At 41.4% G+C, this 251,976-nt stretch overlaps 20 protein-coding genes and 3 long non-coding RNA genes across 47 annotated transcripts; 11 read left to right on the forward strand and 12 right to left on the reverse strand.

The window, feature by feature from the left end:
- Positions 1-34,067: 34,067 nt before the first annotated feature.
- LOC117219274 (cdc42 homolog) lies at positions 34,068-37,067 on the reverse strand. Its single transcript, XM_033468274.2, has 5 exons — positions 36,815-37,067; positions 36,203-36,410; positions 36,035-36,144; positions 35,761-35,958; positions 34,068-35,665 (listed from the first exon to the last, which is right to left on the reverse strand). Exons 2-5 carry the CDS (start codon positions 36,378-36,380, stop codon positions 35,576-35,578), a joined length of 576 nt encoding a protein of 191 aa, XP_033324165.1. The 5' UTR covers positions 36,381-36,410; positions 36,815-37,067; the 3' UTR covers positions 34,068-35,575.
- Positions 37,068-38,754: 1,687 nt separating this feature from the next.
- On the reverse strand, positions 38,755-40,383 carry Sgf11 (SAGA associated factor 11kDa). The gene is made up of 2 exons (XM_033468176.2): positions 39,859-40,383; positions 38,755-39,774 (listed from the first exon to the last, which is right to left on the reverse strand). The coding sequence occupies exons 1-2, from the start codon at positions 40,166-40,168 to the stop codon at positions 39,008-39,010; spliced, it is 1,077 nt and encodes a 358-aa protein (XP_033324067.1). The 5' UTR covers positions 40,169-40,383; the 3' UTR covers positions 38,755-39,007.
- Positions 40,384-44,258: 3,875 nt separating this feature from the next.
- Positions 44,259-75,090, forward strand: LOC117219366 (uncharacterized). 5 transcript variants are annotated; one of them, XM_033468476.2, is made up of 12 exons: positions 44,267-44,691; positions 59,233-59,271; positions 61,239-61,469; positions 61,931-62,019; positions 63,546-63,829; positions 68,083-68,121; positions 68,227-68,271; positions 69,362-70,072; positions 70,434-70,503; positions 72,692-72,907; positions 73,022-73,265; positions 73,974-75,090. In XM_033468476.2, the coding sequence occupies exons 1-12, from the start codon at positions 44,617-44,619 to the stop codon at positions 74,151-74,153; spliced, it is 2,223 nt and encodes a 740-aa protein (XP_033324367.2). In that variant the 5' UTR covers positions 44,267-44,616; the 3' UTR covers positions 74,154-75,090. The 5 variants fall into 5 exon arrangements, with proteins under 5 accessions (XP_076374685.1, XP_033324370.2, XP_033324367.2 ...); XM_033468477.2 differs by lacking the exon at positions 44,267-44,691 and adding an exon at positions 55,707-59,024; XM_076518570.1 differs by lacking the exon at positions 61,239-61,469 and having other exon boundaries at positions 44,259-44,691.
- Positions 75,091-77,007: 1,917 nt separating this feature from the next.
- On the reverse strand, positions 77,008-145,437 carry LOC117219331 (uncharacterized). Its single transcript, XR_004489991.2, has 4 exons — positions 145,221-145,437; positions 144,815-145,031; positions 77,347-77,449; positions 77,008-77,268 (listed from the first exon to the last, which is right to left on the reverse strand). It is a non-coding gene; the product is annotated as an uncharacterized LOC117219331 (long non-coding RNA).
- On the forward strand, positions 114,969-125,565 carry LOC117219330 (uncharacterized). The gene is made up of 3 exons (XM_033468408.2): positions 114,969-115,239; positions 121,646-121,708; positions 123,057-125,565. The coding sequence occupies exons 2-3, from the start codon at positions 121,674-121,676 to the stop codon at positions 123,301-123,303; spliced, it is 282 nt and encodes a 93-aa protein (XP_033324299.1). The 5' UTR covers positions 114,969-115,239; positions 121,646-121,673; the 3' UTR covers positions 123,304-125,565.
- LOC117219329 (transmembrane protein 192) lies at positions 125,664-127,554 on the reverse strand. Of its 2 annotated transcripts, none has more exons than XM_033468407.2 (4): positions 127,282-127,554; positions 126,779-126,913; positions 126,303-126,699; positions 125,664-126,227 (listed from the first exon to the last, which is right to left on the reverse strand). In XM_033468407.2, exons 1-4 carry the CDS (start codon positions 127,318-127,320, stop codon positions 126,007-126,009), a joined length of 792 nt encoding a protein of 263 aa, XP_033324298.1. In that variant the 5' UTR covers positions 127,321-127,554; the 3' UTR covers positions 125,664-126,006. The 2 variants fall into 2 exon arrangements, with proteins under 2 accessions (XP_033324298.1, XP_076374692.1); XM_076518577.1 differs by having other exon boundaries at positions 126,779-127,153.
- Positions 127,509-135,457, forward strand: LOC117219327 (uncharacterized). Of its 4 annotated transcripts, none has more exons than XM_033468405.2 (7): positions 127,509-127,647; positions 130,486-130,621; positions 130,683-130,907; positions 130,966-131,301; positions 132,004-132,488; positions 133,387-133,654; positions 135,309-135,457. In XM_033468405.2, the coding sequence occupies exons 1-7, from the start codon at positions 127,631-127,633 to the stop codon at positions 135,453-135,455; spliced, it is 1,614 nt and encodes a 537-aa protein (XP_033324296.2). In that variant the 5' UTR covers positions 127,509-127,630; the 3' UTR covers positions 135,456-135,457. The 4 variants fall into 4 exon arrangements, with proteins under 4 accessions (XP_033324296.2, XP_076374688.1, XP_033324292.2 ...); XM_076518573.1 differs by having other exon boundaries at positions 127,551-127,651; XM_033468401.2 differs by lacking the exon at positions 127,509-127,647 and adding an exon at positions 127,944-129,361.
- Positions 135,575-141,689, forward strand: LOC117219328 (uncharacterized). The gene is made up of 2 exons (XM_033468406.2): positions 135,575-136,570; positions 140,640-141,689. The coding sequence occupies exons 1-2, from the start codon at positions 136,000-136,002 to the stop codon at positions 140,897-140,899; spliced, it is 831 nt and encodes a 276-aa protein (XP_033324297.2). The 5' UTR covers positions 135,575-135,999; the 3' UTR covers positions 140,900-141,689.
- On the reverse strand, positions 141,405-144,093 carry LOC117219325 (U3 small nucleolar RNA-associated protein 25 homolog). Its single transcript, XM_033468396.2, has one exon. It carries the CDS (start codon positions 144,088-144,090, stop codon positions 141,814-141,816), a length of 2,277 nt encoding a protein of 758 aa, XP_033324287.2. The 5' UTR covers positions 144,091-144,093; the 3' UTR covers positions 141,405-141,813.
- LOC117219326 (WD repeat-containing protein 20) lies at positions 145,026-154,865 on the forward strand. Of its 5 annotated transcripts, XM_033468398.2 has the most exons (5): positions 145,532-146,504; positions 147,419-147,601; positions 148,170-149,564; positions 151,470-151,540; positions 151,825-154,865. In XM_033468398.2, exons 1-5 carry the CDS (start codon positions 146,235-146,237, stop codon positions 151,832-151,834), a joined length of 1,929 nt encoding a protein of 642 aa, XP_033324289.1. In that variant the 5' UTR covers positions 145,532-146,234; the 3' UTR covers positions 151,835-154,865. The 5 variants fall into 5 exon arrangements, with proteins under 5 accessions (XP_076374687.1, XP_033324289.1, XP_033324290.1 ...); XM_076518572.1 differs by lacking the exons at positions 151,470-151,540; positions 151,825-154,865 and adding an exon at positions 145,026-145,171 and having other exon boundaries at positions 145,923-146,504; positions 148,170-150,723; XM_033468399.2 differs by lacking the exon at positions 151,470-151,540.
- Positions 154,866-155,091: 226 nt separating this feature from the next.
- On the forward strand, positions 155,092-157,122 carry LOC117219255 (uncharacterized). Its single transcript, XM_033468242.2, has 6 exons — positions 155,092-155,249; positions 155,535-155,609; positions 155,694-155,873; positions 155,940-156,169; positions 156,271-156,444; positions 156,504-157,122. Exons 1-6 carry the CDS (start codon positions 155,151-155,153, stop codon positions 156,862-156,864), a joined length of 1,119 nt encoding a protein of 372 aa, XP_033324133.2. The 5' UTR covers positions 155,092-155,150; the 3' UTR covers positions 156,865-157,122.
- Positions 157,123-157,296: 174 nt separating this feature from the next.
- On the reverse strand, positions 157,297-158,778 carry Trax (Translin associated factor X). 3 transcript variants are annotated; one of them, XM_076518576.1, is made up of 3 exons: positions 158,737-158,778; positions 158,394-158,483; positions 157,297-158,171 (listed from the first exon to the last, which is right to left on the reverse strand). In XM_076518576.1, exons 2-3 carry the CDS (start codon positions 158,407-158,409, stop codon positions 157,351-157,353), a joined length of 837 nt encoding a protein of 278 aa, XP_076374691.1. In that variant the 5' UTR covers positions 158,410-158,483; positions 158,737-158,778; the 3' UTR covers positions 157,297-157,350. The 3 variants fall into 3 exon arrangements, with proteins under 3 accessions (XP_076374691.1, XP_033324130.1, XP_076374690.1); XM_033468239.2 differs by lacking the exon at positions 158,737-158,778 and adding an exon at positions 158,541-158,730; XM_076518575.1 differs by lacking the exon at positions 158,737-158,778 and having other exon boundaries at positions 158,394-158,730.
- A 412-nt stretch (positions 158,779-159,190) lies between these two features.
- LOC117219208 (solute carrier family 66 member 2) lies at positions 159,191-161,149 on the reverse strand. 2 transcript variants are annotated; one of them, XM_033468159.2, is made up of 4 exons: positions 160,330-161,149; positions 160,087-160,223; positions 159,785-159,968; positions 159,191-159,705 (listed from the first exon to the last, which is right to left on the reverse strand). In XM_033468159.2, exons 1-4 carry the CDS (start codon positions 160,521-160,523, stop codon positions 159,513-159,515), a joined length of 708 nt encoding a protein of 235 aa, XP_033324050.1. In that variant the 5' UTR covers positions 160,524-161,149; the 3' UTR covers positions 159,191-159,512. The 2 variants fall into 2 exon arrangements, with proteins under 2 accessions (XP_033324050.1, XP_033324049.1); XM_033468158.2 differs by having other exon boundaries at positions 159,785-160,001.
- An 85-nt stretch (positions 161,150-161,234) lies between these two features.
- Positions 161,235-163,376, forward strand: LOC117219204 (uncharacterized). Of its 3 annotated transcripts, none has more exons than XM_033468152.2 (7): positions 161,235-161,429; positions 161,522-161,757; positions 162,017-162,072; positions 162,148-162,258; positions 162,323-162,617; positions 162,726-163,079; positions 163,163-163,376. In XM_033468152.2, exons 1-7 carry the CDS (start codon positions 161,387-161,389, stop codon positions 163,349-163,351), a joined length of 1,284 nt encoding a protein of 427 aa, XP_033324043.1. In that variant the 5' UTR covers positions 161,235-161,386; the 3' UTR covers positions 163,352-163,376. The 3 variants fall into 3 exon arrangements, with proteins under 3 accessions (XP_033324043.1, XP_076374689.1, XP_033324045.1); XM_076518574.1 differs by having other exon boundaries at positions 162,398-162,617; XM_033468154.2 differs by having other exon boundaries at positions 161,276-161,437.
- On the reverse strand, positions 163,366-169,675 carry LOC117219206 (N-acylneuraminate-9-phosphatase). The gene is given in 4 exon segments (XM_033468157.2): positions 163,366-164,644; positions 164,717-165,200; positions 169,453-169,618; positions 169,620-169,675. Coding segments are annotated over 4 exon segments (894 nt in total). The 3' UTR covers positions 163,366-164,456.
- Neurochondrin (neurochondrin) lies at positions 165,698-169,404 on the reverse strand. Its single transcript, XM_033468151.2, has 2 exons — positions 168,982-169,404; positions 165,698-168,906 (listed from the first exon to the last, which is right to left on the reverse strand). The coding sequence occupies exon 2, from the start codon at positions 168,463-168,465 to the stop codon at positions 166,225-166,227; it is 2,241 nt and encodes a 746-aa protein (XP_033324042.1). The 5' UTR covers positions 168,466-168,906; positions 168,982-169,404; the 3' UTR covers positions 165,698-166,224.
- A 1,412-nt stretch (positions 169,676-171,087) lies between the features above and the next one.
- On the forward strand, positions 171,088-172,743 carry LOC117219205 (DNA repair protein RAD51 homolog 1). The gene is made up of 2 exons (XM_033468156.2): positions 171,088-171,227; positions 171,639-172,743. The coding sequence occupies exons 1-2, from the start codon at positions 171,135-171,137 to the stop codon at positions 172,572-172,574; spliced, it is 1,029 nt and encodes a 342-aa protein (XP_033324047.1). The 5' UTR covers positions 171,088-171,134; the 3' UTR covers positions 172,575-172,743.
- Positions 172,744-174,044: 1,301 nt separating this feature from the next.
- DppIII (dipeptidyl peptidase 3) lies at positions 174,045-177,843 on the forward strand. 4 transcript variants are annotated; one of them, XM_033468501.2, is made up of 4 exons: positions 174,045-174,215; positions 175,356-175,653; positions 175,711-177,454; positions 177,536-177,843. In XM_033468501.2, the coding sequence occupies exons 2-4, from the start codon at positions 175,378-175,380 to the stop codon at positions 177,685-177,687; spliced, it is 2,172 nt and encodes a 723-aa protein (XP_033324392.2). In that variant the 5' UTR covers positions 174,045-174,215; positions 175,356-175,377; the 3' UTR covers positions 177,688-177,843. The 4 variants fall into 4 exon arrangements, with proteins under 4 accessions (XP_033324392.2, XP_033324390.2, XP_033324389.2 ...); XM_033468499.2 differs by having other exon boundaries at positions 174,046-174,219; XM_033468498.2 differs by lacking the exon at positions 174,045-174,215 and adding an exon at positions 174,513-174,727.
- Positions 177,833-178,577, reverse strand: LOC117219376 (uncharacterized). The gene is made up of 2 exons (XR_004490002.2): positions 178,448-178,577; positions 177,833-178,082 (listed from the first exon to the last, which is right to left on the reverse strand). It is a non-coding gene; the product is annotated as an uncharacterized LOC117219376 (long non-coding RNA).
- On the forward strand, positions 177,962-186,323 carry DNApol-alpha73 (DNA polymerase alpha subunit B). The gene is made up of 7 exons (XM_033468502.2): positions 177,962-178,097; positions 178,478-178,697; positions 178,798-178,846; positions 184,146-184,246; positions 184,538-185,332; positions 185,511-185,726; positions 185,857-186,323. Exons 1-7 carry the CDS (start codon positions 178,019-178,021, stop codon positions 186,173-186,175), a joined length of 1,779 nt encoding a protein of 592 aa, XP_033324393.2. The 5' UTR covers positions 177,962-178,018; the 3' UTR covers positions 186,176-186,323.
- LOC117219377 (uncharacterized) lies at positions 186,162-189,409 on the reverse strand. The gene is made up of 2 exons (XR_004490003.2): positions 187,139-189,409; positions 186,162-187,064 (listed from the first exon to the last, which is right to left on the reverse strand). It is a non-coding gene; the product is annotated as an uncharacterized LOC117219377 (long non-coding RNA).
- ERR (estrogen-related receptor) lies at positions 186,453-214,315 on the forward strand. Of its 5 annotated transcripts, none has more exons than XM_033468505.2 (9): positions 186,453-186,622; positions 207,643-207,789; positions 208,003-208,116; positions 208,194-208,323; positions 208,637-208,858; positions 209,186-209,221; positions 209,380-209,520; positions 209,614-209,816; positions 210,102-214,315. In XM_033468505.2, exons 2-9 carry the CDS (start codon positions 207,649-207,651, stop codon positions 210,438-210,440), a joined length of 1,326 nt encoding a protein of 441 aa, XP_033324396.1. In that variant the 5' UTR covers positions 186,453-186,622; positions 207,643-207,648; the 3' UTR covers positions 210,441-214,315. The 5 variants fall into 5 exon arrangements, with proteins under 5 accessions (XP_033324396.1, XP_033324394.1, XP_033324398.1 ...); XM_033468503.2 differs by lacking the exon at positions 186,453-186,622 and adding an exon at positions 190,471-190,748; XM_033468504.2 differs by lacking the exon at positions 186,453-186,622 and adding an exon at positions 190,473-190,748 and having other exon boundaries at positions 208,652-208,858.
- On the reverse strand, positions 214,315-219,039 carry LOC117219302 (uncharacterized). The gene is made up of 4 exons (XM_033468340.2): positions 218,969-219,039; positions 217,700-218,021; positions 215,869-217,260; positions 214,315-215,785 (listed from the first exon to the last, which is right to left on the reverse strand). Exons 1-4 carry the CDS (start codon positions 219,033-219,035, stop codon positions 215,701-215,703), a joined length of 1,866 nt encoding a protein of 621 aa, XP_033324231.2. The 5' UTR covers positions 219,036-219,039; the 3' UTR covers positions 214,315-215,700.
- Positions 219,040-251,976: the final 32,937 nt, after the last annotated feature.

The raw sequence follows: 251,976 nt of genomic DNA on the forward strand, positions 1-251,976 counted from the left end.
GCGCGGGGTGTGCCGGTGGTCGGGAATAGAAACGAGAACGAGAACAGGATCGGGAATGGAAGGCGGCTCTCTCTCTCCCTCTCTCCCTCTCTCTTTCTCTCTCGAGTGAGAAAACAAGAGCGAGAGAGAAGAAGGAGAGAACACGAGGGAGAAGCGTGAAGAATTTAATGAAATCGGTGTTGCGATTTTTTCTAGCGCGCCGCCTCTAATCCACGGATTAGAGATCGGATCGACGTCCGTGCAGAATCGAGACTTTACGATCCTCGGGCGACCCCGCGCCGCGCCGCGTCGCGCCCGCTCTTTCGCTTCGAAACTGCGCTTTTATCGCGGCGTACAAGCGCACCCTCGTCGTCGCCGAGAGCCGCCGCTTTTCCAGGATCGCGCGCCGCGCCGGAACAACCGGCGCACGGGAATATAATCGCGTTCGCGAGCGGAAAACGTCGGCGGAGCGTCGGCGATTCTGCGCTGGCGGTGCGAACCGGGCCCGGCGCGGCGCGGCGCGGCGGAGTGCTAAACGCGAGTCGGACTTAAGAAAGTGCGCCGAGCGGCCGCCTAAAGTAAATTGATTCAAATTAGTTCCCAATAGCATGTAATAACGCGCGTTCCCGCGGCGTCTCCGTACCCTTCTATTTCGCCTTAGATAGGTCATTATGCCGGCCGCCGCCTAATACTTAGGTCGATAGGTGATACAACGTCAGAATTATTGGCTGCATACCGGGTGAACCATCACGTACGCGGTGCTGCCGCGTAACGTCCGCAGAAATTGCGGCCGGCCGGCAGAGATAGGCCCGAGAGACAAACGTCGAATTAAACGCGATCGGCCGACACTTAAATTCGCCGGGAGTCGCAATTCGATTATTACCGAGCCGCGCCGAGAGACCGGCCGAGTTTCACCGCGTCTCTTTGTGTTACCCGTCGTCCCCGATCCGCGCCGTTTTATATCGGCAACGGTGGTCTACCACCGGCCGTAGAACACAATGAAAGTGCGCGTACTTCTAAAAATATTCAAAGGAGATCGGAGGTCTGGTAGCGGCGAGAGAGACAGAGAGAGAGAGAGAGAGAGCGAGAGAGGACGCCGGCGAGGAAGGCGGCGCGAAGCGGCGTCGAGAAAGGCAAATTAGTGTTTTCGTTACGGCGAATGGTCGAGTGTTTTCCTGGCTCCACACGGCGCGGGGCAAGTGTTTCGGATCCACTCGAGCTATCCTCGTCGTAAGCCTCTTCAAATATTACGAGAACCCCCTCGCGCCGGCCTGCTACGAACAACGTTTTCGGTGGCTACGGAACAACGCCGAAAACAACGTCCACAAACCGCCGTGGAAACGCCGTTTAACCCTTCGACGACGATGGCCGATCGTCGGTTTCATTCTACACAGTACCACCCTTCAAATTGTCGTCTATAAGGGGCTGCAGGGAAATCCGGGGTGTTCCCGTAATTCATGGTAGAAATTGGGTCGAGCAGACACTGTGGCTGGAAATAAGACGAAAATCAGGAACGACGAAATTGCGTGGGAGGCCTCGTTTTCGAGGAAATCAGATTTAACGCTATACTTGTCGCGGTCAAACTTTAGAGATCCTTTCACGGAGAATGCTTGAACAAATTGCATTATTGCAGCAGGTTTTGCAATGAAAACTTTGCGAACTTGGAATAAATTCGAGCTTTTCACTCGGATGAAGCAATGCGCGACGGTTACTATGGATTATTGTAAAAGTATTTTCATGTATTAAGGATTGTGATCGAGTGTAACAGGCTCCTAATTACACACCTCGCAACTCCGACGCTATTACTGCTTGATAGGTTTAGTGTTAAGTATCAGTCGAATACATGCGTTTTGAGCAACATCTTGACTGAAAATAATGAACTAAATTCAACGAAAGATACGATTTTTTAATATTACGGTTATTATTATTATTATACGATTATATATACGATATATATAATATAATTATATATGTACGATATTATTATACGATTATTTTAATATCCTCTGTTCAACGTATTCTTCAATCGTATCCTGATGGTAAACGAACCCTGGTATTGTATCATCTATGCGAACGATCGTATTAGCGGTCTACAATGATCGGTTATTAATTAAGTTCGCGTACACCTTATAATACGAATTCATTTCTCTCGAAAACGAAGCCTCCCACGCAATTTTCTTATTCTTGATTTTCGTCTTATTTCCAGCCATAGAGAGTCTGGCTGACCCAATTTGTATCATGAATTATGAAACACCCTGTATATTTCCTCGAAATCAGGCGCAGCGGGGCGTCCCGTAACTAAACTGCGGATCTTTATGCAAAAATAGACATGTTCGAAGACGATTTGTAAGAAACAGAAATCCAAGAACAATAAATTGATACTTTTGATCATTTTGCTAAGTCGAGGATAGCGTAATAAATTATTAAATTCTCCGTGTGTCTTCACAATTTTCTATTTCAACCGATCATTCTTGCCACGAATTCGTAAAATTCGCTGTCTATCTATAACGAACCAATCATTTTATAAATAACCGAAATAAAAATTGTTCGCATCGGAATAAATTCGAAATAGAAATTTCTTTCTTCATCGAACGATTTTAATATGTTGGAACTAACGTATCGACACTCTCGAATTCTGCTGATCTGTTTGTTGCTTCAAATTATGCCCTACTCATTTTTGCCATAAGTGGATAAAATTCGCAGTCCGACTCGCATTGAATGATATTTACACGCACAATAGCTGTATTATCGAATATTATTACCAAACACGTAATGCTGCGATTACTATTATGTAACATTATTATCACGAAACATTATTACCAAATATTCAGCACAGTTATTACTAATTATTACAATGATATAAATAGGATATATTTAATGGGATAAAATTCGAAATAGGATAAACTTAATATGAAATGAACAAATACAAGAACCAGCAAATATACAAGCTGTAAGTTTAATTTAGTTTATTTAAATTTTATACTTTACGCGTATGTGTAAATTTATAAGAAAGACAAAAAAACAATAAGGAAGAGGAAGAAGAGGAGTCATCAATTTTACTTTTATTGCATTTCCCCGTGTTCGTTCGGGCATGTCCGTTCGTAGCAGCACTTTGATTTAATGAGAAAAACTGTTCCCTGCAGCATTCGTTCGTTGTAAGGTCGTTCGTTGTAGGGTGCCCCGCTGTACCCCTGCCAATTCCTCTCGATACGTGGAAAACGAGACGAGCGAAATAGCACACAGTCGCCTCTTTGCACATTACGTCTCTCTGCATACAATAAAATATGTATATCATGTTTGATATGTATTTGACGTGCTATTAAGAGAGTCGCTTTTAAAATACATGCGAACGCGGACATGCTTATTGCTTAGTAGCGGGACAAGCGTTCACATGCGATGAAAGAGAATGTGAACTATTGAGAAGCGAACCGTTCAGAGAGAAAGAGAGAGTACCGTGTAATCGTTGGCTGTACCATGTTACGGATATCATCATAGTCGGACGATGATTTGGTCTTTCTGATATCTTCCACAGTTATCTTGAGCTTCTCGAAAGCCAGCCATAATTCAAATGTAACGCTTTGCGAGTCTGTCACGGTTTTGTGTCAGTTCTGTATATTTTATGTTTAATGTATTATTTTTGTATCATTTTTGTGTAATTTTTGTGTAATTGTTGTATAATTTCTGTATAATTTTTCTAGAATATATGAATAATTTTTGTATAATTTTTGTATCACTTTTGTATATTTTCTGTATTATTTTTGTACAATATATGAATAATTTTTGTATAATTTTTGTATAATTACTGTATACTTTTTGTATAATATTTGTATAATTTTTGTATAATTTCTGTATACTTTTTGGATAATATTTGTATAATTATCGTATAACAACATTGTTGCATACAACACCGTGTATGTACGTAATCCATTCTTGTCTTGTATGTCGAATAGTTTATAATAATTTGTAACTTAGTAACCGGCAGTGTATTAATAAATCTCATATTCGTGTTACGTGCGTCACGTCGCCCATATCAAATTCATCCATCAAATTAGGAGAATAGCAATGATTCTGCAATTTTCGGCATTGTATGCCTTCATTCTGTCTTTTTCTATTGTGGTAAGTCCTATTTGTTACCACTTGTCACTTCAACAAGTTGTTACTAAACTACAGATTTGATGCATTTGTAACAAAATTCAGTATATTTGCAACGTACAGTAATAAAAATATTAAAAGAGTTTTGTAATTTCAACGAATGATTCTTAACCTAACAGAATTAGTAAAGAAAGAGGGAACCCTCTGTTTAGCTCCTATTTCTTGCAATTGATGCAGGCAATTTTCAATTTGCACGAAAAATCCGTAGTTATTAATTATTTTCTATGTTTCTTCCGTAATACGAAAAGTGCGTGCCGTTAAAAGATAAGAAATATAAAATATGAGATTTCAAAGAAAAAGAGAACGCAAGCTATTCCTTTGGCAGTGCTTTCTCGTTAAGTTAGTAGACTGCCGGTATTATGCATTTGTGCAAAAAAACAAATACGTCAAATACAAAACTGAGACGACATTAGAAAAGTTCAAGGATAGCGTTACATTATTTTCAACTTGCTACGATTACTCGAAGAGAACAGACGTTTTCATGTAACTCATAACCGTTGCAATTAGCTTAAACAATTTTTATTTTGCACAAAGATCCGCGGTCTGCTAATTAAACAGAAGTGACACGTTCCTACCTTAACACTAGAAGTACCGAGTGCTATTTAATTTACACTTGACAAGATCTTTGATTAATCAATCTATACGCTTGACCGAAGAAATTTCCTCAAAAATCTCCTGTAGAAATGTTAGCTCGATGTTAACACTATGCCGTCCGCAGATCTTAGATATGATTCTTTCGTTTGACGCCGGCATAATAGCTTGGAAATTTTAGATTTTGAAAAAAATTTCGAAGATGGCGATAATATAAATTCCTAAAATTAAGATAAGTCATCCAAGAATTTTCGCGCTTAATTCTTAGTTAAATAAGCACAATGCTATAGCTGGTTTGCTGCCTTTTAACACTCAAGAAATATAGTTCAAATGTTATTTCAGTTTTTGAAAATGGCACCAAAGTGGTACCACCGGACGGGATAGTGTTAAAGACCGTAAAGGAAAGAATAAAAATCAGCCGTCTCGACTGGTTCGTCGGTGTCAGTGCCATGGCGATCGATTTAGCTTAAACACGGACATCTACGATTTCCAACGAAATCGAGAGTCCGTCCGCGAGGTTTACGGAAGTCGTCGGTCGAGAGGGACGAGATCGGGGGCCCGGTGAAGAGGTCTCTCGGAGAGATCGGTGCCCAAAGAATCTCGAGGAGCACGAAAACGTTGTACTAATGGTATGCAGAGTTTCGAGTTGGGTCGCTCGTCAAACCGGAGAGAGGTGAAATGTGGCTTCGAGACCTCTAAAGCGTATCTGATCCCGTGGCAGTACGGTGATCCGTGAAACATCTTGTTAGCTCGGTATAAACGGATAAAAGGAACGTCTGTGGAGAGTAGCTCCCATGAAACGAGAGGCTACGTTCGTTTTGCTCAAACGGTTTCACGCTACGCCTCCTAACGATATTTATTCCGGCGAATGGCCACCTCGTAAAATTATTTATCGACGAAGGGAAACGTTGCAACTACGATCGCGCCTCCTCCTCCTCCCACCATCGGCGTCCTTTCGTCAGTGGGAAACACACGCAATTCGATCCGCGCGAATAATTGCGACACTGTCATGGGAGAACGCGAAGCCCACTCGCTTCCTACCAGGATCATCGAAGGGCACGGCCCACGGCAATAGAATCGTCCGCGCGGCGAACCACGGCGACTGCGGCGTCGAGTTAACTCGTCGCGAATTACGTGTAGCCGCGGCGGTCCCTTTCTGGAGCGGATCGAGAAGGGCCGAGCAACGGTGAAAAATCTCGCGCAACTAGGATCCGCGAATATGGCGTTTCCCGTCGAAGAGAGCCCCGGGTAGACGGCGGACGACGTTCGAGGCGTGTGCGTGCCATCGGCGAACACATATTGGCGCGAGATATCGTGCCTATTTCGAATGCATCGGGCTCTCTACCGAAGGCCGTATCCTGCTCGTTTCGGATCGTTCGTTTTTTTCGGCGCGGCTGCTGGAACCGCGACCGCTATCGGCCGCGTAGATCGCGTATTCTGGTTGCGCGGTTCGTCGATCGCATCCGAGTCTAGATTGGTAGCAAAAGAGTTTCCAAGGTAGACGAATCTGCTCATTTATAGCGGTCGCGGTCAAACGCACAGGACCAAAAAGAGAGAACGAGAGAGGGAAAGAGAGAGAGAGAGTGAGAGGGAGAGGGAGAGGAGTTGAAGAGACGGTAGAATCGCGTACGCGGGTGTGCGTGTGCACGCACATGATCGCGGTCACGGTTGTGCGCGAAATCGAGCGCGAGAGAGAAGACGAGAGAAAAAGAGGGAGACACATAGAGAGAGAGAGAGAGAGAGAGAGAGAAACGGAGAAAGAGAGAGAGAGCGAGAGCGAGCTGGATCGAAAGCAGGAACGAAAAGGAGAACGACAGAGAGTGGATGAGAGAGAGAAAGAGAGAGAGAAGGAGAGAGGGAAAGAGAGGGACACCCGCGCGCTAAGGAGGGTGGGCTGACGAGTGGCAGGTTGTACCCGGAATACCCACCGCGGTGCTTCGCTCAGTGGGGTCTCCTCTCTTATTCTAAATGCTGGCGAGCCGAGAAGAGGACCGAGCCGATGTTATCTTCTCCGCTGGAGAGGGATAAAAGCTTAAAGGCTGCAGCCAACTACGATGATACCACCGGTATACGAGAGTGTCAGAAGGCTTGAAGCCTCGAAGAAGGCCTGCAACGTATATGCTCGCTACGAATGGATACACCGAGAGGGGTGGTGGCGAGGAGGCCGAGAGAGAGAGAGAGAGAGAGAGAGGGAGAGAGAGAGAGCGAGAAAGAGAGAGAGAGAGAAGAGGGTGGAGAAGGGTGGTGTGTTGCGTGGTGACTCGGACGAGGGAGCCCAAAGCGAGAGAAAGAGGTTTGGCCAGATTGGAATGCGGTGACCGGCAGGCTGCGAAGACTCCGCGCCGCGTCCAACCGCGCGCCGTGCCACCGACAGAGACCGGCCAAGAAAGAGAACGCTAGGAACGAATGGCCCAACCTTGCGTTACCCGGCTAACACCGGGGGACACTGACGTACCCCCCGCGGAGGAACGCGCCAGCCTAACTCATACACCTACCGTGTCTCTTGCACCTATGCTCGTTCGAGCGATCGTAACCCGACGTTCCGTGGCGGAGCCGAGAGGCCCTAAACTCGAAACTCTAAACCCCTAAACTCCCCGCGAGATCCCGTTTTCCTCTCCGCCTCCCCCCACGCCCCCCTTAAACGCGTCCGCGTCCGCCGTTTTCCACGGGAACGCAGCCGCGTCGTCGGCGGCGTCGCGCGCGACCGATCGCGCGCCTTCGCGGACCGATCGGATCGATCGGGATCGATATGCACATGCATACGTCGACTTGGTTCGACGTCGATGGACGAGGAGCGAGGAGCGGGCGAGAAACGAGAAGCTACGAATAGCTGGGACTAAGGATCGGCGGAGGCGGTAGATAACGAGGATGATGACAGCAACGATGATTTAATGCCGCGCGCAACTTAATGACCGAGTTGGGCCCTCGGGCCTCGACGTTATTCTTCAGGACCATTCACAACACTCGCCGACCCTGCGCTCATCGTGCGACCCCCCGCGGATTCCGCGCGGAGCTTAACCCCAACGTGCCAATTCATTTCTCTCCTCCTGCCGGCATTAGGCTTGGTTTATGGTAGCATTTACAATTATAATCGGCCCATTCGCTGCCGATAACCAACAAGAAATCCACGAAAACCTGAAAGAGGTACGAACGACCGTGTCTCGTTCAGCTCGCGCCATATCCTTCCAACTTCTTTCTCGGGAGACTTACTTGCAGCCCGTGGCCCGCGCGCCGGCCGTTCCTCGCAGGCGGTTTTCGATTCGTTTCATTTCGTTTCGTTTCGTTTCGTTTCATTTTCGTTTCATCGGACCCTCTCTCGCCCCATAAAAATCATCCTCGATGTTTTCGTTGAAGCAATAACCGTCGCCCGCCTCGGGATCGAAACGTTCGTTTCGCGGGAGAAAAGAATCCGATGGAGAATCCCTCCGGCCGGGCTCGATCTCGATCATCGATTCAACGCGATGAACTACCGTGACGACTCGGCCGAGACGTCGGAGTCCCCGCGTCACGATACCAAAAAAGGGAACGAAACGACTCGTATAAAAAAAAAAGAGAGAAAGAGAGAACGGGGGACAGAGACGGAGGTGGTCGTTCGAAGACTCGGTGGCCAGCGTGTGAAAAGATTTCAGGCAGCAGGTGTCTATGAATTCGAGGAGATGAAAATCTCGCGCAGGTATTTATCGCTCGAAAACCTAAACCACGCCCACACTTCGCTGCCCACAAATCAATCGAGAAACGACAGGCTATGAAACGCCGAGGGACAGGCGGAGGGAGACGCGATGCGTCGGCGTCGCCTCGCGTCGGGGCCCGGCCGAGGGTCGTCCTCCTCGCGCGTCCTCCTCGGCAGACTTCGAAAGGGGTAGAGGAACGAGCGGACACGGTCCGAGATCGGTCGACGCGACGGGGCGGGGCAGGGGGAGGGGGAGTGGGATGAGGGGGGCGAATCGATTTGTCAAGTTTCGAAACACGGCAGTCGATTGCACCGGCACGACATCGATAACGCTAACGAGAATGACGCGCGATGGCGTCAGAAGCGACAGCCGTAGCCGCGGGTCGCGGGAAAGGAGCTACGGACGATGCAACGGAAAATCGTATCGAGACGAATTTCGCATGTTTTTGCTCGTACGAATTTCGGTATCGGGCCTGACTGCGCTCGTTCGTTCGTTCGTTCGTTCGTTCCCGTTCCAATGTCCTAACGGACGAACAGGCGAACGAACGAACGAGAAAGAAAGCAAACTCCGCTACTCGACCGTGAATCGAAAAACGAGCGAATCGAAACGAATCGAATCGTCGTACCCAATCTCGCATTGTATACGAGCTACGGGACTGCCTCATTTGTCGCGTTAATAATTATAAGAAGGTGTGACCCTCCTTCGCACGCTACACCTACGGACAGGCGCATTTATAAATCTCAGCTTGCGAGCACGGTCACGCCGTTCGGGCGTTCTCAACTTCCGAAGACGACGCTGGCCACTTATTTATATATTCATTTAGTCTCACTCTTTTATTTGTGTATTTATATATTTATTTATATATTTATTTATTTACAGATCAATTACACGTTATGTCAAGGAGCACATATTACAGTGGCGGGCTAAACTTAAATAGAAATATTACGTAAAGAAGATTTAAACGCGAAAGAAGAATTCTCGTAATGATTAGCATGAACGTTGGAATGCATAAACATACCGTTGCAACAGTTCAAGAATCCACATGATTTTGATGATGATGTTTGACTAGATTGAGATTAAATTTTTCAGTGATACGAGAACATGATACATGGCCAGTTAAAGCATTGTTGACAGAGTAAAACGTCGGTTAATTTCCTTCTGCTTTCTAGTATTTATTTATTTATTCATTTATTTACTTATTCATGTGTAGATATAAATATAAGGAATCCTTTGTTACAAACACGGAAAGAGAAAGTCTTCGCGATAATGGTTGACAGACGAGAAATACTTGTACGTAAACGGTGCGAAGGTGCATTAAGATTATATTAAGTTTATGTAATAATTAACTAAAAGTGAATTTAGAACGAAGAAATGCTAAATATTAATCCTGTGCAGTCGGAGCCAGTTTAACTCATAATCGAAAATAGTTATATCCATATAAGTATACCTATACTATTCCCATTTCACAGATCCTGGCGCATTTTGTGCATATGAAATGGAATTTTGTGGCTCATGCAACAGTTACGCTTTCGACAGTACATATTTTGAATACGAACAAGTTTGATAATGTTACAATTATTTTTGAACGTGATGCTTCGGAGTCGTCGCTCGAATGCAAAGGTTTATGTATATTATTATACTATTATATTATTTACTATTATTATTTTTTATTACTATTATTTTATTTTATTTATTATTATATATTTATTTTATTACTATTATTTACTATTATATTATACTACTATATTATTATATTATATTATTATTAGCGGATGCTGTGAACGGAAGCAGTGAATCGCAGAAAAAACCAAGAAAATTGCAAACAATTTTCAAGGATAGCCGACCAACTGGAGCAACGTTTCCGATGCGATCCAGATGTCCTTCTATTGTTACCAATTTTACGATGACGTCGCGAGGATCGGCGATCGCGACAACATAAATTCTGCAGAAAGTTCCGGGACAAACCATCGCCGGGTGAAATCGATAACGAGACCAGTCCTTGCCGGGATTATCGCGTCGAACCTTGTCGCGACGACCTTTGACTCGCATGTGAAGAGGTCGCGCGGCGACGCGAGAATGTTGCAGGGGTCCGAGTTGAGAGCCTCTGCGCCTTAGGTACGCGCGTATAGAGCCCTGAAACCACGGGGGGCGACGTAAACTAACCGCCGGTTAATTATTGTCCTCTCGCACGGCGGGCCCGGAATCCCTCCTCCTCCTCTTCTTCCTCCTCCGCTTCCTCAGCTTCCTCCGCTTCCTCCGCTTCCTCCGCCTTCTGCCCCTCGATCCCGACGAGGGAAAGAGAAGAAGGACGCTTCTCCTCCGGCGAGCCCCTTCCCCGAATGCGAATGGACCACGAATGGGTCCGACGCGGGACCTGCGCGACGGTGAATCGGTGCCACCGTACGAACGGAAGCGGGGAACGCGGACGGCGCGGGGAGATCGGGCCGGCCGCGAGAGCAACGAGGACGGTAAAAATCTCGGCTGCGGTGTGCGGTGGGGGGCACTGGGGGCCTCTGGGGGCAGCGAGAGGCCGGCCGGAGACGGGAACGGAGGCGCGCGGGAGCTCCCGAGGGCCTGCTAAGGACCAGAACTACCGTGGTAGCATTCAATTAGCCTCGCGGCATGTGAAATATTATTGTCTGGCTCGTTTCATACACTCGATTTTTAAAAGGGTAGAAAGAAAGGCATTACGCCGACCTCTTAACATATTTCACTACCGAATCGTTGTCCCTCGCTTCTCTGTCCCTCGCGCGGTTAGACCGTGTTTCCACTTCTGGAACCCTGCCTGCTCTTCTCCCCCTTCATTTCCTCGCATCGATTCACGATTCCTGCGCGAGCTCGATCGCCTCTAGATGCTTTCCACGTCTTTTCCCTGGGTCCCGACCACGGCTTAAGAAGGAGAGAGGTGCACCGGTTTCATCCCTGTTTCTGGGATCTTGAATGTTTCAGTTCGTATATAGGGTCGGAGACCCAATTACCGAGGTCGCTCGGACTACTTTCATTTATTTTAACGATATTCCCTATAACGTGACGAAGAATTATGTGATATTACAATAATAATATGACAAAGAGTTATATGATGTGACAATAATGATATGACAAACAAATATGTGATATAAAAATAATAATATGACAAAGAATTATATGATATAAAAATAATATGACGAAGAATTGTATGATATGACAATAATAATGTGACAAAGAATTAAATGATATTACAATAATAATATGACAAGGAATTAAATGATACGACAATAATAATATGACAAAGAATTATATGATATAAAAATAATATGACGAAGAATTGTATGATATGACAATAATAATGTGACAAAGAATTAAATGATATTACAATGATAATATGACAAGGAATTAAATGATACGACAATAATAATATGACAAGGAATTAAATGATATGACAATAATAGTACAACAAAGGATTATATGATATGACAAATAAAACCATGACAAAGAATTATGTAACATGATGATAATAATATGACAAGGAAATGTATGACAATAATAGTATAACAAAGGATTATATGATATAACAATAAAAACATGACAAAGAATTATAAACGAAATTTTCATATAACATTTCATATTATACTAATAAAATTAAAGCATTTATAAGTACTTCATTAGGTTACTGCAAGCTCTAAAAAATGATTAAACGGTACTAGTTGTGCGCTTTTGCTGCGAACGATGCCTTTCGCTTACTGAAATCGAATCGATGTGCATAGACGATCGTAATTTTAAATAGTTATCTTCCAGCCGACTGAAACAGCGTTTTTATCCTATAAAAATCATTACATTTTATAAAGAAAATCACTTCTTGCACAGTTTCAGATTAAATAGATAGATGACAATCGACAACAACAAAAACGAGCCGCGTGGCGTCTCCTATAATCGCGTCTCCTCTTCCCAAATAGTCAAGTTTTGTTTACAAGCTGAGAAACAATTCGAGAGAATTTACTGCAATGTAATTGACTGTAATAAAATCATCATCGACGAGCGACGATGCCTCGGCCAGCACCTCTCGCGGTCACTCACGGAAACAAACATTTAGCGTCACGGAAAATTGGAGGGCGGGTAAGACCGCAGCCGGTCCACCTATCTTCCTTGCACCGCGGTCCCAACGGAAATCGTTCGGTGCCTCCGCGCACGGACTAGACCACCGTTCCCTTCTAATGCGTCCACGGTAATTGAAACGATCGATTACCAGACAGCAATAACCTTGCCGAGCCAAAGAGTTCCAGTCACGAATCGTTGTGTCGTCGAAATATTCTTAAACGCTGGCGAACATCGATCGTAGGCTGTTCGACGGACAGCTCACCGAACGAAACGTAGTCGTCATCGTCGTCGTCGTCGTCGACTTCGAAGCTCGAGCTCGGATAGCTCTGCTGCCATCTGGCCACCCTTTGCCTCGGCAATTGACCCATCGTTACGAAGAGAGACGAGTCGCGCGAGCAAGCGCAGAACCCGGAGTTCTCGTTACTCGGACCGAATCCCGAGGCTGTAAGATCGAGTGCCCGGAGTTTGCCAAAACCGCGAGAGACTATTTCATTGTCAATGTCGGCGGAGGAGCTCGCAAACGAGACATCGGAAGCGAGCGAGCCAAGACGGGACTTCCTCTTGTCGTCCATTAGTCTCTGCGAAATAGTCTTTGCCGCGGAAAGATTTGTGCGGTCGTTTTCGTGTGAATATTCTTTTTCGACCGCGCCACGGTTTGCTCGATCCCTTATTTGCGTTTGAAGTCGTCGACGGGTCCGTCTACTGTCCGCTGTTACTGTTTTTCGAAGAGAGAATCATGGCACATTGTACGGCGACGACAACAGTTTAGAAGCAGCATTTTCAATTTAATTTAATTTATCTATATACACGGATAAAAACACACTTTTCTTCTTACAATACGGAACTAAAAGCTAACATTAATGTCTTGTAAAAAGTTTGAAAAATCTACTTTTCGAAAAAAGCGTTCAACATTTTCAAAATTAACAATAAGAATTCGATAACAAGCATACGCGACGAGGATCTTTAGGATTTCAGAGGGAGATTCCTTCGAATATATAACAAAATTGAAGAAAATAAAATGTTTAAAAAAGTATTAACGCCTTTTTCGCAGGCAATGTGTTAACACGTTACGGACGGATCACGAATATTCTCCTGTTCTCTGTCCCAAAGATCGTGGCCAATCGGGAGAATTCTCGAATTATCTTGTCATTTTGCGCGAAACAAATTTAGTGTAGAACATAGCCACTGCGTAAAGCTAGCAATGTGTTAACACCTTCTGGAGACAGTTGAATTTCTTTGACACCCCAGCGTGTTTCGAGCGCCAGGTGCGTCGTCCAATCAACTTCTACCGTTAAAACGAATAACTTGTAATTTATTGTTTCTACCCAGAAGGATTCCCTTCCCGTAATTGAATAAATATCAAACGTCAAATATCAAATGATCCAAGAGGGCCAGAGAAAGAGAGAGAAAGGGAGAGGAAGAGAGGGTATAAGAGGAAAAGAGAGAGTAAGAGAGAGGGAGAGAGAGAAGGTTGAGAAGCGAATCGATTGGAGCATCGGTGTCCTCTGCGAACGCGTTTGCAGGGATTACCGTGACTCGAATCTTTTTCCAGAGCGCGCGAGAACAAGCGTGCGGGGGACAGAGCGAGCTGGAGCGAGGCTAGGCGGACAAGAGCGTTCCGTTCGGCGAGGAGAGACGGCGAGAGGAGGGCGCGGATCGAAATTGGTGGAGGTAACCGAGCACGCGGGAACCTCGCGACAGGAACAGCGTTGCCGTCGAGTTGTCTGGCTGATTTCCTGCTTCGAAGCGAGCAAACTCGTCCCTTTAGCGATTCCCAGGGGACGGCGGGAGGTTAGGGGTGAGCCGGTTGAACGGTGCCTGGAAAACCGGAGCGAGGAAGGGGGGTGGCTTTGGGGGCGGGAGTGCTGATGGCGGCCGAGCGAGGAGCGAGAAGAGGAGAAGGACCGGGGAGGCGCGCGCGGCCGCGCGAACGCGCACGCCAAACAGAGGGAGAAACGGAGGCAGAGAGAGAGAGAGAGAGAGAGAGAGAGAGAGAGAGAGAGAGAGAGAGGAACGGAGAGAGAACCGTGGAGAAATAGAGAGAGAGGAAGAGAGAGAGAGAGAGCCGCGCGTCGGACCGTGTAATTGAGTCCCGTGCGCGATCGCTACTTTATCGACCCCCTTATGCCTACCCCCTTTCATCCTTCGCTTCAACCCCTTGGCTTCTCCGTTCCTCCGACGAGCCCGATCCAGCCTCTCGCTCGGAACCGACGCACCACCTTCCAACTCCATCTTTCCGCCTCCACCCGACCGTCTCACCCCAATGAATCTTCCGTCTTTTTCGCGCGACGACGCCCTGTGACACCCACCGACGCACCAAAGAGGTCGTCTGCGAGAACCGCTATCGCTACGATGACGACGACGACGACGAGGACGACGACGAGGACGACTACGACGATAATGACGACGGTCGAGAAGCAAAGGGTGCCGCCGGTCGAAGACGAAGGTTCTCGACGGTACGAAAATTGATGAAAACGAGCTGCCGTTGTTACGCGCGATTTCACTGGACGTCGCCGAGATCCGGAATCCTCCGCGATTCGATTCGGCTCGTCCTCGGACCTTCGCAGCGTCTTCCTCGGGGAATCGGACAGACGGCGATCTCTATTTCGGGTGCGCGAGAAGATCGCCGGTGACGGCGCGCGAGACGGTTAAATATTTCATTGGATTTCGTTATTTCGCCGGGGAAACTGTTATTTCAATGAGGTTATCGCAGACAGTCCCCGTCCGACGGGATTCGCGTGTTCCACGACGGTTCGCATCAACGAGACGCATCTATCTTCGATACGGTTCCGTGCCCGTTAAATTATCCACGAAGACCAAGTATATCGAGCCGAGTGTCCCGCTGAGACTCATCGGAGCAGCTTTATTTAGCCCCGGCCAATTCACACCAAAGATGAATCTGCCTCCGCGGCCGCCATCAAGCATCCGTGGCAGACAGCTACGCGCCGTAAAATCCATACGTGCCGGGCGTCACGGATAGACATATATCAATCCGTGGTAGGACGTATATCGGGCCTGTGTTCGGAAAAAGGTACGCCCCGCGGAACGTTCCACCTATGCGTTCGACGAACGCCGTTCGCACGGCCCGAACCGTTCGACCGGCCGCGGCCAGACAGGTAGACGAACGAACGGAACAGACGGACGGACGGACGGACGGACGGACTAGCAGACTGACGGACAGGCTGACGGTAAACGAGCGGCGCGAGCATCGTTTGTCGGGCTTTTACCATTTCGCGTTTCGCTCTCGCGAGAATTTCCCGACGACGCGAGAAGAGAAGCTTCTCCGCGGACTCTCTCCTCTCGCGGCGTTCGGCTCCGTTCGCGGCGCGACGCGACGCGACGCGCGGAGGATGCCCCCCTATCTCCGAAAGAAAGTTCGTTTTACGAGTTCCCCGCAATTACCGCGGCGCTCACGCGATTCGTCGTGGATACGAATTTATAGTTATCGTTATCGGATTCGCGTTACGTAAAGCTTAATTACTCTCGGATCGTGCTTTCAATGGGGCCAGCGTACTCACGAACAATTAACTAATTTTTGCGTAATTGCGCGCCTTCCCGGGAGGAGAGCGGAGCGCGGCGGAGCGGAGGGGAGCGGAGAGAGGAGAGAGGGCACCGAGTAGAGAGCGCCGGAGAGAGAGCTCCGCGGAGAGGAGTACGAGCGAAGCAGGGTTCGGCGCTGCCTATCTCTCATTTCCCGCGAAGCAATTACGGTGAAACCATGATGATTATTTCGAGGCTTTCGCCCGACGAACGATCGATCCTCGAAACAGTCATTAACCGATTGGAAGCGTACGTGCCCGCCACGGGAGTCGGGTACCAAAGGGTTGCAGTTATCTCTAACAAAATTAAATTGATCCAAGCGCGTTTCGAGATCGACGCCTCTCGTCGCCTTTCCCTGCACCGGGCCGCGTCTCCGTCACCCCCTTCGTTCGTTTCCCTGGCCTCGTCCCGGCAAATTCGCGACCAAACGAACCATCGCATCGATCGAAGTACAGAGAAACAAGATTCGAGCAAATCACGATGGAAATATCAGCATTAACATTTAATTAATCTGCGGTTTTCGAGTTATTCCTTGAAAATCGAAGACCAAGGGTTGAGAATTGCTTCGAAAATTGTTCGAAGACTGCTAATAATCTGATTCATAATTTATGTATTTATCGAACACACGACGAGAAGTTAGCTATCGAATTACAAGTAAAGACAACCGCAGTTGCTTAAATTAATATGATAAATCTCTGCGGATTGATAACTGGACAGCGGAACTCTATACGAAGTAAAAATTGTTTACGTTAATTGCAAGAAATATGAATTAGATGAAAATACGTTTTCTCTTTTAATAATTACAATATGTTAGAATCAATGTAACAATACGTTTTATTTCCTCGAATGTTTCTCCAGTTTTCTATTTCACCTGTGTATTTCTGTCATAGATGCATCAAATCCGCAGTCGCATTGCGAAATTATGTTAAGCAGTACACCTTAAATTTCTGTTTGAAAGAGCGCAGCTTGGAAGGATCGATAGAAGAGTTTGAAAGAAAATGATCATGCTCTTCTTAGACACGGTCCGGTCATTAGGTGTCTATTAATAGATTTCCGGTCAATAAAACGTTAATGCATAGTTCGAAAAATAGTCAGAAGCGAATTGCTACGGTGTAACGCGGAAATTTAAAAAGTTATAGTAGATGTCGGTGAGGGGATAAAAAGCATCTGTTGGAGGATTGTTATGGTCTAGAAAAAAGGAGCTGCGGTCAAGAGGTGGTATTAAGCGGAAGGAAAGACGAGGAAACAGTTGAGCTGCTTAGAAAAAGTAGAAAATAAATTAATGAAACTAACGGAAGCGCGGGGAGGATAAAGGAAGAGGGGCCAGAATGTGTTGTACGCGTATAAAGAATGAAACGATGACTGTGGGTTATAATCGTCTAGAAATTGTAAACGAAACCATTAACCTTAAAACAAACAATTCCGGACGCTAAAAGCGACTGATACGTGTTGCCTTATAAAGATTACAAGATTGATTTCCGGTGAAACTGTCTTCAAAGTACATAATAATTTCATAATAGTTTTTTCATAATAATATTTTTCCATAATATTTTTCCAATATTTATATTATAATAATATTTTATATTATAATATTATTTTTCCAAAAATTTTTTCCATAATAATAATAATCTCGCAATATTAGACCGCGGAGTTTGTGCATTTCTCGTAAAAATCGACAAGTGAAATTCAAAATAATTAAAAGAAGGCGAAAATAATAAAAGGGTGTTTCTATGTTCTTTCTTCTGCATAAAAATCCGCAGTATAGTTATTATAGTCCGTACAGATTTATCATATTAATTTAACGAATTGCGGTTATCTTATTTGTTTTTTATTTTAATTCTGTATCAACTCATTTTAAACCTCTGCGTTCTTTTTTCTTTCTGCGATGTTATAACTCAGTTATAACTAACATATTTATTAGTTATAACCAATGGGTAACTTTTCGTACATGTTCAGCAAACCGATAAATAAACAACGTAATACTTAAAGTAATTTCGCACCGTTTTTACAGTCTGTATAGATTACTATTTCTTATTTAATCTCGTACCGGTTCGTTCTAAACCCCTGCAATCTTCGATGTTATAGCTAATCGCTAATAATAAAGAATAAGTAACTTCGATAATTGTAGAACAAAAATTGTCAAACCGGTCACACCACCGGCGACGTTAAAATAAAATAATCGCCGCGACCGAAAGAAGCGGATGAGGAAGAAGAAGAAGAAGTAGAAGAAGAAGAAGAAGAAGAAATCGAAGAAGTGGAAAGAGAGGGAGGAGAGGGAAATTAAACCCTTCGGTCCCGCGAGATCCTTTAAGGTGGCCGATCCGCGTAATAGAGAAATGATTTGATTAAAATGTAAAGGAGGTCCGGACCTTCTGTTTGCGCATTTCACGGTTCGCCTGTAAAAAGCACGGGGCTCTACCCGTTAGACAGATGGCAGTCGCCGCACTCAATGGCCTGAGAAATTGGATCGCGTTTTAACTCCCTTACGTTTTCAGCTCTCCGTGCCTGCAGATACCGAGTCGGTGAGTCGGTGCAACCGGCAGGCAACAAGCAACCGGCGCGCCGCGGCTCGGCGACCGGCAACCACTCGAGAGTACCCTCTACGTGCCTACCGACCGATCCTAATCCCACGCCGAAACAAACGGCGGAAACGTCGGGCGGACGAAACGAGAGTCGTCGTCGTCGTCGACGGCGGCGGGCGTCGTCGACGGCGGCGGCGGGCGTCGTCGCCGCGCCTTTCCTTTCCTGCTCTCCTCTTCTCCTCTGCTCTCTTCCGCCGCTCCGCGCTCGTCGCGCCGCATGCATACAAATATTTTTTTTCGTCCGTCCGCGACCGATAGGGGAGCGAATTTGAGCGCAGCATCGAGGAACGGCCGTCAGCTGGACAAATTGCTGACAGTGGAAAGACGCGGAAGCACGCGAGTCGCCAACAACGAGAGCTAAGCACGCACACCCTAATTACACGCAAAAGCGACCGAAAGCAATCTCCTTTGCGACTCCGGCCGGAGAGCGGTCCCCGGGGACCGGCTAGCTTTTATCGTGGAAACGTTTCGCGAGTTTGCTCGTGCCGCACCGAATCGAATCGAATCGCATCGAATCGAATCGAGTCGAATCGAATCGTGTCGCGTCGATGGTCGAGAGCAACTCGACGGGGCCAGCCGGCAATTTTTGCGCAGAGATCGAACGACGAATCGAAACGCGGCGGGCTCGATTACGCTCGCAATGCTCGATCGTCGTGATGCCCGACGGGAGTATAGGGCAGATATGTGCCGGTTTTGTTCCCGGTGCACCGTTTCCGGCCACCGGTATCGTTATTCATATTTTCTTGTTCGAGGTTGGCTACGGTTCCTAGCGATCGACGGAACTTCAAACTGGATTGGATTGGATTTATTTTTGTTTAGGTGCTCAAACTAGCGAACCTCGAATTGTCTTTGAACCCATATGTACACCTGTAAGTGCTATCACGTTCCCTTCCTTGTCTTTTCTTTTCTCTTTCTTTCCTCTTCTTTTTCTCTCCACCTTATTTGTATGTAATTCCATGTAATTCTATGTAATTGTTTGTAAGCTGATAAACCAGTCAGGGGTTTAGCAGCGTAATAAATATAAATATATATATATAAAAGAAGAAAACAGAAGAAACGATGGAAAACAATGTTTACGTTATCATTGTACGCTAGAACTCGAAAATATTATTCAAATGGAACAAAGTAAAATTTTAAAAAGTGTTTAGAAATGATTTTTAAGCCGCATTTGAATCGCTCATATTCTTCCTTGTTACAAATTTATGATACGTGTACTACGATATTTTCGCGGTAGCCACAAATGGTTCTGAACGTGATCAGAAATGGTACTAAACACATGGCCAGAATTCGTGTACAAGTGGCCACGAACGGTGAGAAACGCGTATCTTACTATTTCCGCGCACTGCGATAATTCCGTATTGATATCCGTTACTCTGAAAATATTGAAATGTTTGCAGCGTTAAGTTAAATGTCAAAACTAAAAAGTAGCTCGTTACTTATTTATATTTTGATTAGACGGTTAAGAGTACAATATTCCTCTTTTCCCACCGGCGAAGCTAAAGTTATTAAATAATCTATTAAAACTTGCGCGTTTCTCACGCGACGCAAGAGCTCGTAATAATATATCCGTTGAAATTCATGCAAGTCCTTAGCGTGGCCGCAACCGGTGCATCCGCAGCGTACCCCGCGGGAGTCCGCGTTTTACCGCGCCCGGCAGGACCATGCCCGCTCCGCGAGCATACTAAACGGTGGTTGACAATGACACCGACATCCTCCGTTTCTCTGCCGGTTGCCCGCCGCCGATCTAATGCCCTGCCGTGTCAGTGCGCTGTCGACTTTACCGGTTTAACCCCGATTGCGCGCGTATGCTCTAAATAGTGGCTCCTCGTATTCCGCTCTAATCGAATGGAAACATCGCGTCTCTCTCTCCTCTCCTCTGCCCCCCGCTCCGCACTCCGATCTCTCTCTCTCTCTCTCTCTCTCTCTCTCGGTCCTTCTCCTCGCCGAGATGTTTTCTCCCCCCGGTGAGAGGCTCCCCACCCCTTTTTCGTGAAAAGTAAACCCGGGAAAAGATGGGCATGGGCGTGAAAGAAAACGGGGGACGGGGAAAGCAAGGGGGGAAAGAGACCGGGGAAGAACGCGGACGCGGCGTGGGTGGACAATCCGAGTTCTCGAGAGCAGAAGCTGATACGGAGGCACGGTCGAACGATCGTGCTCGGGAATGGTAGGGATGAACGAGAGACTTCTGGTGGGAGCGCGGATCCATCCAGAGCGGGGATGAATATCGCTCGGTGGGGATGCCGATCAACACCGTGAGACGACCGGGGGGGCAGACGGGGATAAAAGGGGACAGAAGGGGACAGAGGGAGGATAGAGGGAGACAGAGGGGGACGATGGGGTGAAGGGGTGACGGTGCCGACGGGGACGACGGGGGCGGACAAACGCGGACGAGGGGTGACAGAGGGGTCGAGGTACAAACCTGGTGGCAGCAATCACCGTGAGTGGGCGACACGCGCTTCTCTTCTCTTGGGTTATCAGCCTGATGAGCCACTCTCCAACCTTCTTCTCCGCGCGCGGCTTCTTCTTTCTTTCTTTCTCTCTTTCTTCCTTTCTTTCATTCTTCCTTCCTTTCTCTCTTTCCTCCTTTCTTTCATCCTTTTTCCTGTTCTCTTTCTACGAATCTCTCTTCACGCTCGATTCGTTCGCGTTCCTCTTCCTGTTCCTGTGCTTGTATCTATGTCCGCGCTGCCGCATTCTCGCCGAGAGGGACGAGAGATCACCGGCGCAACGGAAAATACTGTGTCTCGCGAAAAGTCCCAATGTCTCCGGTGCACTCGTGTTTGATCACGCTAACTACGGACGCGACGTCTTCTGTCGCTCGCATGCAGCGAGTATGTGTTGGGCTGGCATGAAAGTAATTTCGGTTCTGAAACGGTCGCGATGGACTAATCGTGACATCTGTCAAAAACGGTACATAAATATATACATTGTCACGCTATATGCATTGTTCATTAGGTGAGAGATATTTGGTCTTGTTCAACGTCCTCTCCCCCCACCCTCCCTCTCTCTCTCTCTCTCTCTCTCTCTCTCTCTCTCTCTCTCTCTCTCTCTCTCTCTTTCTCTCTCTGGTTTCGTCGGTCGAACTGTAAACGCGCATCGTTTCTACTGAAATCTAAAGAGTATGTTCCAAAGTGCGTTACTTATAAAATTACTTATAAAATTACTTATTATTATTAAATACTTTGTTTAAACTGAAAACTACTTCTGACGCACATGTATACGTTTATTGTGGAATAAAGGAATTATTAATAATATGTCGTATTCGATAAATGCGAAGACAATTGTGCCCGGAAACAAACGAAAGGCACAGCAATTGGTCACGCCACAGTAACCGGCTCCGTTACCCAGCGATTTCTTATTGTAATACATATTATTGCGTGCTCTCCTTTCTCGCTCTCTTCCTGCACAACCGACGCACGGTTGCACTTTCCGCCGAAAAGCCGGCCGCAATTCATAACTTCGTGCGATTCTAACAAGTATTATATATAAGAAAGAGAAAAGAACAGAAAAAAAGTAAAAAAAAATATATATATATATATATATACATATATTTCAACTTATTCCGATATTTGTACTTTTTCTCTGTTTTTTCCTTTTTTCTCTTAGCTTGTACTTATGCGATTGCTAGATAAAATCTCCCTATTTGGGATTTCTTCTTCTGCGACAAAGGGTTTTCTACCCGTATACACGAATAAATTACTATTACTACTATTATTATTATTATTATCATTATTAGTATTAGTATTATCATTATCATTATTATTAGTAGTAGTATTATCATTATTATTAGTAGTATTATCATTATTATTATTGTTATTATTATTAAATATGTATATCAGATTAATACCATAAAACTGTGTCGATCCACTGTACCTCCGCCATCCTTGCTGTTATTTAAGGAACAACTTAGTCGCCGCTAAAACAAGAGGGAAAAGGCAACGACAACGACGACAACGACGAGGTTGCGAGTGGGCGAAGCCGCTACCCCCGTGCGCACCATAACTACGCTACTTACGCTAAACGTCTGCTCAGAGTTTTACCATATGACGCTACCGATCGAGTGAGCTCGCTTACCGAGGGGCTGGTAACGATGCCAAGGGACACGATGTTACCTCTGCGACATGCGGCACCGTCGTATAGACAGCACGGAACAATTTGTATTAAAATGAGCGCTGGCCCGAGCACCGACGAGCGATTTTCCGTGGAATCCGTGGCCCGGGCGAGCCCCACGAAAAACAAGCAGGAACGTTTGCCATTCTCCGAACAGAAAAACAGCTTCGTCCAACGAGGAATCGGGCTCGCGAACCAGTGCACCCTCCCGAGACTGGGGAGACGACACCGGCGAAACCGATCGTGTTCCGATCGCGTCGATCTCGATCGAACTTATCTCTCGAATCGTGTTTCCCCGTAGCCGCGCGAGACGATTAGTCGCAGCAATTCGTTCAAACTCTCGACCGTCTCGGTCTCGTGCACGGTCGCACCTGTTCCGCAAATGCGATCACCTTTATAAACGGTTATCGGCGATCGTTGCGCAAACAACCCGATTAAAATCGCATCGACGGCCGCGTCGATTCGATATCCGTGAACCGATAACAGGCTTGTCGCGACCAGCGGCATAGTCGAATCGAGCGAAAACAAGCGGCGGTTTCGTGTTGACCTCCGACCCGAAAGAATGAACACCGAAACGAGCACCGAAGACGCATTTTCTTGGCTCTTGAAACGAGCCATTTCTTGGCTAAAAAAACAGACGAACCGTGGCGATCATATTACGTATTCCAAAATCACTTTTCAAAGTTACGAACAATATATCATCGATTGCCCCCCGCCCCCTTTATCGGGCCTTATCAATTTTAATATTAACCCACGTCCGATACCCAGCTGTCCGTTATTCAGAGTCGATACTTATGCGATCGACCTTGCGATTCCTTGATGCTATTATCAGAATTTATAATTATATTCATTCGGTAAGCGGCGACATTGATTTATTTTCTGGCTCTGACGGCGAATGTAGGCAGTCGGCTCTCAAAATCACCAATGTAACCTAATCGAAATTAACATTTTATATTTCAAACGGGTGCTCGAATCAGACGTTCGTTATTCTAGTTTTGTATTAGGGGGGCCGAGAAAGTTATGTCGTTTGTTTACATTAAATTCAAACAGATAAATATGCGCAGAAACGACATTACTTTCCGGTCCCCCTAATATATTCAATTGTTATCTCTTCTTATGTATTTATGTTGTACAATAGGGCTCTCTAGCCTATCCAACAAATAAATAAATATAAAAGTAAAAAATAAATAAATAATAAATAATAAATAAAAAATAAATAAATAAAAATCCTCTTTTCGTCCGAATTTACGGTCGCGTAATTGCCGTTCGCCTGTGTTTACCATTCCCGTTTCAGCAGCCAACGAGAATACACGCTCACATATACGATTGTTCTTCTGATTCATACCCGACTACCGAGATTGCACCTCCTTTTATACTTGCGCCGAGTACTATGCCGCATCGTCGATCGTTGCAAATCGTTTAGTTCCTACGTGGGAAATACCTGATCGCATTGTTACCTTTGTCCGAGTGACGCCGAGGGATGATTGATCTCGAGTGTTGCACACTTCGAATACCTTCCTACGGTTCCAAGAACGAAACACAAAGCATAGGTGCGGATACGCTGGGAAGTAACTTGCGACATTTTTTTGCGAAAGCACGATTGTGCATACTTGTACGGAACTGTTGCTGAAACTCGCTTCGTGCGATCATTCGTGAGAGCGTTCTTTGAACTGTATCGTCCGATTGTTCGAACTCATAGGCGAGCCTCTATTATTCGAACTGTTTGATCAGGCAAATTTTCTCGTTTTAGGTGGACTGTTCGGATAAACGAGGCTCCGCTGTATCGACGATACTCTTTGGAAACAAAAGGAATTAAAAGTTCAAGCTAAATGTTGTTTAACGCGTTACTGTTTCGACTGCCATGTCGTTCACATGTGAGCGACGGAATTATTTTTTGAAAACGTGTCGTACAACTTTATTTTTCCATAATGAAATTTTTATGAAATCGTTGAGGTGATTGGCGTGACAATCGAACCGTTGAGCATCTAAATATCAAAGCAAAAAATGCATTGTTTGTACTTATGCGATTGCTGTATAAAATCTCTCTATTTGTCGTTACAGTAATTTCTCCCTAATTCGCGCTCGGGACAATTCGGGAAGACAAGATACGATTACTCAAGCCTTGCGTCTCGTTTTTATAGTTGTCGGCAATCGATATATGTATACGATACGAATAATCGTATCTCCTGAGCACGAATTAGGGAGAAATTACTGTACTTCTTTACTAACAAAGGATTTTTCTACCCTTTGTATACATGAATAAATTATTATTGTTACTAATAAATTCCCACAATATGGGCGTCGTTTCATTAATGAAACGAAATGGTTAAAATTTGTCACAGTGGTTGCTAGTTCGACTGTTTCGCATTCTAGAAATCCTAGTAACATTCGGTTTGTTCGACCGCATCACGCTAAAAATAAACCTGAAATCCTAGTGAAAAATTTGTGTCGCCCACGTGTGACCGACGCTGTACTAAACATCTTAACCGTTTTAACTGTCGCAAGTAGTAAGTGAGCTCAACTTACCAGCCGCTATCTCTGAAGCGTTTACACGTGTCACGAAACCCGTGTCTCCTAAAAAAATGTCGCAAGCTAGTTGTTTGTGCATGCATTCCAACAGAGATACACGACATTTAATAATCTGGTTTAAAAATAACCTATTGTTTTTCTGTCGTCTAAGTTGTTCTATGCTCAGAAAAGTATAAAATAATGTAGTTCTTTCATTTAACCCTTAAAACGATTCTGGTAGCTGCGACGGTAACACGCAACTTTAAACAATTGTTTACGCCTTAAGTCGTCATTAATACATGTTAATGTAATCATTTAAAAATTCATGTAATTTATTTGTTATCAATTTATGTGATTTTATTAATCATTCATTTATCATATATTTATCATGTATTATCAATTTATTTATCATTTCATGTAATTTATCTATTAATTCATCAACTTTGCAATGTTTCTACTTAAAATTACTTGCACTTGCCAATTTGCAAGTATGCAATATTAAACAATATAAACAATATAACTGACGAATGGCAGCCGAGTTATATAGGACTTATATAATAACACAACTTATGTATAACTTAATAATATAATTATAATATAATATTAATATATAATATATATATATATATATATATATATATATATATATATATATATAATATTAATATATAATAATATTCATTTGATTTCGATGCAATTAAAAAGATTATCACGAGGTAGTTACTCAAAACAGGACGATATTTGTATTCTATACTCTTGATTATTATCTCTTGATTATTATACTTGATTTTTTCAATAATTCTTCTGCTTTATTTACACGTTTCGCTGTATCTTCAGCGCGAAAATTGTCGTGGCGTGTCGTAAATCATATTATATTGCTTCTTCTTTCTCTTTTCACCCTCGCTTATTATATTTCATGTCTTTTCATATATTGTTTACTCCCATAACAATTGTTAACTCCCAAATTTAGGCTAATATTCATTTATTACGTATTTATTAAATATATACGGGAAGTTGCTACCCATTACTTATAAAATTACGAGAAAAGAAGTATAAAAAAATAGAAAAAGAATACAGAGGTTAGGTAAGACAACCGCAATTCCTCAAAATTAATATGATAAATCTCAACAGACTATAATAACGTTCCAAGATATTTAATACGTTTTAAATTCTGTTCGAAAGAGTGTATACAGAGAACGATTGAAAAAATCGTAGGAAGAGTGCAAAAAAAAATGTATAGAAGAGTAACATGCGTTGGAAACGCGTTCGAACGATACACCGTACTTGTTCGTGTTCGGTGAACGCAAGCACGCGTGAATGAAACGGCAACGATTTTTCGCGATCACGGCACAGCTTCGCCGCGAGTAAATGAAACGCGCGGAGCGCGGGGGAGGGGCTCGGCCCTCGAATCGTTCGAGAGAGAAGAGTCTTTGCCGGCCGATCGGTCAAAATCAGATGTATCGGGCACGTTTGCCCCCCGCGGTTTGCTTCCATCGAAAATCCAGATCTGTACGGGGACGGATGCGACGAGGACGACGAGGAGGAGGACGACGACGACGACGACGGCGACCAGTTAGATGTCAGCCGGGCATGTTAAACGAGTGTGCGTCTCTTGTAGAAGACAGAAGGGGAGAGTCCCAACGCGACGCACGCGTGTACGCGCGATCACCGACGGTGATCAATCACCTTCAAACTGTGGTCGTACAATGCATGTCGTGCCACCAGAATCTTGCCGCTCGAGAGAGAGCTATTGTTGCCACCCACGTCGCCTCTCGACTTCTGCTCGCCTGCCCGCCGCGTCGCGCCGAGCCGCGCCGCGCCGCGACATTCTAGTTTCCATCGAAATTCAAGGGATCGGCCGGCATCTACACCCTCGAACAAATTCTGCTGGGCCCCTCGATCGGATCTCGAGCCGGACATCGAACTTCTTCCCGCATGCGATACGCGAATACACGATACATACGTGCTCCCGATATTCCGTTCTATATCGCGAGGGCCGCCGCCGCCGCCGCCGCGTCCGTGCCCACGGATGCCGTAAATCCTATTTTTTTTTCGAATTGACCGATTCGAAATCTAAGGGGACGCGGCCGTATAAATACGTGGGAAACGTCCCGCCGGGAGGGTTGTCCCGGCGAGGGTTGTCCCTCTCGCTGGAGCACCGTGGATCGAGAGACGAATTTTAAAAGATTCGACGTCGTAAAATCCGCCGCGTACCTGTCGCACAGTGGGTCGATAAGATGTTGAGAATGTTGAACAATGTTAACACTATGCCGTCCGGTGGCATCACGCTGGTGCCATGCAAAAACTGTCTGTTGTATGCCGGTGGCGCCGCTTTGCTGGCATTTTAAAAAACTGGAATAGCATTTGAACTATATTTCTTGGGTGTTAACCTTTTAGGCACGACGCGCCACTATAGTGGCTTTCGCGGATGTCATCTCTCTGAACGACGCGCCACTATAGTGGCTTGCTCTAGTAGCTCACTCGGTCATCGTTTGAATCAAATAATCGTCTTCGTATGCATCGTTTCACACTTCTTTCGTCTTCGCATCGATTTACAATATACAGACTTATCTTAACAATATAACTGTTAACAATATAACTGTATCTTAACAATATATAGACAGAATATACAGACACTCTGTAGAGTACACATCAGACTCTGCCGCCCAGAGAAATAGCCTCGCGCAGAATTCAGCCGTACCTAACCAACTATAGCATTGTGCTTATTTAAGTAAGAATTAAATACGAAAATTCTTGGATAACATATCTTAATTTTAGGAATTTATATTACCGCCACCTTCGACATTAAGCTGATTTGATGTTAAATTGTTAAGTTGTTAAATTGTTAAATTGTCAAGGTTATATTGTCAAATTGTCAAATCGTTAAATTGTTAAATTGTCAAATAGTCAAATAGTCAAATTATTAAATCATTAAATCGTTAAATTGTCAAACTGTTAAATTACTAAATCGTTAAATCGTTAAATCGTTAAATAAATTGTTAAACTGTTTAATTTGACGTTAAATCTCCAGAATTGTAAATGAAACAATGTAAAACGTACATCAAGGTGACGCGTAAGTCCAGCGTTAATAATACTATTCGCCAACGAAGCAAAAGATTTCAAGCCACGTACGATCGTAGTCTCACCTTTTCGAAAAAATCGAGTACCGTCGTCGAGCCGCGGGATGCATCTGGTGGTGGGTCGCGACAATCTCTGTACAGAATTTCGAAGCGGCTAGAAGCACGCGTGCCAGACGCGTACGGTAAGATCCGGAGCTCTGCGTATAGTAACTTCTTCGACAGACCGGAGGCTGTTCCGATCAACGTATCTGGCTCGCGTTAAAACTAGGATCTGAAGTGCTCGGAAGAAAGGTGAGCGACGCGTGCCACTTATCCGCCGCGTTATCTCCCGGACCGCGTGGCTGGCCGGATAGGCTGGCGAGATTCCGGCGGCCGTCCCGGATGGTCCTCGAGGAAACGTTTTAACGTCGTGACGCGCAGGCCGCTCGCTCGCTATCGAAGAGCAGGAGAATGTGTTTGGCCGAAACAACAACGAACGGAAGGTCTCGGAGAGATTTCGCGATAGAATCCCGGAGAATCGATGGTATCTCGAGGGGTCAGCCGAGAAGCAGCCCTCGATGACTGGGACACGGATCTCTCGCCATTAGTCGGGCAGCAGTGGTTCCATTTGCCAGCGAAAACCAACGGGAAACACGGGGGAGAAACGGCGCTGGCTAGCGTGGACGAGCGTGGACGAGCGAGGCCGCCCATCGTGCGTGGGACACCGCGTAAAAATGAGTTGTGTCAACGTGCGGCCCGAGGCCCCCCGCGCGGTTGCCACCAGGTGGTCAACTTGTTTTATAATACGTGCCTCTTCGTATACGGGCTCCTACGTGGCCCGTCTCTTTCCGCGTGCTTCGGAATTACACGTACCACCCGACACCCGAATTGCACCTCGGATTCATCGCCGAACTTGTCGCGCTTCGCACCTACGATCGACACCCATCGCCCGTCGCTAGTTCCGACTTTCGTTCACCGCCGGAAATCTCTAGGAATACTACCGATGAACCGTGCCGATCGTCCCGATGTAACGTGGAAAGTGTGCGGACGTACGCCACCCCTAAAAAATACGCGGACACTGTCATATCACTTTTACGATATTTTTTAAATATAATAATAAGGCGATTGCGAGGTACGGAAATTATGTACGAATAAATTGTTTCTCTTAATAATTCTGATAAATTGAAAATGGTGTAACAATATATTATATTATATATATATTATATTATATATTATATTATATTTATTATATTTATTTATTATAAATATATATATATATATATATAATATTATATTTTAGCTATTCAATTTTGCCATAAATTCATCAAATTCGCAGTCAGCCGTTTTCGACGAGTATACTCGTCACGAAGAGACGCCAATATTTTGTGCCACTACGAGCACTATCGTCGTGCTTAAAAATTTGCTGTCTAAGTTGTAATTTTAGTGAAAACTAGAATATATTCGTGAACAAGATGTTTTGAATAGTTGGTGACCAAGATGAAATAGAACGAACAAATAACAAAATAGAAGTAATTATTATGAAAAACTGTAGTAATTCGAAATCTAATTTCGTTCCCTTTCCATCAATATTTAAGCGTACAAGTAAACGTGGGCATACCATAAATATAAATTTTCTTTTCCTTCTAAAAAATTGCCACTCTAATTGTGGTGATAACGGTACGACAGTTTTCTAGTAAACAAAAGAAGAAGAAGAAACAAAAATGAATAAACAAACGATGAAATTTCCACGAAAGAGCAATTCTTCGGTTACGTGGTGGATGGCAAAAGGTTCCTCCGAACGAAATGGAGACTATCTCGTCCAGCACGTGAAGTACCTAAAATCAACCCAGAAATTCCCAGAATATCAAAGTCATTTAATTAGTGTAGCCGAAACTAGAACACTAAAATTTCTCATACAAAATATTAGTTTAACTCTTTTGTATCCTAAAAATCTTATTAACATTCAGTTCGTTCGGTATATATTATATATTATACATATATAAAATTAACATAATATATTAAAATTTCTCAATGTATTAAAAATTAGCGTCACCCATGTGTGACCGACGCTGCACCAAACGTCTCGATAAAGTTCTATATCTTGTGAATATCACATCCTTGAACCGATCCTGCGAAAACCGCAGTACATTCCAGAAATCCTAATGTAGGATTACTTCATTCTAACCGCGTAGAATTATACAATTTAATTATTAAAATCTCTTGAACCGTCAAAAGTTTATCCGCCGGGTTTATAACTGCATTATATTTTCTAATCTAATGCATACAGACGATCTGTAAGGCTCGCTGCTTTCGTTTTACAATCGGAATGGCTCGCTCGGCTGCCTTTCCCGCTACTATTGTATACCTGATCCGTCACCGATCCAGATATTATACCGTCCTGAACCTTGTGATATCCAACCAGATAGCCTTACTGACGTGTTCTCTAGCAGACCCAGGACGAAACGGTCCTTCCCTCCCTCTTCCTCGTCTCCGTCATCGTCATCGCATATATAGAACCGCGGAAGAACCCTATCGATAGGGAACCAATGAAAAATTAATAACGAAAATGTCATGGATTATGAATGCATGCGATTGCATTTGTAGATGAGCAGAAGTTATAATTATTCTCGATTACTATCGATGAGATAGTAATAAGATAACGAACTATTATTAAAATATGGTCTCTATAGTAGCTCATGAACTAGATCACGCTAAATTTAACTAAACTCGACGATTTCGTATTTGTATTAATGAAATATCAGAATGGGAAGAAGTGTCCACGTACATTTGAGTAGGGGATATACAGTAAAGTCTCCCTAATTGGCGCTCAGATCGTGCACAAAAATGGACAATTTGGGAAGTGAAGATACGATTTTTCGAGCCTTAAATAAAACTTAAAGTAACTTCTACATTTTTACTGATATTGAAACAAAAACCAGAGAGAAAGCTATATTTGTATATTTCTCTAATTTCTATTATTTTTAATATAGAAATATACAAGTGTGGTGTTTTGTTAAATTTTGTTTAAATATCGTTAAAAAAAAGTTACTTCGAGTCTGTAATTACTCACACCACTGTCCATTAATAAAATAGGTACAGTGAATTCTCTCCAATTGTCCCTCAGCTTGTAAACGAAAATGGACAATTTGGGAAGAGGTGATACGATTATTTAAGAGCCTTATAAAATGAAAATCCAAAAAATAAACACATGAAAATCCAAATATCTTCTAAACCAATGATTTCTCGCAACAACTGCCTTAGCAGTTTTATGAAGAGAACGACGAGCTGAATCGACCAGTGTAATGAAAAATATATGATTGCATTAAAAAGAAAAATTTCGCCTTCGTACGTTCTCGACGCGTTCGCCTAGAAAAATCTAATCAAATATCAGATTACGCGCCCCCTAAAACCGTTCAAATTTCGTCTGAAACATTTTTTCGTATCATCGTCGGTTTCGACGATGTTTGACCGGATCGATTTAAATGAGTCACCCCGTATAATTGCACGGGGTATAATTAATAATATATAATTACACTAATAATAGCATAGTATAGTAATAACATATAATTATACTAAACACTTCAGACGAAATTTGAATGATTTCAGAGGGCACGTAATCTGATATTAATTAAACTTTTCCAGGTGAACGCGTCGAGGGCGTATGAAGGCGAATTTTGTTTGTTTTTTTCCTTTTTTTTCAATGGAATCATACATTTTTTATTACACCGATCGATTCGGCATAATTAGGCTGAAAACATGAAGAGGGCATCTCGCTCGAGTCGGAGAGAACAGTTGTCGCGATTTAATGCCGTGGATTTCGAAGAAGTTATTTCGCTTCGAGCGAGAAACGAGACGATACGGGAGCGTGTAGCACTACGGCCGAGCGCGGCTCGCAAGTTTCGTTTCTTGTGGATGCAAGAATCGATTCGAGATGATTAGCGATAATGTCAAGGGAGTCCGGAGGCACGTCCGTGATGAGTCCGTGACCGGCGTACCCCTCTGTGTCGGCGTGGTTAACTCGCTCCAGTACGTCGATACGTAACCACGAATCCACCTAATTGAAGTAACCACAAGGCGCACCGCGCCACGTTACACGCCGATGCAATCGAGGAAACGAAATGGTTGGAAACGTGGGAGAGAGGAGCGACGGAGGGAAAAGGAAAATGGCCAGTGCAGAGAGAAAGAGAGAGCGGCAGTCATAGGAGGGCGGGGGATGGGGGGTGCAGCAGGGAAGGAAACGCGGAAAAGAATCGAATATCGGAACGGTCGAAGAATCGAGGAGGTAAAAGAGCGCCGGAAGGAGCACGATTGAGCAAACTACGTCTACCGTTCGACGGCTTCCTCCTGTATCTGTCCGTTTCTCTCCGCACCTCGCGTTTCCGTTCGCACGTGCCGATTCCAGCGGATCGGCGTCGAATTCTTTCGTTCTTTCCGCCCAGGAGATACGCCGATTATGTATCGGGTTGTATAATAAGTTCGTTCGCGTTTTTTTGCAAGAAAATATTGGTTTGGCAAGTAAATAATTGCCGATTTCAGTTATAGATATACCCCATATATACCCCATATATTATAGATGTACCCCATACATCTATGGGGTACATCTTCGGTTACAGTGCGTGTCAGAGATATAACAGTACAGAGACAATTCGTATGACAAACGAGAAAAAAACTGAGCCCCGATCCTGTCTGCCGACGATTTCCGATGGAACAGAACCACTCGGGATTTTTGTATAATTCCCGGATAGACCGCGGATGATTTTTATGCGATATACAAATTGCCCGCGTTTATTGCAAGCTACGGGAACTGTACAGGCATTTATTGGGTTGGCAAGTAAATAATTGCCGATTTCAGTTATAGACGTCTCTCACTCCCATTTTTATGATATCCGCAAATGTTATATTATAAAATTATTATTATTATTGTTATGTTATTTTTTATTATCCGCGAATGTTAGCAACTGGATAAATTGAATGCAGCGGTCAAGGAAAAGCGACCAGAATTGTTACACCCACCATATAGCCCTGATCTCGCGCCATCGGATTACCACTTATTTCGATCCCTGGACAACTCCCTTCGTGGTAAAACTTTTAACGACGACGACGCTGTAAAATCTCCCTTAACTCAGTTTTTGGCCGAAAAGGATCAGACTTTCTGCGAGCGTGGAATTTTCAAGTTGTCGGAGAGACGGCAAAAGGTCATCGAACAAAATGGAAAATACATTACAGATTAAACTTCGTTCCAAGTAAAAAAGAATTTTTTATTTCATTGAACAAATCGGCAATTACTTAGTTGCCGACCCAATATAATACCGTGAAGTGATCAACGCGAACGAACTTACACAATTTCAGCCTGACCTACCCTTGTTTTAAAGTGGACACTTTCATCTTTCATTTAAGCTAAACAACGTAGAAATACCTCTACGGGAACGTATCTTAAAATCCATCTGAACTTTTCCTTTTGAATCTCGCAAACCCGATGATGTCAACGGTCGATTACTTTTAATTTGTTCGAAATGATCTCGTCGTTCTATTGCAATATAATCTACCCTGTCTGAAACTAGACACTTCTAGCTTTCGTTTAAGCTAAGTTTCATAGAAATGGCCTTGCGAGAACATATCCCAAAATTCATCTGAACCATCGCTTCGAATTCGTGTAATTTTCCTTGTATTTTCGTGGGTGCCCGGGGCTCCGCGAACGGACTTGTTACATATCCTAATTATTTTGCGAACGCGAGAGGGAACGATGGAGACGGGACGAGAACGCGAGAAATTCGGAGCTCGCGAGGAACATTACCACTTGATGCATAGTATAAATATATTTATGTGAATATTTCGTTATATGTTTGTGTCTACATAGCGCGACACGTACATGCTACTAAATGCCACCTCTCTCTCTCTCTCTCTCTCTCTCTCTCTCTCTCTCTCTCTCTCTTTCTCTCTCTCTCTTTTTCTCTCTTTCTTTCTCTCAACTGGATACGTGCGAGACGATCGTTGATCCCGCCGCTCGATCTAGCGGAAAGCGGCTGGTCTTGCCCGTTCCCGTGAATATCCAGTTCACGTAACATTCAAACAAGTTTGTGAGAAAACCATTAGGCGGTGAATATTCGGTTAACAAATAATACGACGGTCGCTCAATAAATAATACGTAATCGTACCGACCAGCCAGAAGCGTTCGCTTCTTTGGTCGTTCCTATTGAACTCGCCGACTGCGACGCGAATAGACGCGACGGTTTTGATCTTCCGCGAGGATAGCACCGTCCGTGCCTCTGTACCTGTGCCGCCAAAATCGATTCTCGCTCGAATCTTACCGACCAAGTAAGTATGTATAAATGCGTGTCGATCCGATCGGTCGATCTGTGGCGGACCGCGTGCCGAGGCAGACGCTGATATGTACAAAATCAGATGCCAAAAATTCTTCGAGAGCAAGACGCTTGTTTCCTCCCGGGCATTATAGCTGCCGTCTACAATTTTCGTTAATCGAATCGGTGGGGCAGCAGACTCGAAAATATCTGTACGCTAGTTAAACGTGTTTCGGTCGTTCGCTTCGTTATATGCAGTCTGAGATATACGTACGTATCTATAAACCATGTATCTACGATATATCGTGTGTTTATACGTCAATCGCTCGATCTCTAATACTGGTGTCTCGCTTCCAAACAATTTCATCCATTTACACTGGAAAGGAACGTTCCGATTGTTTTACATTTTTACTCCCGAAAAACTGGCTGACTCCACGACCGAAAACCCCAACGAACGCTCTGCGATTCGTTTGATCCCCGATTACTAGAAACACGAGAAACAACGCTATTCGTAGCGGTAGCACCAATCGTTGCGATAAGAGTATCGATGCAATTTTGAACGATACCGATCCCATCGATGAGTTTTATCGTTTCTTTTCTTTTTTTGTAAATTCGATCGATAGCGACGATTACGGTATTCGCGCAATTTAAAAAATTAGAAAATTTTTGTGCAGTACGATTGAATTGAAGTACCCGATCGAAATTTCAAGCTGGATTACCCGCGCTGCGTGGAATGTGATCGCGATCGTAACGTGGCAATATAGATACATTCGATTAGACTCGATTGGAATTGTCGCGTTGATGTTAGCGGCTGTTTTTTGCTTTTCTTCTCGACGATCGATGTTTCTTTCTTTTTTTTTCCCCTCCCCTCGAGAAAGGAACCGTAAAAGAGCACAGTCTCGATTTTCTAACAGTGCATTATACTACGCGTTAGATTCGCCGCTCGCTATCGTTGAATAGAACATAGTTTCCCTTTCGGACATGCGTCGCTCTCAAAATAAATACCCTTTTTATAAGAGCGCGCACTTCCTTTTCTTGACTGGCTCCGGAGGTTCGAGGGCAGCTAGTATGGCTTCGTCGAACACGTTCTTCAAGCCTTTCTGTAAAGTTAACATCGTTTTCGGTCAGTGTTTCGTTGCGCTCTTGAAACCGGGAACGCGTTTAAAAATAGACGAATGATCGGGAATGCATTTACTTGCGTAAGGGCACTGCATTCCACGTACTTCACCGCTTTCAATTCTTTGGCAAGCTTCTCCCCTTGCTCCGCCGATATCGGCTTTTGTTTATTCTTCGCCAATTTCTCGGTGGTGGTACCGTCATCCCTCAAATCGATCTGGGTACCGACGAGTAGGAACGGAGTCCTCGGACAATGATGCGTGATTTCCGGCACCCACTGAAGCAAAACAATCATGTAACAAATGCTCTTCCGTTTCCTTCTCTAGAACACATATTTTTGGATAATATTCAACCTTTTCCTTAACGTTTTCGAACGACGAAGGCGACACTACGGAAAAGCAGACGAGAAATACGTCTGTCTGAGGATAACTCAGTGGTCTCAGCCTGTCGTAATCTTCCTGACCTGTAACATTGCGTCGTATCGATGTCTTCGAATAGTTTAAAATTACAATAAAGCTTACCAGCCGTATCGAATAATCCCAAAGTGTACGGATCTCCTCCTATCATTACCGTAACCGCATAATTGTCAAAAACTGTGGGCACATATTCGGATGGAAATTTATTGGTCGTATACGAGATCAGAAGACACGTTTTACCCACAGCTCCGTCGCCGACTACGACACACTTTATTGTCTGCATGTTGAAAATTCTCTGGAGTATCTACAACAGCTGTAAGAAACAATGATTGATCCAACCGCTTCATTAAAAATTTGTGCAATATGTGGATTTGGTCCAGCGAAATCGAGCAAACAAAAAACGCGAGCATAGATAGATTGGTACTTTACTATTAACGAAAGTTAATAAAGAAACACCGTCGATTCGTTCACTTTACTCTTGAATTTGACAGTTCAAATCAAATATTGTTTGTCGTGTGAATCATGTGCGCGCTTACTTCGCTCTTAACCTACAATCACATGATAGACTCTTTCGTTTGGACAGATCGAAGCAATCGCAACCCTTTCGTGCTTGTTACGGTAATATACATATCATATGATTTCACGGAATCGCGAAAAATTCGTTGCACAGTTGCTGTGTAGAAACGAAAAGCGAATTTCGAAAAATGACATAATTACCTACAACCGTCCAACTGTCACTAAAGGTTAAAATTGTAGCTCATACTCTTAAAACACCGCAACTGACTAACTTCGAGTATTCCGAAATAAAATAAAAAAGAATGTAAACAACATCTAACAGTCCAGAACTATCCCGCTGAGCTATTAGACGGTGCTTCACATTTATCTTGAAATACACATTTCCCCTTTGTACATATGTACACTGATTCACTGTACAATGCCCATCCTGTGTGCCTAAAATCCGATACTCATGACAGGTAACGCGGACAGTTATGGATCTAGGGAAAATTAGAAAATTATGGAAGCATAGAAACAAACACGTAAATCTAAATTCAGCGTATTTCGAACGATTTTATTGTTCAGAAACGTATGCTACTCGGATACGTTACTGAAATTATTTTAATATCTGTTCAATCGAATTTATGTGTAACGAAAATTACAGCAGAACAAAGCTGCCTTCGGAGTCACGAAACACGATCACCACGTAGCGGTGGACGCCCGAACTAAATCTCTCCTGTATCCAGAATATAAGGTCGCTAAAAAATATTAATTATGGCAAAAGTAAAACATCAGAATATAAACCAGAAACCCAACATTGTTCAGAAGAATGTACTGCATCGATATCGTATAAAAAAAGCAGATGACAACACTGCAAAATATAATTAATTGCTTTCTGAAGTTTGATTAACTATTACGTTAATTAAGTATATTTTGCGGTGTTGCAAATGGCTTTTTCCACATGAAATCGATACAACAGATTCTTCTGAACAATTCTGAGTATTTGGTTAATTTTTTCTTGTCCTAATTATGCCATAATTTGTTTTCCGACGATCATGCATTGTGCGATACGAATAGACGAACATTATTTGAGAAATTAAATAACTCGTGAATCAATAGATCCAATTCAACATTCTTGGTCTCAAATTATTCATAATGATCCTGTACAACGATGTTATATCTTAGATTGTCATATTGCTGATTATTTTATTTTTAAATAATCCGTTTATGGGCAACGGAATAGTATCGCCACATAACGACAAACGCCTGAACTAAAACTGTCCTCTTGCTCGTAGAATTTATGTACACAATATCGAATGAATTCTAGTCTGGGAATTAAACAAATATCTTGTGGGCACAGGAATGCTTAGAAAAGTGTTCTGCATCCATATTACATTATAAAAACCTCAAATAACCTTACAGCTACGAACGGTTCTTATAGTAAGGAGAATATGTGTTCAGAAAAGTTTAGGAGACTCTCTTACATCTCCATCATGCAGAAAAGCTTTATTGTTGAAAAAAAATATAACGGCAATTTGCTTTTTAAAATATGACAATAACGCTTTTGTATCAAAGTGGCAAGACAGCGATTTACCATTACCAACAGTTGATTTTAATTAACAATTTAGCGAACGTTTGGCGCTGTACAGATATCTGATAAAGCTTTTAGATTTCGCCATAAGAGGAACTATCATCGCTAGTACAACACACTGCCGATATCATATGGCTAATAGTTTGAGTGTTTTGTCGCTACACTAATTGGCGCTGTACGAACCCCTAAACTGAGCTTCTCGATTTCACCATAAGAGCGCGCATAAATAGCGCGATTTTTAAGCCTCCAGGAACAGATGATTCACGTCAGGCGAAAGCTTCTATGATTGCGATAATAAATAAATGTTTTTGGCATAACATAGGTGCAGAAAAGTCTCTTGAATATTTCTGTACCCAAAAAAACAAATTCTTCTGATTCTAAAATCGCTAAAATTCATTCCATATTCTGAACAAAAATTCTTTCGGGAACAGATTTAATTCAGACGATTATCGCAATGTGGATAACGTTGCTGTGTGCATCCAGAAGTTCTTGTTGAAAAAATCAGAATAAACTTTAATTATAGGAATTTGTAAAACGGGCGGGTTTCCTTGAAAAAAAGAATCCATGACAATTTTCTTGATTTCTTTGTATTTGTCTCTATACATACTCCTCAATCACAATTGCAAAATATGTACGGTTTATTCCGTTTATTGTACAACAATGAAAAATGAAACACAAAAAAGGTGTGTTACCGTTTTAGATACATTTTGGGTTGAACAATGCATTTTGGAAGCTTTGTACAAGCATAGGAACATTATTATTAGATAAACCGTCTTTGTTAGTCAGCTTATATGGTTAAAAAATAAATAAATACGCTATTTATTTTAGTCGCCTTGTGAAATGGGTGATCCACGGTCACGTTTCGATCCCTTGCCTTTGCCCTTCGTCTTTGTTTCACGTTTTCTACTAATCGAAGACGTAGACGTAGTAGACGTAGAATCAGCAGGACTCGAATGACTAGAGCCTTCTCGATCCCAACGTGCCAATGCCTCTCTTAGATTTTGTCCGTCGTTTTCCTCGTAAGTATCTACGTCTACGTGAAGATTATCCTGACCCGTTTGAGCATTGGTTTCTAAGTTCGCCCTCATCTCTTTCCTCTGGTCCTCTGTGTGTTGCGGGCAACGCATCGATCTGGTGCACAACTTTTTGGTATGTTCCGATATCACTCCACAAATCTGAGTCAACAGAATCCTTTTGTCTTCCAATGACATGTTCTCGTAATTAGACGGGGAATTTTCATTGCTACTGTGAACATGTTCGTTCATGTTGTCCCCATTTCTCTGATTGTTCTTCTGTTGCTTCGCTCGCTTAATACCGTTCCGGTCTTTCCTGCGTTTGCGTTTGTCATTGGTCAGGCTCCAGTCAACGTCGTCGTCGTCGTCGCTTATCACTCCGCTGAAATTACTGAGATCCTTCGAGTTGTTGGCTATGCGTCTCGACGCGATTCTCGAGCTGTTCCGTCCCATTCCCATGCATTTTTCCAAATGTGTTGCGAAACGACAAGCTGCGACTCCTCGGTCGCAATTCGGGCAATTGCATTCTTGGGACTTTTTCACGGGGTGCTGCCCGAACACGTCCAACCCGGGCGAATCTACAATAAACGAACATAACCTGAGTAATAACGGTACTCCGACATGCGAGAACATTCAGAAAATACTTTTTTTGCTTCGCTTACCTACGATGGCATAAGACTCGTCGTCGGGTATGCCTTCTTCGACGTCCGAACTACCAGTTTTCGTGGTGCGATGCACATCGAAAACAAAACCCATCAGAACTTCATCGAGGAGGTCGTCATAGATCTCTTTCGTAGCCGACTCCACATTTTCGTTTTTGCTCATGAAGTCCAAGAACCGTTTATTTAGTTCTTGAATTCGTTCCTCGGTCACAGACATTTTCGAGTCTCGGGCGATCCGAGGACCAGAACTCTCTCTGTTTACTCTCCCGGAATAACAGCTGTGAATCGCAACACGTGCGCTCCCTGTCATTCGATACACATCACAACCATCAAACGCCGAATGCTTCTTATTAAAACGACACGATCTCTTTCCGATTGACCACGGTCCGACTGCACATATTTTCAAGCTCTTGCCTTCGCGCGAACTGCTTGAGTAAACTTGCGAAGAAGATACAGTACTGCCTCGCCATACAGTAATGCTTCATAGCGAGCGATTTCTACCTCTTCATTCCGAGCGCTTTTACCCCCACCACTTTAATACGCATCCAGGTCTGCGCAGTTGGTTTAGAAAGAGAACGCGGGACGATAGGAGAGGGACAGAACGAAACTAACGGACTCTGTACATGTGTTCACGCGGCGACAAACCTAGGCCGTCTCACTTTAGGGTCGATGCACATCTACGTGCCAGGCTCGGTGTGCTAGCTGCGCGCTCGATTAACCTTTTAGGCACGACACGTCACTATAGTGGCTTTCGCGGATGTGATCTCTCTGAACGACATGCCACTATAGTGGCTTGCTCTAGTAGCTCGCTCGCTCATCGTTTGAACCAAATAATCGTCTTCATATGCATTGTTTCACACTTCTTTTGTCTTCGCATCGATTTACAACAATCTACAGGGTGTCCTAAAAATGTCTCGCAATCCGGAAATAGCGGGTTCCTCGGATCATTCGAAGCAACTTCTTCCTTTACAAAAATTTTCTCCGAGGCACCGTTAACGAGTTATTAACGAAAAACAGTGACCGATAAGAATCGAGTACGGCTGACGCGAGGCGGCCCAGCCAACCAGCGCGCGAAGCCCAGTTCCGCTCATTGGCTCGATCGCCTCGCGCCAGCCGAGCACGCCTCTCATTGGTCACTGTTTTTCGTTAATAACTCGTTAACGGTGCCTTGGAGAAGATTTTTGTAAAGGAAAAAGTTGCTTCGAATGGCCTGAGGACTCTGTACAGTACATATCAGACTCTGCCATCCAGAGAAATAGCCTCGCGCAGAATTCAGCTGTACCTAAAAGGTTAAAAGTACATATTCGCATTAGACGTGCGAGCATGGTGCCAGACGAATGAAGAATAGGTAATAACGCAACGTGTAACTGCTTCATTTTTCACTATTTTTTAATGGGACTTTTTCACGTTTAGCTGTGGAGCCTCAATCAATCGGACGAGAAGCAGTTTCTCTACTTGCTTCATAATTCTAAGCCGGTTGCCCCCGCCTTGGCTTACGCTATCTACGATCACAGCCCGAAACGTGCGGACATGATTCAGGACTGCATTACCGACGGATGGCCATTCTCGGTTATTCGAGTTTCGAAAAACCAGCTCGTTGAAATTCGACCTTTCATATTTGAATAAATCAATTTATTTGTTAAACATTAATCGACTGTTCTCGTGTTTATCAATACTTGTCACTTCTTCATTAAGATATTATTGTTGAGGGAGATCTTGATTCATTATCAGGAATATCCAAAGTAATACCATTTTTTATATATAGAACAGATTAATCTACAGACTAATCCCCATCGTTACAGATTACACGTCTTCTTCCATTTCTTTGGCAGACTTCCAGTTGTAAAATGAGAAGACAATTTTTATTCGATCTAAAAGGAAACATTAGTTATAAGTACCTGTGATACTTGATGTATTATTAGACTGCGGATCCTCATGCAAAATAAAAAAGTGTCTGCCTCTATCGTAAGAAACAGACGATGAAAATAAATGTTTAATAACCTTAATCAGTGGAAAATGGTACGTTGATATTCTTATATACGTCTAATCTTTTCACGGTTTTGAAAGATTTACCAATTTCTGACGTAAATACATGAGAATCCGCAGTCTATTTAATATGCAATTCGATAAAGGTTTTATTCCCATTCGAGTCGATATATAGAAACGTTAAATTAAAAATATGGTCACAAGCTTGTAGCAAAAATGATTATTATTCGCCTGAACTTGAATAAAAAATGTTTCCGCTGAATGCATTTTTCATCGACTTTAAATTACGTTCACATGGACGTGGAGACGAATATCTTGGATTTTAGTGGATTGTCCTCGCGCGGCGATAATGAGCAGACCGATATATTAGAAGACGAATGCACGAATTTCTAATAGCCCATCATTCCTTATTACAGCCCCGAACGACGTGAATAGATTCCGGTCCGCTTCCATAAGATTTATAGCCTTCGACTTGGCAGACTACAAAAATATCCGTTCGAGTTGTTGCCGCTGTTCTTTCGGGCGAATTAGAGATCTTTCCTCGAGAGTTCATGAGTATTCGTGTCGCGGCCATTGAATTTCGAACGTTCGAACTGTCCAATTCGAAGCAACAATTGTCCCCGATCAAGGAGACAAATTTTATTCCATGGATCCGCGCGGACAAGCCCTCCCCTTTGGCAATTTATCAATTTCCAATGACACTCGAATTCCCGATCGGGCAGGGATAAATGAGCTGTTCGCAAGAACAGCGGGTCGCCGTCACCCCGGAACTGTAGGGGTTCATTAATGTTTTTGCAACAAAGAAGCAGGATCGGTTCCAACCGCAGAATTTAGCCTAAATCGCTGGAGGGCTGCCAGCCTGACATCCGCTGCGGAACAGGCGTCGATTGGGACGCGGGTCCGGTCTATTGTTATCGTTAAATAAACAATTCTGACGTCGGTGTGATTACGTTCTGTCATTTGGAGAAACTAAAAAACACCAGATGCTCGGTCATGCCCGAACGCGCAGCAACGCCGTACGTTACGCGTTCGCGATCGAAATAGCTTATAGCGATATTTAGGGGTGTATCGGTGCATGGAGTCGCGCGCAAGGTCACGGTGTGCAAGGGGGCCGAGCGTATCGGTTGCGAAAATAAAAGCCAATCGCGGACGGCGATCATTTTCTTTCAAGCACATTCGTTACTCGACGACTTCTTCCAGCACCTTGACACGGTTCGCCGGCGTCGAAACGATGGTGTATCGTTTTAAAATAAAAACGAAGGCGGGGTGCCGAGGAATCGCGAGATCTGCCACCGGGTGGAACCATAAACGGACGCTCGGTTCTCTCGATTTCTCTCGCGACGATTCCTGTAAAATCCGAATGTCTTCGCGCCCTGAAACAGAAACGTTCGGGCTGAAAGTTTGACGTCGGTAATAGTGCGAGAAACGATTCGAGAATATTCGAAAACGGAGCAGTTTCGTGGTGTTTTTTCACGTTTTCTCGGTGAGATCAAGTCGTAAGTCTCCGATTCAAATTGATATGACACCGAGTCTGCGTGATTCCGTATGACTCTTTCGAGCGATACGGATGATACGTTGATGTTCAAACGGTTTGAACACTTAGGTGACTGATTGTATTTGGTTTAAAATGAATTGAGCTGAACTGACACTGACTGATCGATGACGGACGAATGACTAAAGACTAATTGGCGATGAATTGACAAGTGACAACTGATCTAGAGAAGAATCGGTTTCGAGTTTTTACACAGTTTCGTGGATATATAGAAGACTCGAAATTCGTTGATCAGTGACGCGATGGAAGGGGATATAGAGTGACGTAGCACGCAGTAGGTAGCAAGAAAATGTCATAAAAATTGCCGCCGACGAAGGTGTGCATTGTTCAAAAGCAGAAATGGCTTTATTGCCGGAAAGAATATGGCTCGAAAGTGATCAATTTAGAAATGGCAAGGTAGAAGACTATGGCTTTACGAAATTGAAAGTCCAACGAACGTGACCCTCTGTTGATTGCACGTCGTTCGTTGAAGGACTGTCAATTTGTCTCGCCGAGCCGAAGATTTCTCGTTGATAACGGTTTTTTGGGGATAAAAGGAAAAGGTCACTCGTCCCGGAGAATGTTAGATGGATGCAGCACGAAAATTTCGTTGAAGGACGGAACACGTGGTTTCGTTCGACGTTACGACGCGGAGAAAGACGCGCGTTCGGCGAGGATCCTCGAAGCTCGAGGACCAGAAGGGACCGTGAATCAAAAGGTGAGGATCGTGGGAAGCCGATGAAAGAGGGCGGCCAGCAGCAACCTTAACACGATTCTATTTCTTTCGATGCATCAGGCAGCAGGCCGCGTTCTACGTCGGAGGTGATGCAATCGAATCTCGGTGATGTTCTCCGAGGTGTCTCTCTCCCCCTCGGCGGAGGCGCGGGACGCGATACAAGCGGAGCTTGCACACACCGCGCGATCTCTCGCGCTCTCGGGCTAAAAGAAAGAGAGGGACACCGAGGTGGGGCTGAGAAGCGATCGCGGTAGAAGTCGAAGAAGAGTTTCGGCTACCGGACAGAACCGTACGAACCTCCACCGCGGCCGCAGTTGCGGATCTCTTTCACCCTGGTGTGCACGTTGTGTTGTTACCACCACTAGTACCCGCTATAGCAGCTAGACACCGCAATCGCATTAATCACCAAAAATTCATTCGACGAACGATCGAACGCCACCACTTGCCTTCGAGCAGAAGAACGAACAGTAGAGACGAGAAGGGAGCATCAGCGATCCAGGAGAAAATGGTTTACGAGAGCGACTTCTACACGACCCGGCGGCCGTACACGAGGCCCTACGTCTCGTCCTACAGCGTCACGGTCAGTATAATCTGTACACGGGATTTGCCGAAAGAGCGGGATGAAGTATGTCTTAATAATGTTTTGTTGGATGGCACTAACGTCGAGTAAGAGCCCCGTGTGACACGGAAACACTTTAACCGAAGCCAGCTCCCCCCGATATCACGACTCTCTACCCTAGTTTTTGGAATCAACGTTTCGTACGCTCGATCGCTCGTTTTTCCTTCCTCGTCACAATTTTTTTTTTTTAGAACAGCACCGCCCCATCCCCCACCTCTTCTCCACCGCCGATGTCAGAACACGCTTCACGATTGCTTTCGATATTCTTTCTCCAAGCTGTCGCCGTGTGTTGTTTCCGTTTCTTTTTTTTTGTTTCGAGTGTTGTCGAACGGCGAAACGTTGGCTCCTCGGTGATCGAAGGATTAAAAAAACGCCAGAGAACGACGCGTCTCGATCACCAAGCCGTTCGTTCGCGAAATCGATCGACGACAGCCCGCACGCACACACACGGCCGGGAAGTCCGACCTAGAGCGGATCCGTTGTCACTGTCGGCCTGATCGAGTTCGATGCATTTCGGAGTCTCTACTTCCACACTGTATTCCGACCACTGTATTACTTGTTGCTCTGCTACCGTTGTCGCCATTACTGTTACCGTCTGATGCACACCATTTATGTCCGACCACGAAACGCCGCGTTCTTGTCTCTCCACCACCGATCTCTCTCTCTCACCACCGAAAAGTCCATCATGAAAACCGAGAAAAAAAAAGAAAACCATTGCGAGATCGTCGAACGATCTTTTCGATCGCTCTGCGCTGTCCTCTACTCTGTGTATACATACTTTTGTGCACGGTTTTACCGTACGTGATTAACAGTTCTCTTAACGGAACTCGTACGCGTCACCGTACGTACGCACGCAACTTCCAGTTTACGGACCCGGCACGCATCTCTACGTCGAAACAAGCTCCGATACGAGTCATCCGCCCGTGCGAAGGGACGGAACATGTTCTGCCGTTTGTTTGACAAAGAGCAGTGGTCTTCGAACTCTGTCGATCAGAATCTTTCGCGTCGAGGTAGCTCCATAGCTCCTGGAAAAAAGAATCGTTGAGAAATCGTTCAGAAAAATTATATACAATGGATCGCAAAAGTGTTTGCACACCTTGCAAAACGTAATAAATTTTTTAAAGCTCAACTAAATGACTTGGATTTTTTTTAGATGATACAGGGACTAGTCTACCGGACGATGACTAAAATGCCCTTTTCTTTAAGTTTGATATTACTTGGGATGACAAAAGAAGAAGAAACTCTCGTTTTTTAGCTTTTTTATCTGAGCCTGTAACGAAAATTTTATAATGTGCCTTTCGCAGATCTAACCCAGAGTCGAGCTACAGACGTTGAAAGATTTTCAAAAACTGCAGATTTCTTCCAGTTTTTGGTCAAAATCGTGATAAAACTGCGATCATTGCCATCTTTAATTTATTATAACTCGTAACAAGGTCAACTGATTTCGATACAATTTTCACCATACATACATATAAGTTACCGAGATCTATGGGAGGCATTTTTTAAATTTTCGTTATAGGCTCGGATAAAAAAGTTAAAAAACGAGAGTTTTCATTCTTCTTTCTTGTCATTCCAAACAATAGCAAAATTTAAAGAAAGCATTTTGATTATCGTGTCTAGTAGACAAGTCCTGCTATTATCTAAAAAAAATTCAAGTCACTTAGTCCAGTTGCAAAAAAATTACTGCGTTTCAAAGGGTATGCGAACACTTTTGTGGGCCACTGCATTTCGCTTGTGGGACAATTTTCAGTGAAAAAGAATTACGGTAGAATCTCGATTATGCGGACACATTTCTCAGGCGAACAATTCGCTCTAGGGTTGTCCAGAATTTAATACAGACTTGTGACTAAATAATTCCTCAATTATCCCAGGTTCCACTATAATAACTAGACTGCACATTTTTATGCAACAGAAAAATTGTCTGTATACTAATAACAGAAGTGCTAAGGGTTCCATACGAACACGCGTCTTCTTTTAATAAACGATATAAGCTGAAATTAATGTAACAGCTGTGTGAAAGTCTTGAAACGTTTTCGTTGTTTCGTATTTGATCTATCAGCCTTTTGCACTCGAGTGACGACTCCGCGGCACCGCTAAACATTGTTATATCATTTAACAAAATAATTTTTGCACTATCGTGTTTCTTTCGATTTAAAATTACTGTTAAAATGGTAACTGTTGCATGAGTTACACATATACATAAACCGCGCTAAGTCATACAAGATGAAATAGCGCATATCCGAAGAACCATCTTGTATTTAAAAGTTAAAATGGCTTCGAGTGCAAAGGGTTAATTCTTGCTACAAACGCATCAAAACCCGCAGTCTAGGGCTGCGTTCTAATTGCGTGTCGTGCAGCGACGAATTTCATCGGCCAAAAAGAAACGAAGGATGATCTATGGTAAATACGCATCTCGTCAAATTTGGACGAGACCATAAGATTCGTCTTGTTCGTTTCTTGTCGCGTTGGTCGAACGACAACGATTTCGAGTTATTTGGAGTTTCGACTTTGACGTCGGTGGAGAACACGGTTCGAAGACCACCGGTCTAAAGCATCCCCTCTGTGCCCATCTTTCAGCTCGTTTTGCACTGGTCCTGCGTACGCACGCACACACGTTGCCTTTGCCCGCGATAACGCGGCCGTTTGGCAGCCGTGCTGCTAGTGTTTTCAGGTGTCATTGCATTCCGCCGTTGAACCGGTCGCGTCGACACCGATCGATCGCAAACGGATATTCCTCGGCACGGTCTCCTAGCGTCGGAAGCGGCTAAGGCCTCGCGTGCAGCCTCTCCGTTTCTGCTGCACGAAAATTGGAAAATCGTTATAAATAGTGATTCGAGAGCAAAGGAGTCGGAGGGAAGACCTATTCATAGCGTCGCAGCCATTTTCCGGGACTTGGTTGCGTTAAACTTAGACGCGGCACGACCGGACCCGGCGAACGGCTCGCCGAAACGCTCTCGGCACTTTCGGCCGGAAAACGTCCGCGCCCCAACGTGGAATCGAACGGAATCGACGTTGAATCGGCGCCGTGCGACCGATAGAGCGGCGACGGTGTTCGTAAAACGAGAGTCATTCACAGGCCAGCTAATCTTTTGGGAGAACTTTTTGGCAGCGGCGCCTCTCCCTCTCGCTCCATTGTCGATCGTGAATCAATGGCGCAGTTAAAAGCCGACCTAAATACCTAGGCCCTCGTCAGTGATCCGAACTATGCCCGGAAGATTTCTCGTCGAGGCCTCTCTCCCCCCTCGCCGCCTTCGTATGCCACGGGACCATTTCAATGACCGTGGTTGTTGAATCGACGCGCGAACAACGGGAGAACCGCCTCTTAGCTACCTCGGCACCGAACGCGCGACTCGCGGCGCTGTTATTCAGAATTTTCCCGTCTTTCTCCGTTTCGGTAGAGGGGATCCATCCGCGAGCCGGTGTTGCGTTACTCTGTCCTAATTTAGGCTGACGAGTTGTTACCAGCGACGTCCGCTCCCACCACGGTAGCCCAGAATTCCTCGCGGAAATTCATATGTCATAGTTTATGCGACTACGTGCAGGATGGCCCGCGCGCGGCCGGCACCGGTCGTAAAGGCCTGTGCACCTGCTGCACCGTGATCGGAAGAGAAAAACCGCAGCGATTCCGCCGCGGTTCGGTTTTCGGACGTTGCTCGAACACCCGCTCGAAATAGTCCGACCGGCTCGCGCGCGAACATGTAACTCGAACGGTCTTATTAAATATCGCTCATCCAACGAAGGAGAGAAAGAGAGTTCTCGATTCCCGGGCTATAATTAGATATCCCGGCATACCGCCGTTGTATTTGTATGTTTGGCCGCTGCCACGATTCTACCCACACGAAGGATCGCTAAATAACCGCGGCTCTTTCGACACGATATTTTCGAAGGATTATCTTGTTGCGCGGCGACACGGAACGGAACGGGACGGGACCGTACGAAAACCGTGGCCGCGGACGAACGGCCAAGGAATCCACCGGAGGAAGCCAGAAACATCGGCGGTATTCTAGGGGAATGATTCACCGCAAGGAATTCACCGATACAACGATATTTGTGGAAAGACGCGTAAAAGAGGGTTCTCGCCGCGAGATTCCGCGTTGACGAACGCCGCGGGGAATGCGCGGGGGCGAGCCCCGAGCACATCGGCTTTCTTCTTAGCTATTGCGTTCCTCCTGCACCATTCGCAGGCCCGGCTATTTTTACGCGAACTGCCTTCCGCGAAAAACGCTCTCGCGATCGCCGAGAAAACGGAAACGATACTGTCGATCGGGACTCGGAATTAAGTGCACGCGACACGGCGATGGTCGAGGGTTACGCCTCGTTACTCCAGTCGCAGCGCCTCGGCCACCAGTGGTCGTCACTTTTGGCTCGGAGCACATCGGAGACGTGCGCCTTGCTTTATGTGACGGGAGTCGAGAGTCGAGCTCTGCTCTATACTTCGTTCAACGAGGACTGGCACGATATACAGGGTGTTCCGAAAATGTCTCGTAATACGGAAATGGGAGATTCCTGAGGTGATTCGAAGCAACTTTTTCCTTAGCGAAAATGCAATTCGCGGCTTCGTTTACGAGTTATTAACGAAAAACACTGACCAATAAGAGGCGAGCTCGGCTGGCGCGCGGCGGCCCAGCCAACGAGTGCACGGAGCCCGGTTCCCCCTTATTGGCTCGGCCGTCTCGCGCCAAATGATCTCGCCTCTGATCGGTCACTGTTTTTCGTTAATAACTCGTAAACGAAGCCGCGGATTGCATTTTCGCTGAGGAAAAAGTTGCTTCGAATCACCTCAGGAATTTCCTACTTTCGGATTGCGAGACATTTTTGGGACACCCTGTATAAACAGCTGCACGCGAGCGACGCGTGATCGGGCTGAATCACAATTTTCGGGCCCTTCTACGAGAGGTTACTCCGCGTGCAAGGGCCCTCGATACGGATCCTCTAAAATTCGTCCCTGAGCATCGTCGCCTAAGAGCCACTCGGCTGCAACCGCAGCACCGATCACGTGAACGTTCTGTTTACATTTTGTGCGAGTTCTCGTTGAACGGAGTATAGATGCCGCAACTGTTCTATTGGGTTGGCGACTAAGTAATTGCCGATTTGTTCAATGAAATAAAAAATTCTTTTTTACTTGGAACGAAGTTTAATCTGTAATGTATTTTCCATTTTGTTCGATGACCTTTTGCCGTCTCTCCGACAACTTGAAAATTCCAGGCTCGTAGAAAGTCTGATCCTTTTCGGCCAAAAACTGAGTTAAGCGAGATTTTACAGCGTCGTCGTCGTTAAAAGTTTTACCACGAAGGGAGTTGCCCAGGGATCGAAATAAGTGGTAATCCGATGGCGCGAGATGAGGCCTATATGGTGGATGTAACATCAATTCCCAAGCAATATCCATCAATTTTTGCCGAGTGGACAAAGACGTGTGCGGCCTAGCATTGTCCTGCTGGAAAATGACACCTTTACGATCGACCAATTCTGGTCGCTTTTCCTTGACCGCTGCATTCAATTTGTCCAGTTGCTAACATTCGCGGATAATAAAAAATAACATAATAATAATAATAACAATTTTATAATATAACATTTGCGGATATCATAAAAATTGGAGTGAAAGACATCTATAACCGAAATCGGCAATTACTTAGTTGCCAACCCAATAGAACGTCTGCCGTTGGTTCGAAGCGTCCTCGGAGGTCGGAGAATCTCGTGGTGCCCTCGACCCTCCCTAATGTGAAGGCTGTTTTCCGAAACGAAACGAGAACCGTGCGCGATAACGGGCGAAATTAGCCGAGCTGGATAGCAACGAGAACGGTCGGACGATCGGTGTGGAAGTGAAGACGTCGAAAGTTACGTCGGAGGAGAGCTCGTTTGACGAGGGTCGAGGGTCGAGAGAAAGGGGGATAGAGGACGCGAGAGAGAGTTCCGAAGGATGAAATTTACAGAAACAGGACTACTTCCCGTGGGAGAAGGTGCCGTTCGTTCCGCGGCCGTCGCTGGTCCCTGACCCGTTCACCGTTTGGGGTCGCAAGAAGCAGGATCCGAAGAAAGAGTTCTATCAGTACGTCACCCTGAAGGACAAGGAGGGCGTGGTGCGCGGCAAGAACGTCGCGAAAGAGGAGCACAAGCGGCAGCTGGTGCAGGGTGGCGCGGTGTCTAAGGTTAGCTTGGACGCGGCCACCGAGTTGGCCACCAAAGGCCACGTCTTCGAGAAGGGGGTGCTGTCCAGGCAGCCGGGCGCCGCGAGACACGCCGCCACGCCCGCCAGCGGTCGCACCAGAATACTTATGGCGCTCCACACGCCTTCCTGGTACCGATTTTAAAAGCCGTCCCCGCGGACCAGATCTCGTCTTCTTTCGCAACGGTCCAACGTTTCTCTCGGCGATCGACGGAACAGAATTTTTACGACCGGGACTTCGGAACCCTCCTCGGATGCTTCGTCTCACGGAATAACTGCATACTTCGGACCATTGGGAATTTACTCGTTTGTAGCTAAGTGCCGCGCGAAGACTTCTTCTTCTCCAGCAATCTCTAGGCTTCCGCTGTCCGCACGGATGCGCGAACGCCTAAGTTCGTTCATCCTTAGCACGCGTTCACCCCCGTGCGATTCGATCCCGAACGCCGCCGGGCGCTCTCTCGCGCGGCTACCGTTTATTTTCAATTACCTTTGTACACGCGACGGATAAATAAAGTTCTTCGACTTTAAAACATGCGTTTACTGATCCCATTTCTGAAACGGACGCGCGAACGGACCGCGTTATACCAACGCGAGTGCTATAATAATCCCCGGCCATCTCTCTGTTCCTCTCTCCTCTTTGCTACATGTACGTATATACAGCGCGGCCCATAAACTCCGTTCACTGAAATATCTCGGGTTTTCTTTTTCAAACAATCCGAGGGAAATGTTACGCACAAAAGTTTCAGGGTTTAAGAATGTACGTAATATATTATGTATGGTATTCCTGGAGGCGTAGAGGAGATATAGAGGTCAACTTTGATATTTTAAATGACACGTCCTATTTTTTATTCTCGATCTCGATAGATCGGTGTACTACAATTACTCTACAATTTATCGTCTCAGAGGTATTTGACTTTTTTTTCGCGATGCTATTAATGTTCGAAATGTCGGTCATCTGCGACGATGCAACGTTCACATTACTGATCTGTTGCGTCCCTTACACGTTTTATTGTTGCAATATCTCAGAAACGGTAAGTTTTCGGACAAATGCAACTCGATACTTTTATACTCAGAATACACGAATTTTTCCAAATCGAGCAGAAAAAAATAGGACATGCTATTTAAAATAACGAAGTTGACCTCTGTGTCTCCTCTATGCCTTCACTTGTGGGAATACCGTTTATGTTACATTATGTACTCCCTTAAACCTTATAACTTTCGTAAGTAACATTTCCTCGCATTGCTTGAAATAACCAAGATATTTAAATGGAGAGAATTCGTGGGACACACTGTATACAAGGCGGACCATGGAACATGATCAGATTAATTTATTCTGCTGCTAGGGATTCGATTGGAATTTTTTGGAGTTAAAATAATATGGTTTAAGGAGAGCTTTAATATTATTATGCCAAAATTTTGGTCAACCATTCTTTCCCTTCGAAGTTATCAAGGTCACCTTCAGTTTTTTATAGGTCAACCTACAATTTTTTTGTACCCACTTCTTAGGGGATACTAAGACGAATTCGGCAAGCATCATCAAACATATAGTTTTTCCCGATTCTAAACGAAAATTGTGGGTTTACCTATAAAAGGAATCTCGAAGCTCCCCTTAAACAATGTTATTTCAGCTCAAAAGATGTCCAATCGCGTCACAGAGTAAATTAAGCCGATCTCGTTCCGCGGTCCACCCTGTACGCATAGCGTTACACATTCGGCTGTGCGATGAATTCGTTCGCGTCGACGGAGAGAGAGGGTTAAATGAAATCTAAGCGTCTTTCACGGAGAACAGTTGCCAGTGCAACCACCATGTTTCATCGCGTTGAAATCCAGTCTAATCGAGTTTAATAATACTGAACCACGTTCAGCCAAGTATCCTGTAAAATTAGCGACGCCTAATTTCTCCGGCAGAAGAATCGCGAACGAATTCGTCATTGGCGACCCGGTGAAGGGGGGAAGTGACGTCACTGGTAACCGGCGGTCGCGAGAAACGCGTACGCGCGTGCATGCGACAACGATAGCTCGGAAGACGAGTACTCGCGAATATTGACGATCGAGACGGAGTGAAAAGAGACTTCGGTGCAAAAAAGCTTTCTGGTTTGGTAGGCGCGCTGCGCTCTACCGTCGAAACGAGACACCGACACACGAGCAAAGGACACTAATATACGGACATAGGGAGATCGCGCAATGTTAATCCATGTGTTTCTTGGCAAGGGCGAGTTCGGTTGCTCAACGTTACACTCCGAGACCGTCCTGAATATCTCGACAAGGAGACATTATTAATGCATACGTGTACCGCTCCGCGTTTATAATTGGCCCGCACGTTGTGTGTCTACAGATAGATATCGCGAAACACCTTATCGAATCCGTTACTCTCTTTCTCCTACGTTCTAACACCGGCACGGTAGACGACACTCTCTTGTATAACTGTACTTAACGTTCCCCGCACCAAGACGATCGGTCCCCGGAAGTCCGCGCGAGAGCCAAGCTCTCGATATATCCAACGAATTTTCGCTCGGGGTTCTCGCTGTTGAGGCTACGCGCGCAAGCCGTGTCCTTCTAGAATTATCCTCCGAAAGGTTCGCAAGCATTGTTTCGTCGGAGAACGACCGGTAATGAATACAGTTTAGAAATCAGAGTTATATAGCAAACACGAAAATATACTGGAAAATACCGGAAACGTACATAGGAGACAATGAAATACCTGAACAACGTCAATAGGAATAGAGACTACTGACTGAAAACAATCCCCGGAGCTTCATTCTTCCAGTCTTTTAATTCTTCAACTGACCAATTAATCGACTGTTTTCTCATTTAATTGAGAAATTAATTAGTAATTCGACTGACTTAATTTAATTGACTGCCGCGATATAAGTACCTGAAAAATTTATAGTAAAATTAACTTTATAAGCGGACATTTCGAACATGAATAGCTATAATTAACTATACTAGAATCGCTATTCTAAGAGTATAGAAGTGACGCGATGACTCGATGTCCTCCCTGAGCGGACATGACAAAACTACCGATAATTATGGTAACTTTGCCGCTTCTTCTGTACCGCTGCAATCTTTTATCAAATTTCATTTAGACAGTCTGAGAAATCATAGTATGATTTTTTTAAAGCTCGTTTGTACAATCGTTGACAATCGGTAACTATAAAATCTAACTGCAAGGCTCGAATAATCGTATCTCCTCTTCCCAAATTGTCCATTTTTGTGCACAATCTGAGCGTCAATTAAGCAGTCTTTGCTGTACTTCGCGAATACAAAAGATCAATTATTCCGTCCAAGATAGTGTTTACAAACATCGACAATGGTGGCTAAAAAATTAATTATCGGTAGGAACACTTTGTATTGCTTTAACCGTACGATAAATACTACTATAAATTCTTCGCAAGATTAACAAACTTCAAAGACGATTTTCTCGAAAACGGAGCTGCGGATAAAATAATGTTATACCAAATTCTTTTCTTATTTTTTTATATTTTCTCGCAGTGCAGAGGGTTAACGAAGTATTTTCATTGACGAGCACTGAGCAGGTAGCATAACAGAGGAGCTCGCCAGAAGAAACACACGAATATTGCTTGCGAAACGTTGTGAGAATAATTCCAAAAGACCACCGCTTACACGCGACATAACCTCTGATTTTTCACCTGTTACTCTATTCACATCGCGAAGCGACCGAAACCGGGGCCGATCCGTCGAAGCAGCGTTCCCCGATTCGCGTGTATCGTTCCACCCGGATCCATTGTTCCGTGACACACGCTGTCCTCTTCTCCAGCACACGTTGCTCCGTCACGGAGAACAGAATCGACGAAGACCGATTCGAGGGTAGAACGTTCGCGTTTCGTTTCGTGGGACCGACACCGTTGTCGGTAAAAGGCCACGAAGCGCGCGCATTGTGTTCAGGAAAATAAGTTACTCAAGGAGTAGAGGCAGACGACGCATGCGCGCGAGCCCCCGCGCAGCGGCGTGGCGCGAACGTTATAATTAAACCGCGGATTTGATGCGTTTATTAAAAAAAAATGAATAAATCGAATACAAAATTAAGAAGACATTCGATGGATTCAAGGATATCGTTACATTATCTTTAGCTTATTACGATTGCCAAAAGAGGAAAGATATTCTCATCTAATTTATATTTCTTACAATTCACTTAGATAACTTTCATTTTGCACAATGATCCGCGGTCTGGATATAATTCTAAACCACGATCGGACGGAGACCTTGCGTCGCGTCGCGATCGTAGTTCAAAATTATAATGTTCACTCGGTAGACTCGCCACGCCGGGACTCCCGGCGCATGCGTCGCCGACCTCGCTCCTTGCGCAACTTATTTTGCTGCGAACGCTGCGTGGGACCGATCGTTGCCGGTAAAAGAGCCGCGAAGAGCCGCGAGCGGTCAATCGGGGGAAAAAAAGGAACGGGGGTTCTGTTCTCCGTCGAAGACCTGATCTCCAAATTGTTGACCTTGTGTAACCCGAATCTATAGACACCTCGGCATTACGTGGTCCGTGACTATCCGGAAGCCGGGCTGAGGACTGCCCAAGAGCAGTACAGCTACGCCTACACCAACACCAGCTCGTCGAACGCCTCCTCTTCCACGGATCCGTACAGTCGGCGTCCGCAGAGGACTAGCTACAGCCAAGAAAGCGTCGTCAAGAGGGAGAGCGGACCGTACGGATCGTACTCGACCGAGAGGTCGTCTAGGACATCGACCGGCGGCGGTCCTGGAGGCTATCACTCCTCTTACGAGTCCCATACTTCCGGCCGTTTGCCAGGCGGCACCTCTTACCGCCATTACTCCTACCGCGTCTAAAAAGCCCGCACCCCGACCCGTCAACCCCCGACGCTTTCGTTTCGCCGATCGTCGATGCAACGGACCTCCTCTCTCCTCAACAACTTCTCGATTCTTCTTGATACTCGTCGACCGAAACCCCTCGCTTTACGCCTGTCGACACTTAGGGATTGCGATACCGGTGAGACCGGTAAACGGTAGTACATTCTTGGAAACGGTGGCCTCGAGCCGAATTATACGGCCAATGCACCGTTCGATGCAGCATCGAGAAGAAAAAGAATGCGTAACATTTCACCGCGAGATCTCGATCGGAAGGGTTGTTCGTTGCGGGGTAAAGTCGAACAATCAATTTTTAATCTGTTTTCCGCAGTTAATCGGGTTTAGAAATTCTGAGAGAAATCTGTGACACGTCGAGGAGCCGAACACGCGCTCTCCGATTCGTTTCAGAGTTTTAAATTCAGAATCATGCTTGTGAAGAATCAAGAAGCTCGAAAAAATCGTAAAATTGCAGATTTCATGTGGAAGCACTAGAGCGACGATATTTATATTTTCACGGTATCGATGTATTGTCATAACGATCGTTCGTGAATTTTTTCAGATATTCTCGATTTGAAAATTACGAAAACCGTTTTTTCGACCGTTCTTCCCGTGAAAAGCTGACCTCAAAATCGATACGTTTCATTACGTTTCGTTGTTAATACTTGCGATATTTTGCTCTTAATATTGATAGCTTTTTGGAAATGCTAAATACATTTAAAAAACCGGTAAAACCGGTGTTGCCTGAAAATACCGAAATACCGGTAATCGTAAAAAGTCGGTAAATTTTGCAATCCCTAATCGACAGACCCCAATCGAAACGCAGCTGAACCTCGGTTGTCCGAAACGATGCGAGAGAAAACACGAGAGTTCTAACGATAACACAGTTGTCTGTGTACGGATTTCAATCTTCTTTGTTCCGAAGAATAATTAGCTCGTTGAAAACGTGTTTGGAGAGTACGTAATCTGAGATTCGGATAACCGAGACTAAGCCGTATGTCTCGCACGGGTCGAGCACTAAAATCTGACGCGAACTCGAATCGTTTTCGAAATCCTTGGAGGTCATCCACGTCGGCGAAACGTACACGCCCCTTTCCTACCTGCCGACGCTCGATTAATTGGCTGTTATAATTGGACCAGCCGTTTCGCCGCGTTCTAATTCGAAGATTCGGAAAGTTGCATATGCTCTTAACATTCCTCTGCAATAGGATTCCTCCCTACGTTCTCCACGAATAGGCTGCGGATTTTATGCATTTCCGACGAAAGCAAGTCGATCGAATACGAAACGGGAGACGCGTACAGAGAGCTTAAGAATGCTATCGCGTTCCTTTCGACTCGTCAAAATTGTCGAAAGAAGAGGAAATATTGGGTTGGCAACTAAGTAATCGCCGATTTGTTCAATGAAATAAAAAATTCTTTTTTACTTGGAACGAAGTTTAATCTGTAATGTATTTTCCATTTTGTTCGATGACCTTTTGCCATCTCTCCGACAACTTGAAAATTCCACGTTCGTAGAAAGTCTGATCCTTTTCGGCCAAAAACTGAGTTAAGCGAGATTTTACAGCGTCGTCGTCGTTAAAAGTTTTACCACGAAGGGAGTTGTCCAGGGATCGAAATAAGTGGTAATCCGATGGCGCGAGATCAGGGCTATATGGTGGGTGTAACATCAATACCCAACTAATATCCATGAATTTTTGCCGAGTGGACAAAGACGTTAGCATTGTCCTGCTGGAAAATGACACCTTTACGATCGACCAATTCTGGTCGCTTTTCCTTGACCGCTGCATTCAATTTGTCCAGTTGCTAGCATTCACGGATAATAAAAAATAACATAACAATAATAATAATAATTTTATAATACAACATTTACGGATATCATAAAAATGGGAGTGAGAGACATCTCTAACTGAAATCGGCAATTACTTAGTTGCCAACCCAATAAATGCCTGTACGGTTCCCGTAGCTTGCAATAAACGCGGGCAATTTGTATATCGCATAAAAATCATCCGCGGTCTATCCGCGAATTATGCAAAAATCCCGAGTGGTTCTGTTCCATCGGAAATCGTCGGCAGACAGGATCGGGGCTCAGGTTTTTTCTCGTTTGTCATACGAATTGTCTCTCTGTACTGTTATATCTCTGACACGCACTGTAACCGAAGATATACCCCATAGATGTATGTAGACGTTTTCAAGCCAGCCTTTTCAAGCTAATAAATTAGGTGCCGTCCAAGATTGCTGAGTATGTACGTTTAACGCTTAAAAGCGGCACGATAGTCGCCCCTACCCTCCACCCCTGATATTCGATACCATAGGAACCATAACAAACAGTTTCCTCCGAACGCGTCTTCCCGCGCGTTTCTCTTCTCTTTTGACAAGTTTAACTTTTCCGTTCGGATGCATCCAAGCGTAGTACGTGTTTTATCATTTGATCTATGTCCGATTATGGATTGTATGCGTGGGATTGTTTTCTGCTTTTTACGCATAACGGATCGATCGTTCTGTACGCGCGCTCGAGTTATTTGTTCAGCGTGCAGAGTGCTATCGTTGGACCGCGGATCTTTATGTAACGGGTGGCACGACACGAGTCGGACAGCCGCGTGTTCGTTCCTCCTTCGGAGACATTCGCGGAGCGATCCCGTGCGCGTAACACGCGCGTGCGATAGGGAGATTATGTAAAGATTCGTGGTCCAGCCTGTCGCAAGTGTGAATTAGAAGAGCGAGCGGTCGACGGTCAAGCCGTGCGATCGAACAGCAAAGACCAAAGGGATTCTCAGCCGACGGCACGCCGTCGTCAGAGGGAAAGGTGGAAGAAAGCCTGCAGACGCACCGTGAGAACACGCGAACGCTCGCTCGCGGCGCCGGCGTTACCGATCGCGGACCGATCCTAGGGAACCGATCCAGAAGCACTGAAAAACCTAACCGTGACTAACCCCCGTTGTTCGTCATCTCGTTAGACACACAACGCGACAATTGGCCAAGTTGCTTGCTCGCGTGAAAAACGACTCGAATCGTTTCGCTCTATCGTTCTACGAATTGTAAAACAGTCATGTATACGTGCATACGTCCAAACACACACGCGCCCACATACACGGACAGACACACACATGTCTATATATAGAAATATATATATATCTATTCACACATATACCACGCGTATACCGTATTGTATCAAGAAACAACGAGTATATATATATATGTATGCATGTATATGTGCATACATATTCGGCACACACCGGTCCGATCGAGACGATCGACGCAAAAGTGACCTATAATGCCGCCGAAAGAGAATAAAGAGGACAATGTAAGAAATACTGACTGATCGGTCTCTGTATCTGCAATACTCACTAACCAGGTGTTGTTCTTCTTCTTTCTATTTATTCTGCTTCCCACGTGACTCCTCGTCCCCTGCCGCCGCCGGATTACGCCCAATATCGTCGAATATCGTCGAATATCGATTAAACCCGCAAAAATATCGCCCCTCTGTAAACACGACCGAAACGGGACCGCAGGAACGACCGATCACCCTTCCGCTCTCCACTATCCTCCAGGTAAGTACCGAAACACCCACTACACTTCTGCTACTCAAACAAGACCGTCCGCAAACTGCTCGCTGTCGCTTTAAATCGCCAAATGCTACAACGCTACACCGCCGCCTATCGAGTGCAAGGTCTTCGATTTCGATCGTCCGCTTCACAAGGTAGAAACACGATAATGGTTTTTACGTTAGCATGCGATTGTACGTGACCGGTGTGTTAACACGTCGACTGCCACGTCGGGTGACACTGTTCTTTGACCAGGTTCGGCGCCAAATTTTTGTTGCAAAACTGAAATTCGTACACTATAAATGTCATCAGAGTTTGTGGCAAACAGGAGGAGAGTCGGAATTTTTGTACAGATCTTTTGAGATATTGTTTCGGAAATTAGCTGTTATAACATTTCAACAAATTTCGATCGAATAGTTGTGGTGTTTTAATTCTTTGTGGAAGAACGTCGACATAGCGATAATTAGATTGTGGATTTTATGCATTTGCGACAAAATTGTGTATAATTGTAATTTAAAATACCAGAGGAACTGAAAGAATTTGAAAATATCATTGTTTAATTTTTAACATATATCGTGTATTATTTTTAATCCATTAAAATGTCATGCATTTATGACAAAATTATGTATAGCTGTAATTTCAAATACCAAAAAGATTAAAAGAATTTTAATATATCATTGTATAATTTTTAACATATATCATGTATTATTTTTAATCCATTGAAATAATTAAAGAAATAATGAACTTGGTATGTATACAGTTTCTATTTCTTGCAACTGATACGGACAATTTTTATTTTGCATGGAAATCCGCAATCTAGTGATGACGTCAGGACCGCATATCTCATTCCACTAGTTGCAAACATAGGGTTTGACTTAACTATGGCTTAAATATGAGAGACTTTATAATAACGTAAATAATAAGGACGTATCTAGAACGTGCGAATGGAATAGAAAAATCAAACAAATCTTGAAAATTATTAACTTTGATAAAGATACAATTCATGGAGTTTATGTATATTATGTATATTTTATTATTATGTATAGTATCTACTTTATTATGTACAAGACATAATAAAGGATCAATACCCATTATTATAAAGCCTTCATACATAACCTAGTTTCCTCAGAAAAATATTCAGAATACTTAAAAAAATTTTCGTCCACAAAGGGTTCAAAAGTGCCTACTTATTTTGTCTACGACAATACAATCTATATATTATTATTCAACAAACGATGCATAAACTGTGTATTACGCACAATTTCAATACTCTCGAAGTGTAAAATTTGTTATTTACCACGTTCTCTCATACCGTGCACTCGGTTTTCCTGGAATATACTTCCAGGTGGCTTTTATTGAATGAATTACGTTTCCATCGATGACTTTTATTTATTTACTTAATGTCTTTATACGAATTAGTACATGAAAAGACAAAACAGATACACGGTATGACCAATATAACCAGGTCAGCGTAGATTAAGAAATTACGAAAATACATACGAAAAAGTTAAGGGTGTCCTTTTGGGTGTCGACTTGGCAGTCGCCGTTGTCAATGTGTTTCTACCTTGACGCAAACTTCGTACGCAGCTTCGTACTAGCGTTTCACGGGCCCCGACGATACCGATGCTTCGATCAATTCCAAAGAATCGCTTTTCCCGACTAATTCGCGCCGAATCGCAATCGTCGTTCATGCTCATCGACCGCCGCTTCATCCATCCTCTCTAACCGTAACACCGTTCGAACGCTTTCGCCGATCCCTAACGGACGACCAATCGCATCGGCACCCGCTTGGCCCCGCTAAAACGGCTCCACCGCGAGGAAAGAGCATGAGGCAGGATCGGCTTCGTGCCGAGGAGCGGAGGAGCGCACGCCTGTTTTCACGCTAAATGCCGCTGACGCAGCTGGGAACGTAACGACCGATAGTAGTAGTCGATGATCGACGAGTTTAGTAAAGCAGAGTATCGTGCCTCTAGTTGAGAAGCATTCCTCGCATGCCATACGTGGCACACAAAAGGCTTGTGACCGTAATCCACATGCCCTACCATACCGTGTACCACGGCGGCATCGGCAGCCTGATACCGATAAGAGTTCATGCGCGCGTGCGACCCAGCGTCCTCGCGGCCGAGCTCAACAGGATACGGAACCTCTGGAGGCCCTCGACCGAATCCTACACGGAAAAGTATCTTCAGTCCAGGGATCGCATCGTAAGTTTTCCATCGACGATTTCGCGAAAGCGAAAAACAGCCTTCTAACTATTGTGGCCGTTGTTGCGCTCGACTAGTCGAGTCGTCGTCGTCCACGTGACCGACCGCAAAGCACCATTCATGGTCATCCGACACCATCACCGCCCATCGTCACGATCATCGTCATCATCACCGTCATCATCGACCGACCATCATCGTTCGTCGGCGGGATCGCGTCGTCGGTTTCGAACCTAATCAGAATCGTACGCCGACAGATTAACGCAGTCGATTCGGACACGCTCGAACTTGGAAGAGCCAGTCCCCTCGCACGCGCATCGACCGCGTCTCACCAATTCTCACGAATCGGGTCTCAGTAAACGGAACTAATCGAATAATCAAATACTAATCGGTCTCTGTGTGCGCGACAGACCGCGAATCACGTTCGGTGAACGCATACATATTTCACGTGTGTTTCTTCGCAGTACTTCGACGACGAGGCGAGGGAAATACGCGCGAAAGTGGATTCCCTTCTGCGACGGGTACACGTGTTCGTCCCACGAGCCGTAGCAAGGTATTATCGCCCTTTACCAACGATTACGATGCTTGCCGCACAAAACATTCCTCCCGGCTTTTGGCCGCGTACGATTCGAATAATTCATCGGTCACGGGAACGCTGGCAGACTTTCCACCGAATTCGGTTCGGCCTAGAATCTCTGTTGCAATTGAATACCAACTGGGGATAAGTGTGCAGTTAGCAATTTCTTGCTAAGAATTTAGTTCATACCGAAAATGTGCGAAGTTTAACGCTATCTATGTAACCGCGAATAATTTTTTCCAGTATTATCGTTCACAGCATCGTGAAGTACGGATCTTCCGCTTTAATTTGAGCACCGAATTAAGTCGCTACGATTTTTTTTGCTCGCAGAGGAGCACAGAATTAATTCCTTAGTTTCAATTTCAGTAGTTTATTTACTATGCACCTAGCTATTTCTCACTCGATGCGTTAGTTACTGTGCCGCTTATCACGGGACAGACCTACATAACCTCAAATCTCAAATTATCTGTGTCATATTTTTAAAGGGGAGAAATGTAAATTGGAGATTTTGTTAAAGCAGTCGTCTCTAATGTAAATTTATAAATGACTTACTTTACTATATTATACTTTATTATACTTTATTATATTTTGATTTATAGAATATAAAATTTATGAGAGTACGTTAAGTATTAAATTTTTATTGTGCACAGTTATTGAGGCTCAGTATTCAGGGAGAGAGCACAGTAAATGATTTTTTTAGAGCACGGGCACACAGTAACTGGCTGCAGAACTTTCTTTTTCTTTTCTCCTAATAATCAAAAGGGATTCGATACTTATGACATGAGAAAATTTATTATATCGATGAAAAAAGCTTTTACTACCGAGCTCTAAATACAACTAATATATATTGATTTGAAACAATGACAAGATTGGATTTATTTCAACTTCGTACGGTTTCTATTATAACATATGGTTGATCAAACAAGTTTATCCAAAAAATTTTCGCACAAACATTTTATAAAAAATCAGGAACCAATCATTTTGACTGGGTTGGTAGTTTTAGTGTTAAGAACTGTCACTGAAATTGCTAAAGTTGTTCTGAGGACCGCTAAAACAGGACATAGTACATAATTAGCTCTTCTACTCCAAGGCACTAGAATCGGCAACAAACCGGTTTACAGTAATGTCTCTCTAATTGACGCTCGGATTGTCCAGAAAAATGGACAATGTGGGAAGAGGAGATACGATTATTTGAGCCTCGCGGTTCGTTTTTATAGTTACGAATTGTCAAGGTTATGTGAAGGTCATGCAAGGCTCGAATAATCGTATCCCCTCTTCCCAAATTGCCCACTTTTGTGCATAATCTAAGCGTCGGTTAGGGAGACATTACCGTATCTCGAAACGAACGCTAGATCCTTATTCCTAGTTGATATTCAATCATTTTGGTTCCCCGCAACAGTATCGGGACCTGTTCAAGAGTGATCTCGCGAACCGTCCGAGGCCGCCGGTCAAGAAAAAGCCGTACCCGTCGAGGAACGTAACGCGGAGCTTTGAATTTCTAGCGACTTCTTGGAAGAGATTGTGCCGGAGCGTATGCGCAGCGGGGATTACGTGCGTCGGCTGCTGTCGGGCAAGTCCATCGCGAAGAAAGACCCGATTTCGTGGTACGAGGTGCCGGAAAGAGGCGACTTCGGGACGCTGGCGTGCGTCAAGTACGTCGCCGGTAATCCACAGTCCGTCAGGAGGCCGTACTTCAAGGTCGCCGATCTGCGCCCCTCCGATATCAAGAACGACGTTAATTTTCTGAGCTACTACAAAAAGAATCGGCAGGCGGCTGCCAACGCCTGTGAGTAGCCTAACAACGACGGTAACAACGACGATCGGCACATGGACGGACTCTCTTTCACACACACATCCACACAAACATATATACACACGGACCAATCACAGTGTTTTACTACCGTGCTGTCTAATAAACCAAGCTTCGAACGTTTTGCAATTTTGGGCTTCTACCTCCGCCATCGTCTCGACGGAACTAGCCAAGCATGATCTCTCTCTCTCTTTTCTCTCTTTTTTCTCTCTGTCTCTCTCTCTCTCTTTCTCTTTTTCATGTCGAGCTCTCTCATTTACCAATTTCGTGGTTGCACTCTGGCTTGGACAGCACGGATTTACTCGACACCTATGAACACACGCACATGCACACCTACAAATGTTTCTCTCTCTCTCTCTCTTCTGTCGACCGAGTCGATGAGTGAACGAAGACGACGCGACGCCACGAACGAACGACACACACGTTCTTCTTTCGAATTAATGTTGTATCGACCGAATCCGTACAAGAAACACGTAGTCAGAGGCACAGGGTAGAAACGAACGATCGCGAGGAGGGTGTAATTACGAATAATCGTCGCGGTAGAGGTCGTTCGCGCGCTCCGTTATTCAATTTTTCATCTTGCACCGTGGAATCTCGGTTATCCAAACTAATTGCCACGATATTATTTTACTATTATTTTTTCACCAGAATTCGGGCAATGGATTTGATCGCTTGGTTACGGTGCTGCATTAAATGAGCCGAAATTCGAAGCAGAAACGGTGGAGCGGAAAGAAAGTTAATTTGTGGATAATGAAGAATGAATTAAAAGTTCTGTGAAATGTGCAGTAACGTGAAACATTGTTACCACTCTTCTGCGTGAGTCGCTTTCAAGCTTTAACTTGAAATAATACAAAAAATCAAATTAATTGAATATTAATAATTAAATATTGGTAATTATATTATCAATATTATATTATCAATATTTAATTATTAATATTCAATTAATTTGATTTATATATATATATTATATTATCAATATTATTAAATTAAGCATCATTTAATAATATTAAATTAAATTTAATAATATTAATCCCTCACACTCGGAGACATTTTAACTCTTTATTAGCGCATTATATGCACATGAAATTGTGTCTTATGGCACATGCAACACTTTCAACAGTCTTTTGAAATACAAACAATGTTAATTTAAAAATTATGCGATTATCGGTGGTTCGTGTAATCGAGGTTCCCGCGAACAGCGAGGGTATCGAAGCGAACAGCGAATTATTCGTCGTTGACCTTCCCCGCGAGTTACCTGCGAAACATACACTATAATAGTACATATATTTCTCGAAACGAAGATTTTTTGGAAAAATAAAAGCGGCCATATGACGCCGTTGTGTGCACCTTTCTTTTTCGTTTTTTTTCTCTCTCTCCCCCGCTCGTTATCTATATTTTTATCCTAGCCGCCACCCCCCCTCTTTTTGAATGAATGCCACTGTTTCGCAACTGTCTGACAATTTTTTGGTTGTGCTGTGCTGGCCTCCTATAATTTTCGTGTTTTTTGTTCCTCCGTACGTTACAACAACAACAACAACAACAACCACAACAACAACAACGACACAGTGTCTTTTCTTTTGGTCTTTCCTTTGGTATTTTGTTGGTAGTTGCTCGTAGCACTGTTCTCCCCCTTTTACACGTTGTGACTACTTTTAAGAAGACGTACAGCGGCGGTTTTTACTATTGTTCGTTCCGTGTTTACATTTGCGCATGAATTTTTTCTTTTCTAATTGCGTTTACCGGGCGCGAGATCTCGACGATACGGATACGGAAACGGATACGGAAACGGATACGGAAACGAGGGCAAGATTTTACACAATGGCAGACTCCAGTGTCGGGCAGAACCGGACGACCGGGACACGCACACGCAGCTAAAAATCGCAGAACCACCAGTTCGGCTCTTTTTGAACGTTTCAGGCAAAGGGTGGAGGGATCGTGTTCCAGAGCTGTACGAGGATCCGACGAAACCGAAAAAGGAGGACGAGGGGATCGAGGAGCTCGCCGAGGAGTGACCGCCGCGTCGTCGCGCGTCGTTCCGTTATAATTAAAATCGTTAATCTCGAATACTCGACGAACACTCCAACGTCCACCGCGCCCTAACGAGGTCTATATCCGGGAACGTTGCGTCCGAGTTGCGGCGTGTTGCTGCGGACCGCAATCGAGGATGCAGAAATCTTGTGCAAATCGTACGCGCGGTGCCTGTGCATTGTCCACGAAGAACCCGCCGAGACCCATTCAAAATCGTTCGTAACAGTTCTCGCCCGGCCGAAAATCCGAAACGGGATTTGCCAAGTGTCCGCGATCACGCGGCCACAGAAAGTTTGATTGTCGTTGAACCTGTTCGAGCATGCGAGAAACATATCCGAATAAAATATAGACGTACCTTTGATTCTTTAATTTGCCGTCTATTCCGTCAGTTTACTTTCCTTTGCACGATAATCGGCGGATTTAAACCGAAACCGGCTAAGCAAACGATTGCGTTGTTGCGAGGTAAGCTTCTATTCGTGCTCCATCATACAGAGTGCCATCGAAAAGCTCCCGGACCAACGCCAGATCGAATCTCGGGCTCGCTTCGCGCGAGCAATCCGGAAGAAGAACCTGCGGACATCTGACTGATCTCGGTAGACTGCGGTTCGTTATGCGAAATGAAATTTGTTCGCATCTGTTGCAACAAACAGGAGTCCTTGTCGTTTTTCGATCGTAACAATTTCTTGGCAGAAACAGAGGATACAGTAAATTCTTCCCAATTGTTATAATACTTAATATTGTTATAATATAATTCTTCCTAATTGTTAATGGACAATTTAGAAAGAGCAGATACGATTATTCGCGCCTTGTGACTCGTTTTTTATAGTTACCAATTGTCGATAATTATGGAAATGAGCCTAAAGGCTCGAATAATTGAACCTCCTCTTCCCAAATTGTCCATTTTTGTTTGCAAGCTTCGGGTCAATTAGGAAGAATTTACTGTATACAGAGGGTGAGTCATTTAACCCTTTGCACTCGATGCCGTTTTAACTATAAATCCAAAATGGTTTTGGACGACCTACATTATTTCCATTTTATATGACTTATTAGCGCAATTTATGCACATGGGATTGAGTCTATATGATAGTTATATTTTCAACAGTTCTTTAAAAATAAACAAATTTGATAATGTAAACATTATCTTAGAACATCATATAACTTTTGTTCGAAACTTGTGTTTTTTTTATACAGCATGAAGTTTACAAGCAAAATTAAGGTGACAAAGTTAATAAAACAGTCACATTTCTTAATTCCACGTATCTTCTTAACAAATTCTCCAATTATCGAGTTTCACAACATTTTTATCATTTCTTTCCGGAACTTTACGAAACCGCATCAGACAGCTTTCGTATTTTTCGCTCGTGTACGCGCAACTCTTTTTTGGTCTCCGCTAAGAGGATTAAAATATTGATGAAAAGATAAGAGAATTTTATTACGATTTAAAATAACAGGATAACGTTCGCACGGAACGAGTTATTCCTAAAACGATAAGGGGTCAATAAATATCGTAGATCCAGGATAATTTCTCCTCCCTAAAATTACAGCTACTCGTTTCCGTCGCGAATCCACGAGATCCGCAATCCGCTTGTCAAATGTCGATCAGGTGAATCGTTTCGATGGAACATCGGGCCAGTTCGGGGACTTTTCGAATGCGCGAGTGTACCAGCAACCAGGTCGGCCGACTTGTTGTTTCATGTCTCTAAAGCGACGCTGAGTGATTCCCGGTTACTAAAACAGAAACGACACGGTTCGCAATTAATGTTAAACGGCGATCGTTCACGGAGAAGAGGACGACGACGACGAGACGACGCCGTGCACGTGTTCTGTCGGATCGAACATAATCGCCGCGAAGTGATCGAGACGGGAACAACGGAGATCTGGTTCGTCGTCGATCCCATCGTTTCCACGATCGTACTGCGTCATGATCCAGGAAACAGGAGATTGTGTACTTTTTCATCGTCGATACCAATCGGACCTCGACGTTCTCTAATACTCTAACTCATCACGCTTCTATCGTCGTTGGTGTGTTAACATTGTTAACGGGCCCTAACAACCGTGCCACGTCACAATACACGCTATCCACAGCGAATCACCGACTAATTTCATAATCGTTGGCTCCATCATGCGCGCGTAACACGATCCCGTTCGGGCGTCGATCCCTTCGCCGTTAACCGAACGTTTATGTTTCATGTATCCCATAGCGCCGGACCTGCCGATGACGGAGAGAGAGCTGCGAAAGGGTCAGTAGTTTATACACAAAAAAAAAGACACTCGCTGTGTGCGACCCCGTACGATACATTGTTTATTCTCGTTACGCATTTCTCACGTAATCACACCAATTCTAGTGCGAGCACTACAGCCTGATTTGGACGAGGCAGCGCTCAAGAAAGGTACGTGGCCCTCTTATCTGGCGATGCTCCACGGGTCGTTACACGCCTAATCGATCGCGCGTACGCGCGAAATCAAGTGGAATTCCAGTCGGACCCGTTTGCCGCCTTTCGAAAACGCAAACCTTCGAATCGTTTCGGAAAACAGGCTCGCGAATCCTTCGCTACGGAATCATTCCTCCGTGTTGATTATTTAACCCTTCGACAGACAAATTTTATTCGACGTTATCGAATTTATCCGAATTAGATCTTTATTCGAACAATTATTGGATTAATTTTACGATCTTTCGTTGAATAATTTCTTCTAATAAAGAATTGTTTGAATAATGTTACAATCTCTATTCGAATAATTTCTTTCAACAAAGAATTATTTTATTAACTTCTTCTAATAAAGAATTATTTGAATAATTTATTCTAACAGAGAGAATTATTCGCATAATTTCTTCTAAAAAAGAATTATTTGATTAATTCATTCTAATAAAAAATTATTCGGATTTCTCCTAATAAATAATTATTCTAATAATTTCTTCTAATAAAGAATTATTTGATTAATTTATCCTAATAAAAAATTATTCGAATCGTAAGTCATATATTCGACAATTTTGACTTGTATCTTAAAATGTAATCTATATTAGATAATCTAATACATATATTTTCGGCAATTTTAATTATGTCGTAAAATGCAATCTATGTGTATTAGATAATCAACGTATTTTCGAAAATTATAAGAAAAACTATAAATATAACCTTAACTCTAAATTATCTTAACCACGAATCTGACCAATAAACAATAGACATTTCATAAAACAATAAAAATCCCTGTTCCTTCGCAAGTAAAAAAAATGTGACTTACTCCTGATCCACATCAAACCCAAGTCGAAGTACACCTATTCAAGCATCCCATGAAAACAATGTTACTTTCAAGTCATAAACCATCGAATACTGTCAACATTCTCTTCCGTATCACCTTGTCGTAACCGTGGACGATTGATTTTCCATTCGATAAACCATCGACAGGCGTGCATCGACCCGAACCTCCGTCGACCGCATGAACAGCATGACTTCACGTGAACCTCTGTACCGTGTCTTGTAGTGCGTATAATAGAAATCGAGCAGGAATCGAAGCCGGAAAAGAAGCGGGAATCCAGGCGAGCGAAACCGGAAGCAGCGAAGAAGGAGCCGGAACCGCCGAAAGAACCCGAGGTCGTCAAAGCAGCCGAGCCTGAACCGGAGCCTGTCAAGGCTGCGGAACCAGCACCGGAGCCTGCGAAAGAACCTGAACCAGCACCGGAACCTGCGAAACAAGCTGAACCAGAACCGACGCCTGAACCCGTGAAAGAGCCTGAACCGGCTCCAGCACCTGCTAAACAACCGACGAAGCCTACGAAGGCGAGAGCTAAGAGAGCAGCTGCGGCTCCTGCTCCGGCTCCGGAGCCAGCTGCGGAGCCAGTTAAAGAATCAGCTCCGGAACCAGTTGCAGCACCAGCTTCCGAACCAGTTGTAGAAGCAGCTCCCGAACCAGCTGCAGAAGCAGCTCCGGAACCAGCTGCAGAAGCAGCTCCAGAGCCGGCTCCAGTTGTAGAAGCAGCTCCGGTTGCAGAAGCGACTCCGGTTGCAGAAGCAGCTCCGGTTGCAGAAGCAACTCCGGAGCCGGCTCCAGCTGAAGAAGCAGCAGCTCCGGAGCCAGCAGCCGAAGAAAAGCCGGCCGAGAAGTCGGAGCCGGAAGCTGGTTCAGAGGCTGAGGTTGCTGAGGCCGTAAGTGAAACGGGAGCAGCAGCCGAAAAGCAGTCGGAGGAGAAGAACGGTATGTTAGCCGACGATAGACACTAAACGAGCCTCGAAACTATTATAGATTGCGTCAGAGCGGGCGAGTATACTCCTCGTAAGATTTATCGTTATCGTGTCGCTCGTAAAATCCCTGTCTTGCGAAGCCTGTCTCTTGTTCGATGTCGCATGAAACGTCCCCGTCACGTGTAACGTCCCATCTACAAGCGCTATCAAAAGCGTCGACGCACGCAAACAGTCGTAAAGTCTTGATCCCCCTGTACGTTTAGAAGGTGCACAACAGGATCACGCGATTCACCCGATATAGACGACTCAATACGCCGATCGGTTTCTTCGGGTAATAAGGGTCGACCGGGTTCACGAGGTTTTCTCTATTCCAGTGAAACAAGAGAAGGAGGACACCATCAGGAAGATAGAGCAGTACCTTGTCACGGCTGCCGAGCAGTCCAAGTAAGTGAATTGTTGGAAGGGATTGAATTAAGCTCTCGAGGACGCCGATTTTTGAAAATGTTCGAAAGATCTTCGTAGGCGAGCCGGGTTAGGCGTCGAAGAGTTGAACGTAGCGGAATATAACAGTAGAATGCAGTACAATCCGCTCTTGTCATGTAAATGGTTCGCTCCAAGGCAGATCACGTACAACACTATTCATTGTAGGCAAATCAGTAAAGGCTTAATCTCGCATTGTTTGCAAACATCCTTAATTCACGATCTTGTTGTTAGTATTGTTATTAGTATTACTATTATTATTATTATCATTATTATTATTATTACATATCATTATTCGAATGATTTCCTGTAATAAAGAATTATTCGAATAATTTTCTGTAAAAAAGAATTATTGGAATAATTTCTTGTAATAGAGAATCACTCGAATAATTTATTCGTTTAAAGAACTATTCGAATAAATAGATATAAATAATTTATGACGAATATTGAGTAATCGTTATTCGAACAAAATATTCGTCTAAAAAGAATTCATCTGGATACATTTTTATTCGATTGGATATTCATTCGATATCGTCAAATAAAATTTTATTCGTTGGCCTCTATCCCTAATCAGACGTTCGAATAAAATTTTGCCCAACTGGCACATAGACTTGAACAATAATAATATTTTCGAGCTGAATTTTTTAATGCAGGTTGTATACATGACGCTGAAGAGAATTATATATATATTTTTCAATCCGGTAATTTTCTCCTAAAAAAGAATTATTTCATTATCAACAAAATCAGTCGGCAAAATAATTTGCACATGATTCGAATCAGCACACGAAATGCTGTCAAAATGCATACTTTCGAAATTTAACCTGGAAAATATTACTGGCAGTTTATTTTTACCTGAATGCCATCTCTTAACGAAGAAAAAGAAAAGACAGCCCCTTAGGCCTAAAACGCTTGTATTTGCCTAATTAGTTCGGTAACGGAAGTCCTACTGTAATAGGAAAATGAACAACGTATTCTGCTCGTATCCCCAAAATGTATGCAAACGTATCGTATGTGTTTAGTCCCTGAACAGTATGTTTGCACTTGATGCCCCTATTACACGTGTACCTAAATGTACAGGCGGACACGTGTACTTAATATATCCCGTTAACCAGTGTACTTCATAACATACGAGTGCACGTGTAATGAACGTATCCGTGTTTTAATTCGTTCAGAAAGTATAACAATAATGGTTTTTGAATTTTACGGAAACATGTAACACAAAATGTTAATGTTACTGTCTACTGAGATAATAAAGTAAAAATAGATGAGGAAATGAACCGCGAAAGAAACAATTGCGAGTTATTAGGAAACAGTTTTATTTCATTAACATTTTGTTTTGATGCTGAACGAATCAAGACACGGGTTAATACACCTGTACAGGTGTACAGTGGTGAGCAAAAGTGACTTTTAAAACAGTATAACTTTTTTCAAACTGGTCTAAATGATTTGAATTTTTTCGTAAATGTTGGAGAGACCAGTTCACTGTACAATGACTGAAATACTTTCTTTTTTCAATTTCGCTATTACTTGGAATAGGAAAACTGTAAAAAAAGACTCTCGTTTTTTCACTTGTTTGCATCCGAGCCTACAACGAAAATTGAAAAAATGCATTTCGTACTTCCCTGTAACTCAAATACATGATGAAAATTTCATTCACTCCAAGTAATAGCAAAATTTGAAAAAAAAGTAGAAGTATTTTAGTCATTGTACAATGAACTAGTCCCTACTAATATTTATACAAAAAATTTGTATGAACATTATGAACATACAAACACAAATTTGTATAAACATGATGAAAATTTCATTCACTCCAAGTAATAGCAAAATTTAAAAAAAAGTAAAAATGTTTTAGTCATTATATAATGAACTAATTCCTACTAATATTTATACAAAAAATTTGGACCAATATTAAAGAAGTTATACCGCTTTAAAAGGCGTGTGGACACTTTCCCTCCACACTGTATACGGAATAGCCGTTCAAAGCCAATAACCCTATTTTGCACCAACTGGAACAAGTTGTGTCGTCCTGGCGTCTTATATGTATACGGCAGTCGTCCTCGAGAGACTAAATTCCCGAGTCGTCAGAAGTGAAGTTGCGGGTCTAGTTGCAAATCTTCGTCGCGAAGATACAATGCGTAACGTTGACCCCCAGGAGCCTGGAAGAAAGGAAGCAGGCGGCCGAGGATGAAAGAGTGAAGCTCGAGCTGGAGGAGACGAAGGCGTGGGAGGCTGTGCAGGTGGCGCAGGAACGAGTGGCGCATCTCGACGAAATCCGCGAGCAGGAGACCGCGGCGGCCGAGAGGGAAGCCGAGGAGGCCAAAATGGAGGCCGATCGGGTGGAAACCGAGAGAGTATTGGAGGCGGAAAGGTAAAACTTGGCCGCTATCGAGAAAAGGGCTTTGCCCGGGCTCTTCTATGAAGCCGCAGGTGTTTTGGAGTGCGGATTGTCCGCCGATGAGATATCGATTTCCTTCGTGTTCAGGCAACTGGAAGAGGCCCGGGTGGCAGCCATATTGGAGGAGCAGGAGAGAATGGTCGTCGAGGAACACCTCGAGGAAGTCCGGCTGAAGGAGGAGCAGGAGGAGAGGCTGGCGAACGTCGCGTTCGAAGACGCCGACGAAGTGAAGGACGTCGATTGTTCCTGCGACGACCAGCTCGAGGGCGAGATCACCGATCAGGAGAGAGAGGAGAAACCCTACGAGCTGATCGTCGACGACGAAACAAGGGTGAGTCGACGACCAGTCGACGACCGTTGTGCTCGTTGCTCCCGCGCCGCGCCGCGCCGCGCCGGAAATCGATCGCGCTCGACGACGCGACGCGTGTCTCGTCTTTCAACTTGAAATCTCGATATTTAAACGCGCTATTTTATATTTCAAATGTCCCGGAAAAATACCGCGGTTCCAGGAACTGCAACAAATTTCCGATTTTCGACGCGTTGTCGATATTTCGGCTGTTACGATGTCGGGTAAACCGAGTCGCGCAACCGATCTAAACCTGGACTCGTTTTAACTCGCTCCGACTGCCATGTCACGCATACGTGGGCGACGGAATTATTTTTCTCAGGATTTGAAAGTTCGTTCGCACGCTGTTGTGTCGTCGTAATTTTACTAGGATCCGTGAAACGTAAGGATGTCGAGAACTTCGAACTTTTCAATTTTAATTTGAATGAAATAGTTTTGCGAAATTTTGGGGGTGGTTGGCGTAGCGGCCATAGATTAACCAGCTGGTTGGTTTTGGCGAGTTATATTATATAATATGTTACTGCGTCACAATATATTTATATTAAATTTGTGATACGTCGGAATCACCACTCGACTGCAAAGGGTTTAAACAGCACACAGAGTAGAACTTTCAGTGCGAACAATCAGATTGTCAGACTTCAGATTTTGATTTTGGACAAATCCGCATCTTAATGAAATATTTTGTTTCGTTAGATCGAAGAGGATATCGTGGAGGAGGAGCATCTTGAACTGGACGCTCCGTTCGTCGAGGAGCCCCACGGCGCGGAAGGAAAATCGCACGATGGTGCGACCAGCGTCGAAGACACGCCGAAGATCGAAGAAGTGGTGTCCGGCGGAGAGGAGAGTTTCGAATGGGGCGACGAAGACGCCTAATCGTTGCTCCGTTAATTAATAGAATCGCATCTCATTACACCGCGAGTAAAAGGAAGATGAATACTTGTCAATTACGTACGAGTCCTGTTGAATGTTGATCGATTTCAATCGCTTCGAATCTCTCTCTCTCTCTCTCTCTCTCTCACTCTCTCTCTGTTTCTCCATCTGTCAATCTATTTATCTCTCCATCTTTTCCACCTCGAGTCATTCGCATCCTTTATTTATTTCATTGTCGGCGCTAGGTAATTTATAAACGGCAACCGGTCGATCGACCGCGAGCGTCGATTTTCGTCGGTCTGCCGAACGACGTCACCGGTAACCATACTTCATTTCGCGGCCGAGCCGAGTAACGCGTCAGAAGCCCGAGGAATCGAAAGACAGTCTTCCCTCTCTAGCGGAGACGCGATCGATCCCTTGACCGAGTCGATTTTCATTAGAACCGTAGCCCGCATCCTGTTATTTATTCTATTTCCATTTCTCTCGTTGCGTGTCCTTTCTGACGTATTACTCGATCGACATCGAAGAACGCTCAGCTCGGTATAATGGAACTCATAAATAATGCAGGCCGCATCGCAAAGCGAAATAAGCATATAAGAAATTATTAACCCGAGAACGGTCGCGTCAGAGACAAGACAAACCGTCGATACAATTTAAGCCGGCATTATTGCACGAGGGTCCCGTTTCCAACGGGACGAACAATCGTATGCCCCGCGCATCCGTAAACTTTTCGACGAGCTTCCGCTGCGTTCTTCGTTTAGAAAAAAAAAAGAAACATCGAACGACATTCAAGATAAATACATTACACCGATGTTCCTATATTCGAATCACACACTGCACGTTCGTATGTCTCTCTGTAGCACGCACTGTATACTATATTATTCACGCAATGCCTATTTTGTCTATACTTATACGATAATAAATAATAGCATTTGTGTAATCCACCTGGACATCCCTCCGTGAGAACTCCTGTACGGTCGATCTTCCTAACCCTCGTCGTTTTCCGTGGCACCTAAAAAAATTTCGTAAATTCAACGTGTGAACGCAAATATCAATTTTTCCATCGCGATTAAACTGTACAATTTTCCTTGCAGTTGCAACATTTAGAATCTTTTTGACTGTAATAATTTCTTAGATGGAAAATGAAATTTATATTTATTGCGTGCCTACATTCGCTCGATTGCTTATATATATTATTCATTTATTTATTTATTTATTTATTTATTTATGTATCTATGTATGTATTTATTTACTTATTTATATAATTACATTAATATTGATGAGAAGAGAATAGATTTTTCTCCCGACTTACTTTCGAACGAAATAATATTCGTACTATGAACATACTCTCTCACATTTTTTATTTCATAGTTATTGGAATTATAAAGCTGACTCCACTATTGTTAATTGTTGAATATATTTTATTATTCCGGTATATACCATTATAAAGAGAGAGCGTAGAGATTAAATAAATGAAATCACATAATTTTTATAAGGCAACACATACCAGTTACTTTCAGACTTTGGTATGCTTTTGTTAATAAACAGGATATTACTATAACTCGCCGTCACGAGTTAAACTCATCAAAGTACGGCAATGAATTGAAAAAACTTGTCTAGACTCTGAATTAGTCTCATTTATCAGTATTGTTACATTCATTCTTATTACTAATAATTTCTTATTGTTAAACCCTTGCCGTACCAGTTACGACGATTAGAACGTTTTCGATTCTAATAATTTTTTCGAAGAAAAAGAGAATTTAAATCCATCGAATGCCTACATTTAATTGCTTAAGCCTAAACGTGCGATTCACTGATATGTATCGCCTTTTGAGAATTACAAGATTGCATTTATTAAAATTTTTCACAATTTTCATATGTGCCTGAGTAAAAAGTTATATCCAACAATTTCTAGAGCTTTATGACTACAATAATTACGAAATAAAAAATACGAAGCCTGCCATTTCATCGGTGACGGTTGGTGTAGTGTTAAATATTGACGGCGATAAAAAGGAATGTATATCGACTCGAAAGAACGGAACGAGATTCATGTTTGACCACTTAGCTGCGTCGACCTATTTTTAAGATCAATTTTGTACGCATTTTTATCGATCGCACTCGGTGCAGTTTCCATCGGCAAGCTATTTTAGAATTATTTTCAACTGTGCGATATTTACGAACATGTTTCACAAGCATTTTAATCTAAATCGTAGGAGAAACATTTTTATTGTAATATACAGGGTGTTCGGAAAATCGTGGTACAACCGGCAAGGGGATGATTCTACATGCAAAAAATAAGTCGAGAAAGAGGAATAACTTTTTCTTTATTCAAGGCTCCGTTTTTGAGAAGAATTAGGTTGAAAAAGTAATATATATATAATATATATATAAAGTAATATAATAATATTGAATAGGAATCAACCGGAGCGTCTGGTCATGATATACCAATTCTACTTCTCGTCATATTGCAAGCGAATCGTCGCATCGCAACGCGAATTTGGCGCATCTTTCAACTCAGTTTTCTCGAAAACGGACGCTTAAATGAAAAAATGTTATTCCTCTTCCTCGACTTATTTTTTGCATGTAGAATCATCCCCTTGCCGGTTGTACCACGATTTTTCGAACATCCTGTATACACCCTACATAATAATACTAGAACTACCGAGACAACGTCAATTTCTTCAAACTTTTTACGAATCTATATATTGTAATATATATATCTTCTATATCTATTATATCTATATCTCTCTCTCTCTCTATATATATATATATATATAGAGAGAGAGAGAGAGAGAGAGAGAGATAGATATAATAGATATAGAAGATATATATATATATATATAGATAGATATAGATATAATAGATAGAAGATATATATATATATATATATTTTCTATCTATCTATAATATATCTTCTATATATTATAATATATCCTCGAATGCAGCTAAGATGTTAACAGACGATCACTAGGAATCTCCGCCTCGAGTCGAACACGTCGAAGCACGTGCGATTGGGGGTTGAACAGCTGAAAACTCGGCGGGAGGATGGTTCGCAGAGATCGTTCGGACTATTCTGCGAAATGTTGCGCATCTGCCGGAGTGCGTAAATCCCGGATTGCTGGAAAAAAGGAAAACAAAGATCAGCCGCCGCAGTGCTCGATCTACGATTTAATGGCGAGATAATAACTTCGCTTACCTAAACGTGAAACAACGCTTTCGTATCATCATTCTTCGTTTCGTCGATGAGGTGTCCGCGAGCTATGGCCGCGAGCGAAAATTCTCCCAGACCGCGAGCGTTCCTGGAAAACAATCGTCGGGATCCACGTTAATTTTCTCTCGAACATCTCCGGCGAGCGGCAACGCGATCGCGGTAGAAGAATCGCCGGTAACTTCGTTTCTTCGGGAGACAACGGTCGCGGACCTCGACCTTGGCTCACGTTACGTAATATCGGTCGTTAATACGGCAACCATGCGAATCGATAATAAAAGCATCAATGAACGCGTCGTACACGTTCCCCCGGCTTCCAAGCGCCCCGGGCTTCGGATTTCTTCGATCGGGCCTCGGTTTTTCCGCGACGCGAGCCCGCCGAAGAAAAGAGAACGCATCGTAACAAATCGGAGATTACCGTGTTTTCGCGTGACACTGCGATTCACCGGCGACCGGAGTCGTGTAACGAACTTACTGGAAGCCGTTTCTATCCTTCACGGACGCTGCTGCGGTTTTGCTGTTGATCCGACCACGCGTAGCAACAATTACATCGAACTTCTAGGGAGAAGACAAGCAACGAAGGTGATACAACGGGCTCGCATCGGTATAGTCCTAGCCAGCGAATGCACGATTACGCGTTCGCGTTCGATCAAACGATTTCTCATCTAATTTTATTTATTTGCGTGTTTATATACTCCGGTAAGAAAGCTTTTGTTACAAATACAGAGAGAGTGTTCCGCAACAGTGGTTGGTTTTGGCCCACAAAAGTGTTCGTACACCTTTTAAAATGCAATCATTTTTTCAAAACTGGACTAAGTCTAGATCCTTTTAAGTAATACAAACGAAACACGCATAATCCGAAACAAAATAAACGCTACAGAGAACAAGATTTCACGACGGACACCGCGGAATTAGTAAAATAATAGCTCGCGGTGTTTCCAAGGGAATGAATTTTTCTCGCTGAACTTTCCGACGTTATTATTTCACGATAATATTACCCATAAAAATGATCATTCGCAACAGTTGTCATCCGAATAAGCGTTTCTCGGAAAGGATTGCAATCTAACGTCGCGATAGACACGACCATAGCGAATCTTGCCGACTGCGCGTCGCGCAGAAACAATTCGGACGAATTGGCGGTTTCCTGTTTCGTGCTCGAAACGGTCGAAAATCTGTTTGCCTCGGACCACTCGGCTCGTACCACGAGTCGATGTTTTCGAACCGAAAAGCAACGAGCAAGGCGAGCCAAGGCAAGGCGAAATCGTTTGTAAAACGGAGGAGGGTCGTAATCAGGAAACCGATGATCGTTCTAAACGTCCGTCGGGCCGCGTCGCGCGCGCGCGCGTCGGCCCGTCGGCGCTATCATGATTTTCAGAAATGAGCGCCAAGATTAGAGAGAATTGACGTCACGGCACGCCGTCGCGACAATAAAAAGAGGGATCTCCGTGTTCGTTTGTAGGCTCGTGGACGCGAGGACGGCGTATCACCGACAATGAATCGCCGAGAAAGCGGGATACGGACGACGACGTCGACGACGACGACGACGATGTAAGCATGAGAGAGGCACGAGGCATGCAGGCAGAGACAGGCAGAGAACGGGCAGAGAACAGGCACCGACACAGGCCGCTTCATATCGAGCGTCGCCGGCTCCGGCTTTCCACTCGAATTTTCGAGCAACGTGTCGCCGGCCGATCTCTCCGTCGAAGACGATGCGCCGTTCTATTGGGCTGGCAACTAAGTAATTGCCGGTTTGTTCAATGAAATAAAAAATCTTTTTTACTTGAATGACGAGATCATTTCGAACAAATTAAAATTAATCGACCGTTGACATCATGGGGTTTGCGAGATTCAAAAAGAAAAGTTCAGATGGATTTTTTAAGATACGTTTCCGTAAAGGTATTTCTACGTTGTATAGCTTAAATGAAAGATGGAAGTGTCCACTTTAAAACAGGGTAGATCAGGATGAAATTGTATAAGTTCGTTCGCGTTGATCACTTCACGGTATTATATTGGGTTTTATAATTGCCGATTTGTTCAATGAAATAAAAAATTTTTTTTTACTTGGAACGAAGTTTAATCTGTAATGTATTTTCCATTTTGTTCGATGACCTTTTGCCATCTCTCCGACAACTTGAAAATTACACGCTCGTAGAAAGTCTGATCCTTTTCGGCCAAAAACTGAGTTAAGTGAGATTTTACAGCGTCGTCGTCGTTAAAAATTTTACCACGAAGGGAGTTGTCCAGGGATCGAAACAAGTGGTAATCCGATGGCGCGAGATCAGGGCTATATGGTGGGTGTAACATCAATACCCAACCAATATCCATGAATTTTTGCCGAGTGGACAAAGACGTTAGCATTGTCCTGCTGGAAAATGACACCTTTACGATCGACCAATTCTGGTCGCTTTTCCTTGACCGCTGCATTCAATTTGTCCAGTTGCTAACATTCACGGATAATAAAAAATAACATAATAATAATAATAATTTTATAATATAACATTTACGGATATCATAAAAATAGGAGTGAGAGACATCTATAACTGAAATCGGCAATTACTTAGTTGCCAACCAAAGCTATGATTTTTATCCCGAACGCTGGATATAAATGGTGCACTGTGCATCGGCGCGAATACGTAACTCGTTCGAAACTATTTTTCCATAACAGAGTCGCTCGAAAGACTGCGAAACCCCTAACGTCGTTCCGCTGCATCATGCATGAATCGAGTTGTACACCGTTCTAGAGGCAACGCGGGGCTACAGCCCACGCACGCCGCTCGCTGCGACGTGGGCAGAGCACATTATTTCCCGATTAATCCCTCAGCACCGTTCGGGAAATTGGTACACATAAGATTTCTCAATCGAGCGTGCCCGATGCCCGCGAAATACAGCTGATTTTTATGAATTTATTTCTGGAGAACTCCGGCGGCGCGGAGCTTTCACGCGCCTCTCTCGCTGTTACTCCAGCTGGCTTCGATTTCGCCGAGAAATATTTGTTGCACGCGTTCGTTCGATGCTGCAGAAATAATTGAGATTTCCATCGGGTCGAACTTCCATCGATTGTTCTGTGGCGACCTTTCATCCGATTGCCTCCGTGTAGTGCATCAACTTGAAACGTAAATCGATTTGCTTTTTATCAATGGAATTCTTTAGTAATTATAGAGTGGTGTGGGTTACTGTAGTCTCGAAGTAACTTTTACATTTTCAGGGATATTTAAACGAAACTCAACAAAATATCGTATTCGTATATTTCAAAGGAATAATAGAAAATAGAAATATTCGAATGAGCTCGCCTCTCATTGGTCACTGCTTTTCGTTAATAGCTCGTAAACAAAAAAAAAAGCCACGGATTGCATTATCCTTAAGGAAAAAGTTACTTAAAATAACTTCAGGGACCCTTTATTTCTCGATTTATTTTATCTTCGATTTATTTCTCTAACTTTTGGGACACCCTCTAAACTCAGGATTTTTATGCAAAATAAAAATAATCTATACCAACTGCAGGACACTGTATGTAATGTTCACAGTTTAATGACTCGCACAAATAAAAGAGTTAACAAATACGAGCTCCTTTTTCTTTCTTTTTGTCATTTCAACCAATTTTAATATTTATAAAATATTTTTTGACGATTGTTTAGCGAACTATACTCTCTACCATTAAAAAAAAAATTCCAGTCGTTTGGTCCAATGCGTTAACAAATAAAAAAATGTCCTGCGATGCTTTGCAGCAGTATTGACTCTAACCTAAAATTAAGAAGATCGAAGCCGTTCAGATGTTGTAAAGTATTAATTACAATAATATAAATTTATCCAAGCGATTCCCACGAAAATTTGTAAACATTTCACCCAAGTTTAATTCACACCGAGAATAAGAAACCGGCCACTTCGACCGTGGTCGATTTAGCGTTAAACATATGAGCCGTTTATTTTGAAAGTGGCATAAGTCACTTTGTTTTTAAGTCGATATATTTAAGGGTTTGCGTTTTAACACTGTTTCAAAATATGGATGCTAACTTTCGAGAAGATTTACTTGTATTTGTTATATCTCAGGATACTGATATTTTTCTCGGTATAAATAATTTCGTATAAACATTAAACAAATCACCACTTTTCATCACGGTCAAGTGACTTATGCCACTTTCAAAATACACGGCTCATATGTAGATCGGCTCGCGGATGAAAGGGAGCTTCGTGCAAAATCGTTTAAAATTTGCACGTGTAACGATCGGCGGCGAAACAATGAGGAACGTCTTTGATAGAACGAATCGTCGTTGAATCGCTTGTCGGGGTCGAATCGGGAAACGATTCGAACAGGATTACCAGCCGGAGAGTATTAGAGATTAGTATTTACGGACGGGCTAGGGTAACGACTCTCTCCCGTTTCGGCCGCGTGTTGGTTAATTGCGATGACGTTTCTGGAGCATTGCCACTTTTATGACAAGCCATTCGTTCGAGTTCGTTGAATCGCACGAATGAATAAGCGCGGATAAAGCGGTACAATTTGGTGACAACGAATCGGTTGTTGCGCGGCCGTCTGTACGGCCGGGGCTCTCTCTCTCTCTCTCTCTCTCTCTCTCTCTCTCTCTCTCTCTCTCCACGATTTCAACGACGGCACACGCTCCCAAACGTATTGGAACAGGTAGGCTTTAATTGGAAACCGTGACTTATTGGTTACTACGGGGACTCTGTGTCTAGTTGTCCGTTGATTCATAATAGCAGCGTATCTGGCCGCGACGACACGAGCCAATAATTTTCTTTTCCATGTTGCGCGAAGCATCGGCGACCTGCGATTACCTTTCAATAAGTTCCTGACAAATTGTCCAGTCTCGCGGATATCGGGGCAACCTCGACGGGCCGATTACGATTTATCGAGTGTCGCAACGTTCCATGGAAATATCGCGGGACCTCGATTAACCGAACGTTCGCCATCCAAATTCGTAATCGTTTAAACTGTTGTTATGTTTCACGCGTAAATGCGCTAAATTTACAGCGCATCCATAAGCAACGCCCTGGGCTAATATTAATTATATATAAAAATTAATATTATAAAAATATAATAATATAATAATATAACATAATATATTATATTATAATATAATATTAATAATATAATAATAATATAATATTATAAAATTGTATATAAAATTGGAAATAACTATTTGAAGTAATTGATCTCGAATCGCGATTTTCAGCGCTCCTATTTGAAAATAACAGGGACCAAAAATAAGAATATACTTCATAAAATAGAAATAATCAATAGCCGAAGCTTGTTCATTATTTAAGTTGACGGCATCAATCGCAAACTGAGAGAAAATTTGTTCAATAAACCATGTGATTAAAAAAGAATGTCGATTTTTAACGTATCCTGTAAGTTTTGCTAATCGATAATCGTTATCGACGATGAAAATGATTTTTCCGTCATTCGTAGTTATTATTTGTACAGATAATTGTTGTTCTATGACCGTTTTTAATTTCTGTTGTAACAGTTTGGGTCTCTGTAAAATGCAAATAATATCGATCCATTTGCAATAACAGCAATTTCAAATAATGAATTATTTCGTTATTTTTTTTTTACTCCAAATATGACGAAAGAAATAATCCTCGAGCTAATATGTGAAACGAATGATTTTATTTGAAGAAACCTTAACATCAATTTGCATTCTTGCAAAAATCTCTCCTCCAAAATTTCTCAGCTATCTCGAATAATAATTATTTCAACCGATTATAAAATAAAATAACACGTTACTGAAAATAATACCTCGTATAATGAACATTTATTTTTGTGCTAATCTTTTATGTCTTCCTAATCTCGTTCTGATCTGCAAGTGTAATTCGATCAAATGAAATACTTCAATCTTATGCAATATTTTAGGTTGTTGACGTGGCAGTCACAGTGCTAAAAATAGATTCAACTGCCTGAATAAGATTTCTATGAACGTAAATTATTGTAAGAGTTTTTATTGTAAGAGTCTTTTCAGTTCGAACCATAAGTTGGTGCTTGATATTAAACATTATATGCACTATATCTCCTTTGTTGTGTAACTAACTTTATGTATCAACTGGTTACTACTCGTTAATAAATAAAATAAATAAATAAATAGTTATCTAGGATAAGAAAGTGTGCAGATGATTCCCTCTAAAAATGATAAAAATGACCGTTGTCAAATATATATTCAAGTTAAACAATAAATTACTGTGTTAACCCATTTAATGTTGTATAACAACATTAAACGGGCCTGTTACGAAAAAACGTGTAGGACCCACACGTAAACATTTAATCCAATACTTTAACAATGTAAAGAATATTTATTTATTTGTTAAAAAAACTTATTCAACACTCATTGAATCTCAACATATATTTTATAGAGACAATAAAAGGGCCACTCGTGCGTCCCTGATTGATAATCGACTCTCCACAGTATATCTATACATATATCTATTTATTTATTTATTGAATACATACGAAAAGTTATCCATTGATCATAAAATGAGGGGAAAAAATGCAGGGTTTAAAAATGGCTTGAGAAATCGTTGGAACGGAGCCGAAGTAATCTTATGGGGAAATGCCTGCGGTGAAGCGTGTAGTTTCGGTGGCTGCTGTACACAGTGGTTAAGAATGCCGAGCAGAAACAGAAATCCGAAATTGGTTGGAACGGTCCAGTAATTTTAGCAGCGAGATTCCACGCGATCGATCCATCTAAAACGAACGGGAGATTCCGTATCGAGGAGCGGCACGAAAAATAAACAGGAAATAAGGAATAATTTCGTGGCTCTCTCGAAAACCGTGGCGGCTCCCGACTTGAATGGAGCTATTCTTATCGGTGTAAAGCGTCGAACGGGAGAAGCCACGATTAAATTTAACCTCTGTTAATTCATCTGCCGTGACACGAAAGTGGTACCGCTGTCGTGCATTTCTGTCTGCGCGGCTGCTTAGATTCGATCCGACGAATACGTTAATACCTTTTTACGTCGTTGCGGCTTTTTCCACCGGCACCGTAATAACGGGGAGTCGGTGGCACCGTCGCTGGACAAAATACTGAAACGTCCACCGAATTCATCAATTTATGCGCTGTCGCGCAGTGGGGAGAACGGTCGATTTAGCAATATTCTGAACGTTACTAATAATCGATAATTCTGTGTGCCACGTGTAGTATATAGAAGGCTAATTGAGTTCCGCGTGTTGGTTGAAATAATTTTTTTCTTTAAAATAGCACAGAGAGAGAGAGAGAGAGAGAGAGAGAGAGAGAGAGAGAGAGCAACGTGTATCAATTTAGAACGACAGTTATTATTTACAACGACGAGAAAGAGAAACTCTTGTGAAATTCTTCCCTTTTTACAGAAGCATCATTTTCGGTAAAAAATAGAAATCATTGGTAAAAATAGAAATAATATTTCTAAGCATTACTATTAAAACAATTATTGCTAAAGCTTGTAATTATTACTTATCGTTGCTGAAAACTTTTCCGTGCTGAAAGTCGACGAAAACGTAAAACTACATATTCCATTCTTAATATTTATACAACAATTAACTCGAATACAGGCGAATCTCATATAACTATAAGTATATAATATAATATATAAGTAATACATAAGTATTGCATAAAACAATTTAAAAAAATGAATTTCTTAAAACCTGTTTGAAAACTATTCTTATTTCTAAATTTCCGTAAAATCTGTCTTCCTAATGCTGTCGATAGAAATCAATATTTAAGGTTCTAAGCAACAAACGACAGATGAAAAGAATAGCCATTGTTTCGCTACCACGCTTAACAATGATCGATTTGGGAAGTAAAAACGCGCAAGAAATAATATTAAAAACGTTTACTTCATGCTTGGTCGTTTGACTTTTGCACTCGGAAATTGGCTTTCCTTCCCGCTGTGCGTCGGCCGCGAAAGCTGTCGTACAATAAAACCGTATCGGACAACAGAAAGATATCGGGCCTGTAAAACGTCGTCGGACTACGAAACATATTAGACTACAAAAAGCTTGCGGACAATGAAAAAGTATCGGGCGATAGAAAGACGTGGCACAATGAAAATAAGTATCCCGGGCGTTACGTAAAACAATCGCAAGCGTTATTTGCATCGAACGCTTTGTGAAACGCGCGTACGCCGGCATCTGGCAATTAATAATATTCGTCCGGTAGAACAGCTAACAATATTAGCCGAACTCGGCGAAAAAATCTAGGTATTTCATTTGTCCGGGGAGAGGTTATTGGAAAAATTCTTATCGCTGCTTTCTGAACCCTACGCCTCTGACGCTCGACCGCCCCCCGCCTGCCACCCCAAATACACCCCTAATGACGTCATAGGACAGTGGCGCCAACAACCCTGCACTGACGTCAGCTCGGAATATTGGGCAACCGAGTTACCTTTGTGCCACGAATTTCAGAGTTTCCCGTCTCGTTTCTCGCGTGGCACCAGAAGAAAAAAAAGGGCGGGGGAGGGAAGAACGACCGACAAACGCGACGAACAAATAATATTATCCGGAGCGGTGCACACCGACGCATCTCATTTGTCGGCCGCATTCGTTAGCTCGGAATTTGTCGGGCATCGATTCCTCGTAGGAGGCGTCCGAGACTCGACGATTTCATCCCTCGTTACTTAGAACCTCGAATCTCTTGCTCGCCCAGTGACTCACGCCAACGTCCCACGCTGTAATTTCCTGACTTTTCCAAATTTATTTCTCGCGACAGATCAAATTCCGTGCTAGACGCGTCGACGATTATTAATCGCTATATCTGGACTGCGGATCTTTCTGCAATCATGAGAAAACTGATGGAGCAGGAAATGACGAAAACGTCAGGGGGGTGTCGGAACGTAGCCATGTTGGTTCGGAGTCATGAAGATTGTTAACAATCCTCGCTGTCGCGTCGGTGACCCTAAAATTTTCATAAAATTAAAAATTATTAAGCTGTGGATCGGTACGTAGCCACGTTACTTTTGAAGTAATGAAGATTATTAACAATTTCCGCTGTCGCATCGACAACCACTGAAACTAAAAATTATTAACTTTAGATCGGAACATAGCCATGTGTTAGTATGAAACGATGGAGATTATGAAAAATGTCGACTGTCGAGTCAGCAACCTGGACATATTACTTTGAAATGATGAAGATTCTCAACAATGTTCACTGCCGCGTCAACAACCTCGAAATTTTCATAAGATTAAGATGTAAATTTTATAAAAACATTAAATTAATATTTGATTTAGTCAAATTAACACTCGAACTGTAAGACTTTAATATTCGAACGTTAAGTTTCTGGCAACTAATATCTAGGAGGAACAGCTTAAAAAATATATTGAAAACAGTCGATGGATAGAATGATAAATGATCCTAAGCATACTCAGTTATTTATTTGCTTGTATATAGAGGTGAACGCCTATTTTTACAACAACGAAAAGAAAAGCATAATTTATGATGAACGACAGAGAATCAGTGAACCAAGTAAACAGTTTATAAAGCCTTGTTTGAGGCCTGGTAATATTGGATACAAATATGTCAATCTGATCACTATTAGTATTTATGAATGTATACGTTCTCTGTAAAGCGGGTCAATCGAACTAAATCTCGATGAGCACTGTGAGGTTCTAAAGGGCAGGGCCGACCTCGCAAAACGGGATGGAGCATTAAAATTTACAAGCGAGGTAACATTATTAAATATAATTTAAGATTTTAATATAACTTAAGATTTAAATATAATTTACGACGAGGTTATATTATTACCAAGAAGCTTCGCCATTCGATTAAATTGAAAAGTTAAGCTGTATGACAACAATTATTTTTTTACATTCTCACGTTTTGCTGGTCCTGATAAAATTCCGAAGATGTAATTGATAAATGTGAAAATTAATTTTAAGAAACTGCGATTTTCGCTATCTTCAATTGTTTGCAACCTACGAGAACGTCAACCGATTTTCGCATATTTTAAATATTCGTTCCAGATTCGGTTTGTTTATCATTCCAAATAATAGCAAAATTTAAAAAAAAAGCTATATTAATCATTGCCTGGTAAACTAGAGTCTTTAATATTTAAAACAAAAATTCAAGCCATATAGTTTAGTTTTAAAAAATAGTGTTCGAATACTGCAGCGAATTATGCACTATAGTGAAGAACGTCCCAGTTTTACACAACAAAATAAGATGTATATCTATATAATATTATATATAATGTCTATATAATCCCCCAATCTCAGATGAAAAAGTCAAAAAACGCGAGTTTCTTATTTTTCTTTCCATATCAACCGATTGCAAGTTTCGAGAAAAAATTTATAGAAATTGCCTGGTGAACTAGAGGCAAACTAGAGGTAAAAAGAGGCACTTCGCTCGCTTTGAAAAAAGTTATTTTGCCTTAAAATGTGTTCGAATATGAACGCGAGTCACCTAGTACATCGACGTTTCTATTAATTGCGATTGATTTGACCGGAGACATCGGAGTCGAACGTGCATTACGGTCGTGCATTGTAGGATGATTATTACGTTGCAAATATTGGGGGGGGTGGGGGAAGGTCTTGCGTAGACGTACCATTACATAGGGCATAGAACATAGACGTACATACGTAAATACGTGCGCCGCGGGTTTATCGAGCCGGTGGTGGCGCGAAGCAATGCCTTCGTCATCGATTCACCATGACGACGGCAATGACGATTCCCCCTCGTCATTCGTTACCTGAGCTTCGGTTCTGATTACCTTCCATCGCCGGTCAAACTAGACCCGCCGGTTATTTTTGCACCTGCACGATAACGCCGCAACAACGGCGCAACGTTGCTTCCGTACGAATCGACTTTTCGCTTTGTTCCCCGGAAATAGCGATTCGATTTCGCATCTGCACCGCGATCTTTATTCCGGGATCCGGAAAAATATAAGCACCCTCTATGATCCACTCTATGATCGCTATTAACCCCTTGGCTGCGTCGATCTATTTTTAAGATCAATTTTGTACACGTTTTATCGACCACACTGTGGCTGCAGTTTCTTTCGGCAAGTTGTTACTAGAATTACTTTTCGATGAGTTCCGTGCCGCGTGAGTCACCTATGGGTGACATTAATTTTTAACTAGGTTTTCGAAATTCAGTTTCATTGTAATATACTGAACAAATTGAATGTTAACTAGGATTTGTAGAACACTAAATAGCTGAACTAATATTTCCTATTTCCATAGGAAATTCACATTCTACTTTCGATTTCGTTAATTGAATGACTTTGATATTGTGTGAATTTTTGGAGTCGATATTCGACACATGTCAAAATGTTAAAACGTGCAAAATTGATGAACGTGTTTCACAAGCATTTTAACTTAAATCGTAGGAGAAGTATTTTCGTTGTAATAACTAAAATAACGCTAGAACTATCGAGCCCTAAACGTGACCAATGTATATTGTTTTATAACAATGTGAAGATTGAATTTCTTTAAACATTCTACGATTCTTGTTATAATATATGCTTGAATGAAAAAGTTCATACAAAGTTTTCTGACAAAAACATTTTTATAGTATCAGGAATTACAAAAGAAATAACCTAATTTTTGGTAGTTCTAGTGTTAAATGGGGGATGCCCCGCACAATTTGTTTAATATCGACTTCGCCTATTTATTCCGAAAGAAGCATCGAAATGTTTGCGCTGAACGTTTCAAGCCTCCGCGCTACGATTTCTTACCTGCAATTAGTTACGTTCATTAGCACTTTTTTGTCGTTAACTCGACGCATTACGTAGGTAACAACGAGTCAGACTCGTGATGAATATTTCATGAACAATCTACTGAATATTATTAATTTCTTCTAAAGCGAAACAGATTCCTTAGTTAAAAATAAACCGTGATCGTTATGCGTTTATAATGAAAACGAGAGACCCTAATGTTATAATAAAAAAAGAAAATAGCGAAATATTAATTATTGCTATTGCATGCTCCTCTTTATACCGAACAGCTTTCGTTCCAAACATATTTATTACGTAACACGTATACAACAAATATATTCATAAAAAGTACTCGATGCGATGATACAACAGAAATGTGATGATTAAAGAAAAAAAAAGCAAAAAGGAAAAAACCATATATTTGGTAAAAGGCTGATCGCGCGAAAACGCTGGCTAAATCGAGCCCGGCTGTCGAGAGTCTCAGCTTGAGAGAGGGCGAAAGCGCGCCATGTAAAGAGAACTATCCGTCTTTCCCTTTAGCAAATTAGGCCGGCCGGGCCAGGCGCGAAGGATCGAGGAATGTAAACGGTATAAATTGATTGTTACGCCATTGGGTTAAGCTGTCAAACACGTGACATCTCGAAGCCCGCGATCCACGAACCGCCACCGCAACCACCACCGCCATTTTGGTGTTGAGATCGGAGCGGTTTCTGATCCTCTCTGGCTCGTGTAATCTCTCTCCTGCTCTCTCTTGCTCTCTCTCTCCCGCTCTCTCTTGCTCTCTCTCTCTCTCTCTTGCTCTCTCTCTCCCGCTCTCTCTCTCTTGCTCTCTCTCTCTCTCCCGCTCTCTCTTGCTTTGTCTCTCTCTCCCGCTCTCTCTTGCTCTGTCTCTCTCTCCCGCTCTCTTTCTCTCTTCCGTTCTCGCGTGTTATTTCAGCGATTCTTCCGAACGCGAGCTGAACAAGGATAAGCTCAGAGCTAGGTGATCGTAAAGGCGGAAATTAAAAGGCGCGAGAAGCTTCCCGGCTGAGCAAACAACAAGAATATTCCTCCCGCGCCGTCGCGCGTCGCGTCCTGTCGGTCGCGATAGATTCTTCGCCCTCTCTTGCCCTCTCCCGCCCGCTCTCGCTCTCTTTCTCTCTCTCCCTCTTCCTACCCTTCCTCGCTCTCCCTCCCTCCCTCTCTCTCTCTCTACTCTCGGAACGATTCCTGCAGAGATATCCGTGTGTCCGACGACAAATACCAGCGGCACACGCTCGATATCCACCCTGAATCCCGTCAAGAGAGAGAGAAAGAGAGAGAGACAGTGAGAGAGACGGAGAGGCATTCGGGGAGAAAAAATCGTTTCCACGCCTCTTTTCAAGAGAAAGGGAGACAGAGAAAAAGAGAGAGAGAGAGAGAGAGAGAGAGAGAGAGAAAGAAAGAGAGAAAGGCAGAGAGAGCAGTTCTCGTTCGACGAAGTGGCCGGTTTACAAGATTTACAATTTCTCCGAGCGGAACGCCGAAATAGCGAGTACCATTGAACGCTCGCGTCTGCTATTAAGATCGATGCTTAAAGCGGAAAGCTTTTAAAGCCTCGCGGAATACCAGCCACGAAAGAGATCGCGCGCCCCCAGAGTTTTCATCGACTCCGGACAACTTTATGACCGGTCGTTTCCCGACCTCTTTTCCCCGCGGAGCAATAAAAAAAAAAATTCCGCGGCAGCCCGCCGGCTGACTCGGATTTCGGTGCCTTGATTCATCCGCGCGGCTCGCGTAATCGCGAACTCGCCGTAACCTTTCTCGTGAAAATTGCTGACGAGCCGCGGGACCGTCGATTTTTGCTACCGGCCGCCGACGATCCGCGTTCCGCGCGCACGGTTTCGCAACGTGCATGAACTCGCCCAAGGTCCAGGGGTCAGCTGCGACCGCGAACGTTTCTTTTTTTCTTTTTGCTCCCGCGGTGTCGCGAAACGGAAACAATAATTCGGCTCTGTCGCGCGTTATCAGCGTTCCGCGACGATTAGCGCGAGATCGATGAAAATTCTGTTTACGACGACTGCCGGAAGCACTGTGGTCAGCGGAACGTGATTCCGCGTGCAGGCTGCTGTAACTAGACTGATCTCTCGGATTTTATATTTAATGATCTCTTCTTTTATACAATTCTTTACGTCCATGGAATCTTGGATTTAGATCGATAACGAGACCAATTTCCTGGATCTTAACGATGAATCTACCACGATCGAGTTACAATTGTCTCGTTTTATTATCTCAATTTATTATTATTATTTACTTATTATTATTTATTATTATTTATTATTATTTTAAGCTTGGAAGAAATATCTTCGAAGATATTTTATTGGTAAATTGCTGAGCAAAGATCAGAATCGTTGTAAGCATCGTCGATGGCACAATTGTGAAAATATGATCCTTCTTTTAAATAACAATTTCAGAAGAAGATGTCACTAATCCAAATAATTTGCTGAGGTACGAATGAAACTGCTGTCGCTTTCGAGGCACAGTAACAATTCGGAAAGGGGAGATACGATTATTCGAGCCTTACGGCTCGTTCTTATAGTTATCGATTGCCAAATTGTCCATTATCGTGCGCAATCTGAGCGCGAATTAGGGAGAAATTATTCTATTCTTTAAAAAACTATCTATATACCACCGACCTTGGAAGGACTATTATAAAAAGCTACCGGTAAATAAGATATTGAGAGGTTATAATAAATAAGATAACTGTTCTATTATCGAAACATTCGTGTTTCCCTGTTTACTTCGGATAATCGAGATTCTATTTTTAAAAAGGTCACAAATCAGAGGAAATGTTGGAGACAGTTCTGCAAGACTGAAAGGGCGATGATACAGCAAGAGAGAGAGAGAGAGAGAGAGAGAGAGAGAGAGAGAGAGAGAGAGAGAAACGAATTGTTGTCGAACAGTTAAGAAAACATCCTTGAGCAGAAAAGCTCTTGCATGCAGCGGTACACGAGCCCGACTGCGGAGGCATCGCGCTATTATTTAAACTATTTATAGTCCGTGATGCTACGAAATACCAGCGGGCTAGGAAAACTCGATGAATCGCGAAAGAAGTTCTCGGGGCGTAGGCCGGCGACGTGGAACCAAGAGATTCCTTAAAAATAAACGGTGCACGCTCGAGCAACGCGGTTGTTTACCGTACAAGGCGGGAAATGATCGAGAATTTACGAGGGGCGCGAACCCGGAGCAAGAGTATCCACCAGAAATTTCGTTCGTGCAGGCTGCTCGGTGCTGGCCGAAGGTTTCATCTTAATTCCTTGCCATATTTCGACGAGTCCGACGCGTGATCAAGATTTTTAGAAATAATCTGTTTGCCACGGATGTTATTACATTCTGTCTAGTCGGAATACAATTCTGTTCTATCGACGTTAATATTTAACTGTTCAAGTTAGTGCAGCCACGCAACATATTTCGTTTTCTTCTAAAAAAAATTAATACAATCGGAAAGCATCTACTCGTTCTAATTACGAAGAAGATGGTACAAGGGGTGATGGCAGGGGTTACTGCCGCTGCACAGGGGTTTCGAATGCCGGAAACGCAGCCAACGCGTGAAAACAAGTCAGATTAAATCAAAAATTTATAACTGGAGGTTATCATGGTCGCGGATGACTGGACTCCGGATTTGATGCACTTATAGCAATAATGAGCAGATCGAGTGCACAACGATAAAAGAAATTTAAAGAATGAAAAAATGCTGTTGTATTAAGTTTCTTCCAACTTCTGCATAACTTTCACCAAATTTTTGCTAATTTTTAATAGTAAACAAGCTTTGTCGAATCGAATATCTCTCAAATTCTCTTCACGGCAATGTTTCTACTTGTCAAATGTCAAATAATATACAGGATGTCCCAAAATTATGGTACTTCCTTTATTAGGGATTCTTGATGTGATTTGAAGTAACTTTTTCCTTAGCGCAAATGCAATCTGCCGTTTCGTTTGCGAGTTATTTACGAAAAACAGTGACCAATGAGAGGCGAGATCAGCTGGCGCGAGGCGGCCGAGCCAATCAGCGAAATCGGGCTACGACTGCTCGTTGGCTCGGCCGCCTCGCGCCAGCCGAGCTCGCTTCTCATTGGTCACTGTTTTTTTTTAATAACTCGTGAACGATACCTCGAAGAAAATTTTTGTAAAGGAAAAAATTACTTCGAATGACCTCAGGAACCCTCTCATTTCCCGGAAGTACCATAATTTTTGAACATATTCTAATCTAGTACAAAAAGTGTAAATAATGCAAAATTTAAAAGTAACGCTCGAAAATGGACACCCTTTACAGTCTAAAAACTTCATTCAAGTTCTCTACTAGGCGATAATGTATCTAAACGATACACTGCTTTCTTCTTTTTTTGTTTTTATAGCGGGGAAAAATCTTCAATCTCTTATAGCGGGAGAAAGTGGCCAAACTCCCGAGGTATGTAGGGATCTTGCCCACTAAAAACCCCCGCTCACGACGACAGTACCCCACCCCGGAACTGTTAATCACATTACTTCAAAGTGATGCCGTCCAAATGCGCTTTCCAGCGCCCTTCGTCATCCTCCAAGCCATGGCCAGGCGAGGCAGCCCAACTGAATCCTTAGATAATAGAACGTTTGGATACCAGAATATTGGATAAGGGAGTCCCTATGAGATCTCTATGTATCAGAGATCATAAAAGGAAGATTCGGACACCAGCGTTTCTTACTGGTTCGGTAGTTCTAGCGCTAAAAATATGACCATTTCCTCCCGGATACCGCCATAAGAACGCCGATAAAGTGTTCCAAACAGCCGATAAAACGAACCTTGGTAAAAAATTCATGTTTTAAGTGTTTCCGACTACGTTTCCCGAGCGTAGAAGCACGGTGCGCTGGGAATATCGCGTGGTGCGTACACACCGTGTACAGATAATCCACGCCATAAAGTGACGCGCGAAGCAAACGATACAATTGGGCAAATGAAAGTAGGTGACTGCGAACAATGAGCCGCGATGGGGCCAAGAATAAGATTCTCTATTCACCGTGACGCATTGCAGTGAATCACAATCGCCGCCGAGACACGTCACTCACCGTCGAATTTACCAAGTTTCAACCCTCGCCCTCGCCTAGCCGCGAACCGGCTCGGCTTTAGCTGCTCGATCGCGGCAGACTTTTCGCCTTTAATCCGATTTCGGTGGCGGCGGATCATCGACCGGCGGATCTTCTCCCTCGAAAATATCCTGCTTCTGGTTCGCTGCCGGCGATCCTGCGAACGGGATCGATCCTAACCGCGTTTCCCGGTGATACACGTCGAGTCCCGAATCTCGAGATGGTTCTCGATCGATCTTCGGACAAGCCTCGAATCGTCGACGCGGGTTAACCGGCGCGAGCCTTGGCGCTTCCACGATCTTTTCGGTGATTAACGGCCCGAAGACGTGAACGATTCCGTGGGCCGGAAGTTTACCGAGAGCCTGCCGGCTCGACTCGCCGAGAAATTCGTTTCGAGAGAAGTTGCGGCAAGTCGTTTTAACACTATTTTTACCGAACGAGACGGAAGTCAACGTTCATTATCGTCCAGGTTTTTCATTACTTACCGAGATATTCAACTTCGCCTACGTCGAACGTGAACGTTCATTATTTTCTAAGTTTTTCAACCGCGCACTTTTTACCGAGATATTCAACTTCGCCGGTGATTATTAATCGACTTTTGTCATCCTTATTCTAGTCTTGCATATAACCTGATCCTACGAATAAATAAATATATGAATAATAAGTGCATGAATAATTCGAATAATTATCAAATTAATTCGATGCATAGATGTACGCGCGCAAAAAGATCGGTATGGCAATGATTAGTCACTTGATGTAGACACTGCGGTTTTTTATGTAACATAAAGACGGTCTGCGTTGATTGCAAGATGCTTAACAGACGTTTATTTATTTCTTTTTAATGAGCTTAATGAGTTGAACCGAATGCAGTAGTATCTTTAAATTGTTCAAATATATCTTTGTTGTATTAAATCTCATCTGTTCATTTTTGTCATAAATACATAAAATCCGCATTCATAACTGATGCAACGATAGCCGCTTGAACTCTAAACACTGAACTTAGAAGTGATCGTTGCTTCGTCAGAACGACAAGACTGAATTAAATATTTCGCCGTTTTTTATTAAAATTAGTAGACTACAGATTTTACGCGTTTATGCGAAAAGCGTTCTGATCGCATAGAAAAGGGTAAAAGCATAAGTATAAAGAATTAAAAAACACCGTTTCATTGTAACCAACTTAGTAAAATGTTTGAAAGAAGAAACGAATGTTTATGCAGCTGCTGCATCCTGCAATCGATGCAGACAATGTTTGTTTCGCATACAATTTACAGTCTAATAATACTACTGCGAATTTTATGGATTTATGAGAACGAACGAATGGGTCGAGTATGAAAGCTGTGAAGAGATTTAAAAAATTTACGAATATACCACGTTATTTTCAACTTATTACAAATTATTAAAAGGGGAGAGACCTTTTGTAGCCTTTATTTCATGCAATTAACTTCGACAATTTTCAGTTCGAATAAAGGTCCCGCAGTCTGCTTATAAATCTAATTATAAGTCTAATTATAAGTGCAATTATAAGTCTAATTATACGACTAATTATATACTTGGGTTAATGGAATTCAATCATTTCCTACCAAAGAGTCTGTTTAACTCCGAGAATTGTAAAATTAAATCGTGGAACCAATTACACCGACCGGTGCCGTAGATTTACCATCGAACATGCAAGGTGTGCTAGAATTGTTAAATAAACATGGAACATTGAACTTTTCAATCAAATGCTCGCCGAACGAAAATTCCATAGGCAGCACAGTTAAATACAATTTCACGCACGTTCACTTTTTCTATTGACGCTGGAATCATTCTTCGTTTTCATGGATGATAATACTACGCGCATCCTTGTTTGATCGGTATCCTTATGCTTTACTTTCAAATATTTCATAAGCCAATCGATATTCCGTGGACGACCGTGCACGAGTAAAATCCTCGACGGGACAAGAATATTTCCGAGATTTCGAGCGATTCTTTGCGCGAATTTATTTCCGATCGATGCCGGCGCAGAAGTAATTCCAGTATTTACGCGAACACGTTGAACGGAAAAACGATGCACGCGTCTTGTCTGTCCGCTTCAGAATCTCGTGACGAAGCCGCGCGTAGGCGGTAAAATAAAGAAACGGATATACAGGCGGCGGCGGCGGATCGGAAGCGTATTGGCGTACTCAGCTTTTTCTTGCGACCCCGTGAATTAAAAAAAAAAAGGGGTGGCGTATTGACACGGTCTAGATATCGGCCGCAGAAACAATATACATACTTGTTCGTAAGCGTCAATAACGCGTCGTTTAAAAAATAATGGAAAACGAATGAAAACGTCCGGCGAAATTCGCGCGACTTTAAACGCCGGATTTTTCGCCGATCTTCTTACAACCACCGACGCCTCCAAATACACAACCGTTGTACAAATTAACAGCGCTCTCGCTTCTCTCGACAGTATCAACATTTTAGCAACATTATTATTAGGTTGGCGCACGTGAAATGGCGGATTTTTATATGAACGGTATAAACTTCGTATCATTTTTTCAAAGATGTTTGTTTAAACGAAATATGACCTTTCGATCAAAGTATGACGTTTTAATCGAAATACGACGTTTTAATCGAAATACACACGACCCTTTGATCAAAATATGATCCTTTAATCAAAATATGAGCCTTTACTCAAAATAAGGTCCTTTTCATTCAATCAAAATGTATAGCTTTTTATCAATTTTCTTGCAATATCGTTTTCCTCACTTTGTATGCATGCTCCTGTTTCGTTTACTTTGTCATGTCTTTTTTCGTATTATCACTCTACCTTCGAAGCACGGATCTCATTTCCGTATGCAAAATAAAACATTTCGGAAATGACTGTAAGAGGCAGAAAGTAAATAAAAATGAATTATGTCTCAAACAATTTCAATAAACTAAAGGTAATGCTACAGTATACAAATGACTGTAACAGGCAGAAAGAGTAAATAAAAATGAATTATGTCTCAAACAATTTCAATAAACGAAAGGTAATGTTACAGTATAAATGCATAAAATCCGCAGTCTAATAATTATACTTGTGATGCAAACATTTCTTTCCGTCAACTAACTAAATAAAATTAAATAAAATAAAATTAAACTGAATAAAATTAAATACAATAAAATAAAATAAGATTAATCTAAATTAAACCAAATTAGACTAAATAAAATTAAATCAAACGAAATTACATCAACGATTTATTTTTTTTTATTGTTAACGATACGATGCTCAACAGATTTCGTTCGCCTCGGCACGCGAGTTTTCAAATATACGCCGTCGCTGTCGAAAAGACAACTGTGTCAATACTTTTTTTGATCCACTGTATACGGTCGCGGTAAACGCGGGCGCGCGCGCGCGCGCGCGTTCGAGAGAGCGGGAGTGGAAGAGAGAGAACGACTGAGGGGTATATGCAATCGATAATATCCACGGACAAAAATACTCTTCGGCGGCTTATAGAGTTTCAGCGTACGTCGTGGCATGACCGGATGTTCCTAACTGCCTCGGGCGGAAAGGATTCCCGGCACTTCTTTATTCTCCGAAGAATTCGTTGGCGCGACCACGTGCGCGGGTTCCGATACGATCGGTCCGCGGCGATAACGATTTATCATTTAGGAAAAGTTTCGCGGGGTCCGACCGCCGGAGACGGAGCCGGGGGCCCCTTTCACGGTTGATCCTCGAGAGCAAACAGAATTCGTCGTGGAAACAATATCGGGACTGGACAACTGCCAGAAAAGTTCGATGGTCCGGCCGGGGCGGTTCCGATTGATTAGAACCGACGAAGAAAATTCTCGTAATTCGAATTTATGAACTCCGAGTGCCGTCTCGGTATGCGTGGAATCTCCCTCCCCCACTTTCTTTCTTTCTTTCTTTCTTTCTCTCTCTTCGGTAGCCCTCGCGATTTTCGTTAGAAGAAACAAACTGCTCGTTTCTTTTTCGCCGCGCGCCGCGCCGCCTCGAGAGGAGCCGAGACTGCGAAACGAGGCGGAGGCGAGGCGAGGGAGGCGAGAAACAGAGAAACGCTTAACCTCGATATCAAATGTCCGCCGCGTTGAGTCAGGTTCCGAAGCCAAGGTCTCGTTTTCTTATTGTTAGTCCCTTTTCCGTTGCCCGATACATACTAAGCCGTCTGCGCAATTCACGCCGTCCGCCGAACGCTGCGTCGGGCACCTCTGCGGAAGGAACGCGCTCGCCGGAAAAGGGCAATGTCGCGGCCCACGCGATTGCCAGGCAAACAGGAAACGGGGCTAATTAAATTTAGCGGAACGTTTAACCGAATCTGCCGTTCCCGAGGTCGCTACGGACCGCCGCGACTTCGTTTCGAACCCTTCCATTTGTTTCCTGTGCCGAACGACTTCGTCGAACTCGACGGTCAATTTTTACTATTTGGATCCGTTAACGCTAGATTTACGGAGCAGTGAAAGCAACTGTTTTAGATTAATTTATTGAAGTAACAGTAAAACATGCGATCGCCTCGGAAAATACGTTAACGTTTTTTCGAACGGAATAACTTTTCCAAAATTGGTTCAAAGGACTTGAACATTTTTGAGCTGTTAGACCGATTAGTTTTCTATGAAATTGGTATACAAAAAGCAATATATATTGCAACAATATATTTTGTTTTATTGCAGCAATATATATTAAAGCAATAATATTGGTATACAAGCAATTTATTGGAATGATGAAAAAGTTAAAAATGATTTTAAAAAGTATTCAAGTCCTTTGAACCAATTTTAAAAAAGTTATTCCGTTCGAGAAGGCGTTAACGTATTTTCCAAGGCGGTCGTATATTCGGATTTTGTGACGAGCGTTATTGTAATATTTACCACGAGTGATATACATATTGAGTAAATAACTCATAAATGTATCTTTACAATTTGAATCATCGTGAATGCAAAAAGTAGCGACTCAATGTATACATATAATAAGTGATGTAACGATAATCAGTGATGTAACAACAATGGCAGTAATAATAATGACAATAATAAGAATAAATCTAATTAGTGCTGAAGCAGTGGAGTAAGATGTAACGCATTGTAAGGTTTACGAGGTAAAACGTGTAATCCATTTCGTCCCTTATACTCGTATATTGACATTTTCACATGATGGCCAAGAAAGGATTTGTTTTCCTGGAGAAAATAAAGGACGAACCTAAAATACAGACTGGAAAGGGTGGAACATCGTTTGCCAAATTTCCCAGAAATGCTGCAAACAGCAGATTCGTGTAAAAGAGTGTTCGCCTTTCTAAAAGATATCGAACTTCGCCATTTGATATGATCACAGATTAAAAAGTTTTTATTTAATTACATATCCGCCCAATGTGGTCTCTAATAACCAAAGAGAGTCGATGAGACCTGAAACACTAAATTAAAAAAAGGACAAATCTAGAATCATTTAATGTCTAAAAATAACGCAATTCTAATACCTTTCACAAAAAGTAACTGTTTTTATTTAAAAAAAAAAAGAAAAGGACAGAGTAGAGAGATACGGTTTTCTCTATGTGCATCTCTTTTTACTCTTTCTCTTTTTCTGACAAACGAGAAACAGGGCTAAGTAAGTTTAGCGAAACCAGACATGTAACTGAATCTGCCGTTTCCAAGGTCACAGCTGACCTCCGCGATTTCGTTCAGACCCTTCCATTTGTTTCCTGTTCGAAACGACTTTATCATCGAAGGTTTTTATCAATCTTGACAATCAATTTGTACTAGTTAGATCTATTAAGTGAATCAACCATCGTAAGGTCCAGGAGATGTACGAAGGTCACAAATGTGATTGCTGTAATCTGTTTTGTCCCATCTGTTCGTACATCGACATTTTGACATGACGATCATATTTTCGTGAAGAAAGTAAAGGACAAATCTAGGATTGTTTAATGTTTAATAGTAATTTCGTTCTGATATTTTTCACAAAAATTCACAGCTTTTAATAAATCTGGTTCCGACGAAGAATTAATCTAAAAAGGACAGAGCAATGAAAGATTTTCTTTCTCTTTCTGCGTTTTTCCTTTCTTTCTGTTCTTTTACCATCTTTGTTCTAAATAATTTGTACCTTTGTCAAGACCGACGAGTTGTATCACCAATTTACGATAAATGATAATAATCAATAAACTGTTCTGATTTCGCATGATTTTCGCGTATAACTGGCGTGGCAGAGAACGTGTTGAAACGAGAGGAATGTAGGCCTCAACGCTAAAAGTATCGAGCGGCAAACGTGACTAATTTGTATTGTCTCTTAAAACTAATGAAACTGCATTTACCGGGAGGCTGCGGGAATATTATTACGAAATATGCCTGGATGAGTATGTACAGTCGGTGTGAAAAGTATTCGTATAGCTTTCGAGACGGAATAATTTGTTTATAGTTGAGCCAAGCGATCCAAATTTTTTTAGGGTTGATAGAGGAATTAGTTTACTAGGAAATGGCTAAAAATTGATCTCAAAAGTTGCAATTGATTGGGATGATAAAGAAAATTAAAAAAATGACGTACTATAAACTTTTTATCAGCCGAGCCTATAACGAAAATTTGAAATATTGATTTCGTATATCTCGGCAAACTTATGCGCATACCGAACATTTATATCGGTATCATTGAAAGACCATCGTTGTTCAATTATTTTATCGTCCCAATTATTGAGAACAATTTTTTTAGCCATTATCTAGTAAACTGGTCCTCTCAACGTCGCTTCTCCCAGTTGTTAAAAAGGTTAACCCGTCTTAAAGATTGTGACCGTTTTCAACGTTAGAAATATTTGTTGCCCAAACTGTACATCCGGCGATTGACCGCAAAAGCATTTCTACAATCTCGACAATCGTGAAATAAAGGATCCGAAATCCGTCATGTAGACGGGTTTAATAGATCTGTCTGTTAATTCGTCGGTAAAAATACCAGAAGTTGCAACCGACGTGACGACAATCCAACTATTTAATGGAAGAACGATATCGAAAATTCGCTTGCGTCTAACACGGCATTAGAGTGCTGCTATAAAAAAAAAAGTTCCGAATAAAAATAACGAACGAGTGGGAATGAAAAAATATGATCGAAGTTCTATTCCCATTCGGGAACGTTGGTATGCGAAAGTTTAATCGAGCGACCGATAACTTTAATGACGTCGATTGATCTATCGGTGTACGTATATCAAATTCTCTGATACGCTCGATGTAATACATGCGACGTGCGTACGTCACTCCAATATGTAACCCTTCTATATTCGGATATTTTCTTTCATCGGTAAATTGTCTGCGATACGAATTTAAGAAATGCTAATTCTCAGTCGCAAATAAAACGCTCACACTGTCCCAACTCGATTCTATATGGCGCATAACTATACCGCGAATTTTATGTTTACGCGTTTATAATAATGATAATTGTAATAATTATTTATTTATTCATGTGCACGGGTAAAGAAAAGCCTCTAGTATATGTATAGCCTCTAATACATATATTATTTATATATAAGTATATGTATTGTATTATTATATTATATTTTGTACAATATTATACTTGTATTATATTTATATATTCTGCTTTATATTATATTTATATAGTCTGCTTATTATGTATGCTACACATTTTCTTACTTTGTATTATATTATTATATTATATTTTGTACAATATTATACTTGTATTATATTTATATATTTAAAGTAAAAAAAAGTGTAGCATACATAATAAGCAGACTGCGGATTTTTGTGCAAAATAAAAATTGTGTGCATTGATTGCAAGAAATAGAAACTAAATAAAAAGTTCATTCTTGTGTTAATAATATTATTAGATTGAAAATAACGCAATGATATTTTTAAATTCTTTTAATCTCCCTACTAGATTCAATAAAAACTACACATATGTTTACACATAAATGCATAAAATCCGCAGTCTAATAATAACTGTGCAGAGTGTGAAAGGAATGATTCCCGAGGTCATTTGAAGTAACTTTTTCCTTATCAAAAATGCAATCCGCGGCTTTGTTTACGAGTTATTAACGAAAAGCACAGTCCAATGAGGAGCGAGATCAGCTGGCGAGCTGTGCCAATGAGCGGAACTAGGCTTCGACCGCTGGTTGGCTGGGCCGCCTCGAGCCAGTTGATCTTGCCCTCTCATTGGTCACTGTTTTTCCTTAATAACTCGTAAACAAAGCCGCGGATTGCATTTTCGCTAAGGAAAAACTTACTTCAAATGACCTCAGGAATCAGCCTCTCCTAAATGTTAACATAATTATGGGAACATTATGCGGTTGGGAAAAAGAATAAAATAAAGTACCAAAATAAAATTAATACAAGAATATAGAGGAATTAAATTCAAGGAATTAAATTGCAGTTCGGTGAACCGTAACAATAGCTATATGGCTATTTGCTTCACTGTTAATTCAGTGGAATTGAAAAAACTGATTTATGACAAAAGTTAGACGGTGTAATTTAAAGATACCAACGCACTAATTTCTAATTTTGAAATAAAATTATAAAAGAAAGAATTAAACGTCTGGCTGGCTTCAACCTCTCGCAATCGTCGCAAGAAATTTTGATTTTCCATAAAGATCCCCCCTCTACACATAACCGTAGGGTGATCGCGAAGCAACTGTACGGTTCTTGGACTCCGATATCATAAACACTCTGATTTTCGTAAACACCATTGATCACCGTAAACGTCGTCGATCACCGTGAACACCCTTCTTCCACCGAGCGGTCGTCGATACACTTTCTTCTTGGTGGTTTCGTTGTCAGAACAAACATCGGGTTATCCCGAAAACCGCACACGTACATCGAGACGGTTTATAGGCACTAATTGCTTTCATGGATAATGAACGGGCAGTTTCGAGCCTTGCCGTGTTCGATTCTATTTGGAGTACCTGTATTGGACTGGAAGAGCTACCCTTTGCAAGGTATCTGGGCTCGCCTCATGGAGGCCCTATGGGGGATACGCGGCGCATTCGGTGGGACTCGGTCGCCCTCGCATCGATCGCGTCAATTTTAGAGTCACGCGAGCGTGTTTATCGGTCCTTATTTGTGCGTCGATACAGTTTCGAGCGACGATCGGACGACCCGGCGACACCCGGCCAACGTGTCACCTGCGCCGAAGATGGACGACCCGCGTTCTATTCCCGAATCGGCACCTCGAGACGTGAAACATTCGACGACCCGACAGCAAATCGAATACGGTATACAGTAAATTCTCTTCAATTTCCTCTCAGCGTGTAAGCAAAAGTGGACAATTTAGAAAGTGGAGATACGATTATTCGAGCCTCGCGACTCGTTTTTAAAGTTGCAGCTTGAACAAGCTTGAATAATCGCATCTTCTCTTCCCGAATTGTCCATTTTTGTTTACGTGCTGAGGGACAATTGCGGAGAATTTGCTGTACCTCGTTTGATAATTATTAGACTGCGGATTTTGCATTTATGATACAAATTAGGTGACGTAATTTGAAACAGTGAGAAGACTAAAAGAATTTGAGGGTGTTCGTGTATTAAATTGATCATATTCGAATTACTTAAGAAAGCAGGAAATTTCTGTACGGTTTTTCTGTTTCCTGAAAGCGATCAAGAAAATTTTTATTTTCCATAAAGGTCCGCTGTAATTATTAGTTTAGTAATTATTTACAAAACGATCCTTTTTTCCAATTTTCGCGGAATTTAACGCGTTGAGTGCCGCGACACATATACGTATACTCATGAAAGTATTCGAACGCCTTCTAAAATGGAATAGCTTTTTTATGATTGGACCAAGCGATCTAAATCTTTTCGGGATGTTAGAGGGATTACTTTACTAGACAACGGCTAAACAATTGTCTCCAAAAATTGCAATTTGTTGGCATGATAGAAGAATTAAAAAATGATGTTTTTTAACTTTCTTTGCTTGAACCTGTAACGAAAATTTAAGGAAAGCATTTCGCAGATCTCGAGGACTTCTACGCGTACTGAAAATCTCGTTGAAATCGGTTTCATTGAAGAAACGTCGTCTTTTAATTTTTTTATCGTCCTTTATAAAAAAGAAAGTTAAAAATACGCGTCTCTATAACTTTTTTATCTGACAGTGAGTTTACGACGAAAGTTTAGAAAATGCGTTTTGTAGGTCTCGGCAGCTTATATGCATGCTGATAATTTTATCGAAATCGATTGACGTCGTTATTGAGCTACAAACAATTAAAGATAACGATAATCGCGGTTTTTCACAACTTTCGACCAATAACTACAATCTCGAGATGCACGATAAAAATGTCTCGAGATTTTGACATCCTTCAATGTCCGTAGCTTATCTCTGCGTCAACAGATTTTGATAAAATTTTCAGTAAGCTTGTAAGTTACCGAGACCTACAAAACGCATTCTTTAAATTATCGTTATAGCCTCAGATAAAAAGGTTGGAAAAAAAGTGACAAACTCAAAAATATGAAAAGTAAATAATTGTAAAAATCGTTTTCGTTACAGTACCTATAACGGTGTTCAATGAATTGTCCCCTCCCCCCCCCCCAAGTCATATTAATATAATAAAGGATAAAATTAATAATCACTAGGTACGTTGATTTAATCTTTTACGAAGGTTTAACAATGATATAAATATTCGGTTGATCATACTTCGAGGTGATAGATCCATAGATCGTACTTCGCGTACGGGCTCGTATAACCGACGACCGACCATGAATTCGGATGAACAAGATTCTATTGTAAAACAATCAGAAAATAAATAGTAGCCGTTGTTATCGAAATCGCGCGACACGCCGAGGGATCGTGAGGAGTTGATGGACGGGTCGTGCGTCAGCGATAATGATCGTGGAACATTGTCGCGGCTCGGGACCGGATCAGGGGCGAGTCGTAAAGAGAACTCGCGACGGCCGTCCAAGATGAGAACTGTCTCCGAGATAACTATGTGCGTCAATGCTGATACCGTATCTAATCTAGCTATCCTCGTTTTTGCATAGATCGTAATCTCCGATCGTCGTGGGAAGTCGGGCTGGGCTCCCTTTCCACGAGGGTCGACGCAGAACTCTCCCTGTCTTTTTTTCTGGCTGTCTTTCAGGTTTCTTCTATTTTCCTCTCTTTTTCTCGTTCTCTCTCTCTCTCTCCCTCGATAGGTCTTTCTATTTCTCCCAATTTCTCGATTTCCTTCCCGACTCTCTCTCTCTCTTTTTCTCTCTAATTTTCTCTATCTCTCTCTCTCTCTCCCTGTCTCCCTCTCTGGGTCTCTCTATTTTTCCCTACTTTTCGACTTTTTTCCCGACTCTTTATCTCTTTCTCTCTCTGACTTTCTCTATTTTTCTCCCTCTCTCCCTCTCTCCCTCTCTGGGTCTCTCTATTTCCCCTTCTTTTCGATTTCTTTTCCCGACTCTCGCTCTCTCTCTTTCTCTCTCTGACTTTCTCTATTTCTATTTCCCGACTCTCTATCTCTTTCTCTCTCTGACTTTCTCTACTTCTCTCTCTCCCTCTCTCCCTCTCTGGGTCTCTCTATTTCTCCCTATTTCTCGATTTCTTTTCCTGACTCTCGCTCTCTCTCTTTCTCTCTCTGACTTTCTCTATTTCTCTCTCTCCCTCTCTGAGTCTCTCTATTTCTCCCTATTTCTCGATTTCTTTTCCTTACTCTCTCTCTCTCTCTCTCTCTCTCTCTCTTGCTCTCTCTCTGACTTGATCTATTCCTCTCTCTCCCTCTCTTCCTCTCGGTCTCTCCTTGTGATTTTGTTTTTGCCCGATGGAAACTGATTCCTTCGGTTCACCGTTGAATACGCGACCATTCGTTTTCATTCTACGAGCAGCTCGCAACGCGCGGTGGATCGTTGAGAATACGAAGCCTTAAAATACGGGATCGTATGTGCTACACCGTCAGAATTGTGCTCTCTCTTCCTCTCTCTTCCACTCTCGGTCTCGGTCTCTCTCTCTCTCTCTCTCTCTCTCTCTTTCGCTCTTTCCCGCGACACGTCAAAGCCGTCCTCTGTCAAGGCCGTTGTTTCGTTCACGAGACTAGAACTTTTCCGGATCGCCGGCTAAACGAACGAGATTGTTTCCGCGCACCGATGGCCCTATTGGCCCTCGATACTGTCCGCACGACCCCGGGGCATCGGCTCGAGTGACGTGAATTTCCTTTCTAATTTTTGCCAAGGTGAAAAACGTAGTAGGCACCGCTCCGTAGGTCGCGGGAAAATACTTGGAATCATCTCGAGTAGCTGTGCCCGTTATAATTCCTTGAAAGATCGTGTTTCCGCGAGTGTCCTAGACAGATACGATTTATGGCAGGAAAAGTTCGACCATCGGCAAGCGTTCTTCTTGCTACGTGTCTGCGCCTTTTGACTTTCAGTAGTCGTGGACCGACTTGATCAGCCAAGGAAGTAAACTCATTTTCGTATAAACTGCAAGATTAACCTCTAGCCTTGCAATATCTTGTTAGACTTATTATGGAGAAGAATTAGACTTGTTGTTTTTGGTAAATAATTAATTAATTCATTTATTTATTCGTGGGAAAAATTCTTCACCGTAAGAAAAGGTAATACGTGAGGTGAAAGAAAATGAAAATTATACTAAAGAAACTATTATCGCTTATAAAAGTTGGCAAAAATGATTATTGTAGAATATGCTGTAATTATAGTTTTCGTCTTCTTAAGGATTACTCAATCATGTCTGCATGTCGAATTTAAAACAATAAAAAAATTCAAAGAAACGAAGTTTCTGTTGGTGTACTATAATTTCAACTTATTAAAATCGTTAAAGGAAGAAATAAAATTGTGCTTAGTTCTTATATTTTACAGTGGATATATAGCATTTTTATTTCGCATAAAAATCAGCAGTCTAGTTATTAGTATGTGATTTATGGTATGGGGACCAAATGATACCACAGGAGTTCAATTTGAGAAAAGTTACGCTGTACAAATATTGATGCGAATCACTGTACATCTTATTACATCTTATTTAAAACTAGATACGTCCTACACTATGTATTTTCATACAGGATGTCCCAAAAATGTCTCATAATCCGGAAATGGGGGGTTCCTGAGGATATTTGAAGTAACTTTGTCCTTAGCGAAGATGCAATTCGCGGCTTTGTTTACGAGTTATTAACGAAAAACAGTGACCAATGAGAGGCGAGCTCGGCTGGTGTGAGACAACCGAGCTCGCCTCTTATTGGTCAGTCTTTAGCCCCCATGACCGGATTGCGAGACACTTTTAGGACACCCTGTATATCGCAGTACTATTGCCGTTAATGTATATAATGGACAATATGGCCGTTAATAAGCACATAATAAGTTATTCGTAATCCTTAAGAAAATCGATAAAGTTCGTTATTAAATAAATAATAATTGTTCAACCGATGTATCTCTGAACACAAGTACTGAACAATAATTTCGAAACGGATGTCACGTTTCTTAATTGCTGTCGCCGAGTGCATATCACAACAATTATTGAGTATGTGTCAAACGACGCGACGGCTTAATTAGAAGTCAATGCCAATTATTGCATCTTGGGTTTCGCGTTGCCGATGTTTAGCTTCCATTGTACAATAAATAAGCGAGCAGGAAGTGGCTCCGTCGCACGGTTCGGCCGTCATTGAACAAAATTTTAAAAAAAGTCACTGCTTCGTGTCTATTCAAAGCTATGTGCACGATGTGTTAAACGTGTCTAGATAGTTATATTTAGCAACAGAATGTTCAAACAATTCAGCCGGAGATTAATTTCAAGCGAGTTCGCCGAGCGAATATTAGGAAGATCAAATAGTACGCCAGTTCGCAACGCAGCTTGTTTACATCGTCTTACGAACAAAAGGCCGCTTTACGAAGTAATCTTTACAGAAACCGATGGCCACACAGATGTTATATAACCGTAATCAATCTGCAGAAATTTAATTATACTTATATGCAATATAACAATTCACCCGAAATAAAACAATTAAGTTCGATTTAGTTTCCTATATCTTAGATTAGGTTAAGGAAAAACGGCTCAGAGTATCCTGAGATTCTTATTCCGACATATTCGTCGGATAGTACATTTTGATATTATACAAACTTTTTATGCGAGAAAAGTTAGCCAACAACCCCGAGTTATTCAACAAAATATGTTCCCGTAACCGGTGTCAAACCCGTTAAAATTAATTTATCTCCAATTGTCCCTCAGCTTGTAAACAAAAATGGGCAAAATTTGGGAATCGTTTTCATAGTTACCGATTGTGAACAACTATAAAAACGAGCCCCAAGGCTCGAATAATCGTATCTCCTCTCTTCAAATTGTCCAATTTTGCTTACAAGCCGAGGGACAATTCGGGAGAATCTCTGACAATAGTTTTTATTCGATAAGAAAATAAAGGTGACAAGAATCATTGTTACGAGATCATATAATTTTCTGTATGCAAATGCATCTTTTGTATTTTCGTTGGCAAATGATTAAGGGACGATTATGAAGATTAGAAAAGTTCTGATTTTTGTTCCGGATGTTCATGCAAACGACGCGCCGTGCGACGTAGCGGACGAAAAGTATTGGTTTCCGTCGGACGGCTGAATCACGGGGCCGGGCCCGTGGGTTTGCAAAACCGGAGTTTTTCGCGAATGAACAAGCTCCGCGAAAATAGTCGCGCTTCTATTTCCGCGGCCGATTCATTTTTAACATTGCCCGATTATTCCTGGCCGCCCCCCGATCGATCGGCATCGCCGCGGTCGGAGACCGTCATCGATTTTCCAGGCTTCCTCGGCGACAATTAACGATTGTCCAGTAATTGTTATCCTCCGTGATTGTATCGAGCAACGTCGTCGTCCGGCCGATACGTCGGGGCCGAGGGAAAAAGTAATTTGCGATAGAAAATTGGATTACGCTCGAGGGAGCAGCCGGTGCCGGTGCTCGGCCGTGGCCACGGAAAACCTCGTCGTCGCCTTGTTCACAAACTTTCCGAAAGAAAGCCGACGCGAGTTTGATCGGAGACCCGAAAATATGTAATTTCAAGAATTCATGGTCGTCCCCCTGTCGGTAAGTTATTGTTCAGAGTATGCTTTTGTAGAATCAGTTCAAAGAATATGTTCAGTTCAAACTTGGTCATTATCATTGAGTTTAGTTATACAGTGAAAAATCGAATTAAATAAAATATATTTTGAACGAGGCGACGTATCTCAAAATTTAATTTCACCGTCTGATGTTTTATAAGTTATATCCATTTTGCAAAAATAATATTAATAATAATAATAATAATAATAATATAATAATATAATAATATAATAATATAATAATATAATAATATAATAATATAATAATATAATAATATAATAATATAATAATATAATAGTAATAGTAATATAATTATAATAATAATATAATAATAATAATAATAATAAAATTAAATCCAGTTTTGCAAAATGGATATAAGCAAAATCTTTCGCACGAACAGCCCGGACCGTATTGCGTTAATAAAGACGAATCTGATTACTTTAGTCCTTTTTATTATTGTTCTCTGTTACTATGCTACAATCGTACGTTACTTTGCCGAAAAAAAAGAACGGAGCTATATCATTTACGCCTGGTTTTCGGAGCTCCGATCCCACTGTGCGACGGTCGAACCGATCCTCCGGCGAACCGGATATCGGCAGACCGTTCCGTCGACGTATGTAGACGACACGCGACTCACGCCGCATAGAATGAATCATTCCCGATGACGTTCGTGCCTTTTTTTCCGCCTTTCGCACGCGCGGATCTTGCGCGCAACGAACCTGCCCGCCGTTCCACGGAACTCGGACAAACGTGGAAAATCCGCATCGCTCGTTATGCTAGTTTTATTAGGTTGTTCGGAAACTTCGTTCGGAATCATTCTCAAATCAAGCAAAGTCTATGAAATGTAAAACAAACTTTCCGGACAACCTAATATGTATGTAGTTTGTCCGGAACAATCCGTTGAAAACAATTTAGTTGGAAACTGAAAACTGTTTAGTTGGAGACTGGAAACAATGTGGTTTAAAATTCAGAACAATTTGATTTACAATTGAAAACAGTTTAGATTAAAATTCGGAACAATTTGATTTACAATTGAGAACAATTTAGTTGAAAATTGAAAACACTTTAGTTGAAAATTGAAAACAATTTAGTTGAAAATTCAGAAGAATTTAGTTTGAAAATTGAAGACAGTTTAGTTGAAAATTCAGAAGTATTCTGTTGAAAATTGAAAACAATTTTATTAAGCATTATATTGCAAATACAACAGAAAAAAGCAAGTACATAGTGAAAACATGAAATAGTAGAATGACAGAAGAGTATATGTTAGTTATATTTATTTGTCAGCTTATTAACATTAAATCTACCAGTGCCAGTCATTTTAATGGAATACGTTCCTCGATTAAAGCATACATTATAATAAAAATTTGAAGAAGTGGAAATAAATTGTGTCTTGTGATTCTTGTAAAGCAGCAAACGTCGATCACTGTTTGTGGTCGGTAGGTTTAGTATTAAAACGATTAAAGTACGAAACACGATTATTTTGGTTCTTTCAAATAATTAGTTCTAATGCATTGCAATGAGCGCAGAAAATCTGTATTCCCAATAAAAATCTAATTCAGAACATGTCTGCGTTCAGAGGTGGTTGAAAATCTAACTAATTAATTACGTTCCTCAAACCGTTTCTTGCGAGCACAAAATTACAGATACAGGAGAAAAGAAACGAGTAACTGAAACACAAAATAATAAAAGAACATTTTTATGTCATCGGGATATTAAACTGATTAAAGTACGAACTAAGTTTCTATTTGGTTCCTTGCAAACGATGCAGGTAATTCTTATTTTCCGCGCAGATCAAATTAAGAGCACATCTACATGTAGATGTGGTTGAAAGCTTAACTCGAGTAGAAATTTCATTAATTTAGTTCATCGAATCCTAGCGCCAATAGATTCAACAAATGGTGCCTACTCGCCGAAGAAATGTAACATTATCTCGAACTGCTCTCTATATCGATTGTTTTCGTCCCTGCCGATAGCTCTCGCGATTCGAACATCATATTCTCGTTTAGCGTATCTCTGGCCGAACCTATTAACGAGTTTGCCGTCGAATCAACTATCCGCGGAACATACGCGAACGTCGAAGTAAGTTTAATATGCATTCAGCGAAAAAATGTCTGAAATCTGTTATTACTAGACCGCGGATTTGATGTATTTCCGAATGTGAACAGGTGGAATAAAAAATAACGAAGACACCGGAGTTCTCTAAGAACACCGTTGCATCGTTGTCGACTGATTGAAATGATTATAAAAGAAAAATATTGAGCTTCATTTTATCCATATTTCCCACAGTTCGCTGAAACAATTTTCATTTCGCACAAAGATCCGTGATCCAGTTCGCCGACTATATTAAAATCCGGCAGTAAAATACCGAACGTCGAGCACGATGTATCGAAGCAGGACAATGTCGATCGGTTTAGTGGTCGATCAGTTGACTTTATCGTGTTTTGACGGAGCCCGAGTTAATGAATTTTTCAATGGCAAGCTTCGCGCGATAACACCGTCGACCCGCCGCGTTACGAGACTCGACGTCTCCGTTCTCGATACGTTTCCGTTCGGTCTTCGAATCGGCGGGATCGTCGAATCGACGGTCGGCTATAAGTGATCCATGGATCACGAGCTTGAAGCGTGGCGGCGGATTTCAGGGTCGTCGCGAAACACTAAACGGACCAGACGAAAACCATACAACTCCTGCGAGAATCCGGTGGTAAATTATTTCGGTTGAACGCTAATTTTGTCGTGGTATGCTGTGCCGCACAGAACGAGAGAGAGAGAGAGAGAGAGAGAGAGAGAGAGAGAATAAGCTGCGCGGTGGTTAACCACCGTCGAGCATACAACGAGCCGTCGCGTCTCCTCTCCGATGTGTGCGTCCTTCCACGCTTATCTCGGCTCCTCCCGTTCCTTTCTTTCCGCTCTGTTCTTTCTGTTCTGGCAGCCTCCTTCTCTGACTCTTTGTCCGACGCTTTCGGGGGCATTTGCTCGTCGATTGGCTCCCTATTTTCGCTCGTTAAAGTCAATGTTCAATGCACACGCCGACCCAGCCAGGGTCAACACCTCCCTCGAGGCTGAGAAAAGCTCGCCAACAAGGCGCGGTGTGTCGGCCAGCCGCAATCCAACCGTGAAAAAGCCGGCCCTTTCTATGGGGAACCACTCTTTCCACCGGCTGTCTCCGGTCTCCGCTTCTCGGCATATTTTTATCCGTCGGGTCTGGATAACGTCGCGATAACGCTCCGGATAAAATCTACTGCCATTCGAAGCCGACGACCTTTACAAAATCTGCTTTCGGAAACGCGGACACGTCTCCGTCGCGCTCGGACGACGACTCTGAAAAATTGCTATATCATTTTTAAAAGCAATTCTTTCGTCATTAAATTGGCTTATATTCGAAGAGTTATTGAAAATGTATTGCACGTGCGGACAAGTTCAACTTCGCATGCATGCGATACGAAAATAATACAAATAGAAGCAGAAGAAGAAGTTAAAATAACTTCGAGTGCGAATGAGCCTCGAGCATACCGTTCAAATAACCATGATTTTCGGCAATCTCTTTATAAAGTGAAACATTTCAAGGCACGTCCATTTTTCCTCCGTTACATTTTATCGACGTTTACTGAAATAGTAAATCTTCTTCGTCCCCATGAACCTCCCGGTCGACGGCGTGCAGTCTAGCACGTTTTTCCTTCGATCTAGGACAGACTATAAAACGTAGATTCTTTTTTCGTAATAGAATTACGCGGCGTATGAAAAACAAAGGTGCGGCTTTTTGCGTAGAATTTTTATTTTAATTATGTTTTCGGAGCCGCGTGTTGTCGTTCTTTTTGCATTTCTCTTTAATTGCAGTTCTCTTTAATAATTAATTTTCTTATCATGAGAAAAACTGTTTTTTATTTTTCGTCCCAAAATCTGGATCAGGAGATTTTTATTATTTCAGTGAATGTCGACAACACGACGACATGTATCTCGAAACGTTTAAGAATATATATCCCGCATAACTTTATATTTGTCGATTGAGACATATTAAGTATTTATTTTCAATCAAAAGCGAGCGAAATAAAAGTGTGCCCGCGGAGGTCGGTTTACCTGCACGGTCTTCGATTCGTTTGAGATTGTCTTGAACTCGTGAGCGTGACAATCGAGTCACTTGTAATCCGTGAGGAGATCGATAAAGACCATTAATAAACAAGTTATCGAAGATCTCATCGACGTGCACCATTATAGAATCTCGTGTCTTTGAGGTCTGAAGAGATTACAGGAGAACGAAACAAAAATTCATTTCCTCGGCTGATCATGTTAGTCCGCGACTACTGAATGCCAAGAGACCGAGATGAACGTTTGCCAAAACAAATGGTTCTGCGCGTCCGTCTTGGACACTCGCAAGATGACAATGTCTTTCAAGAAATTGTTACGGACGCATCTACGACACTGACGACCATAACTCAACGCCCACATTCCCAAGTTCTTTGATCTCCGATAGAATAACTCGGGAAAACCAAGTGCGCGGAGGAACATGGAAAATATATAGCTTACGAGAGAATAATGTTAATGATAAGACAGATAGATAATTGTATGAAAATACGGCGTGTTGTCTTGAAATATAGCCAAACACGTGTACAAAATTTTCGAACGTTCGACCTAGCATCGAATTATTTTCATTAAAATTAATTTCTGATCAATTTCACAACGAAAATCAACTAAACCTAATAATATCGCGTTGGACATGTTATTTGTTATGACGCTTCTCTTTTTCTCCTTTTTCGTTGGTACTTTGTCCGATTGTTACTGTATTTTTTATTGTATAACAAAGGGTTCATTCTGCTAAAAGAAAAAACATTATTATTATTATTATTATTATTATTGCTATAAATACTTGGATTATTATATGTACTACTGCTATTATAATACTTGGACTATTATTATTATTATAAATACTTGCAACATGGTCTAGTAAATATGGACGTTATACTCGTCTTTCAACTCGGAATAAAGTTCTACCCTTGCACTATCAATATTTAAACATTGAAGTAAGGGTGTAAATTATCTTTCTTTTTGCGAAGGAATTTCACAGCGAGAAACAAGCGTTAATCAACTCAGCTGTGAAAAAAATCATCGCGCAAAGGATTAAAATTGATCATAATATTTTTGATTCGAAGATCTTGAGAGAAATGGATGAATGGCGCACATATGTTAAGACAATTCAAGACTGGCATATTATCTTTAATTGATTAAACTGCTTAAAAGATTCCTTTTCTGTAGTATTTTTATTCTGCACAGAGAGATCCGCGGTCTAGCAATCGAGCCGTTTATTTTGAAAGTGGCATAAGTCACTTTGTTTTTAAGTCGATATATTTAAGGGTTTGCGTTTTAACACCGTTTAAAACTATGAATGCTAACTTTCGAGAAGATTTACTTGTATTTGTTATCTCAGGATACTGATATTTTTCTCGGTACAAATAATTTCGTATAAACATTAAACAAATCACCACTTTTCATCACGGTAAAGCGACTTATGCCACTTTCAAAATAAACGGCTCAATCAAAGAAAGAACGAACGTACTATTTAAGTCCGAATATCTCGCAACTGATGGAGACGATATTAATTTCGCAGAAAAATCCGCGGCCGAGTGACGAACGATCAGAAATCGTCGCGACGTGATCGACGAAGATCTGTTGTTTCTCTTTCGAATCGATTCGATGGCGAGCAAAAAAGAAGAAAAATCTGTGAAAACGTCCGCGATCCGATCTCGAGATCACCGATTTCGAAGCGATCGGCAAGGTCGATCGATAACGCTTGTCTCTGGGATCGGGATCGATACGGGGGACACGTCTCCCCGGGTGCATGAAAACAGCCGTAGACCGGTGACGAGAGCGCCGGGGCGGGGAGGAGAGGGTTGCCACGAAATAAAACGTTTGTCGGTTGCATCCCCTTCTCCGGTGGAGCGGTAACCTGTGGTCGAGGTTGTAGCGCGCGGCAATAGAGGGACCGAGCTGATCAGTCTGCGCGAGTCCGTCGAGCGGTGAGCGTCTCGTCACCTCCGAGGATCTAGTTTTCCACTCGGCTCTGCCAGTTTCTGTTCGTTCGGCTCGCCGCGTCCCCAAGCGTCTCTCCTCGCCGAGGTAGCTGGTATCCTCGAGGCCCGGTGTTCCGGTCGTGAACAGGAAGAGAATTATCGGTGCCGGAGCGGCGGCCAAGCTGAAGCCAACAGGGACGAAACTGAACCGTGCCTAGGTAGTCGAAGGTGGGTAAACAGCTCTATCAACGTCCTCTGTGAAATCTCCCGCCGCGAGAAAATCAACGACCCGTTCGCGATCGAAGCGTCTCGCGGCTCTCGGACAGCTTCGTATGTATCCGCGTTGCCAGATAATACGGGACACGCGCGTTAGAGAATAGTCTCGAAGCTGTCGTTCGCGAAATATTTCCCGCCACGATCGCTCGAAAATCGATGATCGGCGGCTCGATCCTTCCGCCGGTGGGGCTGCTCGGTCTGACCAAAGTCCGGTCGTATCCACTGTGCGCCGGAACCGCTCGAAATCGGTTCGGATTCCAATTGATCCAGAGGCTAGGCGAGGCGGGACGAGGCGAGGCGAGGCGACGCGACGCGACGCGAGACGAGGCGAGGCGAAACGAGGCGGGACGAGGCGATCTGGTATGCAATTAGAGCGAAGTGCTCTCCCGTCGCGCCGTCGCGAAAATGTTCGACTGGAAATCGACGCAGGAATCTCGAGTGGAGACGTTGCAACTGGTTCTAAACGGCTCTGACGTTTATCCGGTGTAATAATACGAGAGGCTACTTTCCTCTCCGTCTTTTACGGCTCCGGCTTTCTTGCCCTCTTTGTCCCTCCAGAGACACAGAAGTGGTCACGGCTCGCGCGGTTTGTCTCGTGTGCGCCGAGCGCATTGTCTAAGGTCGCGAACCACTCGTCGTCTTCTCCCGTTCGAGTCCGATCCTCGCCGACTCCATCTCGCGAAGGTCGATTCCCGGTTTTTTCTTTTTACCGAATAAAGAAAATTCCGCGTTGCATTGTTGCTATTCGTTGCGTTTCGTACATTTTCCCGCGGCCTCCTCGCGCCGCCGAGACGCGTTTCGCGAGACAATAGCCGCGATCGTCTTTCTATCTCTTTCTTCCTCTCCCGCGATGTTTTTATTATCGTAATTAACGTGGCGCGAGCTCCGCGCGTCGTCATCCTCGGTCAAATTGTACTCCCGAGTCGGCAGCTCATTAAGATCCCGACGATTCTTCTCGGACCGCGTTTCATCGATCCGTCGATCAATTTCGTCGAATTCGACAAAGATCTACCGTGGTGCTTTCGATCGCGGAGGGAGGCTTTGATCCGATAAATCCATGGCAGACATCCTCGGTGAAACGTATTCCCAAGATGGTAATTAACACTGCATTCCATCGACGGTTCTCTAATAGTTACTTTAGCACTTTATTTACCGGAAGCCTATTAATAGCTGCATGTAAATGGAGTTAGTTAGTTCGACTAAATAGTTAGCTTTTCGCTGGTTACTTTTAGAAGTTATTGCTATTACGTTATGAAACGGATTTGATGCAGTTATGATATAAATAGGTTGATGAAATTTAAGTCGGTATAGAGATTAAGAGAATTTAGGGTTACCTATATATTATTAAAAACTCACTGAAAGTATTGGACGAAGAACGAAATTTCTCTCTTGTTCCCGTTTGTTGCAACTTACGAAGAATGTTTCTATTTCGCATGAAGTTCCGCAGTCTAGCTATTGCATATTACCCGGTCAAATAATTTGTTGAATATTTGTTGAAATTGTCATCGCTTTCGAGCAATTTTTTAAGAAATTCTCGACTGCTTCGATACAGAAATGATTATTAGAAAACTACCGGTACATAACGTGTTCATAATCGAAGATCAAGAGTTGCGAATTTAATAACAAAATTGTTTAAACGTTACAATAATCCATCGAATTATTTACATCGATGCAACGTAATAGGTTCTTTGGAAATTATCGTTTAAAAGAAAATTATCGAGCCTCTCTGAGACACAGTTCACAGTCGTTGAGGTGTTATAACCGCGACGATCCTGCACGGAGCATGCTTGATTAACGCGTAAAGTGGCCGAAAATCAACCCCCAAAAATCACAGAAAATCCAACTGAAACTAGAAAGTTTGATCATGATGTTTTAAGCGAACGATGCATTAATTCTTTCGCATTCTAAACGTCCTAGTTACGTTCCGTTTGATCGAATATTTTAGAATGAAAAGGAATTTTGAGAACTAGTCGATAATTAGTGTCATTCATGTATGACCGACGCGGCACTCAATCTGCTAATCGTTTCAGTAAATTTTATATTCCACGGAGATTCGACCATAAGTTCGTTCACGGACGATATCACTCGGATTATTCTAATAATCGAAAAATCTGCGCGAGGAGGACAATTGAAAACGACAATTCTTTTCGAACTACTCTTGTGATCAACCCTTGTAAGACGGACCATTTTCATAACTTATTGAAAACTCACTGAAATCGCTAAGAAACCAAATAAATGTCAGTTAAGCTCCTGTATCTTGCAGTCAATGCAGACAATTTCAAAAAACATATTTTTATGAGATTGTATCAGCAATTTATTTGATTTGATTACAGAAAATGTATAACTGAGCATTGATTTAAACACCTCCGGGTCAAAAATAGACCCGGATCTCGCCTTCGTAGGGTCAATGATATCGGTGAATTTTCTATATTCGACGAAGGTCTGACCATTAGTTTCTCCAGGGACGGACACACTAATCGGATTGATCTAATTACCGAAAAATCTACGGGAAACCGTGCTGGTCGTCTCTTCTGGTGAAATTTGTCCCGAAGCCGATGGCTTGTTAAGAATCCGCCGGTTATCGGTCCACGTGGGCTTTTAATTAACCATTTTATTAACGAAACAGGCACAAGCATCGCTGTATGGGGCCAAGGCTCCGTCCGAGACGGATTTGCGTTCGCGATCCTATTTTAGAAAGAACAACCGCTCTGCCTACGCGCTGCCGATCATCGTTCTGTCGACATATAGATCCTCTCGAGACGATCGCATCGTGGGGATTGTGATCTATCGGACCGGCCACGAGTGTTACAATCTTGTGCAACTTTTACCGGGAGAAATATTATTCGTGCCGACCGTGTGACGTAGGAGGATGTGACGCGGGAGACCGTGTGCACGTGTAAATGCTCCTAACCGTGTCCTTCTATCAGTTTCATCGCGTAAACTCGCACGTGTCGTCCGCGACCAGTCGTTTTCCCCAAGCTCTCTCGCTCTCGATTCTACCGGAATCGACTCTCGATCTCCTCGTCGACGGGAGACCACTGCTTGATCAATTTAATTTAATTTAATTTATTTAGCATAAGCGGGCCAGAGTCTCCTTTAATTTTTTGCACAAAAATTCAACGTAATAATAATAATAATAGTAATGATGATAATAGTAGGATAATAATACAAATGAAAATGAAAATAATAAATGAGGACGATATACAAAACAAACACGAACTAAATATCCTAGCTTCTGATAACGCGTTATATATATATATATATATATATATATATATATATATATATATATATATATATATACTTGATCTTTAAATTTATTAAAATCATCAATGAAAAAGTCCCGAAAACCGGGAGAAATATTGAAAAGAGTAAAGTGCAGATTTGATGCATTTCTGACAAAATTGAATGGCTACAATTTCAAATAGTGTAAAAATTACATTAGCATTTTAAAACAATGTCAATGTATCATTTTTAATCCACTAAAATGATTCAAGGAAAAACAAAGTTGCTACGGTTATTTCTATTCCTTGCAATTAACATAGACAATTTTTATTTTGCACAAAAATCCGCGGACGTCGCAGTAGCTCGGTGGGTTCTCGTAAAAGATCGCGGATTGTTAAAATTAATCAGTTTGGTAACAATGACCATTATTTTCCTCAATCTTCCGGAAACAAGAAACAACTACCAAAGAATTTTCTTTGCGCACCTTGGAGAACAACGTTTCGCGTTCAAAGAACAAATTTAATAAAAGTTACAGAGTCCGCGTTTTTTCCACGGCCCGACGAACGCGACCCCTAATTGCGTTATCGAGCAAGGGAAACTTTCCCCTCGCAGCATGTGTCGCGACAGAAATTAATGTTTAAACTTTCGCAAAGAATCTAGACAGCCGCGTTTTCCCACTTTCAGCCCGTGCACCGCGTTTTAACGATATTTTTACCGATCTTTCGTACGCACCTAGTCTTATCAATATCACTTTCATAAACGTTATAGGAAAAGTTGATAAGACAGTCGAGGGGAAAGTGATTGAACTTCGAAAATAAATAAAAATGTTCGAAGGTGCGTTCTAGCCTCTTTGGTAGGAGTAACGTTAAAATCGACGTTCAGTTATCGAGCCGTGACGATAATGTTACAAATTCGTTTAGAAGGGGTTGATAAACAAGGGCTTAAACGAAGCCGAGCATCGTGAACGGTGAGGTAACAAGGAACGTCCATCTTGCAACCTAATCGTTCTCCCATCTTTTTTATTCATTTTCCTTTTGTACTATTATTTTAACAACGGTACTACCTGCGTGTCCGATAATCTTTCATTTATTATATTTCCTATACTGTGTATACGTTTATTACATCTATTATTTGTTTATTATATATGCTACACTATAACCTACTTTTCTCTCTTTCTTATTTTTCTTTTTGTATTGTTTAAATATCGCTAAAAAAGAGTTACTTCGAGACTATAATTACTCACACCACTGTCCATTAATAAAACAGGTACAGTAAATTCTCTCCAATCGTCCCACAGCTTGTAAACAAAAATGAACAATTTGGGAAAAGGTGATACGATTATTTAAGCCTCGCGGCTCGTTTTTATAGTTATCGATTGTCAACAACAACTGTAAAAACGAGCCGCGAGGCTCGAATAATCGTATTTCCTCTTCCCAAATTGGCCATTTTTGCTTATAAGTTGAGCGACAATTGAAGAGAATTTAGTGTATTATTATTATTATTATTATTATTATATTATAATAATAATAATAATAATATTATTATTATTATATTATAATAATAATAATATTATTATTATTATTATTATTATTATTATCTTCGGAGGATTAACAGAAGAGAAATGGTTGACTCTCGTGTCTCAGGTTCGACGAAAAAGTTCGATCGATTTTCGATCGGAGAATTGTCGTGTGCACGGATCGAATCGATCAGAGATCGAACGTGAACGGGTTGACGGCGAGGCGCACACGGAAACAGCACGGCCACGAGGAAGTAGAAAATAATCGTTATCGCGTATTATATCGAGCGTGTGCACGATACTCTTTTCCTCTCTCTCTCTCTCTTCGATATATGCGCTGTACGCTGTACATACATGTGCGGGCTCGTTGTCTCGAAATAAACGAGGCGTCTTTTACGCACGCGGTGTCTTAAGTCTTAACCAGAGAAGCGTGTAACGCGATCACGCATGCCTGGACAATCGAGCCACTGTAATCGTCTTAGAGCAATTGCCAAAATGCTCGTAAATCATTCTTGGCGGTCTTAATATCGCAGCCTCGCTCGGAACGTGATGTTTATATTGCCTCGGCAACGACGAGCGAAGCGTTACACGTGCTTCGCTTGCCTTCCGATTCAATGAAATCGTCATTCATACTGTTTACTCACCCCCGACAAATTCGATCTCGAATAACCAGAGTCCAGCGAATTCTCTCTTCTCCTTCAACCGCCTGTCGCGTTTTATCCGGACTAACGCGCGACGGTGCTGGTTTCTGGGAATAACCAGTCAAATATGAATGTTATTCCGTTATTTTAAACCGGAATAAAATATTGTTTTCTGGTCGTGAATACTTTAGCTTTCAAGTACATGTAGTCACACGATAAATATAGATTTTTCTTTCTCTTCGAAGAAATGATCACGGTATGAACAAATTTGGATCTTCGTAACCGTGAAGGAAAAATGGTACGGCATGGGGTTAACACTGAAAGCACCAACTGTTCAATGTGACTGACATACTAATTAGACATAATAACTAGATTGCAGATTTTTGTGTAAAATAAACATTTTTGGTATACATTGTACGAAAGAAAAGTGAAATGAAGATGTCTCTCTTCCCCTCTCTCTCTCTCTCTCTCTCTCTCTCTCTCTCTGCCTTTTTTTAACTGTTACTGATGTTATATAAATGTTTCTAAGAGAAATTGTTTCACAAACTTCATTATAAAATAATATATATTAGATAGATGAAATATCTTGTAACTTTGATCGAGTTTTATTTCAGTTAAGCCTATTTTATTTCAGAAATAAAACGAAATAACGAGAAACAAACGTCAAAATAGCATCTGCTATCTTGCTAACTGTCATCTCTTTCTATCTTATGCCAGAAGCTAAAGTCGAGAAAGAAGTCCACGAGACTGGACAAAACTGTATGCAAAGTTTGCAGTGTTAACGTTCCAATTTTCTCGGACGTCTTCGCTCCATCTTGGAAATTAGAGATCCGAGGGGAATCCAATTACGCCGCGCGATAAAACAGATCTTCCTTCGGAAACCGTGAGGAAAAAGCTGCGGCGTAGATTTGTAGCAACAGCATCCTCGAAATTCGTTCGAAGGATTCGTCCGACTAAAACGAACTCTCTGTTACAGGTTCGTCAGCTGACGTTGCACTTCCAAGATGACGTCGGGGAGGGAAATCTACGGCGCATTTAGGTAAGAAGCACGCCCGATTTTCGTCGGTTTCGAGCCGTTCGAGAACTCGAGCCAGAATTGATATTCACGGTGGAAAGGCGGCGATCGGATAAAAAGATGCGTGACGAACGAGACAGAAACGAGACGAAACGAAGCGGGGACGGCAAATCGACCCGGCAGGAAGGACGGATGCAATGGCTCCTTTTGCGAATACCGGTCGCGACGCGTGCAACGCGGCTGCAAATCGCGCGCGCAAAACTCCGTTATTTCCAGAATTTTCGTGGGAGTAAATTTCCAATACGACCTTTCTGTAATCTGCTTCCCCAGAAAAGTTTGCGTGGGCGCCAGTCGATATTCTCAGATTATATGATCGTCGTGATCCGCTATCAATTCCGTCTAACACACAAATAACGGACGCACTCGAAGGTCTCGTAATAAGTTGCGGGTTGCACGTGGATCAGAAGTTTCGAACGGTGCATGCTAGCTGGACCGAGCCCAAAATTTCGACCGCAAGAGAAATGGCCAATCTTTGCGTATAAACGATAACAAATTTGTTTCGGAGCTGATTTCACCGAAACGAACTTCCGGAGTAATACTTCGATTTCGAGTTCAAACACAAATTATATTATAATAATATTATAAAATTAATAATATTATAATATTATAATATAATTATAATGTAATAATATTGTAATATTATAATATAATTATAATGTAATAATATTGTAAAAACAAATTATATTCTCGGAATAAAAATGTTGCTATCCATCGGAACACCGTGCAGTTACAGCAGCACGAACGATTATGGTCCTGGACGGTGACGTAAGAGACTTCCGAATTTTCGAGTGCCCTGTTTCTCTCTATCTTCGCGACAAGCTAAAGGGCAGCCGCGTGTATCTTGACCGGAACGACCGCGAAAAATCGTACGTACTCTCTCGATCCGTTATCCATTGTCTGGGCTACGTGCTTCAGTACCAATGACGTAACATTGACGCAAGCGACAATTGTTACGACTACAATGCTGCAGGGCGGAACGTCGATAGTTCGGACCAGCTACGAAAATCACGTCCTCCCTACCGGGAAATCCGCTCGCTTTCAACTTGGGTCGGGGAAACGCTGCAGCTTCGATCTCGAACATGCCGTTCCTTTTGCCGTTTTCGAAGCGGCGTGTATATTTTCGCGGCGACTTCGACGCATTGTTCGACGCGCGCGTATAACATTATTCGGAACAGTCTATAAAATCGTTCGCGCGTGAGAAACGATGATGTAACTTCGACAAGAAATTCCGGTAGTTCCTCCCCGAGAATTCGAAACGCCTCGAACGAGAACAAGAGCTTCGCGAATGATCGAAGATTCGAATTGTTTGCAGCCTGATCGTGGACGACGTGGACTCCCACTCGATATCGAGCGAGAACTCGGACATGGACGGTTTGTCGAACGACAGCAGCGCGAAGAACTCGTCGACCCAGACCCCGATGGACAGTCCTGGAGGGCCCAGGGAGAGGATCAAGCAGATGCAGGTCGAGGCGGAGACCAGGAGAGGAGAGTTCGCGAGGTTGCTCGAGGAGCACGCTCAGGTCGTCAGAATGCTGAAGATGATGGAGGCCGAGGAGTAGCCCTCGCCGAGCGGGAACGTTGCGAGAGCTACGCACGCGTGATTCCATCCTCGATCGGGCAGAATCCTCGAACGGTTAGGAGTTAGGAGAGAGAGAGGGAGGGAGAGAGAGAGAGAGGGGGTGAGAGAGAGAGAGAACGTCCCTCTCTCTCTCTCTCTCCCTCTCCACATCGCCGAATCGGACAATTTTTTCGCAAATGGTTGTGCGCGAGTACAAAAATACCTGTTCGACGCCGGCAACCCTCGTCGCCGAACGAGCCGACGTAACCCGTATTTTTCCCCGACAAACCCCCACTAATGTCACCACCGTTTAACCCCCTAATTTGTCGGTGAGGCAACAGCGGGCGAGAACTTGTTTAGACCATGCACCTTAGTTGACGCGATGACAAGCGTGTAGCCGATCGAAGCGGAAACGATCGAGCACAGAAACTCGGAGAGGTCGATAGCCGATCGATCGCTTTTCGGGGCTGATACGCTCTCGAACGATCCCTTTTCGGCACGGTCTCGTTCGGTTCAGCGCGCTTCTCCGATTCTCTTCTCGAGTAGCCGAAGCACAGGGATCAGCCTTAGCGAATTCTTTTCTTACTTTCTTACTTTCTCTCTTGGTTTCTTTATTTCCTTCTTTATCCTTCTCTTCGCCTTTCTTTCGTGAACGCAAGCCTCCTCTCGCGTGATTAGTTCGCCCTCTCGATAAACCGATGCCCTTTCGTTTTTCAACGAGAAGTCTGACATACTTCTAGTTACGACAATAATGAGGAACACTCGGCGTACGTTCGTAAAATCTCGGGACAAAAAAAGGACTAACGTGTTTCATGTACATACGGTGGCGCCGGAAAGTGTTCACGCGTGAAAGTCGTACAACAATGAGAATTAACGATTAAACGAACGTTACAACGGTAGGCGTATCGACAATTTGCGGAAATCTGAGATTTCGCGTACGAAGACTTTCTGGAGCCACTGCATACGTTTACTTGTGCGCAGCGTGCCTGGTGCAACTGTAAATTCCAACATCTTGGATACCTCGCTCGTTTTTGACGATAGAAAGAAAAGTGTCCGAGGAAAATATTATATTCTCTGCCATGAAAAACAAGCGAGACGTTCGAAGTACATACTTTGTACCCGATCGTCTGTGTAACTATTGAAGATACAAGACAAGTTTCTTATTGGCAATTAAGCAGCGTAGAGAGGTAGCATAAACCGTCAGGATGTCAGATTTTTTTATTTTAGGTGAATCTTATGGATTTAATACTGGAACTACCGAACCCATCGTAATGGCCGATTTCAGATTCCTTATTTCAGAATTATTGTGAGATTGTAAAGATGCTTGTATGGGCAATTGCTAGATATATCTATTCGTTGAGATGTATCCTGTGTACAAAACTCGTGTAACGTCTTGATAAATGTCTTCTAGTTGCTTTAAACTAGTCACTTTTGGTGCTCCGTAGTTTTAGTGTTAAAAGTCAAAAAGAGTCCATTCACCTATAAGAAAATGAACATCTCCGTCTCGGGCTAAAGAAACTTTCGTTGTCTATGAAAGATCTGATATCTTCGATAGTTTCCCAGGAGGTTGCGCGTGTATGCATTCATCGAGCACCTTGCGTACGGAGGACAAACACATCTACACACAGATACAGCAGAAATGGCTGGCCTAAGCGTAGTACAAACTTTTCAGAAATGAAAAACAACAGAACTTGTTGTGTCGTCGACACCACCTCGTTGATAGATAGATAGATAGATAACGATCGTTTCGCGTTTCGAGCGAAGCGTCGCGATCATGAGTGTCTAGGAAATCTCGACGGAGTACAAGCTTGTACGTTTTATAGCGTTGTATAATTGAGTGTTCCATACGTGTAAGTTAGTTTTATATACCGTAAAACAAGCGTACGTACGATATAGCGAACGATTCTAAGCCTGGCGGAATATACGTAGAGCTTTCCTGCGAACGTATCTCTCTTGTTTCGACGCAATGCAAAACCGTTTCCCCCGAGTCATTCTACCTGGAAGACCGCGACAAAATCGTGTCGATTTTGTGCTTCATGGTGTCCCATGGACAGTAGAGGCGTCGCGTTAATTACGGACCAATACGTAAGGCTTGAAACATTCTCCTTGTCTCTGCGTACATATTGCGTTGGGTTTACATCTACGTAAAATAGGTATTATTAGGCATTTATAGGAATATACACGTATACAAATGTATAAAAAGTATGTATAAATATAGACTTGTGTTATAATGTTAATATTAAATTATACAACAGAAACATTACTATACAGATGTTGATTCGTCCCATTATTGTTCGAGCATCTGTCGTTATTACAAGGAGAAACGTTTTCTTAAGGACATTTTAGAAAGTAAAAACTGTATTCATGAAAATATCACAGTTTGTATTGACTACTTGTTGCATCAACAAAATAACGATGATATATTATTTCTTTTATTCGAATTGCACTTACGTATGTACATTTTTCTCACAGAAATTATAGAATATTGTGAAAAATCTCATACACACCGCACAGAAGATGCAGTGAACGTAAACCGTATAAAATCGAACTCTCCAAGATTGCATGAATTAAACGAACGTACTTCCTTCTTACTATTTACGATTTGTACATACAGATTATTTTGATCTAAATCATTGCATCGTTCATAAAATAGTGCTACATCTGATTCGCTGTTCTCTTCTGTTTCTGTTATCGATGCGCACAATTAACGAGTAACCTCCACTTTACTTGTGAAAGTATTATAAAAATCCGTAAAGTATCTTATGAAATCTGCCTGTTTCTCTAGCAACTCCTCTATGTGTGAATCGGTACGATGGTAATCTATTCCCAGCCTGGCAGCGTAACTAACATAGGTAAAAGACGACAACCATTCCTCTCGTATGACGTCCGGTTTCGGACGCAAACGGTTGAACGTTAAAACTTTTCCTACGAATCAAAAAATCATGTTCCAGAGAATCCTATGCGTCTGCACATTTTCTGCCAGGTATAGTGTATACTTACTAATATAGTGTGCATATACTGGCACTATAATCAGCAACTCCAACGTTGTTAAAAGTAAAATATAATTCAATGGAGTAAACCACTCCGATGCTCGACAGTATTCCTCGTAATTTAATTTATGCGTATGATGCAGAACAATGGCCAAAAATAGATAACACACAACCCACAATGAGGCTATGAACAGGGGAGCCCTTACAGGCCGATACGTCATCTGATAAAACTCCAGATATCCATAAATGCGTAAATGATGGTGTTTCTTTTTGATCAAGTGATCCGTTATCAAAATTATCAACCAATATGCGCAATGGAGATACAAATATATAAAATAAGTATCGCATTTAGTTTGCTCTTCTAGCCACACGCATACAAATATAATCCCTGTGATCTCTAAACAAAGCTGAAAGAAGAAAAAACCTTGTGATACCATATGAGAAAATTAGAAGCTGTCCAACTATACCAATGAAGATGATGCTCACACCAAGTATGAGAGGAACCAACGCAATGGGAACAGTTTCCAATTTATGAAAGTACCCTTCTTCTTGAGGATTGAACACAGGCGTCAGGTATTCGTCATCATCCATATTGACAGATGCATCCAAGAACACTGCTCCCTAACGAATCCAATGATTAAAAACAACCACTGTGTCAACGCATCGACTGTCACTATTCTTTGATCACATTTCAAAATCCAGTATCATGTGGATTTGCAGGATGCAAAAGGCTATACGCAGCAATCGCATTAATAAATCTTAATCTTCCAGTTTCGCTTCCAATAAATACTTTCATTCTATTCGAGTACTATTCAGCAGTAAATGGCTTAAAGCGTAGAGACGCTTGCCACAGCATATTCTCTGAAATGGAGCAACAGAAACGCAAAAACGTCGCGAGAAGGTTATGTTTACGTTGCATCAGCGATAACAGCGAAGGGATGCGATCAAGCTGTGACAGAATTTCTAAATATTTGTCTGATTTTACTTACGCTGCTGGATCTATTCGAGTTTCGGAGTAGGCTGACCATTCCACAAAAAAAGGATTGCACGATCTAACGGAAAACTATTACATCCTTCGTAACCTGCGTCAACATTCCTTTGTGTTTTTATTTCCAGACAGTAATGTGTTTCTGGCCGATCAACCATGAAATACTTTAATCCAGTCCGTGTGATACATAACGGCAACAATCGGGATCTTTTGTGATGACTAATTGACTAATTTATGTACATACAACTGATGCTGGTGCACCACAGACTTCTATATCGTAATACACTGCACTAGACTGCGAACTTGGTCGAATCAAGAACCAAGCGTGACAAATTGGCATTGTGCTGGGAATGGCGGCTAGTTTTCAGTAGGTATAGGTGACAAATCGGATTCAACTTCCAACTTTTCGATATTGCTAGCAATTTACAAATCCACATTTTTAATGCATTTGCATTTGCAATTCAATTATTGATATCTTAAATCACACAAATTTGTTTCAACAAAAATCAGGTTAGAAAAATCTTCGATAAACACCTGACTCTATCTGACACTATGCTCTAATACAAAACTACTTATTCTGTTCGTGCGTAAATATGTAACTATTGACTATTGACTCGATACATAACGTAATATAGCATATTTACCATCTAGCATATTACATATATCAAAATGTTCGCCAGCAGACAACAAATCTAGAAACAGCACACAAGTCTGTGACATTTGGTTCGAATTTCATTAAATATTGAAACTTCATCGTTTTTTTGAATAGCATTCGAAACTCCAACAACATCCTCGGACTTCTGAGTGTATATATCGAATTATGTGTGTATATTACATATACGGAGTGTATTATCGAATATCGTATTAATTCTGTCTCTAGCTACGCAAAACCGAGCATAGAAACTGAGACAAATACGTAGTCGCACGAACAATCTTGTCGAAGAACGAATAAATCGATTAATACTAACAACATGCGTTTCTCGTTGTAATCAGGGGCCGAGATATTTCTCTCTGAAAATATCGGTCTATTCTTAAAGCTACACGGACAAGATACGTGCCCGTTTAGTAAATATTTTGCAATTCTTGGAACGAGAGAATGCTAACGACTAGCTACGTGGTGTCTCGTGTGAAGGAAGACACAATATTCAATCTGAAAAAATTGTATAAAACAAACGAGTCATTTCGACCGCGAGGCATAAGCTCTACTACTACTATCCCATGCACATTGCTACACACGACATAGGCAGTCTTTATAATAATCGTATAATTTTTTCGCGACAATTCAATTTATTAACGCTAGATCAAATCAGGGGCAAAATGACGGATTAATTTATAGTTTATGAAATTATGAATATGTTTTTATGAGAGAAATTTCTTTCTTTAAGCATATATCGTAACAAAAATCGTACCGAATTTTTGTCAGTTGAAATCAAGTTAAACGTTGTAAACTCTAGAATAAAATAATAAATTGGATAAAAAAAAGTAATTCATAAATTGACCGCAGATTTCCACATTCATATGTTTTCTTAACGAAAGTTAAAATTAGAGAAAAATTTCCTTCGTCGATAACAAAATTTGTCATTGTTTAAAATTGAAATGATATTAATCCTTGTGTATGCCACGAATTCGTAAAGATCCGTTGTCCGTTCATAAAAATGGAATCATACGAGTCTTTAGAACGAAGTAACAGATTCGGCGAATTTTGAAAGTGTTCGCGTCAATCTTCAAGTTTCGCAAGTTGTAGGCAAAATGTAGGAAAAACAAACGATGGACAACGTATAGCCTAGATTTAATTAACCGGACGCGCACCCCTTTCGACTATCTCCGTAACCCAACGAAATTTCCCGTGCCTCAATCAAATTTACAAGTATGTTCGGAAGACAATTATTTTTGGAATCCGTGGACGATCGGAACGAACAATGGAGACGCAACGAGTGCCTTCGGCAACTTGTGACTATGCGAACGCAGCAGGGACCACCAATCGCTCAGCTGACAAGAATGCCCTTATCCAGAAATGATGGATTTACGCTTGATCTTAACCTTATTGTCCTCGATGATCCCTATCTTAGAGCACCTCGAATGTTAGTAGCAAAATCCTATGAAAACTAATATAGGAAAGTACTGCCATATTAATAGGACACTTTTATTTAGGACAAGATAACAAAAAACTTAAACAACATACCTAATCCTAGTTTGAAACATTCGACAGATCAGTTCTTTTACTATAAGAATGCATAGTGTCAATTTAGATTTAGGTTTAGGTTTTTAATTGTTTTAAAAAGTGCATTTTGTCCTATTCGTCAATCGGTTGCATTGAATGGTTGCAATAAGATAATATTGGTATTAATATTATAAGTACTGTTCTTTTTTTTATTCATTGTAAGTATATATAATGTTATATACTAATCTCAAAATTGCATAAATCTTCTTTACATCTTTGGTTTAATGTACCACGCGTCAGTATTTTATGACAAAAAATAATTCTCTGAATAAAAAGAAACCGAAAATATTGACAAAAATTACTGAATTAAATATCTTAAAAATCAATGACACAATAAGCAAAAAAAAGTTTAGGTCACTATCATGCTGCACGTTTCGTTTATCTATATGACAACATTAAAAATTTAACTTGTTTAATTACTATGATAAAAAAGACTGTCCGATGCCAACATTCTATAGCAACATGCTCGAGGAAATACTTGACCGAATACAATAAATAAACACTCAACCAAAAGTAACAGTACTTCATACAATGTTATGATGGAAAAGGAAAGATATTACTTTCAAGCATTAAAAAATCAATTGTCCGACAGATTACGCATTATATAACCAGGTAGCGGCTTCAAATTACGTGTGATTAGATGTGCGTAATATAGTTACGAAACAAGTATGATTTTATTATAGAAAAATTCATAATTTTTTAGATAATGGCAATGTCCCATCCAATATGTGTGTGTGCCATTCATGGTAGTTCTCTTTTACAGTGGCTTCAGAAATTTAAATTAATAATTAAATTATATTATAATATATTATTATAATATATTATATTAAATTATATTATTATATTATTATAAATTATATTATAATTATATTAATATATTAAATTATATTACAATATTATTATTATTTAATAAAATTATTTAATAAATAAATTTAATAAATTACTATTATTTAATCAAATTTAATTACACTCGCATTATTACAGAAACACAACCGATCAGTATTTACTGGAATACATCAGACAGATGGAAGAGAGATATGCGGCGATGGAAAGAGAACTGACGAGAACCAAGATGATGCTACCCTTAATATCGCGCAACACGGTTTCCGCGCATCAATCGGTATTCCAACGTTAATATCCCGCCGTTTAGTTTGCTCGCTTACGAATCAAATCTTTCGAAGTCGCAGGCGAACGTGAACTGGAAGGAATGTTCTCTCGCGAATAAATACGGATCGAACGCTGGGAAATCATCGGAGAGTCGAAGAGGAACCATCGTTGGTGCCCGAGATTTCAATCAAAACCGAGAGAGAACGAACGTTTTCTCGAGGAGGATGCGTCACGCGAGACAGGAAGTAGACTCGACCGTGGATCGCACGAACTGGAGGAACTGCGGGAATTCTTTCCAGGTAAACAAAGATCAACTTTCGAAATGGTACTTTGCTAATGTACCTTGCTAATTCGCAGAACGACGTTTATCCCATAAGAGATCCCGCGAGTCACGGGTGCAGGCCAAGAACATGGGGCAACAATTCCGCAGCCGTCTGCTCGACGCACAATGTTGCTATGATCATTCCACAGGACCCAATATCGCCGCCTAACGTTTCGAGACACGACCAAACTCGTCCGAGACCCGACGTTCGTAAATACTTCTCGAACGGATATGCGAACGCACGTTTACAAGCGGACAACAATAATATTTTGGAAGCTGATAGCAACCGCGACGCAGCTAAGATGTTCGACGGTTCTGCGAAATCCTCGATCGCCATTAACACGCAGAAGACGCAGTTCCTTGTGAAAACTGTACGTAATCCGATCGAAAATTCAAATCGATGTCAAAGGATCGTCGAATCTTGGGTTGGAGAATGAGTGTAGAAATCGGACGTATCAAATTTTTTTTATTTATTTCGTTTATTTTTTGAATTTTCGGGTATAATTAACTTCATACTTATCGGACAAGACACATTAAATGCTTTTATTAAGAAATAAACGAAACAGAAGAATAAAGAGATGCGATATGTTCTATTCGATAAATTTTAAGTTACATAACTATGCCCGAAAACAAGCCAAAGGCACAGCAATCGGTCACCCCACGGTAAACAGCTTCACTACCCTACCTGGGCTTCATTTAAAGCAGGGGTGTCAAACTCAACAGCTAACTTGGGCCAAATAAACAATGCTTAACTTTAGGTGGACCGCAAAAAAAGAAAATCGATGTTCATAGAAACAAATATTTTTATTTTGACTAGTACATTGTAATAAACACTTGACATCAAAAATGTTCATCTCGGGCCGCGAGTTTGACACCCCTGATTTAAAGTGTTGCGTTTCCTCCGTTAGGGAGCCAGTGGAAATGTAGAGACAAAAAAGTTCTTCCCTTCACAGTGAATCTTAAAAATATGTCGTTCGCGCATCTCTGTCCAAGATTCAGCGATCCCTAGACTTTGATTGTCAATGCGTTTTCAATTAATGTGTTTCCGAGTTATCGACGCTATCGATGAAAAGGCGTTGATGGAAGCTTGCCAAAGATCCGACGAGAAACAGGAACCGGAAACGTCGCGCTGTATTGACTCCGACGTTAAACACGAGGATTATAAGCAGGCCGGGTTTACGGTAAACGGTTCCATATTACCAACAACGGCGGAGCCGAAACTTCGCCGCGAGAACTCTGAACGGAAACCGGCGAGCACCACGTCAGCAGGATCGAGCGACGATCTCGCGGAGAAGCGTGCCTTGAAACGCATCAAGTACTTCGAAAACAGTTTCGCGCGACGCGAGGAGAATCGTCTCGAGAAGTTGCAGCAAGAGAGGATCCGGTCGATGAACGAACAGGCAAGAAATTTAGCGAGAATGATTCAGAGGAATGCTCGCGCACAGAAAAGAGTGCCGACCCCGAGAAGCAACGTGCACACCGCTTGCACTCCCATGATGCAACCTGTGTTAACGAATCAGATGCTGGACCCGAACGGAATGACCATTCGATTGCTACGGTTTGACCCAGAATTTTTATTTCAGACCCCTAGGATAGCGGAGCCCACTGTGTGGCATAGCCAATTACTGTGCCTTTAGTTTATTTTCATGTTTTAATATTTTAATATTTTTATTTAAACTTTTATTTCAATTCAATCAACTATCTATTTGTTGAAATGAAAGACGAAAGCACTTAAAATATCACAAAAATTATTTCAAGTCTTATACATTGAATTCGCTCTAAATTGAGAAAATAATGAACGAAAAAAATCGTGCTAAAATATCACAATGTTAATTGCATTAGTAAAACGTATTAAGATTGTGGAAGAATAAAACAATGATTATTTACTTAAATTTTTGTTTTTGGTTTCAATTTCCACAGTTTATTTATTGTGTACAGTAACTGGACCTCTTTTTCGCTCGTAGCATTAGTTACTACCGTACCGCTTATCACAGAATAGGCCTACATAACCTCAAATCTTTAATCGTCTCTCTCATATTTTTATAGAAAGAAAATGTAAATATGAAATTTTATTCAAACGGTCATCCCTAATATATTTTTTAAGTGACTTATGATACAATTCCGTTTCCTTTTTTATAAAAAAGTAAAATTGTTTAAAGTATGTTAAATATTACATTTTTACTGCGTGCACGATTATTGAGACTGAGTATTCAGGGAGAAGGCACAGTAACTGATTTTTGTAGATCATGGGTAACACATTAGGTGATTAGATTTGTAAATCACATTCAAAGAAGCTTTGTTTTCCCCGCTTAAGTTGTTTTTAACAGCGAAAACTTATGAAATCTGCCAATGAGGTACAGTAATTGGCTCCAATATCCTATCTTGCCTTCGAATCGACTTCATTTAAATAACCATTCATTGTTCCGCTAATTGATTTTCGTACGCTTGCTGCGTAGATTAGCGGTGTTGCTTTACGCCCCGGCACTGCTGCCAGCTCTGAACTCTTTGATTGCCCAACAAAGTAGTCAAACGACGATCCCGATACCGTGTTTCGACGGCTCGAACGACCTGTTGACTCAACTTCTCCGAGTGTTGGGCAGTCAACAACGCGTCCCCAATCTGTCGTACACAGCGAGTCCACGATCAGAAGAAACTCCGCAAAATCCCCGCGTTGCATCATCGAGTTCACCGCGCACTATGTCTAATCCAGAACCGGGATTCCAGGTACTGTATCTCGAGCTGACTCATAAATACGCGCGTTTCTTCGTGCATCACTCTCCTAATTATGTCGTACAGTAGAACCTCGATTTCCCGAATGCTCGAATAATACGTATACAGGGTGTCCCAGGTTTTAATGTTCAAACTTTGTCAGTATATTCTATGGCACAAAGTAAGAAAAAAATGTTACGTAAACATAGGTCATATAGAGCTTTATTAAGAAGTTATAACAAAAATTCAGAATAGGAATAGTAATCAACTAAAAAAAAAATAAAAGATAAAAAAGAATCTTCGATCGATGTCAATCATGTATCGTCAACAACGGCTATTAATACATTTCGAAATGTATTAATAAACACAGCTTACATAAACACACGGCATGTGCTGATCTATTCAAGCCAATGCTCGCAGTAACAGCAAGTTGATTACTATTCCTATTCTGAATTTTTGTTATAACTTCTTAATGAAGCTCTGTATGACCTATGTTTACATAACATTTTTTTCTTACTATACAGATGTACATCCCCGCCCATAAATATGCGGACATTTTATTGCGAAATCAATAATGAATAATTATTATAATTTGAGATAATTATTACGATAAAAGAACATATTTTACCAATCACGTATTATACAGTTCACCAATTATAATGAGAAACGATTAAATTTTCTTTTTGTCGATTTACTGCTCGCGTGCTCCTAAACTTTATTTTACTAATTTTCGCAATCCAGTTATCAATTTCTTCGTTATATCTAATTAAATCGCTCAACTTAATACTACTAGAAAAATTGGAAATTTGCCGAATTTGTTTTATAGCAGTAATTCATATTGTATCTTACTTATTCATTAAAAGTGATGAGTACTCATGGACAGCGATGTACGTGTAGTATACGGATCGTTTTATATTGAACTGTTTCCATGTGAAACGTATTTGTATAATAGAGGTTCTACTGTACGGTTGATTTTGTCATTCCTTCCTCTCGTTCATTCCAAAGAAATTCTTATGATTCAGAAGTTACAAAATTAACCATCGCGTAGATAAGAACACGAACTCTATCAATTGTTCGAATTGGCGCGAAAGTAATACATGAAAAATGTACACGAATTTCCGATTCACTCTAGATACGGTGGCCGAGATAATAGATACACTCCATTTTTAGTGAAAAACATAATTATTTAAATAATATAATTTTAGGACCAACTCAATATTAACCCTTTGAGGACGAATGTCGACACAGCGACGACATAGGAAAAGATCATGATATATTGTTTATTCTTCCAATTATTGAAGTACTTGATGCATACCCTAATCCTTTGAGAAAAATGTTTTCGGTGCTCTTAAAAATCCTCGTCCGCAAAAGGGTTAAGTTTTCTTCGTAAATAACTCGATTTCTAGTCTCATTTATGATAATTTGTTTAAACACAAATGCAAGAATATTAAGTGAACCTATATTTATTTCGTCCAAAATTTCCAACTCTTTGAAATTTCCGAACATCGACATAACAACCTCATTAATAAACATTATACTTTTATTATTATTATTATTAAACGCGCTGTTATATCACAAAAATGTGACGTACGTCATTATTTCGGTCACTGTACACGGTTCGCGTGATCTCCTGTTCCTCGAACGCTGAAACATTGGTTAACGCTCGTAGAGACAGCCCGAGGGAGAAAGCAACTTTTCAACGAACCGGCCGGGAATAAATCCAGTCGATGCATCCTCGGACAATCGCGAGGTTTCGAATGATTTTTCTGGCCAGTGCAACGAGAGCTGCGCGTGCGAGCGTACGGAGGAAAATTAGCGCGCTTTCGGCAACGAGCAGAATTGCTTGGGCTTCCCGGAAGGGTCGAGGTGAAATGGCTGATGAACCGGCGAATAAAGAATTCGCGCACGGACGCTTGCGCGCGGGCTTAACACGTGCTGAAGCTGAAGGAACGGCGCTTTTCTACGAACGTTCGCGGAGAAGTTGCAGTCGCGCGTGCTTCTGCTGCGGGAACGTGTCCTCCGCATCGTCTGAGAAACACGGGCACTTTATCGCTACGAGGTGCACCAGCCGACGAGAGTTTGTTGACGAGCTAAAAACATCCCGACCTCGAAGCGCTCGTTGATAGACAGAATCGTAGGCGTGCGATGTCGATGCGAGAAGTCCTCGAGTCCTCCAGTAATTCGTAGTAAATGCGAGCGTAGATTCGGTGAGATTTCGCTGGAACGTCGACGGTCGCGTGCGATGACAACGCGAGAAGAATATAGCGAGGTGTGTGAAACTGCGAGGGAGACGTGAGCGCGTCTAAAGCAGACTGATAGTAAATCGAGCATATAGACATTCGATATAAACTCGAGCGAAAATGAGCAAGAAAGTGGCCGGCGAAGAGGGTGCTTCTCAAGAAACCAGCGATTCTAACGCGGAACTGTACGAGACCAAAAGCTCCAAAAAGGTGGTCCGCTTGATCACCGCGGTGGCCTACATGATCTCCGTTAGCTTCGTGGCTATAGGCCTGAGCGCGTACTACTTGTTCCTCTGGGTCCCGCCGGACCCGAGGCTTCTACGGCGGCCGGAATTCTTGGTCGGTGACGATGAAATCCCGTTCGAGAGAGCCGAGAAATTCAGAGGCCGCACCGTCGACGACGATTCGAACGAAACCAGTCGGCTGATCAAGCGACAGCAGATTCTAGACCAATCTCTGCTGATGCTGAAGCTGTACATAATGGATCAGCAGAGGAACAGGACGAAGTACAACACCACCGGGTCGAACTCGACCGAAAAGATCGTCGAAAGTGAAACCGGATCTTCGACCATTTTCGGCGATCAGGCGAACGGACGTGTCGCGCAGGATCAAGGGAAGGATCGCATTCCGGCGAGTTCTCCGATCGAGATGGGAACGGTCGACGAGATGACCAGCGAGGATGTTATCGAAGGTGAGACTTGGCCCGTTAAGGATGTCCGGAATCGTCGAATAGACTCGTTCCACGAGGAATCGTCGAGCGCTATTGGAACGGTCACGTTCATTGATAAATCGACGGTTGCTGCGACCGATGGAAAGGAACCTCCGAGAGCCATAAATCCCTCGCGTAAATGGAAATATGAGCCGTTTACTTTGAAAGTGGCATAGGTCGCTTTGTTTTTAAGTCGATATATCTAAGGGTTTGCGTTTTAACACGTTTCAAAATATGGATGCTAACGTTCGAGAAGATTTACTTGTATTTGTTATATCTCAGGATACTGATATTTTTCTCGGTATAAATAATTTCGTATAAACATTAAAAAATCACCACACTCTTCATCACGGTCAAGTGACTTATGCCACTTTCAAAATAAACGGCTCATATGCCGATCGCCCCCGGAATTAAAGCGCTGCTATGAATTTAAGAGGTAAATAAACGATCTCGAACGTGCACGGCTAATTGTAAGCGAAGCTTTCTCGACGGCTCTCATAGCTTTTTCTAGCTATGCTCGTAGCTAGAATTCGGATCATGGGGAAGATTGGAATGCTCGGATTCGGACGGGATGAAACGCAGCGATTAAAACCTTAGAAATAAAGAGCGCCGCGCCGCCGTTGGATCGGCGCACCGCGATCATCCTTATTGTTCGCGCAATGCCTGTAGCAACTGAAACAGGGTCAGGTCGATCCATTATGGCTTCTTCGGCGACGCGTCGATGCAATGATTTCACAATTTCTAAAAACGATCGCCAGTGGCTTCGGGGGAGGGCTTCCTTAACACTTATCTAATTTGAACGATTTGCTTCTGGGTTAACGCGACGAAAATCCGAATCGATAACAACCGAGGCGGTTTCGTTCTTTTCACGCCAATAGAAAGCCCGCGTTTGGTCGCGAACTGATCGAAGAGTAATGCTATTGAGACAAAGGCGCGCCTCCTTAGCGAGGAACGAGCGAACGCGGGTTCTACCGTTCGCTCGACAAACGAAGGTCTCGGAGCGTTTACGAATTTTTCATTTCGACGGGCTATTTTTCCTATTTTTCCTCCGCGTCATAAACGTTCGATCTTTACATGTATATATGTAGAATGTTCAATGCGTCGCGAAATTTCGAATGCGAAAAATCCAGTCGTATTTATGGACGTTCGACGAGCTTTTCCAGTCGAACGAGTCGACGCCGGTGCAAGGAAATTCGTATTTTCATTCGAAACGTTTCGATAAATTGATGATATTACGGTTACGCAACTATCGCCACGCCGACGTTCCTCCGACACCTCCAAAACGATACGCGAGCTGCCCGAGCTTACATAAAACGCTTGCGCAACACTTTTAATCGGTTCTTTGTCACTTTTGCGGAAGCCCTCCAACTCGATACCGAGGTGATCGCTGAATTCGTAAATGCCGAGCTCAGGCTCGGGCCGCAGCTTTAACCGTAATCGCACGATATCGGTGAAGCCGCGCGCGTCATCGACCAGCCTCGGCAAATTCTAGTCGATCTCCTTGATCTTATTCGAATCGTCCGATTGATTTCGCGATGCCTCGCCGGGGATCGATGCTCGAGAAAGTGCGCGAGGTCGCACATTTTCCGCAAAAGCTCCGCTCGCGTGCGAGCTTCGCCTGCGAGAGGTTCGCGCGACAAGCGCGAGCTTCGACAGCGTAACAAGGGCATAGGGGAGCATCGGTTTAAAGGGCAATTGCCTGACCGATGAATCCCGTGAAGTTTTTGCACCGGCCCTTGAAGCTTGCAAAACGAAGCACGCCGAGTCAAGGTTCCCGAGTTTGCGCAGTGAAAGCTCTCGCCCGGTGTCGTCGCCTCGCCTGTGCATTTTCAGCAGTTGCCGTTGGTGGGAAAGGTTGATCCCGCGAGTCAACGAACAGAAATAATCGTGGATTAGTTCGTAACGATACGAAAAGGAAAATCCCGTGGGCGCGTGGCGCGCGATCTCCGAAGCTTTCGGCTCGCCTGCGCTGCCATAACCGTGGAAACTGGAGACTGTGCAGCGCCTCTGTATCGCGTTCGCGGAGCTTGCAGCTTTCCTCCGGTAACGCCCTATCTAGCGTGTTTGGGCTCTCTCCCTCTCGCTGTCTCTCTCTCTATCTCTCTCTCTCACACACACACGTATACATACATACACGCACACACTCCCTCCCGATCGAAAGCATCGAAAAGAACTCGGAAATGGTGGAAAAACAATCTCCGGTCGGAGCTCTGTGATTTGTGCGCCGACGAAATTGGACAAGGCTCGCCACCTGCGGTCTTTGCTGATCATTGATATACGTAAACAATCCGGAAAAGTTATAAACGTACGAAGCTTCCAGAAATTTCCCCGCAACCACAATGCTGCTGCCCTCGAAGCTCTCGTCGAGGACTTCCGACGACCCGTCGCGGTCCGAGCTCAGATTTTGGTAATTATTCGCGAAGAGCCGCAACTTACCATCGACCGTGATAATGAATCTTATTATCAACGATCGACGGCCGAGTAACTTTGCTCCTACAGAAACTTGTCGTACGTTGAATTGCCGATTTTCCATAAATTGTCCGACGATAAATCTGGATTGGTTTTCAAAGCTTAGATTAGCTTATGCTGTGCAAAAGAACGTTTCATCGAACAAAGATCCGTTTCCATTTATTTGTTGCTAATCAACGTCTCCCGTAGTTCGCGATATTTCGCAAGTACGGCCTAGATTTCTTGGCCGAAACGAGTACTTAACCCGTACTAACCCAAAGCTTTTTATAGCGCATAACAACGATTAATCCACAGCTGTGTTCACTTTTAAAAATCCCTTACTCGCAAAAAGGTTAAAGGTTGATGGACTCGCCTTGAACCTGGCTCGAGCATCGAGCATGAAATTCTCGTGAACTATGACCGTGAAAACGAAGGCGGTTCGCGTCGCAACGGGTTCTCTCTCTCTTGAATCAAACTTTTCTCGAGCATTTCCTCGTATCGTTAAGATTAAAACAAAGATGGTGGCAGAGTTACTCGGCTAAAATGGTGATCAAGGTCCCGCGGATCGCGTCCGAAACAGACTCGAGGAGTTCCTCTTTCTATCTCTGTTCAAGAGACGTGAAGAGGGCACGCGGAGGATTATGCAGCTGCCGCGAAAAATGAGCGCGCAGAATCTGAACCCGGAAAAAACGAACTCGGAAACGGGTAGTCGCGAGAACAAACCGACTGGCAACGAGATACGATTCGCCGGCGATGAGAGGAAAGACAAGCTGTACGAGCCGAAGCACAAGCAGAAATTGGTGCGTGTGCTGACGGTGGTGGCCTACGTAATATTCGTTAGCATGGGCGCAATACTGCTCTCGTTGTACTATACCTTCGTATGGGACCCGAAAGATGTGACCGTCAGGATCAGGCCGAAACCGGAATGCGTCGATACCAAATTACCGAATTCTCTTACCACACTCTCTGGCTTCAACGGTAAAAATATTCTTTGGAATCACTAGGCAGATCGAAGTACAGGTTGACGACGAAATTCGGAGTGGGATTTTAATGATACGATAGAGTAGTAATGATACGATTGTGTCTAGACAAAGTGGAATGGGCATAAATGTCCAGATAATAGAACAGTTCCTTGTAATTGTAAGTTACGTGACATTTGCATACTTACGTAGTAAAGTAAAAATTATCTACATTAATCAGAAGGACATAGAAGCCAAATGCAACTTTGTTTCTTTCTTAAATAATTCGAATCAGGAGAAATTAATAGTTCAAGTTTAGTAATCGATTACAGACTCAGTTGCAGGGCCAGATTTCACCTTTATTGATTTCTATAGAAAATCGTTTTATATACGAGCTGCCTTCGATTGAGCTCGTTGCATGTGAAAAGTGTTTTAAATAATAAACGATTTTGATATTAGAGAACCGGGTGACGCGAAACCGTTTGGTACAGATCTGTAACCAAAATGATCGATGTACGTATGAAATCCTACTCCGAGTCGTGGCAAACCTTGTATCTTACAACGAATGTCCTTTTGTGGAAATTTTCTGAAAAACATAAAGACGATTCTGCGTGGCAAACGTTTGAAACAGTTTTCCGTTTCAGAAACGCAAGCGGAAAGAACGACGGTGAGATCGGTATCCGATGGTGACCAGCAAACGGAGGAACTGAAAGCCGCGGTGAGGACTTCAACAATCTCATCGCTACGAACGAATTCATCGACAACACCAACTGGGATTCTCTTTATTGAAGAACAAGACAACGTTCTCAAACACTCCAACGTTGACTCTGTAGGATTTCTCGATAATTCGAATAACGGATATCAGAGAAAAAGTCTAACTAACACGAGTTCAGAGAACGATTGATCGATCGTTAAAAGATCCCTTAGAAATCAAGTATGTAGCATTCGAATTTGATTTCGTTAGATTTTTCGTTAACTTTGATAGCGTTCGGATCGACTGTTCGCTTACGGGAAACCTGATCGTTTCTGTCAGAACACAGCGAACGAACGATTAACCCTTGAATGGCGGGTCCGCTTTGACCCGTGATTACGAACGTTCCAACTAAAATTGGAATTTTCTAGCAGCCACTTGAAATTATTAGCGTATTACATTGGGTCCAATAGAACGCTTTACTCACTGGACAAAAAATTAGAATCAGAACACCGATTCGGGATACAATAAATAGATTTCGTTGCTCGAGATAATTTGCTGGTTTACGAGTGAAATTGTCTAAAGAAACTCTACAATTGTTGACTTTCGTTTCGGAATGGCTATAAAGTCGCCGGTCGGTAATGTGATAAGAGGATCAAGGTTGATTTCAAGGAAGTAGGTTCGAGGATATGTAAAAGAAAATCGAAGCGTGAAGAGATTTGAATGGATCCAGGATTGTACATTTATTCGATGTTTATGTCGTGCTACACGATTTGTAACATTCTGCATGGAACGAGTACTAAACGCGATGATTTCGATCGTCCACTCGAGCTCGGATCACCTTTTCAGAACACGCGCGAGAATTTTAGTTTTGATACTGCGTACCGATATGTTCGATAAGGCGATAAGTAACAGATAAAATCGTTTCGGAGAAGTGTAATCGAAGTTGTAATTATTTCAAGTAATTTTCTAACTACATAATAAAGAAATTTGAACAAAACGATATATATGAACAGACACCTTATTGATACTGATAGTACAAATTCTAGCCGTTTAATGTACCAAGCCTGAAACATTTACATTAATTGTATAAAATACATTGTTCCTTGATAATCCTGCGATCTCTCTCATTCGCCGGTCATGAGCATATGAACAGATTTCTCTGATCCGAGCATCTTCTTTGCTCTCTCTGTCCCCACAATCGCAGAAAGTTGCATAATATCGTATTTACAATATAAAACGGTCACGGTCATGTTACTGTCGGAACCCGCTCGCGGATTTTGATAGAATGTTTGCATCAGATTACAGATTTCATTGTAGAACTCGGGGAACGTGGGCGGTGCATAAAATAGAATGTGTCTTATACCCTTTACTCTTATTCTACGAAAGAAATGAAATCTTTCCGAGTATAACAGAAAATGAGCGTCACTGTGATAGAACATGTCTCTCGCCCTCGCTACTTTCGAGTCCTTGGTGTACTCGCAGATTTGTACGAAATTGTATTCCTCATTTTTAAAATAATTTCGCAGCTTTACAAAATCGAAGTAAGATGGCACAAAGACTAACGTATGATTCATGATTCTGTCCTTATACTGAGGTAGTATTCTTGCTGTAAAGAATTCCATTCTCTGCTCCAAGGCTTGAATATGACTAATACATTCGAACCTGTGAAACACTTGCGGCACTTGTACAACCACCTGGCAAATAGACCCAAGAGAAACAGGATTCATTACTTTGATTTTTCCTGCATAGTTGTGGCACCTTTTGTTGAATACTCCGTAGATTTCAGGGATATGGATGCCCGAGAATATCAAAGTTTGTCTGTAATATTTAGTCCATCCGTTTACACACCAGCTTCTTACTCTAGAGAAATCTGTTTTATGAGAATCTTTTGGCTGCAAATGTAAATGATTCAGAACATGAACCATGTGATCCCAGTTTTGCATTACAAATAATTCTGCTTGGTCCATGATCAATAATTCGATCGATGCTAAAAAATCATAATCCCTCTCTGCTTCACCTTCTGCTCCTACTAACATTCTTAAGCCTAACAGAGAGGAGATTATAATGTCGGAAGAATAAAATTCAGAATACAATTTTAAAGTCTTTTTTGTGATAGAGATTCCAATTTTGAAGGTGTCATCTGTGTTTCCTTGAAATGTTAACTCGTAGTCTTCTGGTTTGGGATTTTTCTTAGGCATCGCTATTTCATTACCACTAAAATCGTCCATGAATCTCTTCTTATTCATTACGGAGCCACCTTTATCTTCTCCGATTAAAATGGCTATCAGTAGTTCAACAATTTTTAAGCAAGAATGTCTAAAGGGTACTATTATCAAAATTTTTGGCCTAACTAAACCTTGATCTCTGTATTCGTCAGGGACCTCTGCCATATTTGTACACTTTGTTTTTGCTATTTTTGCATTATGATGTAACACTTTTGTTCTAGTTTTTAACGCATGATTAATCGCATGCAAGCAATATACAAATCTTATTTGATCCGCGTTAGAGAATGTTCTTTCAGGATAATATAAATCCTGGTAATTATTTATCACTGAAAACAATTCTTTTTGCAAAGGAGTGAGAGGCGATGGATTTGTATCAACATTATCTTTTACATTTGAATAATTAGCTCTTGTGACATTGCCTTGAATTTGCGCTTTTATGTATAGTTTATTCCAATCTACTGTTTTAATTAAAGAAGGTATTCTACCACATTGTGCATATTGTTTATCCTCCAAAACAGAAACTTTGGATCTTTGTTTTATATGATCTTCATCCTGTTGTGCTTTAGGAATTTCACAAATGAGATTTCTTAGAACAGACCATGTTATGTTCTGTTTCTCTACAATCTGAGGGATGGTAGAAACTGCCTCATAAAGTTTATTGCTTAAGTCGTCTCGAAGATGAATGGAAAATGGATCTTTAAGATACCCAGCATCTTCTCTTGCAGTTTCAGGATCTTCTTCGTCCATTTCTTTAACTTGAATCTCTTCATTTTCGCTGTGATTGGATATCCTTGTCTCATCATCAGAATTCACTGCCACATTCTCGGTGCTATTCTTATGTTCTGTAGCATCGTTTTCATCATCGGATGTGTCGCTTTCAGAATTAGACTCTACAGCATTTTTCCGCAAAGAGCGAACGTTTGAAAACGTGGAAAGTAAATCTTGCAAAGGATTTGTCTGTTCTTCGTCAGAACTATCTGTTACCAATTCCTCTTGTCTTAATTTCTCTTTTTCCAACATCTGTCTGCGCTTTTCAATTTCCTTGTTTTTGACATCGCGCTCTTTAACGTATGAAGCTTCTTTTAGGTTAAACTTGCCTTTCTTTGGTTTTGGTCGACTATCGTGCTGGTTGAATTTTCGTTTTCCACCTCGAATCGGTCTTTTTCCACGCACCATAATTATAATCTTTGCACATTAATTATCATCACGTATTTATACAAATTTTTAAAAAATGTATGAACTATGTGTAGACCACGTGTTTTTGTTATCACAGACACAAATGTCATACAATATAGGTATATTAAAAGGGATGCCTAATCCATAGATCACATGAAAATATTATAAACTACAAGTATACAAAGAATATATTTAGAAAGTATGTGCACTCAACCTCGATTATCGTTGAATAAAGCACATAACTTTTTGACAAACGCAGGTACATACCGTGTAGCCGTACACTTACTGAATATAGGTTATGAGCGCCAAATTTAACACGCACATCCCATTCTAATACATTCAAACTTTTTCAATACATACATACACGAGAAAATCTCTCTCTCACAACTTAAAATAATATAATCATACTTTTATAATATATTTTATTATATACAAATTGTAATAAATGTTTTAATCGTATTTGTGTATGTGCTTATTTCACGATGAAAATCAAATAATAAATTTAATTGTTAATCCAATTGATGATTAAATACCTAATGTACTTAATCGCAATTATACAACAGAGTTAAATTAAAAACGTGAACTGTAACGATAATTATTACCCAAATATTTCAATTGTGATCATTAATTGCATTAAATATTGTACAATTCTTGTTTTAATATTCTTAGATGAAATGCAAAATAGTTGTCGCATTTGAATATGATGTGTGTATGTATCACTTACCAATCGTTGCAATTTTTCTTTTTGAGGCACAAAGCCTCATCGATCGGCTATTGTCAGATATTTCCAGGCACATCGAGTACCGCAACATTTAAATCGCCTTGTTATAGTTGCGTCACGGAAAGTTAAGTAATTGCCATTTGGTAAACCGGAAGAAATCCGTAAAGCGAACACCCATATCACAGAGGTCACGTGACCGTTGATTTCGATGGATAAATTACTGCAACGAACAGAGTATTTTTAAACTAACGGCATTTATTATTCTCGTTTTGATCAATTAGAATTCGAAAAGACAACGCCACACACGATAAGAGACTCGAATGATTTTCAAATATCACTCAAAAATACGTCGGTGTGCAGGTATGTATTCGCTCTTATCATACTATAAAAAAAATATCTTCAGCATTACCGGTTAGTTGATGGATGATCGGTTCAGAGTCTAAAGTTGTCAGTGACAGCTGCGCTGACAAGTGTACTTGATAATCCGAACGGAAGAGAAACGCAGGAAGTAGAAAAAAGTAGGCAAAATTAATTAACCCTTTGCCTCGGTTGTTTACAAAATATCCGGTTCCTGACAGGCCTTCGGAGCCAACGAGTTCAGGCGAACAGGCGATGCTGCGCGCGCATTAATAACACGCCGCCGATAGGGCCGTGTCATTCTCAAATTTTCCGACTCGTTACCTAAGAAGTTTCACGACAATTTCCATAAACAAATCATTTTTATATTATAAATTGTACACACTTGTTACAAAAACGAATGGATGATATACCAAACTGTAAAGACATTAAAGGATTTACAAAGATATTCTCACCAATTTCCTGTTTTTTAGATGTATATTGGAAAATTTTTATTTCACATAAAAATCCGTTGCTTAACAGTTACAAATGTTAATAGTGCATTGCAAAGGCAATCAAATACGTAAAACTGCAATACTAACTTGTAGATTCATGTTATCATGATTTTAATCTAGTAAAGTTTGCAAAATCTAGATTCATAAAGCCATGTACATAAGCATATCAACACACAAACTTTTGTATGAAGTATCAGTGTAATTTGAGTTTCTTCGGTGAAATCTACTATTCTCTGTTCACATTGTGCGCGGAATTGAAGAATGGAAAATTTGCGATAAGTCCGGTGGGAAGAAGATCGCATTATACGAGGTTGAGAGTATGAGCTGCGGGTCGCGAATGCACAGGCAGTTTCGATATAGAACTCGAGGCGCCCTTACCAGTGTTCTCGTATCGGACCGGTAAGTTGCGACAATTTGGAGGTTTTTAAAAAACCGGGGACTGCTGATACGGTGTTTGACAAGTTCGTGAGGCATCCTGGCAAACTGTTGTCGTCGGACGTGCAGGAGTGCAGAAGCGAACGAACGATTTTTTCATATCTGATGAGCTCCTCCGTCGTACCGCTGGTGGTAAGATGGCTGTGCAGCTGGACGGAGGAGGGAAGGAGGACTTGAAAACACAATTTGTCACGCGGGAAGGAACATACAAGCTAATGACTCTGTCGGAGTATTCGAGGCCAAACAGGGTCGGCTATACGAACAGTCAGGGAAGTGCATCCGTTCGGGTGTCTTTTGTAACTTTACCGGACCCAACGGATCCGACGGGTACGCAAGGTCTCGGCGACCGAATGTGTTTCAACTTTGGCAAAGAGCTCTACGTTTACGTGTACCGCGGTGTCAAGAAGGTAAAACCAGCTTCCACATGGTTTAATACCCTGTGTTAATCTATTTGTGTTTAATCGGGCATGGATTCGTTCAAACATAACCTCGAAAACGCGTATCAAGACTCCATCTTTGCGGACTAATACCACACCTAACACAGAATCCTTTTACTTTATACGTTAACAATTGTAAAATCTCGTTCATCTCGCTTTACCTATGTACGCTTTCCGACAAGCCTAAACACATTTTTTTCGTATCTGCAAAATACGTTAAGGGGTTAGGATACCGTAAAATTTCAAAAAACTCAAATTTTCTTTATAGTTTGAAAGGTAATTGAAACGATTGAAAACAAGATACAAAGAGATCTGAACTTTTAATACAAGCTATTTTGTTAATTATAGACACGAAAATATGTGCTTATATCTCCCAAAAATATTTTCCAACTTGAAAAACATTTTTTAAAATGATATAAGAATATCAAATCTATCATGTCTTTACATTTCCTCATAATTTTCATCGAAAAACAGCCCATTGTTTGACGTTCCACAGTATCTTAATCCTTTAAATATTGATAAATATTAGATTCATTTGGACCTGTATACATAAACAAGTATTGATATAACCAATTCTTTATATACTATAAAAGTATTTGTTTTTTTTTTTGTGAAAATGTTATATAATAACAGGAAGCAAGAATTCACTGATAGAAAAAAGATATATATAATAGAAAGGTAGCATTTACAGCAATATGTACAAATTGCTACTTGTTCTTATGGATTCAAATGGATCTAATACCCTTCTCTTTTGTGCTTTTCCAGCTTTCTTCTTCAAAGTTTTCCTTTTAACAAATATTAGGAAGTTATTTTGAAATTAATTATAATAATTATTACCTTTTATGCTTTATAATTTTTAGATCTTATGAATCTAAATGTTTCAGGCTGTGGATTTGAACAAGCCATTGGATAAAAAGTTGTATAAAGGAACTAATCCAACTTGTCACAATTTTAACCAAACAACAGCAACTGCAGACAGTGCGCCGTTATTAGTTGGTTTCTCAACAGGACAAATTCAGTTGATCGATCCAATAAAAAAGGAGTTGAGTAAATTATACAATGAAGATGTAAGTAATATATTTTATATAAATCAAACACTGAAAGTAGATACGTGGATTAAATTCATTTTCAATACACAAGGAGATTGTAAAGAAATATTGGCACAATCCAAAATTTATGAGACCATTCACATGGAGAACTGATTACAAGCTAGTATGACATACTATCACTGCTACTGTATGACACAATTCCTAGTATATGCAGATGAAAAAACTGCTAGCACTTATCCAATCTCTGTTCAAATTGATGTGTTATCTTTGTTAAACAATGATAATAATAGTCTGTTGGTTCTACTCATAATTGTCACTGATAATATTAGATCAAAAATTTTATACATTTAGAACAAAAATGAGTAAATGAGGTATAAAACAGTAAAAACGTTAGAAAAATTTTACATTATTAAGAGAAAAATAAATTTGTATTTTGTATAAAGATCCACAATATCTACTAATGATTGCGATAGAAATTGTTTGGGAAAATCATTTGACTACTTTATTAATATTAATTGTTAGAAATATATGCTTTCATTACAAATAAAATTATATATATTTTATTCATAAATCTTGAATGTTTCAGAGGTTGATAGACAAAAGCAAAGTAACATGTATAAAATGGGTTCCTGGCTCCAATAACCTCTTCTTAGTATCGCATAGTTCTGGGCAGCTATATTTATATAATGAAGAACTTTTGTGTGGTACAACAGCACCCCACTACCAGTCCTTTAAATCAGGAGATGGCTATGCTATTTACACCTGCAAGACTAAGTCCACGAGGAACCCCTTATACAGATGGGTCATAGGTGCAGAAGGATGCTGCATAAACGAATTTGCCTTCAGTCCATGCGGCTCCAATCTAGCCGTAGTTTCGCAGGACGGGTTCCTACGTGTATTCCAGTATAACACCATGGAATTAGTGGGCTCGGCTAGAAGTTTTTTCGGCGGATTTCTGTGCGTATGTTGGTCACCGGACGGAAGATACGTCGTTATGGGAGGCGAAGACGATCTTGTGACAATTTGGAGTTTTCACGAGAAAAGAGTGGTAGCGAGAGGTCAAGGACACCATAGTTGGGTAAGCGTAGTAGCCTTTGATCCATACACCACGTCTTACGGTGATCACGATCCTGACTTCAGCGGATCAGACGACGAAACGTTACCACACAATAATCATAATCACTTCTGCGAAAAGTCTAATCGTCTGTCCACGACCTCTCAAGGAGTTCATTCTAACAGAAACTCTTGTGGATCAGAGTTGAGAGTGTCAGGTGGCACGTGCTACAGGCTTGGTAGTGTGTCACAGGATACTCAACTGTGTTTATGGGATATTACCGAAGCTGAATTAAGACAAAAACCAATGTGCACGAAGCAGAGACCCTCCGTAGTAGGTTCTAGTATTCTTCCTACGCCGGGAGCAGTCAACAGTGGGAATGGTTCGACGGCAAATCATCATTTGAACAATTCTAAACACAATAATTTGAATAATGTTAATTACAAAGAGAATGTGAGTGGTAACAATGAAAGTAGTAACAATAGCACAAGTACAAACACTGCAGTGTCAACTGTAAATTCGTTGACACAAAGGTTAGCAGGTCTTGGTTTCGGTGAACGTAAAGGTGATAATCATAAAAGGAACTTTAGCCTCACAATGAGAGGTAGTGGTGCGTCTAATAGCACAATAATGCAAAACAGTGGCGGCGATAAAGCTGCCACTAACTTAAATACGAGTAGTAATATGAACAGTGTCAGTGGAAGTTTAGTAGGTGCGAATAAAAAGGTTAGTTCTGTGATGGATGATTCTATGAGGTTGATAGGAACTGCCCTGTGTCCTAGGTTCGATCAGTGCCCAGTATTAGAACCACTGGTGTGCAAGAAGCTGGCGCATGAAAGATTGACTGAGTTAGTGTTTAGGGAAGATTGTTTCGTAACAGCGTGTCAAGATGGATACGTCTACACATGGGCAAGACCTGGTCAAATGGTAGGTCCTCTCACCATCAGCAGCACTCTGCACAGGCCACACCATCATAGCAATCCTTACACCAATATTACTTCCTTGCGATCTAACGATCTATGATGTAACCCATCTTCAACTGTTGTTGCAACTTTATGAAGTAGGGTCTTTTTAGTGACAAATTCCAATTTGTATATAAGTAGAACAAGAAGATACAACCATTATCGTTATCGAACGAAATGAATAAAAGATATGATAATGCTTTGGACAATTTTTCTATTGTTATCGTTGAATTGTGTTAAGTGGTAAATGCTCTTTTCCACACCCAAGTTTATTGAACATGAAGAACATGTGGGGTGTAGTTTTGTTATTTTCCAACTTTGGTATTATAAGAAGTACTGTCCTTGCGGCATTGTGTGTGTTATATATGTATATATACATGTGCTGATTTTGATAGATTTTTATTTGAGGATTACATATATTTCTCATATTTACAAATCGAATCCTAGTTTACATTTTATCCAAAGCAGTGTATATTATGAATGGTGCCATTGGAAAATATTGAAAACCTTTTAGCATTATCTTGTAGTCTGTATTACATATCAATTACAGAAATGTACGGATGGATAGTACTATGAATGCATAAACTTGTAATATTTGGTCAGGTGTCATTAAGGAATTGAATTTTTAATCTTATATACAATTATGAAATTGCCATAGAAACAAGTTCATTTTACAGAAATTTTTAAAGAATTTTCACTTTGATTAAATAGAACATGTGTACACAAGTAGCAAATAGTACGTACAATAAGAAATAGAGATACATATACATTCATAGTACAAGCCTCCATTTATATCTGTGCCTAAAGATCATCTGGTCAAAATATATTCACTATGAATATTGAAGAAGTACATTAGTATAATTATAAATAGAATATATTTATGTTTGGTTTGCATCATTGAGAGTAACATTGTTTGCGCCCCATAAGATTTTGTAACAGGGCAGGCCCCTTAAACCCTTCTTTCTTTCCTGTAAAGTGTTATTAGCTTAGCTTAGCGAATGATAGAAAGTCAATGAATTACTTAGTCAAACTATTGTCCCAGATTATAATAATGTGACATTTAATCCTTTGTTGAAAACAATGAATTGCCTTGTTGTACAATAAAGCAAAACAATTGAATGAAATGTTGCTGCTTGCTTCCTGCTTGAATTTATATAGAGTGCAATGCAGAGTACCCAGGTGAAACTGATAATATACATGTATCCACATAAGGAGTCCTAACTAAATGGAGCATCTTAAATATCTTGCTTATCACTGTTAATAGAAAGAAGTATCGGAGGAAAGCACTAGGTTTGAGGGGTCAAATATTATAGTAAGCAAAAATGTTTCTTAAGGCTACATTTTTCAGTATTTCAAGATCATCATCTTAAATAACACACTACATTTTTGTTATTGTTAGTATCAAGATGAAAACTAAATAAGGACAAGTATAAGTAAAAAATAATTAACTACGAAACAAAATTTCTTTTTTAATTATTAATAACAAACAGTATATTTAATATGTTCGAGTTAGTTGGGATACCCTGTATATGTATATTATAAACACACATGTATATAATTGCTATTAGTTGTCTTATATCACAGTTTGATTGGTTGCAGTGTCCAGCATGATTAATTTCTAAATGATAATTTTTTGAATTGATGAAGTCAAATTCAGTTTCCTGGTGCTTTGCATAAAGCATTTCTATCGTCAAAATATCCCAATGCTCCTTATCTGTTATAGCGATTTAACAAGTTCGAATTTTTGTGATAATTTTCATATAGTGTGCATTGCTTCTTTTATAGTGACAGTTTTATAATTTTATTGGAAGATGCTTGTGCTTGTTTCTTAAGCCGGTGGGGCATTATATTTTTTACTTTGATTGGAAAGATTAATGTTCCATACCATGCTTTGGCTGATGCAAGAGAATCATGGATGAATCTTCCCAGAGTTATCGCATGGTACGTATAATTTATTGTTTTCTTGACTTGTTTACTGCATCATTGGACCAAGTAGTATAGTACATTTATATTTGCTCGACCTGGTAGTATGTGCCTTGCTGAGGCATCTTAGATCACCAATTAGAAGTATCAACAGTACTTCTAATATGCTATTGTTGCACCGTTCTTTAATGCACTTCAATAAAATTCAGAATTGTTTTCAAACTGCTTATAATTACAGAATTTCTCTGTGGACAAACGAAACTATTTTCCATAGTAAATTTCTGTACAACTTTTGATTGCAGCCAGGAGTAGGACAAGTTGGGAACGCTCTTCATGTTGTCAGTCCAGTGGAGGGTGGAGGTACTATAGTATAGCCAGAACCAGATATCAACGCGCGTTCAAAGCAAGAAGAAGAATACGTCCCGTCGTTGCGTGTACTGCAGTCCTCAAAAATGCAGTTTCCATATACCCATTATCGTCACTTATATTATGTATGGCCAAGTGAAAGTTATTCCAGTACTGTTTAAAGATGGATAATCAAAGAATTATCATGTCATAAAGGCATCTGATAGCTTAATGCTTAAAGACACCGTTTTTATTTTCTAAGTCGATTATTCTGGTGCATATAATTTATGCTTGCTTTCCATTATTTTTTTCGTTTATATATGGGAAGCATTTGAATTTCATAGTCTTACACTTATTTCATAAGAAGATTCTGCGAAAGTAATAAATAAATTGTGTATACATGTATATATGTATACATAGGTACATTTGATCTTGTACGTTGTACACTATATCATTCCAATAAGGTCCTGTTAATTAAAAAATCTGAACCAAACGATGTTTACGAACGTTTATGTTATGAATACATAAATGCTTATGTATATGATTAAGAACTTTTATATTATTAAGATTGAATTACATTCGTTTAAAACACTTGATTTCAAATGATATATGCTTTTGCAACATAGATTAACGAGAAATGCAACCATTGTAATCAGTCAGAAGAATGTGTAAATATGAAATATTTTTAGCAGTATTCTGATTTGCATACTCGTTACAACTGGCTAATTATTTTCTCTTAAGTAGTACAGAAGAAAAAAGAGGACTAAAATTCAAGTTAATTCAGTCTTGAAGTTTTATTAGTATTATTTTTTTATGTCGTTAGTTTTAAATGTTTGAAGTATTTAGTAGAAACGTATGTTCAATATTTCTATTGTATACTTTATTTTCTGTTAATATTATTCGGAAACGTAGTCACTTCGTTTAAACTAAATTGCCTTAATACAATCGTAAGTTAATTCCATTTGATGGAATTTTTATTTATTTTATTATATAGTTGTTTGAATGGTTTTCTAAGAAACTTGTTCGCTTTATTGGAAATCTATAATGAGTATACATCGAAAGTGTACGATCAGTTGAGGATTTTGTATAAAATGCTACTTTGTATCTGAGACCTACAAAATATTATTACATATTTTAATAATAAATGATCGACGAACATTTTCAATGAACGATACACGTTATGTAATCCTATTTCTTACAAAGTAATTTTGTACTAGTGCAAAATAGACATTGTAATCTTTTAAATCAATTCATCAAGCCAAAAGTAATGAATGATCTATGCAGTGAACAAAATTGATAAGTGAGATATATGTATCTATGTTACAATTTACATATGCAGACATAGTTCTCAGATACAAAAGTCTATATGTTATGAAGTATGAATGTATAAACAAATGATTACCGAATATTCTAATAATAGACAGTATTTCAAACGGAATATTCCATACGGCGATACTATTTATTAATTTATATAAATATATATGTAATGCAACACGTAAGAACAATTTTATATTGTTGTAATTTTCTGGAAACGACTAGAGGACGATGGCAAATTTTGCACCCTTTTTTATGGGCATTTTTCAGAAATGTTTAGTAAGAAAACACAAATGAATTGAGTTTAAGATGTAAAACAGTAATCGAGCTAGTTGTACGACTTACACAATTAAGAATGAGTTAAGCAAAGTTTCCTAGACAATAATACCTGTCAAGAATGTTTTAATATTGTTAAAAAAAAACCTAATTAATTGAAGTAACATTTCCATTGTGGGAAACTACTAGTCACAGCAATAACATCTTTGATTTCATAGCAAAATTTATTACGGTTATTTTACTATGTGATTAGTTATAAAGGACCTGCGGATTTTTAAGCATTTAAGGAATTTTCTGGCTGATGAAAGAAATTTTTCCTTGTTGTAATTTTTATTAAAATATTTATAAGAATAGATAATTGCATAAAGATCCGCAATCTAATTGTAATAAAGAATAAAGCATTCTTGAATCATCTGTATATGTTAATAAGGTTCTGTTTTTATTTGTTACGAAAGTTCTATTAATCGATGAATTATAAAATTTCATTAAAACACCAAAAGTTATCGCGATTTTGAAGATATTTGAAGAAGGGTTGTACATACATACTGTATCTTTTAGTTACGAACATTTTATTAAACGTATTACTTTACACATTGCGCATTCTGGTTTTTAAAGAATGACCAGTATGTAATAATATTAATCGTTTTATATATGGCAAGTTCCCGGAGGTATGCTGTGATACGTGTGTATGCTGATACTAATTAATTACCTAATTGTAAGCCATGAAAGTGAGAATTATATTAACGTCGTGAGTCGCGTTGTCGTGTGCTAACAATAAGATGAATGTTTTAATAGGAACTTAAACTGAAAATGGCCTGTTAAATACCAAACTGTGTTTGATTGATCGAATTCGAGATTTATGATGTTCCTACATTGTGTGCAGAACGGATACATAATGCACAATAAACGGTGCGTTTTGTTTCACGCCTGGCACTGATCGGAGTTCGTAGAATCGAACGGTGATGCTATTAATTATTTCATTATTCCAGTACATGGTATAATACATATGTGTATATGTATATATACTTTGATCATGCCGGATAAATGCTTTGTTTTTCGTTTTGTAAAGCGAACAAGATTTCTTCGTATTCAAAGCATATGTGTTTAAAATTAAAGCAACAATTAAGAATAATAATTGTAGCTATTCGCTTGATACAGACATACAACGATTCGAGACGATATTTTGATAATTATGTTTTACATTGGCAGATTAATCTGGCTGATTACATTTAAATGAATAAGTGGAAAATTCATTGATCATTTCCTACTCGACGACTTTTTTATGAGAAACTTACACACAGAGCTTTACGACATCGCATCGAATATCTAATTCTCTTCGCATTTCACTTCATTTGTTTGTAAAGGTGTACATTCTTTGTAATTATAAATGAAAAAATTTTAATTGTTAGCGCCCCAGTGTACATTTTTCACCATACAGCTGCCCAAAATTGTCAAATTATTTTAGGGAACGTATCTGCTTAAATACATAGAAGTTTACATACAGACTGTCTCTGTATATGTGTAGTAAAAATTGCGGTAGTATACCCATTTTTTTTTCGCACTGTATACCTAGCTGACTACGATTAATTTCGTTTTTTTTTTTTAATTGCTCGAACAGAATTGTGTTTTGTCATCGGTTCATAATTTAGAAAAAAATTATTAAATTTTAGTAAAAAGTTTATACGTGAAAAATATGAGAAAGTTTCAAGTACTTACGGTGAATAATGATTTGGTGCAAAAAGCAAATTTACAAATTGGTAATAATATTATCCCACAAAACGTTGGTACTGAAGTAAGTACGAATTGACACTACACCTAACCAATATTAAAAGTAGATACTTTAATAAGGAAATAATTGATTGGAAATTATATTTAATTTTAAATTAATTTGAAATTTCCGTTATTTTCGTTTAAAAATATCTTCACGCATGCGCGAATATGCGTTACATATCACGTGATGTTTGTTGTCCATCCCATCACACGAATTACGCTTTAAACGTGAAGCTTACGCCTCGACAGAATTTTACTATTATTTCATTGCGTATATTGTCATTTTTGTACATACAATTAATTACAGCGGAAAAATGGTCAAATTACCAAATATGCAGCAACGATCAATTTGTTACCTAACAATGAATTGACACTAACGCCGGTAATGTAAACTTGATATCTTTTACACATATGAATGAAATGTTACATAGTTTTCTATACATATTATGTATTTTGTTAATATTAGGTTGTATCGTGTTTCATGAGATCTTCTGAAACCTCTCGATGGCAATTACTTAAGCTGGGTACTACTGTTCCAATTAAACCAGGTGACATTTGTTCTTTGGTATCAGATAAATGTTGCTTTAAAATTGTACCTGTACCTTCCACAATGGAAATTAAGGAGGAACATGCTGTGAAACGAAAAGTATGACATTAATGTTTTATTAATAGCGTAATTTAATCTTCACATATTTTGTATTAATAAAACTAGGCTGAAGGAGACATAGATTGTGATATACCTGACAAAATGCTTTGTTCAGAGTCAGGGGAAGGAGATAATTTACGATCTGTTAACAATGTATCAAATGATACATTAACTAATAACAATAATACAATTACAATAAAAGATCAAGAAATTTGTATACCTAAAAAGGATTTATCAAATGGTGTAGTTGCTACAGAACCAATAAGTCCAATTATTGGGACAATTCATGCATCTAGGTTTAATTTGAATTTATATTTATATTCATATAGTATTTAATTATTAACTTTTTAATAAAATAATTAAAATAACTTAAATATTTTATATTGCTTTATAATAGTTCCAGCAATGCAGATGAAATGCATGCATCAAATTCAGCGAGTCCAGACAATATTGTAACAAGAAATACCGAATTGCATGCTTCAGAGCAAGCAAATAAGCAAAATGTGGCTGCTCGTACTACATCAAAAACGCCTAGAAGAGAGAAGTGCATATATGGAGAAAAATGTTATAGGTAATTTTATTTTATTTTCTTATTACAATATGTGCAATATTGACATTATTTTTATGTAGGAGAAATCCACATCACAGAGCTAAATTTACTCATCCCAAGGATCCTGATTACGATATTCCAGATAACAGAAAAGAGTGTCCTTATGGTACAAAGTGTTATCGTAAAAATCCTCAACATAAAGAGGAATATAAACACACAATAAAAAAAGCTACTAACGATAAGAAAAGAAATCATCAAAAGCCATCGCAACCGTTATTGTATGATTTATCTGACATAGAAGATTTATTTGCAGATGATTCTGAGGAAGAATCAGTAGATGAATCAGAGTACGAACCGACTAGCGAAGCGGAATATTCAGACTATGACGAACACTTTGATCAAAATGAAAGTGACTGGGAAGATGACACATTTGATGATTAAACAGATGAATATTTTTGTAATGGATTTGAAACAAATTTAATTATGTATTCAGAGATTTGCATTTAGTACTTACATTAATATTGATAGTTACTTGCTATATTGTCTAATGTACAAAATTGAGAATACGTAAAAGAATGTATTTTGTGAACAATTTGTTATGATATTGAACAATTAAATATATTATGAAATCTGTAAATATATTAATATAATTGTATGTAATACATTTTTAAGATAAGATAATACAGTGAAACCGCCATATCCATGTGAGTTTGGTTCTAACAGCAAACCTTATACACATATGTATGCTATTAGTGCATTGCTATGCATATATGTGTGACTCATCTAGGCCTGAAAGTTGAAATATTTTCAAAAAATTAACGGGCTCGCTCTGCATAATAATGAAAGTCTAAAACTAATTTTATGACAAATCTATTGGGCTGGTAAATAATTATTATATTTATATTATTTTACAATGTACACAACTGACTAATACGCTTGGTATCCCTCATCGTTTTCTTCATAGTTTTTAGTTGCTACATCTATAAGAATGTGCTTTGGTATTTCAGAACCCCTAACTTTAATGGTATAACAAACATTCTCTATTTTGCACAGACTTTGCTTTAGAGTAGATAGTTTCCTGTTCATTTCTTTACAATTCAGTATTTTACAGCTCAGAAAACCTGTGTACATATTTCTGACAAAGTTGCACATTTGGTAACAACTAGCAGTGTCTTGCGTTAAGTTGTTAATACATCTGCGCATAAGTTCTCCAGTTAGATCTGCAATGCCCAAGATGTATTCGTGTGGAGTGACCAAAGTATTTATTGTCTGTACTTCGGGTCTGTCTGTAATTGTATAAGTAATCATTTTTTCCAATTCTGTCCAGTCTTCTAAATTATTACTATTTAAATAATGGTAGAAGGTAAATGCTTCTATGTATTCTTCTAAACTACCACGATAAGCTCTCAAGTATTGATAGCCATCTTCGTTCTCCAATTCCAGAGCGATGCATTTAAAATTATTCTGTGCAACATTTTGCAGTCTTATTTTGGCCTCATTTAATACACTCTCCTGTTTGCTTTTTTTGTCTATGCTGTGTAGAAGATAGATAATTCTTTTACTCTCTATTGTGATATCTCTACCAATTTTCAAGATCCTCTCATATCGATCGTGTTTGTCGTCTAACTCTGCTGCATAGACGCGAAATTGTTGCACAACCAAACTGTTCTCGTCTAGATTCTTCAACACTTCTTTTCCTTTATCGCCGATGTTAATCTTCTTATTGCCTTGGTGTGTTTTTCTGCCTCCTTAGTTTCAACCATAAAACGAGAAAGTGAAAGTTTTAATGTTTTCATTGCATCCTTTTTAAACTAACGAAATTCGACAACGATTATTTACTATCGTTCTTGTTTATTTTGATAAGCAGATGCTTAGCACGTCGTCGCATATATTTAACGTGTTCATTGTCTTATAAATAAAGAAACAATCGCAACATATATTTAAAATACTTTCAAGTTTTATTGATATACCTTTTGAATGTGACATTGCAGTTACTATGTTCACTACTAAAATGAATATAATTATGAACAATTATAAATCTGCCCGGTCTAGATTGACATCTGCAAAAATGAATACATGATCAACAATAGTCAACAATGCCGCTAGAGCTAGAGTACCATCAACACCCTCTGATCTATCAAGATGTAACTCGTAATATGATAAAACAAATTCATTAGATTTCCATTTTATCAACCTATGGTCTCTTAAAACAATTTCAAAAAGCAATTAATTATGTTTTACAGCGCTATTTCATCTGTTGTTTATATGATATCAATGCAGTAAATGATAGATGCTTGGCTTATTTTTTAATACCCAAATTTTGTCAACTAATATTTTTCGACGATCTTCTATTGTGTATATGCGGGAGATTTAGTTCGGGTATTTATCACTACGTGGTGATAGTGTTTCGATGCTTTGTTGGCGGGCATTTTCTGAGGAATTAAATAACTTGTGAACCAATAGCACAAATTTAATATTTTTATTCACAAATTAAAAATAATATTTCAATTCATTAGAATTTTGAAGATCTTGGAGGTTTAAATTAACGCAGAAGCATTGCATTTTATTTAATTATTTATTCTTCTACGTGAGTAACCCATTAATGCACAAGGAATTAATAAATTTGACTATGGTAAATGCCTCTCGATAGATAGAAAAGATATCATTAAAACTGTTACTGCAGACTAGATACTGCCTGCGATTTCATAATAACATAGTAGAAATCTCCGTGCAAGTTGAAATTTTAAATAAAAATGAAAAACTTCAATTACAAATCAACGAAAAATTCTTTATTTCTGGGTTTATATTCTACATGTAATACAATTTATTTATCAAAGTATACACATTCGTCAGACAATCAAACAGCATAAAAGTCTTTATATAATTAAAAAAATATGTCATATATTTATCATGTAAATAAAATGAGAGTCATCATCTTGACTATTAATTGTTTCTATAATTTGTGCACTTCACAGATGTATATAAAAGACAATATAAATATTGTTGAATAGGTTAGATAAAATTCGTTAGTTAATACAAAAACTGTACAAAGAATATTTCATAATTTCACTATATATAAAATACAATAATCAATCAGCTCTTACTGGAACTCTTGTATGCACAGTAGCGCTACTTTGGTAAATGTATACTTGTGCTAAAATTGCAATATCAATTATAACTTGAAGAATACCACATACTTCAAATTGAATTGGAGCTTCTTTTATAATAAAATAACCAGTTTTAAATGCATCACCTAGAGTCCACATAGTAACCATCATTATACTGAAATCAAAATAAAATTAATTATAGACATAACTATTTGCTTAATTGTCTGTTCTTTTAAAGATTTACTATGCTTTACCTCATGCCACTAGTTGACTTATTTACAAAATTACGAATAAATTGGGGTATTCCTAGCATAGCTTCCGTTAATACTGCAAGTAATCCCATAGTTTCAACAAATATTGGTATATTTCCTAATAGATATGTCAGAACTCCTACCAGCGCAGCAAATAACAGCATAAATTCCAAATATGATTGAAAATCTGTCCATTTCCAAAAAAAATTTGCATCTAAATCTATTTAAATTGAATTTGAATATAGTTCATAAATACTATAATAATGACGGATAATATTTTATTGATCTCACAATCCAAAACTTACCAGCAATTACGTGTTCCCTGGTTTTTATTATTTGATTTCTATTTTGTACACTAACACATAATTTAATCATAATTAACATAGTAATGATCATAAATATACTTTGCAGTAAAAGTGGCACTTCATAATGTTTTCCAAACCTGTGAAAAATATATAGATTGTTACCTGTTTCAAATTGCATTGTTATCGTTCGTTATATCATACAATGATTATTTGATTCTGTATTTGGTAAAAAAAAGTACAAACCAAAAAAAAATGCGTAGGGTATTGGCTATGAGTAGTGCGAGGCATACGTAAAGGGAAAACCCTTCTGCATTTTCCTTTTTTTTAATTTCTCTATATTGTGGTACATATGGAATAATACCACCAAATATAATTGCTCCAGAAGCAAGCCAATGAGCTATGTCTTTAATGGTCAACTCGTCATAAACATTATTCATTTTAGTGGAATGTTTCTTTTACCTACATAACATTTCACTATCTACAACTTATCACATGTGACGAATTTAGGTTATACTACCAACATTTTTGACCGTCATATCAGCAACGAATCAGTTAGATTAAACAAACCCAGCCTGATTATTCGGATTCTGCTAAACCCCATCGTAAAGCGTTACTTTACAAAAAAATGATTCACTCTTTTAACGTCATCTCTTAATTCAACCTTCATTCTTGTTAACAATGCGCAACAATTAACATACTGCGGCAATAGCATACATATACATATATATGTATACATGTACCTTCGATATCGAAATCATAATGCACATACAAAATATGTATAATATATACACATTATCCAAATAAAATCTCTTGGAATGTTCAATGACCGACTAAATAAACGAACTTTCATATACAATTATGAATATTCAGCTTTTAAAATAAATGTATTTAAATTTATACTCCTTGATGAATGATAAGATAAATTTTTATCAATTATTATTCATTCATTAATCGAAGGTAAACAAAATCAATAAACGAAGCCTTATTCGTATGATCATTTATTCACATGCATCAATGAAATTAAATGTGTAGTGAGTATAGTAATTATACAGGAATAAAAGTTTTTCAGTAAAACTTTTTACTACACGCGTTGAATAAACTGAAATTGAATCAAGTTACTTAGCAACTGAAAGTACAAACAATTTTCAGCAAGTGCACATATTCACTGTAAAGCATAGTTATCAAATACATATGTAGTAATACGTAAAACAAACTCTTTCACTGAACCGTGATCAAAATTTTAAGTGGCTTCAGTATTCCTCGGTTTTTCGTGGATCTAATATGTAAAGTAACACGCGAAATGACTAAATGGAATAGAAGCGAGACCAATCTGAAAAGTAGTGGTATGAATGTAATACAATGTAGAAGAAATAATGCATAAAATATCTGGTAACCTGAAAACGTATAATACAATGTACACAATTTTTAATCTTAGCGTACAACCAAAATGGGCAAAGTTATTTCACGCAATTGACAACGTACAACTCAATGAGTGCGCACTTGCGACGCGTTTTATTAGCAAAATGTGTCATCGACTCGAGGAACAAAAACTTTACAAGCAGAAGAAAACCATTTTGTAAGCAAGTTGAATGCAAGCCGCGATTTACGAAGAGAATAATCACGGATGAACTGATCGATCGATTAGCATACGACACTTTGCATCATCCAGCGGTAAACAAATCATATAATAATCGCAGATATGTTTCTCAGATACGTGCGAACCTCGTATTACATATGTATATAATGTATAGCATTTTCAACGAATTTTCAAGTAATCTCAAGTCTACCGTAATTTTCTTTGTTATTGAAGAAGACGAAGACGTAGTCTTGAGATGACTTCCCTGAGAAACCCAGAAAAGCCTTTTCAGGTTTCTTTGCGTTTTCGATTTCTACTGTAATGTGTAATGAGTGTATTTCGATTGATAAACAGGATGTTGTGCAAATGCATTATAACTCAAGATACTTGTGCCACGACGAGGACCAAAGGTATTTCTCCGATTGTTATAATTACGATACAGTTGTCCAGGTTAATTCACTGCATAATCATATATTTTGTTTAAGATCGTCAGCATTCAAATCGAACAAGTTTGAGACGATTAAAGGCAACGATAAATGTATAGATGAACGAACGACGCGGGCTATTTTGAAGGATCAAAATGGGTCGCAATGCAAGTAAGAAAGAAGTGTATATTTTTTTCTTAGCGTTATATTAATTTAAGAACACATTAAATTATAGATATACCGATGATTCGATATTTTACGAAAGATTTTCCGATATTCAAATGACAAAAAATAATCGTGTTCCGACAAGGACTAATTCAAGGAAATGTAATGAGGATTGCGGTGCACCGGCTCTCGTACCCTGCGATTCAACCGCAAACCAGCAAAATTCCGGAGAGGAGGATGCGAAATATGTGAATTTCGTGTACGAAATTACACGTGAAATATTGCATACGCATTGTTATACCGATGATCAACTGCGCGAGGTATTTAAGAGGCACATAGAGAGGAACAAAGGACTTTTAAACATGGTCAGACTCCTACAGTAATTTTTGTTATTCAGATCAGAGTCAAACAATATTTAATTTGATTAAAAAATTAGATTAAGCACATTAATTTAATGCTCTCTAATCCTACAGAATAAAATGATGTATGAAATCTATCAACTGAAAATCGCATTAAATGTCGCAGACGCTTGGGATGATAATGACTTTATTCAACCTCGACCACCGACGCCGCCTAAAGTTCTAGACGATAATAAAGTCATGGGAAAGTTAATGTCGTTCCAGCAAGGCAGAAGTGATGAAACGCGTGAATCGACAGTCAGCAATAAGTCAGTACTATTGGTAGATGCAAATCCAGAATTAGTGCTAACCGAAAGAGATGTAATTATGTCGTTGATGGAAGCCGATATCCATCCGGATGATGCTCAGAAAATTTACAGAAGGCTATTTACTAAAAGCAAAGATGTAAACCCCGCATGCACGAATTTTGTATGTTCGATAAATAGTTTATGGCTGAATCGCTTGTCTGATCAGCATAATCGCTTACTATTTTAACAAAATGTATCATTTAGGTATGCCCAAAGACGGATGAAACGTGCGATTGCGATCCAGCTAGCGTGAACAATTGGTTTGATCCTAATTTGATGAAAGTAAGCGAACAAGAAAAAGGTTCAACAACGCAAGATCTCATAACACAAGAAGACAAAGACGTACAAGTTTCAAGTATTAGTTTCACGAGACAAAATTATAGAGAAAATTGAAGATTCTAAAAAAGTGCCAGAAAAATATTGTTTTTATTTGTTATAGTTCCTTCCCAATAGAAATAAGTTTTGCTATTGTTTTTACATCATCAGTTCTTCATCATGTTTGTACACGGTAGTTCAAGAAAGACAAAATATTTCGATGAAAAATACACATCTTAGGTACACATATATAATTACAATATATACGCGGTTCGTTTAAACAATGTATATATACTATGTATATATTAAACGTATATATCACAACTATAAACGTACGTTCACAGATTTTTACAATACACTTGCCTCGGACATTGCATAGACGTTGTTGCGTTTGTGTATACGTTGTCATTACACAAAAGTATAAATAGGACATAAAACTAAAGTACATGTCTTTGATAGTACCTCCATCTCTTATCACTAAATAGTTCCAAATGGGCTAATGCACTTTGTACTCAAATTGTACTCTTTTCACTTATAACAAATTATTATATGTATATGCTTACATGAAGAACAAAAAGGTTTTTACAAAAGATTATCAAGTACTGAAGGAAAAACAAAACAAGCACTGCTCGTTCCTATAAAAATGCAGTTATAGTTTCACATAAGTAATAAAAAAACTGAAAAGCTGCAGTAAATTTTCTCAGCAGTAAAGTATAATAAAAAAAAAAATATCGTGTAAAAATAGACATTGTCTCTTCGTTTATATGTAATATCACCAATCATTTGTTTCTTTGCAGTCCATACTTTTACTTTGTTCTATGTAGTACCAAAACAAACAGACACTTTTCAAGAAAATTGTCTGTAGTGTTTTCATAACGTGTATAATAAATTATATATTATTATAGTTAACTATAATAAACAATTTTGAATCGCAAGGTGTCGTTTCAAAATTCCGTGAAACGAAACCAGTTTTGTAACAGAAATTTAATTCCTATAGTCTATTTTTCGGAAGAAGAGGTACATCGATGGTCAAAATAGTTGTCCACACCTTACTCCAATTATGGACATGCATGGATAACTATTATGAACATCTGCGTAGGTCAAATTTCTTCCTCCGATAAGCAGGCTATAATAGCTATAATATTCTATGAAAAATAAAAAAATAGATAGTTTTGTTTCCTCATTAGCTGCCATCTGATGCATTCGAAGAAGAGTCCTGAAGTTCGGGCACACCAGTACCTCTATTCAAAATATTCAAGAGATCTGTTATATGAGTTATAATAAAATCTGGTTGTGGATCTTCTTCTAACAACCGTGAATTGTCCGAAATTGGAATCCAAATTGTACTTCCGAAACCTGCCTTTATTCCACCTGTGTAAAAATAATAAATTATTACACATTAGAGAGTTAAGTCGGGTAAATAATGTTTTAAATATGAAATACCTAGAATATCAGTTTCTAATTTATCACCGACCATGATGCACTTCTCTGGTTTAACATTTAAAAATCGGCAAGCTTTCGTAAATATAGGTCTTTCTGGCTTTTCATACGGTAAATCTCCAGACACCAAAATAACATGAAAATACTGTTCTAATGATAATTTATGTATCTTCTCCCATTGTGCATTTGAAGGGCCATTAGTTATCAGACCTAGGAGGTACTTTATCCTCAACTGTCTCAGCATTAAAATTGTATCCGAGGATAGTGCTAAATAATAATACCGTAGATACAACCATCTTTCATAAACTCTGGTTGCTAAGTAAGAATATTTCTCGCCGAGTGCTTTACTCCACAAACTTATGCGCCAAGCATCCAGTGTATAAATCATATTGTCAGGGCACTTTCTAAACAGTTTCAAATATAACGTTGTAATCTTGATAGATGCATCTTCAGGTATGCCATACTCTTCTGTTAGTTCCTCAGCCAACTGTAGATAAATTTAGAATAGTCCCTGTTAGAAGTTTGTTTAGCTCAGAAGGTATTTCAAGCGATATTACAAGAAAATGATAAACAAAATACAAAGTACATACTAATTATGAGCATAATAAGTAAGAAAAGTATTGAATATGGACTAGAATGACTTAACCAAAGGTTGAGGAAAGAAGGATACAAATGATCAGTTTGGAGATTAGGTCACTTAATTCAGTTTTGGATGATTACCTAGAAAATGCATTGATTCATTGAAATACTCGAGCCGATTAGTGGACACTCGAAGTGGCACCCGCGGACGTTGCTGTAATCACAACAAAATCAGTTGTGCCAACAACAAACTTGTAGTACTGCAATTAAACTTATTGATGCAGCTGCTACGCCATAACATTGATGTAACATTAAGAATTATTTTGGCACGCTCTAATTATTTTGTTTACTGCAATTACTTAACTACGTCATTGCTGGAGGGATAATAACTTGAAAGAGAGAAAATATTTTATAAAACAAATCTATTTAATAAGAAGGTTATTTGTTATTTTACAAAATCACTGATTATACATAAACATTTCTTTCATTTTAGTATATATACATTTTGAAACTACATCAATTATAAATACATATTTAGCTTGTAAAAAATTTTAGTAGCCTATAATTTTATGTTTTAATACGAAATGTAAAAATACGTTGAATCGAAATGTATTTTCAATATTGAACCATTAAAAGCAATTCGATTCATATAGGTATTCATTAACTCCATTGCTTGCCAGGAAACTATTTCTAGATATGATTGCCACCTAAATTTACATTTGAGTCATGACTGAGTACAGTTTCACAAAATTGTAGGCAGAAGATGATATTACTAAGAGACTAGTGTATATAATTTTGTGAATCAGAATCATTGAGAAACGGACCTATAAATAACCCTGCATTCTAAAGAATATTAGACAATGTATAAAGCTCATAACAAAAATTGATATCTTCAATTAAAACACGAATTGTACTTCTGTCTTCGCAGTATTTTAATCCCCAAAAAGATGTTTTCCAAGCTCCATCATACGATGATTTCGACAAACAGTCAAAGCTCCGCATTTCTTCAGAACAGAAGCAACGCTTTGATCTGCTTTCACTAAATGACATAAAAGATCTTCAAAAGCAGATTTCACGTTCGGCTGAAGACTTCCTGTTTTTACTTTCTTAAGAGTTTCAATGATTTCTTCAGCCCAACCTGACTCTAAAGTAAACTGCGAGAGCCAAGGAACTACTTGTAAAACTCCAGCCATCGTTTGCATTCCGAGAAACCATAGTTCCATCAGTTCCATCCACCGTTCTTTATACATTATAGAAACAACAAGTTCAGTTGGATCGTTGCTCTCATCAATTATATAAGCATCCCAGAGAAACCGTATAGTTGCTTGAATATATCGACATATAGAGAAATCGTTTTGCTTAACACATTTTGCCTGTTGCTTTAACAACAGCAATCCCAAAACTGCTAAGTGGCCATGTAGAACTAAATTCTCTGGAATCTGTTTAAGCTCTGGAAGATTATTAAACATAAATTTTAACACAGAAACAAATGTTGGTGATTCTTCTACTAGTTTCGGTTCTAATACAGTGATGTTCATCAAAACATTGCAGGTAGAAACCATAGCTGATCTCGAATCTTTCATTGCTTCCGATGCATAAAGCTCTAGATCTTCTCCTTTCTCTGCTTCTTTCAATGCCTTTAATCTTTCTGCTTTTGGTACTGGTGGTTTTTTATAATGAACGATCGTCCAGTGATAAGATAAACATTCGAACAGAATTTCTTCTTGTTTATGACGAAGTAAAATTTTCCTAGCATCTTCTTCGACAGTCAAGTAACATAAAGCTGGCAATAGCAGTCTCAATAAATCAATTTCGCTTATAGGGTCGTGTGGAACTGATTCTTCCGACGATGTTCCTTCATCATTTTTGGATTTAGCATTCGTTTTAGCTTTCTCTGCTAGCTTTCTATTGCGGTAACCATAAAATGTATCATTAGCCACCGTTAAAACATAAGGCAGAATAGCGTAAATCTGGGGACGCATTGCTTTGGTTTCTTGAGCTAGCCAAGCAGCCAAAACTCTTACCACAGCACAGATAAATGCTCGTTCTTTAATATCTGTCAAATCTTTCATTTTTGAGACAGCATTGAGCAAACCTATAATCGCAGCAAATGCTCCTTTCAGTGCTGTATACAATGACTGCTTCTCTTTCTCCTCCAAATCCAATTGATCTGTAATAATGTAGGCAAGCGAAATCTCAAGAATAACAAAGCAAGATGTGATTAAATCAACATTTGCCATGACAGTTTTAAGTTGTTTTCCTTCTAGTTGCATTCTAACTTCAATAGATGCTAGTTGAATCAAGAGTAAGAAAAATACTTTTGGTTTCTCTTTATCCGACAATGTCCATTCGGCTCCCAGTATATCCATCATCACAGAAGCAAGTTTCAATGCTGGATCACGTTGATTTTTACCAATTTTAGATCCGAGGATATCTGACAGAGCCTTGTGAATACTGGATGGCCAAGATTCCTCTTTAGCTGTCTCAATAATAACATCTTTCCTACAATTCATTAATAAAGCTTGTAAAATTGTACATAATTCAAATTTTCTTTCAGTGTGATCCGTTTCAAAGTCGAATGCAATTTTATTGATAATGGCATGAAAAGGTGCATTATCTGTTGCATCCCAAGCTTCTGGGCCAAATCTTCCAACCAATATAACCAGGATGTTCAATGCTTGATCTGTCTGGAAACTTTTTTCAGAGTAAATATCACACATCTTCGATATCGCTTTGTGTTCAAGTAGAGTTTTCTGTCCTGGAGGATATTGTGCAATGCTTTGCAAGCATGTATATGCCTCGCTGACAATAATCAACATGTCATCTGCTGCATCCTCGTCGACTTGGGAAACAATTTCAAGCAATGCAGGCACGTGAGCAATCATATCTGGGTGACTTGCTAGCTCTGGTTCGCCACAAAATGCAGAAAGTATGGACAATGCTACAGACTTATACACTTGTGGGGGACAGTCCACAGGAACCGTTTGAGTGGATAATAATTTCTTTAAAAACTTGGATCCAATTGCTTCAAATAATATCTTTTTAACTGCAGCTGTACAATCCTTGCTGTCCACCAATTTTGTAACCATAAAAAGAGCTGCGAACTTCTCCGAATCATTTTCAACAGTCTTTAATATGGCTACACACTTCTTCACACTTTCTGGGATACTCATTTTGGCGATTTATTTGTTACAACCAACGCAATTATTAAATACCTCCGTTTTATGTTGCCCTGTGCAACAACAATACCTCCAAGAAAGCCTCTCAACTCGACAGATAATAATTTATGGACGAGTTCAACAAGGTTTCACTGAAGATAGCATCTTTCACATGGCACAGCCAAAAGCCAACTGGCAGTACTCCCAGAACGAACCCCCTGCAACTAGCCTTGCCCTTTGACACACTCACTTAGTAGGATAAAAATAAAGTTCTACCACCACGAACGTTATTCCACAAACGTGGGTACATTACCAACCAATGGATTATTGCCAGTGCAGTGTAAGGTTAACGTTGTTTTTCAATATCATATAGCACAAATGGATAACGTACACGTTGCTCGTTATTTATACCCTTGTATTCTTTTTCAATTAAGGGAAGTCGAATCTAAAAGAAGTCTATCGAAAATTGTAATGGTTAAATTCTGTGGTAAATGATTTCATGATTTTTTTAGAATAGGATACGAGCATAACCTTCTTTTTAAAGTAGCACAATGCACGCGAGATTTTCGAGAGAGCAGATGCACACAGTACGCTCAAGTTGGTATCTCAGGATCGTGAAAACTTTCAGTAACGTGCTCGCACGCTTTTTCTACGTTATGTCGAGCGTCTGGATAGTACCAGTGGGATCTCGGTCGAAAATAACCGTCCGAGAGAAAGCTCTATATCAGGGAGTCGGCTCGTGTTACACAGAGGCTTCTATTTTCGTGCGATCTTCATATCCGAACGGAAGTGAAAGAGAGTAGGTGCGAACATAATCGTCAGAAAGTTTCTTCAAAATGTACATACGTAGAGGAAAACAATAAGCAAAATATAAACGAAGCGAATGAATGATTAATTAGACACGCAAATTCAACGCAGATATTTCGCTGTGTCCTGAGTCAATATTACATACTGATCGCTCTTAACTTATGTACGACGTTATTTCAAATCTGTTAAACATACCTTTCGGCACGTTTGATTGTCGCCATTCCTAGTCTTGATGAGCGTGTTGTCCAAATCGAAAAACACAGCGTTTATAGATAGATTTGACGAGCAAAGGTGCTTCTTATGGAAAGTCGCCATTGTCATCGGAAAGGTGAATTGTATGCTGTTGTTAGTCCAATGATGCTTCGACGAGGAATCGCGCATAAAAACATGTGATGATGTTCATCGAACAACTCCCCATCCAAGAACACTTTGGGGAGGGATATATTAGAATTATTTCGATAGTCGGCCGTCGCAACGGACTGTATATTCGTCTCGTCTCGACCTAATACCCTTCGTTCCTGACCTTTTTCCCTTCTTTGATTTCCTTCTCTGATCATCGAACGAAGAGACATCTTTGATGAAAATGTAATCGTGATAAACATGTGATCGTCGATAAACACGCGATCTAATTTTTTAGATTCAACTGTGCACCATACACGGAAACTCTGCGCTCGTTAATACAATCTTTCAAATTACATAAAAACTTCTTTCCATGAAAGCTACTTCAAAAGATGAACATAAAATCAATTGGGTAAAACTTCCGATAAGTACCCGCTGCAGATCAAGACGAAATTTGGGAAGAGCGTAGGGGGAGAGATTCCGAAATGTAAAATTTCAATTTCGGAAATTTAGTAGTTTCCAAAATATTACATAATGACAAATTTTTCTTACTACATACATGCTACAATGAATTCTGTGTATAAGACACTGTACGTCGCGGTTACGTACGCGTCCATAGTGGCACAGACTTATGATTCGTACAGACACTGTATGCAATGCTTTCTTTTGTCTCAGGCTCTGAATTACCGACTCTGCAGAAAACGCTGTGGTTATGTCAAGGTTATAGGGATAGCAAAATTGTAAGACTGTAGCTGTATACAGGGAGAATACTAAAGTGGTGATATTGTAAAAGAGATTACAGATTGAAAGGATAATAGTGTAAAAGGAGCAGGAGGCTCCTGGTACTTTAAATAAAGCAAACCTGAATCTGAACCTGGTACGATACCGAACTCTACCTAAATGGAACGGTCAGCTAGTGAACTATATCTGACTGTGACAGAGAAAAGTGTGCGTCTGAGGTAGTTAAATTTACAGCATTGCCAGCTTTTAAATGTACATTGTTGCCACGTTATATCCTTACAAAAACTATCGATATCGATGCCTCTGAATCCGATTCCGACGAAAGCGTTCAAGCGATTCGTCCCTGACAGAGCTCTCAGGCTCCCGACCGTTCTTGGAATTTCCACCCAAGACCAGTGTGTCCAATGGTGTCAGAGATTCTGCTCCAAGTGGCAGAGAGGAGACCTCACGAATGGGATTGGACAATATTTCTGTACTACATGTTTCATAAATGTCCCAAAAATGTCTCGTAATTCGGAAATGGGGAGTTCCTGAGATCATTTGAAGTAACTTTTTCCTTAGCGAATATGCAATCCGCGGCTTTGTTTACGAGTTATTAACGGAAAATAGTGATCAATGGGAGGCGAGTGCAGGAACTGCAAACTTCCAAAGCGCCATCTGTCGTCGAGGGATTACAAAATTTTTAGCGCCAAAAATTTTCGGCACGAAACAAACACCTGCTTCAAACTGTTATACGCAACTTGAATCAAACTTTCAGTTCTTCGTTTTTTACATGAAAGACGTCAGTTCATTAAGAAATGACAGCCGCAGCAACAACAGCCACTCTCCACGAGAGTGATGAGGAATTTGAAAATTATCAGCCACAAGCAAAGTTAATAAAAACCCTTGAGGTAAGCCTATAACCTTTTCCAAATTTTCTTACAAAGTGAGGTGGTAATCGTTGAGTCATAGCGTGTGATCAAACTTTTTGTAATGAATCTAGACTAAATTCTAGATTGAAAGAACCTACCGCTTTATCATCTTTGCTAACATAATTAGAGCAATAAATTTCTATTGATCCAGTATTAGCGGAAATCATGAAGACTTAATCTAGCATATCTTCATAAATAATAAGTATTAATGAAAATACTTAAGTATGGAACGGTTTATTTCTGTTCTATTTTGATCAGAAAAAATTGTATCAAAACCACTAATCCAATGACTGCGATCTCTTCTTGTTAGTTAAATTTTACAAGATGTTTTGCATATTATTCGCAAAGCAGGATCTTAAGAATTATTTATTAAATGTATTTCTTGTTCAGAGAAATGGCATAACAGCAGGGGACATTAAAAAACTGGAGGAAGCTGGTTTCTACACTGTAGAATCTGTGGCATATGCACCTAAAAAGCAGCTAATTGGCATAAAGGGTATTAGCGAAGCTAAAGCAGACAAGATAATACAAGAAGCTTCAAAATTGGTTGTTATGGGTTTTAAAAGTGCTTCCGAAATTCATCAAACTCGTTCGAACATTGTCTTTGTAACTACAGGTTCCAGCGAATTAGACAGGTTATTGGGTGGTGGTATAGAAACTGGATCTATCACAGAAATTTTTGGCGAATTTAGGTCAGGAAAAACACAATTATGCCACACACTGGCTGTCAATTGTCAATTACCCATAGACATGGGCGGTGCAGAAGGAAAATGTCTTTATATCGATACAGAGGGCACTTTCAGACCAGAAAGATTGATTGCTGTAGCAGAAAGATATAAAATTGCTGGGGATTCTGTTTTAGACAATGTGGCTTGTGCCAGAGCTTACAATACGGATCATCAAACTCAGTTATTAATTCAGGCCAGTGCTATGATGATAGAATCTAGATATGCATTGCTAATTGTGGACAGTGCACTTGGCCTCTACCGAAGTGATTATTCTGGAAGAGGAGAGTTAAATGCCAGACAACTCCATTTAGCTAGATTTCTTAGAATGCTATTGAGAATTGCGGATGAACATGGTGTTGCTGTTGTTATTACTAATCAAGTTATGGCACAGGTCGATGGTGCAGCAAGTATGTTCGGTGGGGATCAAAAGAAACCAATCGGTGGTCATATTTTAGCACATTCAAGTACTACCAGGCTCTATTTGCGTAAAGGAAGAGGAGAAACGAGGATATGTAAAATATATGGTTCACCCTGCTTACCTGAAAGTGAAGCAATGTTTGCAATCAATGCGGATGGAATTGGAGATGTTAAAGAATAATACTATATTTTATTTTTATATTTTTATAATTTCCGGACTATTATGTGAAAAAACTAATTTATAAATGTACTTTATTTGTATTCTGTTTGTAAATAAGCAAAAATTGTATATTTTTTGTTAGTCGCAGGAATTAATTGATTAAAATAAATATTTTCATAATACAATAGAATCACAGTAGTGTACATTTAAATTTACATTGATTCGGGAATCAATCATCGTAATAAGGATTTATAAAATGATCATTCATGCGCCCAATATATGTAGTACTACCATCGAATTAACATCGAAAAACATAACCTTGACATAACCTACCATCGAAAAACATTGATGTGGCTTAAACTTATTAAATTTATAATCCGCGCCCACAGATAAACTAGTGATTTCTTTTCAGAATTACCATTTAAAAATTCAAGATTTTGGAACAGTCGGATTAAAGAAAAAATTGGAAGCAGTAGTATTTAACCGTTTGAGTGTCACGGAGCGATTTTGCGCTTCTCATCTGTCTCTCGAACAGTGCCAGCGCGCTAGGCTGCGAAACCGATAACCGCGACACGCTCGGTTTTTGTCGATGCGCGACTTTACAAATATTCAATCGGTTTGGCTCTATTAGATAAACGGCATCGCGGTCCCGACATTTTAATGAATTGCCTTGGTCAATGTATTCATTTTCCGTAACCATGATATATTTTGAAATGTCTCCAGTATTAGAAATATTATTGTCAGAAACAGAATCGCCGATAACATTCATCCTTCTTCTTTTAAAAATAATAACTTCACTATCATCGCTATCGTAATTCGAATTCTCTATTATATTGCTCGTCTTACGTTTAGAAGGCATTTAATTGCTGAAGGGCATCAAATAAAAATATAAAAAAATTATACTGTATAAATACAAAAAAAATAGTGAAAATTTTACTGTACATACCTTTTATATATGCAATAAAATATTTAAATTATATTCTTATATTATATGACGTAACCCAGACGCTGATAAATCTGTACTTACGTTCAGAAAGATGGCAGAACATCAATGAATTGAAACAATTACAGCTACGGTATAAATCTGAAAACAGCGCTTTAGCGCTCCTTGGCATTCTTGGAGAGGAAATAAGACAATCGCTTTTGCGCCGCTTGGCACTTTTGGACGGGAAAACAGTAAAGACACGTGGCACTCAAACGGTTAAAGATAAGGATTTAAAGATTCTGTTAACATTAAAAGAGACAGAAGTCTAGAAATAGAGTTTAACTAAAAACTACCTTTTAGAACATAATTGTTCCGGATATTGCAATGGAAATAAGAACTGAACGAAATAAGCTATTTGAAATAGTATCGTGATTTGTAGAAGACAAGAAAATTATATGATGTAATCGGAAATACTATACGATTTGAATCATTGTACAATTTATCGGACGCGGTAAAGTGCCACTATAGACCGCCACCATCGTGTCCTAAAGCATGGTAGTGGGGACACCGGTCTCCCATCGACGTCGCATCAACGCTTTTGATAACACTATACGACTATAACACTCGTTGATAGAGTAGACGTCAGGTGATCAGGATATTGCAGGTGAATGCAGGAGAAATAATTGGAAAACCGGTATCAGTTCAAACGGAAATCGGCTCAGTTCTAGGAAATTTTAGTAGGTAAGATTTTATTATTGTCCACCCTCTCCTAAGCTTTCGTGTATAACATATGTCAATGGAATGAGGGGACAACCATAAGTTCGGCCTTTTACAGTAATACCTTAAGTTTTGCAAGACTCTTCGGCCGAAGCGCGCTCTGTTACGAGAATACGTCTAGAAATTGCTTTGCTCTGATTGGCTGACGATTTAATGTTAAGACAAGATTCACTGAGAATTGGATGTGCAGTAAAATGGTGGGGATGAATGGTGGGCAAAATGTACAAAACCTGAGGTATTACTGTAGCACGATGATTAAATTATGTTACAGTTGTTTCGGTTATTTGTTGTAAATTACAATGTTTCATTCGCATTTATCGATTGCTAGCCGGCAGACAATTCTTTTAAAAAGTATATCTCTCAATTTTGCGCGATATTTCTGTAACGGTGTGTCTTTGCGAAAAAACCATACTGAAACATTTCCATGGACAAGTAGGAAAATTAAACATTTGAATAAAAATCTTAATTTCTGGTAGGTTGCGCATTCTAAATGATCCGTGTAACTGTACAATACTTATACATATAAAATATGTGCAAATCCTCCAACTTATTCATTGTTAATGGTTCCAAAAACCATGTTAACCTTAAACACTAGAAAATGATGCACGGTATAGACTAGAGTTTGGAATTAATTGCACATGACAAAGACGGAGCATTTTCGGAGACTGCTCTGAAATATGCTGCAGAGTGGCATCATCCAATCTCATTTCAGAGCGAAAATGCTCTGTCTCTGCCTTGTTAATTCCAAGGTTAATATAATAATTAGTTAATTCCAAGTCCTGGTATAAACTATCTACGAGAAAATGACAGATTTCCACAGTGTATAATTTGCGTATAATAATCTTTTCGTGGACGAATTTGTTAAATCTGATTAACCTTCGCCGGGAGGACTCATTGTCAGTATATAAACAGACATGTTGATAAACGGTCAAATGTCGTCAGGTGTCTCGAGTTATCCCCTCCCTTCTTGTTTATCATTCTGTGTTCGTCACAGAGCAGTAAACTAAAGTACATATGTTCGCCGGTTCGCTGTATCAATCTGATACATTCCGATTTGAATCCCGGATTGTTAAATTATAAAACGTAATTTTACATTTCAGTGTTAAGCACCTATATACGAAAATGACTGAAGACACCTCTTTATATGTTTTGCCAAACAACCAACCACTGGTAGCCTTAGAATGTGAAACCGCATTTAATGGTTTGACAGCAAAAGAGAAATTGTATGCACATTATTTAAGTCAAGCTGCATGGAGCGGTGGTCTTATCGTGTACGTACAAACTTCTCCCGAATCGCCGCTGCTATTTGCTCTTTTACATAAAATTTTTAAAGCTCAAAACATAGAAGAATTGAAAAAATCTGCGCTTGATGCTGGAGTCAGCGAAGATGAATTTACGGTAAATTGTCGATATTAAATCAAATTTCCCCACTTTTAATTGCATATATATTTTTAGGCTTTCTTAGTGTACAGCTGTGGAATATTTTCGAATTCTGGTAATTACAAGTCCTTTGGCGACAGTAAAATAATTCCAAATTTACCCAAAGAGAAATTTGGGACCATAGTAAAAGCTTCTCAAGCATATAAGGATAATTCTAATAGTATAGAAGAAATTTGGAATAAAATTCAAGATGTGACTTATGGATTAGGAGGAAAGCTGAAGTCTTTAGGTTTAGGTGACAAAGGAGTTACAACATATTTCTCTGCCAATTGTACAGATAAAGATGCTGAATTGGTCAATGAGTTTATGCAACAGAAAAAATTAGAATCTTACAATGCAAGATGCTTTAAAACAAACACTTCTGATAATGTAAATTCCTATGAAATTAGATTAGCTTCTGTGGAAACCGATGCTGATCCTCAGATTACATTACCAGAAGAAGATTTTAAGAACTCTAAATTTAAAATCACAAGAGGGGATTACAGCAAGCTTCTAACTGCAGTTGTTGATAATTTGCAGAAGGCAACAGAGTATGCTGCAAATGAAATCGAAAAAAATATGTTGAATAAATACATAGAACATTTTAGAACAGGGTCATTGCAGGACCATAAAGATGGTTCTCAGTTTTGGATCAAGGACAAAGGTCCAGTTATAGAAACATACATAGGCTTTATCGAAACTTACAGAGATCCTGCTGGCCAGAGAGCAGAATTCGAAGGATTTGTAGCGATGGTAAATAAAGAGATGTCAGCAAAATTTGCGAGTTTAGTAAACAATGCAGAGAAGTTTATCCAGAAACTTCCTTGGGGTGCAGATTTCGAAATAGACAAATTTCTACGACCCGACTTTACTTCCTTAGACGTTCTTACATTTTCTGGATCTGGAATTCCGAATGGAATAAATATTCCGAATTACGAGGAAATTAGAAAATTAGAGGGATTCAAGAACGTGTCTCTCGGAAATGTAATTCCCGGGAATATGAAGCTAGATGTGGTACCATTTTTGTCCGAACAGGATCAGACACTACTGAATACTTACAGACTTGTCAGTTTTGAGGTACAAGTAAGTTTGCACGAACTTCTTGGTCACGGTACGGGTAAATTGTTAAGACAATTGGGACCAGATTCGTACAATTTTGATAAAGAAAATACAAAGAATCCCCTAACCGGAGAAGTAGTAAACAAATTTTTCTTGCCGGGCGAAACGTACGATTCGAAGTTTGGTGCATTAGGATCATCTTACGAAGAATGTAGAGCAGAAGCTGTTGGATTGTATCTATGTTTGGAAAAAGATGTGTTACGTATATTGGGACACGAAGGTTCGAAAGCCGACGATGTAATGTATGTCAATTGGTTATCACTTTTGTGGACCGGCTGCGCAAGGGCTTTAGAAATGTATCAACCGTCTACCAAGAAATGGTTACAAGCTCATTCTCAAGCAAGATATGTCTTGCTGAGAGTGTGCATCGAAGCTGAAGAAGACTTTGTTACTGTAGTCGAGGCTGAGTCTGGCAAAACTTTAAAATTAACAATAGATAGGTCTAAGATTCAGACTATTGGGAAAAAAGCGATCGGAAAGTTCTTAACAAAATTGCAAGTTTACAAAAGTACTGGCGATTTCGAGGCGGCCAAAGAGATGTATGACAAATATAGTGAGGTACCTGAAACCGGACCTCATCCATGGGCACGCTGGAGAGATATCATTCTTGCTCATAAGGAACCTCGAAAGATATTTGTACAATCGAATACATTCTTAAATGGTATTTACTTAAATCATTGTTTTCATTCCTTATAAAATTTTTTTTATTAATATATATAAATTTGTTTCATCAATGTAACAGGTTCGGATACAGTACAATTGAAGAATTATGAACCCAATTTTGCTGGATTGATTCAGTCTTGGATGGAAAGATTCCCTTCTTCGGAAACTTCACAGACTCTCATTGATTTGTGGGAAAAAGATAAACAACATTTTACACTTGAAGTTAATTGATTCATTTGTGGGTAAAATTACTTATTACATTTCTCTTTTTATTATATGTGCTATAACAGTATATGCCTTGCAACATTTACACAGTTAAAAGTTATAGTTTGTAATTTCCAACTTTGGATTACTTTTATGAAAAATAAAACGTGCATTTATACTTAATACTGTAATATTTATTTTCCAAACAAAATTCTATTTCTTATAATATACAGTTTGTGTATGGAAATTTACATTTCTACAATAAGAGCGGAAAGGGGAGGAGAGTGGTAAAACTGCGCATGTGCACTATTCGCCGAGTTGGCGGGAAAATCCTGAAGAACGTAGTTTCTTAAGCAATATGGTGTCCAAGAAGACGTTAATTTCGTGTTTTCGTAATTTAAGCTGTGATGCTCCTGATCAACCTGTCATCGACAGATGTAAGTTATTTATTCATTCAACTATTTTCATTATTAAAGTATTGCCATAAATTTGCAGTAAATTTTCGTACAAATAAATATTCCATCAACGACTCGATAGGTTCACCGACCAGAAAAGTTGAAATTAACATAAAATATTTACATAGCTTGATTTTAGTTAGTAATTAATATTATTCTCTGTGTTATTGTGCACGTTTTAAGACGCATAGAATATCTTTAATATATTTAAATGCTTAACCATTTTTTATAACCTTATCCAAAGATAAACGAATGATGTTATGTACATAATGTTATGTTACGTTGATATATAATTATATGCATGCTATGTATATATACTACATCATTAGTACCTGAATTTGAAAAAGAATATTTTTAATTAGGTCTTCAGCTTTGCCACGATTATGGCATTGACGAAGAAGCATTTGTAGAATTATGGGTAGTATATAGTATTCAGCAGTCTCTAAATATTATTCCAACTCTTGATGATCTTCATAAATTGGAGAAAGAGAAATTGAAAAAAGATAAAACAGATTCTATTAATGGAGTTCAACATGCAGTATCAAATATGGAAATCGATGTACAAAGTAACGAAGCAGTTATGTATCCTTTCACGTATTACAATTGAAATCTGTAGTACTCTATTTTATATAATCGATAGATATTTTCTTTACATGCAACTGTTATATCATTATTATAACAGTGACAATGTGTTAGACATATACAATACCGGACAGTGTCTCGCATCAAAGGTAAGTTCTGTTACTTTTAAACATTTTGTTTAATGATCAATTATGTAGCTAAAATCATACAATGACTCTTAATACTTAGTTGACTGTAAATCTATGATAATCTTAAACTTAGTTTAAAAATTTTGAAACTATTTTTAAAATTACAGTAGATTTTAGCATAACACAATCAAAAATTCTTTAAGAAATCTGCATTCAAGTATTTTATGTGCTTGCAAATGTGGCTTGTTTTAACCATTTTTATTATATTATTTATTTATATATAGTATACAATTTTTATATGTAAGTGATTGGTATGTGTTTTTATTGTTATTGAAAAAGTAGGAAAACATTTTAACGATTTTAAGTAATATTTACGTTTAAATATACTTAGAAGATATTTCACCTCACATATTTACCGAGCACGATTGGTAGTAAGGCTCCAGATTTTCGGTCTACGCCGATCTATTGTTAAACTTCGAACAGGCTACTTTGATGATTTCAAAAGCTGCCTGTTCCCCTTATTCTCTCTTTCAAGAGGGAAAGGTCTCCACCCCTGTAATGGCTTTCTGACAATGTTGCCAGATTTATGAAACTACACGTTCCGTGTAAGTAGTACAAACTATTACTTAAAGTACAATTGTTTCGTGGAATTGTTGGTTGGTTTTAAAATAATTAATTCAATTCTATTGAAGTCTTTATAGAAATTCGTCGCGATCGTAGTGTCCAAGATATTTTATTAATCTCCGAAACATACAATGAGAAATGTTACATGCAAGAAACTATTCCTCAGATCACAATATATTTTTTCCTCCACTTGAAGAATTATTTTTTCGAGTTCTTAAAATTTGTAATAAACAGTTCGTTCTGTGTAGACATACACGTACGAACATAAGTTCTTATATTGGTTGGTTACATATGAATCCAACAAGTTTATTGTACAGAAAGATAGATTATACGAAATTTTGAACGATTTGATAATTTACTTTGGAATCATATAGAATTTTGTTATGTTTATCGTAATAAGGATGTGTTCTATGTGGAACCTCAACCTTGGCATTGCAATGATTTACTCGCTTTGGCAACACTGTCTCACATTCTTTATGGTCGATCTATGGTCTATAGTAGCAATGACGTAAGATTTCTACCTGTGAATCTAATTCTTCGTGAAACGTATAGCCTTCCGTGTAACGAAAAGCATGTTTTTTAACGCTGCTTATAACGCTCCTTTATAAATCAAGTAACTTCATTTCTTTAACGATTCTCATTTTTTTTAAAATAATACGATCACATTTATTATACATAAGAACGTTCAAGCAATTCTTATATCACGCTTATAGTTTCACAACTAACAATTTTCTTTGAGGATTCAACATTTCTATCTAATAATTCAACTTCTGAAAAACCTTGTATAAAACATAATGGTGTTTCTAACGTATTTTAAACATCATTATATTATTTGCCTTAGCTTTTTTCTATCAGGTATTGCATTCAGAAGATCGCGTTTATTAATTAATCTTCTTTGTAGAAGATCAATTATTTGTTCGTAAGGTTAAAGAATTTTCAACAAAATAGCAGTGTTATATTGTCAATGGATAGTTGACATATATTGGAAAGCAAAAATTCTTGAATCTGGACGAGCTTACTATCGACGTCGAGCGTTTATGGTACGAGTGAAATTTCCGACTCGATTCCCAGGCAGGTGGTTTCTTCTCCCGAAGTGAAGCGTTGTGTAGGATCTCGTCGAGGCACCGTAATTCCCGCCACAAAAATCGTCCAGGTAGATCGCCGCCATTATCCCCTCCCTTTTCTTTCCCAGTCTCCCACAAAGGACACGCTCCCATGGAGGGGGATAGTCGGATTCGTTCTTATTGGTGGAAAAAAGATAGCGTTCCTCGTTGGAATCGCGTAGAGAGGGATTCTCCTTCCATCTAAGAGAGCTTGACCAGATTTCTTCAAAGGGTACGATTTCAGTTTTCAAGGACCCAGACTCCATTATCATCCTGATGCGCGCGTGCGCTCTCTCTCCGAAGATATTTCCGAGCAAAATATTCTTTCCATTTGCGTGCTTTTCGACGGTTCCATAGCCATTTGAAAAATCTATCACGCGGCGGTTCGCTGGATCGATAATTCTCTGATATTCCCGCAAAAGATCGTTGCATGTGTTCGAATATCTCGATGGCGTCGAGTCGGCGACGCCACAAACTGTCTGTCAGCGCGTCACGCGGATTCGGAGTGTATCGAGTGGTTTGCCGGTTCATTGTGTAGTTCGCTTTCGTTCGCGTAACTTGCAGATCGTGGCATTAAACCGTCTTCAATTTCTTAGGGAATTGTTGGTGCGCGGCGGTATGTTGTAACAAGGGGGGAAGTGCGCGAGGCAGTGCATTACATCTTGAAACGGTCGACCGGAGCGTCGGCCATCATGGAATCCGATTTGTGTGAATTTCATACTCGAAAGTCATTCCGCCAATCGTACAACGCCTCGCGTCACAGCGACCTGTTGCTGTTGCTACTGGTTGTTACCGCTATTGTTCGCGTTTCTTTCTGCGTTTTCGGTTCAGGCCCGTAAAAATGATAGTCTCGCGGCTCTAGTCTCGTGTCAAACGATCAAGCTCGAGGGAACGGAATGTACCACACTTCGGGTAAATCTTTTCTTTTCTTATGGTTGTATGAACCTTATTTTTTGATCGCGGATCGTTACGGTAGAAATGCTCGCAACACCGAGAGTATTTATGGATAACCCCGCGCGCTATCTTTTTGTACACGCGTTTGCATGCGGACCAGTGTGCGTGCAAGAGAGAAAGACGGTGAGAGAAAGAGAGAAAGAGATACACATGTACACCGGAGAATTACAAGCTTCTCTCTCTCTCTCTCTCCTCTCTCTCTCTCTCTCTGCGCGTGTGTGCGCGCGCGCGCGCGTGTGTGAACATACGCGCGCGCGATGCGAATGTCGTCGACCGTTCCGTTGAGTCCTGAGCGTCGCGTCGCTACAACCTGTTGCTTCGATCGTGTCACATGCTGCTTGCGATGTTGCTGGTTTTCTCTCGTGATTTCTCACGCTAACTCTGTCCCTTCGTCGATCGAATAATAACTCGAACGTAATACACAATCGATTCCCGACACGATATTATTCTTCGCAGTCGTGTTACATCTATTATCCGACATCGCATATCCGACTGATAATATTTTCTTTATACAGATACGTATATTGGAGGCGAGTGTACGTATACGTTTCTTGTGTATCCTTTGTGTAATACGAATACTTGGTACGATTCTTCCAAGATCACTCGCGCGATCTTCGATAGTCGTGTATATAATTTTTGGCACTGGATACTTGGCGGGCGCTGGTTTTTTTGACTACATAGTTTCGGCAGAAAGTGATAAAAAAAAGTTGCGCAAGACAATTGTACATACGTATAGAGAGTCCGAAAAATCTATACGCGTGCCCTTCAAGTATACGTAAAGAGATATGGATACCTTTTCTGGTTGTTTGTGAATTTTTCATATATATATGGTTTGGAGTTCCTGCGTATAAGAAAAGATATCACCACTTTACAGAGTTTGTTTTATTTTAAACTAACAAGAGATGTCCATAAAATGGGCAAAATTTTTATTGTTTCTTTACAAATTTACGATATTGAATATATATTTCTGTGACTGATTGCATAAGAATACAGCCATTTTTAAGCAATTTTTCCACCGCGTTATTACAGGGATACATCGTATACTATGAGTCAGGTACATTCCGGGTACTATCTCGCGTTCCTCGAAATACACGATAATGAAACGATTAAATATGGTCGCTTGGTATACGCGAGATTCACGACTGGTTGCATATTGGTTTATTTTACGCGCGATACGAATCTATAATGTATAACCACCATTGGATTTCTTAAGATCAGTTCCTTAGGGAGTCGCTTACGTCTACTAATTAAATGCAATTGGCCAACAACGATGTACCGCTCCCTCTCCTTTCTCTCTGCATTGGCTTCAACCTTATGGTTCGCCTTTGATTTTTCGCGCATCGTGTGAAATATTTGAAACATTTTCGTTCGAGGGATGAAACGAAATAATCGATATCATCACCGAAACCAATTCGAAATCTTCAACGGATTATTTCCGTGGACGGTCGGTTACAACTGTATCTGGTATAAGCTCCGCGTTATTTCCCACGGTATCTTTGTTGAGAACAGTGGGGCGAAGGATTGCCAGGGGCGGCTAGTTCCCGGAGAGAGGGATAGAAGGAGAAATAGTCTTCTCGGTGTGTTATTCGTTGGGCACAGTAGGGGAGGGGGAGGGGAGGGCAGAGCTAGCCTCGCGGTGATCGACCCAAAGTTTTACATGATCTGGTACAGCAAGTATCGTTCGAATGAATTTCCCCGACACTTCTGGTCTCCCCTTCGAACGAGACTTATGTAACGTAAGATTCCGTGAGTGTAATTGCCGATACTTTTCTTTCGATTTGTTCTTACGATCGGAGTTCCTTAATTCCATTCTTTATTGTATAGGCAGCAGTCTAGGCAGTTGTAAAATATAAATATTTTATTTGAAACAGAAAACGGAAAACAATGAATGATAAACAATGAAGACGGTTAATTTAAGAGGAAGGTTTTGAAGAAAGTATGATTTTATTACAATTTAACGGTATTGAACGCGAATTACAAGAAATGGTCTGAACTTGATTGAAATAATACGTAATAAAGCGAACGGCAAGAACGGTTGGGTTAACAACAGTTAACCCTTCTCGTTGCGATGAACTTCTGAACGCAAGCTACCATGACTATTTATATTTCTCCGCTGCGACGTTATCGGTTCAAAATCTTCCCTCGACGTTCGTTCCAAGCATTTTCCTTTCGCAGATTACCGACGATCGGCGAATAAAAGATAACCGGCGAGGAGGGAAGAGCCAGGATGCAATACACCCCTGAATTTGCTGAATGAGTGAAGGTCTAGTGCACAGATGACTGAGCTGTGACTAGATCCACACTCATTAAGTACGTTTAGGGCCATTCGTCGGCAACTTCATCGATAATTCGACTATGAAAAATCGCTGTTTATATACTGTATATATATATACATATATATACTGTGTAATATTGTACAAACCGACGAGCATGCGAAACAGATGATTCCATAGACGAGTATGAATGTGGTGCACGTTTTATTCTATTTCGTGACTAGATACATACTCGTCTATGGTGATCGGTTTTTCTCTTGGAGCTTTGTACACGAACAAATATCTCTGATCTTACAGTTTCAGTGAAACCCTTTCGAGCTCTTAGTGATCTATATTTCATTTGGTGTCTTATTTGTTCCGTTTAAGCAACTTAAAAGGGTAAGAAGTCCGACATCGGAAGCAGAAAACGACAGTAAACGACGTGCAGTAACTCAAACGTTTTCACCATCCACATATACTTCCAAAGCGTAAGCAGATATTATTTTGAAATAAAAATCATAAAAGAATTATTGACTTTATAGAAAGATTCTTTGAAAATAAATTATATAAATAATTCGATAAGAAATATACTTATAGATCTAAAACATTTCTTGTACTTAATTAAATATAAATATATTGTATATTTCTTGTATTATAATATTAATATTCTTGTAATATATTTATTAAATCGATAATCGACGTATCTTACGACACAACTCGATAATAAAATATTTAACGACAATAGAATGTAATTGAATTGTTTGTAATCATTGTTGTAGAAGCGTGCCTAATCATGTCCCGAGTATCAGTGCCAGAGGCAAGATTCTCTTGCACTTTGGCCAAACCGTAGAGACTTGGAAGAAACAGAACGAGCAAAATGTATCGATCGTTATTGCTAATATTCCTTACATGCCCAAAGATGGGGTTTATATGTACGACACGTTGTCGAAAGAGGTGACCACACTTAACTACGATAGTATAAGTTTCGGTAATCGACTTACCCATGTTTGGAAGGAAATGGGGTCCGCTGATACAAACCCGCGTTACGTGAAGAAAATGAGGACTATCAGCCAAGTAACGTTTAGAATATACGGTAGAATATTTACCTCGATCGATAAATTAAACGGGAAAAAGCTCGTGTTTCTGGAAGGCTATATAATATCTAAAGAAGATTTCGAAGATTCTTTCATCCAGTTGGATCTCAGTGGAATCAAGCACTATTCAGTTTTTCCGGGGCAAATAGTTGTGGTGGAAGGCACTAACGCAACCGGGAAAGCTCTGTTGGCAAAAGAATTGTTTGTAAAGGGCCATGTGCCGCTTGCTGAACCGCCAAAGTTAACGGAAGATCTGAAAGTATACGTCGCAGCTGGACCATTTACAACTTCTGGCAATTTGAATTATCAGCCCTTGTGGGACTTAATAGAATGCGTCGTGGAAGATGAACCCAATATTTTAATACTGATCGGACCTTTTATTGACAACATGCATTCCGAAATTAAAAACTGTACTTTAAAGGAATCTTTCAATGATTTCTTTGACAAAATTTTATCAAGAATTATGCAGCACTTGCAAGGGTACATAATTTATTATTATCTTTACAATAACACATTAGAGACTTTCAAGTTCCGATAAAATCTTACGTAATAGTAAAGATTCTAAATACGATAGTCTGACGCAATAGTGTGCCTTTGCAAAGTTGAATATCACGCTAATGTTTTTCATCCTCTAATTGTCATTAATCTTTACACGTAGGAAACATACGCGAGTCATATTAATATCTTCTAACCGCGACGTCCACCATGAAGCAGTTTATCCGACACCGGAATATACCATTAATACGAATAAAATTGGATCGTATTCCTCGAATTTGTACTCTATGCCAGATCCATGTATAATAAATGCGAACGGGCTGCAGATCGGAGTAACTTCAGTTGATGTTATCAGACATCTAGGACAGTACGAAGTGTCGTAAGTTGAACACAATGATAAACTCAAGAAATTCATTATTTATTAAAGATTCAATTGTTGGTTGCATTAAACATTGTCCCACTATGGTACGGGAGATGCGATCATAATTTTAATGCAATATTTTTTGTAGAAACACCTCCGCCATGGATAGATTGAGTCGTTTAGCAGACCATGTGTTGTCTCAAGCAACGTTCTACCCTATATATCCACCTATCCCCGGTTTGAAACTTGACCTAATACGATGGAGAAAATATGGTTGTTTCGATCATCAACCGCATATCATGATTTTACCGTCTGATATTAAACACTATTGCAAAGTAGTGAACGAATGTCTTGTCTTAAATCCGGAGCGATTGCAAAAATACATATACGCGAAACTATGCATACGACCGAACGTAATTGGGAAGTGGGATCCAAACAGTGTATCCTGCGAGATTGCAAAAGTCTGAGAATTTATTGAAACGTTTTCTTAGAATACAGAATCTATCTTTCGCATAATAAAGTACAAAAAGTATATTTTTGTAAAGTTTTACTTAGATTTTCAGTGCAGATAATAAAGGAAATAATTATAGTGTTCATAGTTAATGATTTTCATAACTGGGATGTTGTTTATTTATTTGATTCTTCGAACATTGCTCCAAGTGATTTCGATCGCTATGTTAGGGGGGGATGGAATTACGTCGTTTTTCCGTTAGAGGTTAGCACCGGATATATTGGTGGAATATGATTTTTGTCTTATTTCGTAAACGTGTGATGGCGCCACACGCACGACAATCAGAACCATCGAGTTTTCTGCTTCTAGTGACTTGTGAAGTCGGCCATTGCTACAATATTTTTCTTGTGTTCCAAAATATACAAACGTCGATGGAGATACGTGAACAATTACAGATTTCAAAGTGAGTGTTACATTCAGTCTTTTATATTTGCTTATCCGTTCTATGCCGTGTTTCACTGGAGAGGATAAGTACACAGGCATCGAGGATCTGCCAAATTTTGTTCCGCCATTTTTGTTACGAATTCGTTTACATGTCGCTGTGTATATTACAGTTTTTGTTACTGTTTTGTATTTCGTGGTTCATATACAAATATTTCCTTGAATCTTGTCTTCGTGCCTATGCAACGAATTAGTCAAGTTCCGAGTAGTATCCTTTTGTTTCCTGATTTCGAAATTGGGTGCGCGGGTTTCACAACAAGGCTGCTATGGCCTTGATTTTTTTCGACCAAAAAAACGTGAGTTATGAAATCGAATGTGACGATAGACGAAAATTCGAGGCTTTATTCTTATTCAGTGTCCCCTCATTATCCGACCGATATAACGATAGTTATCAGTAAAATAAACTATATGAAAAGTTTTAATTATTCACTCCACTTTTGAATGTATATCGAATTATTATTGGAATATTCATACATACCTACTTCGATCCAAAACGTGTGGTTTTGGATCATAACGTATATTTGGATCATCGAGATACTATTTTACGAAAAAAATACTTCCTGTCTTCTCGATTCCAACGCTTTTTGTAATAGCATAAGTGTGACACATATTTTTATGTTGTCGTCAATATTTTCCACTTAATTGCACCAACTTGGAAGTCAGCAATATTAATAATTTTCACGAAGTTGTGAACTTCGGTATTTTCACTTCGGTTATTTAAGATCATATTTTAAACGAATTTAATGTTGTTTCAATTACTTGCGACTATACCGACCGATGAAACTACGAATTTCCCTATTACCGACAATCTAACTTTTCATTTTGGAGAATTACATTCGATCAAGCATAATCAATTATACTATCAATATATTATTTATACTATCAAGTAGCTTATAACAAAATTACAAAATTTTATGGAAATATCAACCTAATCCGAATTTTATTACGAGTTAATCGAAATTCAATCGCGATATTCATCTGATAAATTTAATAACGATATAAATATAAAAATTGACATCTATAATAGTTTTACGTTGCTTATAAACGTACCATTTACTTAAATAAATCTCCAATAATTACATTTTAGTACGTATGTTTTATTTTGATATTAGCTGAGACTATCCACGGTGTATGGAAGTTTCTTTAGCGAAACATGACAAACTTTCGCGCACCTTGCACATGACACACAGACAGGCATATCGATCCATTTAGTTTTTAATCTATCTGCATCGACTGTAGTCGTAATTTCACCGGTCATTTCAGTGTCATAAGCTCCTTATTATCGTTTCTTTTTTTATACGACGTAATACTTTCAGAAGACTCGCTTCGTAGCAATGGAACAAATTATTTTAAGAAATTGATAAACCAGCTTGTTATCTTATGCAAATATCTTCTCCGATCGACTTGCTCGTTTTCCGTATCGAATGTATCAGGAAATGTCGAAAATACGCAATACAGAGTTGCGTAATGATTCTTGCAATGGATAATCCATTCGAAAACATTCGTTGGACAATAGGTACGATCGCGATGGTGTATACTGTAGCGTACAGTATACGTTCGTATACTGAATTTGTGGGAGACATGTTTCGCTCGATTTCACGCTCGCTTTTCAACTTTACGTAATTTCATTATCAGGAGAGCCTGTTGCTTTTCGTTCCCTTTGAGAATCGTTCTGGCCCTTTACAATTCTTTCATCAGAGTTTCTCATAGTTTTGGCGTTAATACACGATCCGTGCAAATTTTCCGTATTTCTTCTAGCATCCAATGTTGACAGGAGCTGCAGACATTCGATTAGACTAATCAAATAGACTGTTTGATTTTCCACTTAACGTCGTAGCTATAGTTCGGTAATAACTTTCGATTAAATAACTCTCTGTCGTCTGTATCAGTGGATTTCCCTTCGTTACAGTGCGAAGAAATTTGATTGTCGCAACAAATCTGCCGGTTTACAGAGTGATCGATTTAACCCGACCGTCGTCCGTTTCTTGTTGGGTCCATTTCGAAATCTCTTCAATTTTTTTGACAATTCTGTTGTTCTTGTCCGTTGTTCTCAACTATTTGCTACGTAGTACGGAATTAGCAACGACAAAGAGCTTGCGGACGTTCATAGAATTTCCAGTTTTCATCGACAAATTTCCAGAGGTCGGATTTCGATAGAAAATTATCTTGTTCATCAACATATTTTGAACATTCGAACAATTTGTGTGCGACAACTGGACGAAGCTTTGTATCGTTATGCAAAAGAACGAGTGTAGTTCGTAAACGAAGGAATTTTGTTTCAACACGAAGTTATCGATGACATGTTTTCTTGAGATTGTTGATTAGGAGATGTTTCGATCGTAGGCGATGAATCACTAATTACCTTGAGAATTGTCCGAATCCGAGTAGCGCGGCGCTCCCGCTGACGAAAAGTTCGGTGTCTACGCCGGTGGGCTGTTTTGGGCGTGCGGCGGCTGTGTGCAAAAACTGCGGCAGTCAAGTTCAAGGCCACCAGCCCTCCTCCCGTTCTCCTCCTGCCGTCAGCCGACTAGCCGCCGCCTCCAGTGACTCTGCCGCCGCCTCCTCCGTTTCACTAGCACAGCCACCGCCCCCGTCTCACACCCACATAGCCTACCATCCTGATATACACGTAGCACGCATAACGCCAGTAACGTATCAACACGAACCCGGCCGCCGGACAGTCGAGTTCGAGCCGAAAGGGAAAGGGAAAGGTTTTCCAGCTCGATCGATTCACGCAACTGCCTTTGAAAATTCGGTTCCTTCATGCCTCCGTTTAATTCTACCCCGTGCTTTCTTAGGAACTCACGAAGTATACTTTCAGCAGCATACTCGACTATCACGGTTAATTAATACGATTTAAAAAAAGGAGATGAAAGGGAAAGCTACGAGAAGCCTCAAAATGACTAAACGCCCTGACTCTAGTGTTAATGTCCGATTAGTCTTGAGCACGATGATCACAACGACAGCTTTTACCTGCGAAAAATGGTAATAGCTGTGCTCGGACTAGTGTGACCAATGATTTAGCTGTTCATGGTTTCGATAGTGCGGTGAATCGTTGTAGTCGTTATAATGACCGGTTGACGTGGTTCTTTCAGTTTCGATAGATCAGGGATCTGTATTTTACATCAAACAATAAACGAATATACATCACAGTGGGTACATAAGTCGTTGGAATTTAACAAGAAATAGTTTTAACATTATATCTGCCGAGGTGTAAAAGCGAGTAACAAGTGTTGCCTCATAAAAATTGCAAGATAGAATTTATTTGAATATTTCATAATTTTCATAATAGTGTGTGTCCGAACGAAAAAATATATTCAACAATGTCTAACGGAAGCAGCTTTACGACTTCAATAATTATGAAATCAAAAATATAAAACTGGCCATTTGATCGGTGGTGGTAAGTTTAGTGTTAATAGTTTAGTATGGCACACAGAATATTCTGTCTTCCAAAGTCGGGGCACAATTTCAAATAAAATAGGTCGCGAATCAGTCGCCGGTGTACTTACAGCTTAAAAGCCGTTACGATTACGTGTAACGTACAGCAGTAACATCTAGCAGGATTCTGAAATATCCTCGAATTGGCGGCTAATGTTTCATTTTCTCTGCGAAAGTCGTCTCCGTACGCTTTCCAGGGTTCATCAAGCGTACTTGGTTGAAATCACGGAGGATATTTGCAAGCACCCCCGTGTTTTAACCCCCTGTACTTACCTGCGATGAGGTAATTAGCGGAGTAAAGGCGCGTTTCGCGGATTCGCGGCAGTCAATGTTAAGATCGGCTCGCCTCGCCTCGCGTATTACCGTATCCTCGGCGTATCGGCCGTCAGTCGCGTACGGCTCGTCGCACCGTGAACGTCGTGTCGTGTGCCAGGAGGTGGTGTGTACGTGCATACGTGTGCGCGCACGCGCGTGCCTATCCGCGTTCGCTCGTTCGTGTTCAAAGAGTTCCGGAGTTTTCGTGAAATCGTTTACGGTTTTTTCGTCGTGCAAGAAAAGGTGCGAGAGAAACGACGCGACACAGTGCGCGCCCGTTTGTGCCATTGAGAAACGAAACGACAGATGCCATGGATGCTTGGATGTACGATGTGGTAAGAGTGCCAGTTCGTCACATAACCTCTCTCTTCCCGTTCGATCTCGTGGCTTTGTTTACGTGCTGCGCGCGCGTTCCCGGACCGCCGCCGTACCCGTGTTTCAATGTTCGTCGAATTTCCGTCGAGATCGTTACCATTTCGAACGGAATGTCTGTTCGATCCGCCAAAAAGTCGTTAATTCGTTCTTTCCTTTGAAAAAAATAGAGACAGGTTTTGTTTTGCACAGCTTGTCCTTCGATTCGAAACGAAACGTGTCCACAGGTTTGTTTTTCGGTGCTGTTTATTCTGGGTCATGAACGAAATATTACATAGAACGTCTTCGACGGGCTTGCTTTGCCAGCAATCTTTGCTGGTTAAATATTTTATCGAATGCAACGTATCCTTTTTGTGACACACGCATCGGCAATGTTTAACGAAGTAACGTCACTATTGTTTTAACATCTCATTTTCTTTATGCAAAAAACGAGACTATCGATAGACTATCGTTTTACGCGAACTTACATTTTGTAAACTGATTTAGAAAAATTGCAGCTCAATCGACTTTCATCCCTTAGGCTGATTTTTCAGTGAGCTAGAAATAAGATCGGTTGTATTAAACATTTTATTTATTAGAAATCAGTATTCTTATTGGACATGGAACGAGGCGAAAAGTGTTCAGCGGTTCCGTGGCCTGGAAATCATTTTAGATTCGATATTGTTCATCATGTTGTTTATTATTATTGTCAATATTAGGTAAACAAAGGGTTACAGATCAGAAAATATAAGAGCAACTTGGTTGGAGAACTCTGATAGTTTTTGCAAGCGTATAGAAACATTTTGTAAAATTCTTTCGCCTCTTCAGTGTTCGTTCCTCGACAGCGTGTTCCGTACGTTCAAGCTGGTTCGAATGCACCTGTAAGGACCTGTTCGAGATCGTTGTTTTTCGATTACACCGAAACACGTATGTATTATGTTCACTGGTGTGCCGTCGCTCGGCTTTAGAAACAACTTGGTTCGAACGTGTTACGACGTGTCTGTTAGGTAACTTATCCTGCGGCTCGTCGAACGTTTTTCCAAACATATCCGTTTTTAATCTGTGAACCGTTTGAGACTCGTTTGCCGGCACACGAACCTGCCCGAAGGTGAACAGAAATAATCAAACGCTTGTTGTATTCTGTAGTAAACGTAACTACATACAGCATAATCGATGCTTTTAGCACAATTGCTTGGTGGTCAATGTGTTAATAGACTATTTTAAATTGTCCACATAATCTTGGAAGGAAAACATCGAACTAGTCAAGGTTCAAAAGAGGAGATATTATTATATTTGAAGGGAAAATATTGGAAAAGAAACATGAAAAGTTAAGACCGTCGATAGGAGCGAACAAGGAAAATCGATTCATCGAACGTGTAACGGATGTGAATGTATTCGATAAATGCTAAATTACAATCTGAAATCGTGAGTTATTCGTCAGAAGTTGAAGTATTTAACGACCACGGTAGAATGCGAATACAGAGATGAAAAACTTGTTTGTTTTGATGACTGTCAGTTGCCTAAACGGACGAGTCGAGTCGACTAACTTTTAGAAATACCTTTTTTTTTTGCCAAGCGTTCCTTGTCCCAAACGACGTTCGTAGAATATTCCACCATTTATTGCGATCTGTTTATAAGATCCGAGCCGCTCGCACACTTATCCGTGTTTTTAAATGCAAGAATTTTTAATTCGAAACTGCATTTTTTAGTTTCGAATGTGACGCGTTGGTTGCGTTACACGCGTCACATCCGCTCGGAACTGTAGCAGCGCGGCTCGCGTTGATTAAGATTCCGTTTAATGAATGCGTAACGGCCGCGAAGACGATTATCCGGGACCCGTTTATAACAATTACGATAGTCCCGCGACAATTGACTTTTGCACGCGTCAACGATATACGCCTATGTTAATAATTTAGCGGCAGACCATTCGAGCTTTCTCCTCAGAGATTCAGCTTGCGCAAAATAACTTCGTTATATAGGGTGTCCCGCGATTCTCTGGAAGAAAATACATTATGATTCGATCGATTGCAATTGGTATAAATGAGGTCACCCCATACACGAAATTCAAATTAGAGACACCTTCTAAAATTAACTTCTTAAAAATTTTTTATAAATGTTTGAGGGACTAGTTTATACTAAACGATATCTGAGAAAAATTTTTTCAAAGATTGTCATTAGTTAGAAGCACAAACAAAGTAAGAAAATTAAGTTTCTGAACTTTTTTATTTGAGCTTGGAATTCAATCGAAATCGATTGACATTGTTATAAGAAGCACAATTCTGTGTGAGCGTGAACCAATTTCGATAAAATTTTCCGCATGCATATAAATCATCGAGACCTACAAAACGCATTGATTAAATGTTCGTTCTGGGCTCAAATTAAAAAATTAAAAAGCATGGGATATTTTTATTTTATTTGTCATTCTGTCTATTTGCAATCGTCGACAAAAAATTTCCTTTAACATCTAAAAAAGTTCGAATAATTTTGTTCAATTTTTAAAAAGTCATTGCGTTACAAAAGCTGTTCGAATACTTTCGCGAGATACTGTGTACACAAATGGCATTATTTTTGTAATAAAGGTACAAACGAAAATATTGAACCAAAGTTTACAGTTTCCTCTTCTTTTTATTATTATTATTATACTATTTATTATCATTGTTCAACCATCATTTAACACTGAAAAATGTTGAAATTATGCAAAAAGGGATTTTTCTATAATACGCTGAGGCTTTTTGAGGTGGTATAGTAATGGGTATTCATTAGCTGTTCGTGCACGAACGAACGAGAATCGTGTAACGACGTATGCCATAACTTGCGTGCATGGTGTCTGGCCGGTTGAGCGCGTTAAAGCTCTTTGACACGCACCTACACCCACGCGACACTGCTCTTACACAATTCCACGTGCGTAGGTCCTTCTCGCACGGGAATGGCTGGATCTCGAATGTTTTAGCGACGCGTGCATCAGAGTACACCGCAGACCCTTATTGTGCATGCTCTTGAAATCCATCGATGTCAATGTCACGTTGTGTGACACAGGATACATAAGAACCACGCAATTTTTCAAAATTATTAGACGAACATTATAACTTCGAACGAACCCTTACGCGAGCCGTTTGAGGGTGGATTTCCTTTTCCGATTCTATGCAAACTGATATTCGTAAATTACAGGTATTTAACCTTTTAGGTACGGCTGAATTCTGCGCGAGGCTATTTCTCTGGACGGCAGAGTCTGATACTGTATATACAGGATGTCCCAAAAATGTCTCGCAATCCGAAAGTGGCGGGTTCCTCAGGCCATTCGAAGCAACTTCTTCCTTTACAAAAATGTTCTCCGAGGCACCGTTAACGAGTTATTAACGAGAAACAGTGACCAATGAGAGGCGAGCTCGGCTGGCGCGAGGCGATCGAGCCAATGAGCGGAACTGTGCTTCGCGCGCTGGTTGGCTGTGCCGCCTCGCGTCAGCCGTACTCTATTCTTATTGGTCACTGTTTTTCGTTAATAACTCGTTAACGGTGCCTCGGAGAACATTTTTGTAAAGGAAGAAGTTGCTTCGAATGATCCGAGGAACCCGCCATTTCCGGATTGCGAGACATTTTTCGGACACCTTGTAGACTGTTGTAAATCGATGCGAAGACAAAAGAAGTGTGAAACAATGGATATGTAGACGATTATTTGATTCGAACGATGAGCGAGTGAGCTACTAGAGCCAAGCCACTATAGTGGCGCGTCGTCCAGAGAGATGACATCCGCGAAAGCCACTATAGTGGCGTGTCGTTCTGAAAGATGACATCCGCGGAAGCCACTATAGTGGCGCGTCGTGCCTAAAAAAGATTAATAAATATAAATACATATAATAGATCATGCTTGAATATTGTTCTCGGTGTTCGAGAGCGAAATTTCGCACACGGCGGAGCAAGAAACATGGAAATGAAACTAGACGGACGGGACGGGTAGCTTTGACACTGCAACGGAAATAAAATGCCGGATTCCGGCGGGGCGTATTCTCTGCCAGTCGAGAAGAGCCGAGACCGTCGAGGAAAGCTGATGAACACGAGAACGAAAGGAAGAAAAAAAAAGAAAAGAGAATATCCGTCGCGCGGATGCGTCAGCCGATATTTTCGGACCCTTTTGACTTACCTTGAGTTAGACAGAAGCTTTCAAAATCGCTCGGAGTCGAAGGCTCGACCTCCGTTCAACCACGGACACTTGGGCCTTTATGGATTCCCATTCGCGATGGCGGAGATGGATTTATTTTCGCGACGAACGCGCTTCACTTTCGTGCTATTTTAACCGGCGGGAACGCCGGCTATCCTTTCGGCGAACCGTTGCAAATAATCTCGGCCATAGCGACTCGGTTCTTCTATATTTTATAGAGATTTTGGTCCTGCGAGAAAATGTGGTTCGAGAGAAGAATTCATTGCTGAAGTTAGGGTAGACAAAGTTGCACGAAGAACGCAGCAGGATCAAGGTGTCTTATAAGATCCGAGCGATGCTTTCGTCGAACCAGCCGCCTTTTGCCGACGTTTTACCTTAAGCTTTTACTTCTTTACATGTGTATTTCGGGACAACCTACTGTTGTTATAGGGAAAGTTAGGGGAGGCGGCGAGGTGGAAGAAGTCGAAAAAGGTCTGAAGTCTAAAGATACTGTTAGCGACCCAACTAGCCGAGCTTCGCGATCCTAGTCGTTGAAGGTGTACGAAAATTGATCAGACTGCCGCGATATCGTGAGAATTTTAGGGCGAGGATACGATAGAAAGTTTCGAGCAAAATGCGAGGACGTAGTGGCCCCTAAGATCATCTTCTACGTAACTTCTTTATTATTAGGGTGTCCCATAAGTTCTTTCCTTTTTTCTGATGCGAAGTGATCACACGATATTTGTTGTTTAAGGTTGATTTATCGAGTTACATATGAACCGTTCTGCTCTATTACGTTCTTCCATCTTTCAGGAAGCCTCGTTATGCTGCCGTCTTTCCAAGATTGTCGAGGCTTATTTGCAAAATATTGTTCAAGGTGCGTTTTTATTTCGCTTACGAATTTAAACCGTTTTTTTCACGGAGGGAATTTTTTAACGAGAAGAACAAGTAATAATCGGGATGGAGCAATGTCTGGGGAGTACGGAGGATGAGGTAGAACGTGTTCCAATCGAACTGCAATAATTTTTGTCTTACGAACAACGCAACACGCGGTTTTGCGTTGTCGCGACGAAAAACGACGCCGCGTGGGTTCGCCAATTCTGGCCGTTTTTCTGCTATGGCGGCTTTCAATTCATCGAGTTGATTACAATATTTAGCCGAATTGATCGTTTCACCTTGAGAAAGGAGCTCGTAGTAGACTACGCCTTTCCAGTCCCACCAAACGCACGAAAGAACTTTCTTCGGACGAAGTCATGGCTTCGCAACAATCGAGGGACTATTTCCTTTCGACCAAGTTCGTTTTCGATGCACATTTTGGTATAAAATCCAAGTCTCGTCCCCAGTGACAAGCCTCTTTAGGAAAGGATTTCTTCCATGTCGTTGGAGAAGCAAATCGCACGTAGTGACGCGGTTCATAAGGCTGGTGTCAACACCTATCGACGGTGTGGAACTTCGAATCGATTCACATATCTCATCTTGATTAAATGCTTATGTACCGTTGTCCTGGGTATGTTAGTGGCATCCGCTATCTCGCGCACACTATATCGCGGATTTTCGGCGAGCATATCTTTGACAAGGTCCGCATCCGTCGTTGTTGGACGACCGCTGCGGTCTTCGTCTTTCAAATCATAATTGCCAGCTCTAAATCTCTCAAACCAATCGCGGACTGTCCTAATAGTCGTAGAACCATCACCGTAAACGGTACAAATCTCGTTTGCAGCGTCCTTTGCCCTATCACTTTTTTTTTAAAGCAATGAAGCATAACATGCCGCAAATGCTTCTTTTGGCTATCCATATCGAACGGCGCAGAAAAAATTTGATAAGGAACTTTGTCACCACCGAAACATACTCTAAAAGAGCTCTAGGACGACTGAAACCGATACCTTAAACAGCCAAGAGATAAGCCTACGTGTTTATATAAACACAGCCAGTTAAAGTCATTCGTAGCGCGCGGCGCGGCAAGAACTTATGGGACACCCTAATAGAATTGGAGAGGGCGCATTCATCAGATCATAATTCTTTAAGCGGTACGGTTTTGATCGTGGCTATTAAAATAAGCAGTACCGTTAAATTGCTAAGCTTATAATTTCAGCTACATCGACGTCCATGCGTCAAGCACAATTAACTGTGAATAAGAATGATCTGCAGTGATTTACCTAATTATATGTCGTCGCCACATGTATGACGTAATTTATGTAGGGATATCATGACAGTGTAAAAGCGGAGTGTTTTCTGGTAAATAAGATAAGAAAGCGTATTAACTCTTCTGCGAAAAAAATATATTTCAACCGAGAGATTTCCACGAAGAAACATCATGGGGCGTCGAATTATTATCAGTCGAAGGGATTTTGCTGCATTTCCAGGACCCGTTGGCGAACTGTCGGTTATTTTTTTAAAAATCAAACAGAGAGCAGATTTTGGTAGTCGGTCCTACACTTTCGAATGGCGGAGTAATTGACCGCGTTTGTTTGGCAACTAATCGAACGATGGACTAAAGCGCGAACGATCGTCGTCGACTGGTTAACACGTTGAATGCCACGGGGGTCACCGGTGACCGGCACTTAACTTGGCGGTGACGCTATGGGGGTCACCGGTGACCGGCGCGCCCAAATTGATAGAAATATATATAATTTAAAACAAATGTCAATATTTAAAATTTTGTATTATTACCATCGTCGATTCAAACAGTGACCCCTGTCGCAATTAACATGTCAAACATGGTTATACACTGTAACTCATCTATTGCAGATAATATTTCAACATTATATGTATCGCATAAAAGAAAATTCATCGTTGCGCCACGGACAATTTCTGTAAAATCGGCGTGGCATTCAACGTGTTAAATCCCGCCGTTGTGATCTCCGGTTTTGCGAGAACGCGCTCGATGGTTAATTGCTAGGATTTCGGAAGTTCGACGGCGGCGGGAGGCGAAGTTTGAGACCGCGAGACACGTCGGTGACGTCATCTGAGAGTCGGACCGGCCCTAACCTTGGACAATGCACGAAACGAGCAATAATCTCTTACGTGCGGCTTCCTTTGTACCCAGGCGGTTCTACGAGCTGCGGGAATTCCGTTTCGAAATCAATCGTAAATATTTCGCTTTGGGAAAGAAAAACAGAAATTATTTAACCAAATATAGGCGCTCGATTCTTCCCGTAACGTTCATTTTGTTTTCAATCGCCGGACGAAATCTTTCATACAGTTGCTCGCTAAAATATATTCGGATACCTTCTAAGAATCTTGGGTCAATAATGACCCAGAATCAGAAAAGTGGAAGAAATTCGATGGAATCGGCAACCGATTCCTCTTGGCCCATGCGTCACTTAGTTTGCGGGTAATTTTTCATTTCCCAATAGAGTATTCTCCTCGAAGCGGGCACGGATGGAATATATATACGACCGGAAGAAAGCAGAAAAATCGGTAGCGCGAATTAGTTGGCCGATGGTCGCGGCGTTGCTATACCCAACTCTCGTTTTTTATTGGATAAACTCGCGGTAAAAACGGCCGAACATACTTGTTACCGTTAGCTGTCTTCTGGCCTTGACCGCGACCCAGGGTCTTCATCCTCGGGGAATCGATTCCGTTCCCTGAACTTCTAATTTTGTAACCGCCTACGCGCGGCCGTGTAATATTTCAACTTCGCGATCATTGTGATAATTCAGTGTCGCGACCGGCCGCGCAAACTTGTTGTCAGTGCGTGCCGGTGTGCGTGCCGCGTAACCAGCTCGCCCCCCCCCCTCTTTTTTATCGCGAATCAATCCGAAGGAAGTAAACACACGTCGTAACGCGCGAGAAAATACGATGTCGGGTGTTCGGTTCTCGATGCCGGTCTTTGATTTCGCGTTGCCACTCGCTCGTTATCGGGCCCGCGATTGCGTAACCCGCGGCCAGAATCAGCGAAAGTATCGGGCCGGCCTGAAATTCACAGTCGCGCCGGGGCGATCAAAAAGTTCATCCTTCGCCCGAGAGCCCATGCTCTTCAATTTCTCTCAGCACGTTCGCTGATCACGCAATCCAGCTGTCTAAATTTAGAACGCAATTTTTATCGCAATATATAGTTGAACGAAACCGATTTTTAAGGATTCGGTGGACGAAAAATCTAGGCGCGCGGACGAAAATCTACGAAATCATAAATTTCCATCTGGCAAACGGATCCAATACGTAATTGAGCCGTTTACTTTGAAAGTGGCATAAGTCACTTTGTTTTTAAGTCGATATATTTAGTAATAATATATTTAATAATATATTATATTATTATGAATATTAATTATTATTAATATATATTAATTATATATTAATATATATATTATTATTAATATATATTAATTATATATTAATATATATATTATTATTAATATATATATATTAATTATTATTAATATATTATATTAAATTTAATAATATATTTAAATATGGATGCTAACTTTCGAGAAGATTTACTTGTATTTGTTATATCTCAGGACACTGATATTTTTCTCAGTATAAATAATTTCGTATAAACATTAAAAAATCGCCACTTTTCATCACGGTAAAGTGACTTTACGCCGCTTTCAAAATAAACGGCTCAATTACAGTAACCAAAATCGATCGTCGAAAGTTACAGAGTTTCGGCAAACCCGGTTGAGATTGACCCGTCCACCGCCGCGGGAGGGTTAAAAGTGCTGGACGATCGATCTGCTCGCGATTTCGATCACACGGACGTGTTCCGTTTCTCGCTGATTACACGTCGTGCATGTACGCGACATCGGTTACGTCGCGACAGGACGAGCGAGCGTTCTTCCACGGTTTGCTTGAACATGGACCGATCGATGTCGGGTTTTTTTTTCATCGCGGATAGACCGAGCAACAGAGAAAGATAGAAACGAGTCCAATTTCCAACAAAGACTCGCGCGATCGCGAGGGGAGCCACCGGTTGAAACGAAACGAAACGAGGCGAGGCGGGGCGGGACGGGGCGAGCGGCGAGTCGACCGTTTCTTTTACTTTGACTCACCACTACCGGAGACTCTTTTTTTTTTGCTTACATAATCGACCTGTTTTAAAAAGAGGTTGGACGGGTCTCGTCGGCGCACACCTTGAGATTTTCGATGTCGCGCGACGGGAATCGCGAGCTTCCGCCGCGCCAGAATTGCATTTCCGTTCCTCGATTCTATATCTTCGACGAAACGCCGGCGACTATTTGTTTAACAGATTGGCCGTCGCCGAATCTCGGCAGAGAAATTCATCCGTGGACATTTTCCGTGGACTCCTGACTGTTGGATATTCTTCATGCATTCTATTTATTTCCACGAAGAATCTACAGTAAATTCGCTCGAAATGGTTCCTCAGCTTGGGAACAAAAATGGACAAGCTCGCGGCTTGTTTTAATCGCAATCTCCTCCTCCCGAGTTGGAACAAAAATGGAAACAACTCGGGAAGAGGATATCGCGATTAAAACGAGCCGCGAGCTTGTCCATTTTCGTTTCCAAGCTAAGGGACAATACGTGAGACATTACTGTACCGCGCTAAGGATTCGAGTTACAGAAGATTTTTCGAGATCTCTTCTCGGACGAAGTATCCCACCGTTTCGTACAGCGCTGCAAACTTCATCAGGGGTCAGAAGACACGTTGATAAACGATAACGTTGCTTACGAAATGTCGCGATGCTTCCTCGAAAATGACATAGCTTACGCTCGAGAACCTGGCTGGGAAGAACACGCGAACGGTCTTCCTTTCCGATGTATCTTCGACAAAAGAAATATCCTACGACATTTTGCGTCGACACTCGTCAGAATCGAATACGCTGTTCGACCGGTTTCCGCAAGCTCGTAACGCGCGCGCTGGCGCGTGCGCAGGGCGCACCGGCGATGGCGGTACTTTCTGGCGAACAGTGAAATAATAAGTCTGATCGTCTCGATATTGTTAATCAAGCGACGTTATCGTGATGAAACTAAAATTACGGGCGCGATTGATGATATTTGGGTCACGGCCTCCTCTAAAAACGGACAGCCGATCCGCGGGCACACGCGCTTTTCTTTTCGGTTGCACGCGCGCGAGCGCGAAACCCATCGCGAAAACTCGATTCGAAAGAGCGCCGGCGGCCTTGATTCGCAGACGAATCGCAAGCAGAGGTCGCTCGCGTGTGCTGCTAAATAATACAGTCAACGGTTCCGCACAACTTTCAAGGTACCGGGCTATCAAGTAGATACGGGATCAAGTTCAATATTCACCGACGAACCCCAATCGCAATGTTCAAGCTCGTCTTGTTGAAACGAAGTTCAGCATTAATCGATAAATACTACCAATTCTTTTATAATTCGACGTACATTCATTGGAGACATCTGAAATGAAAAATCAACAAATATTCGATAGCTGTTTTAAATATTGGCATATATTGGTGGCAATTTTTACGTTTCCATGGTATAAACAACCCTCGAAACGGGGGAATCTATTCCATGGAAGATGTCTTAAGGAGAAGATAAGTGGATTGATTTGTTTTTCGTCGAATAAAATAACATTTCTACCAGATACATTTTACCTTAGAGATTTTGCCTCGGGTTCGTAAACGGTGACTGCCCGAAGGGCTAATTCGGTAAAGGACAAAGGACCCTAGGAAAACGAGCGTTCGCAGAGGCGCGAGGAAGCGATAAAAGGATAAATTAAGAGGAGCCTATAACGAAGCGAACGGAGAGAGAAACCGGGCGAAATTCTTCGGCATCACGGCCGCGGTTGGTCCCTCAGGATTCACGCTACAGTTCCTCGTGCGGGGACTGTCAAAAGCTGTGCAAGGAGCCAGCCAAGCACCGTCACGATACGGAGTAACCGAACACGAGGAAGCTGAAACGAAAGAAGACGAATAGAGAGAGAAAGAGAGAGAGAGAGAGAGAGAGAACCCGAGACCGAGAAAGAAATAATAAAAGAGAGAGACAGCGGCGAGGGATGGACGGGGACAGCTTGTGTCTGCTGCGGCTAGAGGGGAGGGTATACGTTGCGCGCGACAGCGACAGCTAGCGAGAAACGGAGCAAGATGGCTGCGAGGCGGGGGAGGGGAGAGGGAACCCAAGGTCGCGGCAGTCGGCTGTTTCCGTCGGAGTTCGGGGGCTAAAATTGTGTTGGCGCGCGGTTCTGCGGCCTTCGCGAACACTGCTTCTCTCTCTCTCTCTCTCGCTCGCTCGCTCGCGCTCCTTCTCTCTGTCTCTCTTCGTCCCTATTTTTCTCCGTCTCTCTCCTGCTTTAGCTAGCAGAAAAGTCAAGTTCAAGGCTAGCCAGATAGCAAGGCGCGCGATACGTTCCTCTTTCTTTTTCCATTTCACGGCCGTTCCTTCCGTCTGGGTTTCGGTAACCGCTCAATCGAACGCCAGTAGAACGGGTTAGGGACAAGGGAACGGGACGGGAAAAAGGAGAGCCGGCGAATCGAGGCGTCCCGGTTACGCAATCATCCTCCTTTCTTCGCCGTTTCGGACTCTTGTTTTTCTTTTCTGGCTGAAACGATGACCGTGTTTGCCCAGCCGGCCGCCATTGTCTCCCGCGGCCGGGAAAATGACCGGCGTCGTTTTTTAACCCTCGGAGCAAAACATTCCAAAGGAACGAGGCCCGTCCGAATCCTTGTGCGTAACACTTGTACACTTAATATTAGGGTGTCCCATAAGTTCTTTCCTTTTTTCTGATGCGAAATAATCACACGATATTTGTTGTTTAAAGTTGATTTATCGAGTTATATGTGAACCGTTCTGCTCTATTACCTTCTTCCATCTTTCGGGAAGCCTCGTTATGCCGTCTTTCCAAGATTGTCGAGGCTTATTTGCAAAATATTGATCAAGGCGCGTTTTTATTTCGCTTACGAATTTAAACCGTTTCTCACAGAGAGAATTTTTTAACGAGAAGAACAAGTAATAATCGGATGGAGCAATGTCTGGGGAGTACGGAGGATGAGGTAAAACGTCCCGATCGAACTGCAATAATTTTCGTCTTACGACCAACGCAACATGCGGTTTTGCGTTGTCGTGATGAAAATTTGACGGTGTGGAACTTCGAATCGATTCACATATTCCATCTTGATTAAATGCTTATGTACCGTTGTCCTGAGTATGTAAGTGGCATCCGCTATCTCGCGCACACTATATCGCGGATTTTCAGCGAGCATATCTTTGATAAGGTCCGCATCCGTCGTTGTTGGACGGCCGCTGCGGTCTTCATCTTTCAAATCATAATTGCCAGCTCTAAATCTCTCAAACCAATCGCGGACTGTCCTAATAGTCGTAGAACCATCACCATAAACGGTACAAATCTCGTTTGCAGCGTTCTTTGCCCTATCACTTTTTTTAAAGCAATAAAGCATAACATGCCGCAAATGCTTATTTTGGCTATCCATATCGAACGGCGCAGAAAATATTTGATAAGGAACTTTGTCACCAATGAAACATGCTCTAAAAGAGCTCTAGGACGACTGAAACCGATCCCCTAAACAGCCAAGAGATAAGCCTACGTGTTTATATAAACACAGCCAATTAGATTCATTAATAGCGCGGCGCGGAAAGAACTTATGGGACACCCTAATGCATACGCTTTCGTTTAACTGTCAGAAACTGGAGGGCCCGATAGATTTCCCGAAGGGCTGGGTCAAAATGGTCTCGCCATTCGAGAACCAAGGGCATTCTCGTATTCTTACGCTATCGTCTCGGTCATGCTCGAAGACCGTTGGTATCTCCATATTAACGCTGGTGTGCGCTCCAGTCAGTTTTTAATTTCATTAGACCGGACGTGGGAGCTGCGAGCGCGACTAGTCAAGTTCGAGGTCGACCAGACATGCTTCTCGATATCATTGCCTTATTTAGTTTTCTCTCGTTTCCTGGCTGCAGCGTTCTTCCTCCTTGCCGCCTTGCGGCCTTCGGTCGCTCTTGACATAGCATTCGATGGAATACTAGATTTTTAATCCGTTCTCTTCGTCGCCTGGCATAGGTATGCTTCGTTCAACTAGTGGGTCAAAAGAAACACGTTACAGTAGACAAACGGACTACTTTGTCTTTGGTAATATACGTATCTTTTTAATAAACTTGCCTATTTTCATAGAGCGTGAAGACGAGTAAACGACTAATAACTATAATCTGTCGAATTTGTAGACTCGATTTCCTCGAAAAGGAAGCGTCAACTGGCAAACTGTTATTTCTCTCTTTCATCTCATTTTTGCATGTATAATCATCCGATGACCGCGCTCTCTGTCTTGAGACACCCTGTGTATACCGAGCCCGAATAGGAGCAGTGGTTTTTAGCTGTATTAACAGGTGTCCTTAAATACCTTAGCCTCCTGCCGAGTCTCCTGGAAAGTTTATATATAATATATAATATTGAGTATAACTAATATATAATATTGATTGATGATTAGTTAATACATAATATTATATATTAACTAATATATAATATTGAGTATAACTAATCGGTAGACCGTGGGTTTTTATGCAAGATAAGCATATTCCAAGAGTATCGCATGAAACGGAAATTAGATAAAAATAAATTGTTTCTCGAAACGATTTTGATAAGACTTGTGTCTTCATAATTTATACATTTTTATCATAAATGCATGAAATCCGCAGTCCGCTAATCAGATACACGTATCACACCTAGGACTATTCAAACTCATCAAATTGTTAATTTGCACGTTTCGGCGACGTATCGATCGCCTTACATAATTATATATCAAAGGCAAGCAAACGTGAACCCATGTCCGAGGTTCGAAATCCAAGAAGGTACGAACTTTCCGAAATTCTGGGTTAAAACGATCCAGCTGTTTCAACATTGGCCGCCACGAGGTTCCATTAAACCCAACCTACCGACTCGACTCTCCTCGAGAAACCGAGAAACAGTGCTCTTTTCGACACGTTCGTTCGTTTCCCTTTCGTAGCGTGCTACTGTGCGAAGGCTCGCAGCCACGTCCATGTGAAATTTTGCAAAAAAGCTCAGACATTTTTTTTTCAGCGCGCTATAACGTAACGAGGAGGCGCGTTTAACGTGACGAGGCCAGTCGGGAGGAGAGGAGGGGCCGAGAGGTGGCGAGACGAGACGAGACGAGACGAGACGAGACGAAACGCGAAGTCTAATAAAATCGATAACGCGTGGTTCGCCTCCTCGCTCGAGGAGGCTTTCGCCGTTATTCCCCTCGGTGAGTGGTCGCGCCGCGATTCACCGGGAATTAAAATTACAGGCGCGCGCGCGCGCGCGCGGGCGCTCGCGGCCGAGATATCGTTTCGCAAACGGTCGGTACCGGGCCGCGATAACAGTCAGACGCCGGCTGCGAGCCGCGAGATCTCTCCTCTCGCAGCTCCTCTCGGTTACTCTCAATCCCTCGCAGCTCCGCGCCGCATAAATCTCTCCCGTCGGTCTCCCTTTCGTATTACTCGTAAACGATCGCAACTGCATCCCGCAGAAAAGTCAGGTTCAAGGCTAACCAGATATGTACTCTTCGCGCGTTCTTCTTCCTCTTTCCTCCTGGTCCTCCTCGCCTCCTCCTTCGTTCTTCAACATCTCCCTCTGTGTTCGTTCTCCTCCTCATCCTCCACTTCGTCCTCCTTCTCGCCGTACATTTAATATACGACACCGTGGCCGGGAGGCAGGGGGAGGCATGCTTACGCAATCCTTTCACCGTTACTTTGTTCGCCCTACCTACCGTTCGTTCCAGGAATCCCTCGATCTCAGCCGCCGAATCGATGCGATTTTGGGCGAATTATCTTCGCGAAAATAATGGCCGGACAAGTCGATCGTACGCGTTCGGTATGAAAATCTGCCAGGATATTGGGAAGAGGAGGAATATTTAGGGTAGGAATAGTAGGTAGGAATAGTTTCGTTTTCAGGTTCAAAAATCGATTTCACACTGTAGGAAATTCATAGACAGATTGCAGAATTTATGTGTTCGTTATGAGCGAAGTTTCAAATAATGGAGATTTCAGAAGAATTTAAGAGCATTTGTGTGTATTATTTTGCAGTTATCATGCGATGCGGTTATTATAGAGAAAGAAATAAATTTCTATTTGACTCGTGTTGTTGCAACCGATGAAGATCACTTTTATCTTGCAGAAAGATCCGTAGTTATGAAAATGACTAGATGAAATATAAAGCAAAAGTATTTGAGGCTATCTGCCATTATGGCTCTGATAGTTTTCGAAATAATCATAAGGCAATTGCAAGGATCGCTTTCTGAGCTTTTCTAGTATCTATAAAAATCGGTGCTTGTCTCTTTGAGTGCTTATTAAAAGATTTTTATGTATCGGAACGACAAATACCAAATTTAGTCGACGTCGTTCGGTAAAGTTTCAGAAAGAAATGATTAAAATTTTGTAGAATGTGGTAATTTAAAAATGGAAAAATAAACATAAATTAAGAAATAATACTTTTACTTATCAACGATTTGATTGCCGCGCCACTCGTATCTGGGTGGCGGAATAATTTGTCGAGATTTAAAAATTAATTGTTACGCGAATCTATTATACCCTCCAAATTTTGTTTGGATCCGCAAAAAGTAAGGATATTGAAAACGTAAATGATGCTGTCGAACGACTTAACTTTTCAATTTTAATTTGGTTAAATAAAATGCTTTAATTTTATTAGATTGCTGAGTTGGCGTGTTGGTCACTATACTTCCATAGTTAAATTGTTCTAACCAGCATATTTGAACATCCAAAAAACGAAGTCAAATTAATAAAATCGTTTCTAAAACTATAACTATAAATGACTGGTTTTTGATTTTTTCTTTTATGGTTCCTGATATAAAATTATTTCCAGGAGAAATTTTTACGTACACTTCTCTATTGAAGTATATGTTATAAATCCTGTCTTGGCATTGCTATAAAACGATATACAATAGTCGCGTTTAGGGCTCTTATGTTAAATAAGTGAAAATAAATAAATGAAATTACACGTGAAACACTATGAAATATATATTATCGAATATTATTCTAGCTTTGCTTAAAAGGTAAAAGGTACGTGATATTTTAAAAAATATCATATATTTTAAATATTTTAAAGGTACGTGATATTTCAAATATTTTCAAATGTCCTTAGAAGTGGCGAATTAGTAGATATGACATTTTAACCAAGGACGGCAGTATAAGGGTTAAATATTGATAACGGAAGAACAACATTTCCGTCGATTCGAAATAAATGAATAATACTTAGCATCTGCTATTTAAAATGTTCATCGCGAGTTTCAGTTGATGTCGCATCACGGTTCAGAGAAACGATTCAGAGAAATCGATACTTTCCCAAAAAGCTTGCGGAGGATCTCGGCGAAATACATACGTAGTTCGGGGAGATGAATCATCGGTTCTTCCTACCAATTAATAGCAAACACCGGCTCGATCGTTTGATGAATGCCGGCCCGTCTCGGACGGTTTCACTTTTACCGCTGTTATAGCAGCGTTTGTCGAGTAGCTGTCGGTCGATTTCGCGGACGAGGAGAGAAAAAAATGACTGGTCGTAGAAAGTAAAAGGTGTGCTTTCGCAATTGTTCGGCCGCGGCCCCATGTTCCCAGAACATCGATAGCATACCGGGCGAGACGAGTGTTTTCTGAAGTCAATTCTAAAAATGCTTGCTGCGTTGGTCGCGCTTAAAAATAGCGACGAGGGATAAAAAACTGCAGCCGACTGCAAGGCGGACCGCGTGTCCTCGGTTTTTGGAAGCTCGCGAATCCGGCTAGACTAGCGTTTCCTGTCTGAGAGGCACGCATACCACCGTCGAAGGAGCGGAGAGATTTCTAACAAAGTTTCCTTCGTTCAGGTCTGTATGATGTCTGGCGCGGGTACCGAGAATATGGTCGGCAACAGCCGGACCATGGCGAACATCAAGCAAGAAATCGAGAATCCCACGACGCCGACTCAAAACTACCAGGTCTGCTCGCCGACCACCACTCTTCAACATCAAGAGGTATTTCTGCAATGGTTGCACTGTCCACGAAACTCGAGGATCGATAATGCTAGCCCGTTATAGTCCGCTGGTACACGTGGTGTATCGGTAACGCCGAACGAAAGGTCGATTGCTTTCACTTGGCGTCGTCTAATCGACGGTGTCCAATAGCAGGATCGATGAAACTTTTCCTTGCTGAAGAAACAACTACTAACACCGTCTCCGTGATTTCAGGTGATCTGTAGCAAGATCGAGGTGTCGACGGATTACGGGGGTGGCGGGGGCAGTCCTGAAAGTCCAGAGATGCATCATTGTTCCTCGACGACGCAGCCCCTGGGGACACCTGAGGTACGATACTGGGATTCAAACGGTTGAAATTGTTCCGTCGTTCGTCAGTTTGAGAAAGAACATTTTTCTGGTTTTAGGAAGGCGTCAAAGAGGAGGGCATGATACCCAGAAGGCTTTGCTTGGTGTGCGGGGACGTGGCTAGCGGGTTCCATTACGGGGTCGCTTCCTGTGAAGCGTGCAAAGCCTTTTTTAAAAGAACTATACAAGGTAAGGAGAGTTTCTTCGTACTTATAAATATTCTCTTTTGAACCGTTTTCCAGGTAGCACCACTCGATTGATAATAATTGCTCGGCACCACGAGTTGCCCTTAACACTGCTGCGTTCTATGCAACGTGTTTCTGTCTCGGGCTATCGAACAAATTGCTACAGGCTTAGACAACATTCGTTTAGTCTAAGTTAGGAGCTGTAGAATAAAAAGAAACGAATAAACAGGCAGCAAGATGATTTGGAGCTTCTAGCCGTTTGTAAATGATGCACTGGTGCTACCTGGGCAAGGACCATGTATATTACGATAAAATAGCGAGTAATTTCACAGGTAATATCGAGTATACGTGTCCGGCGAATGGCGAGTGTGAAATAAACAAGCGCCGGAGGAAAGCGTGTCAGGCGTGCAGGTTTCAGAAGTGCCTTCGACAGGGCATGCTGAAGGAAGGTGTCCGGCTTGATCGAGTCCGAGGAGGCAGGCAAAAGTACAGAAGATCTACCGATCCCTACACGCCGGTGAAGACGGCTCCATTGGAAGGTGATTCTCTTTGAATCCTATTTCGTGAAACGCATTGCTTTTAACCCTCGCAATACTGACAGTGCTGAAGAAGAGTGTGCCGATGATCCTTTGCTTCTGCGACCGTTTTGAAACGAGTCTCAAGGATGGATATCATTAATTTCTGCATTGCTAATCACACATTTAATTTATATGCTTACCTAACATAAGTAAACAATGAACGTCGATAGCGTCAGGGTCGAACTAGACCCAGCATTGTATGGCGAGGGTTAATATCGGTAGATCCATGTAGAATGCACGGTGAGCCACAATAAGACTGATTAAATCTGGATATTTTATTGTTTCTAGCAAACGTAGGGACAGGAGCTTCTAACGAAATAATAAGTAAGCTATCGGCTCCTCTCAATTTGCGTTAATGGATGGTCGATGAACGCGGTTCTTGTTAGTCGCGGCACAAAAATTTCTCGGTTTAAACGCGCGTCTCGTATTCCCATGCAAAACGTGGCGAGACCGAAACGATAAACGGTTTTATCTATTGCTAGATAATAAAATGCTGGAAGCTCTGGCTGCTTGCGAACCCGACATGCTGCAAGTCTCTAATCTCTCCCATACTCTCGATACGGATCAGAGGATCCTAGGACAACTGTCGGACCTGTACGATCGGGAATTAGTTGGGATAATCGGTAAACAAGCATTTTTTTTCTAAAGTGACGTCTATGTTACAATTGGGACTCAAATAATTCTTGAATGATTTACACGGTACTGATGATTGCAAGGTTGGGCGAAGCAGATCCCAGGATTCAGTACGTTGGCTCTGAACGATCAGATGCGACTGTTGCAAAGCACGTGGGCCGAGATCTTGACGTTTAGTCTTGCATGGAGGAGTATGCCGAATAACGGTAGATTAAGGTTCGCCCAGGATTTCACCCTTGACGAGCGACTGGCGCGTGAATGTCACTGTACGGAGCTTTACACGCACGTAAGTAGCATTTTCAAATCTTCATTTAACTCGGCAACTACACTGTTGCACTGTTAGACTAGTTTCCCAACCATAATTGGCATTCAACTCCGTTTTCGAAGTTTCATTTTGTTTCCTCCATGGGATTGGAAGTTAGATTGAAAATAAAGTGGACAAACTTCACTGCAACCTGGGACTCCTATGTTCCCAAAATCTCTACAACGTGCACGTTGGACGATTATGTTCTGCAGTTGATCAAAACCTACCGAATCTACGAGGATATTAACTGTTTTTCTGCTTTCTCAGTGCATCCAAATCGTGGAGAGGCTTCAGCGGTTGGGTCTGACCAGAGAAGAGTATTACATGTTGAAAGCATTGATACTGGCGAACAGTGACGCGAGGTCCGACGAGCCGCAGGCACTCTATCGTTTCCGGGATGCAATACTGAACTCATTATCGGATTGCGTAGCAACGGTGCGACCTGGACAGGCACTGCGAGCCACCCAAAACATGTTCCTAGTGTTGCCAAGTCTCAGGCAGGTGGACGGTATTGTTCGTAGATTCTGGTCGAGCGTGTACCGAACGGGGAAGGTACCGATGAACAAGTTGTTCGTGGAGATGCTGGAGGCAGCTTACTACCGATGAAGCGTCAACTGACGATGAAAATTGCTTTTCAAAACCAACAAATTCAAACCTGAAGGACTCTGTACAGAACTGCACACCGTTCGACGGCGAACGGTGTCAATGTTCCACTTACGACACTCTGGCAATGAGCATGATAGAGCAGCTTCCTAGGCATCTCTGGGAGTGTCAGTGAGCCGATAGTGAGATAGAGAGAGCGAGAGAGAGAGAGAGAGAGAGAGAGAGAGAGAGAGAGAGAGAGAGAGAGAGAGAGAGAGAGGAAAATAGAGAGTGGCGGAGAGAGGAGACAGAGGGGATACTGTGCGTGTATGCGGTTCTATTTGTTTTTCGTTCACAAGGAAGACTCCCAGGAAACAAGGAAAATAGATAAAAAAAGGGCTTTATTTTTCACAGAGCAGGAATCAGGGTTTTTCGGCCGGTGATTACCCAGCAATCGTTGGAAACTCGAGGGAGGGAGAGAGAGACAAAATGAGAAATCGTGTTTTAGGGACGTAGGCAGGCACACGCTCTTTCGTCGAAGTAACCAAACTTTCCTTTTCGAGTACCCCTTTTACAGGTACGGAGAAAACTAAAACTTGATGTTATTTCAGGATAGGGTACGGTACCTAGTACAAGACGCGCGAGACGCTTTATCCCTTGAGGCTCTCGCTTTAGGATAGTTCTATAAACGAAAAAGTCTGTCCGATCTGGGCGGAGCAACCTACCAAATAAACAGAGCAAACAAAAAAGTATAGGAACAAAAGAAACGTACGTTTTCGTTTGCGCTCGAGAAGACACACCGACGCGCCGGTTGTCGTAGAAATCAAAGCGAGAGGGAAGAATAATTATACGGAATAGGAGGTTTTACCAATTCCGATGACCTTGGTAAGCGTCGTCGAGGTTGACGTTCCGAGGCCTTGGCTTTCGAGATATACAGACAAATATGTTTGAACATCTCAAATATTTCGCTTGAAAAAGTGCAAAACATCGACGTTGGCTATCACACGTTTCTAGGTCATCGAATTTGGTCGGTAATCTTCTCTTCCAGCTAATTATCGTAGAAGAGGAGAGGAAAGAAGCGAACGTAATCGACTGTGGGTGTTTGACATTACATATAGTTAGCATCGTGTTACCAAATGACTACCAGAGTTCAATCAAAAAGATTCGACGCGCTGGCTGCAGTTGTTTTAGCAACGTCTTTTCTCCGGCGGAGGGGGGTCTGTCAATTTTCGGGGGGACTGAGGAAAAAAAGAGAAGACAGTGACTCTTATATTTTTCATAAATCGTCGACGAGAGAAGAGTACGTCGTTTTGTATAGTAGAGTAACAAAAACTGCACGTTTTAATACCATCGAATCCGTGTCGACCGATGCGAAATGTAAAAAGAAACGAAACCTACAGATGTGCGTGTAATACCGTTGCATTGAGCATCCATAGTTTTAGTTCAGTGCGAGAGAGTGTGTGTGTGTGTGTGTGCATGTGTGTGTGTGTGAGAGAGAGCGAGAGAGGGAGGAATGAATTTAGCATGTGCCGTTGTACAAATCGAACCAAGTTAGCGCGAAACAAGAGCTGGGCTGGCCAGTGAACAATGTAAAAAGATAAGAAGACACTGAGCGAAAGAATGGCTGGATCGTTCTCCATGTCGGGTCATGCTGGTACTTTGTTTTATTTGTTCCACGCTTGAAGGAAAATGTGAGATGTTGGCGTGAGAGAAAAATTGTTTCTGAAGGCGTATCCCTGGCCTGGTCGCCAGGTTCTCTTGGCAAAGAGAGTGGAAGTGAGAGTGAAGGAGAGAGAAAGATGAAAATTTAATCGATTGTTGAAATGATTGCGGACAAAAATGAGAAATGTTATTCGCGCGTGCCACACAGAGAGCGTAGGAGAATATATATTATTATATATTATTATATTATATGTATTCAGGGATCTTTATTGTCTAGTTACTACTGTTACCGGGATAACCGCAGCACACGCGGCTCCCGCGCATAATATTATCGCTTTCCTCGAAGCGTGCGAAAATTGAAAATCGAAGAAATCGGTACGACGTCGTCTCGGAGCTGCTACTCACACGCAAAGGTTTATTTGTTTTTCGAAAGACACGCTTTTTCGAAGCAAAATTGTTCAGCGAGGTTTTTCTTTTTCCGGCTCGCGCCGACTCGTCGGCCCTCCGTTTCGTTGTTTGGCATAAGGTTCAAGGAAGTATGAAAGAAGAATTTATGTTGTCCAACACCTGTTTCGTGTTCCGCTAAACAACAGGTGAAACGTGTACACTTTTTTAGAAATTTCTGTTTCTAACAAATTCAATTTTTTAAGTAAAGGAAATCGTTGAAACAAATGTGTCTCGTGCGAAACGATACTATAAGCTCTTCGAACATATAATGGCATAATTCTTTTTTCGGTCATTACGAACATTTAAATACAATTAAATGAAGCTTGAAGCAAATCGGGAACATGGACGATTTTAAACGATTTCGAACGTCTTATTACGTTATGAAAAATGTACCGTTGTATTTCGGAGAGCCTCTATGACCGTTTCGTTGAAGTCAACAAATACCGAAAGTTGGAAGTATGACTGTTTTTCAAAATTTAGGTTCTCAGAAACTGAAGGCGATGGAGAAAAGTGTTCAGACTCGTGTTCAAACTCGTGTTCAAACTCGTGTTCAGCGCAACCAGGTCTATGAGAGTGATCTATTGGCTAACGGAACATGGACAAATAGTTGAAGATTGTTGGGCAGGGCTGTTGTATGGTAACGTTGTGGATAAATGATGAGATGGTATTTTTATTGTGATTAAACGTTGAAATTCTACCAACGGAGCCGTCGAGCCGGCCGGTACCCGGCAGTTTCTGCGGACAGTCGTGCAAAAAATGTTTTAGAGTGCAATAATATTAGGAGACACGCGACTGGGGTGCATTGTTTCCGTCGATCGATCGGTCGCCATGTCCTTTTCAGTTTCTTCTTCGTTTTTGTTTTTTGTACCTTCGGCTCCTTGAACATTCAATCTCCTTCGTTTATTAGCAAATACCTTTTCCTGGTCTATACGAACGATTTCGTTGTCGTTGTAGGAGTAGATGCAATAAAAAGACTCGCGCGAACAGGGAGAACAATTGCGGTCCAAAAAGATCCAAGGGTTAAAGATGCTTGAAACGTATCGCGTTGTTTCTGGTTACTTCGAAAGAGGCGGCGAGATCTTTCGTGGATCATCTATCTCAAGATCTGTTACGACTGGATCAGATCGACAGAGACGCGGACGGTCGCGGGCACGATGTTACCTATGTTCCATGAATGAAACGCTGGAAAATGAAATGCGTATTTCCCGTGTGTGTCGCGCGATCATTGCGAGCAAAGGGCCAGAAAGAGAAATATTTTTACGGATCCTAAGGTCATTAGGTTGTATTGTCCACGACTTTGACGAGCATTTCCTTTCTGTACGTTTTATCGATTCGCCGTCGAGGTAGAATCATAGTCTCAGGGTTTCAGACAAACAAACAAAACAAACAACCAACAAATGATACAAATTTAGACACATATAAATAGATAAGGCGCGCGAGTATATTTGTGGAGCAAAAGATTATAATAGTAATGATAATAATAACGATTATTATGCCGACGATGATGGTGATGATGATGATGATGATGATGACGACGATGATGATGATGATGATGATGATGATGATGATAATGATGATGACGATGATTATTATGATGATGATGATGATAATGATGATGATGGTGGTGGTGGTGATGATGATGATGATGATGATGAGAACGATGAGTGATGATGATAATGATGATGGTGACGAGGACGAGGATGACGTTGGTGGTAACAATAATGATAAAGAATATTAATATTAATATTAATGATGATCATGATGATAATAAAGATAACGATAACACGGAATGTTTGAAAGTGACTTATTATCAGACTGCTTGATATGTTCGCGACAGTAACGATTAGACAACACGCATACAAAGCTTTCGTGGAACAATTCTAATCCTATAGAGTACGGCGACCTAGAAAAATCTGGAAAAACCTTTTCCCGAAGAAGATTGATTTTTCTCTTGGATCCAAACAATCATTTTCTTTTCTATCGTCGAAAATAATAGGCTGGCCTCCGTAACGCATTCCTATTGTGACAATATTGACAAAAGTTATTTAGTTGACAGGCGTTAGCATCGATCGTCATTCGATGTAGGTACCTCCGCCCGCCGGTAACGATTCGATTGGGGTCCATCACCGGAAGAACAAAAATAATCCGTCGTGGTTCGTTAGTTTCGGTGTAACGAGCGCGGCCGAGTATCTTCCCCCGTCTTTTTCCCTCGAGTTTTTTGCAAACGGCTAATTCGCTCTAGGACGAACGGGAAAGTCTGCATTAATTCGAGCCTCGTGCGAACAAAAGACCGAGAGGACACGGAAGAGTAGCGTTGAAACGATTAAAGCGGTAGCACGGAGGCTCGGTTGTTACGGGAAACAGTGGAGAGACCGTTGAACGACTGCGAACCAAAACGATTGCGTGTCTGCTACTGCTACTGCAACTACGCTATTGCTACCCCTGCTGTGCTTCCTCTTCCGTGCGTGTAGGAAGGGGTTCTTGTAAATAGACGGCCGCCCTTTGTCCTCGGCGATAGGCCTCGTAACAATAAAAATCTCTCGCGGAGCTCGAAGGATTTCGCGGACCACCTGTACTCTTGGCGTTCATGGCACTCGGCCAGCGTTTACTTGGACGCCGCAGCGTGCGCAAGACGACGCGATTATCCGGGGAACGTGGAAAATCCAATGGAAAAGGAATTTGAACGTTAACACACCGTTTTGGCCGTCCGCGTGCCACTGTATATCGAATCTTACGTAGCACGACCGCTCTAGTTTCTATAAAATGTTTTACCAATCTTACGCCGAACGTGGAACGAAATTCCGCACTTCCATCGGTCAATTGCACGACCTATCTCACGACCCTTTGCACTCGAAGCTATTTTAACTCTAACTTAACTCTAATAGTTTTTCCATTTTATGTGTCTTATAGCGCGTTTTGTGAATACGAAATTGAGTCTTGTAGATCGTACAAAAATTACACTTTGTTAAATATTAATATAAATTTCAACAGTTCTTTTTTTTAAATAGAAATTAATTCGGTAACGTAAACATTGTTTTGGAAGAGTTGCAAAGTTGTTAATTTTAACGAATAAATAATTAATTTAATTTGAATAGCAAGATTTGCTTCGTCATATACGATCAAGATAAACTTAATTATGCTTGAAAATAAATAAAAAAAAAGACACAACGATTGTCTAGTCGACGGTAACCGGCTCCACTATCCTAGTGAATTCTCGATGCCCGTTTCCATCGCACTCGATGCGAATCCCACGCTGTTTGCTGCAACATTCGAACGAAGTCAACACACCGGGAAGATTGCTCTACCGACGAATTATCCAAAAGCTGTAAAAATTCGGCTTTACCTGTCGCGATCCTCCGCGGCCCCGGCATTGTAAAACCATCGAAAGGTTTCCTCCACGCCCGTATCCGAACTTCCGGGTTTCTTCGACTCGATGCGACCTATCCGAGACCAGTTATCTCGCCACTGATCTGGCCGGTCACCCGCGGACCCGATAGTCGAGGTAACTACTCGTGGGATCACGGCGGCGCGACTCGAAAATTCGCTGCCCACCTTCGGCCCCCCCGGAACCGAAGGTTCCCTTATCTCGACCCGATAGACGGCAGAGTTCTGGATGCTCCGGGGACTCGTCCCTGGAGCCGAGTGGCCGCCATCTTTTCGGTAAACCGGCTGCCGGCCGTGGAAGTCGTTGACCAAGCCGGGGACCTCGTTCTCCCGAATTCTATCAGTATGAACGCGACTTCGCCCGATCGTGGTGGTTTTTACGTGCAACATCACCGGGTCACTTGTATTCACGGAACCGCGATACTCTTCCCCCCGCTTGCCGGCAGTATTCTCTTGATCTTCGGAATTCATGAGCGCATAAACTGCGGCAGGATCTTCTCTGCCCCTCGTACGCCCGGGATCGGCTCTCGCAATTTCAGTGCTCGCCGTTCCGGCGGAATCCAATTCCTTTATCCCTTCTGCCAGCCCGACATTCATAGTTCCCGGCCCATGATCTCGGATCCAGCTCGCTGAAAAATCACCCCCGACCGGCGTAAACGGTGTATCGGTCTCTGATACCGGCGATGTAATTGGCCGAGCGTCTTCCCCGTCGACGGCTCCGGCCACGCTCGATTTACCCGCGACAAAACCGCCGATCTGCTCGGTACCACGGAAATGATCGGAGCTTTCCTCTTTCTCCGCTGTCATCTTTATCCCTTGACGCTTGTTAGTCGGATCGTCCGCGCGCTTCTCGTCGGAAGCTTCGACTTTTAAATTTACAGAGGTTCCCTCCGTTTCGGTGGTGTCCCCAGACGGTCGCGTCGTTGTCGCATCAAAGGCTGAAGCCGTGGCGATCGGAGATAATTTCGTCCCATTTATTTCTTGGCGCTCTTGCGTCGCGGACCGATCTGTCTGCCAAGAGCCTTTGTCCGCGCCGTTGACAGCTGGGTCGTCGTTCTTGACGGAATTATCGAAATTATGAATGCTGAATTTCTGATCGCTCGACGTTTGCGTCGTGGATCTCGCGTTCGTTGCGAAAGTGTTCGCATCGAATGGAGTGGGCGCAACGATGCTCGCAAGTGTAGAGGAACCGAATCTGACGTACGATTTCGTTGTATCGGAAGTTGCAAGGGTAGTTAGGTCAATTTTAGTCGTACGGCTGGATTCTTCGGGGTTTGACAAAGCGATGGTAGAAGTCAGACTTTCGGCGGAGCTACTCGTCTCTGTGCTCCGATTGGTGAAAGCATCCCAACTGTTGCGATAAAGAAAACGATACGAACGTTAGATTTAAGAAATTGTTTAACCCTGGAACGATCTCGCAACATTTTGTATTTCCCTGCAAACGTGTCAATTAATACTCTAAAGCACCCTTCCAACCTATGCCGTACTTTATGAAGGAGCAAACAAAAATTGTTTTTACAAATTTCGTATCGATTTTTTGGATCTTTTTAAATATCTCGAATATCGTACGTAATACTTGAATGATTAAGATTCGATTTTGGCTGGCAACCCTGTAACGTTACTTATAATAGAAGGAAAATAGAAGAGTGTCGTTCTAGGGTTAATAGCGGCCCGGAATTTCGCGGAGCAAACATCGTCGAACGTAAAAGCATAACTGCAACGAAAATTTCCACGGTAATTTCACCGTAAACCCTTGAACATCTTGCACATTTTCTGACGTTGATACGAACCCGCTGGTGGCTGAAAAGACGGGCTTCGTGATATCGGAGGGTTCCACGGTTTCAGAGTAAGCGGCCGCTAGAATTCTGAAAAGACGACCCAGTTTCTCTCTTAAAATCGAGCCCTCCGGTTGCGCCCTTTGCAGGAGCAACAGTCTCGACCAGTCGGACTTCAAAGCACCAAAGGGCAGCTCGGTCACCGTGGATGTGAACTTGCCAATCATCGTATCGGTCGCCGCCGGATCCTCCGGATGGACTTTTGACAAATAGTCCTCGAGCTCGGCGATATCGAATCTCGTGCAATCGACCGGCGACGCTGTCGAGGAACTTGCCCCTGCGAGAAAACCCGTAATAGTTCGTATCTCTAGCTCTCTTTCTTCCTAATTAACCGCCACGGTGTATGTATCTGTCTCGAATCGACGCTAGTTTGCTATCGTGTACCGCGTTCACGAAGATTATTATTATCTCTACAATCGATACACTTTTCGATAAATTTTACGTTGACACGTCTACGTTTTCTTTCTTTTCCAGTTCACGAGGGCAGTGGAGCTGGTTACTGTGGCATGTCCAATTGCTGGCCTTCGGTTTCTTTTCTTTTCTCTTTCGTTTATTTTTGAATTAAATAATTTAACGTATCTTATACGTTAAATATAATAGTTAATTATACCCCTTTGGAGCGTTTTCTTTACTTTCCTTTACTTGTTAACAAATAAATTTAATATGTCTTATGCGACAATTACAAAGTTAATTATGCTTTCGGTTCGTTTTCTTTTCTTTCATTTCATTTATGTTAGAATTACAAAATTTAACGTATCTTACGCGATAAATATAATAGTTAATTATGCCTTTGGATCGTTCTCTTTACTTTCCTTTACTTGTTAATTAATAAATTTAATATGTCTTATGCGATAATTACAAAGTTAATTATGCTTTCGGTTCGTTTTCTTTTCTTTCATTTTATCTATGTTAGAAATACAAAATTTAACGTATCTTACGCGATAAATGTAAAGTTAATTATGCCTTCGGTTCGTTTTTCTTCTTTTATTTATATTTGAATTGAAATATTTAACGTATATTATGCGATAAATATTAAGTTAATTGTGCGTTCGGTTCGTTTCCTTTTTCTTTTATTTATTTTTGAGTGAACAAATTTAATCTGTCTTATGCGATGGATATATACATAGTTAATTATGCACAAAAACAAATCGAAAGCGCCTGTCGATTGGTCAACTCCCAGTAATCGGCTCCGCCATCCTATCTAATTCGAAGGAATGAACTTACTATGAAAAGCAGACACGATCAAAGCCAGGGAGTAGATATGCACACGCGGAAGAACCTCTCGCGCCATGATCGCTGCGCTAACTGATCGCGAGACCGGCCGGCGTATTCTATTTCGTCGGAATCGGCGCATTTAGCGAATGCTCGCGGATTCCTGCGACATGCGACAGATTCTGGCAAGAAGTGACACTTGCGACTTCACCTGCCATTACGACAGGTCGTTCCTCTCGAAAAAAAAAACGGACGCCGCAAACCGTCGAGTCGTGTTCGGTCAATTTAATCGCGTTTTATTTAAGCTTCATCGGTTGCTAACAATTCGCTAGAATTTTAACTAATTGTGTGCAACGACGAATTCGGACACCGTGGACAATTATCTTCGATTCCATTTTATTCTATCCGAATCTAACCGAAGTCTGTCAAACTGTTAAAACGGTGGACAGATCTCGACGAAACACAGTTCAATCGCGTTTTATTTAATTCTTCGTCGGCTTCAGAACTGACTAAGTCAAATAAAGAATTTGACAGACATTAGTAGAATTTCAGTTGGACACTATTTATTACTCGCACACGTCTTCATCCCTACAAAACTTTTCGCCATTTTCTTTGTAACGTACGCTCGATTTAAGATATTTGTTTAATTATTTTCAACGGAAGCGTCTCTATATATATAGATTCAAGAATTCGCGATAAATAAATAAAATGAATAAAATAAAATAAAATAAAATAAGATAAAATAAGATAAGATAATATAAGATAAAATAAGATAAAATAAAATAAAATAAAATAAAATAAAATAAAATAATAAATAAATAAAATAAAATAAATGCAAAATGCGAAACTGGTCATTTGAATCGCTATGATAGATTCAGTGTCAAGAATTCAATACAGTTCTGACCGAATTCTGTGCATCGATGAATTCGAACACCGCTTAACGTTTCCGATTCCGTTTCATCCTATCGGAAGCATTAAACCGAATGCCCATCGAGTTGCTAAAACCGTGGACAGATTTCGTCGTAAGTCATAGTTTATTCGCATCGCGTGTTCGATTCATCTAATCCCGCTTCATTCAACCGTCATCGATTATTACGAATTCGATACAGTTCCGACTGCGATTCCGTGCGCCGCTATATGTATTCGAGCGCTGAGGGTACAATTACCTTCGATTCCGCTTCATCCTATCCGAAGTGTCAACTGAATTTCCCCCGAGCGAATTAAGTTCGCGGAACGAGGAACGGGGATTAGGGTCGAAAAGAAAGACGGCCGATAGCTGTTATCGGGGAACAGCGGAGAAAACAGCGAGCCGACTCATCCGTAATCAATCGCTGACTATGCAACGCAGCCGAGGGAGCTCGCCGAGCGGAAGACGATGGAACGAAGGGGGAGTAATCGGGAAGGAGGTTGCGAAGGAAAGGAAGCGACCGCGCAGGTGAATGAAACGAGAGTAATGCAACCAATTAGTAAGAATTAGCATCGAGCCGCTGCCGGGCAGAGGGTTGAAGAGACGACGTCGGCGAGGGCCAGGGAAAGGAGGAGAGGGTGGGAGAGGGTGGTAGAGGGTGGAGGGTCGAGGCGAACTCCCTTGTCCCTTCGACTGTGCCGGTAAAATAATTACCAGGCGTCTCCTTGCCCGCTCCCTCCAGCTTCCCTCTCGTTCTCTCCCGACCTTCCTTTGCTCCCCTCCTCCCCCCGCCGTCTAACTCTTTCCCCAGTTAAATGATTCCTCCGCGGAGCTTTCCGCCGGGTAGCAAAGCGGTAGCCAGCGCCGGGCTGCAGGCTCCTCGGCGCGCTTCCTCTTCGCCGCGACTGGCACCGCTACCCAAGAAGCATCTCGGTAGAAGCTAAAGTAATCCTGACGAACGATCAGGACCGTTGGAGCGTTCCGGTGTTCTCTCGTATTCCCGACAGGAGAAGAACTCCCCTCACCGAGAGCCGCCGCGCCCGAAACACGGCCGCGTTCCGCCCTCGTGAACCGGCTAATTTGTTTCCTCTCGCGAAACAATGCACGGCTAATCCGGGCGCCGCGTAATCGCCAAGAAATGATAAGCGATGGGAGCGAATTTGTTCTCCGGGGGACTCGCCGGCAGTTTGCCCGCGATTGATCGACCTTATTTGTCGATTTCCCGACCCCTCTTTCTCCCCCTCTCCCCATCGCTCTCACTCATTCTCTCCGTCTTTCGTTGTTTCTCTCGCTTCTTTCCGGCATCCTTTCTATCCATCCCGCGAACGATGAACCCTTTCCTCTTAACACGTTGAATGCCACTGGGGTCACCGGTGACCGGCACTTAACTTGGCGGTGACGCCATGGGGGCCACCGGTGACCGACGCGCCCAAATTGATAGAAATATATATAATTTAAAAGAAATGTCTATATCTAAAATTTTCTATTATTGCCATCGTCGATTCAAACAGTGACCCCTGTCGCAATTAGCATGTCAAACATGCTCATACACTCTGTAACTTATCTATTGCAGATAACATTTCAACATTATATGTACCGCATTAAAGAAAATTCATCGTTGCGCCACGGACAATTTCTGTAAAATCGGCGTGGCATTCAACGTGTTAATAATCGAATTTCAGGGGGATAAGAGATAAGATAGTCGCGTCGGTTGCAGACCGAACCCGCGACGAACGAACCCGGAACCGCGAGTTACTTGAACGGACGCGATGAAATATCAATGGGGAAAGACAGTGTACGGAGGGAACGCGTCCAAGACAGAGAGGGTAATTTGTTCGTACCGGATGTACCGCTAATCCGTTCCGCAGCCGGCGAAATTGTTGACTCTAATAAATGCGAGACGCTTTGTTGTCGGCGTGCCGACCAGGGCCGTGGCGAGGAACACGGCTCGATAACAACGCCCACGGATTGCTGGCGACGTAATCGCTCGACTTTGCCACCGCTCTTCTCCGCTAACACGAGCCGGATGTTGGCCCATCGAAATTTTCATTCTCCAGAAGCCGCTTTATAATTGAGTCGTTTATTTTGAAAGTGGCGTAAGTCACTTTGTTTTTAAGTCGATATATTTAATAATATATTATATTATATTTAATAATATATTATATTATATTTAATAATATATTATATTAATTATTATTAATATATTATATTTAATAATATATTTAAATATGGATGCTAACTTCCGAAAAGATTTACTTGTATTTGTTATCTCAGGATACTGATATTTTTCTCGGTATAAATAATTTCGTATAAACATTAAAAAATCACCACTTTTCATCACGGTAAAGTGACTTATGCCACTTTCAAAATAAACGGCTCAATCGTGTGGCATCACCTGTTCGCTGTCCGGTCCAGTATGATGATCAACGGACTGCGGATTTTACGCATTTATGGCAATAATTGAGTAGCTGCAATTTAACCCTTCGGACGGCGGAGCATTCTCGGAACTGTGGCATTGACGATGTTTACGACGGTCCTCGGCTTTATTCGTCAAATATTGGGCTGGCCGATAGTTTTCTTTTTTTTCTCCGCAAATGAAAGACAAATTTTCCACGAAAACAACATATTCTCCACTTTGTTCGATCACATTTTGCCATATTTCAGGCGACTTCATGATACCGCGTTCGCACAACTTTTTATATGCTTGTACAGCAGTTTTTCCTTTTCGAAAGTAATAGAGCAAAATATGACGATAATGATGTTTGGAGTTGTCCATATCAAAATCATTTGCAAATAAACAATCTTAAACAAACTTGCGGGAGACTTCTTTTAATAACGAGCTCAAACCATAATCTATCAGCCAACCTAATTGTATTTTTGAAGACACTTTATCTAGACTTATTAGTATTTCTGTTATTCTTAGTGCAAAATCCTTTTATTTAATTCAATTGCTGAAAATTGACTGAATAGTAGACAATTTAAATGAAATATACGGGGTAAAAATGAACCCGTAGCCGCAGTCCAAGGGTTAAAGTAGTAAGAAGATTAAAAAATTAAAAAATGTCGATATATATATATATATATATATATATGCATTTTAAACTAAATGGACTTATGCCGCTTTCAAAATAAACGGCTGATATATTTCAATGAAGAAAAGTGCACGTAGAAATTGCTCCTAGAAATATTTTTATATCAAGAACTGTGAAAGAAAAAAAGAATCAGAAACCAGTCATTTTGACTGGTTTGATAGTTCTACTGTTAAACTAAAAACAATTTAGCGTTAACTCACACCGCGTTCAATCGAGAACGAGTTCATCGCCGAGTGTATCGCTTTATTCGAGACTCGAAAGCACCAAGGTACAGTCTCCCGACTCTCGATAGACGGTTCATGATCGAAGGGAGACGCAAGATAAGGATAGATCGCTGGAATATTAATTTCGATCTGCATAAATGCATAATGATAAATCCTCGTTCGGCCCTCGAATACTAGCAATGTTGCTGAACTGGGAGCACCAACGTCGGCGCGCCCCTAACTTCTTTCAGAGTTCAGACTGCCCCGGGCTCGGTTCCCTTTTCGCGAAGGGTCTCCCCGTTGGTTTACCATCGTCTTCTTTTTTGCTGGTGCTGTCGACGCGGCTAATAATAGAAATTAATTAAAAGGACTCTCGGTAATTGAAGCTGTTGGCGTGGTAACGCTGCTCCGTGCCGCGCCGGAAACTTGGCCGGGTCTCTGACTGGCTGCGAGCGGTCGTCTAAAGTCAAAACCCTCTCGCCCTGATTTTCCGAGATCGGTCGTTAGCATATAATTAAGCACAATTTTGTCCCGTGGTTGTTTATATAGTAACCGGATCATCCGTCACGCTTCACTCGAAAATTCGCCCTCTCGCCGCGTTGCTGCTCACAGGCGTTCACTACAGTGATTCTATGTTCCAATTGTGTGTTCGTTTCTACAAATGCTTAGAGGATTTAGGATTGTTTCAAGGACATAGCGACGAAAGCAACGACGAAGTTGGAATCGATCAAAAATGCACCGATTCCAGTCAAATGGATTCGAAACCAGTCAGTTGTTTTAACAGTCGTCAGTTATTTAATTATCTATTTAGATAGATGGAGAAAGTTGTTGAAAGCAAAGAGGATTATCACGTTAAGCGCCGAGTCTGTTTTGCCTTGCTTTCCGTTCATAGCCCGCGATTTTGTGAGAAAGACTTCGTGAAATCTGCGAATGTGTACTGTTTTAATAATTTTCATTAAAATTCCCGTTTCGTTCAAAATCCGTTTAGTAACGAGTAATATTTCGGTACATTCGTTTATGATCGCCAAATTATTTAAAATTTATTTATACACAAGTATATAATTATGCATCCAACCATTTGCAATTTTGCAAAACAATTGTTTAATCATTGTCTAGTAAACTAATTCCTCTAACATCTCAGAAGATTTTATATCGTCTGGCTCAATTATAAAAAAGTTATTCCATTTTGAAAGATGTACGAATACTTTCTACATTGACTGTAGATTTCGTGAGAATTTTGAGGATTGATTTACGGGCCTCAACGAGAACGTATTAAATTAAAATTACAAAGCAAAGTTACACGACATTAATTACTTTTTCAACATTCATACTTCTTGCAAATCATAATAAAATACTCCTATCTAACTTCGAATATTTCATAAAACATATCATAACCTCTTATAGAACATGATACAAGTGTCGTCAAAGAGAAGCTACGAATTCTCTAAATATTATGCTATGTGTTACAATTTTAAATATTTATAGTCACAAAATTCATTTCATGTTCTTTACGAGAAAAACAAAGTCGCGGTCGTCGCATATCGCTGCTCTAATTCAATACTGAGTTACTGTACGTCTAAATGATGAAGTTTAAAGAAAAAAGCTTTTAAAGTTCTGTTCTCCCAACAATAATTTGCCTTTCGAAAATAATGAAACATTATTTTCACTAAATTTTGTATTAATGTATGTTTGAAAAAATACAATAAAATAAATACAAATACAAATAAAAAAATATAATGAAAAAATATCCATATAAATCACATATACATATACATCACCATATAAGACACACACAAAGAACGTAGGAATGGAACGATGAGATATAGCGATTAACAATAGAATTACCAAACCAGTCAAAATGATCAGTCTCTAATTTTTAATTTTACAGTTTCTGATATTATAAAAATGTTTCGCACGAAGTTTAAATAAATCCAATCTTGCCGTTGTTATAAAACAATATACATTAGCCTCGTTGAGATACGTCAGTATTGCATTATCCAGATATGTAACACTATTTGGCATGAAACACGAGAATATCTCCGAATCGTATACTTTTTTCCAAATGTCTTTAGTATCGAATTAGAACAGCGACACATGTGCGACGCTGGCAAGCGAACGCGTTTAAGAATCAGTCGTAAATTAACCGAAATCGAAATAGCGTCGATTTCGCTTAAGAACAAGATGTCGCCGGGCTGTTCGCCGTTCGCTGTAGATATTTCTAACATCGGCGGGGCATAAAATCGCGTGCGAATCGAAACAGTCGAGGATGCAGTAAAAGCTGTTCGAATTTCGTCTTCCTTTCGCTGTTCGCGTTACAGCGAACGACCAGGGAACGGACGAAGAGAGTCGTGCGCTTGGAATACGAGGCGATGACTGGTCACTTGCCGATTCTTATCAAGGATATCGCGGAACCAGTCCATAAATTCATGAGCCGGGACACCGCCGACTGATATTTACGAGGTCCGCAGCTGGTAACGTTCGCCCTGCTTTACGACGCGTCGTAAACGAATCCTCTTATTATCTGTCCCTTTATATATCGGCTTTTTCGAATCGTTCGCGGCCACTTCCGGTCCGGCGCGGCGCGGCGCGGTGGCAGACGGCAGCAGACGGCAGAAGCGGTAGCAGACGACCGACGATGCAATTTACGCGAGGGCTCGGCCAATTGTTGAACCATATCGTGCCCGTGTATCGGCCGCGATCGCAATCGCGAATGGTTTAAAATTACACCGCGCCGGCATGAGATACGGGGCCGGACACGGCGCGCGGCGCCACGCAGCGGCGTTTCAAATATTTTTCACTATCCGCCGGGGAAACGGAATGAAATTGGCCGTGTCGAGTTCATAATTGGGTTTACGCGAACTATCCTGACTCGATGGTTTTAATAACGATTTTTTCGCCGCGATCCCGGCACTCGCGCCGCGCCGCGTCGATGCGTTTCGTTCGCCAGCGATTTAACCTTATGACCATTTTTCAGCATTTATTGCAGCCATGGATAGATCCACTCGTATCTTTAGCTAATCTGAAGCTAATTCTTGTATTAGTTTCAATATTGAGTCTTCGCGTTCGAATGGCGACTCTTAATCACCACTGAATTTGATGCGGCAACTCGGGAGGCGATTCTCGGTCATCGCTTGGCTTATCGCGGTGACTCGAGTAGCGTCGACGTTTAGGGTAAGTGTGGGTATTACTGCGATGCTCTAAATACTAAACGGTACTTCATAAAAGTAATAAAGACTAACATTTTATAGCGTGCAATCTTCTAAAAATGAATCTCATAATTTTTTTATATGCTGAATATTGATAATTTATGACGTACAAGTAGCAGCAATCGCAGTTTTAATTCATTTATTGACTTTTCATATTTGAAAGCTTATGAAAAATGTCGAGTCTTACGAAATACTCGTAGTGACAGCAGCGAACGCTGATTCGAAAGGCATTTAAATTTTGGTAATTTAGATTATTACTATTCATTTTAGTGTTATTTTCAGAAAAAGTAATCGTCACTTTAATATTATTATCCTTATTTTATTATTAATATTATTATTATATTATTAATATTTATATTATTAATTATTAATATTTATATTATTAATTATTAATATTATTATATTATATTATTAATATTATTATCCTTAAATATTATTTACTAACACAGTATTTGGCGCAGAGTTTTTTTACTCTGTGTGTACATTACCGCGGTGTTTTACTGAACTGTGTACCTTAATCTATTCAGCGCAGTTTCCGATGAGCCGCTGCGAACACGCTTGATCGTAGAGTACTTATATATATATAATCTAGTTTGTAAAGTGCTACAGTGAGAATATCTTGATCCTAGGAATTGTAGCTGTGTGCGTACATACGAAGGAAAATGGTTTATGTCAAGAATTAAAAAGTGACCCGTCATTTCGACGGGTTCCGTAAACCAAGTGTTCAAGTTCTTTTATTTGAAAATATATCCTGCAAATGCACGAGGTGGAACGGCAAGATTCTGTTCGTATCTGGGATTCGAATGATCTTATTTAATTTATTTATGGATTTATTTAATAAACGGGAAAACCCTTTGGGGCAAGCGTTACAGAGTCGCTCGCAGGCAGATCCAGCACAAAGCGATTGCTGTTTGAAATGTTTAAAAGGGAGGAGAATATCAAACGCTCCGCAGTAAGTATTCGCATTGATGAAGAAGAAGCGAATTGTTCAGTTCTGTTCGTCATAAACTGTGACGGTGGTTTTCTTGTCGAAGAAGTATTTTCGTTTTAATAGTCGCCGGTGGAATAACTTGAAGAAAATAAAGCCAGTAATTCCGGACCGACAATGAAGCCATTAAGTACTTTGTGATCCTTTAAGTATCTTGATGGTTCTGTGTTCGGTAGAATTCTGATTTCTATCTGGGTTTAGTGTAAAGAAAATCGCAGGAAATAAGGAGTTCGGTGGTTAAGTGAGTAAGAAAGCCCTTTCAGCCCTGGCGAGGAATGTTGGGGGTTGGTGTAGCCCAAGGATCTCTGGTCGTCGCACCGTGAGTTATTTTAAGTTGACATATGCAAATATGGTTTTCATAGATGCAGCTGGTGAAGATGGTTCTGAGTAAACGCAGAATGTGGATGTTGAATATAGAGGTAACATTGGCAATAACGGTGATGATAAATGGTAACAGTAGCATAACGATAATAGTATTGATCATAATAATGGTAATAATGTTAATGATAATAATGATAATCATAATGATAATAATAATGATAATAATAGTGATAATAATAATGCTAATAATAGTGATAATAATAATGCTAATAATAGTGATAATAATAATGTTAATAATAGCGATAATAATAATGCTAATAATAGTGATAATAATAATGCTAATAATAGTGATAATAATAATAATGCTAATAATAGTGATAATAATAATAATGCTAATAATAGTGATATAATAGTGATAATACTAATAATAATAGTGATAATAATAATGCTAATAATAGTGATAATACTAATAATAATAGTGATAATAATAATGCTAACAATAGTGATAATGATAATGCTAATAATAGTATCTCAAAAGTATTCAAGTCCTTTGAACCAATTTCAAAAATGTTACCGTACACACAGCAGCAGGTACAAGAGGATTGCTTTGTAATTGTATACGAAATTCGACGCGTTCTTGCGAGCGCACGTATTAAACCTAGTACAAATTTTTCTTATAAAATCACGTAAAATACGGTCGGGCGGCAAGAAACGAAGCGAAAGCTGTTCGCGGTGGTAGAAAATGTAGCGAAAATTAGACCGCGGATTCTACGCGTTCGCAGCATCATTGATTTCGGGCGAAACCCGATGAAAAATTCCTGCGAAACGTTTCGAGATGCCCGACTGTTTCGAGATGCCTGGCTTTTTCAAACGACCGAGTCACCGAATTCGTCTCGGAAACGTGGTTCCAGGGTTGCTTAACGAACCAAAAAATTCTGTTGTCGCCGCAAAGGAGAACTGCGAGTTCGGCGGGAATCGCGCCGTAGACGCGACAAGCCTTTGCGCAAGAGGGGACGGACGCGGAAAGAATAGAAAAGGGAGAAACGTGGGATCGCAAAGTTTCCCGGCGCGCCAACGTTCGACGTAACTGGCGGCGGTTCTCTCCGGCGCGAGGGAGTGACCGGCGACAACAAAACGGGCAAACAGAACGAAACACTTAGGCGGGAAAACGTGGAAAACGTGGAAAAGCGGCGGAGCCGGTGCGGCGCAGCGAGCAGCGTAGAGTAGGTATAACGACGTTCAGGGGACCAGCAAATTCATCTCGGTATCGCGAAACTCGGTCGTTCCGCGAGTTAGCACGCGGACGCCGACACGGGACGAGATTTAAAAAGTTCGAACAAAGTGCATCCGGCGCGAGTCCTCGGCTCGCGACAGCCCCGTGTTCGTGTACGGGCACACGCGAGCGGGTCCTGCCTCGGACCAGGAATAACAGAATTGTTCGTTATCCTTTGAAGCGTAATACCGCCGTGTGTAATCGATCAAAGTAAGAAGAAGGCCGTCGTTGGTCAGCCACAGGAGAACAAGGCTGACGGACAAGCTGCTAGGTCGTGTCATAAATAACGTCCGTTTCTTTATCAGACATTTATTTTGTGTTATTTTGTATTTATATTTTTTCTTCTCTCTTCTTTTCTTTTCTTTTCTTTTGTTTGCTTTGAATCCTGAATTTTATTTATCTTTAGTGAAAGCAAAAACTCGTTCGTTCCGGTGGCTCATAGCGGGTAGATACGAACAATAGATTCTACCTAGCTGCATCAGGAAGTTATTTATGATTCCACCTAATAGATGAGGATAAAATAAGCTGCAATTGTTCGACATCGCACAAAGAAGATTGCACTGTCTACAAGCAGGTAAATGAAGAATAGGGATCGTTTTTGGTCAGTCATCCGAGTAGGTTGCAATTGATCGTCGTAAATAATAAAATAGGCTCACCGTATTTGGGTTTACAGAATAAGGAGCGAAACCATTTTTGGACAACTCAAGTAGGCTAGAATTGTCCATCGCCTTAGAGAGTAAAATGGTTTCACCGTGTACGAACAACGGGAAAAAGAGGTCTACACCAGAGAGGTCTACACCAGAGGTCTATACAACTAGGCTGGAATTGTTCATTATAAAAAACAAAATGGGGCAAGAATGTGCAGACGATGTAGAAAAGAGTTCTGCGCAAAACGAAGTACATAAGATTGATTGACAATACAGATGGGGACTGTCTTCGGTCGCAGAATTGTTCGTTGTGTAAGGTAGAATGAGTCGACTATATACAAGCAACGTAAAAAGGGCTCTACACAAAAAAGGCTGATGGTCAATGTAGATGGGGATTATTCTTGGTCGGAAAAAGCAGGCTAAAGTGTCCATCTTCGTGCAAAGTAGATAAGGCTGTCTTATGCAAACAGAGTAAGAGTAAGGACGATCTTTGGTCAGCTTAAAGTAGGCTAGACTTGTTCATCGTGTAAAGTAGTATGCGTTGACCATGTTCAAACAACGTAGAAAAGAGCTCTATACAAAAAAGGGTACATGAGACTGATGGAGAAAGTAGACGAGGACTATCCTTAGTCGGACAAAGTAGGATAGAAGAGTTCGTCATCGTACGAAGTAAGCAGATCCATCTTTAGGGAGACAAGTCATCTTTGATCAGCTCCGCTAAAATCGTCGATCGCAACAAGTACAATGGCGTAGCCGCGTAAGCGCGGAATAAATTTGAACAAGCTCAAAGAAAAGCAGAGTGTACCAGGTTCCCATGAAACAGAAAAGAAACATAGCAGAAGTAGAACAGGACAACGACTGAGGGGACAAAGTGGAACCGCAGTCTAACTCTCTCTCTCTCTCTCTCTCTCTCTCTCTCTCTCTCTCTCTCTCTCTCTCTCTCTCTCTCTCTGTCTGAAAGGCCGATTCGCCGCAGGATGTGGCATGGAGCGATGGGAACAGGAATGCGGCGTTGTCTAGACCTCAAAAACGTCGCGTTGGGGTGGCGGATGGGAGTGGGGGGAGGTTAAAGTAATTGATAATCCGCGTGTTGCCTGAAACGGGAATGGAAACGGCGGTAAAGTCGAGACCGGGGTCTCCATCCGCGACGAAACTAAGCCGAGAGTTTCTCCTTCGCGGCTCAAAGGGAAAGAGCCGAGGTCTCATCCGTCTTCCTTTCTCTGCCACCGGCTGCCGGCGGGTGGGTCCCTCTTTCTCTGAAATAATGATAGCGAGGATGAAATACACGCGTCTGCGGTAGGTCGCGGTCGGGTGGCGGGGAGGGGGTTAGAAAGGAGAGGTGTTCATTTCACGCGTGCCTGCGTGCAAATGCGACCGGGCACATTCAGGCCCGCCGCGCATACCGCCGCGTATCATCTCTTTCGAAGGACTTTAAATCAGACCCGGAGGAGGGCTGAATAAACCACGCGGTTCGAGGATACACGCCCGGGCGACGTGTACACGGAATTCCAAATGAAAATGGACGCCGCCGCTACTCGAACCTTTGACACGACCCCGCCGAGTTTTTTTTTTCCCGCCGCGTCGGCCTCCACACCCCCTCGCCTCCCCCTCCCCGTCCTACGCCGCCCCGTCGCTCTTACAAATTTCGATCGGCCGGGCACCCTTTACAGGGACCTCGGCGGGAGTCGACGGGAGGGACGGGAATGGGAACGATAACGATAACGCAGCGGGGATCGATAGCGCGTTCAAACGAATTCGATCGCGCGCTCTCGACGGAATAAATACGGATTAAATTGTCCCGTCGGAATTGAATCCAGCAATTTCAACGACCTGTTTTTTAACCGTCGTCCCAAACGTTTCGACTGGTCGTTGCGCGGCAGGTTATATGGGCTTTCCGGCTCGTCGGGGTCCGGCTGGAAGAGCTGCGAAAGTCCGAGTCGTGACTGCGGAAAGAAATCGACAGCCCCTCGGAGGGAACACCTTTCCGCGACCGATGGGGCTACATTAATTGCAGCCGACGAATCCAATTAAATCCAGAGGCGTCGCGCGAGAGACCCGCGGAGGGACACCACCCATCCACCGCCATTTTGTGGTCCGGCGCGGGACAAGGGACGAGGGACGAGGCCCGGCCCGGTCCGGCCGTTGGATGGAGGGCTTAAAAATATGATTTTAATACCGCTGCTCCGGGGGTCGTCGTATATCACGCTTTTGTCCGCCTACTATTGTCTCTGCGCCGAACCCATACCCTCTCGAAAACCGCTGTCCTCCCTCCTCCTCCTCCACCGTCGCCTCTTCCTCCACCAACGACCCTTTTCGACGGTACCTCTGCCCTCTGCCGTCTGGACCCCGTTCTCCCTTGGTTTGCTTGCCCCTCGCGCCGTCCCTCCGCGACGTGTCACGCGTGAACGCCGACTCCGCCGAGCGAAATGCGCGTAATTGAAAATGTTCGTACGCGGCGCGGCGTCGCCGGTCCATTCGGAAAGAGCCGGCGATTAATCCGCGGTAAAATCGAGCACCGACGCCGCTGTTTGCCGACGACGTACCGCGACGGTCCTCGTCGGTGTAACGCGGGACCCATGGAACAGTTCGTTTTTCTTTCATTTTGTCAATTACAGTAAATTCTCTGAAATCGACGTCCTGTTCTATTAGGTTACAAAGTGTTACACTGGGATTCTTCTGAAAGTACGGTGTTCATACGGAGTCCGTGCATTCTGAAGAGATTGAAGTACAGGTGACCCTTCTACAGGGTGTCCCAAAGTTATGGTATCTCCGGGAAATGAGGAGTTCCTGAGGTGATTTGAAATAACTCTTTTCATTAATTTCATCATTTAAGGCATCGTTTACGAGTCATTAACCAAAAAAACACTGACCAACGAGGGACGACGAGCTCGGTTCGAAGCGGTTGCTCGCGGTCGATGACAGCTGCTATCTTCGCTAGGTCGGAACAATTAATTTTCTTCGAAATCTAAGACAAACTCGCACCGGTCCTCGTGGTGGTTGCATCGAAGATAGCGAGGGCGTTCGCAGGATAGTCCTGATCCCAGGAGCTCGCCATTATATCGGCAGCAAGGGTGGTTACGCGACAACGTTGCGGCGCGCATTATTCGTTATTTATCGAAGGGGTTGCGGCGCCTCGACGGCGGCGCGACCGCGTCGTAATTATCGGGCTCGGAATCGCAGCCTTATTTCAGCCGTGCGGTCCTTTTATCTTGTCTCGTTCATGGTGTAACCAATGTCCTCCGTTCGCATAGTAAGATCTCTCACCGCGACCCTATTCGCGAAATCGCTGAATTCTTGCATAGTCGCGACCAGGTCGAAAAAGGTGCCAAAATTATATTACCTCCGGATTTCCGAGGACGACGATAAAAATTGGCGACTATAAAAACAAGCCGCGCGTGGCTCGGATAATCGTATCTCCACTTCCCGAATTGTCCATTTTTTCTGCGACGCAGATTGATTTCCAGTCTTCGGTTCCCTCGGTTCCCGATAGCGGCATAAATCAGTTCCAATAAGCGACGCTTTGGCCCTTCGTCCCGATTCTGGTCCAAATAAGACGTTGTTATCAGCTGCGTAGGAACTTTGTGATTCGCTTTGGCTCTTCAGGGCCCGGCGTCGCGCGACGCGATCCGACGCGACTCGACGCGACGCGTAAGTAATTGTTACTTCATCGCGGAGGTTGATTATAGTAATTTGCCTGGCTGCCTCGATCCACCTACTTTTCTCCGCGTCCCGTTCCGCGTCCCGCGTCTTCTCATTTACCTCTCGCGGCTCTTTGTCTCCGCGTGCCGACTTCCTCGCGGAAATTAGTTTTGGTTTCGTATCGCGCGCACCGCCGAGAAACTGCGAGACTTATTTCATCGCCGTGAGCGTTGTCGCGCGTTCCCAGCCGCCTGCAAATCTCCTTCGAATTCCGTCTGTTCCATCCGTCACAGGTAATTGATCTCCCCGCGCCGAGTCGCGGCGCGCCGTTTCGAGGCGTTTTCGTGGTACGCGTCGCGCCTGGCAATTATTACCTCGCTGCAAAAATAATTCCGGTTTTATAGCCGTCGAACGTTGAACACGCGACGTTTCGCCCACGGGCACGGACACCGGCGAACGAGCCATCAAGAACTCGTAATAATTAATTTCTCATTATTTTACGTTCTCCGGTACCTCTCGCTCTCCGGTTACGGGCGAACGATCGATCCGAACGGAAAGCCGCAGCGAAAATCGGCGGATTTTCTTCGATCGGCTGAAATTCTCCCAGATTATTTCGGTTACTGTATTTTTGGGCAAACGACACGGTTCCTAAACGAACGTAATTATGACATTATTCGGCGAAGCGCCGCAGCGCGGCCGGTCGGCCGAGCGAGAGCCCTCCGTTTAACTCTTTGCACTCGAAGCTATTTTAACTGTAAATATAAAATCAATTTTCTCACTTATAGTATTTCTATTATACGCGACAAATTATGCATTTTATGCGCGTGAAATTGACTCTTGCGACTCGCGCAATAATTGCACTCTTAGCAATCTTTCAAGTCGAAATTTTGTTGATATAAAAATTATCTTGAAACGCGATATAACAAATTTTAGTGGTGCCTCAGAGACACCACTCGAGCGCAAAGGGTTAATTTCCTCCGAAAATGTCACGGACGCCGCGTTAGCATCGAGATCCTATCTGTAAGTTGCACGATAGAACTATACGCGTGGGTGGACGGGGTGCTCTGTGCATATGACGGTGTGCCCGCGTCGTCCGTTCGCCCGCGATCTTGGCCGTCCGTTACTCCGATCAGCCATTAAATTTTCTCCAAAATTACTCTGTATAGATGAGTCGATATAGTCGCGGCGATGGCGGCGGCGGCGGCGCCGTTAATTTCGCGCCGTAAATTAAGGCGGTCCGCGATTACGAGCGCACGCTGCCAATTAGACGATTCACTCCCGAGGTTCTCGCATACGGGCACAATCCCGTAACTGATAATTATGGAACTGTTCGAACGGAAACGGTTACCTTCCGACACTCTTATCTCCTCCATCCAACGCAAAATGTAGACGTCCGACGATAATACAGGGTGTCCCAAAAATGTCTCGCAATTCGGAAATGGCGGGTTCCTCGGATCATTTGAAGCGACTTCTTCCTTCACAAAAATGTTCTCCGAGGCACCGTTAACGAGTTATTAACGAAAAACAGTGACCAATAAGAATCGAGTACGACTGACGCGAGGCGGCCCAGCCAACCAGCGCACAGAGCCCAGTTCCGCTATTGGCTCGGCCGTCTCGCGCCAAATGATCTCGCCTCTGACTGGTCACTGTTTTTCGTTCATAACTCGTTAATGGTACCTCGGAGAAAATTTTTGTAAAGGAAAAAGTTGCTTCAAATGACCTGATAAATAAAGACACTGCCAGCTCTTATTTTAGAATTGCCAAAGAGCGTTCATTAATTCTTGGCCTCAAAGCAGATAGAATTAATATACATACAAGAAGCAGGATCTTCGAACTTCATCCAGAATCGAAATCGCAACAAGTCGAGGCTCCTCTATCATGCGCGGAGAGAATCCGTTTATCGTCGCTCGTTATTCCCTCGTGCAGAGTTCTCCGTGGAGCCTGTCAGCCGGCTGACCGCCGTTATCGTTGCATTATCATGAGTAACATTGACCGTTCGGGTGCACCGACATTTCGAGTTCGCGGACAATTTTGTCGGTCGGTGAGAAACGAAGACGATCCGCGCACAGTCCGGTGCACCGGTGCACCGGTGCCGTTGGTGGCCGTTGGTGCAACGGTCGGACAAAGGCGAGCGTAATGGCGGCCGAGGCGGAATGGTACACGCGTGTGGATTCGACTCGACGCGAGGCGAGGCGAGGCGAGGCGAGGCGACCCTTTGCTCACGCCTCGCTACGTGCAGTGATAGGCGTTTTCCAGGGAGTCGCACGGTTGCCGCCGAAAGGCTGGCCCGGCTAGAGCCCGAGACTATAATTCTGCGTTATCGGCGAGTTCACGGGCCAACGCATCCCTTACCGGAAGAGCAGTTGATCCTGCTAGGCTGTTGCCAACCCGGTTACTCTGTCAGCTCGACCACTCTCGAGGATCGTATGCTCCGGCCGGGATACTTCGTATCTTCTTCCCTCGCCTCCTCTGTGTCCTCTTCTACCCTTCTCACTCCCTCCTCTCTTCCCGCGCGCCTCTTCTCACCACCACTTTCTCTCTCTCTCTCTCTCTCTCTCTCTCTCTCTCTCTCGGCTGGCATTCCGGCGATATTTCAAAAGACATTTTCGTTGTCCCGCGGCCTTCATTCGATGAAAGGAACCGTGACAACCTGAATCGATCTGCTGCACACCGTGTTATTTCAGCGATCCGGCGCCGCGTGGCGAAGTCGATCTTTTTTTCTTTCACGCGAGTCTACACCATTCGGTTCTGGGACGATCATATTTTATGGAGACCTCTGTACATTCGACTACACGCGCGTTCGACGCTACACATCGCCGTCACCGTTAAGAATGCTTTCGAAGGATAGAACGATTGAAATTATCTGTGTCGTTTCTGTCGAAATACAACGTTAACGCTGTGCACGTATACACCCGCCGCGTAAAGCACGTTTGCAGCTTTTCAAACGGAACGACTTCTTTAAAATTGAATGGCTTGGATCTTTTTTCGAGACGTTAGTCGAACCAGCTGGCTAGAGAGTAAGTAAAAAGAATGTTCTTTATGTTGCAATTGATTGGCATGATAGACATTTCATTTAGAGCAATTTTAAGACGGTTGTTTCATTTGAGAAACCGTCGTCATATTTTCCGCGGCGAGTCTAGGTCCAGACGTTTAGCCATGTTTGACGGAAATTCTTCTGTATTTTCTTGATCCAATTCAATTACCTTCGAAGGAGCGTGCCTCAAGAAGATGGCAATGCAAACAGCGCAGAGTGCCACTTAATTCGTCGAAATCTTTTGAATCATAACATACGTTATAAATCTATCAATTATTTCTTATATTATTATATTAATATATTATATTATTATATTATATTATAATATTATTATATATATTATATTATATTATATTATATTATTATATATATTATTATATTATATTTCTTATATTCTTTTATGAGGAAATACATATTTTATATCTTACTTATCTATATGTTATATCTTGATAATTTTATGTTAGTAAATTCGATTTCGAACAGTACAATTTATTCTATTCATTTATATATTTCAGTACATATATATATATATATATATATATATATATATACAATATTTAAGTGTACCATATTATATATACTTAATCATAGCATAACCTAGTATTATCATAAAACGTGTTACTTATTTCTCGTACAGATTCATCAGTTTTTCATTTAAATTCCATTTATTCGCCAGTACCGACGGCTTGGCATGTCCGCATTAAGATTACTTTCGCTACACCTGCAACAACTTCAGTTCGAAGGAACTAAGTTCTTAGCAACTTTGCGTTTCTGGGACCCTTTGAGTGGCAGCCCTTCGAACTCCCCTATACGACCATCGGCAAAGCAGCCTTCGCAGTTCTAAGACCCTAGAACGACAGCTCTTTGAACTGTCCGATTTCATATCCATGGCTCGCAAAAAAATTCCAGCCATTTATAGTTCAGTCTTAAAATAGTTGTCGCTTATATTTAACACTTTTCTGGGCCACTGTATGTATTGTTACGGCGACTTGTCCAAATCAAGTCGCTGTAATGTGAAACTGCCCTGTTGCGAGCAACTCCTTAAAGAATAATAGAAGATAGGGGTTGCCACGGAAGTGTGTTACCAACGGACAATCGAAGAGTCGAGATCGGACCGTCGAACGAGCAACATCCCGCTTCTGAAAGATCTAAGATATAATTGTATCGAGTTGTGTCATAGTTAATATTCTTTATTGTAAATAAAATGCCGCGACGCGAGAGAAATGGAGTAATTCGCAACAGTCTATCTTATATTCTATGAATATACACGAGAATACATTATCTTAAAGACCAAGAACACAATTTTCCTCCCGGCAAGAGGGCTGCGTTAGATCGCTCAGCGCTAATCCCAGAATCGTCATCGAGCAAGTTAAATTTCCGTTCGTCCGAATTTTCGACGGATCGCACTGCTTCGAAAGTCTTTCGAAAGTTAGCTGGACAAATCGAGGCAAGGAGCGAGCGGCCGATCGTAAACGGGGAAATTAATTATGAAAATCAGCGGCGAAATGGAGCGTGGAAGAGAGAGAGACACGCGATCGATAGGTCGACCGGTCGGTGGACTGTGGCTGCGAGGACACGCGTTCACGGAAGACGGCTCATCTTAATCACCGATTCATCACTCGCCATTGCCCCTCGAGGCGGTCGCGCGTGAACCTGCCCCGATACACGATACATCGGCGATACTGACACGCGCGTGGGAGCATCGTCGCGTTGAAACCTGGACCGGGCCGGGCCGGGTCGGGCCAGGCTAAATTCCCGATCCTGGTTGCTCGAGATACCCTCGGACGAGGTCGATGTCGGGACACCGAACTACGCTCCAGGCGAGCCGAAGTTCAGACCGTGCCGAGGGACACGAGGGTGGACCCTACGAATTTGATACGGACGTTCCCTTTCCCGTTCCCGTTCCCGTTCTCGCTGACGCGGATGGTCCGAGCCGCAGCCCCGTTTCCCGATAACAACCCTTAAATCATTTCTGGCCGGGGTCCGCGCCGCGTCATCCGTTCACCACCGATTTCCTCCGCTCCGGCGACGTTGTCTTTTTAACCCGGTGGCCGGCTCTTCGCAAAATTACGTCCTTCGAAGAATCTCCTCGTTTGCTGCGCGGACAGGAATCATCGAATAATTATTCTCTCGGACCTCTGGAAGCTCTTCGAAAACAGTTGCGCGGAACGACACTTCGCGAAGGACTTCTTCAGTGACTCGACGAGAGACTTTCCTTGATAATAAATTTCATTAAATTTCGATATGTGGTTACATTTATATTTTTTGATTATTATCTATTTTATTATTGTTTATTGATAATTATTTATTCGATGATTACAGTTGGTGTATTCATTGAATTAGACTGTGCGCCCTTTGATTTGGTTGAGCGGGCGGTGGGGGAGAGTCTGAATTAGTTTCTGGATATAATATCGAATACGTTAGAAGTTTATTTACGGACTGTATAAATATTTCGAAAATGTTCGATGTCGAAGACTGCGGAGCTTGCACAATAAAATCTGTCTCCATCGATTACAAGACATGTAATTTTCTTTCCTCTTTTTGTGATCATTTTAATGAATCGAGATTAGCACAGCAATATTTTTAGTTTCTTCGAATCTTTACGCCGTTTTCAGCTTCGCACACCCATTTTTGCAATAAATGCGTAAAATCCGCAGGCTAGTCGTCCGAAGTCTAGTACATTACACACCGTAGAATAAAATGAAATGGATCAAATACAAAATTAAATGAAGCAAGAATAAAGCAAAATAACATAAAATAGTATCGAGCGAAATACAACAAATTAAATTCAAACGAAATACGATCGTTCGTACAACGAATTTAACGTAGAGAATTAGTATATGTTCGAAAGACAGAGGATGTTGGCATACGTTGCAGTAAACTGGAGGAGTTTCCTCCGTGAATAATATAATCTGGATCTTGTTAAGAACGACTTGGTTATTTCTGTTGAAACAATTTCCCATCGTGCCATTAACAATGTCATCTGCTCCGCTGTTCTCAGTTATTGGTATACAGTTCTTGATGGAGGGCGATATTTTCACCCCTTGTCGTATAATTTTCTTCACAGTTATAATAATTAGAATTTTTACAATTGTAATATTTCGTTAGAAGAGATCGGAAATCTATATTCAATTCAATAGTGAACGTATTAAATATTATATATATATATATAAATTATATATATAGCGTCAGTAGCGTACATAGTTATATTTGTCGCATCTGTCGCATTTATTGCATTTATCGCATTTACTGTATTTATCATATCTATCGCATTTATCGCATTGATTGCATTTATTGCTTTTAATGTATTTATTCTATTTATCGTATTTATCGTATTTACCGTATTTATCGTATTTACCGTATTTATCGTATTTATTATATTTACAAAATTCCTCTTATTCACAAAATATGATAAAGATGTCGTCAAAGTGAAGCAATAAATTCCCCGAACATCATGCCATAACGTTACAATTTTAAATAACTACATGCACAAAACTTAATTGCTATTGTTTACATGAAATACTAAATCATGGTAATACATCTCACGTATGAAACGCCTGTTAGCGAACGCTAGTTAACTATTGATACCGCGAGAACAGGATCGGAGTCGGGTAATTGCGAGGGGTTAATCCGAGCAGAGTTGTCCCGAAAGCGACTGAATTTTTCCCAGGAGAGTCGGATCGCTTAACTAGTAGTTTGAACGAGTCCTCGATGCGAGGACGCCGCGCCACCCAGGAACCGCACGCATATCCTGCGGATCCGGAGGCCGGAAGTTTGCGTCAGCGTTGTTTCCGAAGCAACTGCCGTCGGAACGACACAAGCTATCGATCTAGGAGAGAGCACCGGGAAGCGACGATAGCGCGCCCAAGACCAAGTTCCCTGGCAAATTGGAAGAGCCTTACGGTAATCGCGTGAAATTGCAAGGCGTCATCCCGACGAGACCGCGTCTCGTCTCACCTACGGTATATATCCTGACGAGAGAGCTCACCTAGAGAGCCGAAGAGAGAGAGAGAGAGAGGGAGAGAGAGAGCGGGAGTGAGAGAGAAAGAGAGAAAGAGAGGGAGAGAGGGAGAGAGAGAGAAAGAGAGGAAGAGTGGGAGAGAGAAAGAGCGCGGGAGAGTGAGAGAGGAAGAGAGGGAGAGCGGGAGAGAGAGAGAGGAAGAGAGGGAGAGCGGGAGAGAGAGAGAGAAAGAGAGGAAGTGCGGGAGAGAGAGAGAGAGGGAGAGCGGGAGAGAGAGAAAGAGAGAAAGAGAGGGGGTAGAGAGATCAACGTGTACCTGTGCTCTCCTCGGAGTTTACATCGTGAGAGCGGGCGCGGACTAAACTTTCACGTACGGATCGCCCTGTGGATCTAGGACTCGACGACTCTCGGCTCTTGGCGGGCTGGCAGCCAGGCATCGACATGCAAACGAGGGACGAAACGTTTCGAACGGTTCAAACTTACTAACGCCGAAGATGGAAGGGTCGGCGAGGCGTTTGGCCCCGGTGACGATCCACCCACCCCCATTCCGAAACTTACCAACCTAACACGCCAAGTACCAACACAAATACAATTAACCTTTTCGCTCCGACGCGATCGCGACAAAAAACCTCGAGACACCGGGGTTTACCGCTCGCCGATCCTGGAAGATTGAAAGAAAATCGCAGCCACCTAGAAATAACAAGGCTATTGGCAGTTTTGGCAGCTGGCTGTTGTAGGATTGAGGATAATAATAATCTGCTAACACCCTCTATCCGCGCTCGTTCATGCGACGCGAGATTTTATTTTTCGGAGATTATGCTACGTTAGTAGTACTTATTTAATTTTTATTTTATACAATTAAACGGCGTATGTTATTCTGTTAGAAATTCATAAATCAGACAGTCATTTCGAAACGGAGGGTGTTTAAGCTACAAAAATAAAAGCTTTGCGTAGGATAACGTTTTATTGGTTTTCTAAAATATTTAAGGTAATATTAATACGAAAAGTATATTACAAAAATTATATCGAGTTTGGTCTTATTTTAATCAGAAAAAGCTCACAATATTGCATTGGCAAATCCGAAAAAGATAAAGTTGAACTCCGAATCTCGGTCTAAGGCACTTCAACCTCGAGGTCATCGGTCCTGCCTGGCACCATGCTCGCACCTCTAATGTGAACACCCTCCAGTCGAGCACGCTGCTAGCACGACCCGAGGCTAGCACGTAAATGTGTATCGACCCTTACCCGATTCACTGACTCTCCGCCATTCACGCTTTTGTTATTGTTATTATTTATATATTTATTATATTGGGTTGGCAACTAAGTAATTGCCTATTTGTTCAATGAAATAAAAATTTTTTTTGCTTGGAACGAAGTTTAATCTGTAACGTATTCTCCATTTTGTTCGATGACCTTTTGCCATCTCTCTGACAACTTGAAAATTCCACGCTCGTAGGAAGTCCGATCCTTTTCGGCCAAAAACTGAGTTAAGTGAGATTTTACAGCGTCGTCGTCGTTAAAAGTTTTACCACGAAGGGAGTTGTCCAGGGATCGAAGTGGTAATCCGATGGCGCGAGATCAGGGCTATATGGTGGGTGTAACATCAATACCCAACTAATATCCATGAATTTTTGCCGAGTGGACAAAGACGTGTGCGGCCTAGCATTGTCCTGCTGGAAAATGACACTTTTACGATCGACCAATTCTGGTCGCTTTTCCTTGACCGCTGCATTCAATTTGTCCAGTTGCTAACATTCACGGATAATAAAAAATAACATAATAATAATAATTTTATAATATAACATTTACGGATATCATAAAAATGGGAGTGAGAGACATCTATAACGGAAATCGGTAATTACTTAGTTGCCAACCCAATATTATATAATAGTTAAATAATATAATTAGTTAAATAATAATATATAATTAGTTATGTATTTATATATTTTTTATATTTCTATAAATTTATATATTTATATATTTATAATTATTTTATAATTATAATTATATATATTAATTATTATATTATAATTATATATTAATTATTTATATATTAGTTATATATTTATTATTGTAAAAATAACATTTTACCTTTGTATATAAACAAGTGAATTGGATGAAGTTGAACGTGATCGAGAATTTGAATGAAGAGGATACGCGAAGTCCGGTCGTGCATAGGAAAGTCATTAAAACTTTTACGCTGGTCTAATGGCCGCGCGCACGACGACGCAACGTCCAGCGATCACGTGCGGTTTGATAAAACGTAGGATCGACGAAAAAGCTGATTTGCGGCTCGCGAGTCGCGTGCGTCGCGGAAATTAACGGGCACGAGCAAAACCAGGAGGGGGGGAATTTTCGTCCGTTCGACGAACGCCATCCTTCATACGATAGAAAATAGCACGCCGGACGAATTTATGACCGCGGGGAGGTATTAACGAGCGGAGGAAGTTTTGGAACGGCGAAAGAAGCCGGGTGAAACGGCCGGCAAAGGACGAGCCGCGGAAAAAGCTGCAAGAACCGGCGCACGCCGTTGACGAACGGCGGTTTCAACAGAATGCCATGCGTTTTTCGCTCGTCTCTTGTTTTCCTTCGTGACCCACACCCGCGCCCCTTCCGCGAGCGTCCATTTCGCGGGACAATGATACCGGAATGCAATCGCTGACCTGGCGACGCGAAGAATTCCGAAAAAAAAGGAACGAAGAACGCGGGGCGAAAGGCTAAACAATCGACATAACTGTTCGAGTCTCTCTCTCTCTCTCTCTCTCTCTGCCTAGAAGCATTATGCCGGTCGCTTTTCTACGTATATTTTCCATTCACGGACGAGAATGGGGTAACCACGAATCGTTATTATGCCGAATGGCCCGCACCGCGGCCCCGTCGTTCCTCTTTTTCCTCGCGCGGAAGAATGCGAGCCCGAGGATATTGCGTCCTCGTCGTTTACGCAGCAACAATTTCGCGGCGTTCCTTCGATGCTTAACGATCGCGTCGCGGGAAGATTGCGCTAAAGGAAGATTTCATCGTCGGCGCTGGTTTACGTCTCGGCATTCCTCCATTGTGCCGCGCGCGCGCCCGCGCATCCTGTCGCCGTAATTAATTGAAATTTTCTCGTTGAACCGCGCGCAACCAGAGGGGTCGAGTCGTGCCACCCCGAGAGCCAGCGGCCTTTTCGTTTCGACGTTCGAGGGATGAAAAGGAAGGCGAGGGAACGCGGGGCGGGGAATCTTCTTGTTTAGCAGATTCGGTTAATCTTTCGCCGCGGCCGGGGTAAAAAAGATTGCTTTTGTAGCCGTCGAGGAATTTAGCGAGTCGCCGCGGATGTAATTTTTATTCATTTTCCGAGGCAGCTTAACGCCGGAAACTTCGCTCGGCCGGAAAGGGATTCGCGAAGGCTCCGCGGGACGGCGTTTCGAACCGCGGGCCCCCGCGATATTGCGTTCCCGTTGTCTGTTCGTTTGTCTGCCGGGGGTTCCTTCGTTTTATTTCGGTTAATAGAAACACGGCGCTCCGCGGACGAGACCGACGATCCAGCAAAAATTCCCCTTTGAAGGCTTTCCAACCTCGATTCAATTCTGCGGCGAACGTAAAGCGTCGAGGAAATGAAACAAAGAAACGAAACCGCCTGGTCTACGCGCGATAAAGCCCCGCTTTCGGGGCTCCGGCTGCTTAGCCGGCGGTCAAGGCCACGCCTCCCATCCTCCGCGCCACCTCTCGATCGGATGTTCGCTGTGCGAACGTGAAGGAATCAAAGTTAATCGTTCTCTTATAAATCACAGACATTTATCGTTATTTTCACCGTGGGGATCAAGAGACACTGTACAATATTTTTATTAAAAATTATTTTCTAATTCTGTTATCCGCTTAAGTGTAAACGACGGGCCCGGCTGTAAACATTTTCTGTGCCAAACTCGATTTTGAATATATATATAATAACTATAAGTATAACTTTTATACTTTTAGTGATATTTAAACGAAACCTTGACGATATATCATATTTGTACATTTCTATTTTTTACATAGTCTTTTTTCTTGGTTTTTGTTTAAATGTTCGTAAAAGAAGTAAAAGTTACTTTGCGTTTATAATTATTCACAGCATTGTAGATAGCCTATTGTAGCTGAGTCATTCCGTATATTTAAAACAAAACTTAATAAAATATCATATCTGTATATTTCTATGAAAATATACAAATATAATGCTCTGTTAAGTTTTCGTTTAGATATTGATAACAACGTAAAAGTTACTTTGTTTTTATAATTATGCAAACCACTGTAAATGCTTAAAAACCATATACAATAGTTTTAACCGTTAAAAAAGAGATTATGTTATTCGAACATTCGCTTGTCTTTTTTCTCTAATAATAATTCTAAATTCGAATTATTAATTCTAAAATTCTAATCCAAAATTTTGTCATTTCCGTTATAATGAATTATCAGAAAAAAAAGAATATTAAAAAGGCATTTAAATGGTTTGTAAATATTGTTCGCAATAATGTCAATTATATTCAGAATTTTGTATTCATTGTAACCAATGAAAGCCAATTTCGTCGTAACTCGAAAGAATATTTTTTAATTTTTATTTAATATTCATATTACTTTGTTATAATTTGTTCAACTACAAATTAAATAATGTGTAATAAATAAGATGCGAATGAGTGAGATGTTGGGCCAGCATTCAGACATTCGTGCAGACTTTCGGCCCGGTTCTCGATGATTTCGGGCAGCGTACGATCGGAACGAAATGGTAGAGGTCGAGCCGGAAGGTCGCAGCGGCGCCATCGATGTCTTTCGAGGTCGAGGAGTCGCGAACTTCGGCGGCGATTCCAATTAACCGGCGACGAGCCTTTCTCTCGTTTCACGTCCGAGTGAAAGAGTCGCCTTCCTCCGGCTCGGCAAAAAGAAAAGGACTCGCTCGGTGCGCCTTCTGCGCGGATGACTATTCACCGGACGGACCTCGAGCTAGTTGCTCGGCTCGCATCTAGCACAGGTACTGCAACAATGCGGCGGCAGGAATAATAGACGTCACGGGGCGTCTTTTTTTTCCCCGAGACGGAGGAATAAGACAACTGCTACTCTTCGTCGTAAAAATATCCCCTTTTCCTTCCTCGACCCGGTTTTCTGTCGCCGCGGCGAGCTTCGTCGACTCGCGGAAACTTTGCTGAATCGAACGACACGGATCCCGGAACGATTCAAGCGTCGTCGAGGTTAAACTTCGCTTTAGGGGTCCAGAGATTTTCGGCTCTTTTAGGTATATTCCCGCAGATTTTGTCGCGGAAACGCAAATAATTCAAGTCGCAAGGTGCGCAAACCATTGGTTCAAAAGTTATGCGCGTTCAAAGACTTCTTGTACGCGTTCTAACCCCGACAAAATGGCTACTCATCGATGCTTGTGCTGCCATCTAGCGGCTCTCATGACACTCATGACGCTACGTCTCCGGACGGAGTACGTACCAATGTAGCGTCGCGGTAACACGTCAAAAACGTATGAAATTCGTCAACTTCGAACGCGCATAACTTTCAAACCAATGGTTTGCGCATCTTGGGACTTGAATTTTTTGTGTTTCCTCGACAAAATCTACGGGAATATATATAAAAGAGCCACAAATTTCTGGACCCTTAAAGTAAAGATTAGCCGTCGTCGATCTCTGGTGTCTTCATTCTCGCGGACACTGCAGGCTATCGTCCTATTCTGCTATCGCCTCGGATTCTGGACCGAGAAGCGAGCGTGAGAGAGAGAGAGAGAGAGAGAGAGAGAGAGAGAGAGACGCGGAACGTGACGTTTCAGTCTCCCCGAGAATTTTAATTTCATTTCTTATCCGTGCGAAGAAAGGCCAGGGGCGAATCGGAGGGCCGAGGGTTCAGACAGAGAGTCAACTGCGCCCGTTTGTCTCGACGTGACGAGAATGGATTCTCAAGGACGACACTGAACAAAGATGATTACACCGCCGCGCTGCCTGTCCGTCGGATTCTCGCACAGGCTTCCTCGAGGAACCTTCGAGAAGCCTGCGAGATAAGACAGAGCAGGGAGGGACAGGCACGATTTCGGGACGATTAGCTTGCTTCGGAAAGACAAACTTCTCATCTCTCTGGATGCCTCGAGATTTAGATCGTCCGATGACAATCGCGAAAGTATGAGACAGCGAGCAACTTTAACGCATTTCGGTGCGATTCGCAGATCGAGCTTCACTCGCCCAACGGGGGAAAATCGTTGAATTTGGAAAATATTCTGTTTTTAAAAAACATTTAAAATCTTTAAAACTGACAACAAGGTTTTGATAGTAGCGAGGTATATAACGAGGTTAATAACTCTATAATTTTAAGTCCAGACTCGTGACCGGTAGATCGCGAATTTTTATGCAAAATAAAGATTGTCTGCAACAATTGCAAACTGCAGCGACCGAACAGCAAGTTCGTTCTTTCTTTAATCATTTCGACAGATTAAAAATAATACATTGGCATATCAAAATTTTAATTATTACAAATTGCAATCTATTTCTTCTAATAACAATTTCCTAATAATTTCTTAAATCGCGTCTACTCAATTTCGTCGTAAATGAATGAAATCCGCACGCCAGTGATCAGCGATCGCGAAAACCGTAAGATCGATCGGTAATTTCGGCCACGACGTCAGGATTCGGGAGCACTGTGCGTCGTCGCAGGATTTTCGCCGGGGGAACAATGCCGTGCATTTTCTTGAAAAGTGCGAGAGGAACCCGAGCCTTTCTTTTCCACGACGGGAAGTCTGTTGCAGACTTTAGGACTCCGAGGGAATGCGGGCGGGCAACAAGTTGGATCGGCGGTGGAATTGGCGAGGAGAGAAGAATCCTGGCGGAGTGTCTCGTCGGTTAGGCGAGATCTCCAATTAGAATGGCGGCCTCGACGGACGGCGCGCGGCTCGTTCCGGCGAATCCGAGGCGTTACACGGCCCATTAGGAATTACTCGGCGACCGTGGCTTTCGGAAAAACGTTCCACTCGGTGTAATGGCCGCCGGACTAGGGAAAGCGAGGCGCTCCGATCCCGGCTCGGCCCGGCTCACGGCGCTAGGAACTTCCGTTGTATACGTTTACTGGCGCGGGTCGCGCCGACTATTTCATTTTAAAGTCAAAACGCCGCCCGGGCCGGGGCTCCGAACATCGTAAGAGGGTTGCCGGTACTATTATAACTTTGTAATGGCCTACTAGCGCGTACTTTGCCCTGGATATTGCCTTAAAGGGCGCAACCGTGAAACGTCCCCTTTCGTAAATTTAACTTTCAAACTCTCGCGCGGCCTCGCACTCCGCGACTCCGGCTCCGGCCGAGACTCCGGCCTCGCTTCGGCTTCGGCTTCGGCTTCGGCTTCGGCTTCGGCTTCGGCTGAGACCTCGGCTTCGGGACCCGCGACGCTCCATCACGTTTTTCATGGGCTTTTAGCTTCTCCGGCCTCGGCTCCCCGCTCTCCGCCGTTCCTCCTTTGTCGTCGTCGTCGTCGTCTTACCACGACCAGCCGTTATCGTTCCATGATACCGATTAAGCCGGTAATTACGAGCCTTTATTTACCTGGCCGCGGCCGCGAAACTGCCGCGCCGATTAATCTTGCGCGAGATACGACCCTCGAGACTCGAGCCGCGCTACACCTTTATCGCGCATATTGCAAATATAAAACGGCGGTAATGACGCGTGCACGCGCGACCTCGAGGCCCGCTAATTGGGATAACTTCATCCATCGTTTCTATCTGATTCTGCTCATCGACCACGTAAAATATTAGCATCGTCGGGGGGTGCCCGGCTTCGCGTTATCACCGGGGAAACACGAAATGTCCGAGTTACCGGCAAATTAAGGGAACGCGATTTTATCCGATTCGATTTCATTCGATCCGATTTTGTTCGATTCACCGCGTCAATTGTTGCCTTTCATTTTTCCGCCCATAAAAATATGTACACAAAGCGCTAAACTTTATTAAGATCTTTATTTTACTGCATATTACACGGGCCGGACGTGCTGTAAATGCGCAAACATCCGCCAGTCGGGTCATAAAAGAGATTACATCCGGCGAAGAAATTACACGGCTGTTTTATCGGTTTACATTGCTCGTCGACGGCATACGCGTGCTTGTCCCCGCTGTAACTCCCTTAATGCCGCGAATTTACGTAAACCGTTTGGCGAGCATATTCCCGGGATTGCAGCGACGAAAACTGAGCGGAGGGCAAATCTTGCGCGTCTTGGGATGCGGCTGTGAAAAAACGATTTCGATCGATCGAGAGACACGGGTCGCCGTAACGAATCTCCGGTCCGATCGCAGTCGCGTTTCTAGCTCCGAAGTGGATACATTTTTTATAAGTATAAATACACTTAATAATAATAATAATAATAATAATAATAATAATAATAATAATGATAATAAATACACTTATTAATCGTCGGTAGTCGGGCGTCGAAACCATTTTGACCCAGAATTACAAAGACTCCGTATAAATCCTAATCTCTTGTGGCAGTCATTTGTAATTATCAGCTATTAACCCTCTTTGGCCACGAAAGTCGTATATATACGCTCTCCCAAGTCTACCGATATACAGTGTGGCCCAAAATTATAGTAGTTCCGGGAAATGAGGGGATCCCGAGGACATTCGAAGGAACTTTTTCCTCGGCGAAATTGCGAACCGCGCCTTTGTTTACGTGCTATCGCTGAAAAAACCGTGGCCAATGAGAGACGAGATCGGCTGGCGCGAGACGGCTGAGCCAATGAGGCCGCCTCGCGCCGGCCGAGCTCGACCCTCATTGGCCAGTGTTTTTCGTTAATAACTCGTGAACGATGCCTCGGAGAACATTTTTGTAAAGGAAAAAGTTGCTTCGAATGACCTCAGTAATCTCTGATTTCCCAGAAGTACCATATTACGGGACGCTCTGTAGTATACGAAAGACGTAAATATAGACCATATTTATTAACGCCTTATATTAAACTAGAAATTATTATTGAAAGAATGCCCATGTTAAGTAGATTAAAAATAGTTTAGGAGACGACTTAAAATGGATGTTTTTAATTTATTTGATTGTTCTCTTCGAGAGAGTGCCGCAGTCGAAGTCAATATTAATTGAGTCGAATAAAATGATTAACACTGGCCTCGACGAAACGGATTGAAAAATGTACAAAAGAATATTAATCGTAAAGATTTGAATGGACCCAGCCATGGTTGCTGTAACTACTCAAAAATGTCAGCCGTCCAAGTGTTAAACATAAGTTATTCGAGGACGTCGGGGTTTTCGGTTTATTCGTGCCGCGAAACAGGACTCGGAAAGAAGGTCAGTGGGATGCTTAACGTCGCTTCGTTTGGAGGATAGTCGCGAGATCTGCGACAACGTGATTAAACTTTGGTCGAAGGGGAAGGAAGCGGAGGCCAGCGGAGAGAGGCAGTCGCGCGCAATGTTCACAGCTCTTTGGAAAGACCGTCCCGCGGGGCGAGCTTTCAAGGATACCCGAACCGGACCGGACAGGTTCTTTCGCTCGGTCCTCTTTAAAGCGTATTCATACGTGCCCGCGTATGAATACGAACGAGCGACAACCGACGAGCAGTCCGCCCTCCCGTAGAATTTCTCTCGGATGCGACGGAGCTGTGGATCGAGCTGGGACTAGAGGCGGGGACAGATATAGAGTTGACGCTCCTGAGAAAAATGTGGAGATGCGGGAAGACGTAGGAATTGGAATTCTAAGAATCTAGAAGTGTAGAGACTTGGAAATCTAGGAATCTAAGGACGTAGAGTGTCGAGGATTTAGGGATCTAGAGATGTGGATAGTTGGACATCGTCGAATACAGAGTGTAGATAGTTGAACATCTACGAATATAGAGGTACAGTGATTTCTCTCCGACTGTCGCCAGGTTCGAATTCTAAGCAGTCGGTCCTAGAACCGAGGTCTTCTTCGAGCCTCGCGGCTCGCCTTTACCACCTCGTGCGCGCGTTTGTGTGCGTGTGTGTGCATGCGAAAGAAAGAGATTCTGGACTTTCTGGACTTCCTGAAACTTCTGGACTCTCTGATCATTCTGGAACTTCTGGAACTTCTGGACCTTCTGGACCTTCTGGAACTTCTGGAACTTCTGGATCTTCTGGAACTTCTGGAAGATTGTTCCATTTGATTTACATTGGAATGCTTGCTCACTCTCGGCATCGTCCAAATGTGTTCGCACTTGCAGCCAATCTCGGAGCTAGCTTGCTCCTCGCGCAGGCCATACTGTACCAAAACAAAGCGAGTCGGGTCTACGGAACTGGTATTCGGAAATACGATAATTTTGGGACACCCTGTATTTATATCCAGGAAATCTATTGATTTAGGAAATCTATTGGATCTAGGAAATCTATTGGATCTAGGAAATCTATAAATTTAGAAAATATATAAATCAAGGAAATCTGGGAAATATATAAATCATGGATATCTAGGAAATATATAAATCAAGGTTATCTATAAATCTATGAAATTTATAAATCTATAAACCTAAGAAATCTATAAATCTAGGGAATCTATAAATCTATAAGAAATCTATAAATCTAGTAAATCTATAAATCTGGAAATGGAGAAATCTAGAAATTTGGAAATTTAGAAATCTGAAAATCTCGTAATCTGGAAATCTGGTAATCTGGTAATCTGGAAATCTAGAAATCTAGAAATCTAACAATCTAGAAATCTGGAGATTTAGCAATCTAGAAACCTAGGGATCTAGAAATCTAGAATATTAGGGACCTCTGGGTCGCTGGAAACAGAAATTTACGGTCCAAGGGGTCTGGCGCGTTGGAAATGTAGAAATTTGGAGACCCAGAGATTTAGAACGCTGTAAATTGTACAGACCTACATATCTAGGGTTCTAAAACGCTGAGCATATAAGGCAGAAAAGTAGAAATGCAGGAGTGTTCGTCTCCGAGGCAGATGTCATCTCGCAAGTGCAGGATCGTACGTACCGTACCGGTCCTGGAAATGGTTAACGAAATCCGTGGCGGTCCGAAGTTTTCGCGCTAATCCGAATTTACGGGCGTCCGTCGTTGCAAATCATGCGACCGGTGATCGGGCCGGGCCGACCCGTCTCCGGCGAGTGGGGCCGGTCAACTTATTGGTCGAGCATCGAGTCGTTCGATCCCCGGGATTACGATCTGTCCAAAACGCGTCCTCTTTTGGAAACCGATCCCAATCCGAATCTCACTTGATCCCCGCCCCGAGGACAACGGGGGCGGTGGGGCGGCTGCATGTTGGCAGCTGACACGTTTGTTTATTTATAGATGCATCCTGCGCTAGCGCCCATCGCCGCTCGCGATACTCCCGCGCCATTCGTATGTCCCGGCGTCTCCTACATTTATTCAATCGTATTTATTCGCATGCACATCTTTCGAACGGAAACTCCACTTTCAAAGAAGAGATCCGCGGTTCTGTTGTCGCTGTTATCGAGCGACCGATCATTGGATCACGATAGTCTTGGAAAATTTTCATTTTGCGTAAAGATCCGCAGTGTAGTTGTTACTGACGAACCTGTAGTTGTTACACTCACCCCTGATTGATCAGTGTTTTGCATGAATAATTCGTTAACGATGCCTCGGAGAAAATTTTTGTAAAGGTAAAAGTTGCTCCAAATCGCCTCAGGAATCCCTCACTTCTCGGAAATACCATAATTTTGGGACATCCCGTATACTTCGATGAACAAGCGTACCTAAAAATTTCTGCTAGAAGTATTTTTATAATATCAGGATATCTGTAAAAGAAAAGATCAGGACCCATTCATTTTGGCTGGTTTGGTAGT

This window comes from Megalopta genalis, chromosome 2 (assembly GCF_051020955.1).
Source record: "Megalopta genalis isolate 19385.01 chromosome 2, iyMegGena1_principal, whole genome shotgun sequence".
NCBI classification, from domain to species: Eukaryota; Metazoa; Arthropoda; class Insecta; order Hymenoptera; family Halictidae; genus Megalopta; species Megalopta genalis.

What these genes read in the sequence shown, in the direction of transcription:
- LOC117219274 (XM_033468274.2), bottom strand. Translation starts at nt 36,380, where the DNA reads ATGCAGACAATAAAGTGTGTCGTAGTCGGCGACGGAGCTGTGGGTAAA. An exon ending in GGGATTATTCGATACGGCTG is followed by an intron (nt 36,145 to 36,202) that starts GTAAGCTTTATT and finishes GCAATGTTACAG; the next exon opens with GTCAGGAAGATTACGACAGG. An exon ending in TCGAAAACGTTAAGGAAAAG is followed by an intron (nt 35,959 to 36,034) that starts GTTGAATATTAT and finishes GTTTTGCTTCAG; the next exon opens with TGGGTGCCGGAAATCACGCA.
- Sgf11 (XM_033468176.2), bottom strand. Translation starts at nt 40,168, where the DNA reads ATGACAGGGAGCGCACGTGTTGCGATTCACAGCTGTTATTCCGGGAGA. An exon ending in CGAGTCTTATGCCATCGTAG is followed by an intron (nt 39,775 to 39,858) that starts GTAAGCGAAGCA and finishes CGTTTATTGTAG; the next exon opens with ATTCGCCCGGGTTGGACGTG.
- LOC117219366 (XM_033468476.2), top strand. Translation starts at nt 44,617, where the DNA reads ATGGTTTACGAGAGCGACTTCTACACGACCCGGCGGCCGTACACGAGG. An exon ending in GGAGAGAGAGCTGCGAAAGG is followed by an intron (nt 68,122 to 68,226) that starts GTCAGTAGTTTA and finishes CACCAATTCTAG; the next exon opens with TGCGAGCACTACAGCCTGAT. An exon ending in ACGGCTGCCGAGCAGTCCAA is followed by an intron (nt 70,504 to 72,691) that starts GTAAGTGAATTG and finishes GTTGACCCCCAG; the next exon opens with GAGCCTGGAAGAAAGGAAGC.
- LOC117219330 (XM_033468408.2), top strand. Translation starts at nt 121,674, where the DNA reads ATGACGTCGGGGAGGGAAATCTACGGCGCATTTAG. An exon ending in GAAATCTACGGCGCATTTAG is followed by an intron (nt 121,709 to 123,056) that starts GTAAGAAGCACG and finishes AATTGTTTGCAG; the next exon opens with CCTGATCGTGGACGACGTGG.
- LOC117219329 (XM_033468407.2), bottom strand. Translation starts at nt 127,320, where the DNA reads ATGGTCAGCCTACTCCGAAACTCGAATAGATCCAGCAGC. An exon ending in ACTCGAATAGATCCAGCAGC is followed by an intron (nt 126,914 to 127,281) that starts GTAAGTAAAATC and finishes TGGATTCGTTAG; the next exon opens with GGAGCAGTGTTCTTGGATGC. An exon ending in AGTATATGCACACTATATTA is followed by an intron (nt 126,228 to 126,302) that starts GTAAGTATACAC and finishes TTTGATTCGTAG; the next exon opens with GAAAAGTTTTAACGTTCAAC.
- LOC117219327 (XM_033468401.2), top strand. Translation starts at nt 129,150, where the DNA reads ATGTTCGGAAGACAATTATTTTTGGAATCCGTGGACGATCGGAACGAA. An exon ending in TATCTTAGAGCACCTCGAAT is followed by an intron (nt 129,362 to 130,485) that starts GTTAGTAGCAAA and finishes GCATTATTACAG; the next exon opens with AAACACAACCGATCAGTATT. An exon ending in ATGACCATTCGATTGCTACG is followed by an intron (nt 132,489 to 133,386) that starts GTTTGACCCAGA and finishes CTTGCTGCGTAG; the next exon opens with ATTAGCGGTGTTGCTTTACG.
- LOC117219328 (XM_033468406.2), top strand. Translation starts at nt 136,000, where the DNA reads ATGAGCAAGAAAGTGGCCGGCGAAGAGGGTGCTTCTCAAGAAACCAGC. An exon ending in CAGCGAGGATGTTATCGAAG is followed by an intron (nt 136,571 to 140,639) that starts GTGAGACTTGGC and finishes TTTCCGTTTCAG; the next exon opens with AAACGCAAGCGGAAAGAACG.
- LOC117219325 (XM_033468396.2), bottom strand. Translation starts at nt 144,090, where the DNA reads ATGGTGCGTGGAAAAAGACCGATTCGAGGTGGAAAACGAAAATTCAAC.
- LOC117219326 (XM_076518572.1), top strand. Translation starts at nt 146,235, where the DNA reads ATGGCTGTGCAGCTGGACGGAGGAGGGAAGGAGGACTTGAAAACACAA. An exon ending in TGTACCGCGGTGTCAAGAAG is followed by an intron (nt 146,505 to 147,418) that starts GTAAAACCAGCT and finishes TAAATGTTTCAG; the next exon opens with GCTGTGGATTTGAACAAGCC. An exon ending in GTAAATTATACAATGAAGAT is followed by an intron (nt 147,602 to 148,169) that starts GTAAGTAATATA and finishes TGAATGTTTCAG; the next exon opens with AGGTTGATAGACAAAAGCAA.
- LOC117219255 (XM_033468242.2), top strand. Translation starts at nt 155,151, where the DNA reads ATGAGAAAGTTTCAAGTACTTACGGTGAATAATGATTTGGTGCAAAAA. An exon ending in ATGAATTGACACTAACGCCG is followed by an intron (nt 155,610 to 155,693) that starts GTAATGTAAACT and finishes TGTTAATATTAG; the next exon opens with GTTGTATCGTGTTTCATGAG. An exon ending in GGGACAATTCATGCATCTAG is followed by an intron (nt 156,170 to 156,270) that starts GTTTAATTTGAA and finishes GCTTTATAATAG; the next exon opens with TTCCAGCAATGCAGATGAAA.
- LOC117219208 (XM_033468158.2), bottom strand. Translation starts at nt 160,523, where the DNA reads ATGAATAATGTTTATGACGAGTTGACCATTAAAGACATAGCTCATTGG. An exon ending in ACCCTACGCATTTTTTTTTG is followed by an intron (nt 160,224 to 160,329) that starts GTTTGTACTTTT and finishes TATTTTTCACAG; the next exon opens with GTTTGGAAAACATTATGAAG. An exon ending in AAGTCAACTAGTGGCATGAG is followed by an intron (nt 159,706 to 159,784) that starts GTAAAGCATAGT and finishes TTTTGATTTCAG; the next exon opens with TATAATGATGGTTACTATGT.
- LOC117219204 (XM_033468152.2), top strand. Translation starts at nt 161,387, where the DNA reads ATGACTAAATGGAATAGAAGCGAGACCAATCTGAAAAGTAGTG. An exon ending in GACCAATCTGAAAAGTAGTG is followed by an intron (nt 161,430 to 161,521) that starts GTATGAATGTAA and finishes TTTTAATCTTAG; the next exon opens with CGTACAACCAAAATGGGCAA. An exon ending in CAAAATGGGTCGCAATGCAA is followed by an intron (nt 162,259 to 162,322) that starts GTAAGAAAGAAG and finishes ATTAAATTATAG; the next exon opens with ATATACCGATGATTCGATAT.
- Neurochondrin (XM_033468151.2), bottom strand. Translation starts at nt 168,465, where the DNA reads ATGAGTATCCCAGAAAGTGTGAAGAAGTGTGTAGCCATATTAAAGACT.
- LOC117219205 (XM_033468156.2), top strand. Translation starts at nt 171,135, where the DNA reads ATGACAGCCGCAGCAACAACAGCCACTCTCCACGAGAGTGATGAGGAA. An exon ending in AGTTAATAAAAACCCTTGAG is followed by an intron (nt 171,228 to 171,638) that starts GTAAGCCTATAA and finishes TTTCTTGTTCAG; the next exon opens with AGAAATGGCATAACAGCAGG.
- DppIII (XM_033468498.2), top strand. Translation starts at nt 174,555, where the DNA reads ATGTTTCATTCGCATTTATCGATTGCTAGCCGGCAGACAATTCTTTTA. An exon ending in AATAAAAATCTTAATTTCTG is followed by an intron (nt 174,728 to 175,355) that starts GTAGGTTGCGCA and finishes TTTACATTTCAG; the next exon opens with TGTTAAGCACCTATATACGA. An exon ending in TCAGCGAAGATGAATTTACG is followed by an intron (nt 175,654 to 175,710) that starts GTAAATTGTCGA and finishes ATATATTTTTAG; the next exon opens with GCTTTCTTAGTGTACAGCTG.
- DNApol-alpha73 (XM_033468502.2), top strand. Translation starts at nt 178,019, where the DNA reads ATGGTGTCCAAGAAGACGTTAATTTCGTGTTTTCGTAATTTAAGCTGT. An exon ending in GACAGTGTCTCGCATCAAAG is followed by an intron (nt 178,847 to 184,145) that starts GTAAGTTCTGTT and finishes GTTCCGTTTAAG; the next exon opens with CAACTTAAAAGGGTAAGAAG. An exon ending in TCCACATATACTTCCAAAGC is followed by an intron (nt 184,247 to 184,537) that starts GTAAGCAGATAT and finishes TCATTGTTGTAG; the next exon opens with AAGCGTGCCTAATCATGTCC.
- ERR (XM_033468503.2), top strand. Translation starts at nt 190,725, where the DNA reads ATGGATGCTTGGATGTACGATGTG. An exon ending in CCACTCTTCAACATCAAGAG is followed by an intron (nt 207,790 to 208,002) that starts GTATTTCTGCAA and finishes CCGTGATTTCAG; the next exon opens with GTGATCTGTAGCAAGATCGA. An exon ending in AGCCCCTGGGGACACCTGAG is followed by an intron (nt 208,117 to 208,193) that starts GTACGATACTGG and finishes TTCTGGTTTTAG; the next exon opens with GAAGGCGTCAAAGAGGAGGG.
- LOC117219302 (XM_033468340.2), bottom strand. Translation starts at nt 219,035, where the DNA reads ATGGCGCGAGAGGTTCTTCCGCGTGTGCATATCTACTCCCTGGCTTTG. An exon ending in GTCTTTTCAGCCACCAGCGG is followed by an intron (nt 217,261 to 217,699) that starts GTTCGTATCAAC and finishes TTATCGCAACAG; the next exon opens with TTGGGATGCTTTCACCAATC. An exon ending in GCCGCGGAGGATCGCGACAG is followed by an intron (nt 215,786 to 215,868) that starts GTAAAGCCGAAT and finishes CGAATGTTGCAG; the next exon opens with CAAACAGCGTGGGATTCGCA.